Source organism: Acomys minous, assembly GCF_964271855.1.
Source record: "Acomys minous genome assembly, chromosome: 5".
NCBI lineage: Eukaryota > Metazoa > Chordata > Mammalia > Rodentia > Muridae > Acomys > Acomys minous.
The window spans coordinates 84,837,785-85,122,967 of NC_140494.1; the positions used below are offsets into that span (position 1 = coordinate 84,837,785).

Genomic DNA, 285,183 nt, shown 5'->3' on the forward strand with positions numbered 1-285,183 from the left:
TAACTCTCTTTCAAAGGGGTGGCCCAAACCTTTTATCCTGGTACTTGAGAGGCAGGTGAATCTCTGAGTGTTTGAGGCCAGCCTGTTCTACAGAGTGAGCTCCAGGCCAGCCAGGGCACCATAGTTAGACCCTGTCTAAATAAAGGGGTCAGAGGGTCCTCAGTGGGTAAGAGTGCTTGCTGTCCTTCCAGAGAACCCAACTTCTGTTGCAGGTACCATGTTGGACATCTTAGAACTGTCTGTAAGTTCAACTCCAGGAGATGTCAAGCTCTCTCTGGCCTCTGCAGGCTTTGCACTCAATATAAACATACGAGTAAGTTACTCCCCTTAGTACCCAGAGGAGACTGTGGGATGGAATGTAAAGGGTGAAAGGGCACTGTTCTAACAAGTACTAGGCCTGAGAGAATGACCTTTGCAGCATTAATTCTCTTTCCACCTCTGCATAGGTTCCAGGGGCAGAACTCAGGCTATCAAGTTGGCAGCAAGAGCCTTCACCCTCTGAGCCATCCTGTCAGCCCAGCCATTTCTTTTCTATGATTAGACCTTGCTGTCAGGATGGCCTGGAACTCAGTAATCTTCTTGCCTCAAACTCTGAGGTTCTTCTGGACTGTCTTAGTGTTAGGGTCTCTAATGCTGTGAAGAGACACCATGATCATAGCAACTCGTTTTTTTTTTATATTTTATTGTTTTATTATTATGTATACAATGCTCTGCATGTACACCTGCAGGCCAGAAGAGGACATCAGATCACATTACAGATGGTTGTGAGCCACCATGTGGTTGCTGGGAATTGAACTCAGGACCTCTGGAAGAGCAGGCAGTGCTCTTAACCTCTGAGCCACCTCTCCAGCCCATAGCAACTCTTATAAAGGACAGCATTGAACTGGGGCCGGCTTACTGTTTATATTTAACAAAATCTCAAACTTAATTTTACCAATTAAAGACTCAGAAGCCAGATGCTGGGGAGAAAGCCTGCTAGCTCAGAGAGGCATAGAGAGCACCCAGTTGACCTTCCTCCTCAGTTGGCGTCCCAGAAGGAAAAGGAAGTTCTTTTTTTCTCCATGATGTCTCAAAAAAACCTTCAAACTGAATGTCCCTCCATTCTCCTCCTCCTCCTCCTCCTCCTCCTGACTTCCTTTCACTTTCTATGGTTTTTTTCCCCATATTCACTCCCTGTCAACGGGTTGCTTGTTCCTCTTGACCTACGGTTGATTTTATTTAATCCTGTCCAAACAGAAAGCTCTTGGATTAAAGGTGTATGCTAGGGCTGAGCCACACCACAGCTGGACACAGGATTTTCCAGTGTACAACACACCCTCGGGGTTCACAGTGTGGCAGTATCCCGCAGCAGCTTACAGTCTCAGATGTTTGTCCATTCTCACGATGGGAGTCGTGTGGGCACGCAGGCAGCCATGGTCCTGAAGGAGCTGAGAGCTCTGCATCTTCATCCACAGGCAGCAAAAGGAGACTGGTGCTCATGGGCTGGAGCCTGAGCATGTGAGACCTCAAAGCCCACCCTCAATACTGGTGCACTTCCTCCAACAAGGCCACACCTCCTAATAGTGCCACTCCCTATAGGCCAAGCATTGATACACGTGAGTGTAAGGGGTCATTCCTATTCAAAACAGCACACGGAGTTATATTTGAAAACAGTTTTCACTTATTAATGTGTGAGTGTGGTTGGGGGGGGATCATGTTCTTGGGGAGGTCAGAGGACAACTTGAACGGATTCTCTTTTTCTTTACATGGGTTTGGGGATCAAACAGGTTACTACATTTGCCCAGCAAGTACCTGTACCTGCTGAGTCATCAGCTCCTCTCCTGGATTCGTCCCTCGAATAGATCTTTCTTAGGAGATATTTTGGCCGGGCAGTGGTGGCGCACGCCTTTAATCCCAGCACTCAGGAGGCGCAGAGGCAGGTGGATCTCTGAGTGTGAGGCTAGCTTGGTCTACAAATCGAGTCAGCCAAGGCTACACAGAGAAACCCTGTCTCAGAAAAAAACAAAAACAAAAACAAAAGATATATTCTGCCTGGTGTGAGTCCTTCATTGGAAGAAGCAAAGAAGAGAAGAAAGAAGGAACGAAGGAGCCCAGCTCAGGCCCGTCAGGGTGTGGGGTGACGCTCCCCTGGGGGCTGCAACGCCTCTGCAGAGGAGGCCTCCTCTCAGAGCTGTGTGGTTCCTGGGCGTCTGAGTCCCAGGACAGCCAACCACAACATTTGATGCTGTGACTGGATACCCTTTCCCTAGGACACTGCCTCAGCTCAGAGCTGGGATACCTTCCCAGGCCTTGGAGTTGTGGGTTTCCTGGACACCCTCCCACCTGATCAGTAAGGCAGGCCAACCCAACAACAGGACGTCTGTACAGAGTGGAAAGAGATAAATGTTGTCTAGGGTTTGGAGGAAGAAGCTAGGGAGGAAGTGAAGCGATAGCCGGTGATTACAGTATTTTGTTCTGAGTGGTGACAGTTTTAAAATTGTGGTGATGGCTGCAAGTGTAAGCGAACTAACTGTACAAACTAAAGGAACCACGGTGAGTCTGTGTGTTACAGCCCGGCAATCAGCTTCCAAGAGACAAGCGTAAAGCATTATGACCCAACTTCTTAGTACTGTAAGATTTCTGTCCACATGCAGGCGTTACGTATGTGCCTCCTACGGCTTTTAGTAGGAATTCACTGGCCTCGAGAGCTTACCTCCTTATTTTTCCAAATTTCCTAGGGATTTGGAAATTACCAACCACTACTTGCTTCCACCCCCAGGTCAAAACATAGCTCGATGCTCTTCCACATATGAGGTCACCTTTAAATGTCTGTGTTTATAAGCAATGGAGGTCCAAAAGGAGCCAGAGAATTAATGGAAAAGTTTCGGTCTCTGAGGACGTCAGGCCCTGCTCTTCAGGTCTGGCCTTGGCTGAGCACCTCAACTCCGTTGGGTTGGAGTGTTTGCCATCCCTGTGAGGGTGAAATCTGGAACTCTGTGCGCACACTGTGCCCAGTTCATGAGGATTCTGTCTGTGTGCTGGGGGTTGGGGTACCAGGTTCTGATGGAGGAAAACATGGCTGCTGAGCCTTCTGCAATACAGCATGACCTTCTGCCTGAGCTGGGTGGTCTGCAGTGGGCGGGGCCACGCCGTCTGCCCAATCCTCGCCTCTCAAGACTCGCTGGGCGTGTATGCGTACGTGCGTGCGTGCGTGCGGGTACCTGATTGCGCACTGCGTTTTATCCCTGTCCTGGAGCTGCGCAGCATCCTTCCCTGGTCCTGCACAGACCGATCCGTGTGTCGTCCGTGGACTCCCAGGACGCGCCATAAACCAGAAATGGTGAGTTCGCGTCCGGAACCGGAGGCGCGCACAGGTCTGGGCCAGCGGGCGCCAGGTCCGCGATGAAGCCCGCGTCCTCTCGGACCTTCTGGTCTCTGGTGTGGCCCTGGGCCGCTAGTGCTGTTCCCAGATTTCCTTCTCCAAATCACCATTGTTGGCTCTGTGACAATGCTATGTGTCAAATTGATTATTTTTTCCAGCGCTGAGCCAGGAGAGAGCCCAGGTGATTGATACAAGGGTTCTGGTACTGGTACACAACCCAGCCCCAGGACACAGGGGCTGTTGTTTTCCGAGGGCAATGGATGGCTTTCCTGGGAACTTTTTAATTTTTTAATTTTATTTTTATTAGTGATAACAGTCAGACCGTGTGTGTGTGTGTGTGTGTGTGTGTGTGTTTCCGTGTGTGTCCCCGCGTGCGCACCTGTGCATGCGCATGTGCGCGCTAATGTCTCACCGTCCACCATCTCAGATCTCGGGGACCGAACTCAGGTCTTCAGGCTTGGCAGCAGGATCCTTAATCTGTAGGTCAGCCATCTCACTGGCCCCATCTGTGCTTCTGTATGTGTCTGTGATACTGAAGAGCCAATCTAGTGCCTAGACCCTTCTCAGCAAGTTCTCTGCCAATAAGCTACACCCAAGCTCAGGGTGTATACTTTGCTTAAGAGTAAAAGCAGAGACTACTCACCAGCCAGTATTGGAATTAGAAAACAGGTTGTTGTTGTTTATGTGCTGCTTTTTACCCCCGCGGTAAATACCGAAATGTTAGTAGATGGCTGGGTTGACACTGGGCGTCATGCTTGGCAGGGGTTATTGGTACGCCCCCATGCCTGGGTGTTTTTGTACACATTAGTGCAAATGCGTCTGTCCAGAGCAGTATTTATCAGGTTTTGTTTGTATGGTATTAGGTTTCGTGTTTTACCGAGAAGTTGAGCCGACGGTACAGAGCATTTCCACACACCCCCTCTTTATGGCTGTAGTTCCCTGCTCGGCCCCTTGCTTGCAGGTAGTGTGCCAATATTACACATAATGTATTTTTGAGACGAGCCTCATGCCACAGGCTGGTTTTGAGATTGTGTACCCTAGGATGGCCTTGAATTCAGATCTTTCCTTCACTTCCCAAGGACTCCGTTTATCGTATATGCCACCATGCCCATGGACGCTGGGGAACCACACTGGGCCTCTTGCATGCTGGGCAGGCACCCTGGCAGCCGAGTTTGTCGCAGTCACGAGTCAGTGTCTTACACCTGATCGTGGTGAGAAACGATTTTAATACATTGCTCACTGACGTCCACACTTTAGCGTTCTCCTCCTGTTTCGCATCCTTGTGTAGGCTGTGGACCCACCAGCACGGTGTTATGTGGACTAGGTCCGCTGTCTTAAAAACTGCCTGGTTGTTAAGGGCGCTTGTTGCTCCTGCAGAGGGACCAGAGTTCAGTTCCCACATCCAGGTGTGGTGGCTCCTCACACTTGTAACTCCAGCTCCAGGGAACTGATGACGGCCTCTTCTGGGCCCCAGCCAGGCACCCGCATGCGTGTGCGTATACACCCCCACATACATAATTAAAAATAAAACATTGTTACAAATCACTGTCTGTGCTTTACCTACTAACCATTCATCCCATTCCCCATTCCCCCACCTAATGAAAAACAAAGGCCTGACAACCAATGTTTTCTAAATTTTTGTTTTATTTTACCCATTAATAGATTGTATCAGTGTATTATTATTGTCAAATTACTTACCAAAGGACATCGACTCTAGCTTCTTCCTCCTCCTCCTTCTAAATTTAAATTTATTTTTGTAAATGTATTGACTTTACAACTCACTCCTAGCCCCCCCATCTTTCCAGTTCCCCCTCCCTCCTTCTTCCCTCTTTTCCCTCTCCCCTAGTCCTCAGAAAGGGGGAGCCCTCCTGCCCTACCAACTGACGCTAGCCTATCAAGTCTCAGCAGGACTGCCTGCATCCTCTTCTTCTGTGGCCCCCTCCGTGCCAGAGACAGCCCCTGCTCCCTGTAATAGGGGGCCCACATGGAGACTGAGCTGCCTGTCAGCTACATCTGAGCCGGGGCCCTAGGTCCTCGCTGTGCATGGTCCTCGGTTGGTGCGTCAGTCTCTGCACCCCACACCCCTCCCCTGTTTCAGAATTGTTGGCTCTGTTGGTCTTCTTGTGGAGCTCCTGTCCTCTCTGTCCCCCCCACTCTTCCGTAAGACTCCCTGCATTCTGCCAAAAGCTTGGCTGTGTGTCTCAGCATCTGCTTGGATCTCCTGCTGGCTGGAGTCTTTCAGAGGACATCTATAGTAGACCCCTGTCCTGTTCCCTCTCAACCACTTCCGGTTCTACCTGCCCTTCTGAATGAGAGTTAAGCATCCTCTCTAGGCTCCTTGTTATGTAGCTTCTTTTGGTCTGTGGGTTGTAGTCTGGTTGTCCTGTGTTATATGGCTAACATCTGCTTATAAGTGAGTATATACCATGCGTGTCCTTTTGAATCTGGGTTATCTAACTCAGGATGATCTTTCCCAGATCCATCCATTTGCCTGTAAGTTTCTTTCTTTCGTTGTTTTTGTTTTGTTTGTTTGAGATTGCGTTTCTCTGTGTACCCTTGACTATCCTGGACTCGCCTTTTTTTGGGGCGGGGGGAGACAGGGTTTCTCTGTGTAGCCTTCGATGTCCTGGACTCTCTTTGTAAACCAGGCTGGCCTCAAACTCAAAGAGATATGCCTTCCTCTGCCTCCTGAGTGCTGGGATTACAGGTGTGCACCACCATGCTCGGCTTACCCTTACCTGCAAATTTCATGATGTCTTTGTCTTTAATAGCTGAATAGTCTTCCATTGTGTAGATGTACCACAGCTTAATCCATTCTTTGGTTTAGGTACATCTGGGTTGTTTCCAGTTTCTGGCTATTACAAATAACACTACCATGAACATAGTTGAGCAAATGTCTTTGTGGTATGCTGGAGCATCTTTTGGGTATATGCCCAGGAGTGATACAGCTGGGTCCTGAGGTAGAGCTGATCTCAGTTTTCTGAGAAAGCGCCAGATTGATTTTCAAAGTGGTTGTACAAGTTTGCACTCCCGCCAGCAACGGAGGAGTGTTCCCCTTTCTCCACATCCTCACTAGCATGTGCTGTCACTTGAGTTTTTGATCCTTAGCCATTCTGCTGGGTGTAAATGGAATCTCAGAGTTGTTTTTATTTGCATTTCCCTGATGATTAAGGACGTTGAACATTTCTTTAAGTGCTTCTCAGCCATTAGATATTCTTCTGTTGAGAATTCTCTGTTTAGCTCTGTACCCCACTTTTAAATTGGATTATTGGGTTTGTTGGTGGAAACCAGTTCTTGCTCTTGTTTCTGAGGCTGGCCTTGAAGCCCCGGGCTAAAGTGATCCTGCCTCTGTAGGCGTAGAGCTGTATATCATTGTACAGTCAGCTCATTGCCTTCTTCTTCTTCTTCTTCTTCTTCTTCTTTTTTTTTTTTTTTTTTTTGGCTTTTTTCTTCTTTAAAAATTTTTTTTTTTTATTTTAAAAAAATAGTGTATGTGGGTTTATGGACATGAATGCAGTGCCCAAAGAAGCTAGAAGAAGGTGTGGGATCCACTAGGGCTGCAATTATGGGCTGCTTGATATGAATGTTGGGAATTGAACTCGCATCCTCTGAGCAGTGAGCGCCTCACCATAGCGCCATCTCGCAGCTCCCTCATTGCTTTCTGGAGCAGCGGGCTCTGACCAGTGTTAGGCATTTCTTGTGTTCTTTTTCCAGTGCCTGGGGTTGTATCTAAGTCTTCACTTATGCCAACGTGCTCTTCCACTGAATCAACACCTGACACTTGGTATTCCTCTGTAGGTTTGAAAAGTAGCTTTTTTTTTTTTTTTGAAGTGTGGCTTGTGCTGGCGCCGCCACACGCGGTGGGGCAGCGGGAACTTGATCTTGGAGTCGTGGAACTGCTTGACGGCCGGCCGGCGGCACTTGCCAGCTGCAATCTCCTCCACCTCCATGATCTGGATGGAGTGCGCGCGGGCACGGTGCCGGGCACCCATGTCGCGGTAGCATTGGGTGACGGCGCCAACGGTGGTCAGGTCCGGGTACTCCCGGTACATGTTGTGCGTGCCACTGCGGGAGTCGTAGCGCAGCCAGATGCCGAAGTTCTTTACACGAAGCGGTGACTTTTCAATCACCTGCCCGCAGTACACTGTCTCCCTGGACGACTTCTTCGTCTTCTTCAGCTGCGACACGAAGTACCAGAAGCGGGACTTGGCCACCACATGGTTGGGTGCAAAGATGCACATTCGGTACAGCGGTGGCGTATGGCACTTCGGGGTGGGCAAGCAGCGCCCCACCACCTTGTACTCCCGAAGCGTGCCCGACGTCTTCCATGGCGGTCTGTCCTGCTTCGCCGCCACTCACAAAAGGAAGTCGAAAAGTAGCTTTGTTGGTTCATAAAATGTTTTTTAGAGGACTTCCAGAATTTTGCACATTTTCCCATTGTTTGCCATCTTAGGTTCTTTCTAAGATTATGAACCACTTTACCTTTCTTTATACACATCTGACAGAACTTAGTAAAAAATGTCACCTTTCCCATTGGGTGCATGAGGTTATGACATACTTAATTACATTTGTAGAGGAAACAGGATACACATTTCCACACTCTTAGTCTTCATATATAATGGGCTAAAATCCACATGTGTGAACTTGGAATTGTGTATCTAAGTACATACATTAGAGACTCACTAAGAAGGGAAGGTGTGTGTGTGTGTGTGTGTGTGTGTGTGTGTGTGAGAGAGAGAGAGAGAGAGAGAGAGAGAGAGAGAGAGAGAGAGAGAGAGAGAGAGAGAGAGGAGGTTCTTACTGTGTAGTCCAGACTGGTCTGGAACTCACAACGATCCACCTGCCTCTCCTTCCCAATTGCTAGGATTAAAGACTGTGACATCACGCCTAGCAATAGTAAATCCATTGCCTAAATCTTTAGGCAAAATAAGCTACTTAGTCTTGTGAAAACGTTTCCAAGTTTTAATTTATCAACTAGGAGCAAAGGTCAAATGTAAGGGGAAATTTTTAAAAAAGTTATACTTATTTTAATATTTTTATTTATTTGTAGTGTGTGTGTGTGTGTGTGTGTGTGTGTGTGTGTGTGTGTTTATATGTGAACCATGGCTCACATGTGGATATCAAAGGACAACTTGCAGGAGTTGGTGTCTGCCTCCACTGTGTGCGTCCTCTGGATTGAACCCGGGTCGTCAGGTTTGACAGCAAGAGCCATTTCTAAAGGGACGCATCCTGAGCACTGTCGTACTGGCTCTTATGAGTAGAGCTTTGCTAGGGCAGAACTAGGCATTGGTAGGAAAAGGAACCACAGGTGATTTAGGATTACTGTGCCTCCTGCTGTCTGAGGGCGTTGCCCTCGTCATTCCTTCTTTTGTGTGATTTGTGTCTGGGAGGCAGTGGTACTGTAGTCAGGGAGTAAGGTCCTGATAAAGTTATGGAATAAACATTGGTAGATCAGAATCAAGGAAACTTCTCATAAACTGAGCGTGGATACCCAGTCTGACCTATCTCACGGATCCTCCTCTGTCTCCGTCCTCTGTGGGATGTTGTAGGAGTCCCTGACCTTTGAGGATGTGGCTGTGGACTTCACCCAGGAGGAGTGGGCTCTGCTGGACCCGTCCCAGAAGAATCTCTACAGGGATGTGATGCTGGAAACTGTCAACAACTTGACTGCTGTTGGTAAGGATGACAACACTCCTTCCCGTCAGCATTTAAGAAAACTGTCTTATTAGCAACTCGTCCAGTGACTTAGCAAGTGGAAAGAGAATACTTGGGTTCAATCAGCAGCGTCTCAGTGTACCATGAAAACAGAGTTCAAGCTGGGCGTGGTGGCACACTCTTGTAGTCCTGCCTACTCGGGAGGCAGAGGCAGGTGGATCTCTGTGAGTTCAAGGCCAGCCTGGTCTACAAAGCAGTCCAGGCCAAACAAGGCTACACAGAGAAACCTTGCCTTTAAAAAAAAAATCAATAACAGTAATTTCTACTGTTTTCTCTGGTCTACATTTTAGGAATACAGTGGGACAGTCAGCACATTGAAGATCAGTACAAAAATTTTGGAAGAAACCTAAGGTAATTTATATTCATTAGGGGAAATAGTTCCCACTAGTGTGAAATGGAGAAGGTCATGAATATAAATGTTTATTAAAACATAGGTCTCATGATTTATCATGATGTCATTAAAGTTGGATGCAACCTATGGATTCACTTGATTCATCCTTTTCAAATCTTTAGTATCTGGGACTATGGAGCTACATTGCTCACAAAACAAAACCAACAATAACAACAAAACCCCAAACCCCACAAGTAATAATGAGCCCTGCTTCAAATTTACTTATCCTTCAATATTTTTTACAATTATAGTTTTAATTTTTTGCATATATGCTGTTTCATTTTTGGTCACTTCAAGATTCCCCAGATCTGAATGCTACTTGCATTCAAGCACTTTACAGAGAAATTACCTAGTTGTATGCCCAAGAAATCCCAAGAGCCTTCCTATTTTCCCTGACAGTGTTAACAATACCCATGGGTTTGAAAAGCATCAAAGGCTCACTCATTATTCATGCTAATGTGCAGTTTTAAGAAATAAAACACTAACCAAAAGCAGCTTGAGGAGGAAAGGTTATTTCATCTTCCACTTCCAGGTCACAGTGTGTCACTGTGGGAGTCGCGGCGGGAACTTGAGTCAGGACACTGCCTACTGGCTCGCCCTCTCCATGGGTGGCTCAGCTTGCTTTCTGATATAGCTGGGCCCACGTGTCTGGGAGAGCCAGTCACAGTGAGCTGGGCCTTCAAGAAAATACCAGACAGAGATGGCCACAGGTCAGTCTGACGAAGGCAGTCTCAACTGAGTTCCTTCCCAGGCAGCGCTAGTTTGTGTCTGTTGAATAATGTGTCTTGTTTTTCATGGAAGTCCTGTGGTAGAGAGATTTTACAGAAAGCAAAGAATATGGTAGGTGCGAGGAAAGCCAGATTGCAGATCTCAGTCTGAGCGAGGAAGCTGAGGGAAGCCCTGGGCGTGAACTGAGTGTGCTAAAGTCTGTTGCTCATGAATCTCTTCTCAGGCGCATGGGCACTCACACTGAGCACAGGCGGTACGAGAGCCAAGAAGGCGGTGAGACGGCGCAGCAAGCTAAGCAGCACGAAGTCCCGGGGATCCAAGCTAGAGAGGCGCGGTATAAATGTAAAAGCTGCGGACTGCTGTTTATTTCCTTAGCCAACTTTCAGAGACACGTGAGAATACACGGTGGGCCCGGACCTTGTAAGCCTAAGGCGTGTGGAGAAGCCATTAAATCCCACAGTTCACTTCAGACACACGAAAAAGCGCACACTCAGGATAAAACCTGTCAACCTGGGCAAGATGCAGGCCCTGCTGAAGCTTCTCAAGCCGGAGAAAGTGTTCAGACTGGGGATAGACGTTATAAATGTGAGGCGTGTGAGGAAGCCTTCAGTTGTTTCAGTTCTTTGCAAAGACATTTAAGGACTCATACCAAAGAAAGACCCTACAAGTGCAAAACCTGTGATAAAGCCTTTGGTTGTCTAAGCTCTCTTCGGATCCATGTAAAAGTCCACGACAGAGAGGATGCATATCGCGAATGTAGCGAGTGTGGGAAAGCCTTCCCCTCTCTCTCCACGTTTCAGCGGCACATGATAACTCACACTGGGAACGAGCCTTACAAGTGTAAGGAGTGCGGGAAGGCATTCATTAGTCAAGTTTCATTTCAGGTACACGAAAAGCTGCACGGTGCAGAAAATCCCTATGAGTGTAAACACTGTGGCAAAACCCTAAGCAGCCTGAATTCCCTTCAGAGACATGAAAGAACTCACACTGGAGAGAGGCCCTATGAGTGTAAGGAGTGCGGGAAATCTTTCAATTGTCCCAGTTCCTTCCAACGGCATGAAAAAACTCACACTGGAGAGAAGCCCTTTGAGTGTAATAAGTGTGGTAAGACCTTCACCCGCTCCACCTACCTCCAGATGCACGTTAAGATCCACAGCGGCGAGAAGCCCTACGCGTGTAAAGTGTGTGGGAAAGCGTTCACGAGCTCCAGTTCCATTCGCGTACACAAGAGGACTCACACCGGGGAGAGGCCCTACACGTGCGAGGAGTGTGGGAGAGCCTTCAGCTGCCCCAGTGCCTTCCAAAGGCACAAGATTATCCACACCGGGGAGAGGCCCTATGAGTGCACCAAGTGTGGGAAAGCCTTCAACCGCTCCAGCTCCTTCCAGAGGCACCAAAGGACCCACACTGGCGAGAAACCCTACGAGTGCGAAGAGTGTGGCAAAGTCTTCACCAGTTACAGCTCCATCCGCATCCATAAAAGAACGCACACTGGCGAGAAACCCTACGAGTGCGCAGAGTGTGGGAAAGCCTTCAGTTGCCCCAGTACCTTCCACAAACACGAGAGGACCCACAGCGGGGAAAAACCCTATCAGTGCGCGCAGTGCGGGAAAACCTTTAGTCGCTCTAGGAACTATCAGTCACACCTGAGGTCTCACAAGGAGAAACTTGACTGAGTATCAACTTCTTTGTGATGGTTTCCTTCCAAAAAAAAAAGCATGAAAGCGCGCGCGCGCATATCCTGTGTGAAGTCCCGCGTCACACACCTTTGTGGCATCCCTGAGACTGTAGAGTGGGGATAGGCCATAAGTACTGAATGTAGCGATGCCATTCGACTTCGGTTTGAAGCCACGAAGCCACACGGGTGGAGGGCCCAAGTGGTGGACTATGCGCAGGGAACAGTAACCTCCAGGAGGCTGGTGTCTGCAGCAATGCCCGCCAGAGGGCTGGAGGACAGCACTGTGGTAGGATGCTTGTCTCCTGAGAGCAAGCCTATCACTGCCTAAAACACTTGGGTAAAATTAGTACAGCCAGGCATGATGGCGCACGCCTTTAATCCCAGCACTTGGGGGGCAGAGGCAGGCGTGTGTCTGTGACTTGGAGAGCAGCCTGGACTACAGAGTGAGTGCCAAGCCAGACAAGACTAATAGGGACTGTTGGAAAACTACTACTACTACTAAGTAAATAAAATTTAAAAACTAGTACATATTAGATTTAACAAGTTTAAAATGTTAGAAATGGAAAATTTTAAGACTTGTTTTTTCAATTTCCGTGCTGTTACGTGTTTTATTTATTCTGTGATGAAATATGTGCCGTTTGTGTGTAGGTGCCCATAGAGATGAGAAGAGGGCACTGGCTCCTGTGAAGCTGCAGTGACAGGTGGCTGTGAGCATGTGACATGGGTGCTAAGACCTGAACTTGAGAGCTGCAAGAGCAGTGCATGGTCTAAACCTCTCTAGTCCACAAGAAAATTCCTAGTCACATTTAAGTTGAACGTGGTGGCTTGTGCTCCTAAGGTCACTGCTCAGGAGGTAGAGATAGGATTGCCGTGGGTTTGAGGACATTTCCAGGTTAGGCAGTGAGAATCAAATAAACAACAGCAAGAAAATCAAAGCAAAAAGATAAAAAAAAAAAAAAAAAAAAAGCAAAACCCAAGCTGGGCGGTGCACACCAGTCCTCTGGAGATAGAGGCAGGGGGATCTCTGTGAGTTCAAGACCAGCCTGGTCTACAGAGTAAGTTCCAGGACAGTCAAGGGTACACAGAGAAAAACCCTGTCTCAAACCCTCATCCCCTGCCAAAATAAAACAAAACCCAAACCAAAAAGAGCTGGTGAGATGGCTGAGCTCATAAAGACGATGCTTGCTGTGCATGCTGACTATCAGAGTTATTTCCCAGGATGCACATGGTGAAGTGAGGGAAGTCCTGACCTTCACATGCAAACCGTGGCAGGCACTGGGCGGGCACAAATGTGATACCAAACCCCCGAGCAGGCAGGAAACAAGCCAAGTTTTAAAATTAATTTCTTCTTTTGAAACAGAATCTTAACCATGTACAATGGCTCATGCGCCATTGAGGTGACCCTGAACTTGGAGACCCTCCCACCTCACCCCGCCTATGCATCCCTGAGTGCTGGGTTTACAGGCCTGATCACACCCAGCCACGCCAAGGACTTTTACAGTCATGTGAAGACTTCTAATTCAGAGGAAACTTACAAATTCAAACAATGTGAGAAGCCTGGTGCAGTGAATGCAGCCTGTTCCATGAAATACACACCTTGAGGAAACCAGTATAAAAGGCACAAAGCAGGAGCTGGGGAGATGGCTCGATGCTTCTCAGCACCCGAGCTTTGCAGAGGACCAAGGTTCGCTTCTCAGTACCCGCGTAGGCTCACACACATCTGTGTTTCCAGTTCCAGAATAGCTGATGCCCTCTTCACTTCTGCACTTCTGTGGATACCAAGTGTGCATGTGGTGCACACATGTGCAAGCTGGCAAACACTCAATGCACACAAAACCTGTAAAAATGACTAAAAATAATATAAAAGGCGCAAACTGATTTCTTCTCCTGATAGCGACCTTATTATTTGAGATCTCTGTGTTACGGATTTTTCACAATTCATTTTCAGAGAGTCATCTGTAAGAAACTTGAGTAGTTAAGCAGTAGGTCATGTTGATTGCTTTGGTGTTGTGGTCATCTTAATAAATGTTATCTGTCTATTCCGAAGTGTGTGGGATCCATGGCTGAGCTGACATGTGTTTCTAGCTTATGGGAGTTAGAATGCTGGAGAGCACTTGTCACATAAACCGTGCTTAACAGCAGGAGAGGCCGTGACTGCGACTACTTGGAGACGGTCCGTAGCCTGTTGTGGTGGCGCACGCCTTTAAGCCTGGTATTCAGAAGGTAGAGGCAGGCGGATCTCCATGAGTTCGAGGCCACTATTCCCAGTTGTTTCTTTTGATGTTTTCATCACACGCTGCCATACCCTGCCACCAGTTTGCCACCTGCATGCTAGTGGTCTTACCCATATCGCCGATCTCTCTGTAGCTCCGTTCATTTATTTTAAGGTCACCTTGTTCGGACAGTAGCATGTGGTTCCTGTCTGTTTTCAGAGTTGCTAATCCTGCCAGTTGCATTCGGATCCTGAGGCCCTCCAGCAGGCAAGTATTGCTTTAGGCAAGTGTTGCTTTAGGTGAAAAGTTCTTTCATTCTTTCTGGTTTTAGTGACCTAGGCTTTAAACCTGGGGGGCCCTTCATGCTAGGCAAGTGCTCTACCGCTGCCCTACATCCCCACTTCATTTCCATGTTTAAATTTACAGTGTCAGCGTTTGACTGGTTTCCAGGTTGACACTGAAGGTGATACTGTTTTCTCATTGTTCCCCAGACAACGTCCCTTCTGCTTCCTCATTGTTCGTTTCCCATCACACTCCCTTTTATGCCCTCCCAGCATCCCCTCCCCCCATATATTTGTTTTGTTTTGTTTGTTTTTGTTTTTTTCAAGACAGGGCTTCTCTGTGTAGCCCTGGCTGTCCTGGACTCGCCTTGTAGACCAGGCTGGCCTCGAACTCATAGAGATCTTCCTCCCCCTGCCTCATGAGTGCTGGGATTATAGGCATGTGCAATGCCTCACATACATGTATTTCTTTCTTTAAAAAAGATTTATTTATTTATTATGTATACAGTGTTCTGCTTGCATGCCAGAAGAGGGCATAAGATCACATTATAGATGGTTGTGAGCCACCATGTGGTTGCTGGGAATTGAACTCAGGACCTCTGGAAGAGCAGTCAGTGCTCTTAACCTCTGAACTATCTCCCAGCCCCGCACACATATAGATTTTAATTTAGGCTTTTTCCTAAAGGAAAATTGTGAAGTGTTTATCTCTGCCAATCTGACCCAGTTTAGCAGAATATTTTCATTATGGCTGCATCAAATTTTGCTGAATTTTATTAATATACTTGTTCGTTTCAAACAGGGTCTCACTATGTTTTAGCTGGCCTGGGACACACAAACATCTGCTTGTCTCCGCCTCCGGAGTTCTGGGATTAAAGGCTGTGCCACCACACAGCTACGTTTTCTTTATCCATCCATCCGTTGATGGACACCTGGCATTTCCTGGCTATTGTGAATACACGGCAGTCAGTATCTCTGATAGCTTGACTGAGAGTCCTTTGGATGTACACCCAAGAACAGTACCGCTGAGTCATATTATTTTCAGATTTTTGAAGAACCTCCATACTGACCTTGATAGTGGCTGAACAAGTTTAATTCCTGCTGGCAGAATTAAGGATTCCTCTTTCCCACATGCTTAGCTGTTTTTAAAGTTATTCTGCCTATCTGTGTGTTATAGGAAATATAAAAATATCTAATAATATTTATTATAAAATTAGCCTACAATTATTACGGCGGTATTATCTAAGCCTATACCATAATCAATAAAGACACAGACACCTGTCGTATTTTCGAATAGCCTCATTTTACATGTTACTGAGCAGATGTTAACCCTCTAAATTCCCCATATCACTTCCCAGCCCCCCACCCCAGGCCATCTGCTTTAATCCTTACTATCTGGGCTCCTTCTGGTCCATAATCCCAAAATACTTGCTAATGGTCTCTGTCGGGGCTGCTTCCCTCCGTCCACGCCAGTCTGGGCGTGTGCTTCTCTCCCTGCTAACCCATCGCGACCTCCTCTTCCTGCTTCCTCCTTCTGTACCTCTCCTACCCAAGATCCTCTTCTCTCTAACCATGCCCCCACCCCACTCCCGCCCCACCCCCACCCCCACTACCCTTCCCTCTGCCCCTTCTGCCCTGCTCAGGCTGTAGGCCTTTCATTCCGCCAGCCCTCGAGGCAAAGTTACACAGCAATTTTGGGGGTGGTGGTGGTGAGTGTCTGCTGATAAAAGATAGCAAGCACACCTCGGGGAGCAACATAGTTGATGCTCTAACACAAAGCACTAGACCGTGCTCTTAGATTCATGAGCATCAGCAGTCTTCCTGTCTTCTAGTGTCTGTCTGTCTGTTTGTCTGTCTGTCTGCCTGTCTATCTCTATGTTGTTTTTGTTTTTGAAGACCAGGTTTCTGTTTGTAGCCCTGGCTATCCTAGAACTCACTCTGTAGACCAGGCTGGCCTGGAACTCAGAGATCCACCTGCTTCTGCCTCCCAAGTGCTGGGATTGAAGGCATATGCCATCACATCTGGATTTCATTTATTTTTTTAGTGTCTTAAAGTTTTGATTATAAGGCAGGTGTGGTGGCGCACACCTTTAATCCCAGCACTCAGGAGGCAGAGGCAGGCGGATCCCTGTGAACTCAAAGCCAGCCTGGTCTACAAAGCGAGTCCAGGACAGCCAGGGCTCTATATAACAGAGAAACCCTGTCTCAAAAGACAAATAAAATAAAATAAAATTTCATTGTAGAATTCTTTCACCTTCTTGACCTTGTTGGTTAGGTTTATTTTGGTCTGTGATTCGCAAGCTATTGTTAATTGGATTCTTTCACTATTTTTTGTTCCTCTCAACCAGTTCATCGTGTTTCTGTAGAGACACTGGCTTTTGCATGTTGACGCTCTCCTTCTCTGTTGAAGTTGTGTATCAGGTCCAAGCATTTTCTGGTGGAATCTTGCATCTTATACCTCTGAGTTCATGTCATCTGCAAATAAAGAGAGTTTGAAACCTTCCTTTCCCTTTTGTGTCCCTTTTCTTTACCTCAGTTTATTGCTCCGGTGAGACACTGAGCTCTGTGCTGAGTAAGAAGGTCACAGAGGGAGTGGGGCCCCTGTTTTGTTTCAGTCCTTAGAAGACGTGGTCTCAGTTTTGGGGCCACTAGTGTGATGTTGGTGGTAGATATTTTGGGTTTATATATTTTCCTGTTTTACAGTAACTTAGTTTATTCCTTAAGAATTTTTATCTATGTGTACAATGTATTTTGACTGTATCCATCCTCACTTCCTGCCCATGCCCCTCCAACATGTTTTTCTCTTCTTTTAAAAAAGAAAGGTGAACACCCCCACCCCCACCCCCCCGTTACGTAGCAATTTCCTCAGAGATAAAACATTCCATCCTGCAGGAAGCTCAAGATTCAGGGAGTTCTAAAGGGAGGGTTGTTGAAACGCACATAACCAACCCAGAAACTTCAGGAAGTCCCGGGAACTGGCCAGATGTAGTGATAGTGTCTTAAAGAAAATAATGCTTTATTCTCTACAGTCACAGGGAGCCTCGCCTGCGTGTACACTGGTGTCAGCTGAGGTTCCCTTCCCTTAAACTTGTAGGATTTCCCACATGTACAAGTTCTTATGTGCAGGGGAGACTTGCACTTGAAGGCTTTCCCACCTTCCTCACACTCATGCTGTCTCCCACTTTGTGTTGAGAAAGCTACAAATTATGGTAAAAAGTTATGGCATAGATTTTTCATTCATCAGTTTTGTTGTTTTGTTTTTTTCAGAACAGGTTTTCTCTGTGTTGCCTTGGCTGTCCTATAACTGATTCCATAGACCAAGCTGGCCTCAAACTCACAGAGATTCGCCTGCCTTTGCCTCCTAGGTGCTGGGATTAAAGGTGTGCTCCACCACTGCCTGGCCCTTTTGTTCTGAATTCTTGTTTTAATCGTTGGTGAGATCTATTTCTTCTGATTACATGCCATTACACTGCGGATGGTACTGTCTGAGTTACCAACCATTACCACTGACACTAGTCTTCCATCACCGAGGACCTCTTCAATTGCAATAAATATCACAGTCCAACCTTCAATCTACTGTAATGACCACTGTTGTCCCTCCCCCAAAGAGGACTCAATCATTTCTTCGCTTTCTGTTCCATCACTATAACCCAATCAGCAATAGGAACCAGGCATCTCACTCTCTCCTATGCTCTGAAGCCGTTGCGAAGACAGAAAATCTGCATCCATTTTCAAAACGTGACCATGCTAATCAACCAGTGGGAAAATATGGATCAAACGGGCATTGAAAGGTTCAGCTGACAATGGCGGAGCTAGTAAAGGCACTTGCCACCAAGCCTGGTGACCACCACATGCACACTATGGCATACCCCCTCCCCCCCCACACACAAAACGCACTAAACCAAAATGTCAAAAGTGAAAAGCAAGCTCAGCATGGGTGCATGTCTGTCATCCCAATGCTGAGGCAGAGCCAAGTGGCTCTCTGTTAAAAACAACAACAACAACAACAACAACAACAAAGGCAGGGTCTGGATGGCATCAAGAGCACTGGTGCTTTTCTGGAAGACCCGGGTTCCAGCACCCACATGTTGCTAACAACCTTGTGACTCCAGTCCGAGGATCGGATGCCCTCTTCTGGCTTCCATGGCTACTGCATGCATGTGGTACCCAAAAGGAAATGGCCCCAGCCTCTAGCAATCAGGGTATAGCTGTGCTGACACTGGAAGGGTGACTTCCTTAGCTGACACAACTCTTATCTCCAGTGGGCTGGAAGGAATGTGGCAAGGCTGGGCTTCCCAACAGCCGTGCCCAGGCCTTTAAACCTGTTTCTTAAAAGCTTCCCTCGTGCCTGGTGTGGTGGCGCTCGCCTTTAATCCCAGCACTCAGGAGGCAAAGGCAGGCGGATCGCTGTAAATTCGAGGTCAGCCTAGTCTACAAAGTGAGTCTAGGACGGTCAAGGCTACACAGAGAGACCCTATCTCGAAAAAAAAAAATCGAGATACCAGCCGGGAGAGGTGATCCACGCCTGTAATCCCAGTACTCGGGAGGCGGGGGGGGGGGGGGGGGGGGGGAGATCTCCGTTAAAAAAAAAATATCGCGATACCATTATTTCTACTTGGGAAGAAGTTCAACGTAATCATAAAGTTAGCCGTATACCCCGCCCTCCGTAGTGGATTGGCGCCATTGATTGTCACTCAGGCCCTGTGGGCTGGACGACTCTTAAATGAAGGAAGTGGCAAAGTTCCGCCTAGGTCATGTGAACCTGCCGTCTTGGGTTCTGTAGTCTAGAGTCAACGGTTTTGGGGGCTCCTCTGCTCAGGCTCCGGAAACCGAGGACCGTCGCAGGACGTCCGGGATTCGCCATGGTAAGCGCGGCGTCCCCGCGGAGCCGGTGCCGGCGGCTGCCGAGTCTCCAAGCCCGAGCCCTCTGTCTCGGGCTGTGGGGTGCGGACTCCGAGCCCTCCGTCCCGGGCTGTGGGGTGCGGACTCCGAGCCCTCCGTCCCGGGCTGTGGGGTGCGGACTCCGAGCCCTCTGTCACTCTGTAGACCAGGCTGGCCTCGAATTCACATCTATCCGCCTGTCCCTGCCTTCGAGTGTGGGGATTAAAGCTGTGCACCACCATGTCCAGCGAGGTGGCAGGCAGCTTTAATCCCCCACCCCCACCCCAGGGAGGTAGAGGCAGGAGGATCGTTGTGAGTTTGAGGCCAGCCTGGTCTACAAAGTGAGTCCAGGACAGCCAAGGCTACACAGAGAAACCCAGTCTCAAAAAAAAAAAAAAACAAAAAACAAACAAACAAACAAACAAAAAAGACAGAAAGAAAGAAAAAGATTTTAAAGTTTCTGAGTCTTGCCTGCTTCTCTTGGGTACCGCATGCATGCAGTAGCCATGGAGGCCAGAAGAGGGCATCCGATCCTCGGACTGGAGTCACAAGGTTGTTAGCAACATGTGGTGCCTGGAACCCGGGTCTTCCAGAAAAGCACCAGGCTTGGTGGCAAGTGCCATTACTAGCTCCGCCATTGTCAGCTGAACCTTTCAATGGCCGTTTGATCCATATTTTCCCACTGGTTGATTAGCATGGTCATGATTTTCTGTCTTCGCATCGGCTTCAGAGCGTAGGAGGGAGGGAGATGCCTGGTTCCTGTTGCTGATCGGGTTATAGTGATGGAACAGAAAGCCAAGAAATGATTGAGTCCCCTTTGGGGACACAAGAGTGGTCATCATGTAATACCCAGATCGCCAGACCCCCGAAAAAGACCAGTAGGACTCAATATCTATACACAGGGTCTTGTATTATAGGGTGGAGCTCGGACCACATCCTTCCTGATGCAACAGGGTAGGAAAGTGGTGTGGAGCTTCGAGGGCAATGGGTTTGGTTTTGGTTTTTTTTTTTTTTTTTCTTGCTTGTTTGTTTGTTTTTCCAGACAGGGTCTCTCTGTGTTAGCCTTGGCTGTCCTGGACTCACTTTGTAGATCAGCCTGGCCTGGAACTCACAGCGATCTGCCTGCCTCTGCCTCCCAAGTGCTGGGATTAAAGGCATGTGCCACCATGCCTGGCAGGGCAATGGGTTTATAGAGGGGAAAAACCCGTAAGCGGGGTTATGGGTCACAGGGCTGTTGACCTTCAGACAGATTAAGTGGAGGCTGAGTCTTGAGGGGAAGTTTTTTTCATCTCAGAGGAACATTGGGGAGCTGATTATATATCTAACCACTTCAGAGGAGTTTCTGGGGACTGCTGGCAGGTGCAGTTTACAGCAGTACGTGGCCATTCCCCGAATGCGGGGGAAGGGTCACCTAGAGGAAAAGTTCTCACAGAAAATCCACAGACCAGGGCATTAGTTACAGGACAAAGAGAACATGGCATTAGTTTGGTCCTAACAACCACTGTAGATTGAAGGTTGGACTGTGATACTTACTGCAATTGAAGAGGCCCTCGGTGATGAGAGACTAGTGTCAGTGGTAAAGGTTGGTAACTCAGACAGTACCACCTGCAGTTTACTGGCATGTAATCAGAAGAAGTAGATCTCACCAGCGATCAAAACAAGAATTCAGAACAAAAGGGCTGGGTGGTGGTGGAGCAAGCCTTTAGTCACAGCATCTGGGAGGCAGAGCCAGGCGGATCTCTGTGAGTTCAAGGCCAGCCGGGTCTACAGAGTGAGTCCAGGACAGCCAGGGCTACACAGAGAGACCCTGTCTCGGAAAAAAAAAAGGGGGGTGGGGTGGGGTGGAGACTAAAACCAATATGAAAAGGAGCTGAGATGGCAGCCAATGTTTTAGCTATTGCTCTCAGGTCAGCTAGGTCACAGAGGACCCAAGGAGAAACACTTCTCAACAAGCAGATGCCACAAGTGATAGAAAAAAGCAAAAGAGGCGGTGGATCTCCAAGCAAGACCTGAAAGTTACTGTAAGAAGCCTTGTCTGACCACAGCCAAGTTTAATCCGTGGCTAGGGACAAGGCCTTGAGCACCCAGGCTAACCCCAAACAACAGCGTTAGGAAATGAACTCTCGGCTCCCTCATGGGGACTCTCATCCTGGCTGTGTTCTGCTGGGGACCTGGGATTCCACAGCCCCTACACAGACAGCCATTCAAGTGAACAGCTGTAGCCAGTTTAAAAACCTTACCTGACCCTTAAAGTTCTCAACTCCATGATCTCTCTAAGACTCAGCAAGCACTGGAGTCTTCCCTTATAAACTCCAGACTTTACTGGGAAATCTTGCCAAACTTTGAATTATGTTGAACCAGGATTAAAAACTGGTGTTGTGTATTTATTCTAATGCTAATTACTGGCTTCCGAGATCTGGATGGCACCCTGCTGCATGCTCAGTGCACCAGCCTTTGATGTGTAGCCTTGCTGTACCTAATTTGAAGTTAATTAATAAGTTAATCTAACATTTTCACAATCGTTTACTACAGTACAAAATTCCGCTCCCCTCACCCCACCCCACCCTCCACACACATAGGGTTTCTCTGTGTAGCCCTGACTGTCCTGGACTGTCTATGTAGACCAGCCTGGCCTCGAACTCACAGAGATCCGCCTGCCTCAGTGTCCCGAGTGCTAGGATTAAAGGCCTACAGAACTATTTTATCATACAAAATACTTGGCAAAAAGCATTTCCTACTTATCAGGACAGCCTTTCCATAGCTATAACCTTTTATATTTCTTTCCTACATGTCTTCATTCTTTTTTGCCTTTCTTTTTATTTATAATTTCTGACTAATTTAGGCTTTTCTCCTGAGAGTAACAAGACCATAAATGCTGCACATAGGCCACATCTGACTATTAAATTCATAATGATTAAGTATCTGCTTTTTAGAAGTCATATGTGACTGTAGTGTGTGTTCAAACCCACCTTCACTTCCCCCTCTACGTGTCGACCCGGGGAGACCCTCACTCAAGCCTCGGGATGGCGCGCACCCAAAGACACACAAACGACCGTCTTGCTGTAAACACATGAGGCAGTTTATTGGCGGAGCTCCGGGTCGACACGTATCTCACGCAGGAGACAGAGGGGTCGACCCAGAAGCCCAGGGGTTTGGGGTTTATATGGGCAAGGGTGGGGGGAGTGGGAAGTTTTGGCGCGGCCACACACGATTGGTTGTTTCAAACATTTGAACATCAGCAAATTGCGTAGGCAGATCTGGGGTAGGCTCAGACTTAATCACATGGGAACAGTCCTTGGTTCCTGATTTTCTTGGAACGGGAGGGTAGATGTTTATCTGAGCTAACGACACATCTGGTTAAACTCAAACCTGGAACATTGTGTGCGGGCCTCAGGGGGGGATTACGCAGACACCATAAGATTGGATGAGGGGTCTTGGCTCATTACTCACTCGACCAAGTCCGGTACCTGTTTCTCTCAGGAATTTGTCCTTGTGTATCCTCCCTATCTTTTATGGCCAGCCAGTCCCTGGAACACCCAGTAGGCCTTTGTCTCCTATCTCCGCATTCTTTGTGACTTATCATCGGGGACCTTGGGCTAGCATACCTGTCGACCTGCACTTAGGAGTTAGAGAGCTCTGCTGTTCTGGTTGCTTTAATGCTAATTAAAAATTTTCCCTTTCATGGCCAGTGTGTGAGTGGGTGTGGGGCTGTGTGTGAGTGGGTGTGGGGCCGTGTGTGAGTGGGTGTGGGGCCGTGTGTGAGTGGGTGTGGGGCCGTGTGTGAGTGGGTGTGGGGCCGTGTGTGAGTGGGTGTGGGGCCAGTGTGTGAGTGGGTGTGGGGCTGTGTGTGAGTGGGTGTGGGGCCGTGTGTGAGTGGGTGTGGGGCCGTGTGTGAGTGGGTGTGGGGCCGTGTGTGAGTGGGTGTGGGGCCAGTGTGTGAGTGGGTGTGGGGCCGTGTGTGAGTGGGTGTGGGGCCAGTGTGTGAGTGGGTGTGGGGCCAGTGTGTGAGTGGGTGTGGAGCTGTGTGTGAGTGGGTGTGCGGCCGTGTGTGAGTGGGTGTGGGGCCAGTGTGTGAGTGGGTGTGGGGCCAGTGTGTGAGTGGGTGTGGGGCTGTGTGTGAGTGGGTGTGGGGCCAGTGTGTGAGTGGGTGTGGGGCCAGTGTGTGAGTGGGTGTGGGGCTGTGTGTGAGTGGGTGTGGGGCTGTGTGTGAGTGGGTGTGGGGCCGTGTGTGAGTGGGTGTGGGGCCGTGTGTGAGTGGGTGTGGGGCCGTGTGTGAGTGGGTGTGGGGCCGTGTGTGAGTGGGTGTGCGGCCGTGTGTGAGTGGGTGTGGGGCCGTGTGTGAGTGGGTGTGGGGCCGTGTGTGAGTGGGTGTGGGGCCGTGTGTGAGTGGGTGTGCGGCCGTGTGTGAGTGGGTGTGGGGCTGTGTGTGAGTGGGTGTGGGGCCAGTGTGTGAGTGGGTGTGGGGCCAGTGTGTGAGTGGGTGTGGGGCTGTGTGTGAGTGGGTGTGGGCCGTGTGTGAGTGGGTGTGGGGCCAGTGTGTGAGTGGGTGTGGGGCCGTGTGTGAGTGGGTGTGGGGCCGTGTGTGAGTGGGTGTGGGGCCAGTGTGTGAGTGGGTGTGGGGCCAGTGTGTGAGTGGGTGTGGGGCTGTGTGTGAGTGGGTGTGGGGCTGTGTGTGAGTGGGTGTGGGGCCGTGTGTGAGTGGGTGTGGGGCCGTGTGTGAGTGGGTGTGGGGCCGTGTGTGAGTGGGTGTGGGGCCGTGTGTGAGTGGGTGTGCGGCCGTGTGTGAGTGGGTGTGGGGCCGTGTGTGAGTGGGTGTGGGGCCGTGTGTGAGTGGGTGTGGGGCCGTGTGTGAGTGGGTGTGCGGCCGTGTGTGAGTGGGTGTGGGGCTGTGTGTGAGTGGGTGTGGGGCCAGTGTGTGAGTGGGTGTGGGGCCAGTGTGTGAGTGGGTGTGGGGCTGTGTGTGAGTGGGTGTGGGCCGTGTGTGAGTGGGTGTGGGGCCAGTGTGTGAGTGGGTGTGGGGCCGTGTGTGAGTGGGTGTGGGGCCGTGTGTGAGTGGGTGTGGGGCTGTGTGTGAGTGGGTGTGGGGCCAGTGTGTGAGTGGGTGTGGGGCCGTGTGTGAGTGGGTGTGGGGCCGTGTGTGAGTGGGTGTGGGGCCGTGTGTGAGTGGGTGTGGGGCCGTGTGTGAGTGGGTGTGGGGCTGTGTGTGAGTGGGTGTGGGGCCAGTGTGTGAGTGGGTGTGGGGCTGTGTGTGAGTGGGTGTGGGGCCGTGTGTGAGTGGGTGTGGGGCCGTGTGTGAGTGGGTGTGGGGCTGTGTGTGAGTGGGTGTGGGGCCAGTGTGTGAGTGGGTGTGGGGCTGTGTGTGAGTGGGTGTGGGGCCGTGTGTGAGTGGGTGTGGGGCTGTGTGTGAGTGGGTGTGGGGCCGTGTGTGAGTGGGTGTGGGGCTGTGTGTGAGTGGGTGTGGGGCCAGTGTGTGAGTGGGTGTGGGGCTGTGTGTGAGTGGGTGTGGGGCCGTGTGTGAGTGGGTGTGGGGCTGTGTGTGAGTGGGTGTGGGGCCGTGTGTGAGTGGGTGTGGGGCTGTGTGTGAGTGGGTGTGGGGCCGTGTGTGAGTGGGTGTGGGGCTGTGTGTGAGTGGGTGTGGGGCTGTGTGTGAGTGGGTGTGGGGCCAGTGTGTGAGTGGGTGTGGGGCTGTGTGTGAGTGGGTGTGGGGCCAGTGTGTGAGTGGGTGTGGGGCTGTGTGTGAGTGGGTGTGGGGCCGTGTGTGAGTGGGTGTGGGGCTGTGTGTGAGTGGGTGTGGGGCCGTGTGTGAGTGGGTGTGGGGCCGTGTGTGAGTGGGTGTGGGGCCGTGTGTGAGTGGGTGTGGGGCCGTGTGTGAGTGGGTGTGGGGCCGTGTGTGAGTGGGTGTGGGGCCGTGTGTGAGTGGGTGTGGGGCCGTGTGTGAGTGGGTGTGGGGCCGTGTGTGAGTGGGTGTGGGGCCGTGTGTGAGTGGGTGTGGGGCTGTGTGTGAGTGGGTGTGGGGCCGTGTGTGAGTGGGTGTGGGGCCAGTGTGTGAGTGGGTGTGGGGCCGTGTGTGAGCGGGTGTGGGGCCGTGTGTGAGTGGGTGTGGGGCCAGTGTGTGAGTGGGTGTGGGGCTGTGTGTGAGTGGGTGTGGGGCCGTGTGTGAGTGGGTGTGGGGCCGTGTGTGAGTGGGTGTGGGGCCGTGTGTGAGTGGGTGTGGGGCCGTGTGTGAGTGGGTGTGGGGCCGTGTGTGAGTGGGTGTGGGGCCAGTGTGTGAGTGGGTGTGGGGCTGTGTGTGAGTGGGTGTGGGGCAGTGTGTGAGTGGGTGTGGGGCTGTGTGTGAGTGGGTGTGGGGCCGTGTGTGAGTGGGTGTGGGGCTGTGTGTGAGTGGGTGTGGGGCTGTGTGTGAGTGGGTGTGGGGCCGTGTGTGAGTGGGTGTGGGGCTGTGTGTGAGTGGGTGTGGGGCTGTGTGTGAGTGGGTGTGGGGCCAGTGTGTGAGTGGGTGTGGGGCCGTGTGTGAGTGGGTGTGGGGCTGTGTGTGAGTGGGTGTGGGGCCAGTGTGTGAGTGGGTGTGGGGCTGTGTGTGAGTGGGTGTGGGGCCGTGTGTGAGTGGGTGTGGGGCCAGTGTGTGAGTGGGTGTGGGGCCGTGTGTGAGCGGGTGTGGGGCCAGTGTGTGAGTGGGTGTGGGGCCGTGTGTGAGTGGGTGTGGGGCCGTGTGTGAGTGGGTGTGGGGCCGTGTGTGAGTGGGTGTGGGGCCAGTGTGTGAGTGGGTGTGGGGCTGTGTGTGAGTGGGTGTGGGGCCAGTGTGTGAGTGGGTGTGGGGCCGTGTGTGAGTGGGTGTGGGGCTGTGTGTGAGTGGGTGTGGGGCCGTGTGTGAGTGGGTGTGGGGCTGTGTGTGAGTGGGTGTGGGGCTGTGTGTGAGTGGGTGTGGGGCCAGTGTGTGAGTGGGTGTGGGGCTGTGTGTGAGTGGGTGTGGGGCTGTGTGTGAGTGGGTGTGGGGCCAGTGTGTGAGTGGGTGTGGGGCTGTGTGTGAGTGGGTGTGGGGCCAGTGTGTGAGTGGGTGTGGGGCCGTGTGTGAGTGGGTGTGGGGCTGTGTGTGAGTGGGTGTGGGGCCAGTGTGTGAGTGGGTGTGGGGCCGTGTGTGAGTGGGTGTGGGGCCGTGTGTGAGTGGGTGTGGGGCCGTGTGTGAGTGGGTGTGGGGCTGTGTGTGAGTGGGTGTGGGGCCGTGTGTGAGTGGGTGTGGGGCCGTGTGTGAGTGGGTGTGGGGCTGTGTGTGAGTGGGTGTGGGGCTGTGTGTGAGTGGGTGTGGGGCCGTGTGTGAGTGGGTGTGGGGCCGTGTGTGAGTGGGTGTGGGGCTGTGTGTGAGTGGGTGTGGGGCCGTGTGTGAGTGGGTGTGGGGCCAGTGTGTGAGTGGGTGTGGGGCCGTGTGTGAGTGGGTGTGGGGCCGTGTGTGAGTGGGTGTGGGGCTGTGTGTGAGTGGGTGTGGGGCCAGTGTGTGAGTGGGTGTGGGGCCGTGTGTGAGTGGGTGTGGGGCCGTGTGTGAGTGGGTGTGGGGCCGTGTGTGAGTGGGTGTGGGGCTGTGTGTGAGTGGGTGTGGGGCCAGTGTGTGAGTGGGTGTGGGGCCGTGTGTGAGTGGGTGTGGGGCCGTGTGTGAGTGGGTGTGGGGCCGTGTGTGAGTGGGTGTGGGGCTGTGTGTGAGTGGGTGTGGGGCCAGTGTGTGAGTGGGTGTGGGGCCGTGTGTGAGTGGGTGTGGGGCCGTGTGTGAGTGGGTGTGGGGCCGTGTGTGAGTGGGTGTGGGGCTGTGTGTGAGTGGGTGTGGGGCAGTGTGTGAGTGGGTGTGGGGCCAGTGTGTGAGTGGGTGTGGGGCTGTGTGTGAGTGGGTGTGGGGCTGTGTGTGAGTGGGTGTGGGGCCAGTGTGTGAGTGGGTGTGGGGCCGTGTGTGAGTGGGTGTGGGGCCGTGTGTGAGTGGGTGTGGGGCCGTGTGTGAGTGGGTGTGGGGCCGTGTGTGAGTGGGTGTGGGGCCGTGTGTGAGTGGGTGTGGGGCCGTGTGTGAGTGGGTGTGGGGCCGTGTGTGAGTGGGTGTGGGGCCGTGTGTGAGTGGGTGTGGGGCCGTGTGTGAGTGGGTGTGGGGCCGTGTGTGAGTGGGTGTGGGGCCGTGTGTGAGTGGGTGTGGGGCCGTGTGTGAGTGGGTGTGGGGCCAGTGTGTGAGTGGGTGTGGGGCCAGTGTGTGAGTGGGTGTGGGGCCAGTGTGTGAGTGGGTGTGGGGCCGTGTGTGAGTGGGTGTGGGGCCGTGTGTGAGTGGGTGTGGGGCCGTGTGTGAGTGGGTGTGGGGCCAGTGTGTGAGTGGGTGTGGGGCTGTGTGTGAGTGGGTGTGGGGCCGTGTGTGAGTGGGTGTGGGGCCGTGTGTGAGTGGGTGTGGGGCCGTGTGTGAGTGGGTGTGGGGGCAGTGTGTGAGTGGGTGTGGGGCCGTGTGTGAGTGGGTGTGGGGCCGTGTGTGAGTGGGTGTGGGGCCAGTGTGTGAGTGGGTGTGGGGCCAGTGTGTGAGTGGGTGTGGGGCCGTGTGTGAGTGGGTGTGGGGCCAGTGTGTGAGTGGGTGTGGGGCCAGTGTGTGAGTGGGTGTGGGGCCGTGTGTGAGTGGGTGTGGGGCCGTGTGTGAGTGGGTGTGGGGCCAGTGTGTGAGTGGGTGTGGGGCCGTGTGTGAGTGGGTGTGGGGCCGTGTGTGAGTGGGTGTGGGGCCGTGTGTGAGTGGGTGTGGGGCCGTGTGTGAGTGGGTGTGGGGCCAGTGTGTGAGTGGGTGTGGGGCCGTGTGTGAGTGGGTGTGGGGCCGTGTGTGAGTGGGTGTGGGGCCAGTGTGTGAGTGGGTGTGGGGCCGTGTGTGAGTGGGTGTGGGGCCGTGTGTGAGTGGGTGTGGGGCCGTGTGTGAGTGGGTGTGGGGCCGTGTGTGAGTGGGTGTGGGGCCGTGTGTGAGTGGGTGTGGGGCCGTGTGTGAGTGGGTGTGGGGCCGTGTGTGAGTGGGTGTGGGGCCGTGTGTGAGTGGGTGTGGGGCCAGTGTGTGAGTGGGTGTGGGGCCGTGTGTGAGTGGGTGTGGGGCCAGTGTGTGAGTGGGTGTGGGGCCAGTGTGTGAGTGGGTGTGGGGCCGGTGTGTGAGTGGGTGTGGGGCCGTGTGTGAGTGGGTGTGGGGCCAGTGTGTGAGTGGGTGTGGGGCCAGTGTGTGAGTGGGTGTGGGGCCGTGTGTGAGTGGGTGTGGGGCCGTGTGTGAGTGGGTGTGGGGCCAGTGTGTGAGTGGGTGTGGGGCCGTGTGTGAGTGGGTGTGGGGCCGTGTGTGAGTGGGTGTGGGGCCAGTGTGTGAGTGGGTGTGGGGCCGTGTGTGAGTGGGTGTGGGGCCGTGTGTGAGTGGGTGTGGGGCCGTGTGTGAGTGGGTGTGGGGCCGTGTGTGAGTGGGTGTGGGGCCGTGTGTGAGTGGGTGTGGGGCCGTGTGTGAGTGGGTGTGGGGCCGTGTGTGAGTGGGTGTGGGGCCGTGTGTGAGTGGGTGTGGGGCCGTGTGTGAGTGGGTGTGGGGCCGTGTGTGAGTGGGTGTGGGGCCAGTGTGTGAGTGGGTGTGGGGCCGTGTGTGAGTGGGTGTGGGGCCGTGTGTGAGTGGGTGTGGGGCCGTGTGTGAGTGGGTGTGGGGCCGTGTGTGAGTGGGTGTGGGGCCGTGTGTGAGTGGGTGTGGGGCTGTGTGTGAGTGGGTGTGGGGCTGTGTGTGAGTGGGTGTGGGGCAGTGTGTGAGTGGGTGTGGGGCCAGTGTGTGAGTGGGTGTGGGGCCAGTGTGTGAGTGGGTGTGGGGCTGTGTGTGAGTGGGTGTGGGGCTGTGTGTGAGTGGGTGTGGGGCCAGTGTGTGAGTGGGTGTGGGGCCGTGTGTGAGTGGGTGTGGGGCCGTGTGTGAGTGGGTGTGGGGCCGTGTGTGAGCGGGTGTGGGGCCAGTGTGTGAGCGGGTGTGGGGCCAGTGTGTGAGTGGGTGTGGGGCCGTGTGTGAGTGGGTGTGGGGCCGTGTGTGAGTGGGTGTGGGGCCGTGTGTGAGTGGGTGTGGGGCCGTGTGTGAGTGGGTGTGGGGCTGTGTGTGAGCGGGTGTGGGGCCAGTGTGTGAGTGGGTGTGGGGCCGTGTGTGAGTGGGTGTGGGGCCGTGTGTGAGTGGGTGTGGGGCCGTGTGTGAGTGGGTGTGGGGCCGTGTGTGAGTGGGTGTGGGGCCGTGTGTGAGTGGGTGTGGGGCCGTGTGTGAGTGGGTGTGGGGCCAGTGTGTGAGTGGGTGTGGGGCCGTGTGTGAGTGGGTGTGGGGCCGTGTGTGAGTGGGTGTGGGGCCAGTGTGTGAGTGGGTGTGGGGCCAGTGTGTGAGTGGGTGTGGGGCCAGTGTGTGAGTGGGTGTGGGGCCGTGTGTGAGTGGGTGTGGGGCCAGTGTGTGAGTGGGTGTGGGGCCAGTGTGTGAGTGGGTGTGGGGCCAGTGTGTGAGTGGGTGTGGGGCCGTGTGTGAGTGGGTGTGGGGCCGTGTGTGAGTGGGTGTGGGGCCGTGTGTGAGTGGGTGTGGGGCCGTGTGTGAGTGGGTGTGGGGCCGTGTGTGAGTGGGTGTGGGGCCGTGTGTGAGTGGGTGTGGGGCCGTGTGTGAGTGGGTGTGGGGCCGTGTGTGAGTGGGTGTGGGGCCGTGTGTGAGTGGGTGTGGGGCCGTGTGTGAGTGGGTGTGGGGCCGTGTGTGAGTGGGTGTGGGGCCGTGTGTGAGTGGGTGTGGGGCCGTGTGTGAGTGGGTGTGGGGCCGTGTGTGAGTGGGTGTGGGGCCGTGTGTGAGTGGGTGTGGGGCCGTGTGTGAGTGGGTGTGGGGCCGTGTGTGAGTGGGTGTGGGGCCAGTGTGTGAGTGGGTGTGGGGCCAGTGTGTGAGTGGGTGTGGGGCCGTGTGTGAGTGGGTGTGGGGCCGTGTGTGAGTGGGTGTGGGGCCGTGTGTGAGTGGGTGTGGGGCCGTGTGTGAGTGGGTGTGGGGCCAGTGTGTGAGTGGGTGTGGGGCCGTGTGTGAGTGGGTGTGGGGCCGTGTGTGAGTGGGTGTGGGGCCGTGTGTGAGTGGGTGTGGGGCCAGTGTGTGAGTGGGTGTGGGGCCAGTGTGTGAGTGGGTGTGGGGCCAGTGTGTGAGTGGGTGTGGGGCCGTGTGTGAGTGGGTGTGGGGCCAGTGTGTGAGTGGGTGTGGGGCCGTGTGTGAGTGGGTGTGGGGCCGTGTGTGAGTGGGTGTGGGGCCAGTGTGTGAGTGGGTGTGGGGCCGTGTGTGAGTGGGTGTGGGGCCGTGTGTGAGTGGGTGTGGGGCCGTGTGTGAGTGGGTGTGGGGCCGTGTGTGAGTGGGTGTGGGGCCGTGTGTGAGTGGGTGTGGGGCCGTGTGTGAGTGGGTGTGGGGCCGTGTGTGAGTGGGTGTGGGGCCGTGTGTGAGTGGGTGTGGGGCCAGTGTGTGAGTGGGTGTGGGGCCGTGTGTGAGTGGGTGTGGGGCCGTGTGTGAGTGGGTGTGGGGCCGTGTGTGAGTGGGTGTGGGGCCGTGTGTGAGTGGGTGTGGGGCCGTGTGTGAGTGGGTGTGGGGCCGTGTGTGAGTGGGTGTGGGGCCAGTGTGTGAGTGGGTGTGGGGCCAGTGTGTGAGTGGGTGTGGGGCCGTGTGTGAATGGGTGTGGGGCCGTGTGTGAGTGGGTGTGGGGCCAGTGTGTGAGTGGGTGTGGGGCCGTGTGTGAGTGGGTGTGGGGCCGTGTGTGAGTGGGTGTGGGGCCGTGTGTGAGTGGGTGTGGGGCCGTGTGTGAGTGGGTGTGGGGCAGTGTGTGAGTGGGTGTGGGGCCAGTGTGTGAGTGGGTGTGGGGCCGTGTGTGAGTGGGTGTGGGGCCAGTGTGTGAGTGGGGTGGGTGTGGGCCAGTGTGTGAGTGGGTGTGGGGCTGTGTGTGAGTGGGTGTGGGGGCCGTGTGTGAGTGGGTGTGGGGCCGTGTGTGAGTGGTGTGGGGCCGTGTGTGAGTGGGTGTGGGGCTGTGTGTGAGTGGGTGTGGGGCAGTGTGTGAGTGGGTGTGGGGCCTGTGTGAGTTGGGTGGTGGGGCTGTGTGTGAGTGGGTGTGGGCAGTGTGTGAGTGGGGTGTGGGGCCAGTGTGTGAGTGGGTGTGGGGCTGTGTGTGAGTGGGTGTGGGGCCGTGTGTGAGTGGGTGTGGGGCTGTGTGTGAGTGGGTGTGGGGCCGTGTGTGAGTGGGTGTGGGGCCAGTGTGTGAGTGGGTGTGGGGCCGTGTGTGAGTGGGTGTGGGGCTGTGTGTGAGTGGGTGTGGGGCAGTGTGTGAGTGGGTGTGGGGCTGTGTGTGAGTGGGTGTGGGGCCGTGTGTGAGTGGGTGTGGGGCCGTGTGTGAGTGGGTGTGGGGCCTGTGTGTGAGTGGGTGTGGGGCGTGTGTGAGTGTGTGGTGCCAGTGTGTGAGTGGGTGTGGCCGTGTGTGAGTGGTGTGGGGCGTGTGTGAGTGGGTGTGGGGCTGTGTGTGAGTGGGTGTGGGGCTGTGTGTGAGTGGGTGTGGGGCCGTGTGTGAGTGGGTGTGGGGCCGTGTGTGAGTGGGTGTGTGGGCCGTGTGTGGAGTGGGTGTGGGGCCAGTGTGTGAGTGGGTGTGGGGCTGTGTGTGAGTGGGTGTGGGGCCGTGTGTGAGTGGGTGTGGGGCCGTGTGTGAGTGGGTGTGGGGCTGTGTGTGAGTGGGTGTGGGGCCGTGTGTGAGTGGGTGTGGGGCTGTGTGTGAGTGGGTGTGGGGCAGTGTGTGAGTGGGTGTGGGGCTGTGTGTGAGTGGGTGTGGGGCCGTGTGTGAGTGGGTGTGGGGCTGTGTGTGAGTGGGTGTGGGGCCGTGTGTGAGTGGGTGTGGGGCTGTGTGTGAGTGGGTGTGGGGCGTGTGTGAGTGGGTGTGGGGGCCAGTGTGTGAGTGGGTGTGGGGCCAGTGTGTGAGTGGGTGTGGGGCTGTGTGTGAGTGGGTGTGGGGCCGTGTGTGAGTGGGTGTGGGGCCGTGTGTGAGTGGGTGTGGGGCCGTGTGTGAGTGGGTGTGGGGCCGTGTGTGAGTGGGTGTGGGGCCGTGTGTGAGTGGGTGTGGGGCCGTGTGTGAGTGGGTGTGGGGCCGTGTGTGAGTGGGTGTGGGGCTGTGTGTGAGTGGGTGTGGGGCCAGTGTGTGAGTGGGTGTGGGGCCAGTGTGTGAGTGGGTGTGGGGCCAGTGTGTGAGTGGGTGTGGGGCTGTGTGTGAGTGGGTGTGGGGCCGTGTGTGAGTGGGTGTGGGGCCGTGTGTGAGTGGGTGTGGGGCCGTGTGTGAGTGGGTGTGGGGCCGTGTGTGAGTGGGTGTGGGGCCGTGTGTGAGTGGGTGTGGGGCCGTGTGTGAGTGGGTGTGGGGCTGTGTGTGAGTGGGTGTGGGGCCGTGTGTGAGTGGGTGTGGGGCTGTGTGTGAGTGGGTGTGGGGCTGTGTGTGAGTGGGTGTGGGGCTGTGTGTGAGTGGGTGTGGGGCTGTGTGTGAGTGGGTGTGGGGCTGTGTGTGAGTGGGTTGGGGCTGTGTGTGGTGGGTGTGGGGCTGTGTGTGAGTGGGTGTGGGGCTGTGTGTGAGTGGGTGTGGGGCTGTGTGTGAGTGGGTGTGGGGCTGTGTGTGAGTGGGTGTGGGGCTGTGTGTGAGTGGGTGTGGGGCTGTGTGTGAGTGGGTGTGGGGCTGTGTGTGAGTGGTGTGTGGGGCTGTGTGTGAGTGGGTGTGGGCTGTGTGTGAGTGGGTGTGGGGCTGTGTGTGAGTGGGTGTGGGGCTGTGTGTGAGTGGGTGTGGGGCTGTGTGTGAGTGGGTGTGGGGCTGTGTGTGAGTGGGTGTGGGGCTGTGTGTGAGTGGGTGTGGGGCCGTGTGTGAGTGGGTGTGGGGCCAGTGTGTGAGTGGGTGTGGGGCCGTGTGTGAGTGGGTGTGGGGCTGTGTGTGAGTGGGTGTGGGGCTGTGTGTGAGTGGGTGTGGGGCCAGTGTGTGAGTGGGTGTGGGGCCGTGTGTGAGTGGGTGGGGCCGTGTGTGAGGTGGGTGTGGGGCTGTGTGTGAGTGGGTGTGGGGCCGTGTGTGAGTGGGTGTGGGGCTGTGTGTGAGTGGGTGTGGGGCCGTGTGTGAGTGGGTGTGGGGCCAGTGTGTGAGTGGGTGTGGGGCCAGTGTGTGAGTGGGTGTGGGGCTGTGTGTGAGTGGGTGTGGGGCCGTGTGTGAGTGGGTGTGGGGCCGTGTGTGAGTGGGTGTGGGGCCGTGTGTGAGTGGGTGTGGGGCCGGTGTGTGAGTGGGTGTGGGGGTGAGGGGCCGTGTGTGAGTGGGTGTGGGGCCAGTGTGTGAGTGGGTGTGGGGCCAGTGTGTGAGTGGGTGTGGGCCAGTGTGTGAGTGGGTGTGGGGCCGTGTGTGAGTGGGTGTGGGGCCGTGTGTGAGTGGTGTGGGCCAGTGTGTGAGTGGGTGTGGGGCCGTGTGGAGTGGGTGTGGGGCCGTGTGTGAGTGGGTGTGGGGCCAGTGTGTGAGTGGGTGTGGGGCCAGTGTGTGAGTGGGTGTGGGGCCAGTGTGTGAGTGGGTGTGGGGCCGTGTGTGAGTGGGTGTGGGGCCAGTGTGTGAGTGGGTGTGGGGCCAGTGTGTGAGTGGGTGTGGGGCAGTGTGTGAGTGGGTGTGGGGCAGTGTGTGAGTGGGTGTGGGGCTGTGTGTGAGTGGGTGTGGGTGTGTGTGTGTGGGGTGTGGTGCCTGGTGTGTGAGTGGGTGTGGGGCTGTGTGTGAGTGGGTGTGGGGCTGTGTGTGAGTGGTGTGGGGCCGTGTGTGAGTGGGTGTGGGGCCGTGTGTGAGTGGGTGTGGGGCCGTGTGTGAGTGGGTGTGGGGCCGTGTGTGAGTGGGTGTGGGGCTGTGTGTGAGTGGGTGTGGGGGCTGTGTGTGATGTGTGGGGCCGTGTGTGAGTGGGTGTGGGGCCGTGTGTGAGTGGGTGTGGGGCTGTGCTGCAACATCGGGCCACATCCAAAGCAAACTGACTCTCCTTGCCCCACAGCCATCAATCACCAGCAGCCCCTCCCCCACCCACCGTGACTTCACGAGTTCAAGGTCCCTGGCATGACTGGAAAGGAGTGTTTCATAGAGTCCTCTATGACACCTTGTACCCGCTCTTCCAACATGATCCCCGAGCCTTGGGCATAGGGACTGTGATGTAGGTGTTGTGCCACCCATGGCCCAGCTATCCCTGTCTTGCTGTCTGCACTTTGGTCAGTTGGGAGCTGCAGTTTCTCGTACCATACTTGTGTAAGTAATGGTGGTTAGTTCTTCCTGAGAGCTGTGTGTTTTTATGGCTTGAAAGGGAAGTGCGTGTGTCCGGGTCCCTTCACTTGCAGAGCTTTGGAATTCAGCCTGTATTCCTACAAGCCTACTGTTAAAGCTATGACCTGAGGATCTGGGCAGACTCCTCTGACTGGAACTGGTGGCCGCCGGGCTGCCTGTGTGATGCGCAGGAAGCGCCACGCTCTCCTCGGGCTGCAGGGGGTCGCATGAGCCCTATTCGCTGCCTGGAGCAGATCAGGGAAAAGCTCCGCTGTTGGCAGCAGCAGTCAACAGAGTTCCCTGCTATGGAGGGACCGAGACCTTGGGTCCAGCCTTTCATCCCGGGGATGAACCGAGCGGGTTCTTTGCTACTAGAACACAGAACTGGGCGTTTGTTCTGCCTCTCAATCGGTATGCATTGACCAATAGGGTTCTAGCTCTGCAAGCCTGCTCTTCCTTTCCTCAGGAAGTTTGGGGTCTAGAATCATCCTTCCGATCTCTGACATACAGAGTCCACCCTGCTTGTTTTCTCAGTGGTCAGTAGATTGAAATCTGTCAACTCCCTTGCGCTTTTGAGGGGAGTTGGTACATTTGTAGATGTTTATTGACCTTGTCACCCATGGGTGGAAGTCAAGTCAGGGATTCATAAATGTCTTGTACTTGTGATCCCATTTTTCCACCAGGAAATACTGGGATGCCCTTAGGTACTCATGCATATAAAATAGATATGCATCTGAAACATTTGCTGGTAATAAATGTATTTTAAAACAACACTTCGGCGCATATCCAATACGGTTCTTCCTTAAAGATGGAACCAGCTTGGCGTGCTGGAGAAGCAGATTGCTAGTTTATCGGACATCACACGGTGCAGACAGAGATGGTGGCAGGAAAAGATGACGTGTGTGTGTTTCCCACCAAAAAATTGTCACTCAAAAGAGCAGATAACTATGTAGAGTACAAAAGCTGCAGTTTATGACATGCTTAATCTGCATCTGGGTGTTCCAGGTGACACCCATTGGTGGCGCGGTGGCATGTGCTGTGCAAAGCACGCATATTGTATGTTCTAAACAGACGCTACAGTGAAGTCACCCAGAAGTAGGAAATTAAGCCCTGCCAGGACAGGCGCATGCTGACTTCAGTACACATTTGATTTGGAATTGATCTTTGATTGCATGTTTCCAAAACCCTTTTGGTGTTGAGAGCTTTTGACTCTTACCTTATTTGTGTGGCCCCACATGACGCTGCAAGTAACAGCTTGAGAATAGGACTTTGTGCCAGGCACCTTGATGTTGTGGACACAAGCTAAAGTCATTTCAGAGGAAGGAATCTTGATTAAGAAAGCTTAAGACAGCCGGGCGTGGTGGCGCACGCCTTTAATCCCAGCACTCGGGAGGCAGAGGCAGGCGGATCGCTGTGAGTTCGAGGCCAGCCTGGTCTACAAAGTGAGTCCAGGACAGCCAAGGCTACACAGAGAAGCCCTGTCTTGAAAAACAAAAAACAAAAACAAAAACAAAAAAAAAAAAAAAAAAAGAAAGCTTAAGACGGGCATGTTGCTGCACACCTTTAATCCCAGCACTTGAGAGGCAGCGGCAGGTGGATCGCTGGGAGTTTGAGACCATCTTGGTCTACAAAGTGAGTCTAGGACATAGGCTACACAGAGAAGCCCTGTCTCAGAAAAAAAGAAAGAAAGAAAGAAAGAAAGAAGAAAAGGAAGAAAGAAAGAAAGAAAATGCTTAATTAGCTTCTAAATCCTAGCACTTGGGAGGCAGAGTTTGAGGACAGCCAGCTCTGTGTACCAGAGAAACCTTGTCCTTGAAAAACCAAAAGGAAAAAGAAAATGCTTAGTTTAGGGGGCTGGAGAGATAGCTCAGAGGTTAAGAGCACTGACTGCTCTTCCAGAGGTCCTGAGTTCAATTCCCAGCAACCACATGGTGGCTCACAACCATCTATAATGTGATCTGATGCCCTCTTTTGGCCTGCAGGTGCACATGCAGGCAGAGCACTGTATACATAATAATAAATCTTTTTTTTTTAACACACAGAAATGTTATTTAAAAAAAAAAAAAGACAGGGCTGTAAGCAAGCCCATAGAGCATTTTCTTAATTAGTGATTGGTGGAGGAGAGTCCAGGCCATTGTGGGTGGAGCCGTTCCCAGACCTGTGGTCCTGGGTTCTATAAGAAAGCTGCCTGAGCAAGCCAGTAAGCAGCACCCCTCCATAGTCTCTATACAGCTCCTGCGTCCAATTTCCTGTCCTGCTTGAGTTCCTGCCCTCACTGCATTTCACGTTGGACTGTGGGTGAAGTGAACCCTCCTTGCCCGGGTTGCCTTTGGTCATGGTCATAGCAATCGTCTCCCTAACTAAGACAGGCTTGGTCTATGGTGGGTGCTGAGAATTGAGTCACGGCTTTGGTCCTTCTAGGCATGCACTGCAACATAGTCTGTGACGTCAGCTTCAGAATTTGCACTTCTCTCTTTGGAGCTTGGACGTTAGTTTTTTCATGCTTGAGTTTATGAGTTCTTTCCCCTTGCTCTTAATAAGGCCTCCTTTACATAGCCACATGTTCTTCCGTGGATCTTGTTTTTGTTGGAATTAGAAAATTCTAGTCATGTTTTCTTGGCTCACTTTGCTGACACAGAGATAAAGATGCTTGTATTGATTTTTCTTTTTTCCCATGACACAGACAGAATACAGCCAAGCTGTACCTTTTGTAAGAAACTAGTAACACACACACACACACACACACACACACACACATACATACACACACAGTGAGGGGGGGGGGAGGCGTGAGTGAACTCCTGTTTTGTCTTTGAGCTAAAGAGAAATGTGTCATTTCAGGGTTTGGTGTCATTTGAGGATGTAGCTGTGCACTTCACCTGGGAGGAGTGGCAGGACCTGGACGCTGCTCAGAGGACCCTCTACAGGGACGTCATGCTGGAGACCTACAGCAGCCTGCTGTTCCTGGGTGAGGCCGAGTCCCACTTCAGCCTCAGCAAATACTTTTTCCTTGCATAGAAATCATTGCTCACTTTAGAGATGTATTCTTTTTGTATTTTTTTTAAAGACTTATTTTTTATTTATACAGTGATTTACATGTACATCTGCAGGTCAGAAGAGGGCATCAGGTTGCATTATAGATGGTTGTGAGCCACCATGTGATTGCTGGGAATTGAACTCAGGACCTCTGGAGTAGCAGTCAGTGCCCTTAACCTCTGAGCCATCTCTCCAGCCCATGTATTGTTTTTTTTTTTTAAAGGATTTATTTATTTATTTATTTATTTGATGATTTAATGTGTAATGGATACATCTGCACACAGGAAGATGTGAGAGGATTCTGAGCTGCCGTGTGGGTGCTGGAAATTGAACTCAGGACGTTCAGAAGAGCAGTGAGTGCTCTTAGCCACTGGGCCATCTCTCCAGCCCCCAAGACGTATTCTTATTAATAGCTATGTATCTGTGTCTGTGAGAGTAAGTACCTGTGGACGCTGGAAGGCACTGGGTCACCCAGAGCTGGGGTTGAGCAGGCAACTGTGAGCCGCTAGGTTTGAGCTGAACTTTGACCCCTGTCGTGGTTTGAAATAGGAATGGCCCCACGGTCTCAAGTGTGTGGGTGCTTGGCCCATAGGGAGTGGCTTATTAGAAGGTGTGGCCCGGTTGGAGGCAGCACATCACCATGGGAGTGCTTAAGCTATGCCCAGTGTGGCACATAGTCCCCTTCTGCCTGGGGGGGGGTGTCCTCCAACACCTTGTCTGCCTGCACGCCGCCATGTTTCCTAACATGACAATAGTGGACTAAACCTCTGAATTGTAAGCCAGCCACAGTTAATAAATGTAAGACTTGCTGCCGTCATGGTGTTTCTGCACAGCAACAAAACCCTAGGACAGTCTCCCAAGAGCAGTATTTGCTCTTAACCCTGGAAGCATCTTTCTCCAGCCTCCTAAACTTTGCCAAAATTACTATTCTGGGTTAGCTGGTCCTGCAGTTTGTTGCCACACGAGGGCGCCTTCTAGCCAGTGAGGACAAGAGACGACATCGCCTCTGGTCTAGTCTTCTTTACTCATCAAGGAACAGCCCGGAAGTGCAGCTGTGGCTTCTTGTAAGTGACTCTGGCACCCTTTGGTTATTATTTCTAATTTCAGAGCCCCGCATGGCCAAACCCAAGTTGATCTTGCAGTTGGAGCGTGGCTTTGGGCCATGGAGCCAAGCGAAAGCAGCAGTGCAGAATCTCCCCAGGTGAGTAAATGCGGACGCGGATGTCAGCAGGCAGAGAGCGTGTTGGATGGTGGGCGGTCTTTGCCAATTTCATACAAGCCCAGCCTTGTATGTGGCTCTAGCGCTTTTGTTTGTTTGTTTTCTTTTTTTGTTTGTTTGTTTGTTTTGTCCAGTTTTAAAAGAACATTCTTGGTGTCACCCTGTCTCTCTGTTTTGTTGCTAAAGTGTATTTCTTTAAATTTGTCAAAAAATCAGTCCCTGTATGGATCTTCTTAGCCGTCTTCACTGGGTAGATGCTTGACCCAATCTCTGTTTGTCCTGCTGTCTTGTTTTGTATAATAGCTTTGTGGGTTTTGCTTGTTTGTTTTGTTGTTGTTGTTGTTGTTGAGACAGAGTTTCTCTGTGCAACAGCCCTGGCTGTCCTAGACTGGGCTGCCCTTGAACTCACAAGTGCATGCAACCACCTGGCCTGGCTGACATTTTTTTTTTTTTTTCAAAAACCTGCTCCTTTTAAATTTATAGTAGGTAGCTGTCTTTGTAATGTTCCTTTCTTTCTTTCTTTCTTTCTTTCTTTCTTTCTTTCTTTTTGAGACAGGGTTTGTCTCTGTGTAGTTTTAGCTGTCCTAGACCCACTCTGTAGAGTAGGCTGGGCTCGAACTCACAGCAGTCTGCCTGCCTCTGCCTCAGGAGTGCTGTGATTAAAGGTGTGTGCCACCACGCCCGGCTTGTCTTTGTGGTCTTCATACGATCAAAAGCGCCTACAGTCAGCTAGAACACAGTGAAATAAGTGATGAGACAGCCAGGAAAATGTGTGCCAGGAAAAATAGACAGGAGTTTTATGTTAGCAAGTGCTTACAGTGGATTTCCTATTTATAGATATCATCATTTAATTATATTTTCATTGAGATGACCATTTTCTAACTTTTGCATGTAATCAGTCGTTGGATATAAATTAATGACTTGGTAGTGATCATGGTTAGCGTATTGATACATTTGGAAATTAGTAGCCATAGGAAATCAGAGACATTTAATATACTCGGTGTACCGTTTTGTCTCCTGCTTTTCTTATCCTTTTTTAACATTTGTTAGGTTTCATTTTCTTTGGGTTTACTTTCTCCTCTGAGTGGTACAGCAGTTTACGGCTACAGGAGGGAAGATTGACACCTCCTTACAATTTGCTGTACAAACTGCAGAGTGGATACGGCAATTATAGAAAAAACAGGCAAAATATGACAAATCTGCCAACACACATTGGCTTTCTGATAACTGCGTCCAGAAATAGGGAAGTGGAAAAGATGCCAGACAGAAAACTCATATGCTACATTTACTAGAGATCATGGATACCACACACCGCACACACCTCACACACACACACATACACATATACATACACACACACACACACACACAGAATGAATGAATGAAAATAACAAAAAGAAACACAACAGAGGTGAGACAGACTAGAGACCTAGAAAGCTAGGCACACCAACCAATACCTAAGTGTGGGAGTAACTTAGAACCACAAATGGACATGATCCCAAAAGGCCTTTTTGAAGGGCATTAAAATTAAATTGCCAAAAATACAAAAGAAAGAATACTGAAGCCGGCCAAACAGGAATGTGCTTAGTTACTTTAGAAGACACACATATTAGCACACTAGATGTCTTAGCAAAGACTGTACTGACTAGAAGGCATGGGCTCATGTGTTTTAAACCCCGAGACAAAGTTGCAAAACAAGATTACTCTGACTAACAAAGTTATCCATTAAAATTGGAAGAATTAATGGCCTCCTACAGTAAGCATGAATTCGATCTACATTTCAACAGTAAAATAAAGAGATGTGCACTAAAACCCTGCTATCTTAGTGTGGTTTGCTAGCCACTATGGGGCGAGATATGCACACTTAGCATAGGTCAGTACGTGCCTTAGTTGGGGTTGCTGCTGCTGTGCTAACACCGAAAGCAGCCGAGGGAGGAAACGGTTTTTCTCAGCTGCTGACCCACAGCACAGCCCTTCACAGACAGAGTCAGGGCAGTAGCTCAGCAGGGACAGGAGCAGAGACCACGCTGCTCTCCGCCTTGCTTAGTCTGCCCAGAGGTGGCACTAACCACTGGCCCTTTCACATAATTCAAGAAAATGTACCACAGGCTTGCCCACGGGCTAGTCTGGCCAGGGCATTTTCTTTCTTTCTTTCTTTCTTTCTTTTTTAGTTTTTTGAGACAGGGTTTCTCTGTGTTGCTTTAGTTGTCCTAGATTACTTTGTAGACCAGGCTGGCCTCGAACTCACAGTGATCCACCTGCCTCTGCCTCCTTGCAAGTGTTGGGATTAAAGGTGTGCGCCACCATGCCTGGCCTTTTTTTTTTCCCCTTCAAGACAGGGTTTCTCTGTGTAGCCTTGGCTGTCCCAGGCTTACTTTGTAGACCAGGCTGGCCTCGAACTCACAGCGATCCGCCTGCAGGGCATTTTCCTAATTGAGGTCCTCTCTTTCTGAATGACTTTAGCTCTGTCAAGTTCATGTAAAATTAGCCTCAATAAACATGTGAAGGGACGGCTTTACTTTTATGCTTAAATTCTATAAAAATATGCATGTGTTATTATGGAATCATGACATTTTTTATTATTATAGGTGTTCATAAAGTGAGTGCTCTGATTGATACCAGCAAGGAAAATCCCAGGATATATTTGTCTCAACTTGGAAGAACTCGCCAAAAGACACCAAGTGAAGACATTGAAGTAAGTAAGACATGTAATTCAAAGTCAAACCATATTTCAAATATGGACAAATTAGTATATGCACACACAAAGAACGAAGAGGAAACCTTTTCGCACGTAACCCTGGCAGAATGTAGCACTTCTTTTTCCATGGTGGCCTAATTAGATGCAGGCTGCCCAAGAACATGGTGACTGTCACCTAAGTAAGCAAGGCCACCAGGTGCCTCAGCATCTTGGTTTGCAAAACAATAAAGCTCATAGTGTTATATTCAGCATTTTCAATGCCTTTGATACGAAGATGATACTATTGACACATAAAGAATTTTCATATCACAGAGACCTAGTAAATTCTGTAAATGCTTGAAATATTTTCCTTGCCCAAGAAGTGGCTTATGTGGAAACAAGGACTGAATGTAGAACATGTGGCTAATGTTTGGTAAGAAGCCTAAATCTGTAAATGGTAAAGTCCATGCAGAAATGTTTAGTGAGTATGAGAAACTTTTCATTAAGAATTCATATGTCGGGGCTGGGTGGTGGTGGCGCACACCTTTAATCCCAGCAGAGGCAGGCGGATCGCTGTGAGTTCAAGGCCAGCCTGGTCTACAAAGCGAGTCCAGGACAGTCAAGGCTACACAGGGAATCCCTGTCTTGACACCCCCACCCCACTCCCCACCCCCGCCAAAAAATAAAAAATAAAAGGATTCATACCTCAGACTATCAGGCAGCTCATTCTAGGAAAAAACACTGGAGTGCTCAAGAATCTAACAAATTCTTTTGTTTCAAGGCAAAACTAAAGACTCAACAGAGAGTCCCCAAAGGGACAGAGCCCTGTGGTGGCAGAGCGCCTGCAAAAACACTTTGTGGCAAGTTACAGAAAACCAAGAGTGAGACAGTGCACAGAGTTGGGAAACGCTATGACTGTAAGGACTGTAGGAAATCTTTCTGCAATAATTCAACCCTCATTAAGCATTACAGAAGAACTCACAACGTAGACAAGCCCTATGAATGCAGTGAATGTACTAAGATGTACTACTGGAAGTCGGACCTCACTTCACATCAGAAAACTCATAGACAAGAGAGGACCTATAAGTGTAAAGTATGTGGGAAATGTTTTTTCCGGAAGTCTCATCTCAATGTACATGAAAACGCTCACACAGGCGAGAAGCCTCATGAATGTCCAGAGTGCAAGAAAGCTTTCTACTACAAGTCAGACCTTAATCGGCACAGGAAGACCCATCTGGGCGAAAAGCCTTTCGTATGTGAAGTGTGCAAGAAACCTTTTTCTCGAAAGTCAAAGCTCTCTATCCATCAGAGAACTCATACAGGGGAGAAGCCTTACCAGTGTACAGATTGCAGTAAAGCGTTTTCCCATCAGTCACAGCTTACCGCGCATCGGATAACTCATTCATCTGAGAATCATTATGAATGTGAAGAATGCAATAAATCTTTCCACTGGAAGTGCCAACTCACGGCACATCAGAAAAAGCATACAGGCAAGAAGGCCCATGAAGGAAGAACTCAGGAAAGCCTTCTCGCATAAGTCAGAAGTCCCGTACATCAGAGAACTCACACAGCTGCTAAGCCCTGCAGAAGTGAGGAATGCAAGGAATTTTACATACAGTAGACTTTACTGTACACAGACAGTTCATAACCCAAGAAGCTGTACAGAACATTAAAGAAATGGAGGAAAGTTTTCCGGTGCGTGTCTGAGCTCAGTTGACAAATAAATGAGACCCATACAAATGGAAAGCCACGGTGAAGAGCGCCTCTCAAATCTAGCCACTGCCGCAGCAGCAGAGAGCAGCATATGAAGAAACCATTGTATTGACGGGACTCCTTAGATGACTCACATGACGTCAGAGGCCCCCACAAAGATGGTGTGAGAGAGCTCAGTGGTTAAGAGCTATAATTGTGCTGATCCTAGCACCTGCTTGACAAGTCAGGGTCCCTGTGTAGGAACCAAGCAGAACCAGATGCCATTTTTGTACCAAGTCTCCATCTTGTCCTCATGGACAGGGCGTTCAAATCTGACTACTGGTTTCAGAAGGATAATGGAGTGTAGAAAATTGGGATTAAAAATGTGCATTCAGGGCTCGGGGAGATGGCTCCATGTGTAAAGCACGCATGCCTTTAACCCCAGCACTCAGGAGGTAGAGGCAGCCTCTGCTCACATTGCCATAACCCATGTAAAGGCCAAATGTGGCAACACAAGCCTCTGTAATAGTTGTGCAGAGGAAGAATCAGCCAGAAGCTTAAGATCCCAGTGGCATGTTGGGGACGGACTACATGGCCAGTGTTCAGCCATCTTGTCAGAACCTAGGTTCCTATTTCTCCAGAAGTCTGCCATTCACCAGAAACTAGCTGACCTTGTCGTAGGTCATCAGTTAGACACCTGTTGTGGTTTATTGTGGGGGCTGGTCATTCCAGACCCCCGAGCTACTCCTTTTCCAGTGGGACTACTGATAAGATCAGATTAAAAGCCAGCTGCCTGTGAGCAGCAGTTCTGGGAGCTTTTTCCTGACTAACCAGATCCTTCACGACTTTCCTGGAATTTCTCTCCTGCAATTAGCAGCTGTAAAGGTAGATACCTACCTGCTGGAGCATTCCAGAGTTGGGTATCCATAGCAACCCTTGCTTATGCAAATACCCATGCCTCTGTGCCTATATAAACTCTGTAAAAATTCTCAATAAACGAGGTTTGATCAGAATGCAGACTTGCCCCCTTCTTCGTGTCTAGTGTTCTGTCTCTATACAGGAACATTTTCCTGAGCGTTAGTCAAACCCCAGCGGGCCGGGGCAGTGGCAGGAACAAGAAAAGCCTAACCTTTAAAACAAGGTGGGAAGAGAGAACTGATGCCAGAAGGTCGTCCTCTTCCACATGTGCGTGCATAGCTTAAAATCCAGTCCTTATTTATTCACCTCCAGTGAATTAATAATTTAATAATTATTAGATATTTGTTAATAATTACTAATTAACAGTTTCTGTTTCTTGAGTTGTCCATGCATTGTTCAGGGATTTATTTTATTTTTTTTTAGCAGGGTTTTTCTCTGTAGCCTTGGCTGTCCTGGACTCACTTTGTAGACCAGGCTGGCCTCAAACTCATAAAGATCCGCCTGCCTCTGTCTCCTGAGTGCTCAGATTAAAGGCGTGCACCACCACGCCTGGCTACATATATACTCTTTTTTTTTTTTTTTTTTTTTTTTTGGTTTTTCGAGACAGGGTCTCTCTGTGTAGCCTTGGCTGTCCTGGACTCACTTTGTAGACCAGGCTGGCCTCGAACTCACAGCGATCCGCCTGCCTCTGCCTCCCGAGTGCTGGGATTAAAGGCGTGCGCCACCACGCCCGGCTACATATATACTCTTAAGAGGTTCTTTTACATCTGCTCCCCGTACCTGATTGGGCTGGCGATTTGAATGAGAATGGCCCTCATAGGTTCCTGTTTGAACACCTGCTCCCCAGGGAGCGGAACTGTTTGGGAAGGAACAGGAGGCGTGGCCTTATTGGAGCAGGTGTATCGCTGAGGGTGGGCTTTGAGGTTTCAGGAGATTGGACCTACTCTCAGTATGCTCTGCCTCCTTGTGGGTCACTGTGTGACCTCCTGGCTGTTGCCACCGCCCTGCTTTAGCTCTGTCATTCTGGATGCTTACCCTCTTAACCATAAGGCGAATTAAACACTTTATTTTTTATAAGTTGCCTTGGTCACGGTGTCTTGTCACAGTAATAGGAAGTAAGTGATATACCAAGCATCCTTCATTGTGCCCCAGTGGTCAGCTTTGCCAGCTGTCACCTAGAGTACATGAGATTCATTCCTTCTCCCTGACCCCATGTTACTTTTAAAAATACATCATGTCTTCCAACCTTGCTCCTTGTCTACAAACTCTCACTTGTAACTGAAGTGGAGTCCACCCTCTTTGTCCTCCCCCCCACCCCACCCCCACCCCCGAGACAGGGCCTCTCTGTGTAGCCTTGGCTGTCCTTGACTCGCTTTGTAGACCAGGCTGGCCTCGAACTCACATCAATCCTCCTGCCTCTGCCTGCCTCCCGAGTGCTAGGATTAAAGGCGTGTGCCACCACACCCAGCTGTCCTCCTTGTCCTTTTTTTTTTTTAAATACTTTATTTAATTTTGAATTTATGTGGTTTGGTGTAGGGATGTCAGATCTCGGAGTTACAGACAGTTGTGAGCCGCCATGTGGGTGCTGGGAATTGAACCCAGGTCCTTTGGAAGAGCAGGCAGTGCTCTTAACCACTGAGCCATCTCTCCAGCCCGCCTCCTTGTCCTTCTAAGAAAACCCAGAGTACTATGGTTCTTGTGCCTCCTCTTAGTCTGAGAGGCATAAAATCTGATTTACCTTCCTTTATAAATGCTTTATGTAATTTTGTTTTCTAACTAGTCCACGTAAATAGTCCACATAACCAGTCCAGCTGGTCAGTTATTGGGGGGCCGAGGGGGGTCGCAACCTGTGGTTAAAGATATGGGCGAGAGAGACGCAGGGCTCAAGCGAACAGTAGCTTGTCAAGAGCCGTTTATTGAGGGTGGGGGCAGGCTTTTTAAAACCTGCTTTAGGGAGGGCGGGGTAAGCGGGGAGAGTAAATGGTAAAGTACAAAATCTTCTAGGGTTGAGCCCCGGGAACATTTGCAAGGGGAGGGGTCTTCCTAGGTGAGACAAAGCAGGATGTCTCTGTGGTTATCTCAGGATCGGATCGCTCTCTTCTCAGGACTAAGCCGGATGCCTTGCATGCCTAATGAGTGGCCCAGCAGGATGTTTGCTGCAGATGCTGAATGGGTGGGGGTCGGCCACAGGCCGTTTGGTCCCTGGCAGTTTTCTGCAAAAACTTCCAGGAGATTGAGACTAGGTTGCTGGCTCCCCGTCCCTAGAATACAGGGATGTTCCTGGCTAGTCCATGTAGGGGAAACCCTCTGAAGTAAGAACTGCTGGAGAAAACGCTGCCCTCATTTCAAGATGAACCACAGCATGGTACTGGCATAAAAATACATGTCGATCAGTGGAATTGAATTGAAGACCGAGACGTAACTCTACACACCCATGAACATCTGATTTTTGACAAAGAAGCCAAAAAATAACACATTGAACAAAAAAAGCATCTTCAACAAAAGGTGCTGGGAAAACTGGGTGGGAGCGTGTAGAAAAATGCAAGTGGATCCATATTTATCATCCTGCACAAAACTCCATATGGATTGAGGTTCTTGACATAAGGCCAGATCTCCGAATAGGATAGAAGAGAAAGAGGGGCGGGCGGGGGGGGGGGGGGGAGAGGTCGTCTCCAGCTCACTGGCACAGGAGAATACTTTGACACAGGACACTGATAGCACAGGCACTAAGAATAACAAGCAATGAATGGGAACTTATGAAACTAAAAATCTTCTGTATTGCAAAGGAAAAATGGCAGGCTACAAAATAAATTGGTTTTTTTGATTTTAGTATTTTTTCCCAACTACATTCTGTACAGGTCTAATATCTAAAAGATACCTAAAATATATAAAGAACTAAAATAATTAGGCATCAAGAAATGAAACAAAGAACAGCACGCTTTTAATCCCAGCACTCAGGGCAGAGACAGGTGGCTCGCTGTGAGTTCGAGGCTACCCTGGTCTACAAAGTGAGTCCATGGCAGCCAAAGCTACACAGGGAAACCCTGTCTTGGGGGGGGGGGGAAGGGAACAATTCAATTTAAAAATAGGGTGAAGAGGACTAAACAGAATTCCCAAAGATGAAACACAAACGACTGAGAAGCACTTAAAAGAAATTTCAACATCCTTAGTCATAAGAGAAATGCAAAATAAAACTACTTTGAGATTCCATCTATACCAGTCATAATGGTCAATCAGTAAAGCACTTGGGGTTGGAGAGATGGCTCAGTGGTTAAGAGCACTGTCTGCTCTTCCAGACGACTTGGGTTCAATCTCCAGAACCCACATGGCGACTCATAACTGTAAGTCCAAGAGCTGACACCCTCACACAGGCATAGATGCAGAGTAAACACCAATGCATATAAGATAAAAAATAAAGCCGGGTATGGTGGCACACGCCTTTAATCCCAGCACTCAGGAGGCAGAGGCAGGAGGATCGTTGCGAATTTGAGACCAGCCTGGTCTACCAAGTGAGTCTAGGACAGCCAAGGCTACACAGAGAAACCTTGCCTCGAAAAACAAGCAAAAACATAAATCATTAGCTGGTTGTGGTAATCCCAGCACTTGAGAGGCGGAGGCAAGTGGATCGCTGTGAGTTCGAAGCCAGCCTGCTCTAAAAAGTGAGTCCAGGACAGCCAAGGCTACACAGAGAAACCCTGTCTCAAAAACCCAACCAAACAAAAAACAAGTGACAACTCAGGCTGGTCAGGGTGTGAGGGAAAAGGGAACACTTTTCCATTGTTGATAGGAGAGCAAACTTACACAGCCACCATGGAAAGCATTGTGGCCGGTCCACAGGAAGCTGGCTGTACATCTACCTCAAGGTCCAGCTAGACCACTCCTGGCATATGCCCAGAGGACTTGACATCCTGCTATAAAGACCCTTGCTCATCCATGTTCGTTGCTGCTCTATTCATAATATCACAAGTTAGAAACAGCATAGATGTCCCTCAACAGATAAAGGAAACATGACACATTTACACAATGGAGTATTGTAGAGAACCATGAGATACACAGGCTTAGGGATGGATCGGAAAAAAGCCCTTACTGAGGTAACCCAGACCCAAAACAACAAATATGGTACGTCTTCTTTTATATGTAGATGTTACCTTTTAATCTTTTGATAGGCGCGATACATTCTGTATAAGCATAGAGGGTAGATATAAAGCAAGGACAAGGCGGAAGCGAGGATGTTCCAAAAAAGGGAAAACAGCATATAATTATGAAGAGTTGGGGACAGACTGGAACTGGAGGATCAAATGAGGAGGAGAGGAAAGGCGAGGGTGGGGTAGGGAGGGGCGTTGGTTGAGGGGAATGGAGGGCTGGAGAGATGGCTCAGGTTAAGAGCACTGACTGCTCTTCCAAAGGTCCTGAGTTGGATTCCCAACAACCAAACGGGGTGGCTCACCAGCTACAGTGATCTGTAATGAAATCTGGTGCCCTCTTCTGGCCTGCAGACAGGCAGTCTTGGGGAATCGGGTCTTTTTTTTTTTTAAAGATTTATTTATTTATTATGCATACAGCATCTGCCTGCATGTGTGCCTGCCCGCCAGAAGAGGGCAGTAGATCTCATTATAGATGGTTACGAGCCACCATGTGGTTGCTGGGAATTGAACTCAGGACCTCTGGAAGATCAGACAGTGCTCTTAACCTCTGAGCCATCTCTCCAGCCCGGGGAATCGGGTCTTAATGTAGAGCTTCTTGATCCATTTGGAGTTGGATTTTGTGAAAGTGAGATAAGAGCATAATTTCTTATTTTTTCTGCAAGTTATAATCCAGGTTGCCCAGCACTATCTGGTAGAAAAGCTCTTGTTGTATTCGCAAATGTATTTTGTTTCATTGCAAAAAAATCAAGTAGCTGCATGCCTATGGTTGTGCAAACGGGTCTTCTGTTATTTGTCACCAATCTACATGTTTGTTTTGTGATGGTGACATGGTGTTTTTTTTTTTTTTTTTTTTTTTTTTTTGGTTTTTCGAGATAGGGTTTCTCTGTGTAGCCTTGGCCATCCTGGACTCTCTTTGTAGACCGGGCTGACCTCGAACTCACAGCGATCCGCCTGCCTCTGCCTCCCGAGTGCTGGGATTAAAGGCGTGCGCCACCACGCCCGGCTCGACATGGTGTTTTATTACCGTAGATCTATAATCTAATTTATAATTTGAAATCAGGTGTGTGACACCTCCAGCGTTATTCTTTGCTTCTACGATTGCCTTGAATAGCCTCAGTCATTTGTGCTTTCATACAAATCCTAAGAAAATCTTCTACATCGATGAAAGATAACCCTGGAGTTCTGTTTGAGGTTGTACTTTTAGATACATAGATCCGCTTTCGCTAGGATGGCAATTTACAAGATACTAACCTTTCTGATGCAGGGGCATCCAATTTTCACTACCTTCCTCAATTTCTTCCTTCAATGTTTCTTTTCTTTCTTTTTTAATCATAGAGGTCTTTCTCTTCCTTGGTCAGGTTCATTCTAAGATACGTTGTTAAGCTACAGTGGATGATTTCTTTCTCAGAAAGGACCCTGTTAGTCTCCGTGGTAATATCTAACTGCATTTACATAAATAATACTTCAAAGTTGAACTACCTAAGCTGTGAAGTTTTGCCTCACCTGGAATGTTCCTGGCCACCCACCCCCAAATCAAGCTCCTGGCCTACACTTACTCCCCCCCCCCCCCCCCCCCCCCCCCCCGTGTAGTCCTGGCTGCCCTGGAACTCACTCTGTAGAACAGGCTGGCTCTGAACTCAGAGATCCAGCTGCCTCTGCCTCCGGAGTGCTGGGATTAAAGGTGTGCGTCATCACGCCCAGCTTCACTTATCTGTTGAATGATTATTATTATTTAATATTGAATTATCATTTTAGTAATATCAGCGGTTACTCCTTACCCAGGTATATGCCCAAATAACCACACAAAGAGACTGGGATCTCTTTAATTAGCCTACAGCACGATGCTATGCAACGATTATTCCATCCTAACCCTGCATGCGACCACAGCTTCCCCCCCCCCCCCCGCCATTCTGATTTCCCACTCTATACTCGCTTTCCCCTCACATCCTAGGTCCAGCTCACTCCTCCTGGCGCTTCCCAGGCCTCTGCATGTGCACCCCTCCTCTCCTTCCTTCTCTCTCTCCTCCCATCACTGGGCCAGGATGTCCCTCCCACCCTATTCTCTGTTATTGCTCAGCATTGGCTGGTTTGTTTTTATTGGCAACACAGAGAACAAATGGTGACATGTTTACACAAACTTGAAATGGGAGATTGTAGGCTTCAACCTTTTACAAACGTATTTTATTTGAGGTTCTTTCATGCTTATACCTACCTTCCAACCCACCTACCCTAGATAGGAGAGAAAAGAGGTTAATGGGAACAGGAGAAGTAGACCTTTTTGGACTCAGTTCCTGGGAGCGATTCCCCTGGCATAGTCGGCAGGATTTCATTAGACCAGCGATTCAACCAAAGTTGCTGCTGGAACCTGGAGCAGCAGCTGGAACCCAGAGCCTCAAAGCGTTCTCTGGAGCAGTTCTCTCTAAGAGCGACTCAATGTGGAGCCAAACAATACCAAGACCCCAAAAGCCCCGCTTCCTGTTTGGGGCAGATATATATAAAATCTCCTCGCAGAGTCTATACTAAGATGTATTTCAGCTGGCAAAAACCAAGCCCCCTGCATGAGGTGGTTCGTCTTCTAATGGATAAACATCATCTGTTCTCTCACAAGCCTATTCTCCATCCCACACTCGGGATGAAAACAAATGTATTTTTACATCCATTACATATCCCCTTTTCTATTATATACAACAAAAATAATTATGAGAATTGTCCAGTAAAAGTTACATTGACAAGAATCAGTTCATTTGTATTTGACAATCTTGGAGAATTTATTCTACTGCCCATCCTATCCTACTGAGTCTTATCATAGTGTCCAAAGTTTTCCTAAATCACTTTATTACAATTTACATTTATCAACCCCTAAACATGTTTTTAGGTCTTAAACTAAAGCTTACAGTAATTCTATGGCTATCTAGTCTTCAACCCCATCAGAGACTTAAGAGGGAAATATTATCTAAAATGTAGGAAGTGCAGGCAAGCAACATCTAAAAGTAGAGACAGGACGGAGAGTTGACTGCCTGGACAGTCACTAGAGGTTTCTCTGTATCATTGGGGCATCCAAAAATATCTGACAGACTTTTCTGTGAAGCAGGAATTTTGAAGGACTGGCTCACCTAGTCTCTGCAAAATCTGCTTAACCTTGAAAACATATACAAGAAAGTAAATTAAGATTCTTCTGTAATTAACTAAACTAGTATCTAATAAAACTACAAGTAAGATTTATAAATGACTACTAATATGTATCTCCAATCATCCTGAACAGTTTGTAATTAGTTAGCTCTCATAAAACTAGAATTTTAGCCTGGCATGGTGGTGCACGCCTTTAATCCCAGCACTCGGGAGGCAGAGGCAGGCGGATCGCTGTGAGTTCGAGGCCAGCCTGGTCTACAAAGCGAGTCCAGGACAGCCAAGGCTACACAGAGAAACCCTGTCTTGGGAAAAAAAAAAAAACCTCAAAAGCAAGCAAGCAAACAAACAGAGGAATTTACTAAAGGAAACTCTGTTCGCCAACCACATAAACCACACTTGGGTAAAAGATCTTTATTTATGTGTGTGTGTGTTTTCTGTGTATGGTGGAGTGGTGGGGTGAGGGAGGGGCTGTGGGGGCCACAAAGGATGTTGAATCACCTTGAGCTGGAGTCCAGGGGGCAGTGAGCTGCCTCATGTGGGTGCTGGGAACCAACCTCTGGAAGAACAGCACATGCTCTTAACTCCCGAGGCAGGATATTCTTTTTTTTTTTTTTTTTTTTTTTTTTTTTTGGTTTTTTCGAGACAGGGTTTCTCTGTGTAGCCTTGGCTGTCCTGGACTCACTTTGTAGACCAGGCTGGCCTCGAACTCACAGCGATCCGCCTGCCTCTGCCTCTGCCTCCCGAGTGCTGGGGATTAAAGGCGTGCACCACCACGCCCAGCTGAAACTGGGGGGGTCTTATAGTTATGACTGCCTTAGTGCTCTGCTGAGGAATGCTGCTATCTCAAACCCTCCAATGCCCTTGGGACCCAGGATTTCCAAGTGAAGTGCTTTCTGGTTTGAATTGTGGATTCTCAGTACTCACTGTTGTACTTTAATAAGGATTTGGTTAGGAAGAGGCAGGTGACAGGTAAAGAGCATGCTGCCTTGAGTAACTGAGACCTTATCGAAAATGCTAAGCCAGTGCTCTCCACCTCAGCCACGTAGCAAGTCCCTCACCACAGAGCAGGAAGAGTTTTACCACCAAGCTCCATCCTAACCCGTATTTTCTACACGGACGCCTGCTATATAACCCAGGCTGGCCTCAACCCTGTAAACATCCTGCCTTAGGCTACCAGTGCTGGGACTAAATTGTGGCCCTGTTATGCTCAGTTACTCAACAGCTTCTAAAGCAAGAAAGGGTCGTGTAGTCTGTGCTCGCACAACCATCCTCTGGTCCTCAGCTTTATCACACGGGCAGGCACATGCTTGTGTTCACGTTCCCTCTTTTGGTTCTTTTGTTAATAGAAGACTTTTAGAATGGGCTTGGGGAGAAGACTAAGGTTGAGGAAAAACTATATTCAAAGAAGCTTTCACCTTGAAAGCTGCCAGGAGGAAGATGGAAGAGGAGGAAGAGAGAAACCATGCCATTTGTAAGCTGCCAGTATCTCAAAGGAGAAGCAGCCAAGAAGAGAGAAGTTAAACTGAGTAACTCCAGGGTTTGAGAAAGTCTAAGTACCTTCTTTCAGTTGGGGTAGGTAATTATTCCAACCCCCACCCCCATCCCGCTTTTTTTAAAGAATGGTTTAATTGAATCAGACTTCCTGAGGAGCCATCTCTCTGCCCGGAGACAGGCCAAGAGGAGCTAACTCCTAAAGAAGAAGACACAGGCAGTGTGTGCTGTTCTAACCTCTGGGGAAGATCAGAACGTCTCCCCCAGAGCATGAGGTGGAGTCCGTTCTTTTGACCAGGAAGCAGTATCTTCCCCCTGCTGGGACTCAGCAGAGCCCAGACGTCCGTTCACCAGAGCCTCTGGGACCGCAGCAGCAGAACTTCCAGAGCTGAGTCTCGTCAGTCACTTAGGAAATGAGGCAGAATTAGAGAATAGACAGAACACAAATGGAAATATAAACTTTGGGTGTCTTTGATGAGTGTAGGAGGGCCCAGCTTGCTACGGGCAGTGCCACCCCAGGCTGGTGGTCCTTGGGCAATAAGGAAGCAGGCTGGGCAAGACAGTAAGCAGCACCCTTCGCTGCCTCTGTTTCAGCTCTTCCCTGGCTCGCCTCAGGGATAAACAAGTCACCTGGAAGTGTAAGATAAATGAACCCTTTCCCAGCAGGGTGTGGTGGCGCACCAAGGCTAACACAGAGAGACCCTGTCTTGAAAAACAAAACAAAACAACAACAACAAAAGATTTGCCAAACACTAACCACTTTAACACCACACTCAGATGGATGGAAGTTTATTTGACCACTGAACAAGAACTGACCAGTCAGGGCCACAGTCCTATCTTGGGAATCAGACTGAAACATAGGTCTGCTTCTAAGGCAGGCTTTTTATAAGAAAAAATGTAACTAAGTAACGGTAACCAGGTAGTACCACAAAACTGAAGCCAGCTAATAACCAGCTAACAAAATCGCAAGTAGGTATCAATCAGGTATCCAGGTGTGGGAAGCAACATTATATCATTTTGACTAGCTAGACAAAGCATTTCTAACTGGCCTTTAATTTGATTGGCTCTGTATTTAAGGAACTTTACAAAATGTCCAGGTAACAAATTATACAAAGTTTGAGAAATGAAACCATAGAGACATAATCATTGGAAAGCAAACCCTGAAAACTTGAACTTAATTTCACCTTATACTCAAGATGGAAACTAAAAATTAAAATGGCGACAATTACACTATATTAAAGGCTAAAGCAAGGACTGGACAGATGGCTCAGCAGTTAAGAACACGGACTGCTCTTCCAAAGGACCCAGGTTCAATTCGCAGCACCCACATGGCAGCTCACAACTGTCTGCAACTTCTAGGTCAGACACCCACACACAGACATACATACATACAGGCAAAACACCAATGCACATAAAAACAAACAAAAAGGCAAAAGCAGGTCTCAACACTCTCACAAAATTGAGAACGATGCTAGTTAACATACATAGATTATGTACATTATGATGCTCAGTCCTCAGAAGTTCCTATCTGGAGCTGAAGGCCTGGAGGGTTCCTGGAGCGCTGCTGGTCTTCAGCCTGTACTGAATTCCCAGGTAGAGGTGGAGGAGGCAACAGTAGGGTGGATGAACGTGCCTGCGCCAATGAGGGTCAATAGGCAACAAACAAAAGCAGTTTCCTTCTTCCACCAGGAGGGGCCGCCCACATTTAGGGTGGGTCTACCTGCTTGAAATGATGTTATCAAGAACCCTTCCTACACACACACACACACACACACACACACACACACACACACACACAAACGAGTGTGGAACAGTTTATTGATTCCAGATTCAACCAAGTTGATAACCCAGGTCAGCAGCTACGAGGTGGAGCCTGGTGGTACACACCTGAAATCTTGTGACTGCTTGGGCGGCGGCAGGAGGAGAGGAAGCTGAAGGTGACCACCAGCTATATAGGAACGTCAAGGCTACAGGACACCCTGTTTTAAAAAGACAACACAAACCCCCCTAGCTGAGGAAGGAAGCAATGGTCCCAGATGTTTGTGTCTGTGGGAGGAGGTAGCGGAAGCTCCTGTCACAGGAGTTAGAAAACAGTGTGTAAGTGGAGAGTAGGGATGGTGTACAAAGCTCTACACAGGCCCCACGATTATGAATACTTTCTTCCTTTGTGCCACCAACTTTGAAGACTAGAAACATTACTTCCTGGCTTTGAAAATCATAGCTTTGGGGCTGAAGAGATGGCTCAGAGGTTAAGGGTACTGACTGCTCTTCCAAAGGTCACAAGTTCAATTCCCAGCAACCACATATTGGCTCACAACCATCTATAACGAGATCTGTATACATAATAAATAAATAAATCTTTTTTAAAAAGCATAGCTTTTCAGCAGTGGATTCTTAGCATCAAAATTTTATGGTTTGAAGACTTTCAAAGGCAAACTTTTGGACAACAGCTCTGTCTGGGCTTTGAGTGTCATTGACTAGCGTTCAACACTTAGCAGTATGTTTGATTTTTTTTTCATGCATATACATGTGCCAGTGCATGTTTGTGTGTGTGCATTCGTGCCTACGCACGTGACTGGAGGTTGACATCAGGTATCCTTCTTGTTCACCCTCCTCCCTGTTTATTAAAACAGTCTCTCAACTGGAACCAGAGCTTGCCAGTTAAGCTGGTCTGGCAAGGCGGCTTACTCTGGGGATCTGCCTTCTGGGCGCTGAAACCCCAGACGGCCTGCCAGAGAAAAGCCAGCATTTTCATGGGTTACAGAGACCCTTGATTCCAGTCCTTATGCTTGTAAAGCAACTGCTTTCCATGCTGGCCTGGCTCTGGCCCCTGGGTGTCCTGTCACATCCCTGGTCCCTGCATGGGACCTTGAGTCCAGCCGCAGTCCTCTCTGCATCTTGGCCTGGAGTCCACTCTCCTAGATTGTGTGATGATGACCTGGAGAACCAGGGAGGATTCTGCTTGGCAGTGGTCGCTCCTGAGGGGAGCTGCTCCCTCTGACCCTTTTGTCCTTACTGTGGTTAAAGTCAGCAAGTTGTAGCCCAGGAATCTGAGGCATTTCCCCTTGAGATAAAGTCAGAGTCTGATGGATTTTGAGGTGTTAGAAAGAAACAAATTAAGAGTCTGTTCAGTTGAAATGAAGTTAGCGCATGCTCCTTATTTAAATGACAGCAGTGGGAGACAGAACTGCTTAGGGGTCTTCGTGTTATTGGGAAAATCAAGGTTCTGCTTTTAGGTTCCTAGTCTTCTCCTTCTTTTGCATTTCTGAGAAACTTTTATTGGCCATTGGATAAAATTTATTTGCCAAGAAGGACAATCCCATCGTATTTCTGCTGGAACCAGCTCATGGCCTCCTCTTTGCTGACCCTGTGCTTGGCCTCAATGCAGCCTGTCCTGCACTTCCTCTCTACGATGCTGAAACCTGGCCTACCCAGCACCATGCAGAAGTCCAGGACGAAGACACCAATGCTTAGGTCGTATTTGATGCCCAGATCAATGTGTTATTGAATCCAAAACCAAAGTTTCCAGTCTCTGAGAAGATATCTTTCCGCAATTTACACTCCTGCACCTTCAGGCCTTTCTCCAAACTTTCTTCTGCCTTGGCTCCACGCACTGTGCAGTGAACAGCCATCTTTTCATTTCTCCAGGGTGTACCTGGCTTTGGAAAGTACAGGCGTCTGGCCTGTGAGCTGCTCCAACACCTTGGCTGCCCGCATCAGTCTGTCTCCGCTCTCCCCACACAGATGCTGAGGCAGAGCTTGCGGACCTGAAGTTCTAGTGTGTGTGGGGGGGGCGGGAGGTTCTCTTTTTCACCCTGATCTTGCACCATGATGGAGAACAGGAAGAGAATGTTTGTTTGTTTGTTTGCTTGTTTGTTTTTGGGTTTTGGAGGCAAGGTTTCTTTGTGTAGCCTTGGCTGTCCTGGACTCACTTTATAGACCAGGCTGGCCTCGAACTCACAGCGATCTGCCTGCCTTTGCCTCCTGAGTGCTGGGACTAAAGGCGAGAGCCACCAGGCCCGGCTGAAGAGGTCTTTAAATCAAACTAAAAAGTAGTTGGTTAGCTGGGCGGTGCTGGCGCACGCCTTTAATCCCAGCACTTGGGAAGCAGAGGCAGGCAGATCTCCATGAGTTCGAGGCCAGCTTGGTCTACAGAGTGAGTTCCAGGACAGCCAGAACTGTTACACAGAGAAACCCTGCCTCAAAAAACGAAAAACAAATAACAACAAAACCAAAAATAGTGGTTGGTTACACCTTTTCCACTGCGGGTATGCACAGCACCAGCCACTACTATGAAAGCTAGTCAGGAGGGATGGAGCATGTTAGGTTTGGGGTGGAAGCCAAGAAAACTTGCTTCAGATGCAAAAGCTTAAAACGGAAATTTTCTTTTCTGAGTTTAGGGAGGCAGCCAGTTCAGGATCTGAACTGCGCCCGTGAGGGGAAGTTGTATTGAGTATTTAAGGAAGAAAACCACAACTAAGCTCACACAGGGGGGCAGATGGTGGGACAGGGCAGTCACCTCTGACTCACGTTATTTTGCTAACAAGAAGTTCTAGCTAATCTTAAAAGTGTGCCTGGAAGTTGGGGGCAGGTGGGCTTGTGGTTGGGGAATTTCCGGGAACAATAAGGCCACAGCGTCTCTCATTGAACATAAACCTAAACCTGGTATTTATGGTAAACCTGACCTTGTGTAGAGATTTTTTTTAAATCAGCAACTAGCTGAGATGATGTGGCTGGTGGGTCCGAAATAAAAATCTCATAGTTATGCTACCCAAAGGGAGCAGGCCTCAACAGAGCTTACAGTAGAGCACCAGCTTGATTCCTTTTAAAGATTTATTAATTTATTATGTATACAATGCTCTGCCTGCATGTACACCTGCAGGCCAGAAGAGGGCATCAGATCACATTATAGATGACTGTGAGCCACACTGTGCTTGTTGGGAATCGAACTCAGGACCTCAGGAAGAGCAGTTGGTGCTCGTAACCTCTGAGCCATCTCTCCAGCCCCCAGCTTGATTTCTTTATATTCTATAACTTAAGTATTTGGTGTCTTTTATTTACTTATTTATTTTGAGACAGGGTCTCTCTGTGTAGCCTTGGCTGACCTAGACTTGATTGTAGACCAGGCTGGCCTCGAACTCACATTGATCCACCTGCCTCTGCCTTCCAAGTGCTGGGATTAAAGGTGTGCACCATCACACCCAACTCATATTTGGTGTTTTAAGCATTTGGGTATGTTCTGGAGGGTAACCAGAAGAAGTAGCAATAGCCTGCAATGGTAGGAAGGTCTATGGGACCCAACTGACCAGGTGCTCAAAGGCAGGAAATCCACACCAGTAGAGGGGCTTTGATTTGGTAGCATGTGGTATCTACTTGGGATATGGCCCCTAATAGTGGGTAAGTTCATTTAAAGTGTGTGTGTGTGTGTGTGTGTAAGCTCCCACAGTGTGGCTTTTCCAAAAGGCCTTTAGTGTTAGTTATTCCTCCTCTTATTTTACCATTTTGCTCTCCCATGTAATTCTTCCTGTTCTCCTTTTCTCCTTTATGCCTTTATAATACTGTATTCTATATCACTTTTCTTCTTCTTCTTCCTCCAATGAGGAACACGTTCTTTCCTTCTCCTTCTCCTTCTTCCAATGAGGAACATGTTCTTTTCTTCTCCTCCTCCGTCTCTTTCTCCTCCTCCTCTTCCTCCTCCTCTTCCAAGACTGGGTTTCTCTGTGTAGCCTTGGCTGTCCTGGATCAGGCTGTCTTCACACTCACAGAGATCCTGCCCCTGCCTCCCGAGTGCTGGGATTACAGGTGTGCGCCATCTCGCTTGGCTATCTCATTTTTCTTAAAAGCCCTCCTTCTCCCTCATGACGTCTTACTAGCCGCCTAACCTCTATGGGTATTTCAAGTGAAACACACATTTCACTTATTTTAAAAAAGCTAACACATGAGAGAAACACTGCGTGTTTTCTTACATCAAGCTCCAGGGCTGTGGGAATCACAAAACGCTGTCTGATATATACAGTAAGGAACAAGTATTTAATAATCTTTGGGAAAGAGGAAGGTTGGTTGGGATAGAGGCAGTTGGGTAAAAGTCTACAAAATTGTTGCCAGACCTAGGAGGACCTGGGTTTGGGGAGGGGGTTGTGGTTCTGTTACTTAACTTGGGGTCACAGACTGTACCCCAAGAATTCCGTGACCCACTTCAGTCCCCCTTCAGTAACCTGAAATGAGATTAAAATGTATATAGAAGGCCAGGGCTGTGAACACCTATGCAGTCTTGGTCAAAGTATGAGCTGCCCCTCCCCAAAAAAGTGTGAGCTGCCCACCACCAACCCATTACGCGTATTGTGTCTCGGGCAAGGTGGGCTGACAAGTCGCCGGGACTGCGTGAAGTCTGAGGCAAAGTTCCCTGTTACAATTCTACCACTGAATTGTATCCACAGCCATGGTACCTGTGTTGGCTAGGGAGTATAATTCATAGTTCATGATTTTTTGTGTTATAAATCTTGTGTTTGGGCCAGGCGCGGTGGTGCACACCTTTAATCCCAGCACTCAGGGAGGCAAAGGCACAAGGATCTCTGTGAGTTCAAGGCCAGTCTTCTCGACAAAGTGAATCCAGGACAGCCAAGGCTACACAAGAGAAACCCTGTCTCAACAACAACAAAAAAATACTGTGTTTGCACAACTTCTTAGTGTTTTCTTTCTCTCAGTATGAGATTCCTGAGCTGGGTGCTGTGGTGCATGCCTGCAATCCCAGCACTTAGGGACAGACAGACACACACACACACACACACACACACACACACATACACACACACACACTTCCTCAACTATTCTGTATCTAACTTGTTGAGACGGGGTCTCTCACTGAACTTGGTGTTCACTGCTTCAGCTAAATTTGCTGGGTAGCAAGTACTGGGGATTCGATTCTCAGTCTCCCTGTCACTGGCATTGCAGACATGTACTACTGCACTAGGCTTAGCTGGGCTGTACCAGCTTAACAGTCTCTCCGTTCTCTACAGTATTAGTTGTAAATAAGCAGAAGTGTACTATGCTCCCGTCTGCCCCCTTTACTCTGCCATCCTTTCAATGTTTCCTACTAATGTTTTTCTTTAGTGTGGCACATGCCACATTAATGTGTCATATTGGCAGGTGTTGGAGGTTGGTCTGATGTATTTTGATGCATAGATCCACCATCACAGAGATCCACCTGCCTCTGCCTCCGAGTGCTGGGATTAAAGGCGTGCGCCATCATGCCTGGCTAGCAGGAAAAAAAAATGTATAGTGTGAGAAGTAATTGTGCACCAACAGATGTTTATCAGCATCGCTGGTCTTTGTCTACTACCAAACTAGTTATGAGAACAATAAATGGCCCCCAAAAATTTAATGTACACTGGCTGGAAAAATCATTGTGTTTATTTCATAGTATACAGTTGAATGCTTAACTTCCAGTGCCATATCAAACCAGTCCACCTGGAACTTGACATGCAAGATACATCAACTGAAAATTTCTCCCCCAACGTATGATGTACAAAAATGGTAAAATTTTATTGAAAAAAGTCACATGTTAAAGAAATATATGGTTGCATGGAAGACCGTTCCTCTAATCCAAGCTCTCGGGCATGAAGCAGCATGGCCATAAATATGACAACGGCCTACAGTACAAAGCATTCAGTCAGCCTGGCTGGTATATCTAGACCTCGGCTCACTAAAACATGTGAGGTCAACGACAGTGCTCAGAAAGGTATCCTCAACTTGTTGCAACTTCTTCACACTTGCTTATACCTTTTTCTTCTTTTTTTGGTTTTTTGAAACAGGGTTTCTCTGTGTAGCCTTGACTATCCTGAACTTGCTTTGTAGACCAGGCTGGCCTCGAACTCACAACAATCTGCCTGCCTCCGCCTCCCGAGTGCTGGGATTAAAGGCGTGCACCACCACCGCCCAGCTTTGCTTATACCTTCTAAAAATTGGTTCTCGAGCATGAGTGCTGAAGACCCAGGTGCCATGGAAGAACTCTCAAAGAGAAGAGGCGGAAACGCAGCCGCTTCAAGGCAGTCTCGTGCTCGCGGTCACTGATGACGTCACGCTTGCTAGCTTGTGAGTGAAGCCTCTAAAGCCTGTAGCCTGATGGGGTTTCTAGTATGCGTGTGTATAAATGGCTGAATACTGAAATTATCACACTGAAGATGAATGAACTGTGGCACCTATACTCCTGCATCACACTCCTGTACTTTATTAGCTCTTTATTGGGTTTTTGATGTCAGGTGAGTTTCAAGTACTATTTAAAAAGTTCTGACACTCTTTACTTTCTTACCGGTTTAACAACAATGTGGGTTTAACTGCCATCGAAGGTTTTCTTTTGTGACAGGATTTCATTGTAATCCCTAGCTGGCCCAGAACATGCTCTGTTGAACAGGTTAGCCTCAAACACACACTGATCCACGTGACACTGCCACTTGAGTGCTAGGATTAAAGGCATGCACCACTGTGCCTTGCTTTCCGCCGTCCTTTGACCTGCTGTCTTGCTACGCTGTTAAACATCAAGTCCAAACGAGTCTCTGACAAGATCACCCATATGTAAACAACTACACTTTTATGTGGTTTTTGTTGTAGCCTGAGGCCTGACTCAGGTATCAAAGTTTTCTGTGCTTTATATATTGATAAAGTCTATTTGTATGAGCTTCCCTGCCTATTCAATGCACTTTATGGTTTAAAAAAAAAAGTGCTCAGCCAGGTGTGGTGGTGCAGCCTGGTTTACAAAGGGAGTTCAGGACAGCCAAAGCCACACAGAGAAATCCTGTCTCGAAAAGCCAAAAAAAAAAAAAAAAAAAAAAAAAAAAAAAAAAAAGCTCTAGGGCTGGAGAGACGGCTCACGGGTTAAGAGCACTGCCTGCTCCTCCAGAGGTTACGAGTTCAACTCCTACCATCTCACAACCGTCTATAATGTGATCTGGTGCCCTCCTCTAGTGTGCAGGTGCACATGCAGACAGAGCACTGTATACATAATAATAAATAAATCTTTTTTTAAAAGTGCTCTAGTATTCTTTATATTCAAAGGGCCATTCACCTTTATGTACATGATGCCGCACGAGATTTGATCATATGAAGTATTCTTACATTCCCTAAATTTATCGGTCTACACACAGGGATGAGCTAAAGCAGAGAGCATTCTTACATTCATGGTTTCTTGCATGTCTATGAATTATTAAGTCTAACTTTATGGTAAAATTTTTTAATGTGTTCTATGATGCCACTTAAGGACTGACTTGTTGTGTTGAACTTGACTGTAGTCTATATACTCAGGGCTTGTTGCCTGCATGTGTTTTCAGATGTCGAGAGAGATCTGACTTGGTATAGAAAGCTTTCTTGCATTCTAAACACACATAAGGTTTCTCACCTGTGTGTGTTCTCTGATGTCGAGTGAGTTCATACTTGCACTGAAAGGCTTTCCCACAGTCTTTGCACTCGTAAGGCTTCTCCCCTGTGTGTTGTCTTTGATGCACCGTGAGTTGTGAGTTGCAGTAGAACGCTTTCCTGCAGTCCTTACATTCGTACGGCTTCTCACCTGTGTGAGTCCTCTGATGCACAGTGAGGTCTGACTTGCGGTAGAACGCCTTCCTGCAGTCCTGACATTCATACGGTCTCTCGCCAGTGTGAGTTCTCTGATGTCGAGTGAGGTCTGACCTGCACTGGAACGCCTTCCTGCAGTCTTTACATTGGTAAGGCTTCTCGCCTGTGTGAGTCCTGTGATGGACCGCGAGTTGTGACTTGCAGTAGAAAGCTTTATTGCATACCTGACACTCGTAAGGCTTCTCGCCTGTGTGAGTCCTGTGATGCACGGTGAGCTGTGAGTTGCAGTAGAAAGCTTTGTTGCACACTTTACACTCATAGGGCTTCTCGCCTGTGTGAGTTCTCTGATGCACAGTGAGGTCTGAGTTGCGGTAGAACGCCTTCCTGCAGTCCTTGCATTCGTAGGGCTTCTGGCCTGTGTGGATTCTCAGGTGTACGTTGAGCTGGGACTTGCTGTAGAAAGCTTTCGTGCACTCCGTACACTCGTAGGGCTTCTCACCTGTGTGAGTCCTCTGATGCACGGTGAGGTGGGACTTGCAGTAGAAGGTTTTCCCACATTCTATACACGCGTGGGGCTTCTCCCCTCGCTCGAGCCTCTGATAGTGACTGAAGGCGGACTTAGAACAGAACGCTTCTCCACAACCCTTACACTCACATGGGTTCTCACACGTGTGAAACGTCTGATTTGTGCTGTACTGTGACTTCAGGTAAAACGCTTCCAAACATACTTCACATGCATAGGATTTTGTCCCCTGGTGGATTTCCTCATGAATCTTTAGTTCTGCCTTAAGACAGAAGAATTTGTTACATTTCTCATATTCACAGGGAGTGTCCCGTAGAGTTTACAATCAGAGGTTTTGCTTGTCATAATTTCCTAGTGAGATTTCTCACAATTACTACACTGAAACATTTCTCTCCACTGTCTATTTTATGTCATTTACTGAATTTAGTCAATGAGTTATCTCACCTACATTCCATTAGAAACTTTGCTTCCTCAACTGTGCCATGGCTTGGATTAATGATGCTTCATCCAAGGATTTTCTATATTTACTGAGCTCATTAGAGCTCCTCTACAAATGAAAACTGCTGTGCCAATAGCCTTGCTTTTGTAGGTTTTCCCTGATTCAAAATATTCAGAATGACATGATGGATGGTTGCTATGGATACTCAGAATGATGACTGACAGTTATGGATACTTGGAGACTCAGGGTAAGTGAAGGGTTTCAATTACTTTTAAATTATCAAATTCTTCTGTAGCCTACATCTCACCAGGGTCACTGATGAGAAAGTCATCCCATAGACTAAGTTCTTTTTTTTTATTAATTTATTCTTGTTACATCTCAGTGGTAATCCCATCCCTTGTATCCTCCCATTTTCCCTCCCTCCCATTTTCCCCTTACTCCCCTCCTCTATGACTATGCCTGAGGGGGATTACCTACCCCTGTATATGCTCATAGGGTATCAAGTCTCTTCTTGGTAGTAGACTAAGTTCTTAAGCAAACATCCCTAAAATAGTTTCCACTGCTTATATTCAAATTTGAAATATGATTTTGAGGGACTTGGAGTTACACAGATCCCTGGCAGAGGGACAGACGGAGAGAGAGGCTGGAACTAGATAATACAGACAGTGAATGTCCAAGGTGGCAGCTTCTTCCTCACTCTCTTGACCTGACACAAAAGCCTGGCAGCTTAAAAGAAAGGCCTGGTGGGCTTCTTCTCCTGCCTCCTCGCTGATGGATTGCCAACAAGGTCAAGGAAGGATCAGGACACGTGTGCACCAAAGCTTTTGGTCTATCACCCGTTCTGTCTGTTCATCCTGACTAACCCTAAATTAAGAGAGGAGGATCCCTCTAGCACCCTGGTAATCCCCAACCTCCCAATGAGAAGCTCAGTTCCAGGTTCCTGGGCCCCCCCCCCCTTAGCTCTGCAGAGGTATTTCTCTCTGTGCCTTGTGCTGGGGGGTTCCGCGTCCCTAATAAGAGCCTTGCTTCACTGGCTGATTTGTCTGCTCCGTCTGGTATCTCCTTTGATGCTAACTGCTGCACTCATGATGGTCCTGCCTTTCCATTCTTCAACCGGCAGAGAAAATGAACCCAATCAAGACCCCTACATATGGCTGTAGTTGGTGCTCACATCAATTTTACCTACTTCAACCAGTTCTTCATTTGATGTACTCCTGTTGATTTCAATTTGCCAGAAATGTCTGTCTTCATTTTCCTGGATGGTCTGAGCCAGGCTGCTCACTTTGTCAACACCTGAAAATATGTAACATTTCAATTTCCATGAATTGAGTACAAGCTTTATGCAGTTTAAACACAAAAGCAAAATGGTGCCCTCTTAGAACCACATTTGAACTTCTAAGAGGTCATCTTATAAAACTGTACACTCTGGTCTGTATGAGTTAGACTCACACAGTCACCAACAGCTACTGCAGTGATCAGCCCTCGTTCTCTGTTGCAATGCTGCTGTTGAAACACAGGTGACAAAGCACTCACCGGTCCTCAGTGGTAGGTCTCTGTGCAGCGCGCTTCCCTTCCACCCTTCTACCTGTCCCGTTTCTCCATTATCTGAAGGTATGAGGTCCTGCCTCTTTCACATATGAGACAGGGACATTTCCTTCTACTAGCTGCTTGCAGGACTTAGGTGTTGTCAAATACTCTCTCTCCTGAGTAGCACACAGACTCAGGAGAGGACGGCAGCACAGCTGGGTTTCGGGGAGGCTCTGATAAAGAGCAGCAGGACCTTTTAGGGTTTTGTGGGAATGAGAAATGTTGCCTGTGGCTTGCCTGTACAAATAAGAGGTTAGTTACTCTGTTTTAAATATCTTCTGTAACTGTGTTTTATTATTCACGGAGTGATACCACTTGCGGTGGTTTGAATAGGTATGGCCCCCCCACACTCATGTGTTAGAATGCTTATTAGGACATGTGGCCTTGTCAGAGTGGGTGTGGCCTTGTCGGGGTAGGTGTGGCCTTGTCAGAGTAGGTGTGGCCTTGTTAGAGTAGGTGTGGCCTTGTTGGAGTGGGTGTGGCTTTGTTGGAGTAGGTGTGGCCTTGTCGGGGTAGGTGTGGCCTTGTCAGAGTAGGTGTGGCCTTGTTAGAGTAGGTGTGGCCTTGTCAGAGTGGGTGTGGCCTTGTTAGAGTGGGTGTGGCCTTGCTGGAGTAGGTGTGGCCTTGTCGGGGTAGGTGTGGCCTTGTTGGAGGAGGGGGCAGGCTTTGAGGTCTCTTATGCTCCAGCTACACCTAGAGTGGCTGACAGTCATTTCTGCTGCCTGTGGATCAAGATGTAGAGCCCTCAGCTCCTGCTCCAGCACCATGCTTGCCTGCAGGCTGCCATGATGACAATGGACTGGTAAGAGATAAATATGATAGTAGGCTTATCTTCCAAAGTATCTACCTGGGTGTGTTGGGACATGTCTTTAATGCCAGCATTCTGGAGATAGGACAGGTGGACCTCTGTGAGTTCAAGGCCAGCTAGAGCTATTCAGGCAGACTCTGACTCAAAAACCAAACAAAAGCAAAACCAAACAAAGTAAGTACATTTTTTTGTTTTGTTTTGTTTTTTTCAAGACAAGGTCTCTCTGTGTTAGCCTTGGCTGTCCTGGACTCACTTTGTAGACCAGGCTGGCCTCAAACTCACAGCGATCCGCCTGCCTCTGCCTCCTGAGTGCTGGGATTATAGGCGTGCGCCACCACGCCCGGCTGTAAGTACATTTTATGCTTATAGCTTTTCATACTCTGCCCATATTCCATCCTCTTCATCTTCTTTTTTAATTTTATTTAAAGATTTACTTATATGACTGAGTGCTCTGTCTGCATGTACACCTGCATGACAGAAGAGGGCATCAGATCCCATTGTAGAGGAGTAGGCCACCATGTAGTTGCTGGGAATTGAACTAGGGACCTCTAGAAGAACTGCCAGTACTCTTAACCACTGAGCCATCTTTGCAGCATGGCCTTCTTAACTATACTGACCGTTGAGGAAGTCTTTTCAGCTCCTGTCAACTTGTGGTTGTATTTGGTTTTGTTTTGGTTTGTCTTGGTTTTGTTTTTCCAGACAGGGTTCCTCTGTGTAACTCTGGCTGTCCTGAAACTAGTATTGTTTTTGGTTTTGTTTTGTTTTGTTTTTGTTTTTTTGAGACGGGTTAGCGTTGGCTGTCCTGGACTCACTTTGTAGACCAGGCTGGCCTCGAACTCATAGAAATCCACTTACTTCTGCCTCCCAAGTGCTGGGATTAAAGGTGTGCGCCACCATGCTCAGCTGTTTTGGTTTTTGAATTGAGCTTTTCTCTCTGTTCAATTTCTCACCTAAGATGCCAAATTTTCCATACAAGAATTAAACTTACCTTGTACATGTGGGTGCACATAGTGTGTGTGTGTGTGTGTGTGTGTGTGTGTATGCGTGCATACACGAGGAGTGCAGAGGGTAAACCTCGGGTATCATTTACTTTGTTTGAGACAACGCCTCTCACTGGGATCCAGGGCACGCCAATTTATGAGACTGACTGGCCCTTGAGGCCTAACGATCAATCCTCTTGTGTCCACCTCCAAGGCACCGAGTTTACACGCATGGACCACCAACCACACCAGGCTTTTACTTTTGTACTGTGTACAGGAGCTCTGGCTGCATCCTCTCTAGGAGGCACTTTACTGACCGAGTTCTCTTTCTGGGCACTTTATCTCACGCTCCTGTTCATTTGAATACTCCTGGGTTTTATTGATGGCTCCGCCTCCTTCTCTTTTTCTCTGTGTACTATGTGCTCATCTTTGCAACGCTGACTTCACGTTCACACAGCACAGAGAGAACTTCCCATGTGCCTTTCACCCTTGGAAGGTCTGAGGTCCTCTTTTCTTGTTTTCTTAAAAATTCCACAGGTGACCCAACTTACAACCAAGCTAAACTCATGTTTGACTATTGATTTTTAACCATGTTCCCTATCTAGTCTAAAATTTAAATCCACATGTGTATTTTATGGCAAATTTGGAAAACAGTCATTGCAAAGTAATAAATAAATGAAAAATTCTTTAATATGAAGCTCACTTGCTTGTCTGGAGTAAAAGCCCATTTTTTCCCCTCTGCTGCTGAGTGACAGTCTCTGCGCTGCTTATCTCACCATGATGCATTATCCCCTGCTTCACTTCTGTTGCATTAAATGCAAGTATTTTAAGAGAAGATGCATTTGAGCGATCACTAATATCATGATAACTGCAAAGACAAGGGCTAGTCCAAAAGCCAGTGTTGAAATGATGCCAGCAAATGCCTAACTTAAAACCTAAGGTAATCAAAGGAAGGGGAGAGGCACGATTGGGGTGAAGTGGACAAATTATTCCCAAAGAGAAGACACTCTTCAACATCAAGCAAGCAGGAGTTTAACACGAAGAACTTTAGGGAAACGGGATAAACCAACTGTCTGGTCCATGGGATCAGCTGTCTTCAAGGCTGGGTTTAGATGGGGCTTGTGGGAAACGGCCCAGTGTGACCACTATCTGATGGCATCTGTGTCACTGTCCTGTCTTGCCTCGGAGCATCACTGACCTGAGAGGTTCCAGACTGAGGCACCCGCTGTGCTCCATGGCCCGAGTCCGTGCTCTAAGTTGAAGATCAGCTCAGGTTTGGTCATGCAGTGCCCTGAAAATGAGAAATAATGTAGATTGTGCCAAAGTGCTAGTCAAGTATACTGATGGAACAACAGCTGCCTCCTGGGGACCGTACGATGATTAATGGATTGAAACTGGCTTCTTCCTTCTTTTTTTCTTTTCTTTTCTTTTCTTTTTTCCGTGTGTGTGTGTGTGTGTGTGTGTGTGTGTGTGTGTGTGTGTGTACACTGCATACTAACCCTATGGCCTTGCACATGTTAGAAAAGTACTCTGTCAACCGAGCCGCAACCCTAGCTCGCTTATTTATTTATTTATTTATTTAAAGGCAGGGCTTCTCTGTGTAGTCCTGGCTGTCCTGGACTCACTTTATAGACCAGGCACCTTGAACTCACAGATCTCTGCCTGTCTCTGCCACCCGAGTGCTGGGATTACAGGTGTGCGCCACCACATCTGGCCAAACTTTTATTAACATAGTTTTTCACTCACATTCTCCCCTGATTGCAATGTTGTCCCCAAGTAGTATTTAACTAATGATTTTAAGGAATGTCAAAAGGGAGATTGGTCGGTGGCACAGTGGGTAAAAGTGCTTGTTCTGCAGGACTGAGGAGGACCTGACTCCAAATCCCCAGAATCGGTTTAGCGTGCTGGCACAGCTGCACATACAGCTCCCTAGAAACCTGTGCGAGAGCGTGGACACACATGTGTTGCTGGGAATGGCTAGCCATCAGCCAGGCCAGGTTCAGGGAGAGATGCGAGGGTCTCAGTGAACACGGCAGAGAGCACTACAGAAGGGCCCCAGATCCTTCTCCCGCTTCCACGGACACTCAAACACATACATGAGCTTCACAGGCATACACACACACACACACACACAGAGAGAGAAAGAGAGAGAGAGAGAGAGAGAGAGAGAGAGAGGTGAGGAAAAAGGGAAACTTCAAGTAAACAATGAAGAAGACAACTCAGTGAAACTGGATAGACAATTTGCCGGCTATGTAGGACAAACCGGACAAAGAGAAAGCAGTCATATAAAAGAACCGACTAGAAGATTTGTAAGGGAGGAGCTCAACTGATAGAGAGGGAGGAAAGCAAAATGCAGGAGGACTTCACAGCTGAAACAATCAAGCAGAGGCAAATACTGGAGCCAAGACTGGCGGCTTTAAAATAAAGATGACTAAAGAAGGGGGGCGGGGCGACAGGGTCTAGAGCAGAGCCTGCGGAACAGCTGGAATGCAAAGCGACAGGCCAGACCGTGGCTGTTCCTGTAATAAGTGTGCATTCATGACCCCATTTGGAGGTCAAATGACCCTTTTACAGGTGTCATCTAAGACCATAGGAAAACACAAATATTTACGTTATGATTCATAACAGGACAAGAATTATGGTTAGGAAGTAGCAACAGCAGTGATTTTGTGGTTGGGGGTCACCGCAGCATCGAACTGCACTAAAGGGTCACAGCACTAGAAGGTGAGACCCACCGCTTTACAGAGGTCACTCAGCAGTTAAGAGCACAGGCTGCTCTTCTAGAGGCTTTGGGTTCCATTTGCAGCACCCACATGGTGGCTCACAACCACCTGCAACTCGAGGTGCAAGGTGTCTAACGCCCTCTCCCGGCCGCCAGCAGCACCAGGCATACAAAGGGTGCAGAGAAAGCAAAACACCCACATACATAAAGTTTTTAAAAATCAAAAAGCATATGTGGAAATACAGTCCTTTTAAGAAAACAAACACGGGCCGGGCGTGGTGGCGCACACCTTTAATCCCAGCACTTGGGAGGCAGAGGCAGGTGGATCGCTGTGAGTTCGAGGCCAGCCTGGTCTACAAAGTGAGTCCAGGACAGCCAAGGGCTACACAGAAAAACCCTGTCCCAAAAAAACAAAAACAAAAAAATCTAGGACAGCCAACACTACACAGAGAAACCCTGTCTCAAACCACCAAAAAGCCGGGCAGTGGTGGAGCACGCCTTTAATCCCAGCACTCGGGAGGCAGAGGCAGGCGGATCGCTGTGAGTTCGAGGCCAGCCTGGACTACAAAGTGAGTCCAGGGCAGTCAAGGCTACACAGAGAAACCCTGTCTCGAAAAACCAAAACCAAACCAAACCAAACCAAACCAAAACAGGAAAAAAAACCCCCACTATTTGTGTTCTAGAAGAAAAGAGAATTCTGTAAAAACATAGAGCCTGTGAAAGGACAAGGGGAGACAGACAGGCACAGCCAATGGGACCATGATAGACTCAGACCAACAAATCATTTTGTATCACATTACGTCCAAACTGGCAAAACTCTGAGACAAAAGGAATTCTAAAAACACAAAGAAGGAAGTCTAAAGTCTCTCATAAATGAACACTTATTAGGGGCCTGTCCCTTTACACACCAACCATTGCAATGATCTCAAATCCAGACATGGATACAAGATCCTAACAACAGGCCGGATTCCCCCAACAAACGCAGATGTAAGTGATCTCTACACAACAGGACAGGGAGCAGAAAGGACATAATTCTTTTAAAATATGATCATGTGGAACTCATACCACAGACACAGGACTTCCATATAGAAACGAACAAGCGTGAAACACTCTGTACACACAGTTAACAATAAAACAAAACAAAATCCATGCACACTTAGTATTATACTATGGATCAAACTGCCCCCCAAGGCCAGGTGCTGAGGTGCTGGTCACTGGTCTGCTATGCAGTTAGCAGATAAAATTAGTAGAGGAAATGCACTCACTGGTGCATCCTGAGCATGGATACTGAACCAGCCTGGTCTACACAGGGAGTACAGGACAGTCAACGCTACACAGAGAAACCCTATCTTGAAAACAAACAAACAAACAAAAATAGTATGACGGTTCCTAAAAACTAAACTTAGAACTACATTAGCACTGTCCACTGTTGGCTGTACATAGTCAAAGGAAATTACTTCAGTGTTTTTCCGGGAAGTCTGCATATAAGCATTTTTTTTTTTTGAGATAGGATTTCTCTGTGTAGCCTTGCTTGGCTGTCCTAGACTTGCTTTGTAGACCAGGCTGGCCTCGAACTCACAGCAATCCAGTTGCCTCTGCCTCCTGAGTTCTGGGATTAAAGGCGTGCACCACCACAGCCTGGCAAGCATTCTTTAATAAAGGAATATAGGTGTAGAAACATGGCAAATATAAATTTAAAGTAGCAGAATATTTTGTCATAGTGACAGGCATATAGGGCATTATTCTGGGCATGCTTGGTACCATCGTATAACACAGGGTAACCTTGGCGCAGTCTGGTGAGGAAATGAAGGGAACTGCAGCAGCTCTCTCGGTCTGTGCGTGGTCACAGGGCCGGCACTTTCCCTTACAAGACTATCAAGAATTTCTCAGCTGAGATTCCAGCCAAGGCAAACTTTTGCCCATGGAAGTTGGTAAAACTGCAAGGAAAAACTAAGGTGGGTTTGTTTGTCCTTCCAATAAGCTCATACATTTGCCAAGCATTGATGAAATCTTTCTTTGGGCAATAAAATTTCATCCATATTTGGAGCAAACACATTTTCCTCTGTATGCTTCTCCGGGAAAGTCACAATATACAGATGACGCGTGACAAGCACAAATGCAAAGTCCGCCATGTTCCCATCATACTTGCAAACTGCAGGTGGCCTCAAACAGTACAACACCACCTACTGCAGCGGGGAGATGCAGGGATGCAGGGGTGCACAGGGGAGCTGAGCAGTAACCGGGCGTATCAGGAAGGCAGTGAGTATATATAACATACGGTCTACAGACTATCGGAAACATGGCTGACACCGAGTACTTCAAAATAGCATCTGAGAGATTTTAGATGCTCCCAACACACAGACACAGACACACACACAGAGACACAGATACACACACACACACACACACACACACACACACACACACACACGTGAGTCCAGAGTGGATGCACTGTCAGTTACCATCTGATCACTACACACTACGTGCATTACAAAGCCACACTGTTCTTCATACGTCTGTATCATTGCCATGCTAATTAAAATGCACAATATCAAATCATCATTAGAAGTAAGCGACAGTTGGTACCCTCAGGCTTACTTACAGGACTCAGACTCACCCAGGAACAGCAGGCTGCTGTAGGTCTCCAGCATGACGTCCCTGTAGAGGGTCCTCTGAGCAGCGTCCAGGTCCTGCCACTCCTCCCAGGTGAAGCGCACAGCTACATCCTCAAATGACACCAACACCTAAAATGACAAATTTGCCTCCAATCCAAGTTGTCCTCAGCCTTAGGAACAGAAAATGAGAATTCACTATTTTATATCTATCAAATGTCTTATAAAAATGGAGCTTGTAGCTGGGCGTGGTAGCACATGTCTTTAATCCCAGCACTCAGGAGGCAGAGGTAGGTGGATCGTTGTGAGTTCGAGGTCAGCCTGGTCTACAAAGTGAGTCCAGGACAGCCATGGCTACACAGAGAATCCCTGTCTCCAAAAACCAAAAATAAAAAAACAAAACAAAAAAACAAAAACAAAAAAAGGCGTTTGCTTTGAATTCTGTATTATGATAGAAAAAAATCAGTGCAAAAGTCTTATTTATGTGTTAATCTTGTGACTCAGAAAATATGATTAGAAAGTTTTCCAAGGGGCTGGAGAGATAGCTCAGTGGTTAAGAACACTATCTGCTCTTCCAGAGGTCCTGAGTTCAATTCCCAGAAACCACATGGTGGCTCACAACCATCTAGAATGTGATCTGATGCTCTCTTCTGACATGCAGGTGTACATCTAGATAGAGCACTCATATACATAAAATAAACATTAAAAAAAAAGAAAGTTTTCCAAGGAACTTCAACAGAAACAAAAATCCACATAGGAATACATGTATATGCATGGTTTGTATTGCTATGAGCAAAAGAGACATATATACTTGTAACCATATAAAAATGGCATCTAATGTGTAAAGAATGGACAAAAAATGAAAAGGCAGGTGTTGGGGCTGGGGCACAGCACTGTGGCCCCGTGCATGCAGAGAGGCCAGGGCCGTGAGTTTGATTCTGCGAGCCCGGTGCAGAAAAGGCACTAGTCCAAAACTGTGGCTCCACATGCAATCATGTAAGTCAATGTGGAGGAGGTGAGAAATCTGTCCATACTGAAAGTTTCCTGTATATGTGATAACTGAGAGTTACTTCTGCATGAAATGTGTGTGAATGCAAGGTGTGCTTGGCAGCGCTCACTCATGTGGCATCAGGTGACTTGTGCCTGCTGCGAAAGCACAGACATCCTCTTCCTACCATGGTTATGTCCCACCACAGGTTTTAAACTACGGTGTGTTTTGTTTGCTTGCTTGCTTGCTTTGTTTTGTTTGCTTTATTTTAGACAGGGTTTCTGTGTGTAGCCCTGGCTGTCCTGGACTTCCTTTGTAGAACAGGCTGGCCTTGAACTCACAGCGATCCGCCTGCCTCTGCCCCCCACCCCCGACTGCTGGGATTAAAGGCGTGCACCACGACGCCTGGCAAAACTGGACTTTTAAGGTGTTTGAATTTGTAAAGACTGCGGAAATTTAAAAAGTCAGAATGCTTCATATTGTCATATTAACATAACATATTGACATCAAAAAATGAAAGGCTATAGTTGAATGGTGATGTGTTTATGTGCCAGGTTAACAAGGGGTACATTGTTCTGGCTAGTTCTATATCAACTTGGCACAGCTAAAAGCCAGAGTCATATTTGAAGAGGGAACCTCAATTGAGAAAATGCCCCAAGATTTGTCTGTGAACAAGACTGTCAAGCATTCTCTTGGCTGATAATGGACAGAGGAGAGCCCAGATCGCTATAGGTGATGATGCCCCTGGCCTGGTGATCCTGGGTGCTATGAGAAGGTGGGCTGAGCAAGCCAGTAGGCAGCATTCCTCCGTGGCCTCTGCTTCAGTCCTGCCTCCAGGTTCCTTCCCTACGTCCCTGCCCTGACTTCCACTCACGATAGACTGTGATGAGGACATGTAAACTGGTGCTTTCGGTTATGGTGTTTCATCACAGCAGTAGAAACCCTAAGACAGGCGCACAGCACAAGCACATTAGGCTGGCATCCGGGCTGTGTGCGTGACCAAAGCGAGGTCTAAGGACTGGGCGTGGCACAGACAGGAGAGGGTCAGGGGGATTCCCCAGACTGCAATGGTGAACATATGTGCTCTGGGCTAGATCTGAAGCTAAATCCATGTTCCAAAGTCATGGTCAGTCACTTGCTGGTTTCTCTGTGAAGCCAGAGATTTGTTTTTCATGGACAAGAGAAGCATATAAACCATATTTTTTCTACTGTTTTAAAAGATTTTTATTCTTTGAAAATTTCATATGTATAGACAATGTATTTTATCTATCCACCCACAGCACACCCTTCCACTCCCACTGAACACTGCTCCATCCCTACTGAACCCTGCATGTGCGCGGTGGGGGGGGGGGGTGCCAATGGCTGGAACATAGGGTAACCACAGGCCCCACCTCTGAAGAAAACTGGCTTTCCAAATTTGAGTTTTCATTAAACCTTGATGTAAATTATAGCCTTTGTGTAAAGTAACCAAGAAAGCTACAGGAGCATCAGGCCTGTGCTCCTCGCTAGGAGCGAGCCACAGACTCACCATTTCTGGGTTCCAGGACGCCCAGTGTCCTTACTATGGTTCTCAAGCGAGCAGCATGTCACTGGGGACAGAAGTGGTGTTAGAGCCTCTTGGACAAGATGAACCTGATGACAGATCAGATAATGGTTTGTTCAGAACACAGGCTCTGGAGGAGATAGCGACTGCCCAGGCCCTGCTGCCGTCTGTACCTGACTCACCGCTGCACTGGACAGGGGCTCACTTCCCACCCCCTCAAACCCTGAGTAACAGCGGATGGCACAAACCCACGGGTGAACGAGGCCAGAAAGGCACGTGCTCGCCTCTGGGCATCTAAGGCTGAGCTTAGGACAGGCTGCAGCTGTCCCTGCGACCCGGTTAGAGGCTGGCTCGGCCTGATATCCTTTCTCATGCCTCCCAGGGCTGAAATCAGGCTCGTGAACACCACTGCACCGCCGTAACCAGGCTCACCTTGAAACAGAAGAAAAGTCTGCTGTCCTTCTGACATACTGGGTATGCAAGCATTTACTATCTCCATAACCTCTAGAAAAAGCCTGTGTTCCTTCGACTGCAATTCTTCCCTCCCATAGAATCAAGAGAGTGTCGTGATTTTAAAATCAGTTTATGTTCGCATTGTCCACCACCTCCTCTAGTTATGTTACTTAAAAAAGAGTTTTAGATTCAATAGTGTGTACTTCTATAACCAAAAAACATTATTGAGTCCTGCAGGCAAGCAATTCAGAACTGCACGCTGGGAACATTCTATGAAACACAGCCTTATTTCGGGTTTTTGGTTTGGTTTGGTTTAGTTTGGTTTGGTTTGGTTTTTTTGAGGCAGGGTTTCTCTGTGTAGTCTTGGCTGTCCTGGACTCACTTTGTAGACCAGGCTGGCCTCGAACTCACAGCAATCTGCCTCCTGAGTGCTGGGATTAAAGGCGTGCACCACCACCGCCTGGCAGCCTTATTTCATCAGGAAACTTAACTCCTCAAAGAGCTTGTTGTTGTTTTCCTCTTCCTCCCGCCCACAAACACAGTGATTACGGTGTTGGCACCAACGTGACAGTCACCACAGAACAGTTGGAAAGAGCTGCCGGGGCCCGGGGAGCGCAAGCTCTTTCTTCATCTCTCCGCACGTTTTCAGGCATGTTTATTTACTGCATGTTACTAAAAACTGCTTGCTTCCTTTCACCAAAACGTCCATGGCTTTCCTAGAGATATTTTTATGCTGTACTCATATGATTTACATTCATTCAGTGTTGACTCTGCGCTCTTCTTTAAGGATTAAATTTCTCCAGTACAATTACAGACTTTCAGATTGTAATTTTCTCAAGGTAAGCAAGATATAGAGTGAATTTTACTGTGTTCATATAAGAGCAAGCATTATTCCTCTTACAGCGTTTAAATTTTTATTACACATATACTTATTTTTTCATAAAACCAATTCGTTGTTCACTCACAATACCCAGAACAGAACTCATAATTTTGTTATTGCTCTCTACCCAGAGTCCAGCACTACATGTTATGAAAGGAGCTGAACATGTAAGGCTGACCACAGACCTAAGTGAGTTGTTAAGATTATAAACGAACTGACGACGATGCTATTGGACTCGGGCTTCTGTCCACTGGCTTCACTGTTATTCGGTGCTGGGAGAAATTGCTGTGCTGGGTTCTTTTTTTGGTGTTTTTTGTTTGAGACACATTCTCTTTTTTTTTTTTTTTTTTTTGGTTTTTCGAGACAGGGTTTCTCTGTGTAGCCTTGGCCATCCTGGACTCACTTTGTAGACCAGGCTGGCCTCAAACTCACAGCGATCCGCCTGCCTCTGCCTCCCAAGTGCTGGGATTAAAGGCGTGCGCCACCACGCCCGGCTCTTGAGACACATTCTTACTCTGGAGCCCAGAGACCCTCCTGCCTTTGCCTTCCAAGGGCAGGGAATTACACGTATGTGTCACCATGCTCCACCTGCACTGAACTTTTAGTTCTAACTGGAGACACAAAAATTATCTATATTCTTTATTCACACGGCCTTATCTGCACAAATACATCCTAATGTTTTCTGAGGTGTAACTACTTAATGAAAGATTTTTCAGAATAACTATGTTTATACTATTTCTCTCTCCCGTGTGTGCTTACCATTTTCTGAGATCTATCCCATAGAACACTATCCCACCTCAATCTGGTGGTGTGCTTCCTTACATTTTTCATGCTTGGGGCATAAAATGCTACCTAATAAAGACTTCTAGTCTTGGAACAATAGATGCCCCTTGGTATGTCGGTACGATTATACTGACTTGCAGGTGTATCTCTCAGGAAACACATTGACTAGTGAACCACACGTCTTGGATCCTGCTGTGAAGCCTAAGATGATCAGGATGTCGGAGAGCAGCCTCAGTTATGAAGGTGCCAGGAGCGTCTCACTAGGCACACTATGGAGGAGTCCACAGCCCTGCATCTCAGCAGGCACACTATGGAGGAGTCCACAGCCCTGCATCTCAGCAGGCACACTATGGAGGAGTCCACAGCCCTGCATCTCAGCAGGCACACTAAACTAAAATAAATAAACTACTCCTTGACAGTGTCTGTCTGCTCTTCCCAAGGTCCTGAGCCATCTCTCCAGCCCAGTTTAAACTCTTCTTAAAATAAAGCCTCATGCCTATGTCCTTCCACTCCTTGTAAACATCCTCTAAGCTCTATGTCACCATAATCCTTGTGTCTTTGATTCACTTTACTTTCACTGAATGTAGGACGGCTTTAAGAGCTGTCTGTGTGGGTACTATTGGTATTACCACCATAACACAAAGAATTATTAGTGATCAAAAGCAAGTGTTGAAAGAACTTGCTAGCAAATGCCTAGTTTAAAAAAAAGAAGGAAGAGTGAGAATTCAGGTATAGTGACTAAAAACAAAAACATCTAACTCAGTGGTTCTCCACCTTCCTCATGCAACACTTTAATACAGTTTCTCATGCTGTGGTATACTTTGTTGCTACTTCATAACTGTAATTTTGCTACTGTTATGAATCATAATGAAATACCTGTGTTTTCCAATGGTCTCTGACAATCCCTATGAAAGAATCATGTGACCCCGAAGTAGTCATGACCCGCAGGTTGAGGACCACTGGATCTAAGTAGTCTATAGCATTGGAATGTCAATAAATCTAAGAAAATATATTTCAATAGCAGAACCGGGGGTGTCAGTCAACATGCAGAACCCTGTTCAGAAACTGCATACAATGCATGTCTGAGTCATAGGACTAGCTGTCCTTAGGGAAGAGTCTGGGTGTGAACAAGCCCAACACAACCAGCATACAATGAGCTCTCTTCTTGTTGGCACCCCCTGACCTGCATGTCTTGACTGACCTGGAAAGCATCAAATGGAGTCTTCTGCTACGGTCCATTGTCTGAATCTAAGCTCCCCCTTACAGACGAACTCTGGTTTGGTCATGCAGTGTCTGTCCTGCAACTAGGAAATACCACATCAGACTTGGCTAATGTGCTAAACGAGGCCACTGATGAATGATGACAGGTCCTATTCAAGGACTGCCCATGACACCTGATGAGCAGCTGTCACGTCACTCACCAACTGCAGCGTTACCCTCGAGTGGCCGTAAACTGCATGATAAATAACCAAAAACAGAGATTTGGAGAATATTTAACATACTAGAAGATTAAAAAAAAAAAAACCAAATTGGAGAGAAAACGCCATTAGGATACATGGAACACAGATAGATAATATTAAAGAACCAGTCAAAAACTTTACATGGAAAGAGGTTACTTTTTTAAAAAGGGGGAGGGGCGGGAGGAAACAAGGCAGACATGGTGGCGGAGGCCGTTAATCCCATACCCAGGAGAGAAAGAGGAATGTGTCCCTGGGGATGGCCTTTGAGGTTTCAAAAGCTCAAGCCAGGCTCAGCGTCACTGTCTCCTCCTGCTGCCTGCAGATCCAGATGTAGAACTCTTGGCTCCTTCTCCCGCTCCGTGCCTGCCTGTGGGCTGCCATGATGATAATGAACTAAAACTCTGAACTGCAAGGCAGGCCCAGTTAAATGCTTCCCTTTATAGGTGCTGCTGTGGTCATGAAGTCTCTTCACAGCAATGGAAAACTGGCAGGCGACAGTGGTGCACAGCTATAGCCTCAGCACCATCCTTGTCTCTAAGACAAGCTGGAAGGCAGCCTGGGCTACATGAGACACTGTCTCTAAAAAATTATTAACTAGGGGGCTGGAGAGATGGCTCAGAGGTTAAGAGCACTGGCTGCTCCTCCAAACGTCCGGAGTTCAATTCCCAGCAACCACATGGTGGCTCACAACCATCTACAATGAGATCTGGTTCCCTCTTCTGGTGAGCAGGTGTACATACAGGCAGAATACTGTATAAATAATAAATAAAAATTTAAAAAAAATTATTAACTAGGGGGCTGGAGAGATGGCTCAGAGGTTAGGAGCACTGGCTGCTCTTCCAAAGGTCCTGAGTTCAAGTCCTAACAACCACATGGTAGCTCACAACCATCTATAATGAGATCTGGTGTCCTCTTCCGGGCTGTAGGTGTACATGCAGGCAGAGTACTGTATACATAATAAATAAATAAATCTTTAAAAAAAATTATTAACTAAGCCGAGACAAGGTTTTGAGACAGGGTTTCACTGTGTAGTCTTGACTGTCCTGGACTCACTTTGTAGACCAGGCTGGTCTTGAACTCACAGAGATGTACCTGCCTCTCTCTTCCCAAGTGCTGGGATTACAGGCATGTACCACTGTGCCCAGCATTCAAAATAGGTTCATAAAAAGTATTTTATAAACTTCAATACCTCATCTTAAAAAAAATATTCTCAATAAATAGACAATGAGATTATACCTGCACACAATTTGGCTAAGTACAATGAAGCCACAGCCTGCATCTTTATGAATGGCAAAATCCTAAAGTTTATTGTCAGGTCTATAACAAGACAAAGATGTAGACACTGCTGAGAAGGCTCAGCTATGGCTGCAGGGCAATACACAAAGGATCTCCAAATCACCAAGAAGACTGTGGCAGTGTTTTCATCTGTAGGCCAAATGTCTTCATAAAGAGAAAAAGGGGCTGGGAGGTCATGGCGCTTGCCCCGAAGCCTGATGACCTAAGCGCAATGGCTGGGACCCACGGTGGAGTTTTCCTCTGAGCTCTGCGCACTGTGACACATGTATGTCCACACATGCACACGGTCAAAACAAATGAGTGAAAGAAAAGTCTAAAAAGAGAGGGGGAAAAAGGTGGGGAACAGAATACAAAGTTGAAATGCCAAAGTTTGTAGCTCATGGAGGCAAAATTCCTGGGCTGACAATGCAGCTCCGCCGGACTTGCCTCCCAGGCACAGCCAACATGGATGCTAAGCCTCTGAAACTATAAGCCCAATTAAGTCCTTTCTTCTTCTTCTTCTTCTTCTTCTTCTTCTTCTTCTTCTTCTTCTTCTTCTTCTTCTTCTTCTTCTTCTTCTCTTCCTCCCCCTCCTCTTCCTTCTTCTTCTTCTCCTTCTTCTTCTTCTTCTTCTTTTTAATATTTTATTTAATTTTAATTTATGTGCATTGGCATGAGGGTGTCAGATCTTGGAGTTACAGACAGTCATGAGCTACCATGTGGGTGCTGGGAATTGAACCGTGGTGAAGAACAGGCAATGCTCTTAACCACTGATCCATCTCTCCAGCCCCTAGGTGAAGTTTCTTTCTTTCTTTTCTTTTTTTTTTTTTTTTGGTGTTTTGGAGACAGGGTTGTTTTTTTGTTTTGTTTTTGTTTTTTTTTCTGTGTAGCCTTGACTATCCTGGACTCGCTTTTGTAAACCAGGCTGTCCTCGAACTCACAGCGACCTGCCTGCCTCTGTCTCCTGAGTGCTGGGATTAAAGGCGTGTGCCACCAGGACTGTGGGCCCCCACCTCAGGGAAGAGACGAGAACCCTCCGCTCCACCTCTGCTCCACCTCCCTCCAGTGCTTGAGCACCTGTTCCATGTCCCCAAGCTCCATGGCCTGTTCCTCTCTGTCAGAAGGAGGACTCAAAACATACAAGGCCAAGGAACCTTGGGCCTAACTGTGAGCGGCTGGCTTATCTGACTCTTGCTGTGTCTGTCTCCTTCTGTCTCTCACCATGTCTGCACCTCTGTCTCCAAGTCTCTATAGCTACACACATCCAGGAGTCCATGAGCATTCCACAGGGTACCTTTTTTGTACACGCATCCACGTGTCAGTCACTGAACTGGGGTTTTCTCTTCACTGCCAGAAAGGCCATGGAGCCAGCCCTGATGAAGGAGGCCTGGAATCTCAGCTATTTTGGAGTCCAAGGAAGGATAAGCCCAAAGTCAAGACCGGCTTAGTCTACAGAGCAAGACCATATCTCGAAACAAACCAAGAATCCCACTGGGATGTGGTTCAAGACGCACAGACAAAGGGGACCTGCTTCAATTGGGCAGATTCCCCTCCCCTGGATCTGGCAGCCAGATCACAAACTCACCGTTTCCAGCTACCAGGGACTAAAGTTCCTCCTTTGGGCCTTATAGAAGTAGTGTGTCACAGGATTTCCCACGAAATTCAAGCTTACATCTGCAAAAGAATCAAGGTCATTGAGGTTCAGGCTCTGAGACTGGTTCATGAAAATGCTAACTTTTGTCCTAGAAACCTACAAGAAGAACATTATGACGGGTGGATCTGGGCCCAGGGGTCCTGCTCAAACTATGGCACCAGCCAAGGACACATGCAGTAAACTTCGAACCCCAACCCAGATCTAGCCAATGGACAGGACATTCTTCACAGTTGAGTGGAGAGTGGGGACTGACTTTCACATGAACTCTGGTGCCCCATATTTGACCATGTCCCCTTGATGGGGAGACTTGGTGGCACTCAGAGGTAGGATAGCAGGCTACCAAGAAGAGACTTGATACCCTATGAGCATATACAGGGGGAGGAGGTCCCCCTTAGGAACAGTCATAGAGGAGGGGAGTAGGGGGGAAATGGGAGGGAGGGAGGAATGGGAGGATACAAGGGATAGGATAAGAATTGAGATGTAATATGAGTAAATTAATAAAATATATTTTTTAAAAAGAAAATGCTAACTTTTCTTTGTTTGTTTGAGACAGGGTTTCTCTGTATAGCCTTGGCTGTCCTGGACTTGCTTTGTAGATCAGGCTGGCCTAGAACTCACAACGATCCCCATGCCTCTGTCTCCTGAGTGTTGGGATTAAAGGCGTGCGCCACCACTGCCCAGCTAACTTTTTTCCAGACAGTTTCTCATGTAGCTTTGGCTACCCTAGGCTCGATTGGTAGACCAGGCTGGTCTTGAACTCACAGCAATCTGGCTGTCTCTCCCTCCCTGAGTGCTGGGATTAAAGGCGTGCGCCACCATGCCCGGCTATAACGGAGATGCTGCTATATAGAAGTAACACTGTGTTGACAACTTCAAGCAAACATCCTACTTTGACTCTCAGCTGACAAAAGACTTCCATCAGACTCCAGATGTAGAGGCTGTCAGAGGGAGGGGCTCTCCAGAGGGAGGGGTTCTCCATAGGGAGGGGTTCTCCAGAGAGAGGGGTTCTCCAGAGGGAGGGGTTCTCCAGAGAGAGGGGCTCTCCAGAGGGATGGGGCTCTCCAGAAGGAGGGGTTCTCCAGAAGGAGAAGTCTCCAGAAGGAGGGCTTCCTTCCTCTTCCCATGTCCCCTTAATATTTCTCCTTTCTATCTGGTCTCAGTCTTTCCACATGCCATGCCTTCTCTCTTCAAATCTCCTCAAACCTCTGTCCTCCCTCAGAACTGGTCTCCATGATCAGATCTTCCAGTTGCCTCATCCTCAAACCTCTTTCCCTCTACTCTTTCTCAGATTGAGGCGTCCTCTCCCTCAGGGCCCGGCCTCTTCTCCCAGGCTCTCCTTTCTTCCATCTCACCCTCCCTCCCTCCATCTCACCCTCCCTCCTACCCTCCCTCCCTCCCTCCCTCCCTCCCTCCCTCCCTCCCTCTATCACACCCTCCCTCCCTCCACCACACCCTCCCACCCTCCCTCCCTCCATCACACCCTCTCTCAAGCCTATATTCCTTCTACAGACCCTTTAGCTCCCATGCATCCTCAGAGACTGGAGGACATCAGCAAACACTGCCTCTCCTATCCCTTTGCATCTTTGCATCTAGTAGACACCAACTTCTAATTCCTATGATGGCCAATCCACTGATACTCTGGCTGCCCAGGGACGGGCAATGAGGAAGTCATTCCCACTAAGTCCCATTCCCTAGCCTCAACTTACCTTTCAGTACAGTGGCCAGAGCCCCTATCCCATCACTACTTGGATTAAGGGTCCCAGAGAGGAAGGCTGTTGACTCTAAGCTGCAGGGCTCTCTCCAGAGCAAGTCCCTATTTTGGTCTTGCTGTGGTCCCATTACACTGGGAGTTAGGGGATGGCAATACCTCACATGAGGAGAGGATAGTGACAACTCTAGGGCCGCAGACAGGTGACTGAGGCAGGAACTCGGGGTCCTCTGCAGCTGGCAAGCACACGCTCTGCCACCAAACTGGTTCCTTGTCAGTGTTTCTTTTCTTTCTTTCTTTCTTTCTTTTCCGAAACAGGGTCTCTCTGTGTAGCCTTGGCTGTCCTGGACTCACTTTGTAGACCAGGCTGGCCTCGAACTCACAGAGATCCACCAGCCTCTGCCTCCCGAGTGCTGGAACTAAAAGTGTGCGCCATCACATCTGGCCCTGTCAGTGTTTCTTAACTGTCCTTTACTGGGTTGCCCAAGATGGCCTTGAACTCAGTGCATAGCCCACGCTGGTCTCAACCTCAAGATCCTTACTCCTGCCTCAACCTCCCAAGTAGCTGGGATTACAGTCCTCCACCACCACGTCTGACTGGAAGGCGAACTCTGTGCCAGGCCTAAAAGCCCTCTCCTCTTTCTCCTTAACAGGGCACCGAAGGGACACATGGGAGAAGAGGGAAGAGGTGAGCCCACTGCATACAGCTGCTTCTGGAAGCACACATCCCAGACTAACCATCTTCTTGGGTAGGGGTCCAGCCAACAATAGTCCTTTTCCATCCTAGGCCTCCCACCCACTTTCAGCATTTCAGACAAATGTCAACAAGGGACAGAGACAGAGCTGGAGGGGCAAAAGGGGGACAGGGAAGTGGAGTGGTGTCTCATGCTCAGGAGGCACTGACACTCCTGTTACATGGGGGCTGGGTTCATGACAGAGCACTTCCTTAGTAATCACTCCCTAGGTTCCATCACAGAGAGGGGGCGGGTAGCACCCAGGGAGTAAGTGGGTATTCAGGTCCCGACCCGTTCCCTAGAGAATTGGACTCAAGGAACTAAATGCCTTGCGGGAAAGAGGTGATGAGAAATCAATAGACACACGTCTAAAATCAGCCCTGTTAATGAGCTAGTCCTACAGAGCGATCCCAAATTTCATAAATAAGACACAAAGCAAGAGGCATACAGGACAGAAGGTGGTCGGGTGGGGCCCTGCAGGGGCGCGGTTCCAGAAAAATCCTGGGGCAACGAGTGACTGGGGTCAGAGAGCCTGGGGCTGGGGGCGGGGCTGGCACCGTCCAGCTGACAAAAGTCCTTTCAGAACATCTGGTTGCAGGGAAGTGTCACAAGCCCCAAACCCCGCGGGGACCCCCGTCCAATGACCGAGACCTGCGCGCCTGGGGCTCCTGCAACAGCCCTAGTCCCCAGCGCGGTTCCCCGCCAGGCCAGAGCTGCAGAGAGCGCTGCGGTCGGACTCGAGTTCCCGCGCGGGGGGGGGACCAGGGACAGGACGCCCGGGGAGTCCGCCCAGGCCCCTCACCTCCGCCCTACAGCCGGGGGACGGAGGGCTCGGGCTCACCCCACCCCACAGCCGGGGACGGAGGGCTTGGGCTTGGGAACTCTGCAGCCGCCGGCACCGGCTCCGCGGGGACGCCGCGCTCACCATGGCGGAGTCCGGACACCCCGCGTCCTCGCTGCGCGGTGCAGAACCGTGCCGGGTACGGACAGAGTCCCCTGAACCTGGGAGGCCAGCTCCAGATCCCAAGATGGTGGTCTTGTGTCACGTCAGAGACAAAGGCCCTGGTAAGACCGCGAAAGCCCGCCCTCTACCCGCCTGATTGCTTGTTCCTCACGTCGGAGCCTTCGATTGGACAGGGCTTCAGTTCTCAGGCCCTGAGTGACAGAAAGAGGCACCAATGCATGAATAGGTACAGTAAGAACGCTAACTTTATTCCCACCGATTAAGAATGACAACTTCTTGATTCACAGGTATCTTAAGGAGATAGGGCTTCTTGTGCGAGAACCTACGGCCAACCGAACATATGCACTTAGCGTTCTACAAATATGATAGGGCGGTAGGGCCTGGATGGAGTTCGTCTCCTCTTCCAGTTAAAGATCAGAGACAGGAGGCATCTCCCGCACCCTACGTAGAAGCTGGGAAAAATCTCAGGCACAGCTGGCAATGGCAACAGGTATCAAATTTTACTAAAATCAAAGAAGCACAGCCGGGTCGGGGCGGCGCATGCCTATAACCCCAGGAGGCTGTCTGTGAATTCGAGACCAGCCTGGTTCATAGAGGCACACAAAGAGAAAAGCGCAAGCGCATAGCAGAGAAAGTCAAGTCCGTTTTTCCTCGGGAGGCCTGGGATTTTGAAGTATTTTGGTGGCCAACTACGGATCCCCTTTCCTAAGGGGACACAAATCATCAGACTTGAAAATTCTTATTTATTTATTTATTTATTTATTTATTTATTTATTATATATGCTGTGCTCTGCCTGCATGTACACCTGCATGCCAGAAGAGGGCATCAGATCACATTATAAATGGTTGTGACCCACCATGTGGTTGCTGGGAATTGAACTCTGGACCTCTGGCAGAGCAGCAGTAAGTTCTCTTAACCACTGAGCCATCTATCCAGCACCTTGAGGCACTTTTTTGCGTTATTTAATGACATTAACAGAAATTATGCGCCCAGTGAGAACGGGTTTTGTCTTGAAGCAGTATAGGCAAACAAAGGGATATGTCTTGAATTTGTTTCAGCTTTACAGTGTCGTTTTCTACTGCGGGGAACTGAGGTGCTGTAAGGAGCAAAGCCACACAACCCACAGAGATGCGGTGCACAAAGCATCCTAGAGCCCGGAACTCGTGTTCCTAACCACTGAATCTGCATTAAACGCTAACAGGACATTTAAAAACAATCCAGTCTCAAATTACAACAGATCAATAAAAACCTAAATCTCACATGAGGACAAGGTGGGTATCTCCTTCTTCTCAGCATCTATGTGGCTTCCAATGCATGTGAGCACCCTTCTCTGTCCCTGGCCATTTCTCTCACGTGCTCCCGCCCTTCAGCACCTTGTAAAACCAAGGACCTAGGCACTGATGGGAAATCCATATGAGAGGTATGGGACATCGTTGGAACTCCCCATGACAATTCAATCTCCTTCACTGTTGTAATAAGGCATGCACTCCCTTCCGGTTGAGACCATGAAATTCCTTGTTCTTGTCTAGTTACTTACCATGCTATTTCTTTTTTTTTTCTTTTTTTTTTCTTTTTTCTTTTTTGGTTTTTCGAGACAGGGTTTCTCTGTGTAGCCTTGGCTGTCCTGAACTTGCTTTGTAGTCCAGGCTGGCCTCGAACTCACAGCGATCCACCTGCTTCTGCTCTATTTCAAGTCCATTGAATCTCGTCCTTCTCACTCCTGCTACATCTGTGCCAACCTAAGTCACATGCTGTTCTTTTATATTTTATTAAAAGAGGTAGCTATGCTTGTATAATATTTTCTGAGTATCCCCATTGTCATATGACTGACATCAGTGTATTTCTGATATCAGAAAAAGGAAATTATGGTCTTTTTGTTGTTTTTTTTTTGGGGGGGGTTGTTTGTTTGTTTGTAGACAGGGTTTCTCTGTGTAGCCTTGGTTGTGAAGACCAGGATGGCCTCCATCTACCTGCCTCTGCCTCCCAAGTGCCGAAATTAAAGGCATGTGCCGCCACCACCCAGTTCGTTCCATATTCTTACAGAAAGGAAATTAATGTCCTATCTGATAAGGGGCAAAAATACCCTTTCTATGGGGAAAAAAAAGTTAAAGCCATCAGTCAAGGAAACGTACAGGTTCTGACGTTCACCAGTCAGAACATTTAGTCCTCACTGAGTAAGGGAGCTCGGGAACTGGTCGCGTGTGCTACCCCAATTCCCATTAACTTTGGGGCCTCGGTTCTTGCTGAGCAACTCCAAGTTGAGCAGTGTGCGCCCCACTGCTGATTCTCAGGCAGATGCAGGAAGAATTCATGAAGGTTTGGAATCAGAGCTAGGTGATGTGACCACCCTGACGGGCTTCACTCAGGAGGGAGGACAGGGCACAGGGAATCAGGCTCAGGTTGGCGAATTCAACCAATCCAAGAGGCTTCTCCTGTCCTTGTAGTCACTTGAGAGGGGATGAACGACATGGGACTTGCCAGAGGACTCTCTGGGGAGGAGGCACAGTGCTATGCGAGATGCCTGATGCATCTTCTTTTTGTCTTGTAGATGAGTAGCCACATATCTTCAACAAAGGCTGGACCCTGACTTTGAAAAACAAAACACATATTTTTCTGCATTTTGAACCTGGCCCAAGTATAAACTGGAGTATAAAAATGGCCTACAATGGGGCTGGAGAGATGGACCAGCAGTTAAGAGCACCTGCTGCTCTTGCAAAGGATCTGGGTTTGAGTCCCAGCCCTCACATGGTCCATAGGATCCTGCTAGTAAACTAATGATAAAGGGGTAACCCTGGGAAGCATTGCACCCCAATGTTTATAGGAGGAGGACAGACTGTTCTTGTTAAAAATTTAAAAAGTAATGGTAAAAAGCTTCTCAGTTAATTTATCCTGTGGTCGTATCCCTGATTTCTCCCTTTTTTGGTTTTTGAGAGGCATGGGCTCTTTCCACCATGCATATATATATATTCCATTCAGAGCAAAAGGCTGTAAAAACAAATTTAACATATGGCAAGTCCATAGCCAACACGGCAGTTTTAACAGTAGCAACAACCACCTTGGCACTCTCTATAGGATGGGCTATGGCAAAGAGAAATGAGGAGAAGGTGTCAATAATGACGTGTACATATTTTAAGATGACCAAAACTCTGGAACACGGGTCACGTCCATTTGCCACAAGCTGTTGTGACCTCTAGGATTGGCTCCAGCTGGCTGTAGGGGACCTAAAGGCCTGTGTGGAATGCTTACAGGAATTCATGGACAATTGTGGGAGAAGCGTGTGGAGTGAGAGAGCCGAATTGTGAAACCGAGAATGCAGCAATGGGGCTTGTCTAACGAGGATGGCAGGAAGGCCATCTCACTAGATGGCCAAGCTCCCTGTTTCCCTCTGAATGGCCCCAGGGAGCCCCAAAGGAGAGCAGCGCTGATAAGGAAAGGAACCTTTTTTTTAGTAATTGTTTGAAGTTGAATCATGGCCCAATACAGAGGCCCCAGAGCAGGTCTAACGACAGCTAAAGGTATAATCTTAATAACATTAACATATTGACTGTTACTGAATATGTTAATGGTGTCTTGCCAATCCCTTAAAAGGGCTAAGATGGCCAACAATTCTAAGTGCACAGAGCCCTCAGAACAACTAGGAAACACATGAGGTGTGTGGGAATGACGAGAGTGCATAACATGGGGGCTGCAGAGATGGCTCAGCAGTTAAGAGCACAGTTAAGAGCACTGTCTGTTCTTCCAGAGGTCCTGAGTTCAATTCCCAGCAACCACATGGCGGCTCACAACCATCGATAATGTGATCTAATGCCCTCTTCTGGCGTGCAGGTGTACATGCAGATAGAACACTCTAATACATAAAATAAATAAATAAAATCTTAAAATACAATTTTAAGCCGGTCGTGGTGGTGCACGCCTTTAATCCCAGCACTTGGGAGGCAGAGGCAGGAGGATCACTGTGAGTTCTGAGGCCAGCCTGGTCTACAAAGTGAGTCCAGGACAGCCAAGGCTACACAGAGAGACCCTGTCTCAAAAAATCCAAAAAACAAAAACAAACAATTTTTAAAAAGTGCTGGGTGTGGTGGCACATGCCTTTAATCCCAGCATTTGGGAGGCAGAGGCAGGCGGATTGCTGTAAATTCGAGGCCAGCCTGGTCTACAGTGTGAGGCCAGGACAGCCAAGGCTACACAGAGAAACCTTCTTTCAAAAAAACCAAACCCCCCCCCCAAAAAAAATTAAAGTGAATAACATAGACAAAACATGTCATTGAGGAATCTGTAAAGCCTGAAGCAGCACCAGGAATGGGTTTTTTCTAATAAGTATGGCCTATGAGTCACAAGTGTTAAAGGAAGCATAGTTGGGGTTTTATTTTTAGGGAAATGGTTATCTATTTTGCCCTGGAAATTTAACAAAATGGGCTGAGAAATACAGTGGGATGAGAACGTCCAGGCAAGTAAGTTCTGGGAAACTGGAAGAATAATTGTACCAGGTTTTCTTTCTTTAAAAAATTAAAAAAAAAAATTTTTTATGTGCATTGTGTTTTGTCTGCATGTGTGTCTGTTTGAGGGTATCAGATCATGGAGCTACAGACAGGTGTGAGATGGCCTGTGGGTTCTGGGATTTGAACCTGGGTCCTCTGGAAGAACAGTCAGTGTTCTTAACTGCTAAGCCATCTTTCCAGCCCTATATCTGTTTTTGTTGTTGTTGTTTTTTTTTAAAGATTTACTTATTTGTTTTATGTACATGAGTGGTCTATCTTCGTGAACACCAGAAGAGGGAGGGCATCAGATCCCATTATAGATGGTTGTGAGCCACCATGCAGTTGCTGGGAATTGAACTCAGGACCTCTGGAAGAACAGTTAGTGCTCTTAACCACGGAGCCAACTCTCCAGCCCCCTGTATCTGGTTATTTACCCAACATCCCACCAAAAGGGATGTTTTAAACACCTTTAGTGCAAGAATGAAAATAGCCTCTATAAAAGGAGTAACATCAGGAACAGAAGAATAAACCAAATGAACGCAGCATATTTTTTTGGGTGGTTGGAAGAGCGCCCTAGTAGGAAATCACTGTGTGGGCATCACAAAGCCCCAAACCTCACTAGCAGGATCAATTCGGTGTAGAAGGGCTCAATCAAGGCCTGCATTAGCATCCTGTAAAGCCCGTTTTTGCTTCCTCTGTAATGGATAAAAGTCTCTTTTGGCCATTTGGCACCCTGAAGCAGGAGAAAGAGGGGCCGAGCCGTCCTGTGGTAACAGGAAGACAAAGGCTAATCCATGCCAAGTTCCCTGAAAGGTCTGCACAGAAGCCAACGTGCAGGGCACGGGAAAGGAGAGCTGTGACCTTTGCGGTCTAATAGTATTGGAGGTAACTGTGTGCCTCCAAACCAAGTACGGTTCTTGAGTTTGTACCTTTTCAGCTGCAATGTGAAGACCAGCTGCCCTCACAGCAGGAGATATCACGGAGCTTGAGCTGTAAGGGGTGTTGTTCAGGGTGACCCATCAAAATATCACCCATGTAACGGATCCCATAACAGCCACTGGCCACCTTTTAAAAAAATAGCTTCCCACACATACATCTGACAAATAGTGGGACGATTTTTCATCCCCTGTGGCAATACCTTCCATTGATATATGCTCATAGGTGTTTTATTAATTATGGGCACGGACAAGGCAAATCTTTGTCCTTTGGATGTAGAGGAATAGAGAAAAACAGTCTTTACTGTCTATGGTGACATAATAGTATTCTTGAGGGGCTGCAGCTAATGCAGGAAGGCTGGGCTTGGTAGCTCCCATGGCCTGCAGAGTAGCACTGATAGATCTGAGGTCATGCAAGAATCTAAATTTGCCTCACTCCACTTTAATAACAAAGACAAGGTGTAGAAGATCGTTAATTCAGAACATGGCTGTTCTGGCAAGAGATCACATCCAAAGATCTTCTAGGTCTTTGTGATGGGGCTGGAATACAAACATGCCTTTAATCCAGGAGACAGAGGCAAACAGATCTGAGTTCAAGGCCAGCCTGGTATACAATAAATATAAGTTAAAGAAAAGCTTAGGTGCAGGCCTGGTGGTACATGCCTTTAATCCCAAACGAAGGTAAAGTTCGTTTGTAGAAGGAAGCACCCATGTTTGGAACTGATGTCTAATTGAATGGCAGAAAAGGTGAGGAATCAGAGATTTGACAGAACAGGATATATACCTAACTCTCACAGAAAGAGAGAGGAAATGGAAGCTACTTAAGAGACAGTTTTTCAGGGAGAGAAGGGAGATGTTACCAGGACAGTAATAGAGAGATGGGCTGCAGAGAGAGAGAGAGAGAGAGAGAGAGAGAGAGAGAGAGAGAGAGAGAGAGAGAGAGAGAGAGAGAGAGAGAGAGAGAGAGAGAGAGAGAACTCAGGTGAAGATGGAATTAGCCAGAAAATGAGAAGAAGCCAGAAGATTAGAGCAGATTGCTGAGTTTGAGGCCAAGCAGAGTAATTGCAGGCTGAGAGAGAAGGCAGATTAAATAAGTCAGCTGGGAGGGGAGTTTGAGCCAGAACAGCTGAGCTGAACCAGCCAGCCCAGAGCTCAGAAAGAACGAGAGAGGGTGAGCTCATTAAGCAGTAAATCTCTGAGGCTGAAACATTCTAGGCCTGGGCTGGAAGATTCCAGGACTAGGCCTACCTACGTTAGCAGAAGGAGGCTGTTAGCCTCCCAGATAACAAATGAGCCAGGAGAATTCCAAGGACCAGTAGAAAGCTCTGTCTGATCACTATCAAGCTTTTTCTAGACCAGTCTGAGCAATTCCTGGTGCTTCTCTTCCACCTATTGGCCATTGATCCACTTGCACGGGTTTATCAGAAATCCTCATCAGTTTTAGGAGGAACTGGAATCCTATTGGAGCAGTGGCCCTGAGAATTGGGGGAATGCCTCAAATGCAATTTATCTTGTACAGTGCAATGTCATAAAAGGCTTTACTGTCTGTGGTAATGACTACATCCATATCTTCCAAGACATCTCTTCCCCAGAGGTTACTGGGAAGGTTGTCCAGCACAAGAGCCCCTTGAGCACCATCACTGTCACACCACGGGATCCACCTGCGTGGCCACTAAGCCTTTACAGGTGGTCCGGGATAGTTAGGAGGGCCTAACATTTGAGCAGCAGAAGCAGTTACCCCCACCCCCAACCCCCATCATGGAATGCAGACTTCCAGGGAAGGAACTGCCCTCCAGGTAAGGCTACTCACACAGTATTTTTCCAGTCTTGGGGCATATTTAAAGTGGTGGCCATTTGACTAACAATTGGTGAATCTAACCCGGTCTGCTTTTCTAAATTTTTGCAGTGTTTCCAGTGAATGAGGTTCCCAGACTCTTTGAAGGTTGCCGCTACCCCGAGGCTGGAGGATTACAGGAAAAGCTTGGGTGGCAGAAGACCTTTTTAGGGTTTATTGTAGGTACTCTCATAGACAGGCAACATAGGTGTTGCAGAACTAGAGGGGCCCACCCAAGGATTTAGCTGGGGGTGGGGGGTAGGGGGGTGCTGTTCCCTCCAGACCACACTGGGCTACAGAGGAACAGGAAGCTGCTGCCATTTCCCTGGGGCTGAACCTTGGGGTATAGGGGCAGGATTCTCCTTTGGTCTGTTTCACCGAAATGAGCCAACTCTGGATATAGGGAAATTAATTTTGGTTTGGCTGGGTCCTTATCTATGGGGCCAGCAGTGGTCAAAGTGTGCCCTGGTCACGGCCGAGTCCTCAGCTTTTTGTTTCTCCAGGCTCTGCCACCAAGGTCAAAAACGGTAAAGTGATAGTAGATTCCCGAAGGCAACTAGGGGTAGCCCTAACTTTAGGGGGAAAGATGATGGCAGTTTGTCTTCTATCTCTTCTGTGCAAGGATTGCAACGTGCTCCTAAGTCTTCATCCTAGATCTCTCCCACCAGCATCCAAGGATGCGGCTTAAGAACCTTTTATCTGAGAAAGAAAGCTGCCTACTCTCTAGAATATCTTTCAGGATATTTAACCGATATATTCTCTCTCTCTCTCTCTCTCTCTCTCTCTCTCTCTCTCTCTCTCTCTCTCTCTCTCTCTCTCCCCCTTGTTTTTTTGAGATTGGGTTTCTCTGTGTCACAGACTCTGTCCTAGACTCTCTTTGTGGACCAGGCTGGCCTCGAACTCACAGATACTCCTCCTACCTCTGCCTCCGGAGCGCTGGGATTAAAGGTGTGCCACCACGCTCTGCTTAACTGATTCTCTTTGCATTGAGAATCTGAGTTACCCATCCTGAGGTCTACTTACCTGCAACGAGTAGAGGTCCCTGTGGTCCTACAGTTCGTGGACCACCTGTGGGGAATCAGGAACCGGGGGAAAGGGAGCGACAGAGCCCACACAGAAGCCCGGGAATTAGACTGCAGAGACCAGATTCAAGGTGCAGGTTTAACTTTACTGTGCAGTGTATAAGCTTTTATACATAGGCCAATCCCATGCTGGCCTCAAGCACCAATAGCAATCAGGCAGGCTGGCATAGCAATAAGGAATGGGGCGGGGTCACCTCCCTTGCCTCGGATCCATTTTGAGACTTCACTAGTGCCCTAGGAGTCCCTAGTAGCTCAACCCTGTGTGCAGTGGATCAGGATCTTTCGAGGAGTCTTAGGAGCCATTGATGCTCACTCGTCCTCCTCCGTGGGCCTCTGAGAGGCTGATCTCTGCACTCCCCACAGGCGCCAGGGCCTGAGCAGGTCCTCTGAAAGAGCAGGATGTGCTCTTAACCACTCAGCCCCCTCTCTACATCCACTCCTGACGAGGCAATCAAATTGCAATTGCACTTAGGTTCTTTTAATTTGGTCAGAAATTGGATCATTTAAAGTATGAAGCGTTAGTCTTCCGAAAATGATGGAATTACAGCCTATGTAACTTGTTACGCTGAAATGTTAAAAATCCTTACTAATTTTTTGAAAAAGGCTTGGTCTGTAGCCCAGGCTGCCCTGCCTGTCTCAGCACCACCACATTCGGGTTGATCAGAAATACAAAACAACAAAACAAAACAACAAACAAAAAAGAAGTAATGGGCCAAGCCTGTAATCCTAGCACTCAGCAAGTAGAAGCAGGCATTTCTCTGTGAGTTTGAGGCCAGCCTGGACCACAAAGTGAGTCGAGGACAGCCAAGGCTACACAGAGAAACCCTGTCTCGAAAAACAAAGAAAAAAGAAAGACAGAGTCATACATCAAATAGAAAAGCGGGGAGGAATGCCTTTCAGGTTTAGAGTCTCTTGAGACAGTCAGTTCTTTAAGGGGTAGAGATCTCTGGCCTAGAGGCCTCTGCAGTCTCCTTAACAGCTAAGGTTGGTCGTGCCTGACTTTGTATTTTGAAACAATTGTGTAGTTTTCCCACACTGCAATTTCCCTTGCCTCAAGGTGGTTGCCACCATTTCAAGGGCCCCAAAAAATAGAGCCTACAGAGCATTCCACACCTGCCTGGTTCTCACAGCTCTTAAGTTTGGGTATCCATTCTCAATAAAGGGTGGCTACTGAGTTCTGGACTCAACTTATATCTTTCTTAAACATTTTTTTTGGGGGGGTTTCAAGACAGGGTTTCTCTGTGTAGCTTTGGCTGTCCTAACTCACTTTGTAGACCAGGCTGGCCTCGAACTCACAGAGATCCGCCTGCCTCTGCCTCCTGAGTGCTGGGATTAAAGGCGTGCGCCACCATGCCCGGCTCACATTTTATTTTTTACATATACATTTATCAACTTATCTCTGAAGTGATAGTGTTCTTTACCCTTCATCCTATACTCACCCTTCAGCAGTATTTTCCTTTACTTTTGGCTCTTGGTCAGCCCTGTACCAGGCATTTCTGATTCTAAAAAATATCCTTCCTTCAGCATTTGTCCACTGAACTTTAGTTGGCACCTCTCCTCACAGCCCCATTCAAATTTTTCTTCTTTTTCTTTTTTTTTAATTTTTAATTTTAATTTTTTAATTTTTGGTTTTTGGAGACAGGGTTTCCTCTCTTACACAGAGAGCCCTGGCTGTCCAGGACTCACTTTGTAGACCAGGCTAGCCTCAAACTCACAGAGATCTGCCTGCCTCTACCTTCGGGGAGGGATTAAAGTCGTGCACCATTAAGCTTGGCTTCATTCAATTTTTCATTCTGACTTTAATTTCTTTTTTAAGATTTATTTATTTATTATATATACAATGCTCTGCCTGGATATATGCTTGCACACCAGAAGAGGGCACCAGATCTCACTATACATAGTTATGAGCCACCATGTGGTTGCTTGGAATTGAACTCAGGACCTCTGGAGCAGACAGTGCTCTTAGCCCCTGAGCCATCTCTCCAGCCTCTGACTTTAATTTTTAAAGTTTTGCCCAAGTCCACGTACACAATATCCAATGCAAATATTCAATAAAATGAAGACATTCACTATAACCATATAAAATAGCCCAGAAGTACAGCCTGATGTCAGAGCAAGTCTGCCCATCCCCCACCCCCATGTGAAGACTGAGGCAGCCTTTCATATCTTCATCAACTGACAATGCACCTATATGCTGCACTTTCATGTTGACACCACATCCCAATTTTTTTCCAGATGTCGTGAAAGTTTTTCCAGATCAGTATGTATGAGGACCTAATTCAGTCTTTTTGTTTTGTTTTGTTTTTTGGCTTATTTTTTTGGTTTTTGAGACAAGGTTTCTCTGTGTAGCCCTGGCTGTTCTGGACTCACTTTGTATACCAGGCTGGCCTGGAACTCACAGCAATCCGCCTGCCTCTGCCTCCCGAGTGCTGGGATTAAAGGCGTGCGCCACCACCGCCTGGCATAATTCAGCCTTTTTAACACTATGTAGTATTTTATAGAAAAAGTATGCCCCAATTTCTTATTAATGTTTTGAGGATTATTGTGTATTTTTATCCTTATGGATTCCCAGGATATTTCACCACTTTCCCTTTCAAAGTTGTCACACCCAGTTACATCGAGCAGCTCTTCTCAAGAAAGCTGTATTAATCTCTATCCTCACCGCTAGTGTACGCGTTTATAACTAACTAGTAGCCATTTCACACTTGTCTTTTTCTGTTAATTTATTACTTTTACATTTGTTGGATCTTTGTAACTTTGTTTTACTAACTAATTTGAGAACTATCACAGTATAACAGTGAGAAACAGATTCTGGAACAGAACACAAGGCTTACATTGTCTGTCACTTGCAATGTTGTTTCAGAAATGTTAATTTAATGCTAATGTTCACTTAATTATATATATGAAATAATAATAGTAAATGCAACATCAAAGATAACCCCAATACATGATAAATGCTCAGTCTTTTATATTTTGAACATTAATTCTTTTATTATCGCATCAGGAATATTCACTTTTTCTGTTTACTTTTATCTACAGATATTTGTAAGAAAGGAGTTTAAAATATACTATTAGCATGTTAACACATTATACATAATAATGGGTTTCATTATATTTTCATACATGGCCTTCTTCATAAGCGCATACACACACGCATACACATGAATGAACGAACAAACAAACGAACAAACGAATGATGTCCCCCACAGGAATGTCCACAGGCCAACCTAATCAGACAATCCCTCCCTACTTAGGTGATTCTAGATTGTTTCATTAACCATTAAAAGTAGCCAATATATACTTTAGACTTGTTCTAAAGTTTAATTTTATATATAAAATTACACACACACATACACACACATACAAAATGAGGTGACTTTTGGTTTTTTACATATATTATAACAAATAGTATGCATAGAACACTTACATACAAAAGACTATACATATTTGTAAGGGATATGCACACAATATATGTAACTAGGAAGTGAAAAAAGTATGTTTGAGAAAAAGAGAAGACATTTTGTTTAACTTCTTTGTACCACCACAGCAATGACTATTTGAACATAAGTGCGCGTCTGTCAGTTGGTTTAAAGAATCATCACACCAGTCCCACCCTGCTTGCCTGTTCTAGTCTCCGCTAAGCACGTAGGTGTAATCGATCTCTTCAAATGCACACCCCATCACCACATTCTGCTGAAGCAGAGAAGTGGTTTTCGCATGCCTGTCCATTCAACGACAACCCCAAGAACAGTCAGTAAGACAAAGACTAGGCCAGATATAATATATGGATGGAGTCCTGTCAGCACAATGCCTCACGCACAGCTAAGGCAAACACAGCAATTACATCACACACAGTTCCTCTTAAATAACTGATTCTTAGCCGGCCATGGTGCACGCCTTTAATCCTAGCACTTGGGAGGCAGAGGCAGGCAGACTGCTATGAGTTAAAGGTCAGCCTGGCCTGGTCTACAAAGCTACTCCAGGACAGCCAAGGCTAACACAGAGAGACCTTGTCTCGAAAAACAAACAAAACAAAAAACCAAAAACTGATTCTTTTGATGATTTGTAATTATTTATTTATGTAGGAGGCCATAAAATATTTTTATAATATACATAAGAAAAACCACATTTAAATGAGTAAGAAATATAATGGTGATAGAATTTAGTGTTTATAAATGAAAACATCAATAATTAACAGAGAAGAAATTTAAACTGTGTTTAAAAATTAAAGCCATGCATCTCAATATTTCTAAATTGCAAGAAGGTACTGGGCTTTTAAAAGTAATACACGGCTTACTATTTTTCAGGTATCTAGAAACTGTCATAGATGGACAGGCATATAAAAAACAGACAAGAACTTTGGCAAGCAAAGTACAGAAACAGCAGCTTGGTAAAACATTAGATCCTTTTATGTAAATGTTCTTCAAGTTACATTTGTTCTTGTTATAAGAGAAACAAAGAATGTGTTAATATGAGGAATCTCCAAGCTATATGGAAAAATAACTATTCAATAAAGCCCAAATACTGTGAAAATGTGCACCACACTGCATACATAGACACGGAGTGAATGCAGGCCATGTGATTCTTAATGCTTCTATGTAAAATATTGAGCCCCAAATGTCACATAGTGTCACTACATCCATGTCTCTTCAGAAAGCAGCCCCAAGTTTGTATTAAACTAGCAAGCTCTTGTTTTTTCTCATCTCCATCACTAAATATATTCCTGAAAACTCTTTGAGGTTGAGTTCAGTACTCTAGCAACAAGCCACATCACAACTTTTTTAAAAAGCCACTGAAGCCGGAGAGCTCAAACTAGACGTTTCTGTTTGAGACCCACAGGAGCCCTTACTACCTCAAAACCCACAGTAAAAGACAACTCAGAACTTGATTACAATATTTATATATATTTTGCCACGAATAACTGGCTAATTAGGTTTCTAGAAAAGGACCCTTAACTTTAGATTTAGCAAAATCCATTACGATGACTATCGTAAGTGTTTAACAAACACTTAGGAATGCAAGAGAAACTGGGTGACGTTTTACACAGAGAAAATATAAATACTGCATAATATGTAGTGAATATTTGCACAAACCCTTTTATATTTAAAGCATAAAGTACAACTAGCAAACCTGGTGCTTTTAACCATGTCTTCTTAAGACATTTTTTGGCACACTTGCCAAACCTCTCCAGGGTACGGAAGCTGCCTCAGCTTAAGGCTTTCCAACAGGCTTGTAGCAAGCATCGGGCTGCCAGAGGCGAATATCAACAATAACCTGGTTGAGTTTCTGCATCCAGAGATCCCGTTCCTCTTTAGTGTCTGCAGAGAGCCAGTTCCTGTAAGGGCAAACAGAGGTCAGCTCCCTCCCCACTCCATGCCCACATGGACACCTCTGCTAGGACAGCGTAAAGCCCTGACAAACTGAGACTTGCTGCCTTCCTTCTAATGGGCGCCACCCAAGGGCCACACAGAGTGCCTCTCTGCACAAGAGTTCTGTCACTCTTGGTGTGTTTAACTAACTGTAACCCACACTAATTTTTCAGTGTTTCCTTTTGTTTTCTGAGAAGGAATCTCAGGTCTCATTGGAGGACTTCTACCCATCTCCATATCTGTATCAGGAAACAACCTGATGAAGGAACACCGTGTCACATTCCAGTCTCCGCTCTAGTCAGAACCTGCTCACTCAAGACTCCCTTCAAGCTTTGTTTGGGCATTTGTGTGGGGCAGTATTTTTGCTGTGTTGACAAAAGCTAAGGTCATCTGGGAAAAGGGAACTTCAATTGAAAAAAGTGTCTCCATAAGACTGGCCTGCAGGGTAACCCTGTGGGGCACTTTTTTTTTTTTTAATTAAAGACTGATGTGGGTGGCCTAGCCCATTATGGGCAGGTGGTCCTGAGTGCAAGCAAGCAGGCTGCACAAGCCATAAGGAGCAAGCCAGTATGCAGTGTCCCTCTATGGCTCCAGGAACTGTTTCAGTTCCTGTCTCCAGACCCCTCCTTGAGTTCCTGCCCTGACTTCCCTCAGTGATGGACTGTCTTGGAAATGAAAGCCAAATAAACACTTTCCTCAAGTTGCTTTTGGCCACGGTGTTTATACTTAGAGATAAGCTTGGGCATCTTGTATTCAAGATGTGCAAGAGTTCAGTTTGATAACCTCCAACCAGACGTCTACAGAGTAGAATCAAATGGTTTTGTAAGGAATCTAATCAAATGAGGGTATTTCTTAATGGAGAGAGTTCTCAACTTCACATGAACTCTGTGAGCTTAACACAAAGACTGCCAGCTCACCCCTGGAGAACAGCCACGGGGAGCTGAGACTCACCCTGAACAATACGTACTTTTTGTGACTACACTCGGTCAGGTTTAATAGGCTGCTTTCTTCCTGTTGTATGTTTTCCTACCAGGACGTCACACTTTTCAAAGTTGAGTAAGGACCATCACTGATACTTTCTATATGCTTAGGAACAAAGCTGGCAATTACACAGGTGGCAGAAATAAGCATGGGACCAATACATACTTGGTGACACAGAGTGTGTCCCTGCACTGGCTGACAAGAGTCTCTCGGTCGTCTTCTCTTTGTGGTCGAACAGTAATTAATTCCAGAGTGTTGCGCCTTGCACAAAATTCTCTGTTGGCTGGCTCTATTTGATGACTGATACAATTGGCCAGATTTATCCTTCCTATGGGATTCTTTAAAATTAAAATGTAAAAAGTATTAGTAGAAAACAAGCAAGGTTATTTAAGTCATTAAGCATTAAGCAGTTTAAGTTTATAAATTAAAATTAAAAAGCCAGTAGCTTGAAATGTAATATTTAACAACCAGGAAACAAATAAGCACAAAGCAGGCAAGTACAGGAAATAGATTAGCAGCCTGGGACTTCACTTGTCTTAGGTCTTGCACACATCCCTCTCTGAGCAATGCACTTAGCAACCTACTGGAGCCCTAGGACCCCTCACCTGCACCAGGCAGCACATACACCTCTGTTAAACAATGGGGATAAGTTCCCCTTTATCAACCTCTCAACAACAGCCAGTTTCTAATCAAACACAAAGAAAAACAATCTAGGAAGTACAGGCAATGGACTGACCTGGCATGCCTGGGCTTGGGTGCATGCTCAATAATGCAAATCTATGTTCCCATGTAAACTTTTAGGAAAACGTTATGTGACTATGTATTCACATTTGAACATGCTCTCACACACATATCATATGCATATCCAAAAACAAACATTGCAAATCATTAAAAAACAATGTAAATTCATTTTAGACAACAGAAGGTTTCTCAAATTTTTTTTTCAAAAAATACAATTACCATATGATCCAATAGTCCCACTACAGAAATTAGTGGGAATAAAATACTATGTAAAAGAGATCTCATTGCAGGCTTATTCACAATAGTTGTGATAAGAAAAAACACAAGGGTCCATCAAAATATGAGTTAACTAAAAACTGTGACATACATACACAATGGGTTGTTCTGCCTTAAAAGAAAACAGCAAACTTTGTGTTTGTGAAGGATGAACAAGGATGAAGCTGGAAGACACTGTGGTAGCTGAAATAAATCAGGCTCAAGACCCAGCTCCAGCACTCCCTGGCATATGCGCAAAGCACTGGACACCCTACCCAGAGGCTGACTCAGCCATGCTCACTGCTGCTCAGTTCACAACAGCGCGGAAATGGAGACAATGTAAACGTCTTTCAGCTGCTGAACGGGTTATCGGAAATATGGACCATTCATTGTGTGAAATAACATTTAGCTATAAAGAAAATGAAATAACGAGCTTTTCAGACAAACAGATGAAACAAGAAAATATACTGAGTGAAGTGATCTAGATCCAGAAAGACAAACACATAAAATAAAAATAAATCAAGTGGATCTCTGTGAGCTTGAGGCCAGCCTGGTCTACAAAGTGAGTCCAGGACAGCCAAGGCTACATGGAGAAGAAGCCCTGTCTCGAAAAACAAAAAACAAACAAAAAACCCCAACATTATAGGTATGTCTATTGCTTTAGAAAGAATATCTTATCAAATAAAAATTAATTATAAAGTGTTTGTTTTTGTTTGAAAAAGACAAATAAATTCATAAAGAGTCCAGGGATCTAGGCAAGCAGCACCATCCTCGCCTCACAAGTGTACCACACGCCAGGCTGTGGGCTCAGTGTCCAGCACTAGTTGGGAGGGCAAGGGAAATGGGTCAGAGACGCACGTGTATTCTTAGCTGGAGAACGGTACACGGCCAGAACACGAACAGAAGGGGATCTAGGAGTGGGGACAGGGGACACGCAGTCACGAAGCAGCACAAAAGCAGTAGGACTTTCACCACTGACTAAAGCTGTGTCAATTACCTTTCGCCTCTCATCATCTGGGTAAGTCCAGTAGGAGATACAGTTTCCAGACAGAACACACCACCTTCGATGCCAGGCACCAAAGCCACTGACATCTTCAAATATGGTCTGCAAGTTAATTGAAACACTGATATTAGAAAAAAAAAATTTTTTTTGGAGACAGGGTCTCCCCTGTATAAGAGTCCTGCCTGTCCTGGACTCCCTCTGTAGACCAGGCTGGCCTTTAACTCACAGAGATCCTCCTACCTCTGCCTCCCAAGTGCTGGGATTAAGGCATGCCCCACCTGGATGACATTAGAAACTTTAGATAAAGTTTTCACATGCTGTGATATCTTTATGTAAAAATATATTTGCATCATTTTATCATGTCCTTCACTTCGGTAAAGAATATCCATCCAATTGTCCCTGTCAAGAATACATGAAGAGTATCTAGATCAAACTGGGCCCGGCGCCACATGCCGTTGATTGGAAGACAGGTGGGGGATCACTGTGAGTTTAAGGGCAGCCAGAGCTAGAGCTAGACTGTCTTAAAAACAAATAAACTACTAGAGTAATGACAAAATTAAGGTGGCCCATGTACAGTCTTTGTAAAATGATGCCAACATTTCTAGGTGGCTGCTATTTTCACAATAAAATGTTGAAAGAAACCCACCACTCCTATTTCAATGTCAAAAAGAGAAGCAGTCTTACTGTCCCAGCAGGGACCTTTCTCAGCAGCATCAGCCACACAACTTGTGCAAGGCAGGGCCAATCTGAGCATTCTCCTGCCTTTTCCTTTCTCACTCTCCTTATGAAAACGTCATGGAACCCCCAAATGTGATGAGACCCCCGGTTGAGAACCCCCTGCTTTAGGAACACAGACGAAAGGTGACAAAGAACAGGAGATGGCACTCACTAGAAAACCTTTCTCTTCAACACTTGAATTCACTTGACAGCTTATTTTTAAACAGATGTGACCTTCCAAAGGAGATAAGAAAGGTACCTGTGAGGAAAAGGGGGAATTATTCATAAAAGCATTTCAAAATCTTTCTATGCCCTGAAAACATATCACATTCTAAAGCTGAAGTATAAAAGGTCCACTGGTTCCTTAGCAACAGATACTTTTAAAGAATAAATTCATTCAAGGTAGAATTTTACAAAAACAAAAGTCCCAAGTTCTGAATGAATTCAAGAAAGGAAAGCTGAGGATAAGATGGCTGTGCTCACTCCTTTATAGAGGAGGAGAAGCTCAGCCGCAGCCTGAACAGAGCAGCGGCCACACTCCTATAATGCAGCGTTACTTAGCAGTAGAGAAAACTGAACAAGAGAGGGACCGCCAATCAAGAGTCTAAATGGGCTTACAAGGGACCGCAAATAATCAAAACAGCATGGCCACAGCAGAGGGACAGACACAAGCAAGCGGAGCAGAGCTGAGAGCCAGGAGAAGCCGTGGCAGAGACCTAGGTAGTGTGCACAAGGCCCTGCCTCAGTCCGCGGGACTGACAGACAGAGATCAGAAATAAGCCCAAATATTGATACCAACTATTTGCTGCTTTTTTGCTAATTAATTTTTGAAAACCGTGCCAAGACTAGTCCAAAAAATGAGTGGTGTTGAACAAATGGTATGGAGAAAAGAGGAGGTTCCCATGCAAAGGACTAAGGCTGCTGTCTTGGTTGGGTTCCCACTGCTATGCTAAAACACCGTGACCAAAAGCAAGTTGGAGAGGACAGGAGGTGCTGCCATCTGACATCTTCAGTCAGCCCACCATTGAGGAAAGTCAGGGCAGGAACCTGGAGGCAGGAACTGAAGCAGAGGCCGTGGAGGAGTGCTGCTTACTGGCTTGCTCCCCATGGCTTACACTCTATGTAGCCTTGGCTGTCCTGGACTCGCTTTGTAGACCAGGTTGGCCTCGAACTCACAGAGATCTGCCTGCCTCTGCCTCCCGAGTGCTGGAATTAAAGGCGTGCACCACCATGCCCGGCTCACAGAATTTTTAGAAAAGATTTATTTATTATTTATACAGGGCTCTGCCTGCATGTACACCTGCAGACCAGAAGAGGGCACCAGAATTCATTATAGATGGTTCTGAGCCACCATGTGGTTGCTGGGGATTGAACTCAGGACCTTTGGAAGAGCAGTCAACTCTTAACCTCTGAGCTATCTTGCCAGTCCTTAAAAAATGTTTTTAATGTGGGCTTGGAATATAGCTCAGTTGGTAGAATACATGAAGCCCTGAGTCTGATTCCCAGCATCCAATATCCAGCCAATTGTTGCAGGATATTTGATCCCATTGTGAACCCCAGATTGTGAACTGTAAAAACCAGTTTATTTGGTGTGGCTCAGTCCTACTACACACCTTGAATCCAAGAACTTTCTGTTTATTGTAAACAGGTCATTATGGTGTGGCTCAGCCCTAGCACATACCTTTAATCCAAGAGCTTTCTGAACACAGGACTAAATGATGTTAACCCTAGGCCAAGAGGTGGAACAAGAAACCAGCAGACATGGGCATGGTGGCGCACACCTTTAATTTCAGCACTCAGGAGGCAGAGGCAGGCGGATCACTGTGAGTTCGAGGCCAGCCTGGTCTACAGAGTGAGTCTAGGACAGCCAAGGCTACACAGAGAAACCTTGGCTCAAAAAACCAAAAAAAATTAAAAAATTAAAAAAAGAAAGAAAGAAAGGAAAAAGAACCCAGCTGCTAGGGAGTAAACAAAGGAGGAGCACTGAGCTGAAGGTATTTAGACAGTGTGAAGAAGGAGAAGTGGCCTTTTGGCTTTTTCCTTCTGGGATGTAGGCTGAGTAGGAGGTCAGCTGGGTGCTTTCTCTGTGTCTCTGAGCTAGTAGGTTTTCACCCCCAGCACCTGGCTCCTGAGTCTTTATCGGGATTTTACTTTTAAAAATCAACAACCAGTAGCTGTGATCCCAGCACTTGAAAGTTAAAGAGGATCAGAAGTTAAAGGCCCCGTTAGCTTTATAGTAAGTTTGAAGACAGCCAAGGAGACATAAAAGCCTGTCTTAAAACACACACACACACACACACACACACACACACACACACACACACACACGCACACACACACACACACACATGAAAAAAGCATATAGAGAAAATTCCAAAGCAATGAAAAAAATGAAGAAATTGAAAAAAATTCAAAGAATTATGAAAATAGAGGAAAAAAATGTCCATATACAAGGGCCCAAAGAATAACTTTTTTTGTCTTTACATATACATTGTTACTTTCAAAAAAAACCAAAATTATATGAGAGTTGTTAGTGAAACAAACACACATGGACCAAAAATCAAGGATTGGTTAGTTATTGTTTTTTTTAAATTATTAAATTCAATCTATTCATTAGAACGTATACTTAACCAACAACTTTAATATAACATGATGATTAAGAAATGATTTTTTAAACACATTAATTTTAAGTAAAGAAAATAAAGCAACCTTTTCTTGGAACAAATAGCCCAGTAGCTCCTGCTCTCTTACATCAAAATTTATCTAAAAATAAACAAAAAAGAAAAAAAGAAAAGAAAAGAAAAAAAAAGACCCAAAATCACTCAATGTATTAAGACTGGTTGAATTGCTAAATAAAGTTACATACATTTTTAGATATTAGCATGTTAAAGTACATTTTTGTGTTAAATTTGTGTAAAAATTTTAAACAGTCAGCATTCTGTCCAGTAAGCAAAAGAAATATTTTTAAAGTTAGGCTGGCTTGTACTGATCTAATATTAATATTCCCTATGGGGAAAAGGGGGTCCCTGAGAACTGGAGTGACTTTGCTCAGAATTAGGAAGCACATTACTAGTTTGGCTGCACACGCACTGCGTGCGTTCAGCCTGCAGTGTGGCTGGAGGAAGAAACCAGCCAGTCTCATGCACCTTTTCCTCCACGCTCTGAGTAGGAATTCTCTAACGAGGACATAAGATCCACAGACGACATGCCCATCCACACACGGAAGGTGCTTTACAAGGAACCTGAACGTCAGTGGTCATTACCAGGGATGGAGAAGGCAAACAGGAAAAGGATGGGGAGGAGGGAGGCTAAGGTCAAGTAAGTACTAAAGTAAGTCAAGCTAGGCATGATGACACACGCTGGCAGCCTCAGCAATTCACAGGTAGAGAGGAAGATTGCGAATTCTAGGTCAGCCTCAGCTACACATAACAAGATTGAGGGCAGTCTGGGCTGTATGGGACCTCAAAAACAAAAACAAACAAATGGAAAAGGGAAAAACAATCCACAACTAGTTAGGAGTAAATTCTAGTGTCCCCATCACAGTGGGAAGATTATAGGTTCATAGTAACCTATTATATGTTTTAGGAAAAACTAAAACACAGGAGCTCAAAGGTTCTAAACAACCAGAAATAAAGAGAAATAAAGTCTAATTATCCTTACTGGATCTATATACACTATGTACAAGTGTTAAAATAAATATGCAAATTATTACATGCCAATACAAAATTTTAAATTAAGATTTAAAAACCTGTACGTACACACACACACACACACACACACACACACACACACACACACACATCACAACCTTTATATTATATATCAGAATTCAACCTAAGGAAGTTCACCTTATTTATTTCATACTAAGGTGAAAAGCATTCAATAGCAATAAAATACAGACCTGAAGTTTGCAGTGTTGAATTTGGGAAGAAGGATGAGAAAGAAATCTCTTGAGTTGAAAAAATGTGGCTAGGCTGGGCGTGGTGGCGCACACCTTTAATCCCAGCATTCAGGAGGCAGAGGCAGGTGGACTGCTGTGAGTTCGAGGCCAGCCTGGTCTACAAAGCAAGTCTAGGACAGCCAATACTATATAGAGAAACCTTGTCTCAAAAACAAAAACAAAAACAAGGTGGCAGCCTATAGTCCAGCAGTGAGAGGTAACAGTTCAAGGCTAACCTGGCCTATGTAGCAAGTTTCAGTAGTCTTTGTGACACAAGACCCTGTCTTATCAAATATAAAAGCTTACATCCACAGTATATTGAATTGTTTTGAAATATAAACAACATCTAAACGCAAGACATAACATGTCAGTTAGGACTGGCACAGAAGCCAGTGTAACCCTGAAGGTCTAACACAGTATCCCGACATTCATCACGCATGTGTGTCCCTATCTGGGAAGAGTGCCTCCCTCAGCCAAGGTACTCTGGAATTTCTACAGGCTACTGTTTTTAAATATGATACAGTCATAAGTACAGTTGAGTTACCTTGTCCAAAGCAAACTTAGTTTCTCCAACGGAAGATAACGACAGTGTGTGAGATCCAACAAGGGTAAAGTTGCTGGTGCGCACAGCACTGAGACCTCCTGGGCTGGCCATAACTGGAGAAACAGGAAGCAAAGTTTAGCTCAAATTGGCTTTCCTAAGTGTGGTAGTTTGAATGGGAATGACCCCACAGGCTTATACATTTGACTGTTTAGTCCCAGTAGATAAAGAATTAGGAGGTGTGGCCCTGCTGGAGTCCTCGCTGGAGATGTGTCCCTTTCAAAAGCCCAGGCCAAGCCCAGTCTCAATCTCTCCCCCACCCCCCCTTCTGCCTGCTGCCTGTGGATCAAAGCGTAAAGTTCTCAGCTATTGCCTGTCTGGTCTGGCCATGACAGTCATGGATTCACCCTCTGAAACTATAAGCAAGACCCAAGTAAATGCTTTCTTTTCTAAGAGTTGCTTTGGTAAAACAACAAACAAACTAAAACCACAACAAAAGAGTTGCTTTGGAAACAGAGCAGTGACTAAGACACTGATATGCAACGACTTGTCACCCTCCACACAATGAAATCAAACCTCCACAGATAATCTGCCCTGCTGTCTTTTGTTTTGTTTTGTTTTCATTCTTTCTGTTTTGTTTGTCTTCTGAGGCAGGGATTCAGCTCTTCAGCTGGGCAGGCCTGGAACTCCCCAGAGGGCCCAGAACTGCTGGAAAGCACAGAATCCCTTTTTCAGCCTTTTAAGTATCAAGACCACAATTATGAGGCTCTGTGCTCAGGTGTCCTCCAGTTTAGTGTGTGTGTGTGTGTGTGTGTGTGTGTGTGTGTGTGTGTGTGTGTGTGTGTGTGTGTGTGTGTGTTTGTGTTTACATGCATGAAGATCAAAAGGACAAGGTGGCGAGTCAGTTCTAGTCTGCCATGTGGTGGGATCCCAGGATCAAACTCAGTCTCGACCTGCTCAGCCATTACTACTGTCCCAGCTCTTTAAATATGAAGGAGAACCAAAGACCAAGCTTTCCTAACTATTTAGAAGATTATCTTTAACTAACCAAGATCAGTCTTTTTTCTACGACTTTATTTATTTATTCATTATGTATACAGTACTCTGCCTGCTTGTACCCCTGCAGGCCAGAAGAGGGCATCAGATCACATTGCAGATGGTTGTAAGCCCAATGTGGGTGCTAGGAATTGAACTCAGCACCTTTGGAAGAACAGACAGTGCTCTTAGCTGCTGATCCATCTCTCCAGCCCCAAAATACAGTCTGAACATTTGGTAAAGTGGTGCTTTTAATGACACAGAACCTAAAAATTTCTACATAAACCAATTTTCCCATAAAAAAATACAAAAAAGTAGGCTAGCTATATGGTTCAGTAGGTAAAGGTCCTTGCAAAGCCAAACCTGATGGCCCGAGTTTGATCCCTGGGATCGATATGGTGTAAGAGAACCAACTCTGGCCTACATATGTGCATGTGTATACAGACACATACAAATAAATAAAACAAGGAATTTGGAAGACTTCCTTACTATTGGGAATCCCGGGTGACATTAGCAGTGCAGAGCTTTGTAACTCTCTTGTGTCAGGGATGAGAGAAGGACAGGAGGTAAACCAGGCTAGCTGCCTCGCAATCCACTTTGGAACTGCAGACTAAATCATTTTAGGACTTTCCTCCATCACTAGCACCCCAAAGGTACTTCGCTGACATGTCACAATGTCAGCCACAATCAGTCAAGTTAAAAAACAAACTCCATGGTGCTGATAATAAAAAGCAAACCCACAGAACGAGAGAAGTGGGGCCGAAGAAGAATGCTACTTGCTGGAGTCACTAAGTGACTAGGTATCCTGTGCTGACGGCCGCAATCTTAAAAACCCTGATTAGCTTATATTGCTGCCTAATAAGACTTCAATCAGATACATGCTATTCTGACCAGTAATAAGTGTTGCTTTAAAAAGTCTTTATAGGAAATATTTTCCAGGGCTGGAGAGCTCGCTCAGCAGCTAAGGATGCTTGCTGCTCCTGCAGAGGACCAGAGCTCAGATCCTCGCACTTATATAGGGTAGTTCACACCTGCCTCTAAGTCTAGCTCCAGGAAATCCAACACATTGGATGCACAGGTGCACACATACACATAGCTAAAAATAGATCCTAAGGGGCTGGAGAAACAGCTCAGTGGGTAAGAGCGCTGGATCTTCTAGAGGTCCTGGGTTTAATTCCCAGCACCTACAAAGTGATTTACAACCATCTGTAATGCTAGTTTCAGAGGATCCAATGCCCTTTTCTAACTTAACACACACACACATATACCACATAAAAATCATTCTTTAAAAAAATCTTTTTGTTTATTTAGATTTATTTATTTATTATGTATACAATGTTCTTCCTGTCTGTGTGCCTGCATGCCAAGAGGGCATCAGATCTCATTATAAATGGCTATGAGTTGCCATGTGGTTGCTGGGAATTGAACTCAGGATCTTTGAAAGAGCAGCCAGTGCTCTTACCTCTGAGTCATCTCTCCAGCCCAATAAATAATTTTGCTTTTTGTTTTTTTCCCTGGCTGTCCTGGACCAGGCTGGCCTCGAACTTACAGAGCTCCATCTACCTCTGCCTCCCAAGCGCTGGGATTACAGGTGTGCGCCACCATGCCCAGCTTCCAATAAACAGTTTTTTTGTTTGTTTTTTAATTTATTATTATGTATATAGTGCTCTGCCTGCATGTACACCTGCAGTCCAGAAGAGGGCATCAGATCACATTATAGATGATTGTGAGCCACCATGTTGTTGATGGGAATTGAACTCAGGACCTTTGGAAGAGCTGAAGTGCTGCTCTTAATTGGTAAGCCATCTCTCTAGCCCCAATAAACAGTTTTTTTAAATTGTAAAATATAAATATTTTCCAAAAGCAAATCAGCACGGTATGTGTGTGTGTGTGTATAAGGTGTGTGCATATACACATGTACAGATGAATATTTTTATAAATGTATGCAACTGCTAGATTTAATTATTCTAAGGTTTCAAATAGTAAAGTTAAAAGAAGGTACACTTACCTGAAGAATGAAGGCTGCTTTTCTAAGAGAAGGAGGGTAAAGAAAATACATTATTTCTTTTATTTATATTTAAGTGTAAAATACAAAATTCTAACACAAGGACTACATTTGAGAAAACATTTCTTCCCATATAAGTATCAATAATTAAAATACCTTAATTTATTTTGAGAAAGTATTACTATGTAGACCAGAGTAGACTCCAACTTGTAACCCCCTTGCTTGTATTTCTCAAGTGCTGGGACCCATTGGTGCATTTTAAAGACTTCTTTAGTTGTAATGGCTTACAGCGGGTCAGTCAATTTGAAGTTCTATTCAAAATATATATTCATCAAAAGAATTCAACTTTCAGAAAAATTCTACTTACTGAAGTTATAGATGTGAGGAGTCTCTTTGGAGTAATAGCCTGAAAAAGGAGAGAGCATATTTCTATTAAATATTGCAATTCAGAACTTAAAACTAAAGTTCTCACATAGGAATCCTGTCTCCAAAACAAAACAAAAAAACTGTAACATGGTTCTGGCAGTTTGAATAGGAATGGCCCCTACAGGCTCATGGATTTGAATGCTTGGTCACCAGGGAGCAGAACTATGAGGGGTGTGGTCTTGTTGGAGTAGGTGTGGCTTGTTGAAGGAAATGTGTCAGTCAGGGGTGGGAAAGGTGGGTTTTGAGGTTTCAAATACTCAAGTCTAGGCCCAGTGTTTCTCTCTCTTCCTGTTGCCTGCACGCCGCCATATTTCCTGGCATGACAGTAATGGACTAACCCTCTGAACTGTTCGCCAGCCACAGTTAATAAATGTAAGACTTGCTGCCGTCATGGTGTCTCTCCACAGCAACAAAACCCTAACTAAGACGTTACTAGGTCTCTATAATTCTCACCTTGGACTTGGATGCTTTCTTCCTCTTATCAGGGCCTGACGAATCTTTCTTTTGTACCTATAAACAAATCCAAAATATAACTACCTTAAAATCTGATATCAGTAAGGAAATACAGTATTGTTCATTTCAGAGAGCTTTAACTACTTACCAAGCTGTAAACTTCAATATTTATTTCAAAGTCATTGGAAACATCATGCCTAGGGGAAAGAAAAAAAAAAGGATTAAATAAAACTGTAAATAAATAAATAAAAACCCTAAAGTTATGACTTTAAAAATAATGTACAAATACTGTCACAGGACAAAGTAAAAGACTCCATTATATTTTAAAGAAATGTAAGAAAAACTGCCAGCCAGGCAGTGGTGGCACATATCTTTAGTTCCAGCACTCGGGAGGCAGAGGCAGGTGGATCACTGTGAGTTCAAGGCCAGCCTGGTCTACAAAGTGAGTCCAAAACAGTGAAGGCTACACAGAGAAACCCTGTCTCGAAAAACAAAACAAACAAAACAAAAAAAGAAAGAAAAACTGTCAAGCAGAGACCACACAGAGAAACACTGTCATGAAAATCCTATTTTTTAAAAAAGTTGCATAAAATACTGTTATATGATTTAAAGCATCTATAAAAATGGTACAAAACATGAATCACTATATATATATACACACTGCATATCTATAGTAAAAAAAATGCCAATGAACAAAATAAATCAGAAAGAATTAACTGAATAACTAAAAATTGGATGATCTGATATATTAAAAAAAAAAATAGGGGCTGGAGAGATGGCTCAGTTATTAAGAGCACTGACTGCTCTTCCAGAGGTCCTGAGTTCAATTCCCAGCAAACATATGGTGGTTCACAACCATCTGTAATGTGATTGATGTATACTGTATACATTATAAATAAATCTTTAAAAAAAAAAAAAAAGGAATGGGGGGCTGGGCGTGGTGGCACCTGTCTTTAATGCCTGCACCCGGGAGGCAGAGGCAGGTAGATCGATGTGAGTTCAAGGCCAGCCTCATCTACAAAGAGAGTCCAGGTCAGCCAAGGCTACACAGAGAAACCCTGTCTCAAAAATAAATAAATAAATAAATAAACAAACAAATAAATAAAAATCAGGGGCCCAGGAGACAGCTCAGCAGACAACAGGGTTTGCCACACAAGCCTAGCAACCTAAGTTCATTACCCAGAACTCATATAAAAGCACGAGAGAACAGAGTCTCAAAGTTATCCTCTACCTTCTACACGAGCCTTGACAACACACACTTATGTACGTGTGTGTGCGCATGCACACACACACACACACACACACACACTGATAATAATCGTAACAATGTTTATTTTAGGTGTGCAGGTGTCTTGCCTACATGTACGTCTGCGCCATGTGCAGCAGCAGCTGCAGAGGCTGCGAGAGGGCACCGGACCCCCTGGAAGCAGAGCTACAGCTGGCTGTGAGCAGCCATGAGGATCTTGGGAACTGAACCTGGAGCTCTGGAAGAACAGCCTGTGCTCTTAACCACTGAGCCGCTTCTCCAGTCTCTCATAAATAAATTTTAAAATAATGTATTTTGGGAGAGGTGCTTACAAGGGCTCATCTCTTCCTGAGGAGACACTGGCAGAGACATTTCTCTCAGTGGGGCAATCACTACTAAGCTGGCCATGCTACTGTCAATAACCCCTCACCCGGGCTCCGGTAAGCAACCCTAGCTTAAACTCATTGGCTCACCAAATTAGAGCATTTGCCTAGCACGAGGCCCTAGGTTTGAGTTCCAATATTACCAAGAAGACAGAAAGGGCTGGAAGTAGGAGAAAAAAGGGCATCAGCGGAGTGAGACGAGGTAAGAGGTGGTGGGGAGTTAATACAATAAAAAATGCATTATATACAAGTATGAAAATGTCACGTTGTTATGTACAATAATTGCTAATAAAATTGTATTAAGTATAGTAAGTTATGTAAATACATTTTAAAAACTATAGGCGTATGGGATGGTGCTTATGATAGAACGCTTGTTTACATGCACAAAGCCCTGAGCTCCATCCAATGCACTACAATGGAGAAAAAACGATTATAAAAGTCACTCAGATGCTGAGACTGCCTTAACTCCACATATCTGACTGTGAGACCACAATGGACTTACAGAGTAAATGTAGTGGTAAATGGCAGAGCGTCACCACTGACAGAGTTTGAGGTACTTGCTAACGGTGTGGCAACCATCTGTTCAGCTCCGGCTTTTAGCATAATTAAGTAGTAGTAATTTGCTGCATCTGTAATAAGTAATCACATTGTAAAACTAGCAAAGGAAAAGTACTTAGCTAAGACCAGAGTCAATACTGCGATTGATCCACATATTTATATTTAGAATTCTGACAATCAAATTTCCCAAAACAAAAAGCTAAGAAAGATACATTTGATACCACAGTCCTGGAATAAGTGTCAAGGTCTCCTAGTAACAAAGCAAATAACAATTCTACGCTCCCCACTTTCTGCTCTAATCTGCTTGGCAATAGTAAGACATACCTCCAAAGGGTAAGCTATGATTTGTTATTTCAAAATTGAGATTTAAAAACCATTAAAGTAGTTGGGTGGTGGTGGCGCACACCTTTAGTCCCAGGACTGTGGCAATAGAGGCAGGCGGATCTCTGTGAGTCCGAGGATGGCCTGGTTTTAAGTCCAGCACAGCTAAGGTTACACACAGAAAGCTTGCCTCAGAAATCAAACAACAACAACAAAATGTTAAAGTTATTCATGGATAATGACTAATAAAAATATGAGCTATTTATTTACTATTTATCACTGAATACTATATCTCAAAATAAATGCTAAGTTACCAAGTTTTCTGCATTATATTAACATCATGCAAAAGCAAGTATCATAACCTAAATTATCCCATTCCTACAATAATACGCTAACTTTTCTTCATTTGTTTGTTTGGAAACAGGAACTCATTCTGTAATCCAGGTTGGCCTTGAATTTGAGAAAATATACTTTTGCAATCTCTCAAAATGTGGGCATTATAAACATGAGCCACCATATGCAGAGAATGTTTAAAGAAAAATTCTTTTTAAGTCCTAGAGACTGAATTCCGGGACTGACACATGTAAGGGAACACTCTATCACTGGCTAGAGCCCTACCCTTTTTAACTTTGTTTTGAAAACCACAGGGTCTGGCCTTGAGCTTACAACTGTCAGCTCCAGCTGCCCAGGTGGCTTGGATTACAGGCTTGTCCCACCAGGTGCCACTGAAGGCGCAAACGTGTAAAGGTCTGTTCTCATTTTCCCCAGACCTTAAAATCCTTTCATCTTAAGACTTCAGAGATAAAGTTCTAATCAAATAAAAATCAAAGGAATTTAAAACAATTCTTACCCAACGCTTCACAGGTTTAATTTTATTGAATTTTCTAGAAATTTATTCCCTTGTTTTCAGAGTCTGTGGCTATACTCATTTTTACCCATTTGATCCCATATGATTTTTAGTACATTAGACAATTTTAAAAGATTACTGTGATTGTCTAATCCAGAAAAGGAAATAAACTCCAATAGCAGTATATTCACTGAGCAATCACCACTCGTGCAAGCAGTAATTCAGTCTTCAGAGGAGCTTCTAGCCTTTATTGAATTTTAACTAGAATAAAGTAGAATAAATTCTTTCAAATGATCTGGCACATTTCTATAACAAAGCTAATTAATGGAGGTCAAAGGGTATGTCCTGTCAAGACAGCTCAGCGGAGGAAACTGCTTCCTGACGTAACCATGTTTAGCCTGACTTTGTGGTAGCCACATTCACACCTGCATGGGCTGGTAACCCTGTATGTAAATATCCCCAACTGTCTATAAAATATTTTCATGGGGAGGGGAATAGGGTGAAAGCAGGAGGGAGGAAGAGGAGGATACAAGTGATGGGATGGCAAATGAGCTGTAATCTGAATAAATTAATAAAATTAAAAGACATTTTTCATATGAGGAACAAAGACCAAAGATGGAATTTTGTTATCATTATGCATGCTTTCCTTATATCTTTTTCAAACAAAGCCAGTCCAGCTAAACATCCTCCAGCCTCATACCTGGTTTTTGAGCGGTGCTGCAGACAAAGTCTGCCTTCAGAGGCAAGCAGATTTCTGACAAAGTGACTGAGCCTTTAGAAGGAACAAATTCCCTCTGCGACCCGGCGCCAGCCTTGTTTCTCCTCTGCGGGCCGTCGCTCTTCAGCTTATTCAGCTCATCAATCAGAAGCGCTCTCTTCTCAGCTATGTAAAATATGCAAGCAAATATTTCACATACTAGCACTGTTTCTGAACAAGAGCAAATCATGAGTGTAGACTGAAAAGGCCACTGCGCAAAAGACCACAGGCAGGATCAGTGGCTGTCTCTTTGATGGACTAGCCATCTGCTAGTCGGCTTCCCCACTGCAACATGCTCCACTTTCACATCAGATCTGGGGGACAGCAGGGCCACGCACATGTGTGTTCATGCGGGAGCGTCACACATACTTGCAATCAGAAGGAGTCTTTCTGCTTCGGCTTCCTCCAGGGACCCCTTCCCATGCTCTTCGTCAACACAGCAGTTCAGGGCCTGGCTGGCCTGATAGATCACTGTCTGCTGCAAGTTTATCTTATTGTTGAGCTCCTAGAGAGGCCACAGGAAGAGGGAGTCCACATGGTTAACCACCGTTTACACGTTATTTAAACCTTAATTCTAACTAATCTGATTGCATACTTTCCAAATTTTTTAGAAAGTCAAAATGTCAGTTTTGCCGCACAAATTTTTAGACCACAGATTCTAAACCGTGAGTCACTTAACTGTGTGCATCACAAAAATAACAATACAAGGCTCTGAAAACAAAGAATCAAAAATTAATTCAAGCCTTTACTCCCAGCACTAGGAAGGCAAAGGCAGGTGGTGGGTCTCTGTCAGTTCCAGGCCATCATGGTCTCACAGTTCAAGATAGCTAGAGCTACATAGAGAAATCCTGTCTGGAAAAACTGGAAAAAAAACCAAAATCAAATTATGTGATTAATCCAAGATTCACTTATCCGTGTGTACGGTACACCTTAGCTCACCGTTGCCAGACTTCTGAAAACAGCATGTATATCTCACCATGTAACACAATTAAGACAGCCTACAATGTGACACTACTGAACTGTAGGAGGCACAGAGGCTTTTGTGCTCACTCACTCACTAGAGTAACCGAAAATGCTAAGCATACAGGGTTGTCCCTTCAAGGAAAAAAATGCAGCACCTGTTATGCACCCAGAAGGCTGGAGCAGCTGCCCTTTCCAGCCTGGTGACCTTCTGCGGTATCTGTGTGACTAGAGACTTCCAGCATCGGGCCCTCCCCCAGACATTTACTGTAAATTTGTTTTCCTCAGTCAATCTATAGAACCCATCGTTATGGACTTTATAGCTTTAATGTAGTCTCATCTGATCTGTTGTAGGGGAGATTTATTGTACATGTGGGACTAAGTTGATTATCACCAAAATAGCTTTCACCAAACCGTGCTGTGCTTAAATACACCGAAAATAAACCACTTGGGTCAGACTTCTGAAGTCTGAACCAACACCAGCTACTGAGTTAGTTCGGTTGACCCAAACAGCCTTCTTGCCTCCTGCAGCTCGTAACTGTTGGCCATGAAGGTCACACTGTGTTATTATACACACAGAGTTTTCTGTTCCAATAAAACATAACAGTCCTTCAATCTCAGCACCTGGGAGGCTGACACAGGCAGAGTTCAAGGCCAGTCTGGTCTACATAGCAAGCTCCAGGACAGCCAAGGCTACATTGTAAGACTCTGTTTCAAAATTAGTATTTTCCTATTAGTGTTTCTTAGTAATTAGCACTAACTTTAAATTATAGTGCATATTCAGTTTTTAAAATTGCTATTGTGCTGGCCTGGAGAGATGGCTCAGAGATTAAGAGCACTCTGCTCTTCCAAATGTCCCAAGTTCAATTACCAGCAACGACACGGTGGCTCATAATCATGTATAATGAGATCTGGTGCCCTCTTCTGGCCTGCTGGATCACATGCAGGCAGAACAGTGTGTACATAATAAATAAATCTTTTTTTTTTTAATTGCTATTGTGTTGACTTGAGCTCCATTTAAAATATCATTCTGTGGGGCTGGGGAGCTGGGTCAGCTGGCTAAGTGTTTGCAGTACAAAACAGCCTTTTGTGTGTGTGTGTGTGTGTGTGTGTGTGTGTGTGTGTGTGTGTGTGTGTGTGAGAGAGAGAGAGAGAGAGAGAGAGAGAGAGAGAGAGAGAGAGAGAGAGAGAGAGAGACAGGGTTTCTCTGTGTAGCCTTGGCTGTCCTGGACTCTCTTTGTAGACCAGGCTGGCCTCGAACTCACAGCAATCAGCCTGCCTCTGCCTCCCGAGTGCTGGGATTAAAGACGTGTGCCACCATGCCCGGCTCAGCCTTTTTTTTTTTAAAACCACCAAAAGCAGTTCACAAATAAACATTACAGCAATGTGAACAAGCTTCTAATTTTCTAAAAAGAGGATGTTCCAGAACTTAAACTGAACCCAGAAGAATCTTAGCTCCCATGCGTCAGATGGCACTGCAATCTCTTGGGACAGAGATTAGCAGAGCGGCGAGCCCCCAATCCAGTTCAGTAAAGTGCAAATCACCTTCCCAAGCCAGAACATACCTGCATCTTCTGTTTGATATTGACTTGACAAGAAAAGACAGTATTCTTTTCGCCCAACTTTGAAGTAACATCTTCTTTTCGAACAATCACTTGCTTTATGGAAGGGCGTTCTGTCTCTTTGAATCTTTGAGATCTATATGCATCAATGCTTCAGGAAAAACATTACAGTTAGCAATACAGCGAACCACACTCACCAAATACGCCAACAGAAACTGAGCTTCACACTTAAAACATATGCATGACCTCTCCCAGAGTGAAGTGTCACTTGGTGAAAGGAAAACTGAACACAAGTTACCCCAGGCGGGGCAGGCGGTGTGGCGGCAGACCTCCTGCTCAGCATGCCTGAGGCCCTGAGTTCAAACCCCAAGGCCACAGAAAATTACCCCAAGCTCAACTCGGAGAACGTAACTCAGGATGAGGCTGTGACATATTCCTGTCAGCCTAAAGCAGCACAGTGAGGGAGACCTTCCACACGCATACCTATAAAGAAGGCCACGGTCCTCAGAACTGAGGCTGTCACCAGATTCGGCTCGAGGGACACGGGTTCTCTGGAATTTTCCTGGCTTGGGACTCTCAGCACTTTCGCTAGTGTCTCTCAATTCCAATTTAGGTGAAGACATTACATTCTACCGAAAAGTAAGACGTAAATGAGATGTTAGATTTTGGTATGTTTTGCGATTACATCACAGACACCACCTTCAGTATATCATCCAGGCTAGTCGCCAACTCTTCATCTTCTTGCCACGACCTCCGGAAACCCAGGCCGGGTCACTACACCTAGGACTGACTTACTAGATGTTACCGATGAGCAACACTGATCCTACATAATACGTCTTTTAATTCTGCTATAAGGAAATACTATCTAACAAGTCTGCTGGTTTATAATAAAGACAACAAAATAGATTAAGATCCTAAGAAGTAATGGAGAGAACACAAAGCAGACCAAACATCACAGAACCAAACTTCAAGGGCTAACCTAAGGGCTGGAGAGATGACTCAGTGGTTAAGCACAATGGCTGTTTTTCTAGGGGACCGGGGTTCAATTCCCAGCACTCACGTGATGGCTCACAACTATCACTAAGTCGAGTCCCAGAGGATCCAGTGCCTTGTGTGGCTCATGCAGGCACTGTACACACATATGCATAAACACTCAGGCAAAGCACCCAACATAAAGTCAAAAAGGGAAAAAACAGTTTTTAAAGTTGAACTAGTTGAGTCACAAAGTTTTGTCTCATGAACCACATTCACCTGACTTCTTTCTAGTCAACCAACTACCACTTATTCAAACATCTCAATAACATTTTCATAAGAAAAAAATGCTTCCACAATCAGCAGGGTACAAAAATGCTTTCAAAAGTTGTTGAACCCTAAAGCACACATTTTTCTACAAAATTAAACAAACTTACTTCTCATTGGCAAAAATGTGTTAATTATAATAGGTCCTAAGAAAGATGTATTTAGCCAGACGATGGTGGCACACGCCTTTAATCCCAGCACTCGGGAGGCAGAGGCAGGCAGATCGCTCTGAGTTCAAGGCCAGCCTGGTCTACAAAGGGAGTCCAGGACAGCCAAGGCTACACAGAGAAACTCTGTCTCAAAAAAACAAAAAAGAAAGCTGCACTTACCCCTGTTATAGACTTATAATACATGAATTGAAACTGCAATTTTTCTTAGACCAACTTAACAGCAAATACAAGGCTAGCCTGGGCTACACGAGACCCTGTCTCCAAAACTAAAACAAAACCCAACAACACACTTTAACTAAAAGTACTTCTACCGAACCCATCTCCAGAGCTACAGTTACTAGGTACAGGGTGATAGCACTAACAGGTTAGTGCTCAGTAAATGTTACATGCATCTTTGGTCCTACATATGTTTAATTTAATAATTACATCAGCCCTAGGTTTAGGTGCTGTTGCTGGCCTTGCTTAACAGCTGAAAGAATCATGCCAGAGAGAGGCCACAGTGATAAAATGCTACAACCAAGATTTGAGCCAAATGTCCTACTTATAAACACGTTAATGTTTACCTAAAGTCATAGGAAATCACCAGAGTTTTACGCTCTAAGAGAATTCTACCAAGTTTACAAAATCCCACTGGCCAGAGTGCCAACTCGCCATGCAGACGTCTCTTCTCACCTCTAGACTCACCACACCAACCGTCTGAGCTAAGGGACTGAGCAAGGACATCGACGAGATATTCAGTGCATCTTCCTGCTCTTCGCTGTCCTCTGCTCCCACCGGATCCGTCTCCTCTGTGCTCTTTTCGGCATCCAGCTCACCCTCCTCTAGGACATCACTAAAGATGTCATTAATGACTTTGGAGCTATTGATATCCTCATTGTCCACACTCATCTCAATTTCACGTACTACTTCTGAAAAACATTTCAATGGGTAGACAGTATGATCCAAGGTGGCAGAGGAGGCGGACTGTGAGTGCACCCACAATGCTTACTAACATAGACCCTAAGAAAATTCCTTCCTAACCACCAGGTAGAGAGGACAACTTCCAGTATGTATAAAATCAAAGTAAAGCTGGGCTCTCCTCATATTTTAAAAGTTCCAAAAATATTTTCTAAGATATAAAGATTAGATCTACCAAAAAAACTGAACTTAATGTTTTGGATTTAAGCAGGACCATAAGATTCTGACTTTCAGCCAGGTGTGGTGGCACATGCCTTTAATCCCAACAGGTGGATTGCTGTGAGTCCAGGATAGCCAGAGAAACCTTGTCCTGAAAAACTGGAAAAAACAAAACAAAACTGAAGAAAGAGATGGCTTGATATTTCTTCAAGTTCGATTCCTAGCATCCACAATGGGCAGCTCAGCATGACCTGCAACTCCAGACTGAGGGGGCTATGACTCTCTTTTGGCCTCTATAGTTACCTGTACTCAAGTAAACACACCCACACACAGATAGGCATACACAATTTAAAAATAAATCTCCCTGGGCAGTGGTAGAGCACACCTTTAATCCCAGCACTCAGAAGGCAGAAGCAGGAGGATCTCTGAGTTTGAGGCCAGCCTGGTCTATAGAATGAGTCCAGGACAGGCAAGGCTACACAGAGAAACCCCGTCTCAAATAAATAAATAATAAGTAATCAATCTCAGAAAACCACTGTCAAACTAAGTCTCTTGTTAGAAACTGTCTCTTCACAAAGCAGTAAGCATAAGAAAATATTAACACCACTGGGTCATTTTCATAGGGTAAACTAATAGTAACTGGTAACAGTGCCACATGTTAATGGAGGCTACAGTATTAAAGGGTATTATAAAATCATAGGACATTTAAAAGTACAGCATTGTTCTTATATTAACTGCATTCCTTCTTATGTGTCTAGAGCTAATGAGAAGCAGACTATAAACCAACCTGTCCTCTGCTCGACTGTCGGGTCTGATGCTAAGTGTAAGGACTTTTCCTCTTCTAGAAACAATGTTATTTTCAAAGGGCTGGACTTTGTCATCTCGCCTTCAGTGGAACCTGAAAGAATGTTTGAGAAAAACCAAATTCATGTGTATGTGTGCATGTGCACACATGCCAGAAGTAACCTGAAAATGTAAAATTAGGGAGTCATAAATCTTTATTTCCAAGCCATGCCTTTATTTAAAACATTCACATCTAGAAATAGAGAACTACTCTACCTGCTTTTTCCTAACCTCCTGCTTTCCTCTCTACCAAGAGGAAAAAGAAGACCAATATTACAAGTTATTTTTAATCCAGACTGCCATATAAACAGTTTTTCACCTTAAAAAAAAATTGTCAACAAAAATCACTCATATAGTAAGACCAGGTATGAAACGAAAAGCCCTTAGCAGCAAGGCAAGCGGGAGGTGGGGGGGGGGCACACACCTGTAATCCCAGCACTCAGGAGGCAGATGCAGGCGGATCATTGTGAGTTCAAGGCCTGCTTGGTCTACAGAGTGAGTTCCAGGACAGCAGGGGCCACATAGTGAGACCCTGTCCCAAGGAAGAAAAGAAAGAAGGGCGCGGGAAGTTGAAAGGGAGGAAAATAAAAACTTGAAAGTGTTTCTGATAAACCAGATATAGTGACTCACACTTGTAATCTGACACTTGAAATACTGAGACAAAAGGATTAAAATGTCTGGCAGTGATGCACGCCGCGCGCGCGTGTGTGTGTGTGTGTGTGTGTGTGTGTGTGTGTGTGTGTGTGAGATATGCGAAGAAGTGGGCAGAGCTCTGTGAGTTCAAGGCCAGGCTGGACTACAGAGTGAGTTCCAGGACAGCCAGGGATACACAGAGAAAAACCAAAATCAACCTGGCCTCCTACCCCCCCCCCCAAAATTTCTAGGCTAGTCTGGGTTACACAGTCTCTAGAAAGAAAGTGGGGCAGGGAAAGGTGAGGGAGTAAGGAGGGTGGAGGGGAGGCGAAGGAAGGACAGGACAGCACAGAAGAGAGGAGCAGAGCTCTGCTTCCCAGCTTTTGCCACCATGCCTCCTGTGCCACGACGAACTGTATTTCTCTGGAGCTGTAAGCCAGAACAGAGCCCTTTTCTCCTTAGGTAGAGGACAACACACGAGCCAAGTGGGAGTGCTTTCTTACTCTGGGAAGAACTGAATGGCGGGAATGAAAAGCTGGGCGGAGAGGAAACCAGCTGTGCCGGCCCCAGTGCAGCAGCGCTCATCCTTGGCGCCATTTCCAGCCAGCTGCGGAGCACAAGGCTACATCTGAGCAGCCCGGGACACTAACCTGCAGGCTCTGTGTTCAAAGTCTTCTCTGCCGTTTGCTTTTCGGCCACCTTTCCTGTTACGGAAGACGGGGTGTTTGAAACAATCTGATGTTTCTTGAGGGGAGTATTCTGGCAATGAACTTCCTGCAAAAAGCAAATGGAGAAGTAAATTCTATTTCTCAGAATTATAAGTCTTAATTATGTTATTAAATAAGACTATTATTAAATGACATTCTAGATGCTTCTTTTTGTTTTGTTTTGTTTTTCAAGACAGGGTTTCTCTGTGTAGCCTTGGCTGTCCTGGACTTGCTTTGTAGACCAGGCTGGCCTCAAACTCAGAGATCCACCTGCCTCAGCCTCCCCCTCCCGAGTGCTGGGATTAAAGGCGTGCACTCCACGCCTGGCTCTCTATGTTTCTTGAGAATAAAAGAAATAATGTATACTAAACAGGCCCAGGCCAGTGTTAATAATTTCCAGTGAATAAGATTCTAAGGACGTAAAATTTTCAAAAGATTAGGAAGTGAGAAAGAATAAAAGTTCACATCAGAGTTCAGTATTATTCAAACCAACCAAAGTTAAAGCCACGCAAAACAGCTTCCCCTGCCATTTTTCTCAGTCCTTCCCTGTACAGTCTGGAGACAGTTCTGACATGAAGATTGTATTTAATTGTCATTTACTCAAAGGATACAATTCAAAGAAACAAGGATAAAACAGATTCAATAATAAGGAAGAAAATAAGAGGAAAACCATGCATTGTTCTACATGCTTCAAGACCCTATGATAGACAGGCAGTGTAGTCGATAAGCTGATCTTGCCTTCGGCTGGGGAGACAGTTTGGGATGGCCAGGCATGGTGGCCCACACTTACACCCCCGACACCCTAGAGGCAGATGCAGAAAAGCACTGCAAGTTTGAGGCCTGCCTCGTCTATATGGTGACTTCTGGGGAGGGTTGTGCTACATAGTAAGAGCCTGTCTTAAACCCAAAGGAGCACACAGAAACTACAGTGTGGAGAGCCACAGATAGCAGCGCCCCCTGCTGCTTCCCCGGCGCAATCCACCCCTTATGCGCATGCGCAATGCGCCCTTGGGTGAGCCCCTTATGTGCATGTGCAATGCGCCTTTGAGTGAGCCCCTTATGCGCATGCCTGAAGGCGTAGCGTGAGGTGGCGTGATCCAAACGCACCAACCAAGAGGGACAACGTGGCAGTCTCTGATAGGACCAGGCACACTATAAAGGTTCTGTGGGAGCTTTTCCCGAGGTCACTCCGGTAGTCAAGGTTCCTGATTAAACTGCTGCAAGAAGAGTTCCCGGTGTTGGTGTCTTTCCTGCTGGTCGGGGGCGGCATCGACACTACAGAAATCCTGGAAACCATGAGGGTGGGATACCAGCAGCTAACACGTACACAGAGCTTACAGTGCAGTCTTCACGGCCTCACCCAAGCCTCCTGGTCCTCTAGAGTCAGGCACATTGTTTTGTCCACGAGAAACCAGGTGCAGAGGAGCTAAGGCACCACACACATGGTTAGGAATTGGCAGCCAGGACACAAACCCCTCATCTAGCTCCAGATTAGAAATTCTCTCCCATGATATAATACATAGAGTAAATGCTCTAAACAGAATGTTTTAAAGGGAGGCAAGACATTTTGGGAAGGGAAATTAAGGCAGAGCAAGTACCCTACAGAAAACAGAAAAATGGGCTCCAAGGTACTGTTGAGAAAAAAGACTTCTGTGCTATCCTGACACCTACCTCAGCTTGTTTACTCAAATGTTTGCTTAGTGAATAACTGACGAGACTGGAAACAACTGCCCTCTTTTCAAAGCTTTGGACACACACACACACACACACACACACACACACCCGTACTCCTTTGGCTGTAGGGCTGAGGATCTACTCAGAAGTGCTGTTTTCATGCTTCTCAGATGGGAAAGAGAAACAGCATTACTATCTAACACTGTTATTGAAAGACTCAGTGATATTTTCAAGGTGCCCACCCAAGCCCTGGTACATTGCAGACACACAATATACAGAACTCTGTTACCCCATTTCCTTCTCCCCACTGTCTTTCCTGAAGACTGTTACTGCATGGTAAGCAAGCACCCTCCACTTTTTAGCTCTAATACAAACCCAGCTTTCTTATAAATATAAAAATTAATCTACAAACATCTAAAACAGATTCCTCATCTGAGCCCCGACACCATAAGCACAGCACCCTCTTCATGTCTTATTAATCCTAGTTATAGCTCTTCTTCCAAGACTCAGCCACCAGGATTTAGTGCACTCCATGACCAAAGGCTCCAGCAGCACCAACAACCTGAAACGTCTTAATGTCAATAACGCACAAGCCAGGTGTGTGCCACCTCGTCGTGGTAGCCAAATGATGGTGGTCTTCAGACAGAAAGTTATTGTTTGAAGGAGAGATAAACCTGTTTTTTGGATCCCAAGTGCGGGATCAGAACGGTCTTGTGAGAGAACAGGTGAGTTTAATCCACTAGAAGACCGAACACCTCATGTGAGAACTTGATTGTTGCCAGCTGAAAAGATTGCATGAACAGACTCTGGGAGGAGATATATAAATGAGCCCAGAACTGGAGGGGGGCCTTTGGAGACTTGGGATAGTTTTGGCTTTTCATCGCTCCACTTCGAGATGCTCCTAGAGAGTTTTGGGGCTCCAGTTCCTGCGGAGGTTCCAGGTTCTGGTTACTCCAGGTTCCAGCAGAAGAAATTCTGCTGACTACACCAGGAGAATTGTTCCTTGGAACTGATATCCTTATGGTTTTGTTATTGTGTTTGTTAATCCTCTTTTCCTATTGTTTTGGTTAGTCAGGTTATAAGTGACGTACGCTCGGTTAATGAATTGTTAATAAAATATATTGGTTGGGAAAATTGGGCCTACACTTCGATGTATGTATCCAAGTGTGACTAAGTGTGACTCTGCTCACATGTTTAGGCAGCACCATGTGTAGACTACTAGGAGGCATATGGAAACCAAAAGGACTGCAGACACTTAAGGCATGGTAGATGGGCGTGTCCGTCAACGAGACACACAACAGGATAATCTGGGAAGAGAAAAGCCCAACTGAGAAAATACTTCTGTGGTGTTTGAATGAGAACGCCCCCATAGGCTCATATATTTAAACGCCTGGTCCGTAGCTGCTGCACTGTTGAGGAAGGATTGTACGGCCTTTGTTGGAGGTATGTCACTGGTGGTGGCTTTCGTGTTTGAAAAGCTCACTCAAGCCAAGCCCAGTCCTCCTGAACAATGTAAGCTCCAGCACCATGCCTGCTTGCCTGCCTCCAACAATGTCCCTCCATGCCCATCATGGACTCACCCTCTGAAGCTGTAAGCAAGGCCAGTTAAATGCTTTCTTCTAGAAGTTGCCTTGGCCATGGTGTCTCTTCACAGCAGCACAACAGTGACTAAGACACCTCCATCAGATTGGCCTGCAGGCACGTCTGTGAGGCATTTTCTTGATTAATGACTGAAGTGAAAGTGCCTAGCCCACTGTGGGTGGTGGCACTCCTAGGGAGGTGGTCTTGGATAGTATGAGGAAACAGGCTGAGCAAACCATGGCGAGGAAGCCAGGAAGCAGCACTCCTCCGTGCTCTCTGCTCAGTTCCTGCCTCCGATTTCTACCCAGACTTTCCTTTATGACGGACTGTAAGATATAAACTCAAGCCGGGCGTGGTGGCGCACACCTTTAATCCCAGCACTCAGGAGGCAGAGGCAGGTGGATCGCTGTGAGTTCGAGGCCAGCCTGGTCTACAAAGTGAGTCCAGGACAGCCAAGTCTCGAAAACCACCCCCCCCCCAAAAAAAGATGTAAGCTTAGATGAACCCTCCCCTCCCCAGGTTGTTTTTAGTTTTATCACACAGAAAAGTAAACTAGAACAGTAGAAATGGAGATTCCAAGAACTATTTCAAAACCAGCATCTCAGTGGATTCCTACGAACACAGACGTGGAAGGTAAGGACTGACTGTAGGCCAGCCATCAGTGGAAACGCTGTAGACTGTGCGGACAAGAAAAGAAGCGGAATGCCCACTGGAGGGCTAGTGAAGGTAGAGAGTGCTTCATCAGGAAAGGGAGACGCGGAAACTTTATTTTACGTTTCCTGTTGCAGCCACCATCAGAGAGCAGCAACCAGAACACTGGCTGCCGCATGGCCATTGGCCTCAATGAGGGCCACAAGGTGATAAAGAATGCCAGCAAGCCGAGGCACAGCCGAGACAGCGTTACCAAACACACCGAGTTCACACCACGGCCGGGAAGGTGTGTGACCTCGCCCTACAAGCCCAGCACCATGGAGCTGCTCAAGGCGTCCAAAGACAAACATGTGCACCCAAGTCCATCAAGAAGAGGGTGGGCATACACATCTGTGCCAAGGGGGAGCGGGAGGAGCTGAGCAACGTGTCGGCAGCCAGGAGGAAGGCAGCAGCCAAGAAGGACTGATATCCCCTGACCCAAAGCTGGGCTGGTGACCCATACCCGTAATGCAAGAACTTGGGGGGCTGACACAAGGGGATTATGTCACGTGTGTAGCCAGCCTAGGCTAGACTGCGAGGCCCTGTCCTCTCAAAACCAAAACATTCAAAACTAAGAATTTACACAGTTGACTTTTACACTTCTTGTTCATGTTACCTGTTTGGTGTCTAGCTGTTTGCTTCTTGACTTTTCATCCTTTTCTGCACTCCATAAATTGCCCTTGTCAAATCGACCACGAAGACATGCTAGTTCTTTTTCACGTTCCTAAACACAGAAGGCAATAGTTTACTCAAGAACCAACAGCATTTAAGAATAGCCAAATATGGGCTGGAGAGACGGCTCAGAGGTTAAGAGCACTGACTGCTCTTCCAGAGGTCCTGAGTTCAATTCCCAGCAACCACAGGGTGGTTCACAACCATCTATATTGTGATCTGATGCCCCCTATTCTGGGATGTAGGTATACATGCAGGAAAGAGCACTGTATATATAAAAATAATAAATAGATAAATCTTTAAAAAATAGAAATATCCAAATACTAGCAAACTTCTTTTAGATTTACTTATTTATTTTATATATATAAGGTGCTCTATCTGCATGTTCACCTGCACGCCAGAAGAGGGCATCAGCTCACAGTATAGATGGTTGTGAGGCACCCTATGGTTGCTGGGAATTGAACTCAGGAACCGCTGAAAGAGCCGACAGTGCTCCTAACCATTGAGCCATCTCTCCAGCCCAGTAGTAAACCCTTTTAAAAGCTAGATGTAGTAGCACACACTCTAAAGCCAACACGTGGGAGGAGATGCAGCAGGACCATCTCCTCAGCTGTACAGCTGGGACCAGCTTGGACTCAATAAAGCCTTAGCAAAAGAAAAATTAAAAACAAGTATTTTTGGCTGGGTGTGGTGGCGCACGCCTTTAATCTCAACACTTGGGAGGCAGAGGCAGGCAGATCGGCTGTGAGTTCGAGACCAGCCTGGTCTACAAAGTGAGTTCCAGGAGAGTCAGGGCTACACAGAGAAACCCTGTCTTGAAAAACAGAAAACAAAAGTATTCTTGTGCTCAGTTATAAAATATAAAGATTCACAACATGTGTGAAATATGATACATGGTTTCATCATCCAATTTACAATTAGAGGTATAGAAAATTAAAATGCTACTTATCAAGCCAAGCATGGTAATCCCAGTACATATAGAGCTGAGGTAGAAGGAGTTCTGAGAATACAGAGTTAGCCTGGGCTGCTTAGTGAGTTCCGAGGCGACCTAGGCTACAGAAGAAACTCTTGCATGTTCTCAAAAGGATTCTCCTTAGCTCATTCAAAAACACTCATATCTGAGCTGGAGGGGTGGCTCGGTGGGTAAGAGCACTGGCTGCTCTCACAGAGAATCCAGGCTCGGTTCCAAGAACCCAACGGCAGCTTGCAACCATCTGCAACTCCAGCTCCAGGGCATCTGCCCTCTTGTGGCTCCGTGGGCAGTGATGTATGTGGTACACATACAAACTTGCTGACAAAATACTTACACACGTAAAATAAAAATAAGTACATCTTTTAAAAAGAAGATGGGAGAGGCCATATTTCTTCCTTAGGTTCCATGCTGAGGGCATCTAGTAAGTACTGAGCGCAGACACCCTTACCTGCTTGAGCTGCTGGGCTACATGCGTAGTAGAGGAACATGTGTTTTGCTTGAATAGTCTTTCTTGGATGGCCTTCGTATTTGGAGTGATATTAGGGGTTTTATGGGATGCTCTAGGAGTTGGACTTTCCTTACTGTGTTCCTGACAACGCTCTCCAAAGCGTTCCAGGAAAGGTTTGATTCCTCTTCCCCCTATAGAAAACACAGTTTTGGAATCTATTCAAAATAAGTAGCAATTATCATTTCCAAGGGACAAACTCTAAATCCATTAGTTACAGAATGCTTTGTTTCTAGGAACAGTCATTCACAAAGAGAATATTAAAATTGTTCAAAGAGTCTATTAAATACTGCTCTAAATTTTTAATTTTTAATCATTTTTAACTATGTGTTTGCTTGTGTGTCTGTGGGTGGGTGCCCATGACTACAGGCACCTACACAGGCCAGGTGTCAATACCCTTGGCCTATTGAGTTACAGGCAGTTGTGAGCAGGCTGACATGGGTGCTGGGAATAGAACTCAGGTCCTCTGAAAGAGCAGTACAAGCTCTTAACTGATGAGCCATCTCCTTAGCCCCAGTGGACTAAAATTTATAGGACTTCGGGTTTTTTTGTTTTGTTTTTTTAAAGGGTGGGGGTGGGGCAGGTAAATTGCTTTCCACGAAGCTCTGATAACCTGCATTGAGCCTCAGAACCCCTAAAAGGTACTGGATTTAGTAACTCACATCTGCAATCCCAAACTCATGCTCTATGGTCAAATGGGAGGAGAAGACAGGAGAATTGGCTGGAAACTCAACAGTACAGGGGAGAAGTAACGAGAGCTCCTGTCTCAAAAAAGACAACAGAAAGCAACTCCAGACAGCTATCTTCTGAACTCCATGCAGGTTAGCATGCATTTGTGCACATGAGAGTGCTAATAATAACAATAGAAAGCACTTTTTTTAGTAGGGCAAATGTGACATATATATATGGAAATATGTTCATAAAACATACACACACGGGCTGGAGAGATGGCTAAGTGGTTAAGAACACTGACTGCTCTTTCAGAGGTCATGAGTTCAATTCCCAGCAACCACATGGTGGCTCATAACCATCTTTAATGTGATCTGATTCCCTCCTGTGGCCAGCAGTTGTACATGTAGGCAGAACACTGTATATATAATAATAAATAAATCTTTAAAAAAACATACACATACATACACACACACTGCACACACAGTCACCTCTACCAAAAAGTTGTATTATTTAAAACAGGATTAATATATCAGAGGTTAGCAACACTTTCCTTTGATGAGCAAGATAGTAAGTACTTGGGGCTTTGTGGGCCCTGTGCTGTCACAGCTTTTCAACTCTGCATTAAAGACTGAAAGAAGCCACAGGAAAATACATAAATAAATGGATGTGACTATTATAATAAACTTTATTTGAAGAGGGAGAGAAAAAGCAAACAGCAGAGTTTAGCACCTGGCACGGCTGAGGACACCACGTGTCATTTGTTACTATTTCAGGTCATATACCAAGCTAGAGGTCAGTGCAAGACACATCTAAGTCGGTCTCTCTGAGGTGCTGGCTATATCCACTAAGAAAGAGTAGTATAAGGGATGTTTCATACTGAAGCCGCAAGTCTTTAGAAGCCTAGGCAGAAAGAACTCGTCTGTGGGGCGGAAGGGACAGCTCCGCAGTTAAGAGCACTTGCGGCTCCTAGAGGATTGGGCTCACTGCACAGCACCACATGGTGGCTCCCGGCCATCGATGACTCTAGTTCCTGGGACCTGACACAGCACAAAGCCAATACATCTACAAACAACAGACACAGAGCCTAAAACCAATATATATAAAAACAATAGACAGCATAAAACTAATAAATCCAAAAACAATAGACACAGAGCCTAAAACCAATAAATCTAAAACAATAGACACAGAGCCTAAAACCAATATATATAAAAACAATAGACAGCATAAAACTAATAAATCCAAAAACAATAGACACAGCATAAAACCAATAAATGTGAAAAAAAAGCCATTGTTTTAAAGAACCAGTGTGCTTCCATCAAAGGACCTTCTTCTGTGGTTCTGTTGTCACCATTGTCCTCACCTCCAGTGCATGCTAGGCAAGTGCTCCACCCGAGCTCCGCCTCTTGTTTGAGAGCATGTAGAAACTGACTGTGGCTCTCCCCTTAGCTTACTCTTCCCTCCACTTATAACATGAACTATAACGTCTAGAAAGCCTGTTTTCAGGAGGATGAACACAGGCTGGGGATGGAGTACATGCATGGAAAGCATGAGGCCCCTAGTTCAAATCCCAGCGCCACATAAACCAGGTGTGGTGGTGCATGTCTGTAACCCCAGCCCTGGGAACAGGGGCAGGAAGATCTAAGGTCCAAAGCCATCCTAGGCCACAGAGTAAGCTCAGGGGGACTGGGACACATGACATCCTGCCCAAAACACAGGAGCTGTACTAAAGAAAGGGGGGCAGGGAGATGGCTCAGTGGGCAAGAGCATTTGCTCTGCAAGCCTGAGGCCCTGAGTTTGAATTCCCAGGTGTGGCTGCATGTGCTTGTGCCCCTAGCTGGGAAGGGAGGCATGGGCTCCTGGGCACCCACTGGCCAGCTGGCCTCGCCAAACAGTTTCCAGCTTGAAGAGGCCCTGTCTCAGGAGGACAAGCAACAGCCTCCTCCTGTTTCGCCATGGGCACGACGCCCACATGAGCAGATGTGTGCATCACACACACAGCTAAACACAGCTCTCAGTAAATTCTGTCATCATGTGTTTTTGCTAACTTTTTTAGTCCTGCATTTCTCAATAATATGTGGAGCACACCAGAAAATAAGTCACAAGATAAATGTAGCACTTTATAAAACCTCAGCTTACGAGCCGGGCGTGGTGGCGCACGCCTATAATCCCAGCACTCGAGAGGCAGAGGCAGGTGGATCGCTGTGAGTTCAAGGCCAGCCTGGTCTATAAAGTGAGTCCAGGGCAGCCAAGGCTACACAGAGAAACCCTGTCTCGAAAAACCAAAAAAAAAAAAAAAAAAAAACCAAACAAACAAAAACCCTCAGCTTACTACTGTAAGAAACACACAAAGTGTTTACATACATACACGAAGCATGTAAACATACAGGCAGTGCAGTACTCTGTGTGCACATTAGCTTCCCGCTGCTAGGGTGGGGCAGAATCAAGTGGCTCCTAGGAGCTTGGCGGCCCACTGTGTCGGCCAAGGTGAGACTAGACTCTCTCTACTTCGTCAGAGTCAAGACTGGCAGGCAGTGTCCCACACACTTAGCTTAAGGCTGGTTCTCCACGTCCCCTAAAATGCAGATTCTGATTGTGTGCTTATACATCAAAAAACAGAAAAGGGCGGGCAGGGTGGTGTACACCTATAATCTCAGCACTTGGGAGGCAGAGGCAGGAGGATCACTGTGAGTTTGAGGCCAGCCTGGTCTACAAAGTGAGTATAGGATAGCCAAAGCTACACAGAGAAACCTTATCTCAAAAAAAAAAAAAAAAAAAAAAGAGAGAGAGAGAATAAAGAAAAGCAAAGAAAGAAAAACAAAGAAAGAAAAACAAAGAAAGAAAGAAAGAAAAATAAAAAGGTACCCTGATGATAATCACCTAGCCCCAGCCCCAAGGAGACCATGGGGATCACAAGATTGAGACCAGCTGGGCTGCCTCCAGCCTGGTACACATATGAAGGAGGCCTTGACTCAAAAACCAAAAAACAACAAAGTAACATTAAGTAAAATGTTAAAAGCCAGTGTCTTGAATCTACTCCACAGTTTTGAATACTCACCTGGGGTTGCAGCCTTGTCCTTGGAGTGGGACTGGAGACAAGCTTCTCTGTTAGCTGCGTCTTTGGGCTGAGCTGCCTGGGATCCAGCTGGCTTCTCACTTGCTCTCCATGCCTCTGTTTTCAGAGGACTAGAGGTTTTGTGAAGTAGCTCAGGATTCTGTACCTCACGGTTTTTAGCACTGGTGCTGACTGCAGCAGATTTCACAGGGGAAGATGCCGCCTTCTGAACCATGAGAACACATTGGGTAAACAGTAATTATCATTGTGGCACAGATGCCACAAAATCATTTCAAGTTCCACTTCCTTGGTAGCCATTACACAAAGAATTACCAAAAATATTACTTCCTTTCCTCTCTAACATATGTTAAATTAAATGGATTAAAAGAAAAAATCAACTTGAGCTGGGTGTGGTAGTATACACCTTTAATCCCAGTACTTGGGAGTCAGGGGCTGGCTGATCTCTGTGAGTTCGAGGCCAGCCTGGTCTACAGCCAAGGCTACACAGAGAAACTCTGTCTTGAAAAACCAAAAATAAAAAAATAAAAATAAAAATAAAATAAACTCAACTTATAAAATGCTGTTATTTAAATTAATAGACAATTTAGTCTTATAATATATTGAAAACTAAGTAGTTATCAGGGGTAGAGTCACTCCTAGTTTAAAAAGAAATCTCAAATTATGGGCTAGTGTCTTATTAATTATACAAATTAGTTTTATTTGTATTTTTAAGTAAGTTAATATCAATTCAGTAGGATATTAATTCCGTATTCTTTAATTGAAGTACTTGGTATAGAAGTGTTTCACACTTTGGAAGTACGTACAATGAGGTATCATTAGGATGGGACCCAAGTTTAAACACAAAACTCAGTTCTGTGTTATATACACCTTAGAAACTGCCTGAAAGCAACTTTGTATTATCTGAAAGAAATTAATTTCGGAGGCTGGAGAGATGGCTCATAGTTAAGAGCACTGGCTGCTCTTCCAGAGGACCAGGGTTCAATTCCCAGCAACCACATGGAGGCTCACAACTGTCTGTGACATCTGTTCCAGGGGATCTGACATCTCACACAGACACACATGCAATCAAAACACCAATGTACATAAGATAAAAATAAATAAATACATCCGTGCAGTACAGGTGGGGTTACAGCTCAGTGACACGATGTTCCTAGCATGCAGGAAGCCATGAGTTCAAATCATAGGGGAGCAACTCCTTGTGGAGCCCTCCACTGTACCATCACAGGGAGCACTCCGGCTCCTTGTGGAGCTCTCCACTGTACCATCACAGGGAGCACTCGGGCTCCTTGTGGAGCTCTCCACTGTACCACCACAGGGAGCACTCCGGCTCCTTGTGGAGCTTTCCACTGTACCATCACAGGGAGCACTCGGGCTCCTTGTGGAGCTCTCCACTGTACCATCACAGGGAGCACTCCGGCTCCTTGTGGAGCTCTCCACTGTACCACCACAGGGAGCACTCGCGCTCCTTGTGGAGCCCTCCACTGTACCACCACAGGGAGCACTCCGGCTCCTTGTGGAGCTCTCCACTGTACCATCACAGGGAGCACTCAGGCTCCTTGTGGAGCTCTCCACTGTACCACCACAGGGAGCACTCCGGCTCCTTGTGGAGCTCTCCACTGTACCATCACAGGGAGCACTCAGGCTCCTTGTGGAGCCCTCCACTGTACCACCACAGGGAGCACTCGGGTTCCTTGTGGAGCTCTCCACTGTACCATCACAGGGAGCACTCGGGTTCCTTGTGGAGCTCTCCACTGTACCATCACAGGGAGCACTCAGGCTCCTTGTGGAGCTCTCCACTGTACCATCACAGGGAGCACTCAGGCTCCTTGTGGAGCTCTCCACTGTACCATCACAGGGAGCACTCCGGCTCCTTGTGGAGCTCTCCACTGTACCACCACAGGGAGCACTCGGGCTCCTTGTAGAGCTCTCCACTGTACCATCACAGGGAGCACTTGGGCTCCTTGTGGAGCTCTCCACTGTACCATCACAGGGAGCACTCCGGCTCCTTGTGGAGCTCTCCACTGTACCATCACAGGGAGCACTCCGGCTCCTTGTGGAGCTCTCCACTGTACCATCACAGGGAGCACTTGGGCTTCATTCAGACGTTGAAGCCTTTCAGATTAGGAATGCTCAACCACCCCAAGGATCATGGACTTGAGAGTTGATTATAAAAAATAACTAAGATTCAGCCAGGAACTATGGTGAGAATTTTATGCATATTAGCTTCTCTTTCTAGTAACCCTGATCCCAGATTTTGCATAGGAAAAATAAGCCTTTACAATGTTAAGTAACTTGTACAAAGACACATTCCTCACAGTTTCATAGCTGGGATTTAAGGCGGCGCTCCTCTCTGCATTGGCAGGCAATCGTCAGAAACAACCACCATTCTTTTTTTAAACTACTGAGGTAATAGTACATCCATAAAGTAAAAGTGTCAAACACTTCAAAGTTATACAGTGAAAGCATTACCCCTGACATTCCTGTTTGTCAGTTACCTTTCTTGGAGGCAACCACAGATACAGATCTACACTATCTTTCCAGAAATAGTCAGTGTCTTACATTTATGGATATCCATAAAGGTGTTGTAATTAAGGATTAATTTAGCTGGGCGCAGTGGTGCACACCTGTAATCCCAGCACTTGGGAGGCAGAGGCAGGCAGATTGCTGTGAGTTTGAGGCCAGCCTGGTCTACAAAAAGAGTCAAGTACAGCCAAAGTTATACAGAGAAACCCTGCTGGGGGGGGGCATGGACTAATTTTAGTTTTCCCCCATTGACCAAAAAGAGGCTTCATCATATTCCATTATTACATACTTTGGATTTTAAATTTTTAATTAATTTAAATAATTATTATTTTAGTTATGAAATGTAAATTTATCTTAGATAAATTACCAAATTTATAGTTTTCACTTTTATAAAACATAAATATGCCCACATACAGTACCCAACACATACAGAGACCACATATAGTCATTACCATTTATAATATAAGTTTCAAAAGAATAACATGTTATTGACTCACCCCAGAGCTGGACACTGAGGCTTTAAGCAATGGTCCATCGGCAGCACTAGAAGATGGGGCTTTCCTGACAGAGGCATTGCCATCCCTTTGGGAACAGCATGTAGCTTCCTGCTGAACACTGCTACTATTGATGCTAGCAGATGCTCCACTTGCACAGGAAGACTTGGGTAAACAAGCAGTACCAGGCTGCTCTTGGACTCTGTTTTGCTTTGCAGATGAGTAGCTTACATCATCTTCCCAGGAGCAAATTGTGGCAGCAAGGTTGGCCAGACGGCCCCTTCTCCCAACTGGGGTAGCTGAGGCATTTGACAGGGGTGGCTTGGAAGGCGAGGCAGCCTTTTCCTCAGATGGCATTGGTAAGAAGTGTGAGCTTTCCAATACATCTTCTGAAAATGTTTTCAGAAAAAAATAAAAAAGAAATATTCAAGTTATTCTTATATATAATATATATATATAATCACATGGTCACTTAATACAGAATTTTTAAATGAGATTAAATTTGCATCCATAAAATATTACTTTACTTAAATGCAGCATCTTTTCAAATAAAATGATACTTAATCCAAATTGAAACACTTAACATGTACTTTTTTTTTACAGTTTTATTTTATTTTATTTTTATTTTTTGGTTTTTCAAGACAGGGCTTCTCTGTGTGGCTCTGACTATCCTAGAAGTCACTCTGTAGACCAGGCGGGCCTTGAACTCACCTCCCTCTGAAGTGCTGGAAGACGTAAGCCACTACTGCCTGCCTTACAGGAGTTTCCTTTTGCTAGGTTAAGGAGTTGTGAGATGCCATTATAGGGCTAGGGTGACAGCTCAGGAGCTGACCAACGATATGTAACTTAAAGCTCTAGGAAAACAGATGTGCCCCACTCCTGCACACCCAACATAGCCAGTGCTCGCCACAGGTGCTGAGGACACTGAAACACGGCTAAAGAAACTAAGACACTGAATCTATTTTAATTAATTTAAATAAAAGTTACTTATTAGTGGCTATTTGGATAGCACAGGCTAAACAACTATTTTTCTTTAGATCCTTCATTTGGAGATAAAAATCAGATCGTGATACCCAGTGAAGAATCTAGGCCTGTGTGTTCAAAAAGCATGCGCTGGAGAGACGAAGGCCTGGGGAAGACGAGACTCCACATATGCAACCAAGAGAAGGGACCCCCTCCTGCCCAGGCTTCTACCTTGGCCTAGATTTTTATTTTACCCCTCTGAAACCTCAGGAATCTCACTCCAAAAGAGTCTTCCTCCCTACAAACTCTTTTCAGCAAATAAAATTATGCTGAAATAAGTTTGTTTTACTTGAAAATAAAAATAAGATATTGATGAAATGGCTGAATATAGATTAGTAGTTCTCAGCTTGTGGGTCACATCTCCTTTGGGGCCAAAAGATCATTTCACAGGGGTCACCTGAGACCACCTGTGTATCACATGTTTATATTACAACTCATAATAGTAGCAAAATTACAGTTATGAAGTAGCAACCAAAATAATTTTATGGTTGGGGGTGACCACATCATGAGGAACTGTATTAAAGGGTTGCAGCATTACCTAACAAGTTAGAAGATCAATAAATAAGTTGTGATAAAAATAACACTGGTCCATAACTACTAAACAGTTTGCATATAAGGTCGTCATTCTCCTGTGTCCAGAGTTGTGGCTAAGAACGTGCTTTCCAGTTCAGTATACTGGGGGGCGGGGAGTATTGTGTTTTGACAACTTTTCCACACCAAACAGTGGCGCACACCTTAGTCTCTTTACTCAATAAGTGAACATATGAAGTAGGATTTCCTGAGTCTAGAGCTGAGGGTCAGTGCTTTTTCACAGAAGCAATTCAGCTGGGCGTGGTGGCGCACACCTTTAATCAATCCCAGCACTCAGGAGACAGGGGCAGGCGGATCACTGTGAGTTCCAGGCCAGCCTGGTCTACAAAGTGAGTCCAGGATAGCCAAGGCTACACAGAGAAACTCTGTCTCAGAAAAACAAAACCAAACCACAAAAAACAGGAAGTAATTCAGTTATTAGGTGACGTTCAGGAACCTCGTCATCTACTTGAGAATGCCTCATTCTCATTCATTGTTTTAAAGCTATACTCCTGGGATATTAATCATCTACAAGCTAGGACTTCATACACAGACAAAACAAAAGCACTTACCTTTCCCGCTACTCAGGCAGGCCTCAAATAGGGTATAACTAACCCTCCTGCACCAGCCTCCCCGGGGGTGGGATTGCAGGCATAGACCACACATGCAGCACCAGGCTGAACCTTACCAACAGCAGCTCAGGGGCCACCCTGCCCACCTGGTTTATACCTGCTATCTCGCTATCCCAATGGCGCCGCTGCTCAGCAAGTTTCTGCATTCGAGTTTTAACTGAAGAGGCAGTGGATGCTTCTGATCTTGAGTTCAGCCCTCTGTCCACACTGAGCGGCGATGCCGGGGCAGCCACAGATTCACTGACGGCAGCTGGTGCTGGGGGCTGCACAGGATGGGGTGCTGGGGCCTGCACCTGCTGGGGTGCGGGCTTTGGAGAACAAGGCTTTGGTACAGCTGACTCAACAGGTTCTTTATTTTCTAAGTCCGAAGCTTCCACTTCAGTTTTGTCAGAACATCGTTTTTTTGATGGTGATGGTTTTGTACAAGATTTCTCTAGATCCCAAAGAACACAAAAGCCCATAGTGAAACCTCTGCCGTTTTCACAGCCTGAAGTGGCTGCTTAACAATTATCAAATTTCTCTAACACTTTAGCTACTTACTTCTAAGAAAAACATAAAAACCTTTCTTGCACTAATTTTGAAATACGACCCGAAAAAGACCTTTTTTTTAGGAGAACATGCCATTTTTCTGTTAAAAACTTCAATGAAAACAAATTTAAATATTCTCAAGATGTATAAGATTTTATGTAATGTTAAGACCACCAGAAATCAGCAGCAGCACACACAAGAATAACCAAGTATTCTAAAAAAATTTTAAGCTCAATCACCTCATTTTAGGGAAGAAAAAATCAATCAAGTCTAGAGAAAGTAAGTTGTAGAAACCTGATTTTGTGGAATTTTGATTTTTTTGAAACCACCTTTCACAGACAGTAACTAAAGCAGCACAGAAGGGTGCTCAGGAGAGAAGTGGGCTCTGGAGACAACCGAGCTACCTCATCTTACCAAATAGATGAGCTCTCAGGGTCTAAATGTCTACGACATCGATGAAGTCAGTAACAGGTCCTAAAGGTGCCATTCAAGTAAGGCATTTCACTTCTACCCAGGGATGGGCCTCAACGTATCTCCTGACATGAGTGTGTGTGTGTGTTGTATGTGTGTATGTGTGTATGTGTGCAGGTGCGTGCGCAGGTGAGGCTAGAGGCTGACATAGGTGTCCTCTGTGTTTTCCACCTTATGAAGCAAGGTCTCTCTCTTGAAGCCAGAGTTCATCAACTCAGCCAGTGCAGACTTCCAGCTTGTCATAGCAAGCCTGTGTCCACCTCCTGTTTCCTCGCCATGGCCCAGCATTGCCATGGCTGCTGGGAGTCCAAACCCTAGCCTTTACCCTTGTGCATCAGTACTGTGTCCACTGACCCACCCACCTCCCCAGCTCATATTTTAAATTAGAATGAAAGGCCAGTGAGATGGTTCAATGAGTAAACGTGCACATGCCCGGAAACCTGAGTTTGATCCCCCAGAACCCACATGAAAATGAAGAGAGAAAACCAACTCTATAGAGTTGTCTATGACCTGCACACATGCACCATGGCACATTCGCCACACATACATCAATATATTCTTTTAAACAAAAACTTAGGAGGTGCCTACTGGAAAGATGGCTCAGCGGCTGAGAGCGCTGTGGCTCTTGCAGAGGACCTGGAACCACACGGCAGCTCACAACTGTGTACAACTCCAGCGCCAGGGGAGCCAGTGGCCGCCTCTGGCCTCCACAGGCACTGTGGGCATGCAGGTAAAACACCCAGACACATAAAATATGGAAAAATAAATCTCAAAATATGTTTAAAACTTTTAAAAGTAAGAACATGAATTTTATACAAAGTGATTTTCCCTGGCCATCTAACCAAGTTCTCTGTCTGGCTCCCTGCAGACTTGAGGCCTGATGTAACAACTCAAGAGGTGGTTGCATTAGCTCACAAGACCAGTTCCTCCATATGCTAATGAAATGTTTGGAGCTATGGACTCCAAATCCATGCCAGTTTCCCATTCCCCTCTTACCTTCGCCCGCAGGTAGGGGTTGCTGATTGCTTGCTTCTGAAAGTGGCTCTCGGCCTCGCTTAGCATGCAGTGCAGACCTTGCTGCGGCTGTGGGCCTCTCAGCCATTTTTCTCTGAAGATTCTCCCGTCTGGCACGGGTTCGTTCCAGCAGCTTCTATATTATATCAGGGTTAAAACACAAGGTTAGTTCAAGGTCCACAAAACCTCAGACGCCTTCTAAAATCAACAACTGCTAGGGAGGATAAAAGTCAAACACAGTTCAAAGGTAAAACCCCAAGTAACCGAACCAAGATTCACCAAATGATCCAGCGCCTCAGCATCAAAATTACTACAAGCAATATAAGTACTAACAAGCAGCATGTAAAGACACTCACTGCTGTATGCTTTCTGTCTCAGCCAAAGGTCTAATCAGGGGCTAGGGTGATAGCTTAGGCAGACCCCGTACTACACAAAGCGAGTCCAGCATAGCCAGGGTAACACAGGGTAATGCTCTTTAGAAACCAAAAGAACCGCTAGGGAGGGCAGACGGGGCATTCCTAAAAACTCACTGGCCAGTCTAGCCAATCAGTGAGTCGGGTTTGGTGAAAGTTCTGTCTCAAAACATGAGGTGGAGAAAGACTAAGGAAGACGTGCAACATCAACGCCTTGCCTCCAGGTGCTCGTGCATGCACAGGTGCGCACACAGCTGCGCAAATACACTCATACAGAGGTAATCTGCGTCACCACTTGAATCTGGCTGCTGATTTGCTTTAACTCACCTGGTATACAATATGGCAGGAACAACAGACTATATGATTTGAAATGCTAGGTCCCCAAAAGTCTTGCAGTTTCTGTACTCTCTTGAGACTGTTACATCATGTGAAAAGTCCAGGTTTGATATGCTAGAGAAACAACTCCAGCCAGCGCCATGGCATTTAACTCTAGATAATTTGTCAAACACTAAGGAATGCTACACGATCACAGGCAAAACCAAGAGATGGACAGCCCAGCGGAGCCCAGCACAAACTTCTGCTCCACTGACTAGGAAAGTGGCTGTGGCTGCGGAGGAGGGGGAGAGAGTGCAGGAGACTGCTCAGTAGGTTAAGGCATTCCTGCAAAGACTCACTCTAGAATTCAATCCCCGGAACCTACATGGAAGACAAGAACCAACTGTTTTCTGAGATTCACTACCACCCACACCCACAAGTAAATAAATGTAATTTTGTGTGTGTTTGCAGGTAAATATAGACAAATGCATCTAACTGCCCACGGAGGCCGGAAGAGGGTGTTGGATCCCTTGCAGCTGCAGTGCTAGGCAGTTGTTGAGCTGCTCAATGAGGGTGCTGGGAACAGACCGCTACTCCTCTGGGAAAGCAGCTCTCTTTAACCATTGAGCCATCTCTATGGCACCCAGAAAACAATTTAAATTAAAGAAAAAAATGTATGTGTGTATGTCTGCATGTATATGAACAGCACGCATGCCTGTGTCAGAAGAGGATGACAGGCCCCGCCCCTAGAATTGTCGCTATGAATGGCTGTGAGTCACCATGTGGGTGGGGCTGGGAACTGAGCCCAAGTCCTCTGCAGCAGCAACCTGTGCTCCTCACTATAGCCGTCTCCCAGCCTCCTCCATTAAAAGAAATTAACAGAAAGTAATTGTTGTTTAAGTCAGTATGCTAGGCAGTAAAATGGTCCCTCAAACCTGCTTGTATTCTAATCTTTGGCCTACGAATGTTACCTTATAGGCAAAAGAAATTCTGCTAATGTGGTCAGGAATCTTGGTATGTACACATTATTCTGGGGTATCAGAGTGGACCCGAGAAAAATCACAATAGCTCTTAGTTACGGAGGGGAAAATCAAGAAAGACGATGACAAAGTTAGATGTCAGGATGAGGGGGACTGAAGCTCTGAAAACGGACAAAGGTGCCAGAAGCCAGGGTGTGCAGAAAGATCTAGAAGCTGGAAGAGGCTAGGAAACAGACTTCCTCCTGGAGCTTCATGAGAAGAAGGAAGTCTTACCCACACTTTGACTCTGACTTGATAAAACCCAGTTCAGACCCACAACCCACAAACTAAAAAGTACTAAGTGGTTTTTAAAAAGATTTATTTATTTATTTATTTTATGTAATAAGAGTGCTCTGTTTTCATGCCTGCCAGAAAGTCAGATTCCATTACAGATGCTTGTGAGCCACCATGTGGTTGCTGGGAATTGAACTCAGGATCTCTGGAAGAGCAGCCAGTGCTCTTAACCACTGAACCATCTCTCCAGCCCCCTAAAATGTACTAAGTCTTTAAGCCACTAATTTTTTGTTTTTGTAGACAGGGTCTCTGTCTAAGATGCCCTGGTTTCCTGGAATCCATCATGTAGACCAGGCTAGCCTTTAACTCTATTAATTTTAACTTAATAAAAGAGATCTATTTGCCTCTGCCTCCTGGGTGCTGGGATTGCATGCAACACAATGCCCAACTTAAGTCCCTAAGTTTATACTAACTTGTTACAGCTTCAAACTAACACACTTGGACCTGAAGTTGTGACAAGCAGCAAAAAATAACTGTAGGCTTTCATAATACACTTCCCAAGGAGAAAAATGCTAAATATTCTTATGTCCTATCAAATAAATACTAAAATATAATAAAACACTTGTAAATTCAAATCTTAGCTACTAAATAAAATCATGAATACTCCTTTTTTCTCAGTCTGAATCAATAGACACTGCTATTTGAATGGATGTGTCATAAAACAATTTGTTCTCTTTCAAATGTACGCAATTGAAGAACACGGATAATCACCACCCTGCATAGAGAGCAGTGATTAATACAGACCTGGGATTAAGCTTCATTTGACCTATTTAACCCTGTAGTTAAAATTAGAAAGGAAAAAAACCCACAATTGTGAATTCTTTTTTCTTTTTTTTCTTTTACTTTTTTTCAGACACTGCTATTTGAATGGATGTGTCATAAAACAATTTGTTCTCTTTCAAATGTACGCAATTGAAGAACACGGATAATCACCACCCTGCATAGAGAGCAGTGATTAATACAGACCTGGGATTAAGCTTCATTTGACCTATTTAACCCTGTAGTTAAAATTAGAAAGGAAAAAAAACCCACAATTGTGAATTCTTTTTTCTTTTTTTTCTTTTACTTTTTTTCTCCTTTATTAATTTATTCTTGTTACATCTCAATGGTTATCCCATCCCTTGTATCCTCCCATTCTTCCCTCCCTCCCATTTTCCCCTTATTCCCCTCCCCTATGACTGTGACTGAGGGGGATTACCTCCCCCTGTATATGTTCATAGGGTATCAAGTCTCTTCTTGGTAACCTGCTGTCCTTCCTCTGAGTGCCACCAGGTCTCCCCCTCCAGGGGACAACAATTGTGAATTCTTAAAAGCCAAGATGTTGTCAAAGAAAAGACTAGAATTGTTCCAGATTTAAACATACTAACAACCACAAATGTTGAATCAAAAAGAATTACCATTTTATATTTTTCCCTTTATTATAAATAAAAATTCTCTCACATAAAAACAACAACAACAACAACAACATTTAGGAAACCCTTCGAAGGAGCATGAGCTCTAGCAAGGGGGCAGCCACTCTTCGAGTCCAAGAACGTGGGAGGCTGGGGAGGGAAGGCGGGAGACCATGAGTGGGAAGCCAGCACGGGACACAGAGCTAGTTCAACCCAGCTTACAACAACACAAACCGTGAGCTAAATTTGGATTCAGGCACAACTCTCTGCACTTTGAACCATCTTCTAACTTAAGGTTCATTGAAAGAATTGACAATCAAATGCTATGTAATTAAAATATTTTATGTTCACAAGACCTTTATCCCCTAAAGAAGTCTCCCTCAACAATACAAAAGTGCGCAGACTGCTATCCAAATTCATAATGGCTTGATAATCTCCTTCATGATAAAACATCACTCTGAGAAAACAAAACGCTCCAATTATATGCAGCCATGGACGTGCCCAGCATTCCATTCTCTGCAGTCAAGCACTTGAGTCAGCACCACTTCAGAGCCATGAGCAATGCTTCACAACACAGGAATGCGGCTCTGCCGTTCAAACGCACACAACTAAGTACACTATTGTTTGCAATGGATTCAAAACTCAGATGTAAAAATAAAAGCTTAAACACTCTAAGTAACAAAATAAGGGTTGGGTGGTGGTGGCGCACGTCTTTAATCCCAGCACTCTGGAGACAGGCAGATCTCTGTGAGTTCAAGGCCAGCCTGGTCTACAATGCAAGACCAGGACAGCCAAGGCTACACAGAGAAACCCTGTCTCGAAAAACCAAACCAAAACAAATCAAAACAAACAAAATAAAGCTAGTGAGTGCCAAAGATTTTTTTATTAAAGAAATATGCCTGAATTACATAAATGTAAGTGCTCAGTATTTTAAGTCTATCTTCCTTATATTGCCTTGTGTGGCAGCTTCAGGAACCAGCCAGAGGGATGAGGTGGAGGATGTAAAAAGGAAAGCAGTGGGAGAGGGGGAGTTAAAATAAACTGACACATCTGTACAACAATGTAGTAATGAAACCCGTTATTTAGTATGCGACACTATTTTTTTCAATCACATCTTCAGCTGGGTGTGGCAGTGTACCCCTAGGACCCTTGAGGACGGAGACAGGAGGACCAGGACCTCAAGGTACACGGCAAGTTACAGAAAGCTGGAGACCAGCACGGGATACAAGAGATATCTCTCTTTTTCTGAGACAGGGCTTCTCTGTGTAGTTCTGGCTGTCCTGGAACTCACTGGGCAAACCAGGCTGACCTTGAACTCAGAGATTCACCTTTACCTCCTGAGTGCTGCCAGGCTGGGTCTTATCTTAAAAGGGGTGTGCAGGGTATACAGCTCAGTCTTCAGGAGGCCTTATGTTCACTCCCTAATGCCAAAAATAAAACTTCCATCTGGTGTGTAAGTCAACAAGATGCTTTTAGGTATGTTTGATATTGGAGAAAATATCCCTGAGCAAGAAAGAGCAGCCCATGTGGAACACGGATACCCGGGAAGGGGACACTTTCAGCAGCAAGGGGACTGCGCACCATGAAGTGATTTTGCAAGGACACTCTAGAGATCATCTCACAAACTGGAAGTTTGGTGTGAGTTTATAAAGCAGAAAAAAGCAGGTAAAGTGAGACTGTGCCGGACCAGGGCAGCAGGGAGAAGAAAGGCCTAAGGAAAATAATACCTACTAGGACCACCGCATTTGAAAGAGGAGTTATTAAGAGAACTGGGCTCTAATGTCCTGACATTAATGTAAAGAGTTCATTTCTTTTCTGTTTTATGATGGCATTAGCAATGAATCACCCTGGGAGAATAAGCTTCTGTGTTAAATGAGTTTCTGTGTTGCATGGTTTTGTTTTCGACCAAAAAAAAAAAAAACCTGTATAAGAAATTCATTCCCCAGTACAAAGATGTTATGAACGCTATGAGGCTATGACTGCATACCTAGTAGTTGGGAGTCACTCGCTGTCCTCATTACCAATTAAGGAAAAGATCTCAAATCGTTGTTCTGACTGCTAACTGGGATTAGCTCATGGAACTGTTAACTACACCACGCAAAAGAAGTTATTACTATCTTCTATTGCATTTCCCAATGTAGTGCAGAAATACTGTCCACCCACTGTGCAAAACTCACAACACACTCTTGAAATCTGAGCAACAGCTTAAAGAAAGAGAAAAAGAGGAAGTGTCCCGGAATAAAAGCGACAGTGGGCAAAACGTCAGCAGGAAAATTCCTGAATGTCAAGTGCACAGATGCAACATGAAAGTAAAACTAGGGATAAATAACAGGGTCAACAGTGGACTCTCGACCCTATTTCCAAGGGAGAGACGAGGAAGGTGTTGTCGAAGTGAGACGCTACATAACCCCTGAACTTTTTTGTAACCTTTCTGTCATCTTGCGCTAAGAACACTGGTTCTTACACGCTGAGGTAGCTTAGCAGTTTCCTTTCAGTGCAGTTGACATCTGAGGAAAACTCGAGGTTAAAAAAGCACCTGCTCTGCTGATTTGAACTTAAGTGATTTCATCACAGCATTCTTAAGTGCACCGCTCCTCCGGGCCAGTGAGGCACTTTATCATTTCCCATCAGATTCCAGGCGCACAGGAGTTCCTGGGCAGACTCCACCCCGCCAACTAATTCAGCTTTTGGGCAGAGCCGGTCCCATCAGGCCCCCTAGCCCTGTCTCCCGGGAGACCCCGAGACGGAGAAAGGAGGCAAGTGTGCTTTATTTAGGGCACCTGGGACCGAAGGGCAGGGGCCAAACAAGAATGCTCACACCTTGTGCCAGCACTTGGGGAGTGGAGGAAGGCTAGCCCACGACACAGAGCTCGAGGCTGGCGTGGCGTTTTAGATGCCCTGTCTTTCCTGTCTCCCCCCCCCCCCCCCGAGTCTAAAGCGCCCCGTTCCTCCCCCCCTCCCCCCAGCCCGAAACAGCAGGAGCCACAGGTGCTGCAGCGACGCCGGGGCGACCGCGACCCCGCGGCTTCCGCCCGGCTGCACGCTCGCTCTGCGCACGCGCCGCGCGGCCCGCCGGTGGGCCGAAGGCTGACAGCTGGCGCGGGCGGGGGGGTCCGCCTGGGGTCATGGTTCACAGCGCCCGCAGGGTCTCTCACCTCCGTAAACGGGTCCATCGTCCCCGGCCTCACGTGAGTACTGCGAGACGGTGGGTCCGGCGGCGGAACAGGAAAGAAGTGTAGTGCGGGGCTCGGCGCGGCTCCTGGAGGAAGGCTGGAGTCCGGGCGGCGGGGCTCCCTCACGCCCAGTCGGCACTGCCCACGGCGCCCCGGGTCGGTCGGCTACCCTAGCCGTTCAAATTTGAATTTCAGCGCCCGGGACGGTGCGCATGCGCGCGGGGGCTGGGCGGGCCGTGCTGGTCCCCGCCTCGGAGCTCGCTCACGTGACACTGCCACGCAGGGGCTGGTCCCCGGAGCCGCGAGCCTCCTCTCTCTCTCCGCGGCGTGGGTGGGGATGCTCCTGCCGTTCAACTGCCCAGGGGAGCGCTCCGCTGCCACGCTCGCACCCACGCGTGCCCTAGCTGGTGTTTTCGTGCTTTCGTCACCGCCTGCCACCGCCCTACCGTCTTCCTCGGTGGGCCTGATGTAATTTGTCTCCTGCCACCAGAAAGAGTGGACTGCAAGCGTGACCCTCCTGAGAGGCCACTCTGGTGGGTCCTCCCGCACACCCCGTCGCAGCCAGCGGCTAGTTCTTTGTCCTTGGGAAAATGACCACAGTAATAAGCGGTGCGACAAGTTATTTCACAGGCCCTTCGGTTTTAACCCCACCCAACTACCCAGGATCAGCCTTGAGAACACTTGAGAAGCCTTCTAGTTCAGTCTTCCACGTTTGAGAGAAGGGACAATTCGAAAAACCCATATTTAATTTTTAAAAAAGGCCCCGTTTACCAGCCAGTAAGCAGGACAGAAACCATTTCGCCACTGTGTCAATCCCGGTTTCTTTTTTTCTCTTCCTGGGAGGGTCTCTCATTTAAAACATCCAGAGCTAGGCTTTCCAAGAATGCAGGGTTTTTAACAAAACTGAGTCCAGTTAACCCCTGGTAGTAGAACTGTTTGCCCTTACACCCCAAAAGGTCAAGAAAGCACCACAGTCTCTGTGCCCAGGTTGGTGCTGTGATACCTAAAGTCCTTAGAAGATCATGTAAAACACAAATAAGTTAGCAAGGCCTATGATTGTGTCTATGTGAGTTAAATGGACCCATAATACGATCAACTGCTTTCCTTATTCACTGTGAAAGTGTTGATCAAATCTGGAGTCAGAAAGCTAAATTAAAAATAGGAAGCTTGTTTATTTATTTATTTAATGTATTTTGAGGGCTCTCTCTTCATGTACTCCTGCAGGCCAGAAGAGGGCGTCAGATCTCATTATATAGATGGTTGTGAGCCACCATGTGGTTGCTGGGAATTGAACTCAGGACCTCTGCAAGAGTAGCCCGAGCTTTTAACCTCTATCCCAGCACTTGGGAGGCAGAGGCAGGTGGATTGCTGTGAGTTCGAGGCCAGCATGGTCTACAAAGTGAGTCTAGGACAGCCAAGGCTACACAAACTCTCTCAAAAAACAAACAAACAAACAAAAAGGAAACTTGGGACCAGCAACAAGGCTTGTGCTATAAGGACACTTGTTGCTGAGCCTTGGGACCTGAATTCTAAACCCAGAACCAGTTCCAGCAAACTGTACTCTGACTTGCATACACAGAGAACAAATAAATACATGTTGAAACAAAACAAAAAATTAGCCAGGGACGGTGGTACACGCCTATAATCCCAGCACTCTGGGAGGCAGAGGCAGGCAGATCTCTGCGAGTTCAAAGCCAGCCTGGTCTACTAAGCAAGCCAAGGCTACACAGAGAAACCCTGATTTGGAAAATAAAAACAAACAAAAATAGTTATGCTTTTGTAATCGATAAAGGATTTTTTAAATGTATAAAAGTCTATCGATTGTAATAGACTGAAGTCTGGGCATGGAGTAAGGGCAGTTTCTTAAGAATCCAGCTTCCATTGAGACCACAGTGAATTCCACAGCAAGCAGGAATGATAAACGTCCTCTGTTCCTTGCAGCTGAGGAATGATGGGAAATGGACGTGTGTGAGGGCTGTGGGGTTGTTAGCTTAAGTCAACTGTGCCACCCATGAACCAAAGGGAAGGGATATCTGATTGGTTTTCAAGTGCTGAACAGGAAAGGGGTGTGTGTTCTTGGGGGGTGGCTGCACGCTTCAGTCTCGGGAATGAGTCACTGGAAATGCATGTAGCCGTTTGTGCCTTCTGGCTGTTGCCTCTACTGTGTAGTCTCGTTGTAGACAATTTGATCGTAGGCAGCTTGGATAAAGCCTTGTAGCTACTCTAACCTTGCAGTTTCTCAGCCCTCCTCACCCGGTAGCACTGGCCTTTGCTCATGCCCTGGTTGTAGTGGGACCAGGGATAGCGGCACCCACCAGCACAGTAGCTCCCTTGTTCTAAGCTCCTGGTATATGCCAGAAGCCTCCACAGGCTCAGGGCCACACCCGCAGACCGCTGCTGTTGTCTCCTAACATGTCTATGGGAATTTCTGACCCATGGCACTTCATTCCTAAGTTTATACGCCGGAATAACTTTTCTCACTTAAACCACCATTGCCGAGTGTGGTGGTAGTGCACACCATCCCAGCAGTTAGGAGGAGGATAACATTATATTCATTTAAGATAACCAAGGGGCTGGAGAGATGGTTCAGCAGTCAAGAGCGTTAGCTGCTCTTCCAAAGGACCCACATTCAGTTCCCAGCACCCACAAGGTGGATCACGACACCTGTAACTCCAGTCCCAAGTGTCCAGTTCCCCCATCAACCTCTGTGGACACCAGGTGGGGATACCAGGTGCACTCACAATGCACAAACATCTATGCAGACAGAACACCCAAACCCATAAAAAAATCCTTTAAAAAAGACAAGGATCTCAGGGCTGCAGAGATGGCTCAGAGATTAAGAGCACTGGTTGTTCTTCCAAAGGTCCTGAGTTCGATTCCCAGCAACCACATGGTTGATCAGAACCATCTATAGTAAGATCTGGTATTTTTGTCTGGTGTGCAGTCTCACATGGCAGGCAAAAATGCCATATAAATAATAATTTTTTTTAAGGCAAAGATCTCCAGCACATATCATGAGCCGTAGAAAATGAGTATTTTTCTCTTTGGAAGACTTATTTCAAACTAATAATGTCTTTTGTAGATAAAATTAATAGAGTTTTAAAAAACTTTACAATGTGGTAGCACTAACTTTATTGAGGACATTCCAAAAATATATATTTCCAGTTAAAATTTCAAAATTCACATACATTCTCACAATTGACAAAATAATACAATAATATAAATATTTTTATTTTTACAGAAAGAGAAAAGGCCAAGACCTGACCAGAAGGCAGTAGCAAGAAGGATCAGACAGAAGTTCTCCACCTCAGGTTATCTGGCTAATAGGCCTCTCCTTTTATACATGTACTATAATGAACCACCAAAAATTAATATCAAGGCCAGGCGTGGTGGCACATGCCTTTAATTCCAGCACAGAGTCAGGCAGATCATTGTGAGTTCAAATCCAGCCTGGTGTACAAAGTGAGTCCAGGACAGCCAAGGCTACACAGAGAAACCTTGTCTTGAAAAACAAAAATAAGCCGAGCGGTGGTGGCGCATGCCTATAATCCCAGCACTCGGGAGGCAGAGGCAGGCGGATCGCTGTGAGTTTGAGACCAGCCTGGTCTACAAATCGAGTCCAGGACAGCAAGGCTACACAGAGAAACCCTGTCTCGAAAAACAAAACAAAACAAAACAAAACAAAACAAAAAACCAAAAAATAAATAAGTAAATAAATAAAAATTTAAAAATAACATCAAGTGGGCCATAGTGGCCCAAGGCTGAGGCAGGGGGATTTTAGTTCAAGGCTAACGTTGGCTACCTAGTGAGTTCCAAGCTGGCAGATGGGCATGGTGGTGCCCGCTTGTAATCCCAGCTACTTCAGATTGACTAAGGTGAGGGGGGTCACAGATTTGAAGCCAATCTGGGCCATGTGGTGAGTGAGATCCTGGCTCAGTGATAGAGTGCTAGTGCATCATGTGGGAGAGTCCCTGTGAGCAACCCCTAGTGATGGGCGTGGGCGGGAGTATTGCCGATGTGCTACCCAAAGTGCACTGTGCTATCAATTGCTTTTAGCATTGTGTAATCTTTTCCCTTTCCTCATGTAGGCAATGAAAATGATTCGGTTTCTGTGAATTGGGGATTTTGAAATTTTTTTCATTTTTTGAGAAAGGGTGGCCTGTCTCCCAGGATAGCCTCAAACTCCCTATGCAGCTGAAGATGACCCTGAAGCCCTGATCATCTGTTCCCACCTCCCAGGGCCTGAGGTCACAGGTGTGGCCCCATGCCCATCTTATGATGCATACATGACTGCTTTTCCATACCTATATTTATTTCATAAGGCTGTTTTCACAAACCTTAATCTATAGTTTTATTTCTCTGTGGTGTTTTGAGAGAGGGTCTCACTATGACCTCAAACTCAGAGAGTCACCTGTCTCCTGGCTCAGTAGTCACATTTTCTTCCTTTTTTTTTTTTTTTTTTTTTTGGTTTGTTTTTTTAGTTTAGTTTTGTTTTTTGAGACAGGGTTCCTTTGTGTACCAGCCCTAGATGTCCTGGAACTCACTCTGTAGACCAGGCTAGCCTCAGATTCACAAAGATCCATCTATGTCTGCCTCCCACATGCTGGGATTAAAGTTGTGCGCCACCATGCCTAGCGTGTGCTCATATTCCTTTTTTAAAAATATTTATTTATTATTATATATACAATGCTCTGCCTGCATGTACACCTGCAGGCCAGAAGGGGGCATCATATCACATTATAGATGGTTGTGAGCCACCATGTGGTTGCTGGGAGTTGAACTCAGGACCTCTGGATGAACAGTCAGTGCTCTTAACCTCTGAGCCATCTCTTCAGCCCCAGTGCTCATATTCTTTAATTGAGCATCAAGGATAAATTTCCTTTAACTTTGATTCAAGGATATACATGTGGTTTACTGTACTTCATTGTCTTCTACCTTGTCAAAATTCATCTCCTCTCACTTTAACCCTTCCCAATGCCGCAGCCCATAAAATCTGTTTCAGTCGCCTTTCCCCTACTTTGCAGTCTGGCGTCGTCCCAGTTGTGTTAGTTCGCCTTCCTCCATGACAAAATATCAAAAGTTCGTCTGTTTGCTTGTTTGATTGATTTTTTGAGACGCAGTCTGTGTATTTTCCTGTCTGCCCTGGGGCTGTATAGATCACAGAGACCCTCCTGCCTCTGCCTCACAAGTGCTAGGACTAGAGACATGTGCCACCATGCCTGGCCAAAACAGAGTAGTTTTTAAAGAGGTTTATTTCTTATAATTGGTATAATCCTATAATCCGATACTATGTATCACATGTAACATGTAACATTCTGTAAGGCAGCAGTCTCAGATGCAGGCTCCACAGTTAGTGAAGACCTTCTTCCCTAGCAGACAGGCTTGTGGGGCAAACGTCTTGATGTGAGCAATCACCAGAGGACGGAGGTGCCCACTCACTACAGTCAGACAAGAATAATAAGTACAAGTTTTTGAGTATGTTGAGATGATGTAATTACATCACTTCCCCTTTCCTATCCCCAAACCCTCACACGCACACTTCTTGCTCTCTTTCAAACTTATGGCCTCTTTTTTCTTAGTTGTTGTAGAGGAATGTTAATTCAGAACATGGCTGTTCTGGCAAGAGATCACATCCAGAGGTCTTCTAGGTCTGTGTGATCCGGCTGGAATACAAACATGCCTTTAATTCAGGAGACAGAGGCAAACAGATCTGAGTTCAAGGCCAGCCTGGTATAGAGCAAGTATTAGGTAAAGAAAAGCTTAGATCCAGGTGTGGTGGTACACGCCTTTAATCCCAAATGAAGGTAAAGTTAGTTTGTAGAAGCAAACACCCATGTTTGAAAGTAATGTCACCATGCAGAAAAGGTGACGAATCAGATAAGATTTGACAAAATAGGATTTGCCCAACTCTCAAGAGGAAAGAGGAAAGGGAAGCTACTTAAGAGGCAGTTTCACAGACAGAGAAGGCAGGTTTTACTAGGACAGTAATAGAGAGATGGGTGGCAGAGAGAACGCAGGTGAAGACGGAACTAGCCAGAAAATGAGAAGGAGCCAGAAGATTAGAGCAGATTGCTGTGTTAGTATGAGGCCAAGCAGAGCAATTCTGGGCTGAGAGAGAAGCCAGATTAAATAAATCAGCTGAGAGAGGAGTTTGATCCAGAACAGCTGAGTTGACCCAGCCAGCCCAGTGCTCAGTAAGGAAGAACAAGTAATGGTGAGCTTATTAAGCAGTAAGTCTCAGAGGCCGGAAACATCTAGGCCTCGGTTAGACTGAATGGAGGCTGGAAGCTCACAGAACTAGGCCTAGGTTAGCAGACAGAGGCAGTAAGCCTCCCAGACAGCAACTGACCCAGGAAAAGAAACGTTACTTTTACAGGTTGTTATTATATACATATGTGAGCATAACTGTGTTTATATATTTCTAAATACAACGTGCTCAATAAAGACTAGACTCCACAACTCTGCATTTTGATTGGTTGTGGCTTTCTGTAATGGTCACGGTTACAGAGAGAAGTTTCCATAATGAGGGGTGAGGACTGCACTCATCTGTGGGTATAAGGACAAATATGGCGATTATGCTGATTTAATAAGGAGGTGGATGTTGGGTTTTCTCCAGTATCTATGACTTCACTAGCCCTGAGTAGTAGGTTTCCAGTTCCAGTCATGACATCCTTCCTTTGAGCAGGTCCAAGTCCAATTAGAGTTGTTGGTTATACGTGCCACTAGCGCACCCTTAAGGCCATCATGCCTTGCTGGTGGTTACTGTGGTTCATTGGTGTCATAGTTGGGTAGGACTGTTGTTTGCTTCCTTCCTTTGAAAACTTGCATGTTCGCTGTGAGTTCGAGGCCAGCCTGGTCTACAAAGTGAGTCCAGGACAGCCAAGGCTACACAGAGAGACCCTGTCTCAAAACAAAACAAAACAAAACAAAACAAAAAACAACAACAAAAAAAGAAAACTTGCATGTTACCTTCTGGTACCATGAGAAGCTTGGCCTCAGGGAGGAGGTGTTCAGGTCAGTTCCTGTTCATCCAGCACTGGGTCCAAAGTCTGAAATGCATGGTGCCTTCAGGAAAGAGGCTCTGCCTCTTAAAGGCTTTACTGCCTTTAAGTAGCACATGGGCCGAGTCTTTGGGTGACTTACCTATACCATTTGATTTCTTCCCCCAAACACTGATCAACCTTTTTGAAATATTTTTATTAGCATATTAATTATTTATAAGGACCTTCATGATGACGTATTTTTGCAATGTATATAATACATTTTGATTATTCAGCCCCATAACCCTTGTAATCCCAGCACTCTGGGAGGCAGAGGAAAGGGGACCTCTGTGAGTTCAAGGCCAGCCTGATCTACAAAGTGAGTTCAGGACAGCCAGAGAAACCCTATCTTGAAAAACCAAAAACCAAACCAAACAAACAAAAAAAACCCCAAAAACAATGGGGAAAACAATGGAGAGAGGGAGAAAACTGCAAGAGTGAGTGATAAATCAGTTCTTTTATCTCCCTCTTAACTAGTCATGTAGAAACAGGTATAAAAGAAGGTTTTTCAGAAAGATGTAATTGTTCTTTGTCCTGGCAGTGTGTAAAAACAATGCTGACTCAAAAGCAGAACGGGACAGCTGCAGATGCTGTACCCAGTACAGACCCCGAGCGGGCACAGAGTGAATCAGCTGTTAGCAATGCAGATGCACAGACTTAGTGAGGATGAATAACTGCATAGCTGGGAATAGTGAACAACAGCAGCAGCACCATAGCCTAAGAATAGATAAAACCTTGTGTTCATGAATGTGTTAGCAAGTACTTGAATATGTAAAACATAATTTTAAATGTTTTGATTATATTGACAAAAATATTGGCAGGGAAAAAATAAACATAAGAATGAGGTAAGAGCTAGGCGTGGTGGCGCACGCCTTTAATCTCAGCACTTGGGAGGCAGAGGAAGGAGGATCACTGTGAGTTCGAGGCCAGCCTGGTCTACAAAGCAAGTCCAGGACAGCCAAGGCTACACAGAGAAACCTTGTCTCAAACAAACAAACAAACAAACAAAAGCCTCCAAATCCTTAAGATTGATGATCATTGAAGAGGAGGTATAATTTTAATATATACTTTAGTTTGTATATATATGTGTACAATATATATTTTTGCATTTATGTAGTCATATATATAGTGCATATCAGTATTTAAAATCTTCCCTAGAGTCCGTAAGTTATTTCTATAGTCTAAATACATTAAGCTATGCCCTTTTATATAAAAATCCATGAATTGAGCTGGATGTGGTTGCACACGCCTTTAATCCCAGCAGAGGCAGAGGCAGGTGGGATCAGATCGCTGTGAGGTGGAGGCCAGCCTGGTCACAAAGTGAGTCCAGGACAATCAAGGCTACACAGAGAAACCCTGTCTTGAAAAACAGGGAAAAAAAGAAAGAAAAGAAAAAGAAAAACTGAAAAGCTAATGAAATATAAAGAAAATTAACACAATGAATAAGTGCACTGGCAAAAAGCATTCAGAGTACACTCTGCACGAGCTATGACCATATGACTTTATAAATCTGTTTATCACTGTAGTCTGTGTCCTGAACCTGGGAGAGGCGGACTAAAGTCTCATGCAGTAGCCAGCTTTGTTCAGAGCATCAGTCAGTTTGTACTTTGAGGGTTAAGAAGCATCACATGAGTAAGGTGTCCATCACAGGACAAGCCACATGTGGCAGAAACATGGAAAACCACAGCTGAAGTGAACTCACTCCTGTCTGCTACCCCTGGAAGGAGCACAAACACACATTCCATGAACAACTCTGTGTTTTAAAGGCACTGAGGTCACAAGACTTGCTTACTTGGCGTTTTCTCACAAGCACTCAGAATTCTCATATGACTCCATTCTTTTTTTTTTAATATTTTATTTAATTTTACTTTATGTGCATTGGTGTAGGGGTGTCAGATCTTGGAGTTACAGACAGTTGTGAGCTGCCATGTGGGTGCTGGGAATTGCATCCAGGTCCTTTGGGAGAGCAGGCAGTGCTCGCCAGCCCCGCAACTCCATTCTTGGACTGTGTTCTGACAAACTTCCATTAGGTCATTCCTTAATTTCTTTTTCTTTCTTTCTTTCTTTTTTTCTTTTTCTTTCTTTCTTTTTTTTTAAAAAGATTTATTACTTATCAGTGTTTTGCCTGCATCTGTGCCTGCAGACCAGAAGAGGGCGCCAGATCTCATTCTAGATGGCTGTGAGCCACCATGTGGTTTCTGGGAATTGAACTCAGGACCTCTGGAAGAGTAGACAATGCTCTTAGTTTTCTTTCTTTCTTTTTCTTTCTTTCTTTTCTTTTTTTTTTTTTTTTTTGGTTTTTTAAAGACAGGGTTCCTCTGTGTAGCCTTGGCTGTGCTGCCCTGGACTCACTTTGTAGACCAGGCTGGCCTCGAACTCAGAGATCTGCCCACTTCTGCCTCCCGAGTGCTGGGATTAAAGGTGTGCTGCCATGCCTGGCTGTTTTCTTTTTCAAAGAATAATTGTTGAATATACTGTAAAAGGGAAACAGACTAGACAGCAGGCAAAATGCTGTCTTCTATCCACAAGTTTTCCTTTTTTGAGAAAGAGCCCTGAAGCTACAGTAACTGTAGACACTAGAAGTTTGTGGAACAAGATGCTCAGAGAGTGCAGGCCTGTGTGTCACAAGAGTAACTGCAATTAAATTCCTTTAGCAAATGCTTGAACCAAAACATGAACTCAGCATTGGACACCTGTAATCCCAGCACTCAGGAGGCAGAAGCAGGTGTATCTCTGTGAGTTCAAGGCCAGCCTGGTTTACAAAGTGAGTGCCAGACAGCCAAGGCTACACAGAGAAGCCCTGTCTCAAAACAAACAAACAAGCAAGCAAGCAAACAACCTCCACAAATAAACAACAACAAATGAACTCATCTGAAGACCCATTTGATATCATTCTGTTTCTCTGAGTTAACACTGAAAATCATAAGCTTTCTACTATTCACTTGTTAGCTCCCATTTATTGAGTACCCACTGTTATAGGCGCTCTTCTTTTTTCTTTTGAATGTTTTCCATTTATATGTCATGTGTAAGGGTTACTTTTTAACCTGTGTATATGTTTATGCAGCACATGCATGCATGTATGCATGCTGTGCCCAAGAAACCAGAACTAGATCTCCCCCTCAGAGTTACAGATGGTTGTGACGTGCATGTGGGTGTGGGAACTAAATCAGGGTCCTCTACAAGAGCAACACGTGCTCTTAACTACTGAGCCATCTCTTCAGCTCCCCACTCCCTAGGTACTGGGTTTTTTTGGGGGGGGTTGTTTTTGTTTTGTTTTGTTTTGATTTTTTTGAGACAAGGTTTCCCTGTGTAGCCTTAGCTGTTCTGAACTCACTCTGTAGACCAGGCTGGCCTCGAACTCACAGAGATCTGCCTACCTCTGCCTCCCTAGGGCTGGGATTCAAGGTGTGTGCCACCATGCCTGCCTCCTAGGTACTGTTCTTGAGGCAGAGAGTGCAGAAATAAAATGAACATTAAAAGATCAGTGTGCTTATCTGTGAGGCCATAGGTTTAATCTCTATAGCGCTAAAGAGAAAACATTGCATGTGCTATCAATGGATACACACAATAGGGAAGAAATCCTGAAGAGCATAGCACAAGTGATGCTAATGGAAAATAGACCAGAGAAAGGGACATCAAATATGAAGAGGAATTTTAAGCTGTGTGGATAGAAAAGCCGAATAGAAGAGTGACATTTGGATCAAGACCTGAGTGAACTGAGGGAGGGAGTTTGGAGCTGTTTGGAGGACAAGCATTCCAAGTAGGAAAAGTCACCAATGACAAAGGCCTTGTGGTAAAGCTTGCATCACCACTGAGCAGCAGCAAGCTGCCAGTGGGTCTCTAGGCGAGTGAGGGCACAGAAGGCGATGACAGCCAAACTGACCAGAGCTGGGTCATAAAGGACCTTGCAGGAGTAGGCAGCAGGGTGGCAGGACGACAGAGGGGCTGCTCTGGCCTCTGGGCTTGGGAGTAGATTCGAGTCAGGGTGAGACTACAAGGCGCATCTAGAAACTGAGGGTTGAGCCTCCACATGACGTCATGTAACTGAGTGTGGGGTTGTGAAAATTGTTTCCAACAGTGAAACATTCCTGGACGTGGAATCATCAAGTGTTGACTTCAAATCAAATGTGTTGAACCCAGAGCATTTCTCGTAGCACTGGCATTGCACCAGCTGATGGCGCTGCAGCTGGGCTCTGAACACAAAGCCTGTGTACTTTAGATTGTGTATGCACTAATGCATGCTGCCTGAAAGACCTCAGCTGGGATTCCAGATGATTTGATGTTTAGAGCGGCAGTGTTTTTAATGGTTTATAAGGTTGTCTGCTCTTAGGGAAGCAGGACACAGTGGTATCATTATGGAAACAAAGACGTTTAATAGTCTTCCGCTGTGACCCCTCAGCATGTAAGTACCTAGTATACCTTTACATTGGATTGTCCCTGAGTGCTTGGGGGTTTTGGTTTGGTTTGGTTTGGTTGGTTTGTCGAGACAAGGTTTCTCTGTGTAGCCTTGGCTGTCCTGGACTCACTTTGTAGACCAGGCTGGCCTCGAACTCACAGAGATCCACCTGCCTCTGCCTCCAGAGTGCTCGGATTAAAGGTGTGCGCCACCACGCCCGGCTCTGCAACCTCTTCTTACTTTTTCTTTGGAGACAGAGTTTCACTAAGCTGCCCAGCTGGTCTTGTACTCGCCCTGTATCCAAGTAGCTGGTATCACAGGCTTAGTCTACCAGGCTCAGCCTGTTGGAAGAGCTAAAGAGGTGGCTCAGTAGTTAAGAGCACTTGCTGCTCTTGCAGAGGACCTGGGTTCAGTTCCCAGCACAGAGACAGTGACTCACAGCATCCACAAAGCCAATTTCAGGGAATCTGATGATGGATGCCCTCTGCTGGTCTCTATGGGGACCAGGCAGTCACATGGTACATACAAAGGCAAACACTCATGCACACAAATAAATTTTTAGAAGACCACATTCATTTTAAAGAAAATGTTTAAGTACAGTTGTTGTTTTAGCCATGTGTGGTGGTACACTCCTGTAATCCCAGCACTTGAGTAGCTGAGGAGGAGAAGGGTCAGGAGTTCAAAGTTCTCAGCTGTATAGTGAGTGCTCAGTCAGCCTTGGCTACATGAAACCTCATGTCACGACCACCACAGTCCCTGCCAAAAATGTGCTGACTTGAGTTTTATTTTTTAATTGAAATGAACTTTGTCTTGGGAATAGGGCAGAATTTCTGACATTCTGAAATTCCCTAAGCATACTTTTGTTATTTTTGTACCATATGCTTTTGTAAAATGTTGTTCTCAGCATTGACAATTACAAAACAAACAAAACCCTGAAAAATGTGGAAGATGCAGGCTGGAGAGATGGCTCGGCAGGCCAAGGCACCAACCACCAAGCCTGGCAGATCTCAGCTTGAGTCCCAGAGCACGTTTGTGGAAGGAGAGAACCGACTCCTGCACGTTGTCCTCTGACCTCTGACCGACCGCGCGCACACACACACACACGCACACAATGTAAAACAGTGTTGAAGATGTTGAAGATACTCTGCATTCTGCAGTATTAAATATTCTTCTGGTAGCCAGGTGTGGTGGCGCACGCCTATAATCCCAGCACTCAGGGAGGCAGAGGGAGGTGGATCGCTGTGAGTTCGAGGCCAGCCTGGTCTACAAAGTGAGTCCAGGACAGCAAAGGCTGTATAGAGAAAAGCCGTCTCTCTCTCTCTCTCTCTCTCTCTCTCTCTCTCTCTCTCTCTCTCTCTCTCTCTCTCTCTCTCTCTCTCATATCTGTCTTTTCTTTCCAAAGCAGGGTTTCTCTGTGTAGCGTTCACTGTCTGTCCTGGACTCACTTTGTAGACCAGGCTGGCCTCGAACTCAGGATCCTCCTGCCTCTGCCTCCCTGAGTGCTGGGATCACAGGTGTGTGCCACCGCGCCAGACGGAAATATCACCATTTCTGTTTCTCATTGCCAGCACGAAACTAAGGCCCCTTGAGCCTCATACAGACCCCCGCCCCGCAACTGTTAAATTCAAAATTGTTTATTAATTGCAAACGGACTATTCCTCTGAGACACCCAAGCTGCTATGGACCCACTCTTTGCATGGTCGGCGCTCGGCACGCTGGGAGTTGTAGTTCGTTTCTCTCCTTACGAGCAGGATGTCTGTTGCACGAGCGCCTCCAACGGCTAGCGTGTTTGTTTGGTAGCGCGAGTGAGCATAAAAGGCTGGAGCGTCTCATAGCAACGGGGTTGCAATGACGTCACCGTGGCGGGTTCTCAGCGCTGAGGCCAGGTGGAACCCTCTGTACACCTTCCAGCCGCTGTGTCAGACGTCGTCCTCCGCTCGGCGCTGCGGGTCCTGTCCGGGCTGGACCCGAGCTACCTTCCAGGAGTCTTCGCCGCCAGGCCCGCCGGCCTCGGCCTCGGCTTCTGTGGGGCGATGCTGGAGTCTATTCGTGTGACTGGTGAGTGCAGGCAGGCTCGGCCCAGGTGGCGCGGCTGCAGCGGGCGGAGAGCTTTGGGGTCTGCACTCGGTGGACCTGGAGCAGTCTCGCAGAGGGAAGGGAGCGCGCTCCTTTCCCTGCTTCAGGCGCTAGCCGCGGGCAGGAGGAGCTGTGCACTCTACAGTGTAATCTAGAGTTCAGTCTGATTTCAGAGCATTTCAGACGTGTAGTAAGTTGTGGTATCTTTTAGAATGTTCAGACAAAAATCAGCTGTAGGAAACACATCTCTACATTTCCGTGTATGTTCTGTGTGTTTTGTATGCGTTTATTCTTAAACATTTTGAATTGATGTAATAAGAATAGGTGTTTAGATACAAGGTTGTTAAGTTTAATTGCCTTTCCATTTTTAAGTAGATATGCATATTTGCCATCTTTAAATCTTTAATAATATTAGACAGTTCCTGGACCGTTTTACCAGCGTTTGGTTCTTCATGGAAACATTTCTGAGGCCAGATACCAAAACAACAGAGTTAAGGGAAACAGCTAATTCCCAAACTGAAGTTTAAAAAAAAGACTAGAACTTTTGGCTTTGGGGTATTGCAGTACCCAGTAGACCAGTTTTCAGAATTGTCTTGAGACAGGGTCTGGCCTTGAACTCATGACCGTCCTGCCTTGGTCTCCCGAGTGCTGAGGTTATGGACATCACTAGCTAAGATTTTTTGTTTTGTTTTGCTTTGTTTTTTGTTTTTCGAGACAGGGCTTCTCTGTCCTGGCTGCCCTGGACTCACTTTGTAGACCTGGCTGGCCTCAAACTCACAGAGATCTGCCTGCCTCTCCTTCCAAGTGCTGGGATTACAGGTATGTACCACCATGCCTGGCCTAGATTTTTTTAAAATTAGCATACAAAGTAATAGTTTTCATTATGGTACTTTGAAACTCATGTCATTGTATGTTGCAGCAGAGTTTTTTAAATTGAAAAACTAAGTTATTTTTCAGTGAAAATAGTTTTTTATCTTAATTGTTTTATATTATTTGCTGTTTGGTGTTATAAAACACAGAACTGATTTTTGTACATTCCTACAATTTACCCCACTGTTATGTTGACAGAAAACATACATTTATAAATGCCAGTATCTTAGAGGCCACTTAAGTTGGCGTTAGGCTTTTTTAAGTTGTGATTTGGTATAGATATTACTCTTTCATCTTAAAACAGAATATCCGAGGCTGATGCAGGACAAGTTTTATGAGTTTAAAGTCAGCCTGGTCTACACAACAAGTTCCAGGACAGCCAGTGATACCCTGTCTCCAAAAACGTACAAACAAAAACCCCAAACAATACGAAAGTCAAAAGTTACTTTAAAATATCAATCCTGGCAGAAGTCAGGGCCAAATACATAAGCAGGTCTCAATGATAATACATGCTTGAGGATGTCATAATGGGACTGATAGAGAGAGTACTTGCTTACCATAAACTAAGTTTAAAACAGGAACTATTGAGCTGGTGCACACCTGTAATCCCAACACTTGAGAGACAGAGGCAGGTGAATCTCTGTGAGTTGGAGGCCATCCTGGTCTACAAAGTGAATTCAGGGCAGCCAAGATAACACAGAGAAACCCTGTGTTGACAGAACAACAACAATAACACCCTAAAGCCCAGGAAATATCAGAAAAAACCACATTCTTTTGTACACTAAAAATACTTTAACTTAAAATGCCAATCCTCCTTATAATGCAGATCAAGGCTTCGCAAGTTCAGCAGTTCAGTAGTGGAGGAATTGATTCTTTATTGTAAGCGACTGTTTTTTTACACATAGAGAATTGTGACAACCAAAAATGTCCTGTGGGTGGCAAAATACTCTCTCTTTTATCCAGTTGAAAACATTGCCTTGAAGAAAATAGATTCTGTCCCTGTGTGAGTCACTGGGTTTAGAAATTACAGTACTAAAAAAAAAAAAAAATTACACCTATTAAAATAATCTCCCTCAAACCTAAAGTCATTGTAGTGAGAATATGATTAAATATTATTGTAGTATATGATTAGTGTAGTGTATGATTAAAGTATAGCATTAGAGAATAGGTGTGCTGATAGCCGCAGCACAGTGAGCTGCCTGAGTATGGAGAGACAGGGGCTTGAGGATGGAGTCTTTTCAACAGAAGACCTACCTTTGTTGGATCAGTTCTTTCCCCATAATTTAGTCAATAGTTGAGTTCAAGCACCAGACCAACTTGGCCTTACACTTTCTTTCTTTCCTTCTTTCTTTTTTTCCCCCATGTGTATCCCTGGCTGTCCTGGAGCTCACTCTGTAGACCAGGCTGGATTTGAACTCAGTGTCGACTTAGTCTGCATTTTCTGATTTAGGTAATTTAGCAGTGAAACAAAGCCTTAGGAAAACTTTTGTCTCTGGTATTCTTATACATCCACCATTGTACAAAGCGGTTTTATTATTATTATTATTATTATTATTATTATTATTAACTTATTATACAGATTCTGCTTTAGTCCATACTTTTTGCTGAAATATCGATCAATAAATGGGACAACTAAAACCTTTATGAAGAGATTGCAGCTGAAAACATACCCTATACTATTCTGACTTTCCCTCACTTAGCATGGTGTCTTGGATCCTCATTCTCGTCCTTTTTTTTTTTTTTTAATGGTGAAAAAAGTGTGTATTTAGAATTAGCCAACTGGACTCAGTTTAGATGATCCCAATCTAGTTGGCAACATCCAGAGCATCATAATCAGGAGCCAGTCAAACATATGTCTTCTGCTCTCTGTCAGGCCTTGTCAGGGTATTGGCTTTGGCCACATCGATGTCATAGAGTTTCTTCACAGCCTGTTTGACCTGGTGCTTGTTAGCCTTGACATCCCCAGTGAACACGAGTGTGTTGTTGTCCTCTAACTTCTTCATGGCCGACTCGGGGGTCAGGGGGTCAGGGGGTCATTCTCTTCCCTTTAGCAGAAGAACTTAATTGTGATAAGAATACTGATGAGGGGCTGGAGAGATAGCTTAGAGGTTAAGAGCACTGACTGCTCTTGCAGAGGTCCTGAGTTCAATTCCCAGCAACCACACGGTGGCTCACAACCATCTATAATGTGATTGGATGCATACTGTATACATAATAAAATAAAAAAAAAAAAAGAATACTGATGAGAATACGTTCCCTTTTCTTCTTTGAAAAGCAATAAATAGGCTAATCTGATGACACAGGCCTGTAATCCCAGCTACATGAGAAGCTGTATCAGAAAGATGGCAAGTTCAAGGTCTTTGTGGGTAATTTATTGAGAGCCTATTCCAAAATAAATGTAAAGGGCTGGGGTGCTGGAGATGTGGCTCAGTTGAGAGAGTGCTTTCCTTGTGTGCAAGCGACCCTGGTTCTGGTAGCCAGCACCATATAACCCCGGAGTGGTGGTGCACACTTAAGAGCCTTCCATACAAGATATGGAGTAGGGGGATCAGAAGTTCAAGTGGGAAAGAAAAGCTATAAATAGAGAGTTAACGTGGCATTTACATTTCAAATTTCAAAACCGAAGCAGTTTCTCTGGTCGCCACTCTTGACTTAGTCACAATGGACTATGATCTGTATGTGATTTCCTAGTGGAAACGCGGATTAGACTGGTAAGATGACACAGAAGAGGAAGCTATAGAAAAGATGTGTGTTGCTTAGAAATGGTATTAAATCAGAAAAGGTTTCTCTTCTTTCCTCTCTTGCTCCTCCTCCCCTCCCTCCCTTGATCCTTTGTTTCTTGCTTCCCTGTGTCCTTCTACTTAGCAGAGTGGCCTCTTGCCTTAGCATCCTGAGCCTTGCGGATTACAGGCTGCAACATCACACCTAGCTCACCTCTTGTAACCTTTTTATCTCCCCTTCTCTCTCTCCCTTTCTTTGTCTCTCTTCTCTGTCTCTTTTCTTTTAGATACACTGCCTTGCTTTGTAGCTGTGACCGATAAGGACTCACAGATACCCTGTCTCGAGAATCTTGTGAGGAGCCACACCTTCCTAGGATAAGGTTCTTTCCCATAGGGCCCCACGCAACAGCTCAGCATGGTGGCTGCAACTGCAGTCTAAGATTTGGAAGATCAGTAGTAGTTCACGGTCCTCCTCAGCTGCACTTTGAGGCCAGCCTGGGATCTGTGAGATCCAGTCTCAAACACAAAACCCGCAGAATCCTTGCATGGTGGCTCACACCTACAATCCCAGGAGCCCAGGACTTCATGTTATATTTTACTCTTTTTATTTTTATTTATTTATTTATTTATTGCTTTTTGCTTCTAGTTTTGTTTTGTGAGATCTACCTGCCTCAGCTTCCAGAGTTCTGGGAATAGCCTGAGCCAACTATTCTTGATTTTCTTTCGGTTTTTAGAAACAGCCTCACTGTGTAGCCCATGTTGGCCTCAGATTGGAGCTTCTCCTGCCTTTGCCTCCCAAGCCCTAGTTACACGTGTGAACCACCATGCTTAGCATGCACCTCATCCTCCCTGCTGAGAGTGCTTCGGCGGCACCCTATTGATAGCAAGCATAAGCTTTTTCTTTTTCTTTCCCATCCCCTGACCTCCTAACTCCTATCACGTCAGCCCCTCAGCGCATCACTCTCTCCCTAGGTACTCCTTGTGGGCTGTTTGGTAATAGCTACTTCTTTCTCAATTCAAAAAGCACCTTTAGAACAGTTTTCACTTCCTACCAGACTCTCCTGACACCTTGATTGTAATTGCTATGTTTGCAGTTTCCTTTCCCAACAACAAAACTCAGAGCTCTTCGTAGTGTACAATTGCTTACCCCTGGTTTTGCACATGCAGACAAACCCCTGCCCCCTTCTACCCCACCCCACCCCACCTCCACGCTTATGAAAAGGGAAACAGGGAGGTAGCCCAGGGAAAGAAATACTTGAGAAGAAACAGTAGAGAATTTGGCTGCATGAAATTTGTTGTTTTCTGTTTTCTGTAAGAGGCTTTGAGACTGATAAGACTGGTCTATCAATAAGAGAACACTGCAGAAAATTCTCTAATGATTCTCATTGAGTGACCACATAATGTTATAAGCTAAACACATAAGAAGGACAATAAGGCCGGGCGTGGTGCTGCACGCCTTTAATCCCAGCACTCAGGAGGCAAAGACAGGAGGAGCACTGTGAGTTCAAGGCCAGCCTGGTCTACAAAGAGAGTCCAGGATGGCCAAGGCTACACAGAGAAACCCTGTCTTGAAAAACCAAAAAATAAAAAAATAAAAAATAAAAAAAAAAGAAGAGCTAGGCAGACCCAAGGCTACAGAAAGAAACCCTGTCTCAAAAAAAAAAAAAAAAAAAACAACCAAACCAAACAAACTAACAAAAAGAATGACAGACAGTAAGAGCAAAAGAAAGGTGCTAAGATCCCAATTCAGTCAGTAAACAGGACTGATGAAATAAAACCTGCAGAGGAGGTTGTGTTTTAGATAGGGTCTCTTTCTTGCCCAGATTGGCTTGGCACTCATGGTGTAGCCCAGGCTGGCCTCTCCGTCTCCACCTCCCCTAAATGCTGCGATTACCAGCAAAACACAGAAACCTAGGCTAGTTTTACTGTCCTGAACTACACATAAATAGAATCATGTTCTCTTTTGATCCCATTATTAATTATTCAACATTACCTGATGTTCCTCAACATTGTCACTTGTAATCTGTTTCATTTTCATTGCAGAATACTCTAGAATTCTGATAAATTAATACATCCTTTCTACTACTGATAGATATCATTTGTGCTTAAGTGGGGAAGTCTTGATAACATTAAAGTTTATCTTTGGACATTATGGGGTTTTTGTGTTCTGTTTTACACTTCTGTTTGCCGTCACGCATCCTATTGCAACATTTATGCAAGTTGTCAGGTTTTATGAGTGCATCATGACATTTTCATTTGGCTAGGAGCATAGCTAAGAGGCAGAACAGCTAGCCACTTAGCATGTACAAGACCATAGGTTCAAAGCTCAGAACTCAGAAGCAGATCCCTGAGTTCTAGGCCAGCCTTGTCTATGAAGGGAGGTCAAGGACAACCAGGGGGACACAGGAATGCTTTGATTTAAAAAAAAAATGTGTGTGTGTGTGTGTGTGTGTGTGTGTGTGTGTGTATGTATGGATGGCTCAGCAGGTAAGAGTGCCTGCTGCTTTTTAGAGGACCAGAGATCCAATATCCATGTACTCACAAATGCCAGGAACAATAGTTCCAAGAGTTCCAAACATCTCTTCTGGCATTTGAGGGTACCTGTAATAAGTGGCCTACATTCACTCAAATACATACAAAAAGACACGTTGAAACCAAAGCAACAAAATGCTGAGCTGAAAACAAGAAAGGAAGGAAGATAGACCCAGAACAGAAAAACAAAAAGAAAAGGGAGAAGTACCGTTTTGTAGGCCAGAGTCTACTGACTGGTATTTTTCCAGGTTTTGCTCGTCTCCCTCCTCTTGTTGTTCTTTAGACACCTAACCCATCCCCAGTGGTGAAACACTTGTGACTGCGCAGCGTCCCTTCTCCATGCTCTTAGACAGGAACAGGCGCCCCTGACGGCTTTGATGACAGAGCGTCATTGACAGAGCTGGGGCTGAAGCCGGGAACCTGAGTGTCCTTTTCTCCTGCTCTAGATACATATGAAGCTTTTGTTACGTTGGCAAGTTCAACGTATTTACCAGAGTGCTAGTGCTGAGAAGTAATTTTAATGGATTAATACTAGTCATCTTTTGGTGGGGCAGGTTTGTTTTGTTTTGTTTTGTTTTGTTTTGTTTTGTTTTTTTGAGACAAGGTCTCCCTGTGTTAGCCTTGTCTGTCCTGGACTCACTTTGTAGGCCAGGCTGCCTTGAACTCACAGAGATCCACCTGCCTCTGCCTCCTGAGTGCTGGGATTAATGGCATGTGCCACCACTGTCAGGCCTTGTGTGTGTGTTTTGAAACAGATTCTTGTTCTGTAGTTTGGCTCATTTTTAACTCACAAGAGTACTACCTCAGCCTTCCAAGTACTGTGATTAACTATATGAACCACCACAAACAACTCAGGTTCTGTACCATTTAATATAACTGAAATAGGATTAGTGCGACTGGGAAATTAATTCTACACATCTTAGGGGAGTTTCACACAGGACGGCCAGGTGGCCCACTTTGCTGGATAGTATGGACTGTCCAGCACTTGGCAAGATTGGCCTCATCGTCACTGGGAGACTGTAGCACAGATGGAACCAGGCCTCCAGTAGACACTAACAAGTGAACTGGAATGCCAGGACTCCTGAGGAGCGGAGTTCTGTCGGGCACCCTCTCCCCTACTTCCTACTCCTCCATGAACATTTTGGCAGGAGCTTTATTTTTGCAATCAGGATTATTGTTTTCAAGAGACTATCTTTTGTTTATTCTTTGCAATTCCATACGTGTTAACCATCGTATGCACTTCCAACTTCTCCCTCCTACTCCTCCAGGTGTACCCCCCAAAGAGTGGGCTAAATATATTTTGATATAGGTGTAAAAACAAGGATAAGAAGCCGGGCATGGTGCTGCACGCCTTTAGTCCCCCACACTCACTCAGGAGGCAGAGGCAGGTGGATTGCTGTGAGTTCAAGGCCAGTCTGGTCTACAAAGCAAGCAAGTCTAGGACAGTCAGGAGCTATTACACAGAGAAAGCCTGTCTCGGAAAAACCTAAAAACCAAAAACCAAAGGTAAGGGAGGCACTCAAGGAAGCAGGATACACCCACGAAAGCACTGGTGGGGCGGGGCTTCTCAAAGTGGAGACCTGGGAGTGGAAGTAGACACACTGACATGTGGGTGTGAGCCCCTCAAGGGAGGGTGAGGGGCTTATTTATGTATTTATTTATTTATTTTGAGACAGGCTTTCTCTGTGTAGCCTTGACTGTCCTGTACTCGCTTTGTAAACCAGGCTGGCCTGGAACTCACAGCAATCCTCCTGCCTCTGCCTCTGAGTGTGGGATTAAAGGTGTGTGCCACCATTTACCTGGCTTAGTTTTTTTAGTATTTGTTTTTATGGCCTAAGCTGGTCTCAAACACTATGTCACGTAAGATATCCTTGAACTAATGGTCCTGCTGCCTGCACTTCCTTCCCAAGTGTGCTGCAACACTGTTAGTTGGTGCAGCGGGGACTGAATCCAGGGCTTCACCCATGCGTGGTAAGGTAGGGTACACCTGCATCCTCGGGCGGGCTATGTAAAAGGTATTCTGACATATAATAAGGTTTTGGTTTTTGTTTAGACAGAGTTTCTCGATGTGGTTCTGGCTGACCTGGAGTTCACTATGTAGATTAGGCCGACCTTGAATTTACAGAGATCCACCTGGCTCTGCCTCTGATTCTAGGGTTAAACTTGTGTGTCACCACACCCTGTCTTAATAGGTTTTGAAATAGGAAAAAAAGATTAATTTGGAGGTCCCTGGCAATTTATGAGTAAATAAAATAAATTAGTTAACCCTTTGATGTTAAGAATACTGTTTTCATCCTGGCGGTGGTGGCGCACACCTTTAATCCCAGCACTTGGGAGGCAGAGGCAGGTAGATCTTATGAGTTCCAAACCAGCCTGGTCTACAAAGAGAGTCCAGGTCAGCCAAAGCTACACAGAGAAACCTTGTCTCAAAAAAAAAAAAACAAAAACAAAAAAACAAAAAAACAAAAAAAACCCAGAACAACAGAAAGAAAGAATACTGTTTTCAGAATCAATCCATTTTTACACTGAATATTCATCTTTTAAAAATCAGTAGAGCCAAGCATGACAACCTACCTCTATAATCCCAGAATTTGGGAAGCCAAGGAAGAGGACTACTGTGAGTTTGAAGCCAGTGTAGAATGCATAGTGAGTTCTAGACCCTGTTCTACTTTGACATGAGGTAGTTTGGGATATTTTATTGTTTAGGTAAGTGTCCTTTGAGGGCTGTTTGCCTTCATTCCTAGGCTCTGCTGGGAGCATGCCCAGAGCCTGTCCTTGTGCGCTGACCATGACTCCTTTTTAACTATCTGTAAAAGGCTTCACGGGAATGCCTTGTGCTCAGAGTCAGGAGTCAGCCGCAGGACTGGGGCTGTAACTGAAAGGTAGCATGCTCACCTGGAGTGCAAAGGCCTTGGGTTCAATCCCCAGCACCAGAGGGGAAAAGCAGACTGTGCACAGGAGAGGCTTACCTATGTATTACATAGATGTTTATTTTTTTTGGTTTTTCGAGACAGGGTTTCTCTGTGTAGCCTTGACTGTCCTGGACTCACTTTGTAGTCCAGGCTGGCCTCGAACTCACAGCGATCCATCTGCCTCTGCCTCCCGAGTGCTGGGATTAAAGGTGTGCGCCACCACGCCCGGCTACATAGATGTTTATTAAAGACATGAAGGGATATAAATAACAAATTAATTTTTGAGACAGGGTTTCATGTGCCGCAGGATATCCTAGAGCTCTCTGTGTAGATAAAGATGATCTTGGGCTTGATCTTCCCTTCCATCCCTGAAGCGCTGCAACTGCGCATGTGAGCCACCGCGCCCAGCTGACAGCTGTGAAGCTAGCGCATGAGCAGTCTGTGCGACTCTTAGCTGTTATGACACATAAAGACAAAGTCTTCAACTTGCCACTTAGTATACTGAGACTTTTGTAATAGGAATCACATATTCTTTTTCTTTTTTGGCAACAGCATCTCATGTAGCACAGGCTGGCCTGGAAGTATTTGGCTAAGGATAACCTTGAAATTCTGATCCTCCTGACTCTGCCTTTCAGGTTTGGGGATGACAGGCAGGCATGCGCTTCCACTTCTACCCTCAACATTAGCATTGGTGGTGTTTTTCTGTGCTGGAGAAATAGCAAACATTCTGGCACTAAGCCACACCCCAGCTCTTAGCCAGTTATTAATAGTGACTGATCTTACTAAAATCTTTTTTTCTCTCTCTCTCTGTGTAATAGCCCTGGATGTCTTAGAACTCTCTTAGTCAGGCTGGCCTCCAACTCACGGCAATCTGCCTGCCTTTGCCTCTGCCTCTGCCTTCTGAGTGCTGGGATTAAATGTGTGTGCCACCATGTGCACTAAAACATTCTTTGTTTCTTTTTTTAATTTAATTTTTTCTTTGCTTTTTCGAGTCAGGGTTTCTCTGGGTAGCCTTGGCTGTCCTGGACTTACTCTGTAGACCAGGCTGGCCTCGAATTCATATCAATCCACTTGCCTCTACCTCCTGAGAACTAGGATTAAAGGCGTGCACCACCATGCCTGGTTGCTAAAACATTCTTAAACACACATCTGATCATCTCAAATCTTAAAAATGTTTTTCAGGTAGAAAAAGACAGTCATGTTTGTACCTTTTGGGTTTGTGTGTGTGTGTGTGGGGGGTGTTTGTTTTAATTTTATTTGTTTCTGTGTAGCCTTGACTTTGCTAGAACTTGATGGACCAGTCTTCAACTCAGATCCACCTGCCTCTGCCTCCCAAGTGCTAGGATTAAAGTCTCTGGTCACCATGCCCAGCTGCAGTTTGTTTTAAGATAAGGTCTTGCTGGTACTCACTGGTTCTCACTGGTTCTCACTGGTACTCACTGGTACTCACATGCCAGGCAGTCCTTTTGCTTCAGTCTCCTGAGTTCTGAGGTGGCAGGTGGAGGGAGCACTCCAGCGCTCTTCCTTTCTTTACCCATGATTCTTTGTGTTAAGTTCAAAAGTATCTTGGTTGATGCTTGCTTCCCCCTCTCCGAAGACAGGGTTTCTCTGTGTAACAGCCCCTGCTGTCCTGTAACTCACTTTGTAGACCAAGCTGGCCTCGAACTCACAGAGATCCGCCTGCCAATGCCTCCTGAGCGCTGGGATTAAAGGCATGCGCCACCACTGCCAGGATAGATGGTGCTTTGATATTACACAGTCTAGTTTCCATTTAACAAGCAGTTTGCTTCATCTGGCATCTCTGTTGTTTGTTTGTTTTGGTTTTATTATCACAGAAAAGCTTCACTGGCCTGAGCATGAGTTTGCTAAGAAGTCTGTTCTCAATGCAGAAGAGGCACTGACCACTGACAGCAAAAGAAGCTTTTCGAATTTGTCCTCTGGAGTTCTCAAGGACACTTTCACAACTGGGACCAGTAGTTACAATGTTCTACTACAGAGCAAGGAGGAGAGAAAGCACCACACACAAAAGCAGTGTTCCTCTGCCTGCTCCAAACGCCGTAGAAAGCCCAGCAAATCTCCTGGTTCCTCTTGTAGCAAAGATCCTAACAGGATGACAGCCCTGGTGCCTGTGACAAGCAGTGCTTCTTGGTACTGCCTGGAGAGGCAGCCTGCTGGTTTTGTCACTAGTTCAGTACCAAGTCCTATAAAGTTTACCCGTGATATCTCTGTTTCAGGGAACGGCATAGCACTGCCACCTAAACCAAAAAGCAAGGCCAGGCACCGCTGTCTGACCCCTGTTCCGAAGCCAAAGCTGCAGCTGCAGCTGTGCAGAAGCTTTGAGAAAGGAGAAGACCCTTCTGGGAAGAAGCTTTGCATACTCACTGCTATAAAGCCCACCAACCTGGAGAAGGAGAAGCTGCGGTTCTTCAAGTCAGACTACACTTACAACCCTCAGTTTGAGTATGCCAATCCCGCGCTGCCAGGCGTGTTAGCCAAACACAGCAACGCCTCTGACCGCTTTCTTAAGCAGGTAAAATACCACTTCTGTAGTAGTAGTTCATTGCTGTGTAGCTAAAGCGATTATCTACCACTGTGTAAGCAAAAGGAGATGCCTCAATGTCCTCCGTAATCAACCCCCACCAGGGATGGTGAGGTACATGGTAACAGCTTTGCAGGTGAGTGTTTTGGGTCACGCCTGTTTGGAACTATGTTGCGGATATCAAAATCAACAGACTCTGCCCTGTGTTCTCTGACTAGAAGACACTATCTGATGCTTTGACTTGGGACTATGAACTTGTAGCTCAGTAGCTAGGCCACAGATAAGGGTTAGGTAGACTGCACTGTTTGTGTTTTTATAGTCAGCTTTTTTCTCTTGGGGTACGGGAGATCAAACCCAGGGTCTTGTACGTGCGACATCGCTTTATGGAGGCACTAGAGACAGGATCTAGTAACCCAGGCTAACCTCCCAGAGTGTGGCTGAGGAGAGCATAGAACTCTGCATCTCCCTGCTTCCACTTCCCAGCAGCTAGGATTACGCTGGTGAGATGGCTCAGCAGGGAAAGGCTCCTTCCGCCAAGCCTGAGGACCTCAGAGAAGTCAATCCCAAAACCCACGAGATTAGCAGGAAAGAACTGACTCCAGCAAGTTGTCCTTTGATCATCTCCCATCCATGCATGTATGTGCCACCCCACATAGAGCTTCAAGGTAAATAAATCTAAGTCCTGGGATTACAGCAGTGTGCTATCATACCTAATGTATACAGCTTTTAAACATTCTTTTTTTTTTGGTTTTTCAAGACAAGGTATATCTATGTTATCTTGACTGTCCTAGACTCATTTTGTAGATCAGGCAGGCCTTGAATTCACAGCGACTCACCTGCCTCTGCCTCCCGAGTGCTGGGATTAAAGGCATACACCACCACTGCCCGGCCCCATAAATTAAATTTTATAATTGTGAAAATATTATTGATTTACCTCCCCTGGGGGCTGAAGACAGCCTTTGAGGTTATATGTACAGTCACCTCAGCACTCAAGAGGCTGAGGCAGAAAGCTGTCCAGTATGAGCCGGCCAGGCTGCTGCTATAGCTTCATTTCTGTTGCTGTGACCAGAAGGAGCAGAAGGGAGGAGGAAGTTTATCTTGTCTCGTGGGTTTGGTCCGTCACTGAGGGAAGGCAGGGCTGCTTGGAACTCCATGAAGCATTACTCTGACCAGGCTAAGGGAGTATAACAGAAACCAATGGAAATGCCTTTTTTAAAAAAAGAATTTATTATTTACACAGTATTCTGCCCCCATGTGTGCCAGCATGCTAGAAGAGGACACCAGATCTCATTATAGATGGTTGTGAGCCACCATGTGCTCTTGATGGCTCACTCATGGGCCGGGACATGCTTACCTGGCTTTTTATACAGTCCAGGTCTACCTGTCCAGAAAATGATGCCACACACGGTGGGCTAAGCTCCCCTACATCAGTTGACAATCAAGGCAGTCCTCCATAGACAGTTAACAGGACAATCTAATCTAGGAAGTTTCTCTCTCACAGCTCTAGCCTGTGTCAAGTTCGTAGTCAAAGCTATAGTTTGGTGCTAGTGCTCTTGTCTAGAGTGTATGAGGTGCCAGGCTTATTCCCTAATACTGCCAGGTTTTTTAAAAATTTATTCTATATGTGAGCATTTTGCCTGCTTGTATGTCTGCATCAAGTGTGTGCTTGGTGCTCTTGGAGTCACAGATAGTTGTGAGTTGCCATGTAAGTGCTGGGAATCAAGCCAGGATCCTCTGCAAGGGCCACCAGTGTTCTTAAGCTCTGAGTCATCTCTCTGTGCCCTTGCTGTAATTTTTTAAAAACTGGGATTAAGGGTACAGTGCCTATAATCCTAGTACTTGGGAGTTAGAGGCAGCACAACCAAAAGTTCAGGGTCATCCTTGGCTACATAGCTCACAGCCAGGGCTACATGAGACCCTATCTGACCATGCCCCCTGCTCCCCACACACATACACAAAGACTGTTTAAGATAAAATGGTCTATTGAGTCTAGGAATATGAGGAGCTATTCAGAATTAAGGAGAAAATTCTTAGATTTTGCAATTTTCTGAAAAGAAAGGAAATGGAGTATTGGGGTTTGATAATAGCAAGGTAGGAAAGACACTGCCTCTAATTAAAAAAAAAAAAAACTTAGTAGGCAAAACATTTACCCTGATTTCTAAAATTAAAGGCTAGACGTTCTGCTCAGTTCATTACTGTGCAGTGACCTGGGAAATATATTACAGAGCATGGGCTCCCGTGTCCATTTGTCCTTACAGCAGTTCTGTAAGGTAAGTAGGGCAAGGACGTGCTTGTCCATGTTTCGAGTGACTAGACCAAGCTGGGGAAGGTAGATGACACACCTTCTATCACACTGCCGAGTCGTGGGGCCTTACTAGGAAAGTAGGCCTCCTAACTGTTGCTGCCTTGTGTGTCAGTGTCCCCATTATAAGTAGGTTTCCACTGAGTGACCCTGCACTTGAGACAAGAGGTTAGTTTGTTAGCGCGTGACTGGAAGTGGCTTCTGATGATCAGATTTCCAGATTACTAAGCAGAAACAAAATCAGCAAGTAAACCAAATGCAGATCTGTTAGCAGAACACAGATTTTTCACAGTCTTTGTCTTCTCATCAAAGACAATGATGAACATTGTATAGAGAGATTTTCATTTTATAGATGAAGAATTTAATCTCTAAGGCTAGTTTTAATCTTATGATGAACTTCAAGAGTTCTTTCAACCCCCCATGTATCTTGTCAAGAAGGCACGTTCCTTTCTGCCCTGCTTTTCCTGGCAGCAGTTACAGGCAGGATGAGCAGCACTGAGCCCCTGTACCTCTGGCTAAAGAGACAAGAAGACAGCAAAGAAGAGTGTTTCTTTTGTCCCCACCCCTCACTTCCCCGCTTTTCAGTCAGTCTTACCGTGTGGCCCTGGGAGGATCTGTTTAGACCAGGAGTGGCCCCTGTGCCAGCAAGGGCATGGGTGAGCTCACAGGCGTCTATGCACACTGTGGAAAGTCAGTAGGAGTGGCCCCTGTGCCAGCAAGGGCATGGGTGAGCTCACAGGCGTCTATGCACACTGTGGAAAGTCAGTAGGAGTGGCCCCTGTGCCAGCAAGGGCATGGGTGAGCTCACAGGCGTCTATGCACACTGTGGAAAGTCAGTAGGAGTGGCCCCTGTGCCAGCAAGGGCATGGGTGAGCTCACAGGCGTCTGTGCACACTGTGGAAAGTCAGTAGGAGTGGCCCCTGTGCCAGCAAGGGCATGGGTGAGCTCACAGGCGTCTATGCACACTGTGGAAAGTCAGTGGAGACAGGGTAAGTCTAGAAAAGCGTGCAGCTGGAGTGCCGGCTTAACTCAGCAGCAGCCAGTCTGAGCAGGTCCTGACAAGTAAGGCCATGGGTAGCTAGCTTCGTCTCAAGAGTGGTGTGAGCTGTTCACGTCTTTATCTCCCTTTCTTTTACAGGCCATCAATATTATGGAGCTGACTTTACAGAAATATGGAAGTTATGAAAAATTTGAACAAGCTACAGGTGGTAGCTTGTTGTCTAAAACACGAATCTGGAGTCATGTTAGGAAGTACATGATGAAGGAAGGCTGCCTCGGTGAGGTACGCACCATGGGAAACTTGGGGACGTGGCTGTGATGTTGGCACTTGCAGTGACTTCCAGTCTTCTTCGTGCGGGTTTTGTGTGATCAGTCCTATTTACTGACTCGGTTGGGATCTTGGCACCTTTCTTTTGCTCTAATTGTCCTTCTTATGTGTTTAGCTTATAACATTATGTGGTCACTCAATGAGAATCATTAGAGAATTTTCTGCAGTGTTCTCTTATTGATAGACCAGTCTTATCAGTCTCAAAGCCTCGGCACTGACAGGGAATCTCTCTCTTCTCTCTCTCTCTCTCCCTCTCTCTCCCCACCCCCTGTGTGTGTGTGTGTGTGTGTGTGTGTGTGTGTGTGTGTGCACGCGCGTGTGCATATGTGTGTGCGCATGCGTGCGTGTGTGTTACCTATAGGTCTCTTACACACACACACACACACACACACCCCATGCTGGTTCTTTCATCCTGTGCAGGTTCTGGGGCTCGAACTTGAGTTGCCAGTTTTCAGGCAAGCATCTTTGCCCATTGAGCCTTCTCACCACTCCCCCCTTTAAAGTACTGAGAATTGAATAAGAGGCCGTGGGCAAGTGATCTACCATGACGCTCTATCTCCTCTTCTTACTTTTGCTTAAGACAGAATCTCACTGAGTTACTCAGGCTGGCCTGCATCCTAGACTGTGTTCCTTCTTGCCTTGGTTTCCCTAGTCTCTTCTGTATTCCTTAGCACAGCCATCTACTTTCTTTTCCGCTTTCTTTGTTCTTTTTTGTTTTGTTTGTGTGTTTGTTTGTTTGTTTTTTAAGACAGGGTCTCTTGGCTGGGCATGGTGGCGCACGCCTTTAATCCCAGCACTCGGGAGGCAGAGGCAGGTGGATCGCTGTGAGTTCGAGCCCTGGTCTACAAAGCGAGTCCAGGACAGTCAAGGCTACGCAGAGAAACCCTATCTTGAAAAAAAAAAAAGACAGGGTCTCTTTTTTTCAGTCCTAACTGTCCTGGAACTTGCTATATAGACCAGGGTGGACTGGAATTCACAGAGATCCTCCTGCCTCTGCCTCCTAAGTGGTAGGACTAAAGGTATGTGCTATCACAACTGGCCTCCTTCATTTTCCTTTCAATCCAATGAAGGTTTTTAAATTCTCAGAGGGTTAAAATTATAAGGGTCAAAAATAAAGCAAATTAGAAGATTCAAATATAATTGGATATACATTAGTTTAATTTAGTTTAGATAATGTATAGGCCTGTTATTTTTTTGTAAAAACTTTCTCCCCTCTCCCTTTGCGTTTTGTATATGTGTACATCCCTGTTGTACTTATTTGTTGTATGTAATTAGATATGTATATGTATGTGGAGGTTGATTCCCCTTCTAGCATGTTGGTATTGGACTGTCTGCGTTGGTGTTGAGCATCCTAACCCACTGACTCATCTCACCAGCGCTATATATGTGTTTTTCCCCTTGCTAGATCGTAGTTCATCTCACTGAAGACCTGCTTTCCAGGGCATCCATGACAGTAGTAAATGGATGCCCAACCCTAACCATCAATATTTCTACTGCACGAGAGCACTGGCTGGAGGGAATGCTGAGGCATGAGATAGGTAGGGACAACCCTTTCTACTTACTCACTTTACTATCAAGAATTGCTCCCTAAAAAAGGTATTCTTTAAATTTTTTTTCCTTAATACTATTTAGTAAAAACTCATGAGATTGTTAAGCCTCACTTGAACTGTGTGTCATTTCAAATTAGAATTTAGATCATGGTCTGGGAAGGCATTTCCGTCCTTTGGGTTTTAGTTCCCCATCTGAAATTGAGGAATACATGCTTAGGAAAGATACAGAAAGAAAAGAAAAAGTTACTCTTCTCCGATTAAAGATCCAGGAAAGTGGGTAGGACTAACACATTCCATGGCTGCTGCTCCATAGGCCACTTCACCAGAGGATTGTTTTCTGGGAAGGAAAAGTATATTATTTCACTAACGGGGGATTTAGTTCCCCAATCTCTACAGCATGGCTTAAGGAGAATCTATTTAGCTGTGAGATGGTCCCTTAGCCAGGTAATTGGCTGGCCAAACTACATTAACTCCAGGATTTTGGGTAGCTTGAAATGTTAGGTTTCCACCTAAGGCCAAAGATAGATTCCATTCTCTTGACCAAGAGAAATAGCTCCCTGTTGCTAGTGTAATGTCTGAGCCTCTGACAGGGGCTAAAATCCCTTAGGGCTATAATCAGGGAATAGATAAAACCCACCTGTGGGGGTCTGAATAGGAATGGCCCCGCTGACTCAAGGGTTCGAGTGCTTGGCCAGGGACTGAGGCCTTGTTGGAATAGTGTGGCTTTTTTTGAGGAAGTGTGTCTCTAGGGGTGGGCTTTGAAACTTATGCCACACTCACTGTGACATTCTCTTCCTACTGCCTGTGGACCAAGATGTAGAACTCTCACCTTCTTCAGCACCATGGCTGCCTGCATGCTGCCATGCTTCCTGCCATGAGAATAATAGACTAAACCTCTGAAAATTACAAACCTACCCCAGTTAAATGTGTTCCTTATAAAGTTGCTGTGCTTATGGTGTCTCTTTACGGCAGTAGAAACCCTAAGACAGAAGGTGGTGCCAGGAGTGGGGTGTTGTGTGACAGGCCTGACTGGGCCTTTGCCTGGAGGAATGGGAACTTTGGAGCTTTGCATTAAGTGAAGCTGAATGGGCCAAACTGGCAGCCATGGAAGACAGTGGTGCTGAGGGCGATTTGGACGGTGGGAGTTGAGCTCAACAAGTTTCAGAGGAGAATATTTGTATGTGGCCTAGAGATCAGTCTTGTGGTATTTTGGCAAAGAATGTGGTTGCTTTCTACCCTTGTCTGAAAAGTCTGCCTGAGGCTAAATTGAAAAGTTTTGGATTAGTTGTATTGGTAGAGGAAATTTCAAAACAACCTAGTATTGACTCTGTTGTGTAGTTATCAGTGTTCACACTTAAGGAGCAAACTGAGTGTGGAAAAATATTTTAAATGTACAGTTTAAGGAGAAAAGGGTCACCAGGAAGTGGAATGGTGCTAAGTCCTGTGTTAAAGGAGATAAACAGATTAAAGAAAAGCCTAGTGTTAATCCCAGCACTCTGAGTTCAAGGCCAGCCTGGTCTACAAAGTGAGTCTAGGAAAGCCAAGGCTACACAGAGAAACCCTGTCTGATGGGGGTTGTGGAGGAGGCAGGGGAGCCTGGTTTTAAATGACCTCTGGGGCAAGATCTCACCCAGCTAAGCTTCCAATTTGGGAAAAGGAATTATAGAAAGTTCAGGGCTGGGTGTGGTGGTGCACACCATTAATCTCAGCACTCCAAAGGCAGAGGTGGGTGGATCTTTGAGTTTGAGGCTATCTTGGTCTACAGAGTGAGTTCCAGGACAACTGAGCTTAGGCAGTGAAGGAAGCCATCAAAACAGACAGCTGGTGCAGATGTAACTGAACAGGGAGCCATGCTCCAGCCCCAGCAAGCAGCAGGACTTGGCAGCTTTGGCCACGAGGTTCTGGCTTTAGAGTCAAGGAGAGAAGAAAGGGGTTGTAGAGTCTCCCCCACCCCATGACTAAGGAACGAGGCCCAGCAGGAGTCAGGGTGTCCCTGCATGGAGGCCCAGAGAGGCCATTGCCTGAGGCTCTGAAAGGTAAACCCAGGTTGCCTTGGAGACCCAAGGAGGGCTGCTGACGTGTGGAGAGCTGAAGTGTTTTAACATGGACATGGGATACAAAGTTTGGCATTTGCCCGGCTGGTTTTGGTCTTGTTTTGGTCCATTCCCATTCATTATGTTCCCTGTCCTCCCTTTTAGGATGCTAATGTATGTCATGTGCCATTACATGTTAAGAGTATGTGGTCTGTTTTTTGATTTTATGGTGATTACAATTGAGAGAGTGCATGAGTCTCAGAAGAGACTTTGAACTTTGGACTTTTAAACAGGTTTGAGACTGTGATAGACTATGGGGACTTCTGTGGTTGGACTGGGTGCATTTCTGCATTATTTTTTCAGCTACAGCCCTATGGAGGAAGGGAATGGAATGTGGTGGTTTGAATAGGAGTGGCCCCCATTGACTTGTGTGGGAATGCTTGGCCATGCAGAGTGGCACTATTAGGAGGTGTGGCCTTGTAGGAGGAGGTGTGGTCTTGTTAGAGGAGGTGTGTCACTACAGGGTAAGCTTGGAAGTCTCAGAAGCTCCAGCCATACCCAATGGGGCATTCTCTTCCTACTGCCTTTGTGCCACCATGTTTTCTGCCATGACAGTGATGGACTAAACCTCTGAAGCTGGAAGCCAGACTCAAATGTTTTCCTTTATAAGAGTTGCCAGGGTTATAGTGTCTCTTCATGGCAATAAAACCCTAGCAGTGTCACCTTCTACCACAAAATTCTAGAGACCCAGTTCCAAAGCTACTGGACAGGAGAGACCGATGTCTGGACTGGAGATTCAGCTCTACGCTCATGTACATCCTCCAGTCAGTGTGAGACAAGAAACCATTTCTGGCCTCCAGACTGGACTGGACTGAGATAATTTTGAGCTTATGGTCAGGAACACAAATTGAGGTCCCATCCCTAAACTTCTGCCTTGTTTCTATCTCTGGTTCTCATTATTTCCACCTTCTGAAGAGGTAACCCTAACTACCTTCAGGACATGTGAGCATCTTAGTGCTAGGTGGGGCTGTGGGTGAGCATTTGGAGTTCCCCTCCAGGGAAATGGTCTGGGAGGCATGGAGATGCAGCAGTGGTTCCCTTGCAGCTACTGACTTGCACTTGGATAGAGTGTGTCTGTGGGATAAAGGCAACAAAGGAGTCTGGGAGTCATAAAATCAGAGCCTTCAAATAGTGGGAAGATTTAGAGCCATCAGAAACAGGCATCAATACAAAGCTTAAAATTGTAAGCCCTAACCAGAGATCCAGGGGAGGCATGGAAGGGTATTGGTATCCCTTTGTTGTGCTCCAAGGGGTTTGTTTGTTTTCTTTGGACTTCAAGACCTAATTCCAGAGTGATGCACCCAGGACCTGTGTTTAGGGGCTCTGATGCTGTTGGGGTGGCTAGAATCACGTATGTGATCTTCCCAGTATGTTCACCAGACGTAACCAGCAACACTGGAAGATGTCAGCTGGACCTTCGTTTGATCTCTCTTCAGCTCCTAGGCACAAACTAGCTGGGAAAGGAATCATGAAAGCCCATCCCCATCCCCCTTGGGAGCTTGGAGATTTTGGGGGTTGTTTGCTTGTTTTCTGAGACAAGGTCTCATGTAGCCCAAGACAATGAACTTTAAAAAATGAATGTTTATTGTTGTTCATGGTTTTATAGATTTCAGCTCCCTATGGGCTAGTAAGGCAGCATATCATGATGGGCTCTTGTAGCCACTACACATGGCCAAGAAAGCAGAAAATGCAAGAGGGAAGCATCTCTCGGCCCCTTCTCACAACTTCACTTGGCCTCACACTTTAAAGGTCCTACACCTCCCAGGAGCACCAAGCTGGGGGCAAGTCTTCAGCTCTTAGGACTCTGAGGAAGAATATTTGAGACGTAACTGCAGATTTTCTTTGGGGAAGAGCAGAGCAGCAGTGTCGTTTATCACTCACGTTTCTTCTGCAGGCACTCATTACTTTCGGGGTATGAACAACCTTCAGCAGCCATGGAACAGTTGGGTTGGCCGCAAAAAGCACGAGTTAAAGCCAAACAACCCTACCGAGGAAGGACTGGCAAGCATTCACAGTGTTCTGTTCAGAAAAGACCCCTTTCTGTGGAGGGCCGCCCTCCTCTACTACACGGTCTACCAAGCCAGCCACATGTCGTTCTGTGAGCTCTTCAAGGACATTGGCAAGTTTGTCAAGGATCCTAATACAAGATGGGATTATTGTGTGAGAGCCAAGAGAGGGTGGACTGACACTTCCCAGCCAGGTCAGTGTTCCTCGGTGGCAGGCTTTCTGACTGTTTAGCTAGTTGTCTGGTCATGTTTTAATCCCTGAATCTGATAATCCAAACCTTTGTCATTTGATGTCAGCTACTTTCCCCCTGTATAGCACACATGGTGTTTATATTATACCCCTTGAAACATTCTGGACCAATAGACTCTGGAAAGAATAATAGGAGCAGTAGTGTGGTGACGTCCACCTGTCACTCCAGCATGCAGGCTGAGGCAGGAGGATAACAAGTTTGAGGTCAGTCAGCTACACATGAGACCCTGACTTAAAAAGGCAGGGGGCTAGCAAGATGGCTTAGCGGGTAGGAGGTGCTTGCTGCCAAGCCTGACAACCTGAATTTGATCCCTGAGACTCGCACAGTGGAAGGGGAAGGGTGATGCCTGCAAGTTGTCCTCTGGCCCCTCCACTTGTGCTGTGTGTGATAAACACACACACTAAATATGTAAATGAAAACACACGCAGCCTTCTGGGTCAACCAATCGCTGGGACTAAGCAGTTACTAATGTTCTGCCATCTCTTCTTCTTTTCTAAGATTGATTTACTTGTGTTTACTTATGTGTATGTGCCTTCGTGAGTTTATGTGTACCATATGTGTAGGCCCTGAGGGCATCAGGACCCCTGGAAGCTGAGTTACAGGCAGATTTGAGCTACCTCCTGTGGGAATGGAAACCTGGCCTGGGGCCTTGGGAAGAGCCGTAGGCAGCCTTCACCACTGAGCCATCCCTCCAGCCCCTCCCTCTGACTTTTAAAAAACAGCTTTTATTGAGATATGTGAGGTGACATATATGCCTTATAGTTAGTTCACCCATTTAAAATATAAACTTCATTGTTTTTCAATATGACTGAGCCATGCAGTTATCACCACTACTTTTAAAATTTTCTTTTTATAAGCCCCACCTCCAAGAAACATATCCACTAGAATTCATTCCCCATATCTTCTCTCCCTCAGCTTCCAGGAAATACATGAGTGGTTTTGACTTTTTGTTTCTGCACATTTACCTGTTTTGAACATTTCATTTTTTCTTCTTTTTTGGGGGGCAGGGGTTGAGACAGGGTTTCCCTGTGTAGTAGCCTTGGCTGTCCTGGACTCACTTTGTAGACCAGGCCAGCCTCGAACTTGAACATTTCATATGTATAGAATTATATATAATTTGTGATCCTTTGTAGCTGGCTCCCTTCAATTAGCAGAATTTTTTTTTCAGTTTGATTTTTCTTTTCTTTCTTTTTCTTTTCTTTCTTTCTTTCTTTCTTACTTTTTTTTGGGGGGGTTGTTTTTTGTTTGCGTTTTCAAGACAGGGTTTCTCTGTGTAGCCTTGGCTGTCCTGGACTCGCTTTGTAGACCAGGCTGGCCTTGAACTCACAGCGATCCACCTGCCTCCGCCTCTGAGTGCTGGGACTACTTCCAGAAGAACTACACCTGGCCCTAGCAGCATGTGTTGTTGACACTCAAACTGTTGCATTTTCCAGTCAGCAGACAGCTCATCAGTTGGCATTCTGGGTGCTCAGGAATGAAGCTGCGCCAAATGTTTATGCCAGCTTGCCTGCAGCTGTGTTTTCATTACACTTAACTATATTTACAAGTGGAAAATATGTTGGTGGGAGTTTGAAGGCGAGCCTCACTTCATAGCTCAGCCTGTCCTGGAACAAACAGAAATCTTCTGCCTCAGCCTCCTGAGTGCTGGCATTACAGGCACAAGCTAGCATACTCTGCTTAGAAGTAGAGTAGTCAGCACATGGCTATGTTCAGGTTTGTGGGCATCCCCAGTGACCCTACTGGCTCACTACATTCACCAGTGTTCAGTGTTCCTCTCCACGTCGTTGCCAACATTTGCAGTTTTTAAATTTTAAGGTTTTCAAGACAGGGTTTCTCTGTGTAGCCCTGGCTGTCCTGGACTCGCTTTGTAGACCAGACTGGCCTTGAACTCAGAGATTCACCTGCCTCTGCCTCCTGAGTGCTGGAATTAAAGGCGTGGTGTATTTCTTTCAGAGAACTATCTGCTTGGGTTTTGCTCATTTTAATTGGATTATTTGCCTTTAAAAAAAATAGACACACAAGAGGTCTTTATGTGGGATACAAATCTGTTGTCAGATCTACAATTTACAAATATTTTCATCATTTTCTGGACTGTCTTTCCAGTTTCTTGTCTTTGACAACTCCATCCAACCCCCCATGCTGGGAATACAGAACTTGGCAAATGTTCTTCATGCCTAGCCTTCTGTCTGTCTGAGGTGTTTGGTGGAGAGGGAACATGTTCATGGAGAGGGAGATCACTGTATGTCTATTGCATGTGCATATATGTGCACATGCTTGGGAAGACCAGAAGTCAGCTTCCCGTATCCTTGCCAAAGAGCCATACACATTTGTAGTATTGTTTTTATTTGGAGGAAGGTTATTTTATGTGTGTGTGTGTGTGTGTGTGTGTGTGTGTGTGTGTGTGTGTGTGTGTGTGAATATGATATGCTTGTGAGAGTGTGTGCACATATGTCATGTTATGAATGTGGAGGTTCCAGGACAACTTTTGAGAGACAGTTCTCTCCTTCCACCCTATTGAGGCAAGTCTCTTCCTGTTCTACCATTCCCTGCGCTAGGCTGGCTGGCTCCCCAAGCCTCTCAGTAGGCCGGTGTGACACATGCATGTCATTGCATCCAGCTTTCGCTCATGGGCTTCAGGCATGGAACTCAGGGAGTCAGGCTTGCATAGTAAGCCCATGAGCCCCTTGAGCCACCTCAGGCTTCTTTACCCCTGAAACAAGTTGTGCCATGTAGCCCTAGCTGGTCTAGAACTCCATCTATAAACCTGTTGACATTGAACTCACACTTGCTGGGATTAAAGCTGTGTGCACTGTGCCCTGCCTAACCCCTTTTTAAACTTTTTTGAGTCAGGGTATGGACTCCACTCCTGGGATTACGAGTGAGTGTGCTCCCATAGCCAACTTTCTTTTCCTACCTTGTATTTTGAGACAGAATTTCTACCTCAGACTTAGGACTCACAGGCTCTACTAGACTAGGGCATCAGTGAGCCCCAGAGGTCACCCATCCCTGCCTTTATGGCACTCGGACTATACACATGCGTGACCACAGCCAGCTTTATACATGGGTGTTTTTACATACATGTTGGGATCAAACTGAGGCTCCTGCTCCCACAGCAAGCACTTTTCTGACTAAGCCACTCTAGCCCTCTTGGCTTTTTATTTTTATTTATTTATTTATTTATTTTGAGACAGGGTTTCTCTGTGTAGCCTTGGCTGTCCTGGACTCTCTTTATTGACCAGGCTGTCCTCGAACTCACAGAGATCTGCCTGCCTCTGCCTCTGCCTCTGCCTCTGCCTCTCAAGAGCTGGGATTAAGGCATGTGCTGCCACACCCAGCTTATCCCTCTTGGCTTCTTAATATTTACTTTTTTCTGTGTATGGGTATTTTAACTGCATGTGTGTCTATGATGCCTGCTGTCTGTAGAGTCTAGAAGGTTGTGTCAGATCCCCTGGGACTGGAGTTAGAGATGCTTGTGAGCCTCCATGTGGGTGCTGGGAATCACATCAAGGTCCTCTACAAAGGTAACAACTCTATCCCTAAGACCTTTTTAGAAACAGACATCTTGAAATTTATATAAAGCAAGGACAGTTTTAAGATGCTGAACTCTTGTTAATACATTACCCAAGTTTAGTATTCATTGACATTTTCCTACTGAATCATCTGCCCTTCTGTGTTCCTGCTTTCCTTATGACAATGTAAATCTGATTCCAGTATCATGTCATGGATATCTCAGTGTGTATCTCTAGGTAGTTATGACAGTGTTGTTCCTAATTGCCATGCTACTAGCATTCCTAATAAAATTAGCCATAATTCCTTAATATGTGACTACATAGAGAATATAGTCCACTTACTGTTTTTCCAAAGATTTTATTTTATTTTTTGGCATATACATTTATATTATTACACATAAATTAAAAAATTAGGTACAGCAAGAAGAACCATGAAACGATCAGGGATTATATGAATGTTACATCCATCGTGTCTTGGCTAACTGTATTTGGCAACCTTGTAGAAACCATCTTCCTATCTTGGTGATTCTAAAATTCTGAATGAGAATCAATATCTGTCATATCTCACTTCTGCCAACTTTTTAAAGTAATTTATTTTTATTTTATGTGCATTAGCATTTAGCTTACATGTATGCCTGTGTGAGGGCGTTAATCTTAGAGTTGTAAGACAGTTGTGAGCTTCCATGTGGGTGCTCGGAGTTGACCCCAGGTCCTCTGGAAGACTGGTCAGTGCTCTTAACCACCGAGCCATCACTTCAGCCCCTTACATTTTGTTTTTTAAAAGCTCAAGCACGTTATGAGAGTATCTTTGTGTTGATTGTGGCTTTTTTGTTTGAGACAAGGTTTCACAGTGTACACTTGTTAACCTTTTTCATGACCTCCCGAGTGCTGGGATTACAGTGTGAGCACTATTCCATATTAGGTTTGTGTGTGTGAATGAGTCAAACTTTTTTCTTGTAAGGAGATTCCTCTCAGCAGTTCCTACTTCTAACCCTGTATTGTCTTTTGTCAAGGAGGAGGTTAGGTCTGGTTATTTGTGAGAGGGCCTCTCTATTATGTGGCCCTGGCTGTCCTAGAACTTACTCTATAGACCAGGCTATCCTGGAACTCACAATGTAGACCAGGCTGACCTCAAACAGAGATCCTCCTGCCTCTGCCTCCTGAGTGCTGGGGTTAAAGGCATGTCCCATGGTGCCTGGCATAATCCTATACAATCTTTAAATGCTGGCTCTCATCATTTTCATGGGAAGAAACAATATAAAAATCACCTAGAGTTTACTTATTTTGAGTTATTTTTTGAGTTAGAGGCTCACTCTGAGAGTGTGGTTAGGGCCGTTGTTGACTTTGAGATCCGCTTGCCTCTGCCTCCAGAATGTTAGGATTATTAATAGACAGTACTCTTACCTTTGTGTGTATGTACATAGGGGCATTTAGTTCTCTTTCTCTCTCTCTCTGTCTCCCTCCCTCCCTCCCCCCTCCCTCCCTCCCTCCTCTGTTTTTCCTTCCTTCCTCTCTTCTATTTTGTTTTTTCCAAGACGGTTTCTCTGTGTAGCCCTGGCTGTCCTAGAACTCACTCTGTAGACCAGGCTGGCCTTGAACTCAGAGATCTGCCTGCCTCTGCCTCCCAAGTGCTGGGATTAAAGACCACCACACCTGGCAGTTTTTGTTGTTTTTTCTTATGAGACAAGGATTGGTAGTCCAGGCTGTCCTCAGCCTCGCTGTGTGCTTCTGATGCTCTTACCCATCTCTAGAGTTAAAGATGTGCACCACTATCCCGGGCTTGTGCAGGGTGGGCTTCCAGGCCAGGGCTCCCTACATACTAGGCAAGCACTGTACCCTCTGAGCTACATACCCATCATGTTAGGTGCTTTGTTTCTGAGACAAGGTCTCACAAGGTAGCTCTGGTTGACTAGGAATTCCCTGTGTAGATCAATGCAATACCACTCCCCAGGAAGCTAAGATGGGAAATGGATGTGAGTTCAAAGCCAGCCTGGGCTACACAGTAGAAGCCAGTTTCACTGACAGTTTTTTAGATGTAGGTTCTTAGACTTGAGCTGAGGTCCTCATGATTGAGAGGCGAGCTCTTTACAGACTGCGGTGTTTCCTGAGCCTGAAACCTAGTCTCAAAACGAAGCACCAGAAGCCCAATCAACCTAAACGCCACCCAGGAGAATCAGTCACAGCTTCCCAAGTACCCGGGATCACAGGGATGTGCCATCGTGTGCCTAACTCTTTTATAGTTAGGACAGGGTTATTGCTGCTTAGCACAAAGCAGACAGAGGAGAATAGGATGTTCAGAAACCCCACATGTCCATATTGCCCTTGTTAAGACCTCTCACCCTAGCCCTCCATCACACCAAGGACACACTCATACTCACCTGGTGAGGGCAGGGCAATGCTTCTAAGTCAAGGTTTTTAAGTGCCAGTCTTTAGTTTTGGAGAACACACTATTTTAATTAAGAAAAAGTAAAGGGGGTTCTTCATAGCAAAGTACTGGTCTCTGTACTATCAACACTGTCCTGTTACTTTCCAAGATCTTACATTTTATGTTGTGAAGACAACTGAATAAAAATGAACATGGGGCCGGGCGTGATGGTGCACTTCTTTAATCCCAGCACACTGGAGGCAGAGATAGGCGGATCTCTGTGAGTTCGAGGCCAGCCTGGTTTATAAAAGAGAGTCCAGGACAGCCAGGATTGTTAGACAGAGAAACCCTGTCTTGAAAAACCTAAAAGAAAGAAAGGAAGGAAAGAAAGAAAAATGAACATGGGCCAGGCATGGTGTTACATTGCTTCGATCCCTGCAGGAGAAAGAGGCGGGCAGATCTCTAAGTACAAGGCCAGCCTGCTGTATAGAGTAAGTGCCAGGGCAGCTAAAGCCACAAGGTGAATGAGACCCTGTTGCAAATAGTAAAGACTAGAGAGCTGTTTCTACCATAAAGACAATGGTTAGCATATAACAGCCTGTTTCTTTAAACATGAGACGGTAAACACTGGGGCTGGAAAGATGGCTCATCAATTAAGAGTGTGTACTGGTTTTGACAAGGACCTGAGTCTAATTCCCAGCACCCACCCTAGGCAGCTCACAGCTTCAGCCCCAAGAGATCGGATACCTCTGGCTGCCTCAGGAACCCATGCTCAGGGCTGGGTGTCTGTGCATGCACACACACATTCACACACACACACACACACACACTCACACACACACACATTATTAAAAATAAAATATCCTTCTAAAGAGAAAGAAAGTAAACATTTTTCTGGTTCCTCCAGGGTGTTTCAGTAAAGACCAGGTGTATTTGGATGGAATCCTTCAAATCCTTCGATTCAGAGAGTCCATAGACTTTCATCTGCTGACTGCCCTGGGCAAGGTGAGTAACCAGTGCCCAACACTCAAAGCAGCTCAGAGCCAAGCCGCTTTTACTTTATTGCTCTTGGACCAAGTTTCTCTTTTGTGATCACAGATAACAGAAGGGAATTTTCCCTGTGCTCACTAAGGAATAGAAAATTTGGGAAAATGTAATTTTATTTTTATGTTCATCTTTAAAAAAAAAACTTGGGCTGAGCCTCCACAATGCCAGGCGTGGTGGCGCACGCCTTTAATCCCAGCACTCGGGAGGCAGAGGCCGGCGGATCGCTGTGAGTTCGAGGCCAGCCTGGTCTACAAAGTGAGTCCAGGACAGCCAAGGCTAACACAGAGAGACCCTGTCTCGAAAAACCAAAAAAAAAAAGATAGAAGTGCAATATGACTATGATTTCTTCTCAAAATTCCCATCCCTTCCTGCTCAAACTATGGCACCAGCCAAAGACAATACGTGAAGTAAACATCGAACCCTGACCCAGATCTAGCCAATGGACAGGACATTCTCCACAGTTGAGTGGAGAGTGGGGTCTGACTTTTACACAAACTCTGGTGCCCCATATTTGACCACGTCCCCTGAATGGGGAGACCTGGTGGCACTCAGAGGAAGGATAGCAGCCTACCAAGAAGAGACTTGCTACCCTATGAGCATATACAGGGGGAGGAGGTCCCCCTCAGTCACAGTCATAGGGGAGGAGAATAGGGGGAAAATGGGAGGGAGGGAGGAACAGGAGGATATAAGGGGTGGGATAACAATTGAGATGTAATATGAATAAATTACTAAAATATATTTTTAAGAAAGTTCCCAACCTAGAAGACTGGTGCCAAGCCAGGCTTGGTAGTGCACGCCTTTAATCCCAGCACTGGGAGACAGAGACAGGCGGATCGCTGTGAGTTCAAGACCAGCCTGGTCTACAAAGGGAGTCCAGGGCAGCCAGATAACACAGAGAAACCCTGCCTCAAAAAACCAAAAAGAGCCTGGTGGCACACGCCTTTAATTCCAGCACTTGGGAGGCAGAGGCAGGCGGATCTCTGTGAGTTTGAGGCTAACCTGTTCTACAGAGTGAGTTCCAGGACAGCCAAGGCTACACAGAGAAACCCTGTCTCAGAAACAAAAACAAATGAGGGGGAAGGAAGAGGAAGGAGGAAGAAGAGAAGAAGCAGCAGCTGCTGCTGCTCTAGCTAAAGCTGAGAGCAGTGCTCACCTGTGGGCACAGGTTTGTTAGGAATCCCACCTCATTTACCACATAGCAACAGCAGCTTCCCAGCCAGGGCTATGGCGTCCTCCACCACGAGCCTCGGGCCAGGTTTAAAGTTCCCTTACAGAAGTCTTTCCTATGGAGAGAGCCTCAATTCTGACCACGAAGCAGTTGGCCATCCCTGTAAGACGTGCCACTTCTGCCACAGTGGACACAGCACGGAGCCCACTGCTGAGTTAGACTGTGGGGACAGCCCCTCCCCCGCAGCCCGCAGAGCACATTTTTAAGTGCTGGGAAAATGAAACGTGAGAGCAAGAGAACCTGACCCAGTGTTTCTGCCACCGTGATGAGTAGACGCAGGAGGCCAGGACGGGAGAGACTGACCGTGCTAGCTATAGCCTGACTCTGATTTAGACTGAATAGAGAGACTTGAGTTTAAACTTCTACCTGAGGATGTAGCTCAGTGGTAGAGTACTTGCCTGGCAACTCAGGCCAAAGATCAAGTCAGCCCTGAACACACAGAAGCTCACTGCCTAATGTCCACACAGACTGATTCAGTTCCGAGATAGGGTGTGAGGTCAGATACTTTCTGTTCTCTTTTATACCTAGCCATGAGAGGACATAAAATAATGTTTAATGTTGTAGAGGAAAGTAAATGTATTTGCCTTTGTATTTTGCAACTATTACTTTGACAATCCATGTTTTGGGTTTGGTTTTGATACAAGGTCTCACTATGTAGCCCAGGCTGGCCCTAAACTCACAGAGATCCAGCTATCTCTGCAAGTTCCCAAGTGCTGGGATTAAAGATGTAAGCCACATAACTGCATGCTTTCATTTCCGGTCCAAGGAAAAAATTCACCTCCAAATGTAACTTGTGGTTGTAAAAACGGTTCCCTTTTTTCAGGTATCTTATGAAGACGTGGAACGCCTGAAAGGATTGGCGGTTACTGAGAACATGCGGGTCCCTCACTTCCTCCAGGACCACAGCCGGTACAGGGAACACTTGGAGAAGATCATGGAGGTGAACAAGCTGACTGACGCCGAGCTGAAAGGCCTCATCTAAGAGGCAGTACCTTCTCCTCTGTGTTAGCAGCCAGAGGCACCTAGCGCCTGCACAACTAGGCGAGAAAAGTGCTGGCTGACCTCAGTCTACGAAGGCCAGCCCTCAGGATCCAGCTGAAATGCTAGGTTATACATAGACCTGAAACCATCTTCCTCAACTGTTTCTATAGCTGCAAGTGGAAGTCGCTTCTCTTTTCATCCAGGTCTCTGCAGAGACAGTGAAGATCCGACTTCTGCTGCAGACTCCAGGACTAGCTGTGAACCTGAGCACTGAGGCCAGCTCTGGATTGGAGAAATCCAACCTTGTGTAATCCAAGGTTCCGTTTCCTTTGCTAAACAGTAATAGTTCTTCTTGGAAATACCCATTTTTGTAACACCCCTACAGGCTAGCAATAGCTAAGAGTTCTTATTTTTCTTATGTTAATGTTAAAAGGAGAATGAAAAAATTTTAAATTTTCATTAAGTTCTTTATTTTATATATTTTTCACCTTACTTTATCAGCGTATATTAAACTAGAGTGGTGTGTGTTGTGTGCGTGTGCGTGTGCGTGTGCGTGGGGGTCAGACATGGGTGTGCTCTGCCATTGGGCTGTACCCCCCAGCCTCAACATTTGTCTCTTTTACCTGTTCCCTCCTCCGTTGCTGAGTACACAGGATCCCAGGTTGGCAATGCCTAGAGTGCCACCCACAGACTGTTCACACTACAGAAACATAGTAATAATGCCTTTCAATTTTTAGTCAAGTTTTAAGACCCTCCCTTGGCAGGGAAGTAGAGCGACAGTCCCTGCAGGAGGGGTCTCGAAACTGAGTTGCTGCTTTCTGCCTTTTATCAAGTACTAACTTCCTGAAGCTGTTTAACCACTCAAACAGGTGGGGAAACTGAGGCCACTCACCTTGTTTGGCATATGCCACGAGGAGAGGACAGGCTGGCCAAGGTAGGAAAAGTGAAATTTCTATGCAGTCCCTTCTGATAAAGAGCCTTCGATCAATTTGATACAGCTTGGATTTCTGAGAACACTGCATTGCCTCCCTGCTTGCAGCATGTACAGCTGGCCGCATAACTGGCTCTTCCTGCAGCTTTCCAGCCAGGATGAGTAGTGCTATAAGTACCCCATGCTAGCTGCAGTGACTTTACCCGAAGCTCCCTGAGGGCCTAGTTCTACCTCCACGCAGGCTGACATATGCTGCCGACTCTCACAGACAATACTGCAGAGCCTGGGACGCTGTTGGGAAGGCTGGGCTACCGGGTTTTCTCCTTCACGTTTCTGGAAGGGCTTGCTTCAGGTAACAGTGGTGCAAGTGCACTTGGGGTCTCCTCTGAGTAAGAGCCACACCTCTTGCCTTGGCCTCCTCACTCCACACACAGTGTCTGCTCATGTTTGCCAGGCAGGGGTGGGGCTTGAGAGGTGACACCTCTCCCTGACCTCTCAAGCATACCTCTCCTTGCAGCACAGTGCTGTGCTTTCAGCTTTGTGTTCTCTCGCCTCATCTTAAAACACATCCAAGGGACTGTGCAAGCAGTCGTACAAGAGGAAGAAGGGCCTGTTTACGTCCCATGATCTACACCCACATTCTTACAAGCTCAGTGCTTGCAGGGAGTAACGCTGCTAACATTACCGCATGGTTAAAATAGAGACCTCTGCAGCCTTTGTTTCTTGTGAGGTAATTGGCAGTGGTTCTCAAGTGGGCGGATCTTCTGTCTCTGATTAGGGAAGGGAATTGCTTTCTTGCCTTACTGCTGTGGTGCAAAGATAAAAAGAATAAATTACAAAAGCTTTCTGCAGAGCAACATGACCTTAGGTTACATTGACTGTCTTTAAGACTCTTCAAAAGTTAACAGCAGCTAAAAGTGCTGTCAGAACAGCAGAAGTGGCTGAAGACCTTCACTGTCAAATGAGGCTGATGGGCAGGTGTGGCGCACACCTGTAATCTGAGGACTTGGAGGCAGAGGCAGGCGGGTCTCTGAGTTCTGGGCCAGCCAGGAATACGTAGTGAGGCCCTGTTTCAAAACAAAACAATAAATTGAGGTTGATGCTATTTTTTTTCTCTTTACTATATTGAAGGTAAGATCAGTTTTGTTTCCTCAAAAATTTTAATAAAAGATTGAAATGTATTTAAATTGAAGATATATAAATTTTAATTGTAATAGGTATTTACCATACCTATTACCATAAATTAGCCAGGCGTGGTGGCGCACGCCTTTAATCCCAGCACTTGGGAGGCAGAGGCAGGCAGATCACTGTGAGTTCGAGGCCAGCCTGGTCTATAAAGTGAGTCCAGGACAGCCAAGGCCAATACAGAGAGACCCTGTCTTGAAAAACCGAAAGAATCCATAAGTTTTGCCTACTACAATTCATTCTTTTCCTTATTTCTGTGTGTATGTGCATGTGCTTGCACGTACCATTGTGGTTTTTTTTTCCAAGTCAGGGTTTCTCTGTGTAGTCTTGGCTGTCCTGGACTCACTCTGTTGACCGTGCTGTCCTGAACTGACAGAGATCCTGCCTCTGCCTCCCAAGCGCTGCCACCACGCCCAGCGCACGCACTCTTGTGGAGGGCAGGGGACATCTTTGTGGAGTCTGTTCTCCTTTCACTGTTGACTAGGGTCACAGGTTTGCTGAGGCAAGGGATTTCACCCACTGAGCCATCTCCTTGATCCTACCTGTTAATTCTAACATATCATTGGGTCAGATTCGAATTTTGATAAAGTGTTAAGCTTTAATACCAGATGGAGTGAAAGTAAGTTTAAAGTTGGGGGCCTAGAAGGACAGATGGCTAATGGGAAAGTGCCTGCCATACAGTCAGGGGGTTCTGAATGAGGTCCCCTAGAAGTCACAGTGAGAGCCAGGTGGGAGGCAGACACCAGAAGGCAGGACCACCTCTGGGCTGCTGTCCGCCAGTCTAGCTGAACTGGTCAGAGGAATCCTGTCTCAAAACAACAAAAACAACAAAAAACAAACAAAAGGTCCACACATAGTGAAACAACAGCAAATGGCAACACGGCCAGGTGCGTTGGTGCATCCCTGTAACCCTAAAGGGAAGAATGTGGATCTCTGTGGACTTAAGGCTAGTGCCAGACCCCGCGCAAACAGTTCTTAGACCAGGGAGAGAAACTGAGAAATAAAAGAGCAGAAATAAGAAACTGAGACAAGAAATAGTCGGAAACAAAGGACAGACTCTAGTGGGCATGCAGTCAAAACCACACGACCCCTCAGCTTTATTCACCAGTTCACTTTATACACATCTCAGGCGTGGGGAAACAAAGCAAAAGGTCGCTCTCAGGAGATAATGTGGACATTCTCATGGGAAAGGCAGTGTAATCTCCATTGACTCTCAGCCTTGAGGCCACTGTGCTTTTTCTGAGAGTCTGAAGACCTTGAGTGTGCACTTGGCAGAACAGCTTGCTTAATCACAGTCTCAGCAATCTATGTGATTCCTGTGTTAGAGCAGAGAGCACGAGAGCAATGCTTATGGGCAGAGAGCCTTTACAGACGGCTCCTGACAGGCTAGCCTGGTCTATAAATTCTAGACCAGCGAGATTTACATAGAGACCCTATCTCAAAACAAAACAAAACAAAAAACAAGCATTGGCAGTAAGCACCTGTGATGCTCGTACTCAGCAAGTGGAGGCAGGAGGATCAAGTCCACACTCATGCTCAGCTACGGAGTGAGTTTGAGGTCAGAGAGAGAGGAGAGAGAGAAGAGGAGAGAGAGGAGAGAGAAGAGAGAGAGAGGAGGGGGGAGAGAGAGAGAGGAGAGAGACGAGAGGAGGGGGGAGAGAGAAGAGAGGAGAGAGAGGGGGAGAGAGAGAAGAGAGGAGGGGGGAGAGAGAGAGAAGAGAGGAGGGGGGAGAGAGAGGAGGGGAGAGAGAGAGAAAGAGAGAGGGGGAGAGAGAGAAGAGAGGAGGGGGGAGAGAGGAGGGGGGAGAGAGAGGAGGGGGAGAGAGAGAAAACAGATGAGCATTAAGTAGGGATCAGAAAGAAAATGCAGATGCCTTCACACACAAGGAACAAATAGCTGGTCTTTGCATCAGAAAGCTTTGTCAGGCCAAGTATGGCGCGATATGCCTATAATCTTAGCCTTGGAATATAGAGACAGGGATACTGAGTTTTCGGCTAGCCTGGGCCACATAACAATACCTTATAGATGGTTCATTGGTTAAGAGGACTGTGTGCTCTTCTAGAGGTCCTGAGGTCAATTCCCAGCAACCACAAGGTAGCTCAACCATCTATAATGAGATCTGGTGCCCTCTTCTGGCCTGCAGGCATACATGTGGGCAGAACACTGCATATGTAATAAAACAAAAACATCCATTGGCCTTGTTAGCCTGCTTTTTTTTTTTCTTCACTGTTACTCCCATAGCTAAAGGAATAATTCCTTTATTCCTGATGCCCGGATGTGAAAGGCCAGGAGCTGCCAGGTAGAGCTTGTGGAGTTATCCTGACATGATACATGCTGCTGCCATGATACATGCTGCTGCCATGATACATGCTGCTGCCATGATACATGCTGCTGCCATGATACATGCTGCTGACATGATACATGCTACTGAAACGATACATGCTGCTGACATGATACATGCTGCTGACATGATACATGCTGCTGACATGATACATGCTGCTGACATGATACATGCTAAAGCTCAGGGTGTTTTGGGTAGGAAAGTGTTGGCAGTTTTGTTGGTTTTTTTTTGTTGTTGTTGTTGTTGAGACAGAATCTAATGTGGCTCATGTTAACCCTGAATTTGTTGTATAGCCAAGGATAGCCTTGAATTTTTGCCCCTGTCTCAAGAGTGCTGGAATTACAGATGTGCACACCAAGCCTGAGAAATCTGAATAGCCACAAGGGTGTGATAGCTAAAGGTGTTAAGTATTTCAATTCAGGTCAGCACAGCACTTGTTCCAGCTCCTGTCACCTGGAAGCACCCTCCCTGCCCCACCCCCACCGGCGATATTAGAATAGTCGCTAATTGTTAGTTATCTATCTCCAAGAAAACCAATTAGCTACAAAGTAAGTCCAGGACAGCCAAGGCTAACACAGAGAAACCCTGTCTCGAAAAACAAACAAAAAAGAAAGAAAGAAAGAAAGAAAGAAAGAAAGAAAGAAAGAAAGAAAAAGAAAAAAGAAAACCAACTAGCTTAGATCCTATTGGGAAGCAGATTCTGCTGAGTCCAGGACATAGCAACATCTTTTTGCTCTAGATCAATGGTTATCAACTGTAGGTTGTGACCCCCTTACACATCACATATTAAATATTTTTTGTTTGTTTTTTTTAGACAGGGTTTCTCTGTGTAGCCCTGGCTGTCCTGGAACTTGCTCTGTAGCCCAGGCTGGCCTTGAACTCACAGAGATCTGCCTGCCTCTGCCTCCCAAGTGCTGGGATTAAAGGCGTGCGCCACCAACACACAGCTCACACATTAGATATTTACATACCAGTAGCAAAATTAAAGTTACGAAGTAGCTACAAGGATAATTGTGTGGTCGTGGGTCACCATAACAGCAGGAACTGTATTAAAGGGTCGCAGCATGAGGAGGGTTGAGAACATAGATAGGCCGGTGTCGTGTGCAAAGTCCTGGGTTCAGTCTGCATAGCAGTGTGTGCGTGTGCTCAGGTGTGTGCATGCACAGGCATGCAGAAGAGGGCGTGAAGAACTCAGTCTGAGCACCAGATGCAGCAAAGATGGCTCAGGGGTACAGGTGGCCTGACATTACCACTCAGGCAGCCACCTGGGAATTAGTGGTCACTGCCTTCAGTGACTTTCCAAGTGGCCTCCACCACCCAGCAACTCTGTAGAGAATCTTGCATCTTTGGATTCCTGATTCTGCCCTTGGCTTTTGAAGTCACCAATAAGGTTGGTCACAGCAGCTACATTAATAGGATCTTGGCACACAGGACCGTGATGGTGCCTGTTTGCCAAGATATGAAGCCATTTTTGAAAAGTCTGTTTCAGAATGGCTGGAGAGCTGCTCTGCAGTTACTAATGCTCCCTGCTCTTGCAGAGGACCCAGGTTCAGTTCCCAGTACCCACAGGGTGGCTCCAATGCCAAGGGTTTCGATGCTCTCTTCCGGCCTCTGTGAGCACGGCACACAAACAGTACAAGTAAGCAAAAACAGTCCTGTACATAAGTATGTAAAGCTCTAAAAACATATGTTTTTTTGTTAATTTTTGGGGATTAGAAAGATGTTCTGTGGTTAAGAGCACTGGCTTCTTTTTAAGAGGATCCAGGTTTTATCCCCAGCACGTGGCAACTATCAACCTTCTGTGTACATGTGTGTCAGAGGATCTAACACCCTCTTTGGCCTCCTTGGACACTTGGCACACACCTGGTACACAGACACACATGTGGGCAAAACACACATTCACATAAAATAAAATAATCTTTTTTTGTTTTTTTTTTCGAGACAGAGTTTCTCTGTGTAGCCGTGGCTGTCCTAGACTCACTTTGTAAACCAGGCTGGCCTCGAACTTACAGCGATCTGCCTGCCTCTGCCTCCTGAGTGCTGGAATTAAAGGCGTGTGCCACCACGCCCAGTAGAATAATCTTTAAAATAGTTTTAGTTATAGAATTTCCCAGCTAAGTGTCTCAAAACTCAGAAAAGGTTTGCATAATATACAGGAAGCCCCAGGCAGGTGACCTGCCTTGTTCTCCGGCTGCAGATGGGGTGCTGTCCAAAGGGGCTGGTCCTACCAAATAGAATATTGTCAACTTGGCTGCCTTCATGCTCTGTCACAGCAGAACTGTGGTGCGGCCTCACCACGCAGTAACAGTTCATCATAACACATCTGGCACAGGTGCTAGGAGAGCCCACCTTCCAGCCTCCGCTAGCCACTGAAACTCACCTTGCCAAGCCAGCGCCAGAACCCAGAGCCAAGGAAAGCCAGTGGCTAGACCCCCAAACTCGGGAAAAGATAAGCAGACAGGGAGCCCCTTGCCGGAAGGGAGTTTTTCTTTCTCCCTTGTCCTTCCTGCCTGGCCCACCTGGAAGGAAGCAAGCCAGTCATCTCCATGAGGAAGCGGAACTCTCCAGCTGTCTCCAGCTGACCTCAGGATGCCACACCCAACATGCACAATGAGGTCCGCACCAGAAGAGCAAGGTGGCCCTCTGGCCCGGAAGGATGGGGATACCAGGAGAGACCCTGGGGGGCAAGACCAGACCTCCCCCCCCACCCCCACCCCCACCCCACCCCCGTGTGCCTGGTATCCCGCCTCTCCCCCTTTGCCCTCTAGGACTTCCCTTTGTTATCCCAGCTGGTCCCAGCTAGCCCTGGCTGTCTGCCCTCTGCTTTCTGACATCTGAGATTGGACCAAACTGTTACATAAATCAGTTAGCTGAGCAGTTTCTGGGAAGCAGGAAGCCTCAGGAACCCTTTGCCCATGCTGACTGTGACACCTCTGCCTAATCCTGCCACTGCCACTTGCTTTCCACAGCCTTGTTTCTCTCCAGGTCCCTGCCAACTTCACTTGCTCCCAATCACAGTAGAATTTGAGCTCTTAATCACTTAGTGTCAGGGCTCCCGTGACATTGTGTCTTCCATCCCTGATGCCTGGAACTCTCTAAGTATCCCATAAAAAGCAAAGGCATGGTTATGTGCTGACCCTGACATAAACTGCACCCAGCAAACCCCTCCCAGTGGGTCACTCACCTGCTTTTCACCCTCGTCTCCTCTCCTTGAACCTTCATGATGCTGGTTTACAGGAAGGGTGGTCCTGGTTCTGGGCTGGGTGACGTCACCAAGGCTTTGCCACTGCTGGACACAGGCCAGCTCTGCACAACAGGGTTTAATAGGGTCACCCCCTCCAGTCTCTGACGTGCTGCCCTTTCCTTCTTTCCCTTTTTGTTTGTTTTGTTTTCTTTTTCTTTTGGTTTTTTGAGACAGGGTTTCTCTGTGTAACTTTGGCTGTCCTGGAACTCACTCTGTACACCAAGCTGGCCTTGAACTCACAGCGATCCTCCTGCCTGTGCCTCCCAAGTGATGGGATTAAAGGTGTGCGCCACCACTACCCAAGATGCTGTCATTCCTTAGTGCCATCTCATCTCTGCATTTTAATTTACTACCAATACTATAGAAATGAGGTCTGGGAACATCAAACCCTCCTGTGCTGGCTGAATAAGAATGCCCCCAATAGGTTCATATATTTGAATGCATAGTCATTAAGGAGTGGCTCAATGTAGAAGGACTGGGAGATGTGTTTAGGGCCAGAAAAGAACCCCCTGACCCAGACTTGACCCCAAGCACCTGCGTTAAAGGAAGAACACCCTGCCCCTGGCTTGACCGGAAGCTCTGAGACTTGGAAATGCCTGCCCCATGGCTCAGCATTAATGGCCAAACAATGTTTGCTATCATGCAATGCTTTCCCACCCTGGATCCTCCAAAATCCTTATAAAAACCTTCCCCTCTGCCCAGCCCTCTGCTGCTCCTATTCCTATTCAGAGTGAGCCATCATTCTTTCCTTCTCCCTGGGAGGGTCCAGAAATCACTGGAAAAAACTCCTCAGACTCAAGCAGTAAGCAAACAACAAAGAGTGTTTCTCCTGCAGAGAATTCCAGCGTGCTGGGGTCATTCATTCATACAAATTGGCAATGACCCCAGACAAAGGAATAGGGGTCTTTTATAGGGAACTAGTGAACTTTTAAAAAAAAGGGGGGGTGTGAGGTAATTTTGACTATGATTGGAGGGCTGAGCATTGGCTACATGAGGCACAAGTTGATTGGCCAGTGCTAGGTGGCCATTTAGTTCACTGGCTCACACTTGGCCAGTGCAGGCTTCTGCGAGGGCTGGGGCATCCTGCTATGTGACTTTGGCTAGGATTGACAGAGCGGTTACTAAGCAACCCTATTTAGCTCTGGCTGGATGGCAAGGCTGTCGTTGGCTGGCTGCCCGTGGTTTGTGGACATCCTGGGAGCAGCAGGTCCAGGACCAGAACTTTAGCCTGCTTTGACTGAAACCAGGCAATGAGGTGGACCAAGTCTATATATCTAGTGCCTCTTACTCCCCAATAAATCTCTTGTGTGAGGTTTGTTGTGCTGTTTGACTTTGTGGTTTGCCCTGGCTTCTGACTAGTCCTTGTGTCAAAAACAATAAAACAAAACAAACAAAAACAAACAAACAAAAAACCACCAACAAAAAAACCCTTCTTTCCAGTGTGTCCTTATTGGAGTAGCTGTGGCCTTGTTGGAGTAGCTGTGGCCTGTTAGAATAGCTGTGTCCTTGTTGGAGTAGCTGTGTCCTTGTTGGAGTAGCTGTGGCCTTGTTAGAATAGCTGTGGCCTTGTTGGAGTAGTTATGGCCTTGTTGGAGGAAGTGTGTCACTGGCCCTGGGCTTTGAGGTTTCAGAAGCCCAAACCAGGCCAGTGTGTCTCTCTCTCCTGCTGCCTGCAGATCCGATGTAGAACTCTCAGCTCCTTCTCTAGTACCATGTCTGCCTGTATGCTGCCATGCTTCCCACCATGCTGAAATCTCTGCAACTGTAAGCAAGCCCCGATTAAATGTTTATTTTTTAAGAGTTTCTGTGGCCATGGTCTCTTCACAGCAATAAAACACTGACTAAGACACCTTCTAGCCATGTTATCCCCCACCCTTCAGTCACCTGACCACCACTGAAGGTAATGATGACGATGGCACCCAGCCCCAAAGGGTGAATTGAACCAAAGCAAATTCAGAAGCAGGGAGGCTGCACCGTAGCAGGTGGGAGTGGAGGAGGGAGAGCCAAGCCACAGGTGAGAAGCCAGCTTCACTGGCCAACTCCAGGAATTGCCCTGTTCTGCTCTCTCATGCCAGCAGAGAGAGCAAGTGAAGACTTGCCCCGCCCTGTTCCTTCCTTTGGCCTCTTGCTGTGCTAGACTCGCTAGAGCCTATTCCTGGAAGCCCCATGAGAGACGGAGTCCAGAGTCGATGCAAAAGCAAAGGAATTTTTATTAAACTGATGCGTCGGGGCCAACCAAGCTCTGAGGAGATGGAAGACCCCGTTCTGTAAGAGTTGGGGATTAATATAGTATATATAGAAGTAGAATTTAGCAACAATGGTTAGTCAATAAGTGATAGGCTAACAATAGGTGACCTTTTAGGTGAATGGGGGTCTGAGGTAGTAAATTCTAAGTAGAGTGAGATGGGGGCAGTAAATTCGGGGCAGGGGGTTGAGATGGAGGCTAGTGGAGAATTTTTTTTTTAAGATTTATTATTTTATGTATATGACTGATCTTATCTGCATGTACACCTGCAGGCCAGAAGCAGGCATCAGATTCCAGTACAGATGGTTGTGAGCCACCAGGTGGTTGCTGGGAATTGAACTCAGGAACTCTCTGGAAGAACAGACAGTGCTCTAAACCACTGAGCCATCTCTCCAGCCCCTAGTGGAGAATTTCTAACTTGTTCTTCTCCCTTTACTGCTGCCTTGTTTGCCCGTGTTATTGGCCTGCAATTCTTAACTTGCTTTGCTCAGCTAACAATGCTATTGTTATGATGGCTAAGCCCAAGCCACCTGGAGTCTTACATTGCTTAGCTGACAATGTTACTGTTATGATGGCTGAGCTCAGGCCACCTGGAATCTTACAGCTGCTGCTTCCGGCCCAGCCCTTCCTTTGGGCTGTTGAGTCAAGGCACACGGCACCCCCAGAGCTGAGTGCTCCCCCTTTTGTACCTCAAAGTTCTCCCCTTGTTGTTTTCCTCCCACCATCCCCCCCAAGCTGCCATTCTCTCACCCACTCACCCCTCAGGTGCTGTGTGTGCCTGGTTCTGGGGATACAGAAATGGATAATTGATTTTGGGGGGCCACCATAACAAAGCATCATAAGCCAGGGCTGATGGTAATGGTGCCTTTAATTCCCAGCATACAGGAGGCAGAGGCATGTCTATCTCTGAGTTCAATGTCAGTCTGGTCTACATACCCAGGCCAGCCAATGGTAAATGGTGAGACCCTGTCTTAAAACAAAACAAAACAAAACAAGAAAACAGTGAAACTATCATAGGCTGTTTGGCTCACAACAACAAAATCTGATTCGGCTCTCCAAGAGACGCTCCTGTGTGTCTCCAGGTTGCTTTTCCTGGACACCAGTCAGATGGGATGCAGGACCCACCTGCTCCATGACATCATCTCACTTACTTCTGCAAAGACTCGGGATACAGGGAGTTGCATTATGAGGCCATGGTGCAACATATAACAAGGTGACAGCCTTCTGCTCCCAATGCCCCTCCTCACAGTGACCATGGTCTGTCTGCAGGGGGAAGTGGGCCATCTGGCTTCTCTAGGCATCCATACTCCTGCTGTGAGGCAAGCTGACCAGCAAGGCCCTCTACAGTGTCCCGTGTGCTTGTTTTGTTTTTAGTTTTTGGTTTTTCTGAGACAGGGTTTCTCTGTGTTCTTGCCCAGAGCTTCCAGCCCTGACAGGAGCACAACAGACCCATTACGGAAGGCTCCAGAAAGTCAGGCTTTCCAACTTCCTATGCTCCTGACCCCAGGTGCCTGACTTTTAAGTTATCTAAAGAGCATCACCTGGGGGCTGGAGAGTTGGCTCAGTGGTTAAGAGCACTGTCTGCTCTTAACAGCACCCGTCTGCTCTTCCAAAGGTCCCGGGTTCAATTCCCAGCACCCACATGGCAGCTCACAACTGTCTGTAACTCCAAGATCTGACACCCTCACACCAATGCACATAAATTTAAAAGTTAAATAAAAATATTAAAAAAAAAAAAGAGCATCACCTACCCTAAGTTGGCCTCTGTCTCACCACTCCTTAAGAACCTAACACACACACACACACACACACACACACACACACACACACACACACACACACACACACACAGTGTCCTTGGGCTCCATATTGCCTGTTCTCAACAGGCACCTTGACTTTCATTGCCAGACCAGGCTGTAACTGGACACTTCTGCCTCCACATCTTTGCCCTCAGGAGTCTCTGTAGAAGGCCCCGCCCCTCCACCTTACCCACTGTGTCCCAACATTGTCCACCAAGTCCTCCCTCTTGCTAGGGACTCCTCAGATCTGCCCCTAGGGAAACAGGTCCTATTTCCACTCCACACGCCTTGCAACTCTCTGCTGCAACCATTTTCTGCTTTTCTGATTGTAGCCTCTGTACTGTTTTGCTTCTTTGTTTTGAGACAGAGGTTCACTGTGTAGCCCAGGCTGATGGGAGACTCTCAGCAATCCTCCTGCATCAGGTTCTGAAAGTGCTGAGATAACAGGCGGAGGTTACCGTATTTAGCTTTCTTCTAAATCTAAAAACATTTTAACTTAAATTGTAGTGTGTGTGTGTGTGTGTGTGTGTGTGTGTGTGTGTGTGTGTGTGTGTGTATACATGCACACACAATATCTCTGCATATGTATTTGGATTAAAAAAAAATCTGTGACAGAGCCCAAGCTGCACATGGGGATTACCCTATGAGTGGGTCTTGCCTTGGCTTCATGAGCACCTGGAAACCAGCCCTGATGGTTCTAGCAGGGGCTGTGCTGGCATCACTGTCTGCCATCAGTCAGTCTTTGAAAGAGACCCAGACCCTAGTACCTAGAAAGATCGTTTATGCATCCGGTCTCACAACAAGCCCAGGTGAAGTGCCTGGGAAGTTTAGGGGGTGGCACACGCTGTCCAGGTGAAAATAAGTGTAGGCAAGAGGACAGCAGTGTGCATGGGGTGCTGACAACATGGGCTCACTCAGTGTTGATTGCAAGTGAAGCCGTGATGAAGGTGCTGGTACTTCATGTTGACTTTCCACAGTTTCTGGTACCTTTCACGGTGGTCAAAGGTGAGTGGAACAGAAGCAGCAATGGTGCTGGGATCTGAAAAGACAAATTCCCAAAGTCTGAAAGTTCACTCTCCTTTCACCTAAGGGATGCTGAGACCCTGCTATCCCCGCCAAACCTGCCTCCTGTGCCTTCTTGGAGCTTCTGTGCTGTGGCCTATGGTCCATTTCATGAGATGGCTTGGCTGCAAGAAAGGACGAGCAAGGTGGGCACGGGAAGACGATCCCCAGTGCTGCTGTGGAGACCCAGTAAGAACAGGGGCAGCTAGTATGTGCGTAGCCATTAAAACATAGCTAAATTCTTTTCTTTTTAAAAGATATATATATATTTTTAAACTATGTATACAGTGTTCTGCCTGTATGTATGTATGCCTACATGCCAGAAGAGGGCACCAGATCTCATCATGGATGGTTGTGAGCCACCATGTGGTTGCTGGGAATTGAACTCAGGACCTCTGGAAGAGCAGACGGTGTTCTTAACCTCTGAGCCATCTCCATAGGCCCACTCTTTGCTTTTCAAAAGACCAGGGTATGGTTCAGTGTGGGGCACCTGAATTCTACTTCTAGCTCAGAAGAAAACTCCTTTCTGATGTGGCATTGTTCTATAGCACTGGGATGTAAATGGTCAGGGAGCTGAGGTCAAGCATGTTGCTGTCTCTCTCAGCTGGCCAGTGGAGGAGTCCAAACTCAGGCAGTGTGGGCACAGTTCCCACAGTAACCACTGACCTCTGTGCCCACTGCCAGGGGCCTCACAGCACAGGGGACAGTGGCCTGGCAGGAGCGTTCGTTTCCTAGTGCACCTTAGCAAATGACCACAACTTAAAGGCCTCTAATAGTTAAGCAAGATGTGGTGATGTGCCCTGTTATCTTAGCACATGAGTGGGGCTGAGCAGGACCATGAGTCCAAGTCCACCTAGTTTAAACAAAAAACCAAAAAACCCCAAAACTGCCAGGCGTGGTGGCTCACGGCTTTAATCCCAGCACTTGGGAGGCAGAGGCAGGTGGATCCCTGTGAGTTCCAGCCCAGCCTGGACTACAAAGCAAGTCCAGGACAGCCAAGGCTACACAGAGAGACACTGTCTCGAAAACAAAACAAAACAAAACAAAACAAAACAAGGGGGCTGGAGAGATGGCTCAGTGGTTAAGAGCATTGACTGCTCTTGCAGAGGTCCTGAGTTCAATTCCCAGCACCACATGGTGGCTCACAACCATCTATAATGTGATTGGATTCATACTGTATACATAATAAATAAAAATTTAAAAAATGAGTCTGTCTAAACAAAACAAAACAAAACAAAACAAAAAACCCAAAACTTCCACCAGGTATGATCCTCACTCTTCAGGCCGTAAGTGTGGGCAGGCTAGAGTGGAATCTCCGCTAAATATGTCACAGAACCAAAACCAATTTGCCAGCAGGGCACTTACTGGGGGCCGTGAGGAAGAAGGTATATGGCAGCTCACCAACGGCTGGCTGCAGGACGCGGAGCTCCATTTCCTTGCTCCTTGGTTGCTCAGGACCTGCTACTAATAATTTAGCATTTCTCTCAGTAGGCAATGTAAGCAAAGCCTGGCGACAAGTTCAATCGCTGAAGCTCACACGGGAGAAGAGAACGGGCACCAGCAAGTTGTCCTCCGACCTCTACACACGTGCCAGGGGACGTGCATGCCACAGACTCGCACACTAAGTGTCATTTAAAAAAGAATCTAACAGCCTGGCGTGGTGGCTCACACCTTTAATCCCAGCACTTGGGTGGCAGAGGCAGGTGGATCTTTGTGAGTTCGATGCCAGCCTGGTCTACAAGTGAGTCCAGGATAGTTAAGGCTACATAGAGAGACTCCGTTGAAAAACAAAAATAAAAAAATTAAAAAGAATCTAGTGTTTCCTGCCATATGGCATGTCTTTTGTTTATCCAAGTCAATGTCACACATGAAATCGTCCTTGGAGTCTGACCTCCTCTTAGAGTGTGTCTTCCCTGTCCTACAAGGGTTGGTCATCCCAGGAGCGGTTCTGAGGGAGGGAACGGGGGCAGTGCTAGCGTTCTGCATGCCACAGCTATGCTGAGGCGCTGGCGAAGGTAGATCTAAAGGCTGGAGAGGGGTGGGGTGCAGTCTGGAAATGTGAGGTAAATAGGATGTTGGCTTCGTGGGCCCAGTTGTCAGCTGACTTTGTAGGGTTATAATCGACAAGGTGTGATGTATGTGTGTGGTGTATGCATGCTTGCATGTGTATGCTCGATGTGTGTCTCCGAGTGATGTATGTTTATACATGTTGTGTGCCGGGATGCTGGTATGTTGATCCAGCTGTGTGCTCTGTGTAGTCTAGAAGTCACTGGGTGTCAGCCTATGTCATGTGGACCAGGCTGGCCTGGAATTCAGAGTTCATGGCCGGTCTCTGCACCGCGAGTGCCACCACACCCAGCTCATTGAATCTGAAGCTCACAGATTGGCTGGGCTGACTGGCCAGTGAGCCCGAGAGCTGCCTGTTTTTTGTTTTAAACATTTTAAAAAAAGATTTATATATTTATTATGTACACAATGTACCCCTGCAGGCCAGAAGAGGGCAGAAGATCTCATTATAGATGGCTGTGAGCTACCATGTGGAAGCTGGGAGTTGAACTCAGGACCTTTGGAAGAGTAGACAGTGTTCTTAACCTCTGAGCCATCTCCCCAGCCGGAGAGCTGCCCGTTTCATCCGGTCCCTCTCCCCTCCCCCAGCACTGGGTCCTTGGGCTTATTTTATGCAGTGAGCTCTCCCTGATCATGCAGTGAGCTCTCCCTGATCATGCAGTGAGCTCTCCCTGATCTTTTTCCTGGCCTGGGACTCAAACTCAGGGTCTGCCACTATATGTCTCCAGTTCCTTTATTAGTTCAGATTTTTCCTTCCGACAGAGGAGCTCATGAATCCAGGCTGGCTTTAAACTTGGTGTGTATCTGTGTATATGACTTTGACCTGATCCTCTGCTTCGACCTATGTGCTGTGACTGCAGACACATTTCCCCAGAAATAGCTTCACAAGTTCTTTTTTAAAGATTCTTTTTTAACTTTAAAGGCCAGGAGCCTGATCTCCTGCAGCTGGACTTAACAGGCCCTTGGAAGCTGCCTGACGTGGGTGCTGGGAACCAGACTCAAGTCCTCTGTAAGAGCAGTGCGTGTTCTTAACCACCGGACCATCTCCAGCCATTAAATTTCACCTTATATGTATCGGGTATTTTGCCTATGTGTGTATCTATGGCCCACTTGTGTGACCACTGGCCATGGAGGCAGAAGAGGGGTGTAGGGTACCCCAGAATTAGAGTTATAGATAGTTGTAAGCCTCCATGTGAGTCCTGAGCCTCCTAGAAGAGCAGCCAGTGCTTTTAACTGCCATCTCTCCAACCCCAACCCCACTTTAAAGTAAAAATGTAAATTATGTGTAGCCACATGTGGCTGTGTGCACGAGTGCAGTGTCCTCGGGGATCTGAGCTGTTGGCTCTCCCTGGAGTTGGAATCACAGACAGTGTGATATAGACAGAGGTGGATGCTCAGAATGGACCAGAGTCCTCTGGAAAAGGGGCAAGTGCTCTCTGACTGATAAGCCATCCTGCCTGTCCCCAAATCAAATTACATTTAGGCAATTTATTTTGAGACAGGGTCTGTCTCTTGACTGGCCTGGAACTTGCTCTGTAGACTCAGAGAGATGAACTGTTTCTACCTCCCAAGTGCCTCCTGGGATTAAGGCATGTGCCACCGCACCCGGCTAATATTTCATTTCACTTATTTTATGTGTATGCATGCGTTACCCATATGTATGTCTAAGTACCACTGGTGTGTCTGGTGCCCACGGATCTCAGAAGAGGGCGTCGAATCCCCATGGCTGTGAGCCACTACTTGCAAGCTGGGATTCAAACCACAGCTTTCTGCAAGAGCAGCGAGTACTCTTAACCACTGAGCCATCTCCAGCCCAACCCCCAACTGTGGCGGTGGGGTGAGAGGGTTGGGGAGTCCTCTCTCTGTTCTTTATGGGCTGTAGAAAGATGACCCAAAAAAGCAAGAAGGCAGTTTGGCTCAACCTGAGTTAGTAGCTGGTGTTAGTTCAAATGTCAGGAGTCTGACGTTTATTTTAGGCCTATTTAAGTACAGCAGTGAATAGTGAAAGCTGTTCTGGTGATAATTAGCCCAGTCCTGAATGCACAATAATCTCCCCAAGGACTGCATGAAAACTATTTGTAAAGTCAATAAAGATAGGATTGACTGAAAAAAAGATTTACAATAAGGGTCTGGGGGAGGACCTGATGCTGGAAAAGTCTCTAGTCGCATGGGTCATGCCCTTTGACCTCTGCCCCAGTCAGTCCACACCAGGGCTGCATGGGTGGGTTGTGTTTGTGCAACATGAGGTAGGAATTTATGGGTGTTTTCTGTGATCTAATGCTTCCCTTGGCTTTATTTCCAGCCCTTTTCTCAGTCTGCAGGGTTTTTTTTGTTTGTTTGTTTGTTTGAGACAGGGTCTCTCTGTGTTAGCCTCAGCTATCCTAGACTTGCTTTGTAGACCAGGCTGGCCTTGAACTCACAATGATCTGCCTGCCTCTGCCTCCCGAGTGCTAGGATTAAAGGAGTGCGCCATCATGCCTAGCTGAGTTAGCACCTCTTAAGACATAGTAAGTACAACACAAGACACAAGTGTCTTCACTGGTACAGGAAAACTCAACCCTCAAGTCTGTAAGTAACAACAGGGGAGAGAAATCTGCACTTTCTCTTTTTTTTCCTTTCTTTTTCCAGCTTTTCTCTGTGTAGCCCTGGCTGTCGAGGTTCGTTCTTTTTGAGACAAGATCTCACCTGGCAGCCAGGCTGGTCCCCAACTTAGATTTCTACTTACACCTCTTCCTTCTAGGTGCTGGGGCTAAATGTATGCACCACCTGTCTAGCTTTTGTTTTTATAGAATGGGGTTTACTTAAAATAAGGGGTAGTGGCTGGGTGGTGGCACACGCCTGTCATCCCAGCAGAGGCAAAGGCAGGAGGATCTCTGAGTTCAAGGCCAGCCTGGTCTATAGAGTGAGTTCCATGACAGCCAAAACCACACAGAGAAACTCTGTCCTGAAAAAACAAACAAGGGGTTGCAGTCTGGGTAGTAACAATAGTACCACTAAGCCGACTCTTGGAAGGCAGCAAGTACTTGGTGCTCTTAGGGTCCTTTCAGATTGCTAACCTTAAAAAGCTATGAACTTAGCCGGGCGTGGTGGCGCACGCCTTTACTCCCAACACTCGGGAGGCAGAGGCAGGCGGATCGCTGTGAGTTCGAGGCCAGCCTGGTCTACAAAGTGAGTCCAGGACAGCCAAGGCTACATAGAGAAACCCTGTCTCAAAAAACCAAAAAAAAAAAAAAAAGCTATGAACTTGACAGTTAGCACATAAGGCCATTTGTAGATAGAAAGCAAGCATCAGGACCCATGAGAAAAAGACCAGCATGGTGGAGTGTGTCTGCCATTCCAGTGCTAGGGAGGTGAGACGGGAGATTCCCTGGGCTGCACTGGCCACCCAGCCTTATTTTCCTGGTGAGCTGCAGGCCAGTGAGGACGCTGAGAGAAAAAAGGCACCTAAAGATTGACACCTGAGGCTCTCTTCTGGCCTGGATGCATGGGGGGTGCGGGGGTGGGGGTGGGGGGACACACACATGTCCTACATATACTGGCATAGTGACAAATGCATTTAATTCTAGCACTTGGGAGGCAGAGACAAGCAGATCTCTGTGAGTTTATTTGGTGTCAGCCTATCTACATAGGCAGCTCTTGGCCAGACAGAGCTAGACAGTCAGACCATGTCTCAAGACAAGATGAAATAAAACATCCCCATGTATTATGTTGTATGCCCTGTGAGATACTTTCCTTTTCTTCTTTAAAGATCAGATCTTGCTACTTAGCTTAGGATGCCGTGAACAAAATTGGAGGCCTGTGTGTACACCTAGGTCTATAGCTTTGAGATTTGTCTGTATTAATAATGACTACATTTAAAAAATAAATCATGAACTTTTATTATTTTGAACCGCAGAGAAGGGGTCATGGAAACTGAGTTCCACACCTGGATGTCAAAGCTGTGGCAGTACCCCAGTGTTTCTCAGTCTTTTTGTCACTTCCCCCACAGGCGGCCTGGGAAGCAATCACAGACACGAGTGACCATGGGGAGGGGACACAGATGCTGTTGGCAGTGGCAGCCGCAGCGGGAGCCCACCTGCTCTGCGGTGGTCACTTGGCACCAGCGTCCAGTCTAGCCAGGCGCTCTCAGGGCAGCCCTGCTCTTCCGCCTGTGGGTGGTGGTCTGAGATCGCTGCCATCAGCTGTCACTCCGAGTCTGAACTCTCACTGGACTTGGAAGCCTTGTGCTTTCGTTTCTTCTTCTTTTTCTTCTCCTTCTTCCTTTTCTTGTGCTTTTCTTTCTTCTTCTTCTTCTTGCGCTTCTCTTTGCCTCCCGAGGAGGAGCTGGAGCTGCTCCCATCGTCCTCTGAGGTGGAGTCCTCCAGTAACTGTCTCAGCTGCTGGATCCTAAACAGGCCCCAGAGCAACACTTCACTCAGGCAGCAGTGACTGGGGTCATGAGTAACGACCTCCCTAAGAACGGCCCTTTCTTTGTTCTTCATGTCTGTGTGTGCCCCACAGCCCTCCTAACTCCCAGCAAACGCACAGCCACGAGCCATTCCCACTGCCCAGTCCCACAGCAATGCAGCTTCTCAAGAGCTACAAAACAGCAAGTCACAAACCATTTTCTCTCTCGTGACAGGTCTCAATGCATTCCAGGCTAGCCTCAACTCTACACAGTCGAGAATGACCTTCAACTTCTAATCCTCTGGCCTTCACCTCCTAAGTGACTGGTGGTACAGGTGTGTATCGTAATACCTCCTACATGCAATGCTGCATGCATGCTACCAACTGAACTGCATGTCATCCCCTCTCCTTAATCTTATCTAAAAACAAATTAACAGAAGCTCAGACTTTCAATGGCACTTAAGGTAATCTAAATCCCAGAGAGTCAATCACAGAGGGTGTGGTGGCATGGAATGGTCATGCCAGCACGCCAGAGGCTGACACAGGAAACTCCAGAATCTGAGATCTGAGGCCAGCTTGGCCTACATGCTGAGACACTGTACACACACACACACAGAGAGAGGGGGGGAGGAGAGAGAGAGAGAGAGAGAGAGAGAGAGAGAGAGAGAGAGAGAGAGAGAGAGAGAGAGAAAGAGAAGAGCTGGCCTGCTCTTACCCCACCTCTCTGTTCCGTGATAACCCTTGCTCTCCCAGCTGTTCAGTTAAAGCACTGACACTCCCCCACACTTCAGAACACGTGTTTATAACACTGTTTGGTTTCAGATTTCAAGAGGACACTGGGAGCAACGGGGCAGCCTTACCTTACATCCTTTTCATGCCTTTTATTCTCTCGGATGATGTCGTACATGGGATCTTCATGTGCCTTAGGGGTTAAAGAGGTTACAGCTGGTTAGTTATCGCGGACTGGTCTAGTATATACAAATTAAGCCTCTACATCTGGAAACCAGTATTTGATGTAGATTGGTTTTGTTAAATTTGAAACTCTTTATTTAGCCTGGATGCCTTCAAACTGGCTACAGAGCCCAAACTGGCCTTCAATTTGGGGGGCGGGGATGGGAGGCGGTTTCGAGACAGGGTTTCTCTGTGTAGCCTTGGCTATCCTGGACTAACTTTGTAGACCAGGCTGGCCTCGAACTCACAGTGATCCGCCTGCCTCTGCCTCCCAAGTGCTGGGATTAAAGGCGTGCGCCACCATGCCCAGCTTTCCCTTTCTGTGTTCTTAACATCTTGTTTAAGAGTGTCTGGAGGCTGGAGAGATGGCTCAGTGGTTAAGAATACTACTGACTGCTCTTCCAGAAGACCCAGGTTCAATTCCCAGTACCCACATGGCAGCTCACAACTGCCTGTAACTCCTGTTCTAGGGGATCTGACACCGTCACACAGACATACATGCAGTCAAAACACCAATGCACATAACATAAAAATAAATTTACAAAAATTAAATAAAAAAGAAGAATGTCTGGGTCAGTGAGTAGGGGTGCTTGCTGCCAAGGCTGCTGGCCCCAGACCCACGTGGTGGAAGGGAAGAGACTTCTCTGACCTCCATAAACACAGACCTGCAATAGAAATAAAAATAACTGGACTGGGGAGACTGCCGTGGTTAAAGGCACTTGCCCTTCTTCCAGACAGCCAGAGTTCAGTTTCCAGCACCCACATCAGGTAGCTCACATGTTTGTAACTCCAGGGTATCTGACACTTTCTTCTGGCCTCTGTGGGCACCCGCATATATATATGGTATACATTTGCACATGTACTTCAATAAAAACTAAAATGTTGTTTTAAAAACAATGATGACATAAAACTACACACAGATTTGCAAAGAACATGCCATTCAAATCAAAGCAACAGTACAGATTAGGAAAGAATATACTGCCAAGACTGACACGGGAGGGCTGGGCATGGTGGCATGCCTTTAATACCAGCGCTCAAGAGGCAGAGGCAGGCAGCACTCTTGAGTTCTAGGCCAGCCTGGGCTACACAGTGAGATCCTGTAGTGAGAATTTTGTGATTTTGGTTTCTATTTAAAAAAAAAAAAGACACAGTAATGCTGAGTGTGCTCGTGTACACCTTTAATCCCAGCAACTCAGGAGGCAGAGGCAGGTGGATCGATGTGAGTTTGAGGCCAGTCTGATCTACAAAGTGAGTTCCAGGACAGCCAGGGCAGTTACACAGAGAAACTGTCTCAAAAAAAAAAAAAAAAACAACAAGTTTTTTTCCTTATCACATTTGAACCCAAAGCCTGTGTAGGCCCAGCTAGCACTCTGCATTTGTGCCTGGGCATTAGACAGACCCAAGCGTGCTGGAGGTCATGGAGGATGAACTTGCTTCATTCTATAGAGTAGGGCATGTGCATAGGCTGGCAAGTGCACAGCCCAAACCAAGGGGAGTCCCAGGTTCCTAAACTAACCTCTAGAACTGCTGTGAATTAGAGGGTATTATTTAAAAGATTTTTTAAGGCCGGGCGTGGTGGCTCACGCCTTTAATCCCAGCACTTGGGAGGCAGAGGCAGGCGGATGGCTGTGAGTTAGAGGCCAGCCTGGTCTACAAAGTAACTCCAGGACAGCCAAGGCTACACAGAGAAACTTTGTCTCAAAAAAAAAAAGATTTTAAAAATACTTATACTTATTTTTATGTCATGTATGGGTGTTTTGCCTGCATGTCTGTGCACCACATGCATGCAGTGCCCGAGGAGGCCAGAAGAGGGCATCAGAACCCCTGGAACTGGACTGCAGAGGGTTGTGACTTGCCATGTAGACGCTGAGAATAGAAACCATGTCCTCTGGAGGAGCAGTCAGTGCTCTTAGCCACTGACCATCTTTCCAGTCCCTGCTATATTTCTTTATATGGCCTACTCAGTTGTTTCCAGGATATTCCTAATTGGAGAGTTATTTTGTGGCCTTAAGGTGTTTACAGTAATAAAGTCTGGGTATGGTGGCACACAGCTGTGATCCCAGCCTTCCGAGGGCTGAAGCAGGAGGACTGCCCCGAGTTCCAGGCCAGCCTTGTCTGCAGAGTGAGTTCCAGGCCATCCAATAGCTGCCTCAAAACACAGCAAGCCTCCAAAAGCCCAAATAATAATAATTATAGTCCTTTAAATGGATAAAATGTGTTGTCAGGTGGGTGTGGTGGTTGGTTTATACCTGGATAACAATGTGAGGCCTTGTCTCAAAATAAGCTGGGAGTGGTAGGAGGGTCATTCTCAGCTCCTTAGCAGGTTCAAAGCTAGCCTGAGCTAGTTAGATCTTGTACAATTGAGAAAAGCAGCATAGATGCTGAGATATCTGACACTGAGCGATAGGAAGCACCTGTGACGTCAGCACTCACAAGGCTGAGGAAGGAAGGTCAAAAATTGAAGGCCAGCCTGGCGTGGTGGCACATAGCTTTAACCCCAGCACTCTTAGGTTGTCTCACCTCCACATATGAGTGAGGTGGCAAATTCTCTCTCTCTCTCTCTCTCTCTCTCTCTCTCACACACACACACACACACACACACACAAAATGGGGAAAAAAGAAAGATCTTATGAAACACCCAGCCTAGAACCGCCCACTGGCAGCAGCATCACGGGCTGGGGGTATGGACTGTGCTCATCTAGAGGGCGCACAGCCCTGGGTCTGCTCCCCAGCATGGTAGCACACGCCTGTAATCCCAGTATGCTGGAGGCGAGGCAGGAGAATCAAAACTTCAGGGTCATACTCAACTACATAGGAACTAGCTTGGGCGAGAGACCCTGTGTTCAAAACAAAACAAGCTCAGAGCTAGGGAGGTGCTTAAGGTGAGCAGAGGCAGGGAAGTAAATTCAGGGTCATCCCTGGCCGCAAAGCAAGCTCAAGCCCAGCCAGAGCTTCCCAAGACTGTTTTTTTTTTTTTTTTTTTTTTGGTTTTTCAAGACAGGGTGTCTCTGTTACACAGAACCCTAGCTGACCTGGACTCTCTTTGTAGCCCTGGCTGGCCTCCTGAGTGCTGGGATTAAAAGCAGACACCGCCACACCAGACTTTAAGACTGTCTTAACTGAAAAGGAGAGACAGGAAATACTGGCCATGCACCCTGAGGAGCCTGGACCCACGGACTGCTGTGGGGACGAGGTCAGGGGGCTGGAGAGGCCTCACTCCGGCACAGCCTCTGCTCCATGTGGTCTGCCTCACCTCAGGTCAAAAGCAGCATATCATCAGGCAGCTGAGACGGAGTCTGTAATCTCAGCACTTGGGAGGCTACAAAGAAGGGTCTTTGAGGTCAACCTGGGAAATACAGGGGAATCCTGCCTAAAAAAAGAGAACAATTTAAACAAGCACTGGAGTCAGCTCTGGACTCAGACTGAGGCAGAGTCAGCCTTTCCTCCTTAGAAGCTGTTTCCTCAGGGATTGTCACAGGTGACAAATAAGCCCTTGGTTCAACCACCGCACTGTAAATAAGTATGTAAAAATAAACGTAAAATAATCTATTCTTTCAACTAGGAATAATTACTGTTAATTTTTGGTGTATTTATAAAGAATTTGAGTCATAAGATACATGTAATAGACATATGTGCAGCACTGGCTGGCCTGCAACTTTCTATGGAGACCAGGCTGGCCTCAAGCTCAGAGATCAAAGTGCCTCAGGGTGATGGAACTAAAGGAGCGTGCTACCACACACAGCCACAGGTTGTTTTCACTCTTTTTTAAGAACTGATTTAATTATTATTCATGCAGTATTCTGCCTGCATGCGCACCTGCCCACCACAAGAAGGCACCAGATCTCATTACAGGTTGCCGTGAGCCACCCTGTGGTTGCCAGGAACTGAACTTGGGACCTCTGGAAGAGCAGACGGTGCTCTTAACCTCTGAGCCATCTCTCTAGCCCCTTCTCAGGGTTTTAAGACTGCTTTCCCCTCAGAGCCTGCAGTCTTTAAAACCCTAACTCCACAGCTAGGACACAGGTGCGCACAGTGCCTCCCTGGGATGCAGGAGGCCGTGGGCTCGCGCTCTAGGATCGCACAAAGTCTAGACAACACTTTCAGTTTTCATTTTCTTTGAGAATTTTGTTTCCTTGTATTTTTCCATGTGCTTGCTGATAGGGGGATCCATTTGTGTGTGTGGCTTTGTATGCATACGCAAAGGCTGACATGAGGAATCTTCCAGTGCTCTCTGTCATACTCATCCAGGCGAGGTATCTCAACTAAACCCAGAGCCCGAGGCAGCTTTTCTAGCTGTTTCCCCAGGGATCCGTTCCTACCCTCTGAGCACTGGCATTGGTGGCTGCCTCACCCTGCTAGCACGGACATGGAGGATGGAGATTCACACTCCTGTCCTGTGCTTGCTTGGCAAAGGGCATTATCCGTTCAGTCATCTCCCTAATCCCTGGAGGATGTGCTTTGGCGCTTGTTTTGTGAGACAGGCTGTTGCTATGGGCCCCTCGCTCGTCTCACACAGGGTCTTCCTGCCACTTGTGAGTACTGGACGGCAGGCAGGGGTCACCACACGTAGCCCTGCCGACCCCATGTTAGACACACCGATAACCTGACTACACTCACGCAGACCGTGCCTTACTTGGCAGAATTAGTTACTGGATGCGAATGCAGACGTCTGAGAGGTGACTAGTGAGTATATCGTGAGGAGATGCCATCTTGGCAAACACACACTTCCAGCTCAAAAGGCACAACTAAGTTTCCATGGACCTGGGACAAACCCCTCACCTGAATAATGTATAAATGTGAATTTTTAGATAGTAAATTACAAAGAAGGGGTTGAGCCCACGGAGTTGGCTTTGAGAAGATGAATCACTGTTCCTAAGGTTAGGAAGAGCTGTCTCTTTGTTTTTCGTTTTCTGCAGTGCTGTGGCTTCAATCTGCTATGCAAGCGCCACACCGCTGAGCTGCACACGTCGTCCACCTCCAGCCTGCAAACTTCCTTTCTCCATTCAATACAAGATCTCAGTAAATCTCTCAGGTAAGTCGTGAACTTCAGTTCTCCTAACTCATACTGCTGACCTCTTTAGGAATAAGTCTTTCTCCTCCTTTTTCTTCTTTCCTCTCAGAGACAGGGCCTCACACAGGCCAGGCTGGCTTCAAAATTGACTTTGAACTCAGCATCTTCTGCCCTAGCTCCCACGTGACGGCGTTACAGGTGTGCACCACCACGCTTGCTCTCTCCGGGGCTGGGGTTGGAGCCAGTGCACGCTAGACAAGCGCTCTGCCAAAGGAGCCACGCATCCAGACCCCAGTTAGCGTTTTGTTATCTGCCGCACACTGCCTGACGGGTGTATGACAGTCTGGCGGGAAGGCCCGGGGGCGTGCACTCACACAGCAGTTCAGCTGTGCCGACCCACCTCACCTTCACCAGCTGTGGTAACTGTTGTACTTACGACTCGGAACTGTTCTAACTTCTGGTTGCCTTTGATAAAGAAAGGGCATTCTTTATCGCCCGTGCGATGCCCATACCGCTTGCAACGCCAACCTAAGACCAAAGAAGAACAGTTCTGTTAGATCATTTGTTCTCATCTTATTGAGACAACACTTCAGCAGATTCAAGTTTTTCATTAGACTCCAATTCTTTTTTTTTTTTTTTTTTTGGTTTTTTGAGACAGGGTTTCTCTGTGTAGCCCTGGCTGTCCTGGACTCACTTTGTAGACTAGGCTGGCCTCAAACTCACAGAGATCCACCTGCCTCTGCCTCCCAGTTCTAACACAAAGGATTAATGGATGAAACAGGGAGGTTCTGGGACACACTGAGGGTTGGCTAACGGCTTCCTTACACACCCTTGAGTCTTGTCAGGTTAGGGGTAAACATTCCATCATCAAGTATTACGAAGTGATCCAATGCAGGAGTGCCATAAAGCGTGGATGTGCTCTGAAGTGTGTGTCACTGCATTTGTAAGAGAGGGTCAGTGGTGACTCGCAGCACCCAATGCTGGCTCACAACCGCCTCCAACATCAGTTTCCCGGAGAGCCTCCATGGGCTGCTGTATACATGTGATGTGCATGAACGAAACATCAACTCATGCAAAAAAACAACATAAAATTGTTAGAATAGAGAGTGGAGCGAATGCCTTTTATTTGTGAAACGGCTCTGAATCTGAGGGTTAAGAATTTAGGTCCGCTAGGGAGCGGCTTGGCGTGTCTCCAGCCACACGACAACGATATCTTTCTTTCTTTCTTTTAGTAGCTTCCTTTCTTTTTTTCTCTCTTTTTCTTTGGTTTTTTGAAACACGGTTTCTCTGTGTAGCCTTGTCTGCCCTAGACTCACTTTGTAACCAGGCTGGCCTCGAACTCACAGGGATCCACTTGCCTCTGCCTCCCGAGTGCTGGGATTAAAGGTGTGCGCCACCATGTTCAGCTCACAACTCACTTACACACACCACTCACATACTCATGCATGTGTGCAAACCCACCCTTCCTCCCTCCCTCTTGGGTAAAGGTAGGTTTCTTGGGGCACACATACACACTCACACCCCCACACAAGCCCACACTACCCACTCACACCCACACGAGACATACATGCACATACACACAAACACACACAGACACCCCCACACCACATACACACAAACACAGATATACATGCACATGCATACACACACACATCCAGGCAGATGCACACACACCCACATCCAGACACATGCACATATTCACACACATAGATGTACACACACACATACACATACACATACACACCCACACATAGATACACACCCCATGTGCAGGGAACCAGCCACATAGAAGAGGCATGGTACTGTGACGTACGGCATATAACCTGCATGGAGAGAGGTTCATGTGTTGAAAGCCTGGGCCAAAGTCCATGGGGGCGCACGTCTTTAACTCCAGCACTCGGGAGGCAGAGGCAGGTAGATCACTGTGAGTTCGAGGCCAGCCTGGTCTACAAAGAGTCCAGGACAGCCAAGGCTACACAGAGAGACCCTGTCTCGAAAAACCAAAAGATGTGGAGCTTAAGGGCTTAGAGGCGGGTTTTAGTCATGAGGACTAGTCCTGCGGGACTGTCTGGCAGGTCTGCAGTCACTCCCTGCGCGTGTTTCCCTCCAGCTTCTCATCATGTCTGATGCAGCAGGAACACAGGCCAGGACACTGATGCTGCGCTCTGTAGACCCTGCAGCCGTCAGAACTGTCGTGACTTACCCACCCTCATGCATCTTGTTTAGTGACAGAGGACAGACCGCCAGAGACGTCACTCACATTGCATAACTTTGACCTCTCTCCCCAGTGGCATCCAAAGTCCTTTAGTTGGTGCGTGCGCCAGAAACTCCCTGGCGTGTTCATTGCCCGGCACATCTGGTATGCAGTCTTCTGGCTTCGTCTCATCCTCCTAAGGAAGGCAACAGTGTGTGAGCAGCGGGACAAAGCCAGAAGCAACAAACCCAAGCCAAGGCAGGACTCTGACCTTGCTTCCGCTTGGGAGGCGACTGTTGTGTGGCTTCCTCTCACTGTGTGACAAGGGCCACCATAATAATGTCCCCAGGAACTAGAGACACAAACTATTAGTGAAGGAACTACACAGAGAGGCAGCTCGGCCTCTATTGGGGAAGCTAACACGAAGCACAGGCTTCATGCAGGAATGACTTGTGACTACCACACTCTGACAAAAAATATGTCCAAAAGGTTTCATTTTTCACAATTGGTGGAAGGAGGAAAGGCATTCTAGAACACCAGAGATAGACTGTCACATTAAAACAGCTCTTTTAAAAAAAATGACACCTTTGAGGAGAGGGCAAACTCTTCCCATGATACAGGTGGAGTCAAAAGGCACCCTGAGGAGTCTGTCCTCATCGTCACTTGTGTCTCTGGTGGGGATTTCTCCAACAAACTGGAGTATTTTTTCTGGGTTGTGGTTTTTTTTTTTTTTTAAGACAGGGTTTCTCTGTGTAGCCTTAGCTGTCCTGGACTTGTTTCATAGACCAGGTTGGCCTGCTCACAGCAATCCGCCTGCCTCTGCCTCCCGAGTGCTGGGATTGAAGGCGTGCGTCACCTCACCCAGCTACTTCCTGGTTATTTATACTTTTCATTTACTCCAAGTCTTTTGGCCTTTGCTACTTCTCTGAGTCCCCTCCTACTGAAACAGACTCGGTGGCCAGGCTGTCCTGAAGGCTGCAGTGTGTGTCCTTTCAGGCTCTGAGCTGAGGGTACTCAAGACTCTGAGCCTAAATGTACTGATGGCTGAGTGAGGTAGACAAGTAAAGCGGACTACAGAGCTCCTAGAAGATCCTGCCAAAGACAGAAGAGGGTCAGGGGCTCCTGTGTGTTTATATTAGTCCCCAGGACAGGGAATGATAGCTCAGTAAATTTCTAGGAAGGCATAAGCTTTGTGACACAGTCCAAAACTGGGGTTACCTGGTATTTATGCAATGTTTGCATATAAGGCAGTGGTTCTCAACCTGTGGGTCATAACCGTGTGAGGACTGAATGGTCCTTTCACAGGGGTCACCTAAGACCATCAGAAAACAGGGACATTTACTTTACAATTTATAACAGCAGCAAAATTACAGTTATGAAGTAGTAATGGGAATAATTTATGGTTGGGGGGTCACCACAACATGGAGAACTGTATTGTTTGTTTGTTTTGTTTTTCGAGACAGGGTTTCTCTGTGTAGCCCTGGCTGTCCTGGACTCACTCTGTAGACCAGGATGGCCTCAAACTCAGAGATCTGGCTGCCTCTGCCTCCCTAGTGCTAGGATTGATTAAAGGCATGCGCCACCACACCAGGCTGGGGAACTGTATTAAAAGGTTGCAGCATTAGGAAGGTTAAGAACCACTGATATATGGAGATTTGAAAAAAAGAAAGAAAACTGCGTAATTTCCCCCCAGTAAATCACTAAGCCCACAAGTGTATTCAGTAGGGTAGCCAAGCCTACCATTGCTTACCTTGATAAACCCAGGAGGAGGTTTCTCGTAACTAGAAAATGAAACACAAAAAGCAGTCTTTATCAAACATGTCAACAGAGAGCCCCGTCGCACATCTACACAGAGCAAAGCAGAGGCTTGCTACAGACCAGGGACCAACTCCAGGCTTCCCTGCCACAGCCAGCCACGACACACACACACACACACACACACACACACACACACACACACACACACACACACACACACCAAGCCTAGTGTCCGCGGTGGCTTCCCTGCCACAGCCAGCTGCGAGACACACACACACACACACACACCCAGGCCAGTGTCCGAGGTAGTGTCCGCGGTATGCCCTGCAGACTCACACTGTATTTGGGGCAAGTGGCAGTGCAGGAGCAACAGTGATGCTCAAAGACCAAGCTGAGGCTTGCCAAGATGCCCATGAAGGCCGCGTCAGCCTGTGCCTCACCTATCTAGCCCCTGGGAAGTGCTCATAGCACTGAACCACAAGCGTCCAATTATACCAAAGTGCAAATGCACAAATAAAATGCATTTTCTTGAACCAGGTGATGGCGCACACCTTTAATCCCCGTGCTTGGGAGGCAGAGGCAGGTGTACCGCTGTGAGTTCGAGGCCAGCCTGGTCTACAAAGTGAGTCCAGGACAGCCAAGGCTACACAGAGAAAACCCTGTCTCAAAAAACCAAAACCAAACAAACATTTAAAAAGATACTACGCCTCAAAGTATCACTTAAGTGATAAAGAAATTACAAAATTAGAATAAACGTGTTGGCACTGTGACAGTTAAGGAATCTAGGCTCTCTGAGTGTGCTGGCACATCTCTAATCCCAGTGCTCGGGAGGCAGATGCACGTGGGTCTGTGAGTTCGAGGCCAGCCTGATCCACATAGTGAGTTCAACCAGACTCTGTCTCAGAAAGAAAGAAAGAAAGAAAGAAAGAAAGAAAGAAAGAAAGAAAGAACGGACGGACGGACTGGAGGCCTAGGAGAGTCCCTCAGGGGAGGAGCATTAGCCTAGCAGGTCCAAGGCTTTGACTCCCAGCACCGCAAGGGAAGAACTCCCTACTGAGACATCAAACCTGCATTTGGATGGAGGGTTAGCTTGGTGGTGTAGCCTGGGCTCCTTAGCAGCTGACTCAATCTCCAGACCAGTGTTAAAAAGAAAGAAAATACAAACAGGGTTTTAAAAAGTCATTTATCTCTCTAGTTAATTTCATCATTGTTTAAAACAGGACCTTATTACTCTGTAGCCCAGGCTGCACGTGAACTCATGACAATCTTTCTCCCAAGCACTGAACTACAGGTATAGGGAACTCCTGTAGTTAATTCTTAAGATGTAAAAACAACGTAAAGATCTGTTTCATACCCTGAGGTCTTGCTGTGGTATCACTGTGGGTGTACTAAGTTGTTCTGAGGAGTGAAACAGCCAAACTCAGTGGGAAGGAAAAACACCTCAGATGGTTCCAGAACTCATTCATGAATTAACACGTGGGTGGAGTCTCTCTCCATACCCCACCCTGGCTCCACAGTCGCCATTTTTCCATCTCGGCCTCAGTGCTCGGATTACCGCCATGGGTCTTTGGGGACAACTGGGTAATCTTTACTCTGTGAAATACTTTAAATTACTTTTTAAAAATCAACATATGAGGGTTTTGCCTCCATGTATGTCTGTGCACTACATGTATGCCTGCTGCATGCAGAGGTCAGAGTGGGACATCAGATGTGGTACAGATGGTTGTGGGCTGCAACGTGGGTGCCAGGAACTGCAAGAGCATGCAGTGCTTTCTTGTTTGTTTGTTTGTTTTGTTTTTGTGTTTTGAGACAGGGTTCCTCTGTGTAGCCTTGGCTGTTATGGACTCGCATTGTAGACCAGGCTGGCCTCGAACTCACAGGGATCCACCTGCCTCTGTCTCCCGAGTGCTGGGATTAAAGGCGTGTGCCGCCACCGCCCGTTGCAGGCAGTGCTCTTAACTGCTGAGCCATCTTTGTTGCTTCACTTTAAATTACTTTTTCTGTTGATGTTCAGCAGGATTTATCTGAAGCATTCATTAAGTATTCATCATTCCACAAAACTGCAGAGACAAGCTGCCTGGCAGGGAGCTCCCGGGACCTGAAGGATGGGTGGCAGCCGTGTGTCCCTCAGGAGCCCAAGGCTAGAGAGAGGTGAGGAGCCAACTGAGACCTGAGAGAGCACCTCACGATGAACAAAGGAGCTCATCTGTAAGACTCCACTGTGATGCTTCCCATCCAACATGGCTGATTGAGTTCCCACATACAACACTCTGTCTTCCTCCCAGAGCATTTAAAATGACAGTAAGAAATAAAGTCACGATACCCCGAATCCAAACAACAATCCTGATTTCAACAAATGTGGGGAACAGAAAGAAGTTAAGAGACTTCTTTAGGTAGAGGAAGCCAAGGTCTTCAGAAGGTAGAGCTCAGAGCCTGGGCACCAGGGGGCTGAAACTTTCTTTCCTCATAGCCAGCAGATTGCCCCAGATTCCTGGCGCCCAAACACACCATCAACTTCAGGCAGAGGACGGAAGATGCTTGCAGAGAACCTTAAAACTTGGAAAGTCTCCTTGCTGACTCTGGGAAACTGGGGGGGGGGGGGGGGGGAGGGAAGAGCACCCAGGAGCCCAATCCTCCTATGCTGAAGCTGCTAGTCAGCAAATGAAGGCTGGGCATAAGGACACGTGACTTTAACCCCAGCACTCAGGAGGCAGAGGTGGGTGGGTCTCGGTGAGTTTGAGGCCAGTCAGAGCTACATAGAGTCCCAGGATGCCAGGGCTACATAGATACCGTGTCTCAAAACAAAACAACCAAAACCAAACAAAATCCCCAAATGAACATATATATATCTTAATGTGTGTGCAAATATGGATAAACAAAAGTCCTTAACAAAAAAGGGCAGAAACACTCTTGTCAATTATAAACCTAGTTTCTCCAACTGGTCAAGTGGGCTTAGCTGGTAACTGTAGCTACCTTCTGCTACGAGTTCAGTATTTCCTCCATTCTCAGCAGGCACCTCAGCAGGTGTAGGCCCTTTTCCTGGGGGCAGTGACCCTGTCTTCATTCCAGGCAGGTGTGTGCCCTTTGTCATCCTGCCTGGATTGGGCTGTTGTAGTTCGCTATTGACTTTAATCACAGGGCATGGCGGCACCAGGAGATGTCCTAAAGGCTCTCCTGCATCCAGACATGCCCTTCCTCACCTCCACTGTGCAGAAGCTACCCAGTTTCCCCATGGTAAGCTGGTGATTAGAGTCAATAGGAAACTACAACAGCTCCAGACTGGGAACAGAAGTCCCTTCCACTGAGACTGCCTGAGATCTAGTGGCAGTCTAGGCAAGGGCACTGTCGTGTCTACGAAGAATCTCCAGGCTCAAGGTTGGGTAAAATTACCCCGTTATCTCTGATTGGTTAATAAAGAAGCTGAAGAGCCAATGAGTGGGCAGAGGAGACTGTAGGAGGGACTTCTGTCCCCAATCTGGAGGATTCAGGGAGGGACCAAGGGGAGAAGGAAGGAGGAGGAGAAAGCAGAGGGAAGGTGAGGAGGAGTCACAGCAGAAGGCCAAGGCAAGCCTGAGGTGGCAATAAAAGGACGCATGGCTGGGAGGTGGCCAGACTAGCATAACTGGGAGAGAGCAGACAAATATCTACCAGTTACAATGCTTAAAGCTCATTAAAAAATCTAACAGGTTTCTGTGCCATTATTTGGGATCTAGAACGGATGATAGAGGGAAAAAAAAATACCATACTATTATTTCTACAGACACCAAACTCTTTGGTCCTCACAATACTGAATCAGGATCATCAAATGCACTTATCACAACAGTCCACGCCATGGATTCTCGGTGCTCTCTATGCTTCTAGGAGAGCAGGGTTCAGTTGGCCTGTGTTGGCCACTGGAAAGCCTATGGCAAGAACCTGGTGGTGGTTCCGTCTGCGCGGCTGGACGTCTCAGCTGGTCTTTGGCATATGCCAAAACCCTGAAGAGGCAGGTTCTAACGCCAGCGACAGTTTAATCATGGAGAACAGACTTTCAGTGTTTTCCTACTGTCACTGCTGGGTTGTAAGCATTACCTCACTATTACCTTCATGCAGTTAGAATATATTAGTATATTACACTTTACGTACTTATTCATATTTGTTCAGTGTGCACATATGTGTACGCACATGTATGTGCCAAGGCAGTTCTTGCCTTCTGCCATGTGGGTCTTGGGGATTGAACTCTGGTCTTCAGGCTTGGCAGCAAGGCTCTACCACCTGCTGAACCATCTTGTTGGCCCAGAATATTTATTTTAAAAATTGCAGTTGTAGCCAGGCGGTGGTGGAGTATGCCTTTAATTCCAGCACTTGGGAGGCAGAGGCAGGTGGATCTCTGTGAGTTCGAAGCCAGCCTGGACTACAAAGCGAGTCGAGGACAGTCACCGCTACACAGAGGAATCCTGTCTCGAAAAACCAAGAAAAAAATTTTGCAGCTGTAGTTGCTGTCTTGAGTTTCATAAAAAACCTGTTTTGTGGTACTGAGCAGCTGGGTCAGCGGTTAATGCACCTGCTACTCCCCCAGAGGGCCCGGGTTTGGTTCCCAAAACCCACACAGCTGCTCACAACTGTCCAGTTCCACTGAATCCCACCCTGGTCCAGTGCATTCAAGCTGTCTTCTAGTTTCATTTGGCACCAAGTATGCAGGTGATGTAAGTACAAATATGCAGGCAAAAGAGTCATACACAATATAAAATAAGTAAGTCTTTAATTAAATGGTCACATTCTGTTAAGTTTTTGTTTAGGACAGAATTTTCAACAATTTCTGAAATGGCCCTAAAATCAAAATATAGCCAGTTCTGAGAAATGTTGAGAATGCTCCACATCCGTCAGCATTCAAAGATCCTACCAAGACTGAATTTGAGAGACCATGCTCTAGTCTAAGGTGGAAGGATCACACGGGACCTTGTTTTAAGATGAAGTTAACAAGATACGCGGGGTAGAGGGGGGGTGGGATTTAGGAGGGAAAGCTCAACAAAGAGAAACACCAACACTGAAGCAAGGAAATAACATACAAACTTAATGAGTCAATGACCTGTCAAGCCAAAGTTAAAAAATAAGTCTGAAACCAAGGTGGATGGCACCTGAGGAATCACACACACACGGGGAGGGGCGCCCGGGGGTGGGGGAGAGGTCAGAGACAGAGGCGACAGACAGACTGACTTGTCTGCCTTACAAGTAAACCTCTCCTCCAATTTCCAGTCCTCACAAGCTCGGCCACGCCAAACCTCTACTCCCTTGGTTCTGACTTTTATCCTAGTTTAATGTGTGGTCCCGAGGCGGGCCACTTGCCCTCACCTACGCACGACTCTACACTACTAGCGCAGCGGGTCCCTGGCTCCGCCGCCCTCAGGCCCGGCTTGCGGGGTCCGCCGCCTTCCCGTGCGTCGTCCGCAGTTTCCACCCCAGCTTCCCGCCCGGGAGCCTCGGGGCTCAGATCTCGGCCTCCGGACGCGGCGGCTGCCACCGCCTCTGTCGCCGTGGCGGGGACACCGGTCGGCTGCCCTCGCGCGGACGCAGCCCGGGGCTCGCCAGGCCGCGATAACCCCGCCCCGTTTGGCTCCCGCCCCCGGCCCGGCCCTGCGTCCCCGGCGCCGCCGACTCACAAGGACTCCAGGTGCTTGAGCTGCTGCAGCTGCTGTGCGTCGTGCCGCCGCCGTTTCTGCTCCCGCCGCCGCTGCAGCTCGTGCTCCGGCGGCTCCCGCGGCCGCCGAGACCCGGCCCCGGACGACATCGCCCCCCGAGGCGGGCTTGGGAGGAGGCGGACGGACGCTTCCTCCGCCCCGCGGCGCAACCCGCCAACGTCCCACCGGCCCGCGCCACGGAGCCTAAAGCTCCAGCCGCGTACCCGCAGCCAGGCCCCGGAGGCCTGCGGGAACCGAAGAGGGGCGGGGCGGGGCGGGGAGAGGAGGGCGGGGCCTCCGGGCTTCCGGGTGCTCCAAGTCGCCTGCAGGCCACACCCACTTCTGGGGCGCGTTGCTTTTTAATTTTCTTTTTTCTTTCCTTTCTTCCTTCCTTCACTTCTTTCTTTCTTTCTTTTTATTTTTTATTTTTTGGTTTTCCGCCACAGGGTCTCTCTGTCTTAGCCTTGGCTGTCCTGGACTCGGAGACCATGCTGGCCTAGAACTCAAATTAATCCGCCTGCCTCTGCCTCCTAAATGCTGGGATTAAAGGCATGCACCACCATGCCCGGCTCTTTCTCTTTTGGGGGCGGACAGGATTTCTCACTGCAGAGTTGGCTGTCCTGGACTCACTTTGTAGACCAGGCTGGCCTTGAACTCACAGAGATCTGCCTACCTCTGCCTCCCCGAGGGGTGGGATTACAGATGTGAGCCACCACGCCCGCCTTTAATTTTCTTTTAATATTGTTGAGGTTTTAAGTATTTGTGGCTGGGCGAGGTGGCAAACGTCTTGTCTTTAATCTCAGCACTCAGGAAGCAGAGACCAGCGAACCTGAGTACAAGGCCAGCCTGGTCCACAATACGAGTTTCAGGCCAGCCAGGGCTACACAGGGAGACCCTGTCTGAAAGGAAAAAGAGAAAAGATTTAAATTCCATGTATATATTTAGAGTGCCGGTGGGGTACAGTGATTGTACAGAGTCCAGAAGACAACGATGGCTTTCTAGAATTGGAACTGCAGGCCATCCGATCCACCCTACCTGGAGGCTGGGAACCAAACTCTGGTCCTCTGCAAGAGCAGTGTGTGCAGCCAAGGACAATACAGGCCGTAAACTTCAAACCCCTACCCAGATCTAGCCAATGGGCAGGACATTCTCCACAGTTGAGTGGAGAGTGGGGACTGACTTTCACATGAACTCTGGTGCCTCATATTTGACCACATCCCCTGAATGGGGAGACCTGGTGGCACTCAGAGGAAGGATAGCAGGCTACCAAGAAGAGACTTGATACCCTATGAGCATATACAGGGGGAGGAGGTCCCCTTCAGTCACAGTCACAGTCATAGGGGATGAAGGGGAAAGTGGGAGGGAGGGAGAAATGGGAGGATACAAGGGAGGGGATAACCATTGAGATGTAATATGAATAAATTTTTTTAAAAAAGAGCAGTGTGTGCTTCTAAACTAAATGCCTTTCTACTGCTCTTGGATCCTCTCCCTATACTTGTTACCTGTGGATTCGTTCATCACTTCCGGGAAGGAAACAATGTTTCCTACAAAACTTCCAGTTCTCCAGAGTAACTGATACATGGTGAAAACGCAGAGTTAATATATTCATGTGGTTTTCAACCGACATTTCTGGTCCTGCAAGTAAAAAAAAAGCAGACTGCCGGCTGTGATGGCGCACGCCTGTAATCCCAGCACTCGGGAGGCAGAGGCAGGCGGATCTCTGTGAGTTCGAGGCCAGCCTGGTCTACAAAGTGAGTCCAGGACAGCCAAGGCTACACAGAGAAACCCTGTCTCGAAAAAACCAAAAAAAAAAAAAAAAAAAAAAAAAAGCAGACACCCAGTGTGTCCTGCTGAGGAGCATCCTTGTTTGAGCCTTGCTCTTCCTCCTGTGGTCTTATGACCTGAGTCTCACTCTGAGCATTCCAACTTAGAGCTGAACACTCACACAAAGAGAGCAAAGAGGACCAGGAGTCCCAAAGCAGGAAAGGCATTAGCCTGGCCTTTGGCAGAGCTCTGTGAGTCCAGCCCAGTCTCTGCTGCTAATTCTAATGGGTCAGTTACCAGTAATTAAGTCTTGGTCAAACCCTGTTATGGTTGGTTATCTCAATCCTTGTCCTGCAAGGATGCACTTCCTTATTACTCTAGAGGACAAGCTTTTTCCCATGAGATGACTGCTCCATTGTGATGGTGTGGGGCTGGGGGCTAGGGGTCAGCTACATGGGGTGATCTCATTTTGTTGTTGTTTTTTAAAGATTTATTTATTTTATTTATTGCCTATGAGTGCTTTATCTGTAGAAGAGGGTATCAGATTACATTATAGGTGGTTGTGAGCCACCATGTGGTTGCTGGGAATTGAACTCAGGACCTCTGGAAGAGCAGGCAGCACTCTTAACCACTGAGCCATCTCTCCAGCCCGGTGATCTCATTTTGAAATGATCTGTCTGTGAGGCCTCCATTGTTCCTGGACTCAGAAGCTGGTCACTGGAGACTTCCAGGTGCTTTTTCCCAGGTCTGGAATAGGACACTGTAAAATCTTATGGTAAAATGCCTTAGTTACTTTTTGTGCCTTAAATATTGAAATAGGAATAGATAGACTAGGTAAATTTAGGGCAATCAACCTCATGTATCCTGGTTTTAGGAAAAACACTCATTGAGTAATTAACATTCTGCCCTAGTTTGGCTTCTGTGATAAACCACTGACTAAAAAGAACTTGAAGAAGGAAAGTGTTTTATTTTCTTTCTTTCTTTCTTTTTTGTTTTTGTTTTTGTTTTTTGTTTTGTTTTTTCAAGACAGGGTCTCTCTGTGTAGCCTTGGCTGTCCTGGACTCACTTTTTAGACCAGCCTGGCCTCAGAACTCACAGTGATCCTCCTGCCTCTGCCTCCCAAGTGCTGGGATTAAAGGCGTGTGCTACCACACCCAGCCGGTCAGCTTACTTTCTTATACCACCCTTTACCCCCTGCAACTCACAACTGTCTGTGACCCCAAGATCTGACACCCTCACATATAAATTAAAATTAAATAAAAATATTTTTTAAAAAGGATGAAGCCATAAAGTGAGGGGGAGGGTGTAGGCTGTGGCACTGTCCAATCACATTTTGACACGAGGGGTTGAACAATGGAATTTCCATCACTTAGGATAAGAATAGGTTCATGGACCTGGGAACATGAACTTAGTTTGACCCTGTCAGCAAGATGGAGAAGTTTGTCCTTGAGATGGCTGGACTCGGACTCTTGTCCCCTTATGAGTTGTCCCTGAGATGTCTGAACTCAGACAACTATTTCTTTATAACAGAAGCTGTTCGGTTGTTAGTGGGAGGTCCCCAGCTCCCCTAGGGCCTGAGGCCTTGAACTTAGTTTCTCCCTGTGATTCAATGGAGTCTGAAAAGGAAATGGTAGCACTTAGAATATGTTTCTTTTGCTTGTTTCCAACAGGAAAGAAGCGGAAAACAGCACTAGGAAAAATGCTGATTAGAATGCGAGATTGATGATGGCCAATGCCTGTGTGTGGACAGTGTACACACCAGAATACGCGCAATAAAGAGCCAGCATGGCCTGTGCACGTGGCCTGGTCTGCAAAGACAGTTCCAGGACTGCCAGGGCTGATGCACAGAAAAACCCTGTCTCGAAAAACAAAACAAACCAAACAATGTTTTTTTTTTTAGATTTAATCACTTTATGTGTTAGAGTGTTTTGCCTACATGTGTGCACATGAACAGCATTGGTACCTGGTGCTATTGGGTGTCAGAGAGGGTGTCGGGTCGCCCCTCCCCCAGAACTGGAGTTATGGATGGTTGTGAGCCACCATTTGGGAGCTGGGGGTAGAAGCCAGAACTTCTGGAAGAGCAACAAGTGTGAGCCTTCTCTCTAGCTCCAAGTAGTTTATGCTTTTCAGTTAAAAAAAAAAAAAACCCAACCAAACAAACTTTATAGCCAGGTGTGGTGGTGCATGCCCTTAATCTCAGCACTCAGGAGGCAGAGGCAGGCGGATTGCTGTGAGTTCGAGGCCAGCCTGGTCTACAAAGTGAGTCCAGGACAGCCAAGGCTACACAGAGAAACCCTGTCTCGAAAAACAAAACAAAAACAAAAACAAAAAAAAGAACTTAAAATAAAAATGGCTTGGGGCTGAGAAGTAGCTGAGCAGTTAAGAGGACTTACAATTTTTGCAATGGGCCTGGGTTTGATTCTAGCAACCAATGGCCACTCACAACTGTAATTCCATTTCTAGGAGATCCAGTGCCCTCTTCTGGCCTTCAAGGGCATGGCACACATGTGTATACATTTAGGAAAAATTTTCATGTATATAAAATAAAAATAAATTCTTTCCAAGTATGGCTAATAGTTAAAATGCATGAGTTGAAAACTTATCTGTTAAGTATAAATTGGCAGGGCTGGCTGCGCGGCTCAGGGGGAGAGTACCTAGCATGCACAGGCCTGTGTTAAATCCCTAGCACCATAGGAGGAATAAAAAAATGTTATCTCAGCAAGCCATGAATATGCACACCGGTAACCATAGCACTGGGGAAGCAGAGGCAGGAATACCATTGCACATAGCAAGTCCCATGGTAGCCAGGTCTACATATTGAGAACTTAAAATAACCAGGTAATAGGCTAACACACAGAGCTTATGAGTAGTCAACATTTAAAGTGATGTGTCTTAGAACTAGAAAATCAAGACCACTGTTTCTTTCTGTTTTCTTTTTTCTTTTCGAGACAGGGTTTCTCTGTGTATCCTTGGCTGTCCTGGACTAGCTTTATAAACCAGGCTAGTCTTGAACTCAGAGATCTGCCTGCCTCTGCCTTCTGAGTGCTGGGATTACAGGCGTGAGCCAACAGGCCTGGCTCAGGATCATTTTTCAGCACTAAGCTGGAGGGCTGGCAAGATGGCTCAGTGGGTAAAGGCACTTCCTGTCATGCCTGACAGCGGGTTCGAATCTCAGCTTACAGAGCCATATGGTAGCAGTGAAGAACTGATTCCCACAAGCTGCCCTCTGACCTTTACATGCGTACTCCTACTCACACCTGTGCACACATACACACACTAAATAAGTACATGTAAAAAAAATTTTCAAAAAGAGCTCTAGGAAGAATTGCTATCTGGCTGCCAATCGAGCCATCCACAGAAGCTGCCCAGGCCAGCAATGTCAAGTGCTTTGTAAGGCACTCACATTTAGTCAGCAAGTATAGTGTCTCGAAGATATCCTTGCTAGTGGTAAAGGCTTTCTGGCTTGTATTTTATTCCATTTTTGTGTGTTTGAGACAAGGTCTCTCATGTAGCCTAGGCTGGCCAGAACTCTTCAAATAGCAAAGGTTAACCTTGAACTCTGCCCTCCTGCTTCTACTCCCCAAGGGTGGGATTGTAGGCGTGCACTGACAAGTAACCGTCAAAGGAAGCTGGAAGGAGATGAAAGCTTTGGAAGGAAGGTACAGGGCGAAACGTGCACTCCCTGGGCAAGTGTGACCCTCACAAGGAAGCCCCGTCCCAGAAACTTAGATAGTGGCTTTATGGGTGAACTTTAGTGACCTTTAATGAAGTAAGTGTGGGAAGGAGAAAGCTCTGGAAACAAAATTGAATTTGCCAAGAGTCATATCTATTTCCTTTCTCTGTCCTGACATAGGGTGCCATGACTTAGCATCAGAGAGGAGAGCAGGCAAAATGCAGGGCTAATGATAGAGAGACGTCATTATAAAGCAGAAGACAGTTAGGGGTCATGTTGGTCAGCCATAGTGATCTCAGCTGGTTTTGTAATACAAAACAGCTCGGAAATGGCGTTGCCTGCAGCCACCTTGCAGTTTTCATTTTAATTTTTTTGTTTTTCAAAACTGAGTTTCTCTCTGTGGCCTTGGCTGTTCTGGACTCACTCTGTAGACCAGGCTGGCCTCAAACTCACAGAGATCTACCTGCCTCTGCCTCCCAAGTGCTGGGATTAAAGGCATGTGCCACCATGTCTGGCAGTTTTCAGGTTTTTAATACAGCTACCTAACCTACCTACCTTGATGATTCAGAGGAAAGGAAAATGTAATTTATTCCAGAAAAATGGGGGAAGTGTTAAGGTTCTATTATGAATGAGGAACACAAGGACAGTGGTTTTGAAATAAATCTGGTTGGAGGCCAGCCTGGTCTACAAAGTGAGTCCAGGACAGCCAAGGCCACACAGAGAAACCCTGTCTCAAACAAAACAAAACAAAACAAAGAAAAAAAAAGAAAGAAAAATCTGAAAACAGAGGAGAGGGGAGTGTGTGTTGTTTTAAATGAAAATTCCAAACATTCTATTTTACTAATAAAGACTCAGGAGCCAGATGCTAGGGTGAAAGCCTGCTAGCCCAGAGAGGCAGAGAAAGTACCCAGGTGACATTCCTACGTATCTCACGTCCCAATGGAAAAGGCCCAAAAGGCTCACTAGCTCAGCTGAGAGGCCAGGAGAAAAAGGCCAAAAAACCCAAGGCTAAAGGCTTGCTAGCTCAAAGTCCAAAAAGCCAAAGGCTAGAAGAGCTAAAGAGCTAAACCTAAAAGCTAATGAGCCAAAGAGCTCCTTCTGCTTCTACACACTGTCTTAAATACTGTTCAACTCAAAGTTCCTCTTTTTTTGTTTTTTCCAAGACAAAGTTTCTCTGCGTATCCCTGGCTGTCCTAGACTCACTTTGTAGACCAAGCTGGCCTCGAATTCACAACGATCCACCTGCCTCTGCCTCCCGAGTGCTGGGATTAAAGGTGTGTGCTACAACACCCTGAGACCCTCTTTTTCTTTTTTGCTTTTTTTTTTTTGAGACAGGGTTTCTCTGTGTTATCATGGCTGTCCTGAACTTGCTTTGTAGACCAGGCTAGCCTTGAACTCATAGTGATCCACCTGCGTCTGCCTCCCAATTGTTGGGATTAAAGGCATGTGCCACCATGCCTGGCTGCCCCTCCTACTCTTTAATCTCTGTCAGATGGTTTCTTGTTCCACCTCTTGATTTAGAGTTAAGTTTATTAAATCCTGTGTACAGAAAGCTCTTGGGGGCCTGGAGAGATGGCTCAGTGGTTAAGAGCACTGTCTGCTTTTCTAAAGGTCCTGAGTTCAACTACTGGCAACCACATGGTGGCTTACAACCATCTATAATGTGATATAATGCCCTCTTCTGACATGCAGGTAAACATACAAATAGGGTGCTCATAAAATAAATAAATAAAAGAAATCTTAAAAGAATAAAGAAAGCTCTTGGATTAAAAGTGTGTGTTAGGGCTCAATCATGCCCAAAAAAAAAAAAAAAAAAAAAAAAAAAAAAGACAGGTTTTTACAGTTCACAATCTTTTTTTATTTTTTTTATTTCTTACTTGTTTGGTTTTTCGAGACAAGGTTTCTCTGTGTAGCCTTGACTGTCCTGGACTCACTTTGTAGTCCAGGCTGGCCTGGAACTCACAAAGATCTGCCTGCCTCTGCCTCCCAAGTGCTGGGATTAAAGGTCTGAGCCACCATGCCTGGCCCCAACTTTTATTTTTGAGGCAGAATCTCCCATTGAACCAGAAGCTCACTCATTGCCTAGGTTGGTGACCGGCAAGCTTCCACAATCCATAAGTCTTCACACCCTCAGACTCCAGTACTGGGGTGACAGATGTACACCGCCTGCGCTCAGCTTTCACATGGGTGCTAGGACTTGACTTCAGGTCACTTTACTGATTGTGCCATCTCTCCAACTCAGTGTTTTTCATGGCTACATGAGGGTAACACAGATTAGTGACTTTTTTTGGTTGGTTTTGTTTTTTTCCCCCGAGACAAGGTTTCTCTGTGTAGCGTTGGCTGTCCTGGACTCGCTTTGTAGACCAGGCTGGCCTCGGACTCACGACTCACGGTGATCCGTCTGCTTCTGCCTCCAGAGAGTGCTGGGATTAAACGCGTGCGCCACCACTGCTAGGCGTGTGCAAGCACTCTTAAAACTTCAGCGTGCAGCCGGGCCCTCCATAGACACTGGGCTTTTCCCCATAATCACCAGGCTGTCCTCCCTCCATAAGCCCTAGGCATGCGTGTGGTACACTTACATACACGCAGGCCAAACACTCATGTGCATAAAATAAATATAATAAATGTCAGAAAAAAATTTCCTCATAAAATAGAATTGGAATGGATAGTTACAAATACATCTTATAAAGCTAACATTATTCTGATACCAAAACTTGGGTAAGAACACGACAAAAAAACCAAACCAAACCAAACCAAAAAACCAACCAAACCAACCAACCAAACAAACAAAAAACCCCCAAAGAAACAGACTTGATGAGTATGGATGCAAAAGTTCTTCATAAATGCACATACTTCAACAAAACATTTTTAAAAATCGTATAGGATGAGCAACCGTGGCTTCCTTAGAGGCATGCCAGGACAGTTCAACATACGGAAGTCAATAAATGTAATACAGCATAGAAAGGTTCAGGGGGAGAAACCTCATGGCCATCTCGATAGACACAGAAAAAGCCTGTAACAAAAGTTTAATACTCTTTCATGATCAAAGCCCTGAAGAAAGCAGTGACCATACCTCAGCATAACAGCTGCGCTGGTTTGGTTTACCACATAAATTCACGTTTAGCCAGTATTATACTAAATGGGGAAAAACTGCAAATATTTTTTTCTAAATAAGGAACGAAACGAGGGTTCTTATTCAGTGTGGTGCTTGAAATCTTAGCTATAGCAGTTAGGCTAAGGAAAGGAATAAGACAAACAGGAAACCACCACACTCAGGCAGAGACACCAGAACGCCCAACCAGAAGAGGGCGTGGCCTATGGCAGTATTCCGCCCCCTGCAGAGGCGGGACTTCCGCTAACGCTACCGTGAGAGACAGGCCTGCCCAAGTGGTTCAGAGGCGCCCCCGCCTTGCCCCCATTCTAGTCCACAAGGACAACCCGGGAATCTACCCTCTCCTCCCAGCTCGCGCTAGGCCGCCGGGACTACAATACCCAAAAGGCCCCGCGTCCCCGCGTCTGACTTGCGCAGTAGTCTCCGTTGTAAAATGCTATGACAACAGGGCGAAGGCGGCTTTGATTTAGGCTGGAGTGGGGAGGTATCTTCCTCAGGCAGTTGGCTTGCAGCCTCACCCCTCTTACAGTCTACTTGGTGGTTTCATCCTCGGTGTGAGCATCCGGATTTGGAGTTTTTCTCTCGTGCCTTGTGGCTTCCGAGGGATCCATGTCATTTTCCCTCCTTGTCTCCGGGGGATGACAAGGGGGGTGCAGGGGATCTTGGAGGGACTCAGTTCAACTCTGTGGAGCTGGTGTTGCTGCTTGGCGGGATTCTGTCTGCCTGGGGACGAGAAAAACTTCGAACACAAGACCAAGAGGTACTAGTGGAGTTAAATGTTGCTTTTCCCTGCACGGCTCCATCAGAGCATCCTCGTCAGGAGTTCTGAAAAGGGAAGTCTGTGGATAGTGGGTTCGTAGAAACGGGAGGCAAAGTCCACTTGTTGGCATCAGGTAAGAAATATTCCAGGAATTAAACTTAGGGTGCACGAATGCATTGGCAATGTTTGGTCAACAAAACTAATCCTCGGATGCCGTGTAATGGTTTGGGAGACGTAGGATGCTCGGTTTCCTAAGAAGGAGACTTGCATTCAAAGAAACCGCTCACACGGCGTGTGTAGATCCTATGAACGCCTTTGAGGAAGGGGCGATTCCTAAGGGCTCCATGTAATAGTCACATGGAAAGAGCATCTTCCTTCTGTGACATTTCAACAGGTCTTGTGAGCCTAGAGCGTCAAAGCAGTTCTCAGCCTGTGACTGAAGAGGGAGCCTGTTGATGCGCCCCAGAGCTGCCTGCAATAGGATTAATGCTTATCCTGTCTCTTTTCTTTGCAGACCACAGCAGTTTAGATGGATTAAGCTGATTTTATCAGCAGCTCCTCCCAATTGGCTTCGATTTTCTGGATAAACATAGATTATATTTTGGTATCTCACATTGTCTTTAAGTATCAAATTGTGTCTTATGTATACACCAACATACATCTTACTTTGTGCACACAACTTGAAAGACACTGGAGGGAAAGTAGGGGTTTCTCTTTTCTTTCTAGCTTTTTTTTTTTTCATTCTTTTTCTGACGTGGCCCAAGCTGGCCTGGAGCTTACTGTGTAGCCTAGGCCGTCTTTGAACTTATGATGCCCTTCCCTCAGGCTCCTGAGTGTAGTTATTACAGGTGTGTGCCACTGTGTAATGTATCAATGTCTGCTAGCATTCAGGAAGATGAACTTATTAGCAATATTTGATGAAGATAATGGCTGATTTGTTTTTTTGTTGATGGATTGGACTGTTATAAGAATTAAAAACAAGAAACTTTATTTTGTTTGTTTGTTTTTGAAACAGGGTTTCCCTGTGCAACCCTGGCTATCCTGGAACTCCCTTTGTAGACAAGGCTGGCCTTGAACTCACAGAGATCCGCCTGCCTCTGCCTTCCGAGTGCTGGGAAGAAACCTTAGTTTGAAAATCATTTACAAATTATTTGTAAGAGTTTAGGGTTATTTATTTATTTATTATTATTATTATGTGTAATAGTTGTGGTTAAAGTATACCTGCCACTTAATGTTTATGATATAGTTTTAAACAAATTATGGCATTTTTATTTATTAATTTTTTAAACTTTTATTGAATATCTATGACTTACATGTTATACACCAAAATCCTTCACCCTCCCTGCCCGCCCCCCCAGTAAAATAAAAGAAACAGACAAACAAAAAATCTCATCACAGAAGCTGTAGTGTATCACGCAGTATAGCCTTTGTCCACATATATTTACTTTCAAATGTTCATTGCTATGAGTCATGGGTCTGGTTTGAGGCCTACACTGTCATTACTGGATCCTCACTGGGATTGCTGTCGGATATCCCATTGTAGCCGTGTGTCAAGGAGATTCTTAATCTTTGAGTCTGCAGGTCTGGCTCCTTCATGTGTTCCAGCAGGTCATACATGGGGTTAGGGTGAGGTCCACTCAGAGCTCTGGATCAGGGCCCACTCCCTTGTCTTCAGGGTAGGACCAGCTCACCCAGTCCCTAACATCAGGGCAGGACCCACTTTCCCGCTCCCGTGTCCTCAGGGCAGGGCTATATATTAATTTTTGATGCATGTATGTGTGTGGGCAAGAGTACTACAGTGAAGGTGTGGAAGTCAGAGCACAACTTGCAAGAGTCAGCTCTTTTCTTCCCCCCTGTGGGTTCTGTCAGGCTTGGCAGCAAGCATCTTTATTTGCTGAGCCATTTTACTGTCCCAGTAGTGTAGCTTCTTAATGGACATGTTCTTTGCGGTACTGTAAAGTTTTATACCTTTTAAGGTATATAGGAAGTTCTCACTTCTTACTGTGCACTTGTGTGTGTGTGCGTGTGTGCATGTTGCGTTGGTGCCACAGCGTGTGTGTAGAGTACACCTAAGGGAGTTGGTTCTCTCTTTCCACCATGTGGGGACTGACCTGAAGTTGTCAGACTTGGTGGCAGGTGCCTTTCCCTACTAAGCTATCCCTACAGCCTGATTAAAACAGAGTTCTTGTAAAATGTTTAAACATGGCCTGAAGGTTTCCTTTCCCGATGAGCGGACAGAGTAGTCATTGAAAACTATATTTTTGGTTTTCACCTTTTGTGTTAAGAAAAGCCAGTGATGCCGGGACTAGTGGCACATGCCTTTAATCCCAGTACTTGGGAGGCAGAGGCAGATGGATCGCTGTGTGAATTCGAGGCCAGCCCGGTCTACAAAGCGAGTCCAGGACAGCCAAGGCTACAGAGAGAAACCCTGTCTCAACCCCCGCCCCCCCCCAACAAAAAAAAAAAAAAAGAAAGAAAGAAAGAAAGAAAGAAAGAAAAGCCAGTGATGGCTGAGGAGATGGCTCAGCAGATAAAGGCACCTTGCTGCTAAGTGTGATGACCCGAGTGGGGACCCACATGGTGGAAAGAGAACCAGCTTCCACAACTTGTCCTCTGACCTCGACAGGTGTTCCATAGCATATTCCCCCCCCCCCCCCACTGCCGCAATGTAATAAAATGTCCTTTAAGAAGAAAAGCCAGTGATATTATGGGTGAGGTGAGGTGGAACATTCTTGTAATCCCAGCCTTGAGAAGACTGTGAACACTGAGATCACAGTCAGCCTGGCACTTAGCAAGTTCCAGGCCAGCTCGGCCAACACAGGAGACCCTGTCTCAAAACCCAAAAACCAAGCAAAAAACCCAAAAGACACGAAAGCCCTGTACTGCCATGTGCTTTCTTCAGTTCCCCAGACATTAAATCGCACAGCATTAGTAGCAGGGCCTGAAACAAGCGTCTGGAGCCCAGGCAGTGCACAGGCAGAAGCAAGCTTCCGTCATTAGACGTGGGATTTAACTGAAATCCTACGGCTTCTTGGGGCCTGTCCTACACCATGATGGGACGAGGCAGATCCCCACATTCTTGGGTGGTTTGTCTTTCTTCCTGAATGCTTTTCTTTCTCAGCTCTAGGGCTTCAAGCCTGCATTCAAATCTCTTATTAAATCCCAACCCTGCTTCGAAAGCAAGACCACAGCAGGATGTGAGGACTGGCTGATTAACGGATACTTTCGGCTGTTTTAGCTCTTTGATGAGGAGAATGCGATTTCCTCCCAAGTTTTGGAATGACAGCCGGAGGTCCTAGAAGAAGAGGAAGGGGAAGCTGTGGTGGACAAATCCTCACTCAGGCCGCCAGGCAGGAGCATCTGTCATCCTCAGCTCGGCTTGCTTCAAAATCTGAAACTTTAGAGCCACACGTGGGCCGTCCCACACCTACCTCCTCTGACAGGTTCTAGTTAAAACTCAGATACCCTAAATATGTTGTATTTAATTACACTCAGGCCATGTGTATAAGATGCATATGAAATAGAAGTGAATTTAACATTTTTAGTTGGCTCTTCTCTAAGGCATCACATACGCAAATATTCTAAAATCTGAAATCCAAAATGGCTGGCCCTAGGCATCCTGGGTCGTGGATATGTACCATACAGGAAGGCAGAATTTCTGGTACTGTAAGGCGCAGCTCAGTGACCTGGGGTGTCATTTGAAGGGGACCAGGAGTCTGCACTCTTTTTTTTTTTTAAGATTTATTTATTTATTGCTATGTATACAGTGCTCTATATGCATGTACACCTGCAGGCCAGAAGAGGAAATTATGTCACATTATAGATGGCTGTGAGCTACCATATATTGCTGGGAATTGAACTCAGGACCTCTGGAAGAGCAGTCAGTGCTCTCAACCACTGAACCATCTCTCCAGCCCTGCATTTCTAATAGCTCCTGGGTACCAGCACCTTGAGTCTCAAGACATTACATGATTTTTGAGAAGGTGACTGTGGGGACTAACAGAGTTGTGGATGACTGATGAGAAGTTGGCTAGTCAGAGAAACAAGGAACAGTCAGCTTTGTCTGTCAGTAGAGACACATCTTCATTTTATGTTAGAAACCTGTAGGAAATTACTGTTTATAGTTAATTGGAAAGTTAGGCTTCTTTGTTATTAAAAAAAAAGTGTGGGGCTGGAGAGATGGCTCAGAGGTTAAGAGCACTGGCTGCTCTTCCAAAGGTCCTGAGTTCAATTCCCAGCAACCACATGATGGCTCACAACCATCTACAATGAAATCTGGTGCCCTCTTCTGCAGGCAGAACAGTGTATACATAATAAATAAATCTTTTTAAAAAAAAAGTGTGTGTGTGTGTGTGTGTGTGTGTGTGTGTGTGTGTGTGTGTCTCCTCACCTTCCACCTTGTCTGATGGAGGGTCTTTCCTTGCTACATATGCCAGGCTAGCGGACCTGCAAGCCTCTGGGAGTTTTCTCCTTTATCTCCATGCCATCTTGCTCTGTGTAGGAGTGCTGACTTATAGGTAGGAACTGTCACACCTGGTTTTATGTGGCTCTGGGGGTTTGAACTCAGGTCCTCAGGCTTGTGGGACAGGTGATTTACTGCTTGGATGGGAAGCACTATTGCATGTTTTAGTTTTGTCTGCTTTTTGAGACAGGGTTTCACTATGTAACTCAGGCTGGCCTGGAAATCACTTTGTAACCCAGGTTGGCCTTGAACTCACAGGGGTCAATCGGCCTCTACCTTCCAAGTGTTGGGACTAAAGGCTTATGCCACTACACCCAGGTTATTGTGGTTTTTAATTTTTTCTTTCTTTTTCTTTTTTTGTAACCTGCTGCAAAAACTTGTTCCTAACAGGCTTTATTTTATTTTTGTAGTTCATGCTGACCTCAAACTTAAAATCCTCTTGTTTCAACTTCCACCGCGCTGTAACTGCAGGTGTACACCCTGTGTTACCACTCTGAGAAAGGTTTGCAAGGGCATTTTCACACAGCAGGTATTTTCTTTGATATGGTTATATGTTTTTATAGTCAAACTGTAGCTTTGTCCCTTGTCACTTACCTAGAAATGCTGATTCCTTTGTATCTAACAGAAGACACCCCCTCCTTCCATTATTTGGGGGAGGGTTAGTATGTTTCTAGGCCCCATGCGATCTTTTTCCTTCTACCTGAATGAGGTGAAGAGAATCTTCCTTGGGCTGTTGAGCAGCCCTTTCTTTCCCATCTTCTCTTGTCTTTCTTACACTGAGCAGCCCCCACCCCACCCCTCTCAGTTGGTCTTAGCCGGCTTCCAGAGACTATAGCAGCATACCTGAGATAATTAAAACCAAAACAAAATGGTTGATTTGGCTCCTAGGTTCAGCAGTTGCAGTTCCCAGTCACCTGTTGCTGTGGATTTGTGCTGAGATACATGCCGTGGTAACACATGGGAGAACAAAAGGGTTCATGTTTTCAGGGCCAGGAAGCAAAGGTCAAGTAGGCAAGGCATACATAGCCCCTTTAGGGGGTTCCCCGCTGATCTCATGACCTCCAGTTAGGTCTCTCCCATCCCCCGCCACCCCCGAGACAAAAGGACCTTAGTGAAGGCATGGTGATGGGAGGGGGCTGGGCATACTGTGCCTGTAGTGGCGGAACAGAGTCAGACTGGTGCTTTGGCCTTTATGAGTCCAGGACCCAAGCCCATAGGACCACGGTTGCCCACATTTAAGGCAGATCTTTTCACCTCAGCATACCCTGGAGACCCCTTCGCAGATACGCTCAGAGGCTTCCATGGTGATCGAAAGCCGAGGCTGACGTTAACCAGCTGACTGGGTTTTGATTTTTGTCTGGCAGTTCTGAGACTGAACCTAGGACTTTGGGCACATCAGGCTTTAAGAGCTCAACCACCAAGCTCTATCTCTAGCTCCTTAAGCACTTTTAATTCAGGGAGAGAGTTTCACCAAGCTGCCCAGGCTTGTCTGTGGAACATTTTCTTAGTTGTTGATTGACATAGAAAGGCTCTTTCCACTGGAAGTGGTGCCATGCCTGGGCAGGTGGGCCTGCGTTGGAGGAGAAAAGTAGCTGTGTAAGCTAGGGGAAGGCCACCAGCAAGGTAAGCAGCGTTCCGTGGTGTCTCTGCTTCAGCTCCTGCCTCCAGGTTCCTACCCTGAGTTCCTGCCTTGGCTTCGTGACCTTTGAGTCAGATGAAGCCTCTTCTCTCTGGGCTGAGGGTGTCTTTTCTATTCAGCTCACTTTCTGGAAATCCCCTCAGAGATGTGCCCCTGGATCTCTTAGGCGGTCCCAAATTCAGTGAGGTCGACAGGGTGATTATCACATTGCCTCTGGGTTGCATGGTTGGCATGTGCTGGTGTAGGAATCCAGACTTACACAGCCTGTCTGCAGTGTGCGTGTGAGGTTTCCCGCATTCCAGACAGCTTCTTGGTTTATTTTGGATGGAAGCAAATGGCCTTGGTTTAGTGCATGTGTGTTTAAAAAGTGCAGTTGGTCCTTGTCATTTTCAGACTCCATATTTGCAAATTTGCCACTTGCTGAAAGTTAGTTGTAATCTCAAAGTCAGTGCTCCCGGTGCTTCTGTGGCCATCTGTGTTCCCCACCAGAGCCGTGGGAAAGTTCATCTACGGGATCCCAGCAGAGGTCAGGGTCACTCTTTGCCCCTTTTGGTTCTTACACCATCAGCAAGAGTCTCCTTATGATCTATTTGATGCCACAGTTTCAGTATGTATTCATTTATGGATTTCATATGTATTTGTTGTGTGCATGCGGAGGTCAAGGTCAGCTTGAGAGAGTCTGTTCTCTACTTCCATTCTGAGTCCCTGAGATCAAACTTTGGTCGTCAGGCTTGGTGGCCAGCCCCACTGAGCCATCTCACCAGCTCTGCAGTCCCTGTTCCACATGTAAGCAGTGTAGTGGTGGTACGTGCTCTTAATCTCAGGACTCAGGAGGCTGAGGCAGGGGATTGAATGTTCAAAGCCAGCCTGGGCTACACCTTGAGATCATGTCTCAAAAACCAAACCAAAACAAGACAAAGCAACAATAACATCAGTAAATGCTGAAGTGCTGACTAGTGTCCCTAGGTGCAGGAAAGCTGTGAGGAAAATACACGTCGAGAAACGTTTTGTTGGGCTGGAGAGATGGCTCAGAGGTCAAGAGTACTGGCTGCTCTTCCAAAGGTCCTGAGTTCAATTCCCAGCAACTACATGGTGGCTCACAACCATCTATAATGAAATCTGGTGCCTCTTCTGTCATGTAAGTGTTAAATAAATAAATCTAAAATAAACAAAAAACAAAAATAAAGCCCAAAAAAGCATTTTGTTCAGGCTTACAGAGTTCCAGCGCTCTTGACCAGGAGTTCAGTGTTTATGAGTCAACAGTCCAGTCACCAAGGTTTTTTTTTTTTGTTTGTTTGTTTTTTTTTTTTTGAGGCAGGGTTTCTCCGTGTAGCCTTGGCTGTCCTGGACTTACTTTGTAGACCAGGCTGGCCTCGAACTCACATCGATCTGCCTGCCTAAAGGCGTGTGCCACCATGCCCGGCTACCAAGGTGCCTTTAAATAGAAGCTCATGGGGACGCCATACACTGATTGAGGGTAGGAGGGCAGTCACTGGAGGCTGCAGGAGCCTGGCCCTGCATTCCTCTGAGAAGTGGCTGGCTGTGGTCAACTAATCTGAAGTCAGTGTTTGTGGAGACCTTCTGTAATGCAGTTAGTTAAGGAGAAGATGTATTTCCTAAGTACCACCGAAGGCTGTACCACGAAGGGAAGCTTGAGTGCAGAAGCTGGGTACCATGTTGCAATCCCAGTTCTCGGTGGTGGATGCAGGAGAGTTGCTAGGCCACCTTTAGCCTACGGTGGGAAGTGAGAAACTGTCTAAAGGAGTAAGTAGAGGAATGTGTATCTCAGGGTAGGTGATGCTGTATTTCCATCAAAAAGGTGCCATGTGCATTCCCACTTAGGAGGGAAGGATGGGGGTGCTCATTTTACATTAGAACTAAGGGAGAGAGGCTCATGGTTGTCTGAGGGCACACTGGTAGGTATGTGGTCCTGTAAGCTAGTTCTCCTGCTCTGTCTCTCTGCCTCTCGGTGTCTGTCTATCTCTGATTCTGACCCTGTCTGTCTCTTTGTGTATACATGTGTGTGTGTGTGTGTGTGTGTGTGCGCGCGCGCGTGCGCGCGCACACGCGCGCACACCTGTGAAAGTTTTCCGCTTCCACTTTGCCTTTTCTGGAGGAGGGGGAAACTCTCTGAGGACCAGTAGTTCCAGTGAACAGGGCATTGCAGTTGGTCCTGAAAAGAAGTTAGGTATTGTGTTGAAAGATTTCTGTGCAGCCGGGCATGGTGGTGCACGCCTTTAATCCCAGCACTAAGGAGGTAGAGGCAGGCAGATCGTTGATTTCTGTCCTAAGTAGTACTCTTCACATTTGAATATTGATACTTTAAAAAAAATTTTTTTTTTTACTATGTATACAGTGCAGGCCAGAAAACTGTGCATCAGATCACATTCTAGATAGCTGTGAGCCACCATGTGGTTGCTCGGAATTGAACTCAGGACCTCTGGAAGAGCAGTCAGTGCTCTTAACCTCTGAGCCATCCCTCCAGCCCTGAATATTGATACTTTTAAAAAGTTTTTCATTTTTGTATAATTCTCTCCTCAAGTTCTTAGAAAATAGAATCATTTAAAAATGAACATATAGATTCTCAGCCAAATTCATAATGGTGTTGCAGAGTATCTGGTTAATGCCTGTAACCACTTGGAATTGTGGCTTCATGCGTGGGTACCTGATACAAAGGGTTAGAGTTAGCTGCAAACACTAATCTCCAAGCCAGGCAAGTTTAATTTGCGGAGCAGGGTGTGACGGCAAATGACTACTGTCCTAGCACAAGATCAGGAGTTCAAGGCCAGCAATGGATATACCAAATCCTGTATTTAAAACAACAGCAGCAGCAGCAGCAGCAGCAGCAGCAGCAGCAGCAGCAGCAGCAGCAGCCACAGCAACAACACAACCACAGTTCTGAAGCCCTGTGCCTTCCCTTAGGATTACGCTTTCACTATCAATTTATTTTTAATTCACTTATCTACCACAAGGAGAGGAAAACTGTAGCAGAATGTTAACTAGAAAGACAATTAGAAGCCGGGCATGGTGGCACATGCGTTTATTCCCAGCACTTGGAAGGCAGAGGCAGGCAGATCTCTGTGAGCTCAAGGCCAGCCTGGTCCACAAAGAGAGTTCCAGAGCAACCAGGGCTACACAGAGAAACCTAGTTAAAAAAAAAAAAAGACAATTAGATTACTTCTTCAATGATGCTTGTGACCTTTTGCCTGTATTCTGCTGTCTTTATTGTCACCCAATATTATCCTTTCCTCCTACTCCTCCTCCTCCTCCTCCTCCTCCTCCTCCTCCTTCTTCTTCTTCTTCTTCTTCTTCTTCTTTTTTGGTTTTTCGAGACAAGGTCTTTCTGTATAGCCTTGGCTGTCCTGGACTCACTTTGTAGACCAGGCTGGCCTCAAACTCACAGCGATCCGCCTGCCTCTGCCTCCCGAGTACTGGGATTAAAGGCGTGCGCCACCATGCCTGGCCAATATTATACTTTCTTAACCTCCTTTGTAAATGCTATAAGATACCCACGGTTACACCTCTCAGTTAAAACTGGTGTGTGGTCTGTACATTGTAGATCAGAATTAGCACACGAGGAAGAACATGCCTGTGTGTGTGTGTGTGTGTGTGTGTGTGTGTGTGTGTGTGTGGTTTTGTAATTTCTTTCAGAATTTGGGTGGTCTCCATTGATAGCATCATGCCTCCCCCCATCCCATGGCTTGTGTACACACAGAAACTACGAGTCAAGATGACACTAGTGTCATAGTAACATGTTCTCTGGCTTGACTAGCACCATATCCCACATGTGCACATACAGAGGAAGCAGTGTACACATGTGTCAGATACGAGCCACAATAGCAGGGCACTTACAGAGTGACAGTCTTCTAAGAAAGGCAGACCTGAGCCCTGCATACATTTGGGGCAAGTGGCTACTTTTTTTTTTTTTTTTAAGATTTATTTATTTAACTATACAATGTTTCACCTTCATGTATGCCTGCCCACCAGAAGAGGGCACCAGATCTCATTATAGATGGTTGTGAGCCACCATGTGGTTGCTGGGAATTGAACTCAGGACCTTTGGAAGAGCAGGCAGCGCTCTTAACCACTGAGCCAACTCTCCAGCCCTACTTTTTTTAAAATTTATATATTAATGTGTAAGGTTATTGGGCTGTTGTTGGGGAGGTAGCTGGAAAGTTGGCAACAAATTCACTAGAAAGGCTTTTGTCACCAGTCATCTCAGGCACTAGCAGATGGACACGGGAACAGAAGACAGCTCTCCGAGTATTGGTGCCTAGACTTTGTATGCTGATGTCTCCCACATGGAGCCAAGTACTAAGCAGAGTAGAAAGCTGCTTCATGGTGTTCTGAGTGGGCAGTGTCTTCAGTTTCACTCTGAGTGTGGTCTTGTGAATTCCCTGGCTCCCCTGTGTCCACAAACACTTGTCTCCAGACATTGCTCGGTGTGGACAGGCCAGCCTTCTACCACACAGGCTTCTGGAGGCCGCTCTTCTGTAGCCATGGACTGCAGGAAGGGGGTTGCAAGGAGAATGTGACTAGGGCTCATGGGATACTTGTAAAACTGGGCCAGAATAAACCCCCTCAATGCGGAGCCTGTTTCTACCTCCCTTCCATGAGCCTCTGAGGACACAGTTCAGCGCTGCTTGAGGGCACTGGGGAGCCTGGTGTCAGCAGTCAGGAGAAGAGGCCGAGAGAAGGAAGATTTCTTTGAAAGAACCAGGGTTTGGTAAGGATGGGAGTGGGCCTTCCAAACACGGGAAAAGGCTCTCGCCATTCTCTCCTGCAGTACCAACAAGCAGGGCCCAGGCAGCCCACGATGGCGTTTGAATACAGGGGAAGTGGTTACCTTTTATCCTATCTCTTTTCTAAGAAATATCTGCTTTTGAGCCAGTATGGTACAGATGGATTTTTTATTCTTATTAATTATTCCAGATTTTAACAAATAATTCACGAAAGAAGCCACTGGATTTACCATAGAGAAAGATACTTTTTAGTCTGGATTTCTGTCTGGCTTAGATTTTTAAAAGGAATAAGCGTTAAGTTGCTAATTCCATTTACTATAAATAAAGTTCTTTATACATAGTAACAACAACACCACCAACACCACCAATACCACCAACACCACTATATTTTATTAGTACAGGTTCAGAAGTTCGTGGTTGGCAATTTCAGTCATTTCAGCCCTAAACTCTATCACTTTTACTGATATTGTCATTTTTTTCTTTTCTTTTTCTTTTTGGTCTCTCTGTGTAGTCCTGGCTGTCCTGGACTCACTTTGTAGACCAGGCTGGCCTTGAACTCATAGAGATCCTCCTGCTTCTGCCTCCCGAGTGCTGAGATTACAGGTGTGTGCCACCACGCCCGGCTCTGATATTGTAAATTTCGAATGTTGAATGTGTTTACAGATGTGTCCTGCACTTAGCCTGCTGTTCCTGTTTTGATTTTGTTGTTGTTGTTGTGTCTTCCTCCCTGTTTGCCAAAGGCTAGGCTGCCTCGGCCTGTGGACAGTTAAAAGTGAGGCATCCTTGGCCTTTAAGGCATTGAACACACTGGAGGATGCAACGTGCCACATACTGACGTGAAAAAGCCTGTGTGTGTGTGTGTGTGTGTGTGTGTGTGTGTGTGTGCGTGTATTTTAAATGAAAAATTTCAAAAAGTTAAACAATAGTGACCAGCCATCTGTGTTTCCTTTTTTGGTGCACTGTTCATTTCATTAGTGCATTTGTTGGCTGTCAGCTTTTTCCTGCATGTCTACTGCTCATAGTTCCTTGTAAATTCTGTATGTCAGCCCTAGGGTGGAACATAGCTGGGAAAGACTTTCTCCCATTCTGTGGGCTGTGTGCTCTGCACTCTGCTGTTAGTTTCCCTCGCTTTATATTTCATGTAGTCCCATCTGTTGATCACCAGGGCTGGTTCCTGTGCTGTTGGTATTCCATTCAGAAAGTTCTTGCCTACTCCAGTATCATTTTTTCAACAGAGGATTTGTAAATTCTATTATGTTCTATTATGCGTGTGCTCCACGCATACACACACACACACACGTTTATTTATTTATTTTTTCTATTTTAATTCAGTCCCAGCACTCAGGAGACAGGCATGCAGACCTCTGAGTTGTGGGCCGTGCTCTTTAGGCAGTCCCGTTGAGTCGGTGAGCTGAGGGGACAGCAGTGGAGTTGAGTCATGGCAGTTCAGTTCAGAGGCAGCTTTACCGAGAGAAATTTACAGAGAGGGGTTGAAGATAGAACGAGCCAGAGAACGAGAAGGAGCCAGAAGATTAGAACAGATTGCCAAAGTTAGTATAAGGCTGAGCAGAGCAATTCAGTGAGAAACTGAGAGAAGTCGGAGTTCAGAAAGCACTAGAAAGGGTGAGTTTATTCAGCAGTAAGCCTCAGAGGCTGAAAACATTCTAGGCCTAGGTTAGATTGTACAGAGGCTAGAAGCTTGCAGGACTAGGCCTAGATTAGCAGACGGAGGCAGTTGGCCTCTGAGAAGACAATAAGAGATAGATGCTTCATATAACACACACATTTAAAACCCCTCACAAAACACGGATGTAGTAATCAGAACAAACAAACAAAAGATCGGTAAGACAAAAAATGCCCAAGCAAAGCAAAATGAGACCGGAAAAAAAACCAAAACCAAATCTAAAAATATCATCAAGTTAAGTTTGGGTTGGCCAGCTACTCCTGGGCGTGAGGCCGGCCCTGAGGTGTGGTTGATCTAATGACTCCATTGGTGAAAACCGATGTTTCCGTTGCAACTTTTGGATAGCTTCTTGGTTAGGGGTGAGAGCCTGTGTTTACTTCTCCTTCTCAACACCAGGGCCCATCTGAACCTGTGAAAGTCTTGTGCTTGCTGCTACAGGCTCGGTAAGCTCATGTGGCTCTTACACTCTTTCTGCCTCTTTTTTTCTAGCTGCCTGAGCCCCGAGGTTGGGGTTTGCTGAAGGCATCCCATTTAGAGATGCTCCAACGCCTCTCACGCTCTGCACATTGTACAGCTGTGGCTCTCTGTGTTGATTCCCATCTACTGCAAGAAGCAGCTTCTCTGTTGCTGACCGAGCTATCCCTGTGTCTTGAAAACCATTCTTTCTCTTCTGTTAGAGCACTTTCATTTCAGCTTTAAATTAAGATCTTTGATACATTTTGAATTGATATTTGTGAAAGGTGAAAGATACAGATCTAATTTAATTCTCTGCAGAATACCCAGGTTTGGTTTTTTTGTTTTGTTTTTTTCCAAGACAGGGTTTCTCTGTGTAGCCTTGACTGTCCTGGACTCACTTTGTAGAGCAGGCTGTCCTCGAACTCACAGCCATCCACCTGCCTCTGCCTCCCGAGTGCTGGGATTCCAGTGTGCGCCACCACGCCCGGCTAGGATGCCCAGTGTTGCCAACACCACGTGTTGAGCAGGCTCTCTTCTCTCTACTGCATGGTTGTTTTCCTGTGTGAAGAGCTAGGAGGCTGCGCTGTGCTGATTCGTATCCGAGTCCTCTGTTCTGTTCCAGTGCTCTACCTGCCTCTTGTCATAGCAGCAGATGGCGGCCATTAGTTATCTCTGTGTGTCAGTGAGGGTGGCTTCTGTCACTCTTCCAGTTGTGTTCTTATCACTGAGATTGCTTTTGCTATTTGTGGTCTTATCTGAATACTTGACTGTTTTTTCCCCTAGATCTATGCAATATAATGTTGGAATTCTGATAAATTTGCCTAAGTCTGTAGCTGACTTGTGGTGGTATACTCAGTTTTATAATATTCACTCTGTTAATTCAAGAGCACAGAAGATCTTTCCATCATCTAGCGTCTTTGATTTCCCTCTTCACAGTCTTGATGTTTCAATTTGTTGGTTAGTTGTACTCATGGGTACTTAATATTTAAAGTAATTTATCTTCTTACTATTATTTTAAAATTATGTGTGTATGTCTGTATGTGGGTTTATGCACCTGAGTACAGTACCACTGCAGGCCAGGAAAGGATATCAGACCTCCAGGACCCAGAGTCACAGGCAGTGGCGAGCCTCTCGAGCCTCTCAGTGTGAGTGCTGGGCATCAGTGCGGGGCCGTCTGGAAGAACAGTGCTCATTTTTGACTGCTGAGCCGAGATCTCCGTGGCCCATAGGGACTTGACATTTTTCAGGAGTTATTATGAATAAAGTAGTTTTCCTAATTTCTTTCTGATGTATATGAAGGATATTATTATTATTTTAATATTTATTTATTTATTATGTATACAGTATTTTGTATCAGAAGAGGACACCAGATCTCATTATAGATGGTTGTGAGCCACCATGTGGTTGCTGGGAATTAAACTCAGAACCTCTGGAAGAGCAGACAGTGCTCTTAACCTCTGAGCCATCTCTCCAGCTCCCATATTATTATTTTTTAATACTGATTTCGTATCTTGTAGCTTTACTATAAGTGTTTTTATAGCTAATAATTCTGTAGTAGATTTCATAGGCTCTTGTAACAATAGAATCATATTGTCTGCAAGTGGGATAATTTGACCTCTTACTTTCTATAAAGAGAAGGTATGTTGTAAGCAAATGTTTTCTCTTCAGGGTGAAGGGAAATGTCCTTATTTAAAGCCCGTGACTGGTGGTCTACTGTGCTGGGAGAAAAGGAAGAATTTGACCAAGGCTGCTTGTGCTTGGCTGATGTTGACAACAGTGGAAATGGACAAGGTAAGGGAGCTGTGGCTTTATTTTTGCTTTCCCAGTGTTGGGGATTGAACTCAGGGCCTGACATGTGCCAAGGGGGTTTTCTGATATTGGGCTATTATCTGCACCTTCCCACTGGAGCAAATCACTAAAGAGAGTAAATAAAAATGACTTGGTTTTACAAACATGAATTTAGGAGAACATGACCGTGTTGTGTGTGGTGACCTATGCCTTTAATTCCAGCACTTGGGAGGCAGAGGCAGACGGATGGCTGGGAGTTTGAGGCCTGCCTGGTCGAGAGAGAGAGAGAGAGAGAGAGAGAGAGAGAGAGAGAGAGAGAGAGAGAGAGAGAGAGAGATGAACTATCATAATTATAACCTAAGTTTGAATATGCTTCCCCCTTCCTCTTCCTCCTATTATTATTATTATTTTACTTATATAAACAAGGCCATCACTCCTAATTCTTTCGAATAGTGCCACTCACTATTCAAACCTATGAGCCTATGGAGACCATTGTCATCCAAACTACCACAGCCTGGTAGAGAAGAATCCTAGGACAACTGATATTAGGGCTAGAGAGATGACTCAGTGGTTAAGAGCAAACAGTGCTTTTGCAGAGTGCAGGATTCAATTCCCAGCACCCCACATGGCAGCTCACAACTGTCTGTAACTCCAGTTCTAAGGATCTGATATCCTCATACCAATGCACGAAATAAAATTGAATAAATAATTAAAAAAGAACACACACTCTTTTTACTTCCTTGACCTTTAGTGATGCAGAGCTGGTTTTTAAGAAGGTATGTGTTACTCCGTAAGTGCACTCTAGCCACATCACCTGTGAATGGAGTGACTTTTGTGTTCATAGCAAGGTTAGAGTCTTTTAACATTTTTGACTTTTTTTTTAGTCCCAACGGTATTTGCTAATGTCCGCTTCTTACTCTGTTTTACAAATCCGTTGCAGATAAAATCATCGTGGGCAGCTTCATGGGCTACCTGAGAATCTTCAGTCCCCATTCTGTGAAGACTGGAGACAGGTCCCAGGCAGAGGACTTGCTTCTGGAAGTGCAGCTGCGGGACCCAGTGCTGCAAGTGGAAGTCGGCAAGTTTGTCTCGTGAGTGTGGCAGTTTGCCTCTTGGGGATTGTACCTGTACCTTATAGTGACACTTTTATGGATTTAAAAATCTTCCATGGAGTATGTCATACAGGCAAACCTTATGCTCTAAACAGTTTTTATGTAGAAATGTGTACAATCAAGATGAGCTACCTTAGGGTTTATTTATCTGTGTGAGTGTGTGTGCATGTGTTTATGTGCAGGCGCATGCTCTCTGCCTTTTCCTTTGAGAGATGAACATGAACCTGGCCTTGCAGTTTCTTGGGTAGAATACTCAGAAAGCCCAGGATTCCTCCTTTTTCAGCCCCACTGGAGCTGGGGTTACAGGCGTGTAGTGGATGCTTCCCTGGTTCTGTGGCTGCTGGGATCTGCACAGTCAGCAAGCTCACTGCAATACTGAGAGCGCCTTATAGTGAGGGACTTGAGATATTAGACATATCACAGCACCACGACAAATAGATAAGCCGATAGGCAAAGCCAAAGAAAGAAAAAGCAAGTATTTATTAAAGAACACTTACGTCTCTGTTTAATTAGTTTACAAAGTTTCACATAACTATTACTTCTCCTCATTGGTTTGCAATTGAAAATGAATTACCTATTTAAAGTAGAAAGGTCCTGTCCTGAAAGAAATCTGTTTCAAAGTGCCTTCTTTGTTTCTTTCTTCTTCTATCCCCTTTTTATCCTGTATCTCTTCCTCCCTCCCTCCCTCCCTCTCTCCCCCCACTCCTCTCTCTTCCTGCTTTCCTTTTCTTTTTTCTTATGTGGCAGGCTCTTACTATGCACCCACCTGGAATTTGTCATATAGTTCAGTTTGACCTCAAATACGTGTCTCTCCTGCTTTAGCTTCCTGTTATGGGTGGATTTTCTTAAAATGGAAAGTATGCTTTTCCTTCCTCTTCCCTTCCCACCCCTCTTCCCCTTCCTTTCTTTGTCAATTTTATTTTTTTGATATAGTTCAAGATGGAGTTGGCTTATAACTTGCAATCCTCCTGCCTCAGCCCCTACAGTGCTGGGATTACAGGTGTGTGTCACCAGGCCCAGTGCTATGGGCGTCCTCTGCGGAGGCTGTGGGGCTTTTAGAGGTAGAGCTTTGCAGGAGGAAGTGTCACTGGGGGTGGGCTTTGAGAGGGCATGGCCTCACCCCACTTTTACTTCTTCTCTCCGCTTCCTGTGTGTGGCGGAGATGTGGTCCCAGCTCCCTGCTATTGCAGCCATGCTTTACCTGCTAGTCTCCTGGAACTGTTCCCCCAAATCGACTTCCTTAAGTTGCTTTTGGTCAAGATATCTTGTCACAGCAACAGAAAAGTAGCCAACACATGCAGTAAACCTGTGTTTCTTGGTCTTTAAATATACTGTGAGATGGCTGCGGGGTGGTGATGCGCATGCCTGTAATCCCAGCACAGGAAGGGTTGATGCAGGGCTATATGGAGGTACAGTTAGCCCAGATCGCTAGATCCCCAAAGACCACCAGGAGTCTGAAGCCATATGCAAAAGCAAGGATCCTTTATTCAAGCTCAAGCTCAGACCCTTGAACCCCACCAATGCAGCGGATCAGTAGCAAGAGCCCTGAACCATTGTTAGGCAAGATATTTATTGTGGGTACAGCAAGGAACACGGGTTTCCAGGTTGGCAGTTGCAAGGTCATGTCTTAAAAACTCTAAACAGAGAAAACGCCAAAGTTCAAAAAAGCATTATGACCAACAAGGAAGAGATGGGAACAGGTCAAGGAAGAGTCACCAGAGCACCTTACACACATCCCGGAAATACCAACGAAGGCCGCGGTTCTGTGCAATCACTACGCTGTTTTACAAAAGCACTTCCAAACAGCCACTCATCCAGCTTGAGTCCCATGTCCTAACCTGAAAGTCCCCTACCCGTGGTCTAACTTGTATGGTACTGGAAAGTGCTGTGTGAGCTGCCAAGCAAGGGTGTAGTCACTAGACCTACCTACTGTGACATCTACCAACTACAGCTCTGACCAGGGAGGCAGAATATTCCTAAAGGTTCAATCATGGCTTTCCTATCTTGGCGGAAACCAGTGGCTGTCTAATTGGAGGGAAGTAATGACTGGTGCTAGAAAGCTGGTGATATGCTGCTTCTGCTTCTCCTCCTCCTCCTCCTCCTTCTTCTTTCTTCTTTTTTTCCAAGATAGAGTTTCTCTGAGTAGCCTTGGCTGTCCTGGACTCACTCTGTAGACCAGGCTGGCCTCGAACTCACAGTGATCTGACTGCCTCTGCCTCCCAAGTGCTGGAATTAAAGGCGTGCGCCACCACCGCCTGGTGATATGCTTCATTTTGTTGGAGACATGTATCATGAATGTGTTCGGCCAATGTGTGAGGTAGGACTTTGATGGCTTGCAGGGCATGGGTTCAGGCCTATAACCTTAGAAGGCAGGAGAATCCTAAATTCAAGGTCGTCCTCAGGTACATATTGAGTCTTGAGGGCAGCCTGGACTACATGATACCCTGTTTCAGCCAATATCTCCCCACCCACCACCAACAAAACAAAGTACCCAAAACCCAGCAATAACAGAATATCAACACAACCAAGCTTTTTATGGATGGTGACTGAGTCAGGGAGTTACTGTCATTTAGGAGGTTGGTAAACTTCGATTCCATCCAAATGCAGATAGTGGTTAGGTGGTCTCTGTGAGCCTAATACATCTTAGACAAGTAGAGCTATGAGGTAGCCAGCCCTACATCCACTCGGGCCATGTGCTTCTCCTCCACCTGACCCATGGCGGCCTTCTTCTCCTCTTCCTCTCCCCCTGTCTCGGCTCCCTTCATCTCTTCCATCTCTCTCCCCAAAGCCTGGCAACCTTAGCCACGCCTATCCCATGTGCCCTGCCTGGGTGTGTTGCCAGAACAAGGTTTTAGGCAAGGTTACAGACATTTTGGGGCATGTGAGTCTGCTCATTTGGGCAGCAACCAGATCAACCCCCAACACGCATGTCCCACTTCGGCCCGAGCGGTCAGAGTTACTTGCTCTCAGCACCCTGTACTTTTGATCCTTTCACCTCTGTTTCCCAAATGCTTGGGTTACAGACATGTGGCAGCCCACCTGTCTTATGAAGGGCTGGGGGTCAGAATCTTGATTCTGTGTCCACTAGGCAAGCACTCTACCAACCGAGCCGAGTCGCCAGCCCTCTCAGCAGGTGGTCCAGTGGTTTCCTGTGTTAACTGCCGCCCACTCCAAACAGAAGCTCCTCTGAGGCTGAGCGCATCACAGACCTATGGGTGTGGACATAAGTGTTTAGAAGGCAGCTTGACAGCATGACCCGCTATCAAAACAGTGATAGCTTCCCAGGCCCTATGACCTCTCTGTCCACGGACTTTGACCAGGTTTATGGTGCCTGCCATGAATCCTTCCTGTGGATCAGACCTTTAAGATAATTAGAAGATAGCTGGTTACTCCCTCTCACATAAGCTCCATGTCCCTAATCAGCAATGGGCAATGGCTTTATTTTATTTTATTTACTTTTTGAGACAGGACCTCATCATGTAGCCCTGGCTAGCCTGGAATTTACTATGTAGATGAGGTTGGCTTCAAACTCAGAGACCCACCTGCCTCTGCTTCCTGAGTGCTGGGATTAAGGTGTGCATTATTATACCCAGCTAACTTTACATTTGTAATCTCTCTCTTCCCCTCCCCTCCCCTCCCTCCTCTCCCCTCCCCTCCCCTCCTCTCCTTTCTTGTCTACTTCCCTGGTCTTCCTTCCCTCATGTCGTCTCTCCTTCTCTCCATGTGCTCTACAGTACTGGGGATTGCACCCAAGGCTTCATGTATACTAGGCAATTGCTACACTACTGAGCTATCCCCTGTGTGCCATTTTTTAGGACTAGGAGTTAATACAATGCCTTAACATTATAAGTCTTAGCCAGGCAGTGGTGGCGCACACCTTTAATCCCAGCATTCAAGAGGTAGAGGCAGGTGGGTCTCTGTGAGTTCGAGGCCAGCCTGGTCTATAAAAAGATTTCCAGGACAGGCAAGACTACATACAGAGAAACACTGTCTCAAAAAACCAAACCAAACCAAAAAAACCATTTTAAGTCCTAGGAAGAGAAATAGGGGAAGCCAGAAGCTACGTCATTTTAGTGTGTGAATTAAAGTCCACCAGGGTGGGTGCATAAGGACGTCTGTTTATTGCTCTCTTAGTAACTCATGCTTGCTCCCAGGCCTCTACATGGCACTTAGAGTTATCTCTTCATGGGAGAAATGACAAGGACAGGAGATAGAAGTGGGGCAGGTGGTTCAGGGATGGGCACCTCAGTTTGTGTCCTTGGCTCTAAGCTGAAAATCTCCTGGAGTCTCTGGCCAGGAATGTGAGAAGGGAGCTTTGGTTTCTTAGCTCCCATGAACACACCTGCCTGGAAGGCTGAACTGGAGGCTGGAATTGAAACTCCAGTGCTCATATCAATCCCTTCAGGTGAACAGCTTTGAAACCAGACCTCTAGATTTTCCTGGTAGAAATGGCTTATGTCTATTACAATTTTCTCCCATCTCCTACATGATTTTTGGGTTACTGTAGAATGAAGAATTAGTCTTTGTATATTAATTGATGCAGTGAAATATTACAGTGGTAATTTTCTTTAACCAGCTAGTTCCCCAGTGAATGACACAGAGGGATTATGGTTTATTATTAAGCTGTAAGCACTATGCTGGGCAGGTTCTGAGCTATTCCAATCCCAGTACCTTTAAGACTCACACAAAAGGCAATCACTTGCCAATCTGAAGACTCCTGGATGGCTCTGCTCCATTAGTCTGTCCTTACAGCCACGAGCCCATTGTCCTTCTTGCCGCAAGGCGACTCCTTTCTCTCCAGCCCCCTCCTTCCCCCCCTGGCCCCCCCCCCGACCCCCCTTCACCTGCTCTGTCTCTTCTGCTTCCCTTCCTCTCTTGATCGCAAGTCTGGCATCTAAGACTCCGCCTCCTTCTCTTCTACCCCATCACAGGCTCAGCATCTTTATTTAGCTAATCAGGGATAATTGGGGAACATTCCTTATCATCACAGACTTTAATTACAAGAGATGGTTCAACACTCACAGCAATGCCTGTGGCTGGGCACTGAAATCAGCATTTGAAACACAGTTGGACCTTCTTCCAACAGTTACCTCTTCAGAGCGCAATATATTACAATAAACAGTGGCTTTAGACATGCAGTTGTCTCCACTTGGGTTGTCAGTCCCCTGGCTAAAGGACCACGCCTCAGAAGGCAGATCCACTGTAAGCCCTGCTAGGAGGATAATTATCCTGTTAAGGGGACACAGTCCTTGTCACTCCTACAGTTCCTGCCTTCAGTGCAGTTGCTACCGTAGTGCTCTGTTCTGAGCCAGCTTAGCTCAAACAGCATGGCCTCTTCTCTGTCTTCTGTTGCTGCTTCTCTGAGCAGTTGTGGAGATGATTTAGTGTTTTCCTGGCCTGTGGCATGAACTGCTCTGTATGGTGGTCCTGTGGCATGAACTGCTCTGTATGGTGGTCCTGTGGTCAGCACTCACTTCTGTGACCTTGGTGGGAAGGAAAGAAGGTGACAACAACTGACTCTGTTCTCCAGTTTTGTAATTTATTTTTAGAGATTTATTTCGTTTTTATTTTATTTGTGTGTGTCTGAGTGCATGTGTAACATGTCTGCAGAGTCCATAAAAAGGCATCAGAATTGTAGGAATAGCCTCTTTTCTAGTCCCTGCCTCAATGATCTCACCGACATTTATAGCTGAGGGAATTTTAGAGTGTAAAACCACACACACAGCCCAAGACCTGCCATGCCTGACTCTGTGCTGTGCTGTCCCTCCACACTGTCTTGTTCTCTCCTGGAACACGGAGAATGCATTGTGCTGAGTCCCCAGGTTCATAGAAGAGTTCTGACAGCGCTGCTGAGTGTGTGGCAGGAGAGCAGAGGATGAGGGCTGAGAGCTGTTTGCCAGTGTTGCACCGAGGAGGGCATCCGTGCTGTGAGGAGCGGACACAAGAGGAGAAGGGGCCGCCATGTCAGGATCAAGCCTTCAGACTTTACACTCCTCGGGGTTTCCATTGAGTGTCACAGAGATGCCCGCATGTTCATGTTGGCCTGTGGTGTCTTAAATTTAAAAGCTGCTAATATTTAAGAAGCATGAGGTTTCACATTTCTGGTTTTTCTTAAAAACTTGTGGCAATCTGGCCAGAAGCCCAGACCCGAATAGCAGCCTCCTCCTCGTGTCTGGCTTCAGTCCTCAGTTAATCAGGGCCCCACAGCCTTTCCTCATCAGTGGCCACTTGTTTGATCCCCTAAAGACTGAGAATTAAGGATTTGTGTTCTATGCCCCAGATCTGCCTCTGGAAACCACTTGACATGGAGGGAAGGGCAGTGTAGATGGTAGGATTTTATTTCCATCTGAGACTCAGTCAAAGTTGAAAGTTTTCAACACTTCTAATGAGAATTGGGGTCTGGAAGTAATCTGTGCCATTGTTAATACTGAAGGCACCCGATGCAGGTTCATGCCGTCAGGCGCTTCCACATACCTGCACTCGATTTCACTGAAACCTTCCTCCCCTCCCCAAAACAGGGTTCCTCTGTGTAGCCTTGGCTGTCCTGGACTCACTTTGTAGACCAGGCTGGCCTCAAACTCACAGAGACCCGCCTGCCTCTGCCTCCCCAAGTGCTGGGATTACAGGCGTGCGCCACCACACCCGGCTTAATTGAAACCTCTTAGTTTCCAGAGGGAGAAATAGGCTCAGGGAGGAAATTAAGTGACCTGCTGGAAGTCGTAGGTGAGCTGCTCAGAAAGCAGGAGCAGAGCTTGGAGCCCTTGGCTGTGGGAACGGACTCCCTCAGGCTCAGGCCTGATCATTTAGGCGCCTGTGTTTGGTCTCCTCTTCCCTCGGCAAGCTCCTCTTTCACATCCCCTGTCCTTCTCCTTTTTTTTTTTTTTTTTTAAAGACAAAGTCTTACTATGTATCACCAGCTGAAACTTGAAACTCACTATTTAGACCAGGTTGGCCTGGAACTCAGCAGAGATCTGCCTGCCCCTGCCCTCAGTGCTGTCCGTGTCCACAGTGTCTGGCTTTTTCTCTCCTTCCTCTTTCATCTATTTCCCTCAGTAGAGCTGGCTGGCTTGGAACTTTAGCTCCCCTAACTCAGATGTCTGCGTAGCTTGAGTCAGAGGCAGGTGCCCGCGAGTATGGTTAGTTTTCAGCTTAGACTTCTGTCTCTGCATTGTTTCCTTAGCCCTTGGTAGCTGCAGTTAGAAGATCTGTTTGAGAATAACTTGTAGCATTCAGGTTAGATCTAAAACTAACACTTAAAAGCTTTTGAAACTGTCCCGTTCGCAGAGGCACCGAGATGCTTCATTTGGCCGTGCTGCACTCCCGGAAGCTCTGTGTCTACGCTGTCTCAGGTAAGCGCTTTCTTCTCATGTGGGGCTTACGTCACGCTCTGGGCTGTTGGTGAGAGTGATTCTGTTCTAGACACCGACACAAAGTGTTCGTGTGAGGACTTTCTAGACTCCATTAGCCTTCCCCATCACCCATTCTTTCTTTTGTACACATTTCTTGCTCCACTATTCCCTGTGTATTCCTGTTTTTACCTGAGGGTTTCCTATAATCTCCTCGTTCTCAGGAGTTGCCTGTGACTAGCTGCAGGAGGTGCTGGTTATTCAGGACCGGTGAAGCACAGAGGTGCTCAGCAATGACGGTTGGCTGAGTCAGAATGGTTTGAAATGTCTCTTCCTTGGCAGACCTCAGGCGTTTTCCCTTTTAGTTCCTGTTTCCTGGCTTCCTATTGTCCTCACTCAACCAGATCTCAAGGCTCTTAATTTTTGAGGTAAAATTGGATTTTGCTCCCTGACGTAGCCCAGTGGCTACAAGTTTAGTATGCAGTCTATTGTGTTTTGATTTCAGCATTTTGGTCCTTATTAAAATTCAGGATATTTTAGGGGCAAAAATCTGTTAACTTTTAAAGGCAGCCTTGGTACCAAGGGCGTAGCATATGGTAGAAAACAAGCATAAATTGATGAGTGGCATTGAAACAATTGACACTCAGTCACTTATCTTTACTGATTGATTGATTGATTTTGAGAAAGGGTCTTACTAGTAGTGCAGGCTAGCCCAGAACTATGTAGGCCAGGGTGGCCTTTGCTGGCCAGTCTCCTGTCTCTGTGTCTAGGTGGTATGATGGCTGTGGGCTGCCATCTTGTCACCACTGCCATCTGTCTTTCTCAGGGGTCTGACAGGGGGTATGCCACTGGTGTCATTGTGAAATGTGCTCCCAGGTGGCCATGGTGGTGCTCGCCTTCAACTAATCCCACCACTCTGAAGCGAAGGCCATGGCATGGAGCGTTAAAGGCCAGCATGAATTACACACAGACTTTTTTTTAGAGAAAAAGTTGCTCTTTCTAGTGAAGGCATGTATTTATTATATTACAACAACAACAACAACAACAATAATATAGGTTACTCTAATTTGTGGATTCAGTTCTGGGATTTTTCTTATTTGGAGACAGGAGCTTTAAAAAAAATTATTGTTGGGGCTGCAAAGATGGCTTAGGGTCTTAGGGATCTTCCAGAGGACCTGGGTTTGATTGCCAACACCCACATCCTGACTCATAACCATCTGTAACTCCAGTCTCAGGGGATCTGATGCCTTCCTCTGGTGTCCACATGGTGCACAGATGTACATGCAGGCAAAACACCCCTACACATGAAATAAAAATTAATAAACACTCAAAAAGTTTATTTTTTTTTTGGTAATTTTATAAACAACGGAACCCTAATAGATCATATCTGCATCCCTGAAGAGACCCAACTCTCCCTTTTCCAGTGGCCACCAACTGCTGGTAGCTCCTTAGCCACAAGTGCAGCCTCCCTGACGCCCCCCTCTATGTTGGAGTGTTGACTGGCTGGATCTTGTGCTGACACCCACAGCTGCCATAAGCTCATGTGTGCAATGGCCTGGTCATGTCCCAAGGACAGTATTTCATAGCGTCCTTCACCCAACTTTTGGCTCTTACAGTGCATCTGCAGCTGGGCTGCTGCTGTTCCCTGAGCCTTGGGTTCTGGGGAGGGAAACAAATGTCTGGCCGAGGGCTGAGTACTGCACAGTCTTCGTTCTCTGCATTGTGACTAGTTGCGAGGCAGGACCTCACTTCTTAGGTTCAAGCTGGCCTGTAACTCTCCCTATGTTCCAGTCTGTCAGAAAATGGCTGAGCTTCCTGTGTCCACCTTCTAAGTTCTGGGGCCACAGACATGTGCCATTGTACCTGGCTCGATTTCTACTGGTTTCAATAATTATATCAACTGGACATGATACTTTGCTATCTGGTTTTCACAGGCCATGGAAGAGAACTTGCTGTGCCCCTCCAGTGCCCCCAACCCCTCCCACCCCTGTTAGTTACTCCCTGGTCTTGGATAATCAGCTTCTCCTGGGCCCTGTGGGGGCCTCTAAAAGCAAGGAGATAGATGAGGCTCTGGGCCTTCCTCGGCCTATTTCAATCCTGGTTAGTAAGACAGAAACTTAGAAGGTAGCACTGGGATGCATAGCACAGACTTGGGCCAAACTGTATTTATGTAAGAGCTCAGTGAAGAAACTTGGTCAGAGTTTGCGGAAAATTGGTGTCCTCCTTTGAGTCGGTGTTGAAGTAACAGTGATTTGCTGAGGAACGTGAATATTGTTGCTTTTTCATTCTGTGCGCTCATGTAAAAGATGTATGTGCCCTGGGAGACTAGGATTGTCCAAACCACATCTCCTTCTGCCACCTTACCCCCTGCCTCCCGCCTTTTGTAGTGTTCATAGGCTGATGGTTTGTGTGCTTTTCATGGCTTGGCTTAAATTCAAAAGTGTGGGCAATTAATGTTTTTGGTCTTTTGATTTTATTTCCTAAGGTTACAGGATGAACTTTCAGGCAGCTCTCACAGTCACCGGGGGAGCACAGACATCTCCAGCTTGAGGTGTTGGCCGATGGAAGTGTTAGCTGGCTTTGACATTCTTTTCCCCGACTGCCCTCTACCTAAGTTCTCTCCCTTTCCTCCTTATTTCTGTGGTTTTTTAGAACTGAAGCCAAGGCCTTGGTAGTTGACGTGCCTCTGAGACAGATTTGAGGTGAACCCAGTCTTTGAAATCATTCTCTGGGAAGTAACAAATAGCTCTTCATAGTTGGAGGTTGCTGGGTGGATTTCTTCATGTTGGGTGCTGTGTCTTCAAATATACGTGTAACACAGAGAAACATCAGCATCTTGATGAGCTAAAGGTTCCTCTGTTCCTTCCATTTTCTTTCCCTCACTTTCCCTCTTCTGAATACTATAGCCTAGGGGTCCTCAACCTGTGATTTTCGTAGCCCCCTGGGTTCTGTGATTACAGATGTGCGCCACCACATCTGGCTCATAGTCTTTTCTGATGGGCTTTAGGTTCTGAACTGAGATGTTTGAACTGAATTACAAAATAAGTCTAAAGAAAGTGTGTGTCTGTGTTTGAGTATGTGCAAGTGTGAGTGCAGGTGCCCTTGGAGTCCAGAAGAGGGTGTCACATCCCCAGTGCTGGAATTACCTGTGGTTGTGACCCTCCTGATGTGGGTTCTGGGAGCCTAGCGTGGGTCCTTTGTAGGAGCAGCAAGTGCTGAGCTCCTTCAACTCCTATCCAGGCACCTTCCGAGCCACAGATGTTTGCACTTACAGTGATTAGAGTCTCCTGAATATCCTTTTCCAAAAATGATGCATGTCACAATAAGCGTTTACAGGTATCTGGCTTATTTATAGAACTTTGATGATTGCCATTAGAAGAGAAAAGAGCTGCCATCCTTTATTTTTCCTGTGCTCACACAATCTACATAGGGAACATTTCTTTACTGTGTAATGGCTTTGGGCTACTTAAGCATCTCTAGATTGCTTATCTAAAATTGGGTTGGAAACTTATTAGATTTATTTGAGAATTTTTGGAGATACTTTCAGGTACACATTATCTTATGTCAAGACATAATCATATATGTTTAGGATATTTAACTTGTGTATATAAGGGCAGAATCTTATATTTTTTTGGTAATTCAAGCAATTTTAATACTTATGTCATTGATATTTTTCAAAAGAAAAAATGTCCAAAAAATTTAGATTTTTAAATGCTAATTTTATTTCAAAAGAGTTATTAAGGAAAGTAAGTTGTTTTTATTCTCTACAGTTGTACTATTTTTTTAAAATTACATTTATTTAAAAAATACTGAGAGAGAGAGAGAGAGAGAGAGAGAGAGAGAGAGAGAGAGAGAGAGAGAGAGAGAAAGTGAGCATCACTAGCTCTGGCTAGCCTGAAACTCATTGTGTGGACCAGGCTGGCCTTGAACTCATAGAGATCCTCTTGCTTCTGCCTCCCTAGTGCTGGCATTAAAGGCCTGCCCACTGTTGCCAGTTACACTGAGTTTTGGGTTCCTGAAATTTGGAAGTCTATCATTATATTTGGAGTTCTGACTGAACATGAGTTCTAGTGCCATTTTGATATTTGGGAGGAGAGAGTGGGGGCAGGAGGGCGTGGCAGCGTGTCTTGAGTGATAGAGGCTTTCTCAGCTCAGCGGAGTGCAAATGGTGTGTGTGTGTGTGTGTGTGTGTGTGTGTGTGTGTGTGTGTGTGTGTGTGTTTGTGAGGGGCTCAGAGGGTCTAGGTTCCTGGTCAATCAATAGCCACCAAAGCCACCATGGGCCAGAGGATTGTGGGTCCTTTGTTTTTAGAACTTGCAGTGACTGTGTTTTAAAAGGAAGCTGCATTAGAAGAGAAAGGAGGTAGGCAGTGTCCCCTACCCCAGGGGCTGGAGGGCTCATAAGGCTTTACTGGCTTGGGAGGATGAGCAGGTCAGCACAGACATCCCACCCGGGAGGTGGTCATGTGTGTCTGTCCTGGTGTCTTGGCTACAGCTTTGAGTGCCCTCACATAAGTAGCTGGGCTTACATAGCCTAGGTTGCTATGTAAGAGGAGGAAAAGACAAGAAACGAGAAAGAAGATGAGCCAGCGCCCTCAACGGGTTTGGTATTTGTGGCCTCTGGCCAGGACAGATCTTGGGCTACAACAAGGATGTTCCTAGCATCTTCTTGATAGAGTAGGTTGGCATGAGGGGGAGACGTGGAACGCTGGTTTCTGAAGCCTCTCCTTCAACCGCGTCATCAGCTCTTTCCTCCTGTTTCAGGTGTAGGCCTAATTTCCTTAATTTTGAACACCCAATCTTGTGTTTCCTAATCTGAATTTTTGACTTTGTGCCTGCCTCTGGGCCATTTTTGGCTGCTGGGATTGGTGGAGAGCACTTCGCAGCTGGACTTGTATGTAGTTTGTTGATATACTGCGGGATTGGCCATCCTCTGGCCAAGTGTGATTCTGATTCAGCCTAAGCATCACCTGTGGGTTTTTTCTTGAGGCCGGGCAATGCTGTGGGACGCAGGGTTTGACATGGTGAGCAGGCAGTAAGGCTGGGTACCTCCTCCAGGGTAGTCAGGGAGCTGTAGCTTGGAGTGGAAGAAATCATGTTGGGATTGACGTCACAAGGGCTGTGTTTGCATACCAGCTCTTTCACCTTCCAGTGCCAGACTGAAAACATGAAGAATGTAGAGAAAGGAAAAACAGCCGTGTCCGTTATCGCAGAGGTTCTAGGCTGGAGGGCGTGTGGGCATGCGCACTCTCCCTATTCGGTGGCTTTGGCCTGGGTATGGGTGCGGAGTGGCACGTGCAGCTTTTGTGTTGATAGGCCACGCCTCTGAGAGCCGGAACTCTCCTTAGGTCCATGCAGTCACTTACTCAGCTTTGTTCCCTCCCACCCTATTCACTGAGTCTGACTTAGGCATGATTACTAAGTCAGTAAATTTACTATTTACTCCCCCAGACGTTTTCTACACCCTTCATTGAAGCTGGGTTTTTCTTTGATTTTTTTTTTTTTCATATTGGTATATGAAAGGCAACCTTTTCAGGGCGTGGGATGGAATAGCAGTGGCTCGTCTCAAGCTGCCATCCTGCTACTGCTTCTCCCCTCCTTTGGGATACTCGAGGTGCATGAACCGGAGTAAGGAGTGACTTGGGACTTGGGCCCCTGTGCAGTGCAGCAGACAACACTTCTGGCAGGAAACAAAGTGTGAGGTGCAGCAATAGCTTGGTGTTCGAGTTGCTGGGACCTGCGCTGATCACATGCAGCTGGTTGCAGCTTGGCTGCTGTGATTGGTGGAGACCACTCCTGAGGCGACTCAGTGTGCTGATGTGCTGCTAGATTCAGGCCAACTTTACTTTTAGTTTAGCACATCCTTTTACCTTCCGGTGCCAGACTGAGAAAGGTGACGATTGTAGAGGAGGAAAACCAGTCCTTCCCGCTACCTCTACCCTGAGCCAGGTTTCTAAACGAGGACCTTGTGCTTAGCATTGGCCAAAGATTACCAAAGAACACCAAAGAAGTTTCTTAACACGTGCTTTGAATATGTAGACATGGGAGCATCCCGCATGTCTGACCCAAGAAAGTGGTCATGCCACTGGCTGTATAGATCTGTAGGCCTGAAACCATACAGGGTTTAGTTCTAAAGCAAAGCTAAGGGGAAAGTTTATTTAGAACGAAAAGTATAGTGGTCCACCAAAAAGGCAGAATAGTGACAGAAAAGAAGTGCATTTCAGTTTGCACACATGTGGCATATACCCACCCCATAAAAACACTTTAAAGAATAAACAATCTTCTTCATTACACAGCTAAGAGCCCTCCTCCTCCTGGCACAGGAGAGAGAGTCCTTCATCAGTGGAGCCTTCTTTACCCACAGCACTCTGCTCGGTTTTATGGTGTGTGCCTGTCGTTCTAGCACTTGCAAGGCAGAGGCTTCGTGAGTGAGTTCAAGACCAACTTGGGCTACAGAGAAAGACCCTGTCCTAAAAGAAAAAAAAGGGCTTAATTTATTTTACAGAAAGTAAAATTATAAACTCTCTTTTTAAAGGTTCAAGACAAGATGTAACATAGGCCCTCTTGGAGAGTGGCGCGTTTGTACACGTCAGGGAAACGGCCCCTTCTTTGCTACTGCCTTCCTATCCTTTTTTCCGTCTTCCATTACCTGCCTCTGTCCCATCCCTTTCTTTTCTCTCCCTCCCACCTCCCCCTTCCCCTCCCACTTCTCCTCTCCTTCTTCCTCTTCCTTGCTACCTTACCCACAGTAGTTTTAAACTTCTGGACTCAAGGCGTCTTCCTGCCTCAGCTTTCTGAGGACTACCTGAGATTATAGGCACATGCCAGTGTGGTTACAACTCTGCCTTAAGGAAATAAGAAAACGGTTTATTCTGAGCCAAATCACACACTGGTTATGTGATCTATTATTATAATTGTCTTAGTGAGGGTGTCTGTTGCTGTGAAGAGACACCATAACCACAGCCACATCAACTTGTATAAAGGACAACATGTCACTGGGGCTGGCTTAACTGCTCAGAGGTTTAGTCCATTACCATCATGGTGGGAAGCATGGCAGCGTGCAGGCAGACATGGTGCTGGAGAAGGAGCTGAGAGCTCTACATCTGGATCAGCAGGCAGTAGGAGAGAGTGCCACACTGGTCCTGACTGGAGCATCTGAAGCCTCAGAGCCCAACCCCAGTGACACACTCCTTCCAACAAGGCCACACCTACTCCAGCAAGGCCACAGCTCCTAATATTGACACTCGATATGAGCCTATGGGGGCCATTTTCTTTCAAACCACCATGACCCCCCTCACACACACAGAGTCACAAACCATGAAATACATGGTGGGAGTGTCATCAGGTGGTGGACTTCAGAAAGGACTGGGAATCTCCAGGGTTTAAATGCTGTCTTTATCACTTTCTTAGTTTCCCAGTTGGTGTGGGCATGGCAAGCTTAGTAATACATTCCAAACGTTTTATGGAAAAATGTGGAGCTAGATAGGTGACAGCGAGTGCTTGGTGGCAAATGGCAATTAAACAGTGCTAAAGAGAGCCAACATTTACAAGTTTACTGTCACTGCTGCTGCTGCTGCTGCTACTACTACTACTACTACTGTTTATTATTATATCAAATTTTCTTTTTCTGACAATTTCATATATGTCTAGAATACATTCTGGGTATTTTCCCCTGCCTTGTCTTATCTCCCTCCCACCCCTGTCAGCCTCCTCTTCTTTCATTTCCACACATGCATGTCTTTTTCTTTTTCCTTTTTTTTTTTTTTTTTTTTTTCTAAGGCAGGGTTTTCCTATGTTGCCTTGACTGTCCTGGACTCGCTCTGTAGACCAGACTGTGTCTTTTTCCCTTATGGCCCACTGACTTTAATCAGTGTCCTCTGCGTAACTGTTTTAGTCATGGTTTCTATTGCTATGGTTTAACACCTTAGCCAAAAGCAAGTTGGGGAGGAACAGGTTTACTTGTATACTTTTATACTTTTATATCACAGCTCATCATCAAAGGCCGTCAGGGCAGACACTTAGAGGTGGGAGCTGATGCAGAGGCCATGGAAGAGTGTTACATCCTGCCTTGCTCCTTGTGGCTTGCTCAACCTGATTTCCTATAGAACCCAGGACTACCAAGCCAGATCCCTACTGCAACATCCCTTCCTTGGTCAATCACTAATTGAGAAACGGTCCTACTTGTATGCTTGCCTACAGCTGGATTTTATGGTGACATTTGTTGCTGTTGAGACCCCTCCTCCCAAACGGCTCTAGCTTGTGTCAAGTTGACATAAAAACTAGCTGGCATAGTAGTCATGGACTTGGAACTATCACCAGAGCCTGGCCCTTGGTGCTCACTAGTGTCTGTACAATGGTAGACAATGACTGCCCCTCCTCCAGAATTCACAAGAAGTGGCCAGTTGTTTCTAAGGAGGTACAGAACTCACAAGTCCCTCCCTGCCCCATGATTGACTATTGACAGGCCCTCTGTGGGCCCAGCGCAGGCGAGCACAGCTGCTGTAAGATGATGCTTGCAGTGGCAGTGTTGCATCCTGGGAGAGCATCTCATAGTCCTTCTCCGATCGTCAGGTTCGTAAATCCTTTCTTCCCTCTCTTCCCTGATGTTCCTTGAGTCTTACGGGGAGTGCTATAAATGTTCTTTTAGGGGCTGAGCACTCAACAGTTACTAATTCTCAGTATTATTGACAGCTATTTGTTGTTAATTTCAGTTTTCTTTATAGCTAAATAAAATTTCATTGTTATATGTACACTTTTCATTACCTATTTATCTGTTGATAGACATCTAGGCTGGTCCTACTTTTTAGCATTATGAATAAAGCACAAACAAATGAATGAGCAAGTATTCCCCACAGACGTGCTGCTCATGCTCTATTTAGCCAAGCCCAAACTGTCTGTAGGCTCTTTAATTGAAGACATAGCATGCTGGCTAGTTTTATGTCAACTTGACACAAGCTAGAGTCATTAGGAAAGAATAAACCTCAATTGAGAAATTACTCCCAGCATATTGGCCTGTGGGAAAGTCTGGGATGCATTTTTTAAATTGATGATTAATGTGGGAGGGCCCAGATCATTTTAGGCAGCATCACTCTTGGGCTGGTGGGCCTGAGTATTTTTTTTTTTTTGAGACAGGGTTTCTCTGTGTAGCCTTGGCTGTCCTAGACTCACTTTGTAGACTAGGCTGGCCTTGAACTCACAGCAATCCGCCTGCCTCTGCCTCCTGAGTGCTGGAAATATAGGCCTGTGCCACCATGCCAAGCCAGGTCTGGGTATTTTAAAAGGCAGACTGAGTAAAAGTGGAGAGCAAGCCAGTCGTCAGAATTCCATGGCATCTGCATTAGTCACTGCTTCCAAGTTCTTGCCTTGGGTTCTGTCTCCTCAGCAATGTAGTGTGTGTGACCTGACAGTTGTAAGCTGAGTAAACCATTTTCCCCCCAGGTTGTTTATGGTCATGGTGCTTAACCACAGAAGTAAAAACCCTAGGACAGAAGTTGGAACCTGAGCTGGGCGGTGGTGGTGCATACCTTTAATCCCCAGCACTCGGAAGGCAGAGGCAGGTGGATCTCTGTGAGTTCCAGGCCAGCCTGGTCTATAAAGGGAGTCCAGGATAGCCAAGGCTACACAGAGAAACTCTGTCTCAAAAAGCAAAAAACAAGCAAACAAAAACCCCCAAACAAGCAAACAAACAAAAAGAAAATGGAACCTGGCTGTGAGGTATTGCTGTGGCAGACCTGATCATGTTTTGGGGAAGAATTATGGTGGTGGGTTGAATAAGAATGAGTCTTGCCAGGCATGGTGGTGCAAACATGCAATCCCAGCACTCAGGAGGCAGAGGCAGGTGATAGATGTGGGTTTGAGGTCAGCCTGGTCTACAAAGGAGTTCAGGACAGCCAAGACTACACACATGCACGCGCACGCGCGCACACACACACACACCAAACAAACAAAACAAAAACAAACAAAAATTGGGGCTGGAAAGATCGCTCAGAGGTCCTGAGTTCAATTCCCAGCAACCACATGGTGGCTCACAACCATCTATAACGTGATCTGGTGCCCTCTTCTGGCATACAGGTGTACATGCAGGCAGAGCACTATATATATATATATATATACTAAATAAATCTTAAAAAAAAAGACAAAAGAATGGCTTTCATAGGCTCATATATTTGAATACTTAGTCATGAGGGAATGGCGCTATTTGAGAAGGATTAGGAGGTGTGGCCTTGTTGAAGAAAGCATGTCTTTGTGGATGGGCTTTAGGTTTCAAAAGCCCATGCTAGGCCCAGTTCCCCCGCCTCCCTCCTTGCTGTCATGATCCCTGCCATGATGGTAATGGACTAAAGCTGTGCAGCTGTCAGCCAGCCCCCAGTTAAATGCTTTCCTTTATGAGAATTGCCTTGGCCATGATGTCTCTTCACAGTAACAGAACAGTGACTACGACAATTGTGGTAGGACTTGGGAAGTTTGTGCTAGAAAAGTTGTTGCGTGCCTAGAGCACAATGGTTTGTTCTTTGGGAGTTTGGAAGACAAGAAATTTGAGAGTGATGAAGACAAAACCCCAGAGGGAAATTTGAGAGTCCTTTTAAAGACTGGGTGGTCGTTATTGATATTTTAAAGTAAGAACTACTAAAGTGAAAGCTCTGCTTTACTGGGACAATTGAAGCTGGTCAGCTGGGGATAAAGAATCAGCTGTGACTGAGAAGAGACCTGCATCACTGAGGTGAAATTTTCTGGGGAAATATTTCTTCAGGCTTAGCACACAGAAGCTGTAGGCTAGAGGAGGCCAAGGCTACCTCATGTTGGTGGCTGAATTTGGTAACGTCTAGGAGTCTTCCCAGTAGTATTGGTTTTGGAGGTATTAAGGGGTCATGGATAACATGAAAGGGTCAAGGAGAGCATTGAAGGGTCAAGGAGAGCATTGAAGGGTCAACGAGAGCATTGAAGGTTCAAGGAGAACATTGAAGGGTCATGGGAAACATTGAAGGGTCATGGGGAGCATTGAAGGTTCATGGGGAACATTGAAGGGTCATGGGGAGCATTGAAGGGTCATGGGGAGCATTGAAGGTTCATGGGGAGCATTGAAGGGTCATGGGGAGCATTGAAGGGTCATGGGGAACATTGAAGGGTCATGGGGAGCATTGAAGGGTCATGGGGAGCATTGAAGGGTCATGGGGAGCATTAAGGGTCATAGGAGCATTAAGGGTCACGGGAGCATTAAGGGTCCTGGGAGCATTAAGAGTCATAGGAGCATTAAGGGTCACGGGAGCATTAAGGGTTATAGGAGCATTAAGGGTCACGGGAGCATTAAGGGTCATAGGAGCATTAAGGGTCCTGGGAGCATTAAGGGTCACGGGAGCATTAAGGGTTATAGGAGCATTAAGGGTCATGGGAGCATTAAGGGCTATAGGAGCATTAAGGGTCACGGGAGCATTAAGGGTTATAGGAGCATTAAGGGTCACGGGAACATTAAGGGTTATAGGAGCATTAAGGGTCACGGGAGCATTAAGGGTTATAGGAGCATTAAGGGTCACGGGAGCATTAAGGGCTATAGGAGCATTAAGGGTCACGGGAGCATTAAGGGTTATAGGAGCATTAAGGGTCACGGGAGCATTAAGGGTTATAGGAGCATTAAGGGTCATGGGAGCATTAAGGGTCACGGGAGCATTAAGGGTTATAGGAGCATTAAGGGTCATGGGAACATTAAGGGTCATGGGGAGCATTAAGGGTCACGGGAGCATTAAGGGTCATAGGAGCATTAAGGGTCATGGGAACATTAAGGGTCATGGGGAGCAGGGAGTCTTGGCACTGTGTTGCATGGCTGGAGTCTCTGAAGAGAAGATGGGGAAGGCTATTGTGAATGTCAAAGCCCCAGCACTGATGGGGTCATAGAGAGAAGTTGAGGTTTGGTGCCATATGGTGGAGTCAGAGTCTCCGAAAAGGTCCTTGGAAAGGTTACTAGTGAAGGTGCAGCCTGAGTGCAGAGACTCCAGCATTTTGGAGATGTCAGTACCATGGGACAACCTCCAGGACAGCAGGAGCATTGAGCAGAGCCTGCCTGAGCGTTAAGCTGTGTGTGTGGATGGCAGAGTCAGAGTTCACCGTGGGAACCCCTGTGGCGCCATGATGACCACGGGTCCTAGAATCCTGTTACTGGTGGACTTTGTTTTTTCTTTGACTACGGCTGTGCTTTGGGTCTTCCCTCTTGGAGTAAGAAACTGTGTAACTTAATCATATTTTATGGGGGCCTAGTTATGAGACCTTGGATATTTTAGAGTCTTGAATTTTGAAAGAAGCTTTGGATATTTTAAAGAGAGTGAACTTTCAATGGGACTTTAAAAGTTATTCCAAGAAGAGACTTGATACCCTATGAGCATATAAAGGGGGAGGAAGACCCCCTCAGGCACAGTCATAGGGGAGGGGAGTAAGAGGAAAATGGGAGGGAGGGAAGAATGGGAGGATACAAGGGATGGGATAACCATTGAGATGTAACAAGAATAAATTAATAAAAAATGTAAAAGAGTTATTTATGTTTAATATTTTGATATTAATATTAACAGGCCAGCCATCTTGGGGACAAATGAAAAGGAAAAGGTTCTAGTTGAATAGTGATGTGTCTGTGTGTCAGGTTGACAAGGGGTCAACTGTAGTGGCTGTTTAAGGTCAGTTTGACACAAGCCATAGTCATTTTGGGAAGAGGGAATTTCAACTGAGAAAATGACCTCAGGAGTTTGGCCTGTGGACAAGCCTGGGATGCGTTTTCTTGACTGGTGATTGATTTGGAAGGACCCAGATCACTCTGGCTAGAGCCATTCTTGGGTGGTTGGCCCTGGGTGCTCTAAGAAAGCAGGCTGAGCAGTGGCCAGTAATCCGCATTCCTCCACGGCCTCTGCATCAGTTACTGCTTGCAGGTTCTTGCTTAGAGTTTCTGCCCTGACTTCCCTCAGTAATGGAGTTTGAACTGAAAGTTGTAAGCTGGGGGCTGGAGAGATGGCTCAGAGGTTAAGAGCACTCCCTGTTCTTCCAAAAGGTCTTGAGTTCAATTCCCAGCATCCACATGGTGGCTCACAACCATCTGTAATGGGATCTAGTGCCCTCTTCTGGTCTGCTGGCTCATCTGCAGGCAGACTACTGTATACATAATAAATAAATAAATAAATAAATAAATAAATACATCTTTGAAATAAACCCTTTCCTCCCCAAGTTGTTTGTGATCTGGTGTTTTATCACAGAAGTAGAATTCTAACCAAGACACAAGTTTCTTCACAGAGCTTCAGGCCACATCATTTTGTCTTGCTGGCAGTGGCCTATTCGTGATGCTACTTCCTGTTGAGAATTGTCATTGACTGTGTCCATAGACCTTCCCTGAGGGAGGACTGGGCTTCCTGAAAGTTCTTAAATGGTAGGTAGCCAGGAAGCAGGTGTTTATATATGGGTCTGAAGCCCTGGTTTCAACCCTGTGATTTTTAGGGGGAGAGGAGATTTGTTTAGTTTATTTGAATAATTAAGGTTCATCTATTTTAAGATGTAGAAAAATATAATCTTACAGATTCAGGGTTCATTGGCAATTTTTTTTTGAACATAAAAACCAACTACCTAAAAAACAAAACCGCAAAACAATGGATGCTCATTTGTAAATGTATTCATTTAGCATGCCTTTTTCTTTTTGAGAGAGGTCTTAAGCAGCTCAGGCTGGGGATTTTGTGAGTCTCCTGTCTCACCCTCCCAAGTGGGTGAGACAAGAGATCTATCTAGCCACAGGGAGGTTTAGATAGTTTTAAATAGGCTGCTTCTTTTGCTTTAGACTACTTTAACATGACCTTCAGTATTTACAGTTTGAGAGATAGATATTTCTTTATGGAAAAAGTGCTTTCTAAGTCCCATGTCTTTTCCAACACCTCTTTTAATTCTCACGCACTTGCCTGATCTCAGTTCTGTGCCTCTGCCTGTATCCTTGAAGTCCTAGTACCAGAGCAGAGATGCAGGCAGAGGCTCCTGGAAAGAGCTAGAACATCACTGTAGGATATGCAGCCTGTCAGAGAGGGAGGGAACTCTTTGTTTTGAAAGAGTTTTGTTTTGTTTTGTTTTTCCAAGACAGGGGTTTTCTGTGTATCCCTGGCTGTTCTGGACTCGATCTGTCGACCAGGCTGGCCTTGAACTCACAGAGATCCACCTGCTCTGCTTTTTGAGTTCTGAGTTTGAAGGCAAGTGCCATGATGTGTGTCTTGAAAGAGATTTTTTTTGGGGGGGTGGGGTGGGGCAAGGTTTCAAACAGAGCACATTTTCCTATTCACTTTTCTGAAGAAGTTTGTAAGATTTCTTCATTAAGTAGAATATAAGGGACAGCTGTGCAGCTCAGTGGTAGGGCACCTGTCTAGCACGCACAAGGCCCTGGGTTTATTCCCTCATTTAAAAAATTAGGACATGGCTGGGGCTGGAGAGATGGCTCAGTGGTTAAGAGCACTGCCTGCTCTTCCAAAGGACCCCGGTTCAATTCCCAGCATCCACATAGCAGCTCACAATTGTCTGTAACTCCAAGATCTGACACCCTCACACCAGTGCACATAAATTAAAATTAAATAAAATATTTTAAAAAAATTAGGACATGGGGCTGGAGAGATGGCTCAGTGGTTAAGAGCGCCGCCTGCTCTTCCAGAGGTCCTGAGTTCAATTCCCAGCAACCACATGGTGGCTCCCAACCATCTATAATGTAATCTGATGCCTCTTCTGCAGATAAAGCACTCATATGCAATAAATAAAATAAATAAATCTTAAAAAAATTAGGACATAGTGATTGAAGGGGTTGGGTATTTTGATAACGTGGATAAGAAAATGAGTTGTTTTAAAGTTGCCATTTGTTTGTCCACCCCACGCTATTATTTCTCTAATGGTGTAATCTAACTGAGGTTTAAGATTTTGGTTTTTTAAAAAGAAATTGTGCTGGTGATTTCTGTGACTAGTGCATTAATTGTCCCTATCTTTTATTGCTTTGCCATTTTTCATTTTGCTAAAATTGAATTACAGCTGACCTAGAAGATGACAAGAAATTAACATAAACCAATATAGACAGATTTAAAGTAGCCCCTTTGCTTTCTTCTCCGTAGGAACATTGGGTAATGTGGAACACGGAAACCAGTATCAGATCAAATTAATGTACGAGCACCATCTTCAGAGGACAGCCTGCAACATGACCTGTGGGCCCTTTGGTGGCATAAAAGGTAAGTCGCGTTGATTCATGGGCGTGATACTTCACGTGGTAGATTTACACCCTTTGGTTACACTACGGTGGAATATCATGTGGTTTGACTCTTAAAGAATTAAATGAGTATTTTAGCAAAAATTTTATATTCAGATACTTAAAACAATTAGAAAGCATGCTTTTAGCAATGGATGTGTTTGGTACGCACGTGACTTGTATGATTATGTGGTCCTCAGCGCTCTTTCTACCTGTGTGTGGTGGTTTGAATGAGAATGGGTCCCACGCAGCCATTTGTGTGAACGCTTGGGCCACAGTTGCTAAGTGTTTGGGAAGGGTTAGGAGCGAGGCCTTGTTGGAGGAGGCGTGTCCCTGGGGCGGGCTCTGAGGCTTCCAAGCCCCGCCCATTCCCAGTGTGATCTCTCTCCTTTTTGCTTGTGGATCAGACGTGAGTGCCTGCCTGTCTGCTGCCCTGCTCCCTGGGGTGATGGCTATGGAGTCACCTCTGAAACCATGAGCCCTGGGTGAAATGTGTAGGGACCAGGCCCGACTGGGTTGCCTGCCTATCTTGCTGTTTCATGTCCTGTTTCTAGCAGCTTCCACTCTGTTTATCTTGGTTAGCTAGTGTGTTTACTGCTCTGAGAACGCGCCCCTCCCTTCCTCAAGACTTTTCCTCCTGTGTGCGATTACCTCTTGAGGGATTTCACCTGGGAGGAGGAGTCCTGTTTGGTTGCCTATAAGAAGGCTCTTTGGAACTCTGAAGAAGAATAAACCGCTGCCCCGGCTGCTGCTCTCTTAGCACGAAGGACCCGCTGTGTTATTGTGTGTGTGTGTGCGTGTGCGTGTGCGCGTGCACGCGCGCGCACGTGAGTTATATCCGTAGTCTCTCGCCCTCGACTCGGTACCGCGGTGGCGCGGACGCCACAAAATGCTCTATTTTCTAACTTGCCTTGGTCATGGCAATAGAAAAGTAATTAAGCCAATGTGTTTTCTACAGAGTTTATCTTATAAACTGAGTAAAAGTGAGTTCTGTGGTAGGGCTGAGTGCCTGCCACTTTCAGTGGCATGAGGATTTGTGGCCCTGGCTGTCCTGGACTCACTTTGTAGACCAGGCTGGCCTCGAACTCACAGTGATCCACCTGCCTCTGCCTCCCCAGTGCTGGGATTAAAGGCATGTGCCACCACCACCCAGCCTGCATGAAGTTTTGGTCTTAGTGACAGTCCTGCTGTACCTGCCAAAGGAAGGTGGAACTGCAAACATGGCTACCCAGCTTTTCAGTTGAGAGAGCCCATGGCTGCTTTCTGCACAGAAAGCCTGGAAGCAGATGGGGACAGATGGAGACTTACATACAGACTTGATAGTGCTCATCAAATCATGATCTCTGGCATGAAGAACAGGGACCTAAGAGGAGAGGCGCCTCTCCCAGGATATCATCTTTATCAAACAGATGGCCTTGGTGTCTTTGGGCTTTGGGGTAGATTTCAGGAAATCTGTCACCTCCTCACTTCATGTACCTAAGTCAGCAGATTGCCAAGTTCCTTGAATAACGAGGCCATGGTTGCATTTAGCCTACATACATCATATCCTCTGTATGCATGGTTGCTTTTTTATTGTATGTATGTATGTATGTATGTATGTATGTATGTATGTATGTTTGTATGTATGTATGTATGTATGTATGTATGTATGTATGTGCATCTATCACCTGAGGAACTGTGATTAGAAATTTTGTGATATTTTAGCTTCTGGGGGTGTTACATGTAGAGAGGGCCCCACAAAACGTAAGAGGCCACCTGACACCCTTGCCTTCAGGAGTTGCAGCTCAGTTCCGTCAGCCAAAGGCTAGCCTGGACCAGACTGGGCTCTGACAAGAAACTAGCAAAGCTACCTTAGCGGATGTAGGCAGTATCTCACAGCCTTGCTCAACCCCAATGCAGGGGGAAAAAAAAAAAAAGGTTTGCCAGAATGGAGAAGTTACAGAGCCTCGTGGGTGTAAAAAATTTGTTTTCTTGATACATGAAACAAACAGAATGTATAGGAAGAAGAAAAAAACAAAAACAAACCGAGTCACTCTCATGCTGTGTTCGTCTGAAAGGAATTCACTTTCTAGCCCAAGTCTCTAGCGTGGTAACTCTATCTCCAGTTGTGAGTGTGCTGCTTGCTTTTGTTTGTTTGTGTTTTGCCTTTTTTTTGGAGACAAGAGCTCATGTAGGCCAAGCTGGAACTGGCTGGAACTGGCTGGAACTGGCTAGAACTGGCTGTGTAGCCAGAGCTGGCTCAGGATCCCCCTGGGGCATGCTGAAACCGATCAAGAGAGAGTTATTCTTTTACCTGGAAAGTTGCTTAGAGTTAACAATGTGAAGAAAATGTAGGGTTTTAGAAAAGGAATCAAGTGAAAATAAAAGCTGTACTATTTCAGACTAGGTGGGAAGGCACTGGGGCTGTGCATCACAGCAGGCTCCCACTAGATGGCAGGCCTCTACAACTGTGTATGTTGTTTGCGTCTGCCTCTACAAGCACTGCCTCAAGTGGTGGCCCATGTAGTGCAGCACTGCAGAGGTGGAGGCAGGAGGATGAGGCCATGACGTGAAGAACCAGAAACAAAATAACAAAAAGCACAAATGAGGAAATTTTATTCTGAAATTTCTCCCTTTGACTAAAAAGGAATATAACGTCTTCAGGTTGCAAAGAAGTGTTTTTAAAAGCAAAATTATTAGGTAATATTGGATAGGCTGTAATATGGGAATTCTTCCTAGCTGTGCACCTGAACCTTTAATTTGCATCTGAATCTCAAGACCATGGTAAATTCGGGCTCTGGGTCTCATTACTATGAAACTGGACCCGAGAGTCTGAGTTCCTGTTTCGAGCACAAGGCACACCACATGCATCCCTGTCTCTGCCCTTCCGGGCCCCAGCTTCTCAGTGCGGACAGCGTGACGTCTCGCTCCAGCTGTAGTGATGGAGGAGTGAGTCTGACTTCTCAGTGTGCATGGTGTGAAGGCTCGCTCCAGCTGTAGTGATGGAGGAGTGAGTCTGACTTCTCAGTGTGGACGGTGTGAAGGCTCGCTCCAGCTGTAGTGATGGAGGAGTGAGTCTGACTTCTCAGTGTGCACGGTGTGAAGGCTCGCTCCAGCTGTAGTGATGGAGGAGTGAGTCTGGCTTCTCAGTGTGCACGGTGTGAAGGCTCGCTCCAGCTGTAGTGATGGAGGAGTGAGTCTAACTTCTCAGTGTGGACAGTGTGAAGGCTCGCTCCAGCTGTAGTGATGGAGGAGTGAGTCTGACTTCTCAGTGTGCACGGTGTGAAGGCTCGCTCCAGCTGTAGTGATGGAGGAGTGAGTCTGACTTCTCAGTGTGCACGGTGTGAAGGCTCGCTCCAGCTGTAGTGATGGAGGAGTGAGTCTAACTTCTCAGTGTGGACGGTGTGAAGGCTCGCTCCAGCTGTAGTGATGGAGGAGTGAGTCTGACTTCTCAGTGTGGACAGTGTGAAGTCTCACTCCAGCTGTAGTGATGGAGGAGTGAGTCTAACTTCTCAGTGTGGACGGTGTGAAGGCTCGCTCCAGCTGTAGTGATGGAGGAGTGAGTCTGACTTCTCAGTGTGGACGGTGTGAAGACTCGCTCCAGCTGTAGTGATGGAGGAGTGAGTCTGACTTCTCAGTGTGGACGGTGTGAAGGCTCGCTCCAGCTGTAGTGATGGAGGAGTGAGTCTGACTTGGGCTCCAGCATCAAGCTGTGGCACTAACTGTGCCAACCCCTTCCTTACCTGGACTGCTATTCAATCTAGAGTGACTTTCCTATCAGAATGAACTATAGTTGGCTTTGGCCAAACTTAAGTATGTAATTTGAAAATTGTTATTACATATTTATGTGTGTGTCTGAAAGAGTGAGGGTGAGAGTGAGAGAGCAGGAGCAAGAATGAAGAGAAAACAAACTAGCGTGCACATGTGAAGGTCAGAAGACAATTTGCCGGTCAGCGCTCTCCCACCACACGACGGGCCCTGAGGATTTGAACTCAGGCCACTGGGCTTGATAGCAGTGAATTTTGATTACTCATAGATTATGTCAAAACATTGACCGACTTCTGGGTTATATCTTTATGCTCAGTTTCATTTTTTGCTTGATTGTTTTGGTTTATAGAGAAAGTTCAAGAAAGTCTCCAAAGTGAAATGCACACTCTTACACACACACACACACACACACACACACACACACACACACAACCACCCACACTCACATGCACTCTGTTTTCTTCAACAAAGGATGTGTTTCAAGTTATGAAACTGTGTTGCCTTGGCTGGCCTGGCACTCACTGTGTCCTGACTGGTCCCACAGAGCTGTAGCCTTCCTACCTCCTCCTCCCTGGTTTTGGGGGTATAGATGCATATTCAGTGTAAAAAAAATTTTTTTTTAAACTTTAAAATCAAAGTTGCTTTTTAGAAAAATGCTTTTATCCTCTATCTTTAACTTAAAATGTTTTGTTTGAGAATTTCATATGTGAATAAATGTGCTCTTGTCAAATCTACCTCACTCTCCCTGCCTTTTAGTTCCTGCAGTACCCTACATATGATCCAGGCTGCCTTCGGGTCCCTGAACCTGTTCTCGGACAATGTTCCTGCACGTTGGAGCAGTGTCCTGCTTAAGGCTGAGCATTCACCAGCTTGTCCTCAGAACCTTGGTCACGGTGCATCTCTGCGTTAACTGCTTTTCATGGCGGGAGAAGCTTCTGATCAGGGCCGAGGCAACACCTTATAAACCTGGGTCCCCGTGCCCACCATGCCCTGCCCCCACCTTCAGAGAGAGACTGATTTTTTTCCCCTGTAAATATAGTCATATTCTCAAAGGAATTTATGAAACATGCACCCAGAGAAAATAGAAGGCGAATTATTTGGTGTCAGCCACAGACACAGTCTTTGATAACGCCCCAATGTTCACCCTTAGCTAATCTAGAGTAATCTTATATTTTTGGAATTTAGCTTTTCTCCACCAAAAGGGAGCAGCCATTGAACATATACTTGTCATGTAAAGTTGGTGCTGTGTAATATGAAATGCAAGGGGAGTATGACAATAAATATATTGAAAGGATATATTTCTTAAAAAAATTTGAGACAGAGTTTTACTATAGTCCTGGCTGACCTGGAACTCACTATGGTCACTGAGTTAGTCTCAAACTCATATTATTTGCTTGTCTCTGTTTCCTAAGTGCTGGCATAGAAGGTTCGTGCCACCATGACTGGCTTAACATCTTTTTGAAAAACAGATTTATTAATTATGTAAATAGTTCTCTGCCTGCATGTACACCTGCAGGCCTGAAGAGGGTATTAGATCACATTATAGATGGTTGTGAGCCACCATGTGGTTGATGGGAATTGAACTCAGGACCTCTGGAAGAGTAGTCAGTGCTCTTAACCTCTGAGCCGTCTCTCCATCCCCTGATCTTAACATTTTTAAAAGAATTATTTTAATATTCTAAAATTTATATTTGTCTGTCTGCCTCTCTGTCTTTCTGTGTTTGTGTGTGTGTCTAGATCACAGCTCAGGGTATTTGGGCTGGAATGTGCAGGTCCTGAATGAGAGATCTTGTGTGGGTGCAGTCTAACTTGCCAGCAGTGTTATGTGTGGGTACAGTTTAACCTTGCCAGCAGTGTCATGTGTGGGTGCAGTCTAACTTGCCAGCAGTGTCATGTGTGGGTGCAGTTTAACCTCGACAGCAGTGTCATTTGTCGGTGCAGTTTAACCTTGCCAGCAGTGTCATGTGTGGGTGCAGTCTAACTTGCCAGCAGTGTCATGTGTGGGTGTAGTCTAACTTGCCAGTAATGCCATCTGATCTTGCTGCTCTGCTCTTCAGGTTGCCTTCCAGTCTGTATACTTGGAATAAGTCCTGTAAATGATGACCACTTGTAAACTCTGAGGTTTCCTGATACATAATAGTATTTTAATCTGTCTATGCTACTGGAACAAAGTACTTGGGTCTAGGTGGTTCATAAAAGCTCATTTATTTATTATACTTCTGAAACCTAGGAAGTTGATGGCTAAATTGTCACCAAGTCAGTGTGCAGAGAAGGGCCCTCACTGTTTGCTTTCCTGTTCCTATTCCCCGCTGTCCAAGGCAGGGTTTCTCCTGGAACTTGCTTAGTAGACCAGGCTGGCCTTGAACTCATCTAGATATACATGCCTCTGCCTCCAGAGTTCTGGGACTAAGGGCATATGCCACCACGCCTGGCTTGATACTAGGCATTCTACCCAGGGCCTTGCACATTCTAGGTGAATGTTCCACATTTCCAGCCCTCTTTTTGACTGTTTATTTTGAGACAGGTCTCACCATGTTGTCTAAGATGGGCTTGTGCTAACTAGTTTTACGTCAATTTCACACAAGTCAGAGCTGTTTGGGAATAGGAGCTCTCAATTGAGAAAATGCTCTTACCAGATTAGCCTGTAGGAAAACCTGGGGTACATTTTTTCTTGGTCAAGAAATGCTGTGGGAGGGGCTAGCTCACTGGCGCCCCCCCTGGGTAGGTGGTCCTTGATGGTATAAGAGAGCAGGCTGCAGAGACACGAGGAGCGAGCCTGCCAGCAGCATTCTCCCATGGCCCCTGCTTTGGTTCCTAACTTGAATTCCTGCCCTGACTTTTCTGGGCGACAGACTGCAAACTGTAAGATGAAATAAACCTGCTCTTCCCAAGCTGACTTTAGTCATGGTGTTTTATCCCATCAAAAGACACCCTAACTAAGACAGCTCTTGAACTTATTATATAGTCTAGGCTGATCTTGAACTTGGGGTCTTCCTGCTGTAGCCTTCCAAGTTGCTGGGATTATAGGCCTGCGTCATTAGGTTTGGCCTATGCCTGTTTTCCATAGATGGTACTAGCTAGGTACCTCACACAGTGGAAGAGCAGAAGAACAAGAGACCAAAACAAATTCCTTTGAGGCTTTTGTCAGACAATGACCCATTTATGTAGGCAAATCTTCCTAACATAGTCATTTCTCCAAAGGTGGACCTCAAGTAGCCTGCGGCAGGCCTTAAAATTGTTAATTTTAATTTAATTTATCCTTAGATTTATTATTTTTATTTTATACACGTGAGTGTTTTAGCTGCAGGTGCGCATGTGCACCATGTCTGCGCCTGGTGTCTGTGGAGGTCTCAGAGGGTGTCACATCCCTTGGGACTGGAATTACAGATGGTTGTGAGCTAACATGTGGGTGCTGGAAACGAAACCTGGGCCCTGGAAGAGCAACAAGTGATCCACCGCTTAGCGTCTCCCCAGCCTCTCAGACACTCAGTCCTTCTAAGTATTGTCCATGCTGTGTGGGTTTGGGTTGCTGTGGTTCAGTGCTCATGTGAGACCTGGTAGGTCATTCTGTAAGCAAGTTTCATTTGTTAGCATGTCTCTTAGCTGTTGTAGTTGCCAACATATGTATGCACCTCTCTAAAGTCTGTGTGTGTGTGTGCTAAGTTTGGTTCTTGGAATGAATTTTTAGCTCAGCCTTCCTATTGTGACATATGCATCTTTTGAGGAAGCTATTCTTTTTTTAAAAATTTATTTATTTATTATGAATACAGTGTACATTAGATCACATTATAGATGGTTGTGAGCCACCATATGGTTGCTGGGAATTGAACTCAGGAGCTCTGGAAGAGTAGTCAGTGCTCTTAACCACTGAGCCATCACTCCAGCCCCGATGAAGCCATTCTTGCTAAATTGTGCACTAGTGCGAGAGAGCTTCCTTCCGGCTTTTGGCACATCTCTCCTTCATCTCTCCTTTGTATACTGTTCTTCAGTATGCTTCCTGCCCTTTGCCTGTAGAGCCTTTGTGGGCTTGCCAGGCCAACTGCTTTGCTGTGTACCAGCCCAGCCTGGCCTCTCTCTGGGCCCGTCTGCCTTTTCATAGTGCTGCTGCCTGCCTCTTGCCTCCTCTCCTTCCCAGTCGGATGAGTCTGCTTCCTCCCTTGAAATATTGTTTGGATGCTGGTTACTGACCATTGTCTCTGCTTGTTGCCTGTCTGTGGGCAGTCAGGAGGGAAGGAGACAGAGAGAGGCTATTATAGGCTGTGGTAGCCTGACTAGAGGGCCTGGCCATAGTCCCCTCTGCCACAGTTTTGTTCAGTGTCTTGACCCTTGTTCTACCTGGGCAATATGTGTCTCACACAGCCTGGGTAGTCTGTAAATTGAACTTTAGCCTACAGGATGGTGTGACGTTCACAAGGCCTACGTGGCCTTTGCCTGTACCTTGGAGGGAAGGGACATGGTCTCAGATTTGGAGCTTTTTGGTAAGCATTTTCTCTAGGTTACTAGGAGTTATCCTCATTTCCCCCTTATCTGTTGGACTGTATCTCATCAAAAGCAGTTTGCATGCAACTCCCCACTTTTCTTTCGGCCCCTGTGAGGGAGGCTTCGTGTGGTAGTGCCTCCTCTGGCAATCTCCTCATACACAAAAAAATTGCTGGAGTGGTTAGTCCAGCTGCTATATTTATTTACTTATTTATAGGCAATAGTCTTTCATATTCTCTTTCATCTTGTAGAAAAATAGCAAAATGGTAAGATCTTTGCTTTTCTTGTCTGATAAGAAGTATGGTAAAAATAGAACTTCTAGGGCTGGGGGCATTTTTATTTTTCTATGCTATCTAATCCATCTCTTCATCCGAATTCCCCCAATTTGGGGGATTTTAGAGATATTTCTCTCATCTGTTACTCACTATCTCACCTCTTCTCCGGTGTGGAGTCCCAGCTGCAGCTGCTCCATGGTGACCATTGTGCAAAGACTTTGAATTTGCACCTTTTCCTGCTGTTGGGTGATACTTGCTGTTGTCTGTCCTTTGCCTGTTTGTTTGTTTAATACATAACGTTAATGTCAAAAAGGTCTGTTGATGCTAATCCCAATGATGACTTTGGAAAATGGTTGTACCTCATAAAATTTTTCAGTTCAGTTACATTGGAATGATTCTTGTAGAACTTCTCTCTCTCTCTCTCTCTCTCTCTCTCTCTCTCTCTCTCTCTCTCTCCCTCCCTCCCTCCCTCCCTCCCTCCCTCTCTCTCTCTCTTCTTCTCCCTCTCCCTCCCCCCTCCCTCCCTCCCTCCCTTCCATGTGACAGGATGAGGGTGTGTGCATGAGTGCATGGCGCCCAGACATCAGGAATCAGTGTTGCGTGTCTTCCCCCGTCCCTCCCTCCCTATGCTTCATTCTCTAAGACAGGGTCCTCCGCTGAGCTGGGAGCCCACTGGTCCAGTGATGCTGCCCGGCAGTGAGTTCCAGGGGTCTGACTCTACCTCCCCAGTGCTGAGATTACAGGGTCATGCTTCCATACCTGGCTTGTTTGCTGGAGTTTGATTTTGACCAGGAAGTTTTATATTTATTAATAGAGAAGACTATCTGGGAAGAGAATTGTTGCCATAACTCCTATATGTTGTGACATTGCATCTAAACCTGTCAACTACTGTTTTTCAGAATGGAACACCAGGGCTGAGAGGGTGATGTTCCTGGACAAGTCCTAGAGAGATGCATAGAGCTAGCTAATCCCAAAGCAACACCCTACCTAATCTCTTACCCATCTGCCTGCCTTGCTAATTACACAGACTCCAAGAGAGGGAGGAGAGGGAGATTTCTTCCACACGGAGGCAGAGTCCGTGTCTTTTATCTGTTACTGTTTATATACTGTCAAGCAGCCACTGGTACATAGCAGGTGCTTTAAAGGATTTAACCAAAATAGCCACGTGGTTGGGCAAGGCTGATGTGTTAGACCTGAGTGCTATGACAAATACCTGAGAAAAATAACTTAGAGGAAGAAAGACTCTGGCTCACGATTTTAGAGGTTGACGCCCACGTTGGCTGCCTGTCTTGCTGTGTTGATGAGAGCTGGGTGTGGCTGAGCATCATAGTGAGGAGCCTGTGGTAGAACAAACAGTTCTGTTCACAATGGGCGGGCAGAGAGGGACGCATGATGGTCTGTGGCATGCTTCCTAAAGGCATGCCCAGGGGACCTGCTTCCTACAGCTAGGGCCCATCTCCTGAAAGTTTCCACCATTTCGCAAGTTAACGTGAACACCTGGGGACCAAGCCTTCAACACACAAGCCTGTGCAGACATTTCATGGTCATGGCATATCAGCAGGTGTGCGTATTATGCTTGGGGGGGGGCAGGAATTAGTTTCAAAAACAGATATCATTGTGCCATCAACCTAGAAACTTCCAAGATTTACTTTTTTGTCCGCAATAGACATGTCTATGTTCCCAATAGACATAGACAAGTGAGTTTTATGTCAACTTGACACAAGTGAGAGTCATTGGGAAGAGGGGCTCTCAGTTGAGAAAATGCCCCAGCAGGTAGGCCTGTAGGCAGGTCTGTGGTGCATTTTCTTAGTTGCTGATTGATGTGGGAGGGCCCACCCGAGGGCCCACCCCATTATGTGTGTTGTGTCCTAGGGTGCTATGAGAAAGTAGGATGAGCAAGTCAGGAGAGTAAGCCAGGACACAGCATTCTCCGTTGCCTCTGGGTCAGCTTCTGCTTCCGTGTTCCTGCCCTGTTTGAGTTCTGCCCATAGGCTGGCTGTAAGAGGAAACAAAGCCAAAAATGAGGCACCAGAGTTTGTATGGTGGCACTCAGAGGAAGGATAACAAGTCACCAAGAAGAGACTTGATACCCTATGAGCATATACAGGGGGAGGAGGTCCCCCTCAGTCACAGTCATAGAGGAGGGGAGTAGGGGGGAAGTGGGAGGGAGGGAGGAATGGGAGGATACAAGGGATGGGCTAACAATTGAGATGTAATATGAATAAATTAATAAAATATTAAAAAAAAAAGAGGAAACAAAGCCTTTCCTCCTCCAGCTGCTTTTGGCCATGGTGTTTCATCACAGCAGCAGAGACCCTAACTAAGACACAGGTGAGCTACCACCACAGTGTAAAGGTCACTTCTTCCATTGATGAGACAGGCGATGTCACCAGGCCTCCTGCGATCACCTGGGCTCACAGCTGTCTTCTGTTATGCCTGCCGCAGCATTCATACAGGCCAAGCTTGGCAGGAGAAGCGAGTTCCTATCTGCTACTTCTGTGCATTGTTTTTCCCTTTGTCATTAATTAATTTTAACTGTGTAACACGACAGTCAAACTACTGAGTATTTGTTATAATCCTCATGGATCAAAATGGTTCTGGCTTTAAGCAATTGTTTAAATTCTGAAATATTTAATATGAGGTGCTTCACTTCTTAACGCTTTCCTGGAGACAAGATCTCATAGCGCAGGCTGATCGCACATCACCTATGAGCCCAAGGGTGACCTTGAACTCCTAGTCTTCCCGTTGTCTCCCAAGTGCTGGGATTACAGGCATGCGCTAACTGGAGTGCTGGAGATTGGCCCCGGAGTTCTGTTTTAGGCCAGCATGCTTCCAACTAAGATACACCTCCAACCCCCACCTCCTTTTTATTTTTATTTTTTCCTCCTTTTTAAAGATAGAGTCTTGCCATATAGTTTCAGCTACCCTCAAACTTGTGATTCTTCTGCCTCAGAAGACTGAATGCTGGGGTTACAGATGTGCCCCAGCCTTGCTGTTGGCATTTTAACACTGCTTTCCCTATATGTGGTGTGAAAGCTCGTTTTCCTTTAACTCTTCCAAGTACTCTACATTGATTTTTTAAAAGTCAAACAGAGCCCAAGAAAGGTAGAATTCATCAAGGCAGTGTAATGTCACAGTGGCATAGTGTGGCTAGAGAGGTCTGGAGGCACACTGGTCCTCAGTGGTGATGGAGGTAGAAAGAGCACACTGCATAAGCTCCAATGTGTTTGACGTACAATTGTCAGTAAAGGAAGTGGACAGAATTTTACCAGTGATGTATGTGAGCATGGTGGAATATTTTTCAAATAATAAAATGACTTCTATAAACTTGTATAGGATTATATTGTCACATAAATAAGAATTTGTGAAGTCTTTGGAACAAAAGGCCCGCCAAAGAAAATAGTGAATTGAGGGATAAGGCAGAGTTGCCTTTTGCCTCATACTGAGGCAAACTCTGAGTAACTGCTCATTGTCTGAAGTGGAGCCTTTTCCTTGCCTGCCAAGGACACATATTAGTGGCCACATGTGGTTCTGGAGAGGCTGCTCCCAAAGCCAGCTGGAGTCTTTGATTGCTATCCAGAGGGTGAGCTGATATGCTCTGATGGGGTGAAGGAACAGCCAGAACCCAGCTTTGTTTCTTCTGTGGGGGTGTTACTGCTAATAAAAGATTAATGCTGTTTTCCTGCTAGGGAATTAATGGATGTTTTGAGAGCCCTTGTTTCACCAGCGAGCCATGTGGTCCCCGTTTTCTAATACATATGGTTGAAATATCAGAGACCAATATTAAGAGATGACTGGTTGGTTGGCCAGTGGCTTCTGTTCCTGCCTAAGCACGGATGTGCAGGTGTTGTACAACATCAGGGAATTGCTCCTTTGTCCTTAAGGTCCTCTATGAGTCCACAGTGAGGAGTCAGATGAAGAGGCCCTAGGGTTGACTCTCATTCTGCACTGAGATCTATCATGTTACAGTATTGATAATATCTGTAGTCTAAGGTCCATAAAGCAACATCACTTTTAAATAGCATAAATAATGTAATTTTCAAAGAACATTGTCCTATGCATTGTGATATGTAAAACCTTTAGTTCCTGAGGGCTCTAAAGACAGTCCCATGTAGTCTTCAAATTAAGTAATATGATTATTTAAAGTGGTTACTTTTTGTAAAAGGTGAACACTGATTTTTTTTATTAATTTATTTTTATTTTATGTGCATTGGTATTTTGCCTGCATGTATGTCTGTATGAGGGTATCAGATCTTGGAGTTACAGACAGTTGTGAGCTGCCATGTGGGTGCTGGGAATTGAACCTGGGTCCTTTGGAAGAGCAGTCAGTGCTCTTAACCACTGAGCCATCTCTCCAGCCCCACTGATTTTTTTTTAATGCCTTCTTGTTTACTATAACTAAGGACAAGGGTGGGTAAAATGATGATTTGAAACTTGGTGGTATTTGAAGAAGAAGAAGAAGAAGAAGAAGAAGAAGAACAACAACAACAACAACAACAACAACAACAACAACAACAACAACAAATCCCAACCTGTTTCTAGTGGCCAAATGCGATGATAGGAAAGTCTTTGTCAGCACTGCCTGTGGAAGGAGATAGCTGGTTGTGGTGATCCTAAGTGGGTCTGGGGTACACACATCATCTCAGCTGTTAAGCCTAGTGCTGGGGTGGACCTTGGCAATTTATAGAAACCTTGTCTTATAGAACAATGGTAGCCCCCCCCCCCCACTTTTTTGAGACAGAGCTTCCCATGTCTCAGTTCTATTGCGGTGAAGAGACACCATGACTAAGCAACTCTTCTAAGGGAAAGCATTTCCTTGGCGCTGGCTCACAGTTTTAGAGGCTTAGTCAGCTATCATCATGGCAGGGAGCATGGCCACACCTCCTCCAACAAGGCCAACCCTCCTAACCCTCAAATAGCAACGCTCCCTGTTGACTAAG

The 285,183-nt window shown here is 46.6% G+C and overlaps 7 protein-coding genes, 1 long non-coding RNA gene and 1 pseudogene across 23 annotated transcripts in view; 4 read left to right on the forward strand and 5 right to left on the reverse strand.

Annotated features, from left to right (window-relative positions):
• Positions 1–1,720: 1,720 nt before the first annotated feature.
• LOC311597724 (uncharacterized protein) lies at positions 1,721–16,868 on the forward strand. 2 transcript variants are annotated; one of them, XR_014779333.1, is made up of 5 exons: positions 1,721–3,319; positions 8,911–9,037; positions 9,367–9,427; positions 10,420–16,266; positions 16,544–16,868. XR_014779333.1 is itself a non-coding variant. In XM_084782023.1 (4 exons), exons 1-4 carry the CDS (start codon positions 3,083–3,085, stop codon positions 11,870–11,872), a joined length of 1,878 nt encoding a protein of 625 aa, XP_084638149.1. In that variant the 5' UTR covers positions 1,721–3,082; the 3' UTR covers positions 11,873–16,868. The 2 variants fall into 2 exon arrangements, 1 of the variants encoding a protein (XP_084638149.1); XM_084782023.1 differs by having other exon boundaries at positions 10,420–16,868.
• On the reverse strand, positions 7,129–7,711 carry LOC311597502 (large ribosomal subunit protein eL20-like; the record flags this gene model as incomplete). Its single annotated transcript, XM_084781719.1, has 1 exon — positions 7,129–7,711. The coding sequence occupies exon 1, from the start codon at positions 7,600–7,602 to the stop codon at positions 7,129–7,131; it is 474 nt and encodes a 157-aa protein (XP_084637845.1). The 5' UTR covers positions 7,603–7,711.
• A 22,041-nt stretch (positions 16,869–38,909) lies between the features above and the next one.
• Positions 38,910–44,152, forward strand: LOC311598243. The gene is made up of 2 exons (XR_014779521.1): positions 38,910–41,465; positions 42,229–44,152. It is a non-coding gene; the product is annotated as an uncharacterized lncRNA (long non-coding RNA).
• A 9,443-nt stretch (positions 44,153–53,595) lies between these two features.
• On the reverse strand, positions 53,596–56,833 carry LOC311597784 (large ribosomal subunit protein uL5-like; annotated as a pseudogene). Its single transcript has one exon. The product of its transcript is annotated as a large ribosomal subunit protein uL5-like (transcript).
• Positions 56,834–60,214: 3,381 nt separating this feature from the next.
• On the reverse strand, positions 60,215–84,623 carry LOC311598083 (uncharacterized protein). Of its 4 annotated transcripts, none has more exons than XM_084782931.1 (7): positions 84,461–84,623; positions 81,025–81,113; positions 74,574–74,677; positions 72,063–72,189; positions 67,922–68,014; positions 64,535–64,641; positions 60,215–63,171 (listed from the first exon to the last, which is right to left on the reverse strand). In XM_084782931.1, exons 3-7 carry the CDS (start codon positions 74,574–74,576, stop codon positions 62,116–62,118), a joined length of 1,386 nt encoding a protein of 461 aa, XP_084639057.1. In that variant the 5' UTR covers positions 74,577–74,677; positions 81,025–81,113; positions 84,461–84,623; the 3' UTR covers positions 60,215–62,115. The 4 variants fall into 4 exon arrangements, with proteins under 4 accessions (XP_084639057.1, XP_084639056.1, XP_084639058.1 ...); XM_084782930.1 differs by having other exon boundaries at positions 60,215–63,167; positions 64,531–64,641; positions 72,048–72,189; XM_084782932.1 differs by having other exon boundaries at positions 72,048–72,230; positions 84,461–84,622.
• Positions 84,624–95,793: 11,170 nt separating this feature from the next.
• ANLN (anillin, actin binding protein) lies at positions 95,794–145,513 on the reverse strand. 4 transcript variants are annotated; one of them, XM_084782917.1, is made up of 25 exons: positions 145,380–145,513; positions 138,775–138,928; positions 136,877–137,212; positions 134,558–134,943; positions 131,520–131,742; positions 127,736–127,926; positions 126,259–126,366; positions 121,641–121,764; positions 120,302–120,412; positions 119,071–119,306; positions 117,413–117,558; positions 116,933–117,080; positions 114,777–114,912; positions 114,351–114,533; positions 112,427–112,553; positions 110,444–110,492; positions 110,296–110,352; positions 109,784–109,822; positions 109,420–109,441; positions 106,380–106,492; positions 104,605–104,658; positions 102,068–102,154; positions 101,173–101,280; positions 99,345–99,517; positions 95,794–98,164 (listed from the first exon to the last, which is right to left on the reverse strand). In XM_084782917.1, the coding sequence occupies exons 1-25, from the start codon at positions 145,395–145,397 to the stop codon at positions 98,041–98,043; spliced, it is 3,453 nt and encodes a 1,150-aa protein (XP_084639043.1). In that variant the 5' UTR covers positions 145,398–145,513; the 3' UTR covers positions 95,794–98,040. The 4 variants fall into 4 exon arrangements, with proteins under 4 accessions (XP_084639043.1, XP_084639042.1, XP_084639045.1 ...); XM_084782916.1 differs by having other exon boundaries at positions 127,736–127,950; XM_084782919.1 differs by lacking the exon at positions 104,605–104,658.
• MATCAP2 (microtubule associated tyrosine carboxypeptidase 2) lies at positions 145,296–189,612 on the forward strand (the record flags this gene model as incomplete). Of its 5 annotated transcripts, none has more annotated exons than XM_084782924.1 (9): positions 145,296–145,412; positions 148,639–148,708; positions 158,745–158,891; positions 169,779–170,473; positions 173,923–174,066; positions 175,517–175,649; positions 179,649–179,954; positions 186,793–186,890; positions 188,984–189,612. In XM_084782924.1, the coding sequence occupies 9 exons, from the start codon at positions 145,350–145,352 to the stop codon at positions 189,140–189,142; spliced, it is 1,815 nt and encodes a 604-aa protein (XP_084639050.1). In that variant the 3' UTR covers positions 189,143–189,612. The 5 variants fall into 5 exon arrangements, with proteins under 5 accessions (XP_084639050.1, XP_084639052.1, XP_084639051.1 ...); XM_084782926.1 differs by having other exon boundaries at positions 170,178–170,473; XM_084782925.1 differs by lacking the exon at positions 158,745–158,891.
• An 18,257-nt stretch (positions 189,613–207,869) lies between these two features.
• On the reverse strand, positions 207,870–224,251 carry RP9 (RP9 pre-mRNA splicing factor). The gene is made up of 6 exons (XM_084782936.1): positions 223,956–224,251; positions 218,309–218,339; positions 216,625–216,754; positions 214,801–214,892; positions 209,263–209,324; positions 207,870–208,402 (listed from the first exon to the last, which is right to left on the reverse strand). The coding sequence occupies exons 1-6, from the start codon at positions 224,081–224,083 to the stop codon at positions 208,201–208,203; spliced, it is 645 nt and encodes a 214-aa protein (XP_084639062.1). The 5' UTR covers positions 224,084–224,251; the 3' UTR covers positions 207,870–208,200.
• Positions 224,252–232,782: 8,531 nt separating this feature from the next.
• The window catches only part of BBS9 (Bardet-Biedl syndrome 9), a 409,368-nt gene continuing 356,967 nt past the window's right edge, over positions 232,783–285,183 (forward strand). Inside the window, exons 1-5 of one of the 4 annotated variants that reach the window (XM_084782922.1) lie at positions 232,783–233,415; positions 247,934–248,056; positions 248,994–249,144; positions 256,450–256,514; positions 271,612–271,725. In XM_084782922.1, the coding sequence (XP_084639048.1) occupies positions 247,945–248,056; positions 248,994–249,144; positions 256,450–256,514; positions 271,612–271,725 (442 nt within the window). In that variant the 5' untranslated portion in view covers positions 232,783–233,415; positions 247,934–247,944. The remainder of the gene's footprint in view (positions 233,416–247,933; positions 248,057–248,993; positions 249,145–256,449; positions 256,515–271,611; positions 271,726–285,183) is intronic. The other 3 variants (XM_084782920.1, XM_084782921.1, XM_084782923.1) reach the window with 3 other exon arrangements.

Coding starts and splice junctions, on each gene's coding strand:
- RP9 (XM_084782936.1), bottom strand. CDS start 224,083: ATGTCGTCCGGGGCCGGGTCTCGGCGGCCGCGGGAGCCGCCGGAGCAC. Junction 216,755..218,308: donor CTCCTCCTGGGTTTATCAAG/GTAAGCAATGGT, acceptor TGCCTTCCTTAG/GAGGATGAGACGAAGCCAGA. Junction 208,403..209,262: donor AGGCATGAAAAGGATGTAAG/GTAAGGCTGCCC, acceptor GGGCCTGTTTAG/GATCCAGCAGCTGAGACAGT.
- LOC311598083 (XM_084782930.1), bottom strand. Junction 68,015..72,047: donor CCTGGGTGAGTCTGAGTCCT/GTAAGTAAGCCT, acceptor TCTCATTTTCAG/GGCACTGCATGACCAAACCT. Junction 63,168..64,530: donor TGAAGAACTGGTTGAAGTAG/GTAAAATTGATG, acceptor GTCTTAAGGCAG/AACTAAAGATTCATGAGGAA.
- LOC311597724 (XM_084782023.1), top strand. CDS start 3,083: ATGACCTTCTGCCTGAGCTGGGTGGTCTGCAGTGGGCGGGGCCACGCC. Junction 3,320..8,910: donor CGCGCCATAAACCAGAAATG/GTGAGTTCGCGT, acceptor GGGATGTTGTAG/GAGTCCCTGACCTTTGAGGA. Junction 9,428..10,419: donor AATTTTGGAAGAAACCTAAG/GTAATTTATATT, acceptor ATCTCTTCTCAG/GCGCATGGGCACTCACACTG.
- ANLN (XM_084782916.1), bottom strand. Junction 134,944..136,876: donor TTGGGATAGCGAGATAGCAG/GTATAAACCAGG, acceptor AAACATTTTCAG/AAGATGTATTGGAAAGCTCA. Junction 114,534..114,776: donor AAGACTCCTTCTGATTGCAA/GTATGTGTGACG, acceptor TATTTTACATAG/CTGAGAAGAGAGCGCTTCTG.